At 32.6% G+C, this 208,727-nt stretch overlaps 2 protein-coding genes across 2 annotated transcripts; one reads left to right on the top strand and one right to left on the bottom strand.

The window, feature by feature from the left end:
* Positions 1 to 14,183: 14,183 nt before the first annotated feature.
* On the bottom strand, positions 14,184 to 32,134 carry Ugt301D1 (UDP-glycosyltransferase family 301 member D1). Its single transcript, XM_075296867.1, has 5 exons — positions 32,015 to 32,134; positions 19,066 to 19,312; positions 18,545 to 18,991; positions 18,305 to 18,462; positions 14,184 to 14,982 (listed from the first exon to the last, which is right to left on the bottom strand). Exons 2-5 carry the CDS (start codon positions 19,310 to 19,312, stop codon positions 14,242 to 14,244), a joined length of 1,593 nt encoding a protein of 530 aa, XP_075152982.1. The 5' UTR covers positions 32,015 to 32,134; the 3' UTR covers positions 14,184 to 14,241.
* Positions 32,135 to 80,080: 47,946 nt separating this feature from the next.
* Positions 80,081 to 203,584, top strand: kon (chondroitin sulfate proteoglycan 4-like protein). The gene is made up of 13 exons (XM_075296868.1): positions 80,081 to 81,003; positions 114,588 to 115,189; positions 162,392 to 162,588; positions 162,839 to 163,069; positions 163,134 to 163,315; positions 172,570 to 173,152; positions 173,215 to 174,243; positions 174,307 to 174,558; positions 180,925 to 182,078; positions 182,144 to 182,297; positions 193,127 to 193,790; positions 193,848 to 194,757; positions 199,239 to 203,584. Exons 2-13 carry the CDS (start codon positions 115,099 to 115,101, stop codon positions 200,944 to 200,946), a joined length of 7,155 nt encoding a protein of 2,384 aa, XP_075152983.1. The 5' UTR covers positions 80,081 to 81,003; positions 114,588 to 115,098; the 3' UTR covers positions 200,947 to 203,584.
* Positions 203,585 to 208,727: the final 5,143 nt, after the last annotated feature.

A 208,727-nucleotide genomic window follows, 5' to 3' on the forward strand; every position in this document is an offset into this window, starting at 1 on the left:
AATGCTGGAGTCGGAGTCGGAGTCGGAGTTGTGCAAAATTGGCTCGACTCCACAGCCCTGGTAAAATTCTTTAAAATTATTAAAATTGTCTTTATATTTGTTGTCTCTTTGCATCTTCACTGCAAAGCAAAAAATCGTTCAAAAATATGACATCTTTTCAACACTTGAACATAGCATAATTTCTACTGGAAGTCGTGTATGAATTTGGAAAATAAAGTCGTCATTAACTTGGAGCCACCGTGATGCAATGGTTAGCATGCCCGCCTTGCATACACAAGTTCGTGGGTTCGATTCCTGCTACGACCGAACACCAAAAAAGTTTTTCAGCGGTGGATTATCCCACCTCAGTAATGCTGGTGACATTTCTGAGGGTTTCAAAGCTTCTCTAAGTGGTTTCACTGGAATGTGGAACGCCGTTCGGACTCGGCTATAAAAAGGAGGTCCCTTGTCATTGAGCTTAACATAGAATCGGACAGCACTCAGTGATAAGAGAGAAGTTCACCACTGTGGTATCACAATGGACTGAATAGTCTAAGTGAGCCTGATACATCGGGCTGCCACATAACCTAACCTAACCTAACTTGTTCAAAAAAAAGCGAAAAATTAAAATTTGCTTCCCAGAGTCAAGTACACAAAACCAAAATTTAAAAGAGAATTTTATCTTAAAAGTATCCTTACTTCTTTGGCTCGGAATCAATACCAAAATTGTTACAGTAAAGACAAAATCTTTGGAACCGGTCATGCTTTTTTTCAATGCAAGTAATGCTTCCAATTCAGGCATTTCAAATTTCTTCGACTGTCCTGGATGTTCTTTGTCATCCACATAAAAATCACCACTTCTGAAATGTAAAATCCGCCCATTGCACAATGAAGCCGAAAGAACCTACTCCAGCTAAGCTTCGGAAAGTAATCGATAAGTTTTAGTTGAACTTTTTCCCAACCTAAAAAAGTTAATTAAAACCCTCCGCAAATGCTGTCCACAAAGAACACGAAATTTGACTTATTTAGAGATTGCTTTTCTAAACAATGAAATTACAGACAAATGATGTTTCCTTTTCTCACTAACAACCCAGTAAAAAAAGCGGAGCCAAAAAAGTAGTGAAAATGTTCTTTTTGGATCCGGAAGTAGTGAAATTTTGAAAAATTCGCAATATTTCTTGAATGGATTTTGATTTTTGTTCGACAAAATTTGTACCATTTCATTAAAGCTTACTCTGTTTTAAATCTTTTTGAAACAAAAAAAAATTAAATTTACCCATTAAAAATAAGTAAAACGCGAGTTATAAATAATTGACTTCCTGTGTAGTTGAAATAAAGAACATCTTTGGGAATACATCTTTTGCAAGTGCTTTTAAAGCTGTGCCTTTGGAAGAACCATTTTTTTTTTTTTGCTGTGAAACTTTAAATTACAAATGTGGATAATGACCATGATAATTGAATTGCAATCGATTGGAGCAGCTGAATGGGAAGTAGAGCTATGAAATTTAATAAATGGTATTATCATACTGATTTTTTGTTTTTTGGGTATGTATTTGTGTTGGTAAAAACTCCATATAATCTTCAATTTCAGTAAGGTGAAATTTTACTAGTTAAAAACAAAAAAAACAAGTATATACGGCCGTAAGTTCGGCCAAGCCGAATCTTATGTACCCTCCACCATGGATTGCGTAGAAACTTCTATGAAAGACTGTCATCCACAATCGAATTAAAACTTCTTAACATCGTTTTCTAAATTTTGAGTTAGTCCATACGTGGTAAATATTAGACAAAAAAGGTATGTATATGTAAGTCTACAAAAAATTACGAATCGATATGGACTTTTGCACGGTACGTAGAGAGCCAGAATTGAAATTTGGGGGTCGCTTATATGGGGGCTATATACAATTATGAACTTGATATGGACCAATTTTTGTGTGATTGGGGATCGAGGGCTATATATAACTATAACGGCCATACACTAGCACAATGTACCAAATTTCAACTGACTCGGATGAAATTTGCTCCTCCAAGAGGCTCCAAAACTAAATCTCGGGATAGGTTTATATGGGGGCTACATATGATTATGCACTGATATGGACCACTTTTGGCATGGTTGTTTAATTTCATATACTACCATCACGTACCAAATTTCAATCGAATCGGATCGATTTTGCTCTTCCAAGAGGCTCCGGAGGTCAAATCTGGGGATTGGTTTATACAAGGGCTGTATATAATTATGGACCGATTTCGACCAATTTTTGCATGGGTGTTTGAGGCCATATATTAACACCACGTTCCAAATTTCAACTTAATCAGATGACTTTTTGTCTTCCAAGAGGCTCCGGAGGTCATTAGAGACCATATACTAACACAATGTACCAAATTTCAGTCGGATCGGACAAAATTTGCTTCTCTTAGAGACCCCGCAAGCCAAATCGGGGGATCGGTTTATATGGGGGCCATATATAATTATGAACCGATGCAGACCAATTTTTGCATGGTTGTTAGAGATCATATGCTGACACCATGTACCAAATTTCAGCCGGATCGGATGAAAGTTGCTTCTCTTAGAGGCTCCGTATAAACCGATCCCCATATAATCCGATCCCCCCAAATCGGGGGATCGGTTTATATGGGGGCTATATATAATCATGGAGCGATATGGACCAATTTTTGCGTGCGTGTTAGAGACCTTATACTAATACCATGTACCAAATTTCAACCCGATCGGATGAAATTTGCTTCTCTTAGAAGATTCGCAAGCCAAATTTGAGGGTCCGTTTATATGGGGGCTATACGTAAAAGTGGACCGATATGGCCTATTTGCAATACCATCCGACCTACATCAATAACAACTATTTTTTTTTTTTTTTTTTTTATTTATTTTGAAAATAATATAACAAAAGATGATTTATATAATATGTTATATACACGCCTCAGCGCCCAAAAGGCATGATAGAGGCTTGTTGGCAAACTTTCCATCTAATGTAATTACACAAAAGTATATAGTAACAAAAATTTCACATCGTTAAAAAATATAAATAAGAAAAAATAAATAATAATAATAGTAATTATAATTATAATAGTGAAATGTATACAAAATATTTACATTAAGTATATCAGAAGCACGAAAAATTACGACAAAATATCTTCCATTTGTGATTTAATGTGGTCTTTAACAAATTGTTTGAACCCAGAAATCGTTAGGCATGATCTAATATTCTGTGGTAAGTTATTAAATTCTCTGCTACCAGCGTGTTCTATTCGCTGTTTTGTAGTCTCAGTACGACACAAAGCTACTCTAAGATGTTGACTGTTCCGCGTGTTAACATTATTCTGATTTTGCAAAATTTCTATAGTATGATGTCCCATATTATGTACACATTTGAAAACATAGGATACAGTTTGTAATTTATATATTCCATAGATAGGCAGTACATGGGGAAAAACATCAACGTATAAGTCTTTGGTAGGAAAAGTTAGAGGCAAATTCGCAACGGTCTTTAAGGATTTATTTTGAAGGCGTTGTAATGACTTCAGTTCAGATGTTTTCTTATGAGCATATATTATTGCCAGATAGTTCAAAGTACTCTGAATTAAGGAGTTATATATCAAAAGCTTCGTGTCTTGATTAAGTTTGTATTTAAATTTATATAGCATACCTAAAACTGGCGATATTCTTGCCTTCACACTACGAATATGTCGATCCCAGGATAAGTTTGACTGTAAATACAATCCCAAATATTTAACCGAGTCTACTTCTCTTATTGACTTGCCGCCTACATTTATAGTAAATGTAGATCCAAACCGTGCATGAGGTCTGAATCTTATAAGTTTTGTCTTCCTCTCATTGATAAAAAGTCTATTTATACGCATAAATTCAAAAATCAATGCTGCATCTCGTTCCATATATGGTCTCAGCACTGTCTCATGTTTATATGGATAAAATATACATACATCGTCCGCATACATAAATAGTTTCCCATATAAATCCAGGTTCTTTATATCATTGATATACAAGGCGAAAAACAATGGGCCTAGTACGCTTCCCTGTGGCACTCCATATCGAACCGTGTGCATGTCACTCCTATGTCCCTTAATCTGAACAAATTGCCTACGATTATGTAAATATGACTTAATAAGACTGTTTTCATTACCACGCACGCCATATGAATGAAGCTTGTCTAATAGAATCTTATGGTCAATCATATCAAATGCCTTCGTCAGATCATAGAAGATTCCCGCAACACCACTATAGCCATCATCCAGCGCCTTACATATATAATTTTGGACATTTATTGTCGCCTCTTCTGTACCACAACCTTTTCTGAACCCATATTGATACTCATAAATACAATTGTTCCGCTCAAAGAACGTGGTAAACTGACGATGGAGTATTCTTTCAAAAATGTTATTTATTGTCGGAAGTACCGAAATAGGACGAAAATTATCAATAGATGTGATATTCTACTACTTGTGCCAAATTTCAAGTCGATAGCTTGTTTCGTTCGGAAGTTAGCGTGATTTCAACAGACGAACGGACGGGCGGACGGGCGGACGGACATGCTCAGATCGACTCAGAATTTCCCCACGACCCAGAATATATATACTTTATGTGGGTCTTAGAGCAATATTTCGATGTATTACAAACGGAATGACAAAGTTAATATACCCCTATCCTATGGTGGAGGGTACAAAAACTATTCCATTCATTCTTGAAAGTGAACCCTTCCAATCACAAGGAAAAACTTTCATATCACTATCAATAACTGAGCAGATGTCATCAAATCAATGTTTTAACATAATTTCGACAAGAGGTTCATTTAAAATGAGGAAAAATCTCACTTTGCATATTAACAGTTGATAATGAAAACGTTATCATCACCATTGTCATTATTATGGTCATCATATGATTGGTTGATGATGATGATGATGGTGGTGGTTGATGCAATGAAATACCTCCATGTTTAAACATCTTAGTCGACCTTTCATTTGTAGTCCCTCTTATCGCCCTCTCTTTTCGTATATCTGTTGGCATATATTTGGTTAATATCCAAAATGCTTAGTACACTGTAAAAAAGATATACGTCTTAAAATGTTCATAGTAAGTTGTATGCACCTTTCCAATCGCAGCGAGTGAACAGTCACTGATCCGAAGAGATGTGTGAATATATATTGTACACCAGGCCTGGTTAAAAATAAGCCATATTTTATTATTATTATTTTTTTAATTATTAATTTACTCTTCATATGTAGTGGTTCGTGGATCATTTCTTAAACGCTCCTTTTGCTATAGCCAACAGCTTTTGTTTCAATTTTATTTTAAATTCCTCAGTTATTGCAAAACGCTTTCCTATCATGGATGTCTTCGGTTTTGGGAGGTCATATATATTGACGTTTTCGACATTTTGTGACTGGCGAAAACCGAAAAATGGTCGCTCGATCCATCTCTGCCCGACATTGGTTTTCTGTTAAAGATTTTTGGTTTCAAAAAATAATTCCTCTGTGTATATGATTTTTTAACATATCGCCGAAAAATGTGTGGGGTACCATTTAACCGGTTTCAGGAAAGAAATTTCCAACAAATATTTACTACAAAATAAATATGTAAAAAAAAGCATATTCAGTTTTCTTGTTTGTTTGCTTGTCCGTCCGTTTGCCCGTTTTTCGTTTTTTTTTTTGTTCAAAATCACTTCGTCACATGCTCGCGCACTTGAACCTTAAAAAAAAGTTGATGACAAACCTAAAGCTCAGTAACAGAAGCTATGGCAGTAACAACAGCCTCCCTTCCATCACTATAATGAAATTGAAAGCATCATGACATGGGCTTTGTTAAAGAGAAAGTCCATGCTTGTGTTTTTTTTTTTTTTTTTGAGCCGGCCCAACTAAGCGATCAAGTGATGAGATGTTTGTGTGTGTATATTCCTACAAACTGGCAATGACCACAGCCTCTTGGGCAGAAATTGTGATGCTTGCCATGATAGTGCGTGAGATGGATGCACACCAAGAAAAGGGTCAAACAACAAAAGCAAAAACAAACTAAAACTTGACAGTATTTTTATGTTTTTTTTTTCAATATTTAAAGGTTACATCGAATTTATTTAAAAATAACATCCATTCGTTGTGGCATTACATGATACCACCACTGATGTCTCTGAAGTTATGTAATTTTGTGCAAACCCGATCCACGAAAAAACCATAAAATTTTACACCGTTTTTTTGTGCCAAAGGGCTGCAAAACAAAAGACTCAAGACACAAACTCTTCGCCAAACCAAAGAAGCATTGGATGGCATAGACATCGTTCAGACATATATCTCATCATCAGCATCATGTTGATGGTATTAAACCCGAATGAAATTCTTGGAAATTTTATTGACGTGACTTTTATTCATTGAAGGACTAAAAATGAAAGGTCATTTGTTTTGGGATTTTTTATTAACGGCAATTTTTGGTCAATGCTTAATGGAGACTTTAATAGGATTAAAATAAAACTTATGACAACTCAGAAATTGGCTACGACGGGATAGCTATATGACAATATGCACCAAATACTGAATATAGAGAGGAAATTTGAGCTACACGTCCAACTTTATATAAAATATAACTTCACGGTAAATTGTGCAATAATCTAAAGAAATTTTAGGGGCACAAAAAATATTGTATTAACATTGTTGAAATTATGACACATGCAGCACATAACTGGTCAATGATTTCTTGTCCTTAAACTATGAATGCAAATTTTGCTTAGCATAGGAAACGCACCTCTCTGAGACAACGTTTTTTTTACTTGACTAACGGCCACTTTCATATAGCTCCGTTAGGCTTTAACTGTCAGTTAACTGAAAGTAAATTGCATATATCTCTTCTCAGGTTAACTTTAATGGAAAAATTTTCTGCAGTTAAGTTATTGGCAAGATAATATGGTCTATATGGGGGTTCTATCAAAACATGGACCGATACACCCCATTTTCGGCACACCTATTTACCGTGCTATAATACCTCTATATTTCCAATTTCAGGCAAATCGGATAGAAAATACACTTGGGCTTTGCCCAAATAAATTTGACAAACATTCTTTTCCGCTGTTGGTTAAGCTACACTTGTAGTTTAGTCAATGTATGGTTTTAAGCTGCAATAAAAAAACAACAGAAATAAAATTTTGATAAAATTTTATATAGAAATAAAATTTTGAAAAATTTTTCTGAAGAAATAAAATTTTGACAAAATTTGCTATATAAATAAAATTTGTTGAAAATTTTCTATATAAATAAAATTTGGAGAAAATTTTTTATAGGAATACAATTTTGATAAAATGTTCTATAGAAATTTTTTAGACAATTTTCTATAGAAATAAAATTTTGAGAAAATTTTCTATGGAAATATAATTTTGAGAATATTTTCTATATAAATAAAGATTTGAAAAATTTTCTATAGAAATAAAATAATAATAAAATAATAAAAAAATCTACAAAAATAAAATTTTGACAAAATTTTCTATAGAAATAAAATCTTGAGAAAATTTTCTATAGAAATATTTTTTTTTGACAAAATTTTCTATAGAAATAAAATGTTGACAGCATTTTTTTATATTGTCTGAAATATGAGACTTGATACCTATACCAAGATTTCTTCATTCATATTTTTTGAAATACGCAATCTTTTCGATTGAACAACGAACAACGGAACGAACTGGGTTAAGATAATATTGAAGTTAGGTGTAACGAAAAAATTTTAAATTATTATCTTTTTTTTATACAATTTGCTATAACTGGTAAATATGTTCTTTTGTTTTTGTATTAAATATAAAAAATATTACTTTTATAAAGTACCATAAATTCAGTACCATGTACCCAATAAAAACGAAAACCGGATGTCATAAAATGATCGTTATTTTTTCTCCCTTTTGTTCAATTTACACTAGGTATCTAATTTAAAGTCCTCCTGAAATTGAAACTCCAATAAAATGACTTTTTTGTCTAATATTTTTTATTCGGAGGGGATATTCAACACATTTCATATTTTGAAGATAGCGAAGGTGGTAATGGTGCTTATAGAAGTACTTAAAAAAATCCAGCGCCTACCCGTTTTGTTTATGATCTCTCATTCAAGTGTGACAGTGCCAAAAAAAAATCTCTACTTGATTGTCAGGCTGGCTTACTTACTGGTTTTACTCTAATGATTTAGAATTCTCCAGTGAGACATCAAACTTTTTTTGTGTGATTGGTGGTACTTCACTGTAATTTCCAAAGACGTAATACCACTGTGAATTTGAAAAACGTGCAACGGAGTGGGAGATTTTGGAAGGCTCATTGTTTATTTTTGGACAATTTTGTGTCGTGATTTGATGCAAAATAATTTAAAACATTGTTGTTTATGGAAACTGAAGAAGATCATCACAAAACTTCGAATTGATCGTTATCGAAAAAGGAAAATTGATTTGTTTATGAAATATTTTCATTAAAATTTTTTTTTTTTTGCGAAATAATCTCATTCATGCAATGTATTAATACCCACACAATAATTGTTTGACAGGAAATATTTGCTGTAAATTGATTGATGGGTAATTCTGCCACATAAAATTTAAATCGGACGAAAATGAATATTTCTTATTAATCAATTATTTGAGGAGTTGGAAAAATCGAAGGAAAACAAAAGGATGGCTAAATATCTAAACTGAAAACACTCCAAATTTCATATATTCTCTATCATGAAATATAATAATAAGACACTGTGAAAAAACTATTCAAAATTCTTCCACCAGTTGCTGAAAAAGCCAACAGAAACAAAATTTTATAGGATTTTTTGATTTCTATTAATATTATTAATATTGGGAATCATACGAACATTTTCTTCGGCTTTAGTTCAAATTGGACTACTGTGTATGGTCATAGAACTTTATACCCACATTTAGTCCATGAAATGTTTGAGACAGTTGTCCCACTGAGACTTTCGGTGCCGCAGTTCTCCCAAATGTGACTTTCGCACCCTTAGTTCCTCCACTGAGATCTTTGGTACTACAGAACATTATATATCCTTATATTTTATAAGAAGGATGGACGAAATGGGCCCTGTAACCAAAGAGTTCTTTGGGTTGGCCAATTTTTTTTATGGTCCACATTGTCTTGGAAAAATTTCAACCAGAGCATTGAAAACGATACTGGACTTCAGACCCATAGAGATACAGACAAAAAGAGAACCGACAACCGATAATATTCAGGGGAATACGGTGGGAGTAACGGCATTTGCAGCAGTAACCGTAATCGTATACACAAAGGTATTTGAATGCCAGTAGCTAGAAAGATCAAAAAACAGGTTCCAGAGGGAAATAATTGTTGCTCCGATTAATCGAAGCTGAGTAAAGGTACGAGACTGATGCAGTAACACAACACAATTCAGCAGCTAACAGAAGTGCGGGCGAAAACGGAATGTATTAAATAGCAACGATAAATGGAAGATTGGAAATTCAATAATGCGCTATGAGTATACGAAACCCATAAAAACCACGCAAATTGGATAAACTACACCAGAGGTATGTTGGAGATGTAGAAAGGTGAGAAAGGTGATAAAAATGACATGGTGTGACCAGAGCACGAAATAGACTTGGATATTACTGAAGGAGAATAGGGCTAATGATGCAATCATGACTGGACATCTAGAGTTGGGGGAAAAATATATGAGCCGGATGTAACCAGTGGAAGATGATTTATGTAAGACATGTTGTGAGAATGAGGAACCCTATTAACACTACACTAACACTGTCAGTTTCCAGCTTCTATAAGATATAGAGTTCGCCGTAATGCTTAGTACTAAGTTCGTTTCTGCGAAAAACGTATATCTTCATCTACCTCCGTAAATAGGGTCTCAAACGCAGTGATGTTAACTTATTTATGCGAAATAATATGCCTGCCTATTTTTTCGTGCGAAAAATCCAGTGCTTTATAAATATATGTTTGAAAATGCTCAAAACAAAGATTTCGCATTTATTCCGCGCTAACGTTTTTTTATATGGAGTATAACAGTTTTGCGTGCGAAAACGTGATCTTAGTACTAGGCTTAAGGGGGAAGAAATTGCGACTTGATTTCAACAAACAGAACATAGACTTAGGTGTATTTCAGCTCTCGTGTGATAGGGGAACGTGAATTCTACACTGACCTCTAATCAGGAGCAAGCTGTTTTTTTTTTACACTACAGTCGACCGAAAATTTCTATTTGCTTGTAATGAAACCGGATGTAATTTACTTTTCAGAGATGATTTCTATACTATGTCGTTTATATTAGAAGACACAATATTTCACATTTGGTTCGTGTCTTTACTGAATGTTATATGTCTCTACTTGCAATCATTCACAACTTACACTTTCACCATAAAGCCTGAAAGTATACTTTGTCAGGCCACTGCATAGATAACTCAAATCGATTCACAATGATTTTTTTTACTAGTACTTTAGTGAGTACTTATCACACGCATTTGGGAAGACGATTGAATCCATTTCTTTCTGGAGAACAAAAATTGACGTGAAAAAAGGCTACAAAAAATTATTATTTTATTTCATCATATTATATATTATGATTTTTTGGGTGTGTGGACTTTCATCTATAGAACATTTTTTCAAAATTTTATGTTTATAGAAAATTATGTGAACATTTTATTTTTATAGAAAATTTTGCCAAAATTTTATACCTATAGAAAATTTTGTCAAAATTTTTTGATTATAGAAAATTTTGTCAAAATTTTATTTTTATAGAAAATTTTGCCAAAATTTTATTCCTATAGAAAATTATGTCAAAATTTTATTCCTATAAAAAATTCTGTCAAAATTTTATGTTTATAGAAAATTATTTAAAAATTTTATTTTTATAGAAAATTTTGTAAAAATTCTATTCCTATAAAAAATTCTGTAAAAAATTTATGTTTATAGAAAATTATGTCAAAATTTTATTTTTATAGAAAATTATGTCAAAATTTTATACCTATAGAAAACTTTGTCAAAATTTTATGTTTATAGAAAATTTTGTCAAAATTTTATTTTTATAGAAAATTTTGCCAAATTTTATTCCTATAAAAAATTTTGTCAAAATTTTATGTTTATAGAAAATTATGTCAAAATTTTATTTTGATAGAAATTTTTGTCAAAATTTAATTTCTATAAAAAATTTTGTCAACATTTTATTTCTATAGAAGATTTTGTCAAAATTTTATTTTCATAGAAAATTTTGTCAAAATTTTATTTTTACAAAAAATTTTGTCGAAATTTTATTTTTATAAAAAATTTTGTCAAAATTTTATTTTTATAGAACATTTTTTAAAAATTCTGTTCTTATAAAAAATTCTGTCAAAATTTTATGTTTATAGAAAATTATGTCAAAATTTTATTTTAATAGAAAATTTTGTCAAAATTTTATTCCTATAAAAAATTCTGTCAAAATTTTATGTTTATAGAAAATTATGTCAAAATTTAATTTCTATAAAAAATGTTGTCAAAATATTATTTCTGTAGATGATTTTATCAAAATTTTATTTTTATAGAAAATTTTGTCAAAATTTTATTTTTATAAAAAATTTTGTTAAAATTTTAGTCCTATAGAAAATTTTGTCAAAATTTAATTTCTCTCGAAAATTTTGTCAAAATTTAATTTCTCTCGAAAATTTTGTCAAAATTTTACATTTATAGAAAATTTTGTCAAAATTTTATTTTTATAGGGAATTTTGTCAAAATTCTATCCTATAAAAAATTCTGTCAAAATTTTATGTTTATAGAAAATTATGTCAAAATTTTATTTTTGTAGAAAATTTTGCCTAAATTTTATACCTATAGAAAATTTTGTTAAAATGTCATGTTTATAGAAAATTTTGTCAAAATTTTATTTTAATACAAAATTTTGCCAAAATTTTATTTTTATAGAAAATGTTGCCAAAATTTTATTCCTATAGAAAATTTTGTTAAAATTTTTGTAAAAATTTAATGTTTATAGAAAATTTTACCAAAATTTTATTTATATAAAAAATTTTGCAAATATTTTATTTCTATAGAAAATTTTGTCGAAATTTTATTTCTATAGAAATTTTTGCTAAAACTTTATTTTTATAGAAATTTTGTCAAAATTTTATTTATATAGCAAATTTTGTCAACATTTTATTTCTATCGAAAATTTTGTCAAAATTTTATTTCTATAGAAAATTTGTCAAAAATTTTTTTTTTATAGAAAATTTGTCAAAATTTTATTTTTATAGAATTTTTTTTTCAAAATTCTATGTCTATAAAAAATGTTGTCAAAATTTTATTTTTATAGACATTTTTGTCAAAATTTTATTTCTATAAAAAATTTTGCAAAATTTTATTTCTATAAAAAATTTTGTTAAAAATTTATTTCTATAAAAAATTTAGTCAAAATTTTATTTTTATAGAAAATTTAGTCAAAATTTTATTTTTATAGATATGTTAATTACCTCTTGGTTGGAAAAGAATATTTTGACAAATCTACCAAAAATTCCAAAATTCTACAAACCTACCAAAGAGTAAAAAAATCTACCATAATTGGAAGAATTCTACCAACTGTGGCAACCGTGGTCTCAAATTCTTTCATAGCACTCTTTTAAATTTGAGTCTTGCGTACTTGATCCTAGTTATCAAATATGAATTAATATGTATTTTTCATCAGGTGGTCCTTTCATCAAAGTCTTTCATAAAATTGTCAACCACAAATTAAGTTTCCAAATTCAAACTCGACTCGAAACTCGAAAGCGTCTTTAAAATAAAGTTTTATTAGACTCTCTGTTTTTAAATGCACTTTAGCTTTATAGTCAAGTTACAAAAATTCATCGAATTTAAAGCCATTTTCTATAATATATTTTTTTCCAGTTTTTTTTTTTTAACAGGACAAGATAAAGAAATATACCAATTTTAAAGTCAAATTACCTAGCTCTAAGGACTAAACATCTTCAATGGAAAGTTTTCGACTTGTGATCAAGGTAAACAAATTATATCAAAGTTATGCGTTATCTATGTTATGCAAAACTCGCTTTCGTAACGACAAGAAATCTTTGAGCTCACAACATTTTTTTGAGTGTATGCAAATACCATAGTTTCCATATCTTTATTGACTCATAAGCCAATATGCATTGAAATAAAAATACCCCGGTTCCAAAGAATTTGGTTTTTACTCTAATGATTTTGGTATTCAGGTAAGAATAAAATCAGGAATTAAGGTAAGAATAAATTTAAGACACATTTCTCTTTTATATATGAGTTTCGCGTACTTCATACTATGAATTCAACCCCGACTTCAAATAAAAAATTATGCTATGCTTCAAGGAAAAAGCGTCTTTAAAATAAAGTTTTGATAGACGTCTTCCCACAATTACAAAAATTTGTTCAATTTAAAGATTTCTAAAATGTTTGTACTATGTTTTGTAGGACAAGTTGACTTCAAACTAAGTCAGAGAAATGTGTCTCCCAATGCTATGCTAAAATCGCATTCGTATTTTAAGGACAAGCAATATTTGACTTCAAGACAATATTTTTTCAGTGTATGAAAATACCACTTAGTTTCCATTTCTTCCTTGACAGGTAAACTAATGCAAACTGCATAAAACTTCGCTACAACTACAGACACCTTCGCCATTACCCCATCCACGGTGCTACTGATGTTACCCATTTCCCCGATATATGAGAAATATTTATGCTTTTTTTTGTTAAATACTGTGGTATACAACATTCTTTATTCCAAACTTAAACACTAATTTCATAAAATCATAAAATGGAATAAAAAAATCTTGAATACATTTTAATAAGAGGTAATAAGAAATCCACAAAAACGATTTTTTAAAAATCTCTCATCACAAACTCAAGGTAAAGCAATTCTTGTTTTTAACCCTTAAATGTACCACCAGATCAACGATTCTTCTTAAAAAATATAATATGCAAAATGGTAAAAAAGAACAACTGCATACCACATTTTTTTTATCAACATTACATTCAAATCTGGTAGATATCATTTATCTTCAAATTTGTAGTTTTTTGAATTTTTGGTCAAAATTTGATTTTCAATTAAGACTGCAGATTACTCAGAACTACAAATCTTCCGGAAACAAATATTTGTAAAAATAGCGTTAAATGCAATAAATTTGATTTTATAGAATTTGGTACACATTTTAAGAGGTACGAATTTTTTCTGGTTGTCTCTTAAAAGATACAGTGCGCATTTAAGGGTTAATCAAAAATTTCTATATTTCCAATGACTTAAATTCTATTCTTAATATCTATTTAATTTTCTTCTCATTGCTGGAAGTCATCACCACTTTCCCTTTGGAGAATTTTATTATCAGTCTTTTCAATTTCCTAAGAATCACCAAAGGTACCACTATAACTAAAACCAGTATAGCTAACACTGCACCCAAAACATCCAAGAGCAAATACTGATAGAGAGATATAAATGCTCCATAGGATTTCAAGAATGGAGCCCCTTTATATTTTGCCACATATTCAATCCAATAGGAAGCTTCATCCAATGGATGCATAGGATTATCACGAAACCGTTGAGACATTTCCACAGCTTGACGTTTATATTGAGGATCGGTTACGAGGATTTGAATATTTTGTTGAAATTCTTCTGCAGTCATGGTAACTAAATTTAAGGTTCGGGCATAACCAGCGCTAACTGCTTTGATAGTATTGCGATATTGATCACCATATAGCGGTAGACATAACATTGGTTTGGCCCAATGCAGACCCTCTTGGGTGCCAAAAATTCCACCATGAGTAATGAAGAGTTTAACATTGGGATGAGCTAGAATATCATTTTGTGGCATCCATTTACGAATCATAACATTTGGTGGAAGATTTGGCAAGGAGTCATTTTCATATTTCCACAAAACATTTTGTTGCAACTTTCCAAAAGCATTTAGTAGGACAAGAATACGATCGGCAGGCATATAAGTACTCTTAACGTATGAGCCCAGACTGAAGTAAATGACTCCGTTCGATGAGGTTTCAATGAAATGCTGAAAGAAAATTGAAAGAAAAAGACATTAAAATCAGAGAAAAAATAAAAATTCCAAAAAACGTAATCAGGCTGTGCAATGGTCAACACTGTCTTTAGGACAATAATATTGCGCATTTATTAGAGCATATGTTCGCAACATCCAGAAGTAGTCGAGAAAAACACACTGTGTTTTTGACAATATTGATCAAGGTCATCGTTGAGTCGATCGAGCCCAGCTCGCCTGAGAACATATAGAAATAAAATTTTGACAAAATTTTCTATAGAATTAAAATTTCGACAAAATTTTCTATAGAAATAAAATTTTGATAACATTTTCTATAGAAATAAAATATTTACAAAATTTTCTACAGAAATAAAATTTTTGACAAAATTTTGTGCAGAAAAAATTTTTTGACAAAATTTTCTATAGAAATAAAATTTTGACAAAATTTTCCAAAACAAAAATTTTGTTGACAAAATTTTCTTTAGAAATAAAATTTTGACAACATTTTTTATAGATCTAAAATTTTGACAAAATTTTTGATAGAACTAAAATTTTGAGAAAATTTTTTATAGGAATAACATTTTGACAAAATTTTCTATAGAAATAAAATTTCGACAATATTTCTTATAAAAAAAATTTTTAGAAAATTTTCTATCGAAATAAGATTTTTACAAAATTTTGTATGGAAATAAAATTTTGACAAAATTTTCCATAGAAATAAAATTTTGACAAAATTTTCTATAGAAATAAAATTTTGACAAAATTCGTCAAGGAAATAAAATTTTGACAAAGTTTTCTATAGAAATAAAATTTTGACAAAATCTTCTATAAAAATAAAATTTTGGCAAAATTTTCTATAGAAATAAAATTTCGACAATATTTCCTATTGAAACAAAATTCTCTTTAGAAATAAAATTTTGACAAAATTTTCTATAGAAATAAAATTTTGACAAAATTTTCTATAGAAATAAAATTTTGACAAAATTTTCTATAGAAATAAAATTTTGACAAAATTTTCTATAGAAATAAAATTTTGACAAAATTTTCTATGGAAATAAAATTTTCACAAAATTCGCCAAGGTAATAAAATTTTGACAAAGTTTTCTATAGAAATAAAATTTTGACAAAATTTTCTATAAAAATAAAATTTTGGCAAAATTTTCTATAGAAATAAAATTTCGACAATATTTCCTATTGAAATAAAATTTTGACAAAATTTTCTATAGGAATAAAATTTTGACAAAATTTTCTTGACCAAATTTTCTATAGAAATAAAATATTGACAAAATTTTCCAAAACAAAAATTTTGTTGACAAAATTTTCGTTAGAAATAAACTTTTGCGAAAATTTTTGATAGAATTAAAATTTTGTCAAAATTTTTGATAGAACTAAATTTTTGACAAAATTTTCTTTGGAAATAAAATTTTGACAAAATTTTCTATGGAAGGAAAATTTTGATAAAATTCTCTTTAGAAACAAAATTTTGACTAAATTATCTTTAGAATTAAATTTTGACAAAGTTTTCTATAAAAATACAATTTGGACAAATTTTTCTATTGACATAAAATTTTAACAAAATTTCTATACAAATAAAATTTTGACAAAATTTTTGTATAAAAACCAAATATTGACTGTTTTATAGAAATAGAATTTTGGCAACACTATCTATAGAAATAAAATTTTGACAAAGTTTTCTATATAAATAAAGTTTTGACAACATTTTCTATAGAAAAAAAATTTTGACAAAATTTTCTATAGCAATAAAATTTCGACTATATTTCTTATAGAAAAAAAAATGTTGACAAAATTTTCTATAGAAATAAGATTTTGACAAAATTTTCTGTAGAAATAACATTTTGGCAAAATTTTGCATGGAAATAAAATTTTGACAAAATTTTCTATGGAAATAAAATTTTGACAAAATTCTCTTTGAAATATATTTTGACAAAATTTTCTATAAAAATAAAATTTTGGCAAAATTTTTTATAGAAATAAAATTTCGACAATATTTCCTATAGAAATAAAATTTTGACAAAATTGTCTATAGAAATACAATTTTGACAAAATTTTCTATAGAAATAAAATATTACAAAATTTTCCAAAACAAAAATTTTGTTGACAAAATTTTCGTTAGAAATAAAATTTTGACAAAATTTTTGATAGAATTAAAATTTTAACAAAATATTCTATGGAATTAAAATTTTGACAAAATTTTCTATGGAAATAAAGTTTTCACAAAATTCTCTTTAGAAATAAAATTTTGACAAAGTTTTCTATAAAAATAAAATTTTGGCAAATTTTTCTATTGAGATAAAATTTTGACAAAATTCTCTTTAGAAATAAATTTTGACAAAGTATTCTATAAAAATAAAATTGTTACAAAATTTTCTATAGAAATCAAATTTTGACAAATTTTTCTATTGAAATAAAATTTTGACAAAAATGTCTATAGAAATATTGTTTTGACAACATTTTCTATAGAAATAAAATTTCGACAATATTTCTTATAGAAAAAAATGTTGAAAAAATTTTCTGTAGAAATAAGATATTGACAAAATTTTCTATAGAAATAAAATTTTAACAAAATTCATTAGACCCTCTGTTGGTTAAGCTACATTTGTAGTTTAGTCAATGCATGGTTTTATGCTGAAATCAAAAACAACAACAATGATTAAAGAACAAAACCAACAATAACAAAACAAAACGAATGAAAAAAGAGGAAGAACGCTCAAAATAAAACCAGCCAAATGCACTCAAATCGATGATTTGAAGGAGGCAAAGGAAAAGAGATATGTTTGTACGAATTTATTTCGGCATAAGACGGCTATCATGAAAACCTTTTTTCGGAAGGTTCAACTGTGGTTCATTGTTGGGTTTAATGAACTGCCTGAGTTTATTCTGATAATTGGTTGATAGTTTTGCTGCAAGTAGAGGATGCTGATGAGGAATGTGGTAATTCCGAAACGTGCGTCCATCCAATCATCTTTAAGTCTATAGGGCTTTGCTCAAATAAATTTGACAAACATTCTTTTCCTCTGTTGGTTAAGCAACAAAAATAAAATTTTGGCAAAATTTTCTATAAAAATAAAATTTCGACAATATTTCCTAAAGAAAAAAAATTTTGACAACATTTCCTATAGAAATAAAATTTTGACAAATTTTTCTATTGAAATAAAATGTTGACTAAATTCTCTGTAGAAATAAAATTTTGACAAAATTTTCTATAGAAATAAAATTTTGACAAAATTTTCTGTAGAAAGAAATTTTTCACAAAATTTCTGAGAGGTAATGGGGATTTATATATTTGCTTATGTATAAAATCTTTAATAAATATTACCTCTAAATCCTTGGGCAAGGGTTTTGCTGGCTTAATGTGAGCTCCTCCGACATCGATTAGACCAGGCATACTGGGTCTAGGTAAATCCACACTACGATGACTATTTATTAACATTAAGGAAATATTTTTCTCCAAGTCTCGGACATTTGGTAAAGGACCTTTTAAAAAATTAAAAAAATATTAGAAAAATATTAAAATAGTTTTTCATAATTCTTCACATCGCTTGTTTCTCAATCTCACCTTCAATATGTTGGGCAAAATGCCGTTCTGCCATTTCCTGCATTTTAGGCATATATGACCATCGACGCATCACCGCATCGTATACAGACAGATAAGTATTGTAAAACCTTTGTCCGAAAGTCATCTGATCTGTGTGTGGTAGAAGTAGATGTGGTATCAATGACCATGGTGTTATCAAGCCCATAGCATGATCCATATTATCAGCATACCCCATGGTTCCAATAGTAACGACGGGACATTTAAATTTATGACCAAACATTAAAAAGCTTTCATGGAAGAATTGTTCCAATATCACTAAATCGAAATGCATGTCTTTCGATGATATTAAAGCTTTGATTTTGGGATCGTTGAGAGCATATTCACTGGTCCACATACCAACACTCCACCACATTTCCAAATTTTCAAAATCGCTGGGATAACGTAAAGTGAATATATCCTCCACGGGAACTAAAATATTTGTAAAAAAAATGTTTGGTTTTTTAATTTATTTTTTGTATATAAAATTGGTTAATATTCCTTACGATATTTGGGTATATCAAACATTGGATCTATAATGATTTCCGTTAAATTAGTATGAGGATATTTGGTAGGATGATTATTAACCGTTGTTATGTGATGTCCTCTTTCCAATAAATCTCTCTGGAAATGTTCCAACCACATCCAATGACTTGGGGCCGGGAATGGTCCCATAAATAAAATATTGTAGCCATTCGCACCACTCGTAATTCCGAGAATTGCACAAAATTTCAAAATCCATATAATGGTCATCTGGAAAAAATTTTTTTTGTATGAATAAATATAAACAAATAAATTCAATTTTATTTAGTTAAGGTACTTTAATATCATTTATATAAATTTAGTACAATTATTTAGTTTACCATAATTTGCCTTATTTTAATTACTATTTTTTCATTTATGTAAGTTTTACAATTTTATTTTATATTTAATGTTATTTCCTTTTTCATAATTCATTATTATAGTAAATATATAAATAAATAATAAATAAATTAATTTTTAATTTAATGTAGCTAAACTTTATTGAAATTAATTATAAGTGGAATATTTACTCCGAAAAAATTGTCACCATTAATAATTTTTCAATTAAAATGTAAATAATTTTACGACGTTATAATGAGATCTGTCTATCCGTCTGTTGTAATCACGCTATAGCCTTCAAGCCTTTGCCTGCACACAATTTTTTTTTTCTGATTCAATCATGAAATAAATTGATTCAATTGGTTTTCTTTAAATTTTATTTGGGCATAATAAAATATGATTAAAAAATTAATTGATTTCATTGGTAAATTTCAATTATTTTTTAATTGATTCAATTAAAAACTTTATTGTTGTTGATTGCATTTTTTATTAAAAATGTAAATATTTTCAATTACTTTCTTAGCTTAGTGTTTTAAGTTTAAGTAATAAATAAAAATTGATTGTTTGAAATTAATTTTTAAATTAAATTTAAAAAAAATAATCTATATCTGTTTGTAACTGACTAAGTTTGAATAAAAAGTTAATTATATCAATTAAGTTTTTAATTACAAATTTAAAAGTGTTCAATCATTGACTTGATTAAAAAGATAATTGTATCAAGTAATTTATTTGTTGCAAAAATTTTAACATTTTCATGGGAAATATTTTGGTGATATATTTTTCTGTGTGCAGGCGTAAGATATAAGACAGGCATGTCAGGCTCTATGTCTGTCTGTTGTAATCACACTACAATGAAGCTGTAGTCCTGAAGTTTCACGCAAACTCGACCTTTTTCTGCAGACAGGTTAAGTTCGGAATGAAAGGTTAGGTCGGTGTCAGCCCGATGTATCAGGCTCACATAGACTATTCAGTCCATTGTGATACCACAATGGTGAACTTGTCTCTTATCACTGAGTGCTGCCCGATTCCATGTTAAGGTCACTGACAATGGACCTCCTTTTTATAGCCGAGTCCGAAAGGCGTTTCACATTGCAGTGAAACCATTTAGAGAAGCTTTGAAACACTCAGAAATGTCACCACCATTACTGAGGTGGATAATCCACAGCTGAAAAACTTTTTTGGTGTTCGGTTGTAGCAGGAATCGAACCCACAACCTTGTGCGTGCAAGGCGGGTATGCTAACCATTGTACCACGGTGGCTCCATTTTTCGATATAAGCCCCATACAGACCGATACCACCTTCTTATTTTTTAAGCATGTAGATGCCTCTTCTTTTAAGTTATTTTCATAAAATTAGAAATCTAGAGGTAGTTTAGATGCATAAAGAGATGTGGTAAATTCGGCATATATTGGTCCATGCTTTGACATAACCCCCATATAGACCAATTTTCCGATTTGACTTCACAAGGTCGTGGGGTCATTCGATTTTCGGTTCATAAAGAGCTGGGCCAAATTTGGTTTGACATATCGGTCCATGGTTTGACATAGTTCTTATATAGCCCGATCTTCTAATTCTAATAAAAATTGTTTCATAAAGTCGTATATATTAAGGCTGAAATATATAAATGCCACTGTAAATGTTTACATTTAGCGCTTCAATTTTTAGTAAGACCTAAAACTTAATAAATGTTTAATCACTAAAACAAAACACAATTTTGTTTAACGTACTTTTCTCCCAAACATTAACAAGAATTAATAAAAGTGTTTCTTTTTTTGTCCTATTGCGGCATTTGCAATTGGTGCATTGAGATACGACTGAATGATTGGATCTACCAGCATTGTTGATTACAAAAACATAGGCTTTAAGTTTACAGCATTCTTATCTGTCATACTCTCTTGTAATAACAAAAACAAACAGTGTTTCCATTGTAAGAATTTTTAGACATATCCTAGGTTAATATTTTAACACTATCTAAATGGTTGGGTGACATTATATGCTTTATATTATACGTCGGTAATGCCGTATTCACCTTAGGTGTAAACGAAAACTCTTATTTCCGCATCCATACTCTTACGCACATAACAAAGCTTACAGAAAATTGTCTGATTAGAACACAATATTATGATATTTCATTACAATAATCTCATGTTGCTTAATTCCTTGAAAATTAGATATCGCAAATCTTATCTAATATATCGCAATTAAATTTTTCGGTTCCATTCAAGAAATAAAATATTTCTCAGCTGTTTTTTTTATTGCCTTTATTCGTACGTTGTGTTTTGAATTTGTGAGTTGTTTTATTCGATCATTTTGTACAATATGTTCCAATTGGAAACAATCCAAAAGAAATTCCATTAACAGAGTTAGTGAAGCCAAGTGTATATACACACAAAAAAATTTTTTTCTGATTCAATCACCAAATTAATTGATCCAATTAATTTTTTAATTGAAATGTCTTCAATCACGAAAATGATAGTATCAATCACAGTTTTAATTGGGCATAGAAAAAATTCTTGGTTAAAAAATTAATTGATTTTTTCAGCAAATTTCAATTAATTTTTTAATTGATTCAATTAAAAATTTAATTGATGTTGATTGCAAAACTCAATTAATTTATTAATTGAAAAATGTAACTATTTTTAATTACTTTCTGAATTGGTTTAGAGTTTTTATTTGGATTAACAAATGATTGTTTGCAATACATTTTTAATTTAAAAAAATCAGCACTTTTCTAACTGAATTAGTCTTCCGAATTTGATTAAAAAGTTAATTGTATCAATTAATTTTTTAATTAAAAATTTTAAAATTTTCAATCATTGACTTAATTAACTTAATGTTTCTATCATGATTAAAAAGTTAATTGTATCAATTAATTTATTAATTGAAAAAATTTTCAACTTCAATTAACTTTTTAATTGGAAATATTTTGGTGATATTTTTTTCTGTGTAAGCAAAGTTATTGAATCTTGTCGAATCAATTACCAAACGACACAGTGCAAAGGTTATTGGCTGTGATGTTTTAATATCTGTACGATAGGCTCTCAAACATCTTTAATTTATCTGCTTTCTTCCATGAACAAATAATTTTTGGTAAAAAAGAATTAATACCCAAACCATGCATTCATTATTTTGTTTGGTGGAGTGCTAATGACCTTTTTCTTAAATTACATGTGCAATTCAAATTAAGAAGTGCGTAGTTTGAAAATTTCTTTCCTTACAATCAACTCCCATTGACAAAATATTATATTCATGAAGATACTGAAAATTGTTTTTTTTTTTTTAATAATTTTTGTGCTTTTTCGATCTTTATTTTTGAAATGAAAATTCTACGTTTTTTTCGAGCTGGATCTCTAGATCTAGAAATTTCATTGTTTATTTTTTTTTTTTTTTTCGGGTTATAAAAAATATTATTATTTAAATTCCTAAGTGAATATGGATTTTCTTCAATTATGCTGCACATAATTCAATTTAATTAACATTAAATTTTTTCAATAATTTTAATATATTTTAAATATTTTTTTATACCCTCCACCATAGGATGGGGGGTATATTAACTTCGTCATTCCGTTTATAACACATCGAAATATTGCTCTAAGACCCCATAAAGTATATATATTCTTGGTCGTGGTGAAATTCTGAGTCGATCTGAGCATGTTCGTCCGTCTGTTGAAAACACGCTAACTTCCGAACGAAATAAGCTATCGACTTGAAACTTGGCACAAGTAATTGTTATTGATGTAGGTCGGATGGTATTGCAAATGGGCTATATCGGTCCACTTTTACGTATTTGGCACATGGTGTTAGTGGTCTGCATCGTTCCATAATTATATATAGCCCCATATAAACCGATCCTCCGATTTGGCTTGCGGAGCCTCTAAGAGAAGCAAATTTCACGATCCCTAACAACCGTACAAAAATTGATCCACATCGGTCCATAATTATATATAGCCCCCATATAAACTGATCCCCCGATTTGGCTTGCGGAGCCTCTAAGAGAAGCAAATTTCATCCGATCCGGCAGAAATTTGGTACATGGTGTTAGTATATGGTCTCTAATGACCATGCAAAAATTGGTCTACATCGGTCCATAATTACCCAGCAAAAAAATTTGGAAGTACTTCTAAAGGCACAACTTTAAAAGAACTTCCAAAAATGTCTTTCAAGAGATGTTCTTTATTTTAACTACTCAGGAAGTTCTTTTATTTCAATTTTTTATAACTCGCTGTTTTCATACTTTTAAAGGGCAACTTTAACATTTTTTTTTCAAATATGTTAAAAACAGGGTAAGGATTAATAAAATGGTATAAATTATTTAAATTTTGTCGAAAAAATTTTTAAATTCATTCTAGAAAAATTGTGAAATTTTGAAAATATTTGAGGTCAAGAGTTTCAGACAAGCGTTAGATTGCATTAAAAATCATAAAAAATTTTAAAATTAATTATTTGTCAAAATACCACAAAATTTTTTAATTCACATCCAAAACACTGAATTCGGATCAAATCTAAAGAAGTGGTGCATATTGAGTGCAACGGCTGTGGAAATGGTGAACATCCGTCCTATGACAAGCCCATGTTAAATTCATCGCTTCTGTGCCAATTTTGCACCACTTCCGGATCCAAAAAGAACATTGCCACCACTTTTTTGGCGACGCTTTTTTTGCTGGGTATGTATAACCCCCATATAAACCGATCACCCGATTTGACCTCCGGAGCATCTTTGAAGACCAAAATTCATCCGATTCGGTTGAAATTTGGTACGTGATGTTAGTATATGGTATCCAAAAACCATGCAGGAATTGGTTCATATCAGTCCATAATTATATATAGCCCCCATATAAACCGATCCCCAGATTTGACCTCCGGTGCCTTTTGGAGAAGCAAAATTCATCCGACCTGGTTGAAATTTGGTACGTGGTGGTAGTATATGATATTTAACAACCATGCCAAAAGTGGTCCATATCAGTCCATAATCATATATAGCCCCCATATAAACCGATTCCGAGATTTGGTTTGGAGCCTCTTGGAGCAGCAAATTTCATCCGATTGAGTTGAAATTTGGTATATTGTGCTAATATATGGCCGTTAACAACCATGCCTAACTAGGTTCATATCTGTCTATAGTTATATATAGCCCTCAGATAAATCGATCCCCAATCACACAAAAATTGGTCCATATCAAGTTCATAATTATACTTCAATTCTGCCTCTCTACGTACCGTGCAAAAGTACATATCGATTCGTAGTTATTTATAGACTTACCTATACATACCTTTTTTGTCTAATATATACCACGTATGAACTAACTCACAATTTAGAAAACGATGGTAAGAAGTTTTAAGATACCACAACCCAAGTACTTCGATTGTGGATGACAGTCTTTCGTAGAAGTTTCTACGCAATCCATGGTGGAGGGTACATAAGCTTCGGCCTGGCCGAACTTACGGCCGTATATATTTGTTTATAATTATTTCATTTCACTGGTCTCGGCCATTTAAGACATTATCAGCAAAAAAATTTGGAAGGTGTTCTTCTGGATATGGACTTAATTTTCACTTCACAAGAAATAAAAGAAAGTATATCAAAATTCTTTATTTTACGCACTTATCAAAATGAATTTAAATTTTCTGAATTTTACTGTATATAAAACATTGCAAGGACCTATAAAATAATGGAAATTTAAAAAAAAATTAATGACATAGAATTTTTTTTAAGGTTTTCCTTTTTTAAATTGATATAGGAAATACTGAAATAGCAACAAATCTGAAGAATTAATACGAAATCAATGCAGAGGATGCTTAAGAAGATGACTCCCTATGACAAGGCCACATAAAATGTATTGCTTTAAAGCCAATTGGATCCACAAAGAATATTTTCATGGTGTTTTTGGCTACGCTTTTTTTGTTGGGATGTAGTAACGGCAAATATACTGACATCGTATACAAATTCCACCAAGATCGGATGAACTTTGCTTCTCCAGGAGAAAAATGTTAACAAAATATCCAATTGATTACTTTCATACTGTTCTCTGGTTCATTAAATTTTGACACAAATCTAAAAAAATCAACTATAACTATAATCGGAAAATTACAAGAAAGTTTGTAAATAAACATGGGTGGTTAAATTGTAAGGGCCGATGTTGAATGTGAACCACACCTAAACGCCAAGTTTTTTATTTGACATTTCTCTATTTCAGACTTACTCAATTTGAACCATGGAGAGATACACAATCCAACAACGTGTTAAATGGTTCCAAGAAATGGCAACAGTGGATGATCAATTTTCGAAGAAAATCATCTTCAGTGATGAGGCACATTTTCACCTCAGTGGATTCGTCAATAAACAGAATTGCCGCTTTTGGGCAAATAAGAATCCAAGAGTGATTGTCGAAAAACCAATGCACCCACAAAGAGTGACTGTTTGGTGCGGTTTATGGGCTGGCGACATCATCGGGCCGTATTTTTTCCAAAATGATGCCGGTCAGGCAGTTACTGTGAATGGTGTTCGCTATCGTGAGATGATAACGAACTTTTTATGGCCCGAATTGGAAGATATGGATGTGGACGATATGTGGTTTCAGCAGGACGGTTCCACTTGCCACACAGCTAACGAAACAATGGCTCTTTTGCACAACAAATTCAATGGCCGTGTTATCTCACGTAATGGTGATGTCAATTGGCCGCCAAGATCATGTGATTTGACACCGTTGGACTTTTTTCTTTGGGGTTATTTGAAAGCAAATGTGTACGTCGATAAGCCAGCAACAATTCAAGAGCTAAAGGATGAGATAATTCGGCACATTAACGGCATAGAACCTCCATTATGCCTCAGCGTCATTGAAAATTTGGACCATCGGACGAAGGTGTGCCACCGAGGTCGCGGCGCCAATTTGGCCGATACTTTGTTCCATACATAATTGAGTAATACCAATATATCATAATAAAATAAAATTACAATAATTTCCTAAATAGTTTGTGTTTTATTCAAAATCAAAAAAACCACCCTTTAGTAGCGGCAAATATACTGACATCGTATACAAATTCCACCAAGATCGAATAAACTTTGTTTCTCTAGGAGAAAAATGTTAACAAAATATCCCATTGATTACTTTCATACTGTTCCCTGGTTCATTAAATTTTGACACAAATCTAAAAAAAAAAAAAACAAGTATATACAGCCGGGCCGAATCTTAAATACCCACCACCATGAATCAAATATAATAGTTTACTTTGAAAACTCATCGTCATAGCGGGTTACTTAATAATATTAGCATTTTAGTGGGTTTGATGACAAATCTTCTCCCAAGCAAATCAGTTCAATCAGTTTAAAGATTCTACCTATGAAGACCAGCTCAGATTCTGGATTTATGAGAACCAATTTTGTTTGATTTTTAGAGAAATCATAAACATATCGTGAATATGATGAAATAACGCCTTGATTTGAAGTCCTAGAAATAAATTCGGGAGTTAGGTCTATATGGGGGCTATACCAAAACATGGACCAATATTCACCACCTCTTAATGTTCCTCAAATATCTCTAGAATTCCACTTTCAGACGAATTGGTGAAAACTATGAATTCTAGAAGCCCACACTGAAAAAACAGTGAACCCACCAGGAAGAAAACTTTCGGTTAATTTTAGAAAATTTTGAATATTTGTAGAAAATTTCACTAAACAGTACTACAAACGCCGATGTCATAAAAATAAGTAAATATTTTTCGACAAATACAAGAAAATTTATTAGACATAACTACGTTTTTTATACCCACCACCATAGGATGGGGGGTATATTAACTTTGTCATTCCGTTTGTAGCACATCGAAATATTGCTCTAAGACCCCATAAAGTATATATATTCTGGGTCGAGGTGAAATTCTGAGTCGATCTGAGCATGTCCGTCCGTCCGTCCGTCCGTCCGTCTGTTGAAATCACGCTAACTTCCGAACGAAACAAGCCATCGACTTGAAACTTGGCACAAGTAGTTGTTATTGATGTAGGTCGGATAGTATTGCAAATGGGCCATATCGGTCCACTTTTACGTATAGCCCCCATATAAACGGACCCCAAAATTTGGCTTGCGAGGCCTCTAAGAGAAGCAAATTTCATCCGATCCGGCTGAAATTTGGTAAATGGTGTTGGTATATGGTCTCTAACAACCGTGCAAAAATTGGTCCACATCGGTCCATAATTATATATAGCCCCCATATAAACCGATCCCCCGATTTGGCTTGCGAGGCCTCTAAGAGAAGCAAATTTCATCCGATCCGGCTGAAATTTGGTACATGGTGTCAGTATATGGTCTCTAACAACCATGCAAAAATTGGTCCACATCGGTCCATAATTATATATAGCCCCCATATAAACCGATCCCCCGATTTGGCTTGCGAGGCCTCTAAGAGAAGCAAATTTCATCCGATCCGGCTGAAATTTGGTACATGGTGTTAGTATATGGTCCTTAACAACCATGCAAAAATTGGTCGACATCGGTCCATAATTATATATAGCCCCCACATAAACCGATCCCCCGATTTGGCTTGCGAGGCCTCTAAGAGAAGCAAATTTCTTCCGATCCGGTTGAAATTTGGTACATGGTGTTAGTATAGGGTCCTTAACAACCATGCAAAAATTGGTCGACATCGGTCCATAATTATATATAGCCCCCATATAAACCGATCCCCCGATTTGGCTTGCGAGGCCTCTAAGAGAAGCAAATTTCATCCGATCCGGCTGAAATTTGGTACGTGATGTTAGTATATGGTCTCTAACAACCATGCAAAAATTGGTCCACATCGGTTCATAATTATATATATCCCCCATATAAACCGATCACCAGATTTGACCTCCGGAACCTCTTGGAAGACCAAAATTCATCTGATTCAGTTGAAATTTGGTACGTGGTGTTAATATATGGTATCCACCAACCATGCAGGAATTGGTTCCTATCAGTTCATAATTATATATAGCTCCCATATAAACCGATCCCCAGATTTGACCTCCGGTGCCTTTTGGAGAAGCAAAATTAATCCGATCTGCTTGAAATTTGGTACGTGGTGGTAGTATATGATATTTAACAACCATGCCAAAAGTGGTCCATATCAGTCCATAATCGTACATAGCCCCATATAAACCGATCCCGAGATTTGGTTTTGGAACCTCTTGGAGGAGCAAATTTCATCCGAGTGAGTTGAAATTTGGTACATTGTGCTAGTATATGGCCGTTAACAACCATGCCTAACTAGGTCCATATCGGTCTATAGTTAATCGATCTCAGATAAATCGATCCCCAATCACACAAAAATTGGTCCATATCAAGTTCATAATTGTATATAGCCCCCATATAAGCGACCTCCATATTTCAATTCTGGCTCTCTACGTACAAAAAGTCCATATCGATTCGTAATTATTTGTAGACTTAACTATACATAACTTTTTTGTCTAATATATACCATGTATGGACTAAATCACAATTTAGAAAACGATGTTAAGAAGTTTTAAGATACCACAACCCAAGTAATTCGATTGTGGATGATAGTCTTTCGTAGAAGTTTCTACGCAATCCATGGTGGTGGGTACATAAGATTCGGCCTGGCCGAACTTGCGGCCGTATATACTTGTTCACTTGTTAAAGAAAATTTTGTAGTTTGAAGAAAAAACTTGGAGTTCAAAATTGCAAGAATGTCTTTAGTAACATACGAAGTTCACGATGGACGCATTTTTGGTAAAATTTACAAATTTAAAGAAATTCTGAACTATTTTGTGGAAGACACGAATTTAGTTAATCTTTATGCTTCATTTGAGTATATTTTTTCCTCGGGTTTAGTTAATTTAACTAACGTACACAAGAAAAGTATTAGAGTAAAGAAAACTTTCTCCAAACTTAATATTTCTATGAACTAAAATAAAGGTAAATTGGCTTTAGTGAAATAGAGAGTTCATTTTTTTTGAGTGCAAGAAGTAAAATCGGGAGATCTGTCTATATACCAAAACATGGACCGATACGGACCATTTTCGACACACCTCTTTATGGTCCTAAAATACCTCTAGATTTCTAATTTCCGGCAAATTGGATAAAAACTCTAGAAGCCCCAGAAATAAAGTCGGGAGATAGGTCTATTAGGGGCTATACCAAAACATGGGCCGATAGGCACCATTTGTGACAACCTATTTGTTATCTTAAAATACCTGTAGATTTTCAATTTCAAGTAAATCGGCTAGAAAATATAGTCTCTAGACGCCCAATGTGGGGGTTATACCAAAAAATGGACCGATACACCTCAATTTCGGCACACATATTTGGGGTCCCAAAATACCTCTAGATTGCCAATTTCAGGCAAATCGGATAATAAATACAGTTTATAGAAGCCAAGGAATAAAAAAGAACCAAAACATGGACCGATACGAACTATTTTCAACACACCTCTTTATGGTCCTAAAATACCTAAAGAAAATACAGTTTCTAGACGCCTAAGAACCAAAATCGGGAGATCGGTCTCTATGGGGGCTATACCAAAACATGGGCCGATACGGACCATTTTCGACAAACCTCTTTAATCCCCAAATACCACTAAATTTCCAATTTCAGGCAAATCGGATAGTAAATACAGTTTCTAGAAGCCCAAGAAACAAAATCGGGAGATCGGTCTATATGGGGGCTATACCAAAACATGGACCGATACGGACCTTTTCGACAAACCTCTTTACAGTCTTAAAATATTTCTAGATTTTCAATTTCAGGCAAATCGGATAGAAAATACAGTTTCTAGACGCCCGAGAAGCAAAATCGGGAGATCGTTCTATATGGGGGCTATACCAAAACATGGTCCGATGGGCACCATTTTCGGCACACCCCTTTATGGTCCTCAAGTTCTTCTAGATTTTCAATTTCAGGCTAATTGGACAAAAACTACGTTTTTTATAAGTCCAAGACCCCAAATCGAGAAATCGGTTTATATGGGGACTATATCAAAACTTGAACCGATATAGCCCATCTTCGAACTTGAACTTAGAACTTAGAATTTCTCCCTGATCAAGAAGTCGATATTTCGATGTGTTACACACGGAATGACAAACGTATTATACCCCCATCACCATTCTATGGTGGTGGGTATAAAAATCAACTATAACTATAATCGGAAAATTCATAAGCATGTATAAACTCGTGTAAAATTACAAGAAAGTTTGTAAATAAACATACAATAACACAATAAATAACTGATTTCAGCAATTACAAAATTATAGAGTTTTTCGGCCAATATCAATTAAATTTTCAAATGTACCAATTAAAGGATTAATTGAAAATGCCGAATAAATCAATTAATTTTTTAGTCAAATATATTTTGTTATTATTTCTGTTAATGTTAATTAATTAATTCAGTGATTTATACTATCATTTTCGTTATTGAAGAAGTTTCAATTAAAACATTAGTTGGATCAATTAATTTGTTTGTGTGAGGGGACAATCCAACGTTGAAAACATGTTGGGGTTCGCTCGAAACTGGCGTTGAAACCATCAACCATTGCATGCCAGGCGCTCATGGTAACCATTGCACCACGCTAGGTCCTACAATAGGTAAGGCATACACGCAGAGAAAGAATATGATAACCCCAAACATATTTCAAGAGCAAAATATTGTTTTCTCGACGATAAATTTTTGTGCCACAAACATGTCACATGTTTCCCGCCCAAAAAAAAAAATACATTTTGCTCTTGAAACATGGTTAAAATGATCATAATCCTTCTGTTGGTGTATGGGTTCATTTTAGGTTCAATTCTATGTAGTCCATTTTGATACCACAGTGGTGAACTTCAAGGGCTCGCCATTTTATATCCGAGTTCGAAAGGCGTTTCATATTAGGTTAAATGTTGATGTGGCAGCCCGATTAAATTTCAGGCTCACTTAGACTATTCAGTCCATTGTGATAACCACATTGCGGGTGGAATGGGTATAATGTACTACTGAAAAACTGGGATTGAACCCATGACCCATTATATGCAAGGCGATCATACTAACCATTACAACACGGTGGCTCTCAATTTATCTATTTTCATTACAGTGAAACGTCTTTGTTAAATTTTTTCATTTTAATTTCTATTAATTAATTTTAATAAAAATAATTCTATTTATTTATATTTTAATTTTACCATAAATTACTGGAATTAAAATTAAATCAATTAAAATTTAATTATTCTTATTTTATAAGTTTTACATTCTCCGACTAGTATTTTAATCAATTCAAATTATATGGATCCATATTTCTTTTGAGCATCTTGTGTATAGACTTGGAGAATCGATCTCACTACTTCTCTTGTTGAATGGTTTCATATTTAATTACCACAAAGAGATTTTAATTACCACAAAGAGATTTTCACATATTATACATATAAACATATGCCAGGAAAATTTTTCATATATTTACATGGAACAGATTTTTTTTATTAGTCCATTTTTAGATATACCACTCACTAAGTAACTAATACAATTTTTTAACCAAAAATCACCATTATTATTTTTTTTAATTAAATCGTAAACACTATTTTAATTTAATATTAATGAAATGATATTGCTACAAAATTATTTGTTTTTTACAATCACCCACCTTCTTCTTTCTTAGTCTTTTTTCACTTTTCTTTATTGAATTTTACTAAATTTAATAAAATTTTAAATTTAATTTTTCTGTAATACCGGTTACGGCCTATGTCCGTTTCATGGCGCGCTGCGATTAGTACTAAGCCTTCAATTATCGCCGCCAAATGCTTTTCTTACGGCGAAATGCAAATGCAAAAAAAAACAATGACAGCAAACAACCACACAACACATTCGCATTCATTCACCTTCTGTGTAAATTTCACAAAATCGTTCTCGTAAATTGTCTTTGTGATTTTTTCCTTATTGCTTTTTTTATTTTATAAATTTGCAAAACCATTTTATATTTTGAGCTTTCTTCGTTTCGCATCATAAATGCATTGGACACAGCGATGTTACCCTCCAAATAACGTTTCGGGAAAAGTCATTATGAAGAATTCACTCGTGCAATCGTCCATTGATTTTGAAAACTGGATTTCAAAAGGGAATGACCTCAATACGTTTTTTGGGAATAAACCAATGCCGTAGCAAATCGGCTCTGCAACACAAAGCAAATGATGAATGCTTTTTTGTGGTCGCCAATTATAGAATACGAAATTCAAAGTGCAATGCACTTTTCAACGGTTCGACTTGTGTTTGCCAAGTAAATGATACATTATACATCACATATTGATACTTGTCCAAGATAACGCTTGCCGTAAATTGTACTACACACCACCTTTTGATACATTTGCCCTAAAAACCTAAATGTTGGTTAAAATTTCCAGTATTCTCTGTATTTTGCATATATATTTAAAAAGAAAATTAAATATTTCATAAACGAGATCTGCATTCCCAATTTTAAGGACAGTGAAACTTGGACACTTTGAAAAGCGAACAACTCTCAATAGTGGAATATTTTCGTTAGCCACTGAAATTAACCTCTCCCAAATGTGGACAAAATTAAGACAAATGTCCACAAAATTAAGACGTGTGTTCACTTCTGAGAGGTGCACAAAAAAAAAATATCACCAAAATATTGCCAATTAAAAAGTTGATTGAAGGTGAAAACTTTTTCAATAAAATTAAAAATAATTGCATTAATTAACTTTTTAATCAAACTAGAAACATTAAACCAATGATTGAAAATTTATCAACTTTTTATTTAAAATTAATTGATACAATCAAAATTCTAATCACACTATGCCTGTTAAGAAAGTTAATTCAATTAAAGTTAATTCAAAAGCAAGTGAGTAAAGTAGAAAGTCGGGCGGGGCTGACTATATCATACCCTAAACCACCCCTACTGAATTAGTAAATATTGTTTGTGGGGTATCTATGGTATACATTTTATCACATAAATAAATATAAATTTTATCCATAAATTTTATCACAATTTGAACAGAAATATCTGATATTAGGAGCTATAGTTGATTCTGAACCTACAGAGTTAGTATGGTCGTCGGTTTGATTCCTGCTTCGACCGAAAACCAAAAAGTTTTTCAGCGATGGATTATCCCACCTCAGTAATGTTGGTGCCATTTCTGAGGGTTTCAAAGCTTCTCTAAGTGGTTTCACTGCAATGTGGAACGCTGTTCGGACTCGGCTATAAAAAGGAGGTCCGTTGTCATTGAGCTTAACATCGAATCGGGCAGCACTCAGTGATAAGAGAGAAGTTCACAAATGTGGTATCACAATGGACTGAATAGTCTATGTGAGCCGAACCTAAGTTCGGCCAGGCCGAATCTTATGTACCCTCCACCATGGATTGCGCAGAAACTTCTACGAAAGACTGTCATCCACAATCGAATTACTTGAGTTGTGGTATCTTAAAACTTCTTAACATCGTTTTCTAAAATAGACAAAAAAGTTATGTATAGGTAAGTCTACAAATAATTGCGAATCGATGTGGGCTTTTGCACGGTACGTAGAGAGCCAGAATTGAAATATGGGGGTCGCTTATATGGGGGTTATATACAATTATGAAGTTGATGTGGACCAATTTTTGTGTGATTGGGGATCGATTTATCTAAGGCCTATATATAACTATAGACCGATATGGAGGCAAGGTTGTTAACGGCCATATACTAGCACAATGTACCAAATTTTAACTGACTCGGATGAAATTTGCTCCTCCAAGAGGCTCCAAAATCAAATCTCGGGATCGGTTTATATGGGGGCTATATATGATTATGGACTGATATGGACCACCTTTGGCATGGTTGTTAAATATCATAGACTACCACCACGTACCAAATTTCAAATGAATTTTGCTTCTCCAAAAGGCACCGGAGGTCAAATCTGGGGATCGATTTATATGGGGGCTATATATAATTATGGACTGATATGAACCAATTCCTGCATGGTTGTTGGATACAATATACTAACATCACGTACCAAATTTCAACCGAATCGGATGAATTTTGGTCTTCCAAGGGGCTCCGGAAGTCAAATCTGGAGATCGGTTTATATGGGGCCTATATATAATTATGGACCGATGTGAACCAATTTTCGCTTGATTGTTAGAGACCACATGCTAACACCATGTACCAAATTTCAGCCGGATCGGATGAAATTTGCTTCTCTTAGAGGCCCCGCAAGCCAAATCGGGGGATCGGTTTATATGGGGGCTATATGAAATTATGGACCGATGTGGTCCAATGGGGGCTATATATATTTATGGACCGATGTGGACCAATTTTTGCATGGTTGTTTGAGACCATATGCTAACACCATGTACCAAATTTTATTCGGATCGGATGAAAATTGCTTCTCTTATAGGATTCGCAAGCCAAATTTGGAGGTCCGTTTATATGGGGGCTATACGTAAAAGTGGACCGATATGGCCCATTTGCAATACCATCCGACCTACATCAATAACAACTACTTTGCCAAATTTCATCGACGTGATGAAGTTAGCGTGATTTCAACAGACGGACATGTTCAGATCGGCTCAGAATTTCACCACGACCCAGAATATGTATAGTTTATGGGGTCTTAGAGTAATATTTCTATGTGTTACAAACGGAATGACAAAGTTAATTTACCCCCATCTTATGGTGGAGGGTATAAAAAGGGGAAAGTTTTGAAAATTGAGCGCTACATATATATGGGAGCTATATCTAAATCTGAATCGATGTGGATGATATTTTGGACATGTAGTTAATACTATAGAACTTTATAGTAAGCCAAATTTGAGTAAAATCGGTTGATAAATAAGGGTTTTATGGCCAAATTTCTGAAAATAGGGCGACACATATATATGGTTGCTATAGCGATATATGAACCTATTTCGATGATTTTTTGCACATATAGTGAATACCATAGAAAATTAGATTTGGCCAACTTTGAGTCAGATCGGTTAATGAATAAGGGACTTATGGCCAAATTTGGGAAAATCGAGCGATACATATACATGGGAGCTACATTTAATTCTGAACCGATTTCGATGAAATTTAGCACACTTAAAGGGTGCTCAATTGGATTACGTCGTGGCAAATTTGGCAACAATCGGTTAGTAAATTAACACAATCTGACCCCATTTATCGAAATCGGGTGATACATATATATTGGAGCTATATCTACATTTGATCCGATTTTTTTCCAAATTCGATAGTGTTCGTCCCTGTACCAAAAAACGCCACATACCAAATTTTATCAAAATCGGTTAATAATTGCGACCGGAATCTTGCGACCAACAAATACATGGACGGACGGACCGACATCAAGCGCTAACCACTATGTGGTTTAGGGTATAACAAGTATATAGGGTCGTAAGTTCGGCCAGGCCGAATCTTATGTACCCTTCACCACGGATTGTGTAGAAAGATCTACTAAGGACTGCCATCCACAATCGAATTACTTGGTTTGTGGTAGAGGTGTGCGCGTGACTGAAATTTATCTCACACTCACGCACATTCACGAAGCAAAAAATTTATTCACGCACGATACGTGTGGTAGCCAATCCCATTCACGAAATGAAAACCAGTACTCACGCACGAACTACTTTTAAAGACTCACGTTCACGCACGATTTACGACAATTCACGTGATTCACGACAAATTCACGAGACTCACATATTTTCCAAACGGAAACCAACCAAGGTAACAAAATGCAAAAATAGAATACAGTTCGAGAGTTTAATTAATTCCAGTTAACATACGAGCGTGAATTAAATCTTGATTATTTTCGTGAGCGTGATTTTGCAGAAATTTTATTCACGCACATTCACGAACCGATTTTATTTCTCACGCACGACATATTTATTTTAGTTCCATTCACGCACATTCACGAGAGTTGCTTTAGATTTTGTTCACGACTCACGTGATCACGCGTGTCACGTGTTTAAAACTCTAGTTTAAAACTCTTTAACATCGTATTCTAAATTGTAAATTAGTTAATACTGCGTATATATTAGACAAGAAAAGGCAGACTAAATAGGTATATAATTCCGTTCTTGATCGATATATACAGGGGAGTTTATAAATAATTACGAACCTGTATGAACTTTTGCGCGGTAATTAGAGAGCCAGAAGTCAAATATGGGGGTTGCTTTATATGGGGGCTATAGACAATTATGAACTGATATGGTTCAATTTTTGTGGGATTGGTGATCGGATTATCTGGGCCAAATTTCGGTTTATCTGGTACCAAATATCAATAGAATCGGATGAAATGTATTCCTCCAAGATGATCCGGAGGTCAAATCTGGGGATCGGTTAATATGGGAGCTATACATAATTATAGACCGATATGAACCAATTTTTGCATGGTTTTTAGAGACCATATAGCAAAACAATATACAAAATTTCAACAGGGTCGGATTAAATTTGCTCCTCCAAGAGGCTCCGGAGGTCAAATCAGGGGATCGGTTTCTATGGGGGCTATATATACCCAGCAAAAGCTTTTGGAAGTTCTTCTCAAGGCACAACTTTAAATGAACTTCCAAAAATGTCCTCAAAAAGATGTTCTTTATTTTAACTGCACAGGAAGTTCAATTGAGTCAATTTTTTATACCCTCCATCATAGGATGGGGGTATATTAACTTTGTCATTCCGTTTGTAACACATCGAAATATTGCTATAAGACCCCATAAAGTATATATATTCTGGGTCGTTGTGAAATTCTGAGTCGATCTAAGCATGTCCGTCCGTCCGTCTGTTGAAATCACGCTAACTTCCGAACGAAACAAGCTATTGACTTGAAACTTGGCACAAGTCGTTGTTATCGATGTAGGTCGGACGGTATTGAAAATGGGCCATATCGGTTTACTTTTACGTATAGCCCCCATATAAAGGGACCCTCAGATTTGGCTTGTGGAGCCTCTAACAGAAGCATATTTCATCCGATCCGGCTGAAATTTGGTACATGGTGGTGGTATATGGTGTCTAACAACCATGCAAAAATAGGTGCACATCGGTCCATAATTATATATAGCCCCCATATAAACCGATCCCCAGATTTGGCTTGCGGAGCCTAAAAGAGAAGCAAATTTCATCCGATCCGGCTGAAACTCCCCACATGATGTTGGTATATGGTCTCTAACAACCATGCAAAAATTGGTCCACATCGGTCCATAATTATATATAGACCCCATATAAACCGATCTCCAGATTTGGCTTGCGAAGCCTCAAAGAGAAGCAAATTGCATCCGATCCGGCTGAAATTTGATACATGGTGTTGGTATATGGTCTCTAACAACCGTGCAAAAATTGGTCCACATCGGTTCATAATTATATATAGCCCCCATATAAACCGATCCCCAGATTTGGCTTGCGAAGTCTCCAAGAGAAGCAAATTTCATCCAATCCGGTTGTAATTTGGAACATGGTGTTAGTATATGATCTTTAACAAGCGTGCCAGAATTGGTCAATATCGGTACATAATTATATATAGCCCCCATACAAAACGTTCTCCAGATTTGACCACCGGAGCCTCTTGAGAAGCAAAATTCATCCGATCCGGTTAAATTAGGAACGTGGTGTTAGTATATGGGCGCTAACAACCATACCAAAATTGGTCCAATCACACAAAAATTGGTCCATATCGGTTCATAAGCATGGTTGCCACTAGAGCCAAAAATAGTCTACCAAAATTTTATTTCTATAGAAAATTTTGTCAAAATTTTATTTCTATAGAAAATTTTGTCAAAATTTTATTTCTATAGAAAATTTTGTCAAAATTTTATTTCTAGAGAAAATTTTGTTAAAATTTTATTCGGTTCACAATAAAATTTTCATCATTGTCAAAATTTTATTTCTATAGAAAATTTTGTCAAAAGTTTATTTCTATAGAAAATTTTGTGAAAATTTTATTTCTATAGAAAATTTTGTTAAAATTTTATTTCTGTAGAAAATTTTGTCAAAATTTTATGTCGACTTTGTCAAACTGAATTATATAGTATTGGATCGCTCTTTTTTGATTTAATATATACCACGTATGGACTTACATACAATTTAGAAGATGGTGTTAGGAGGTTTGAAGATACCTTGCCATCGGCAAGCGTTACCGCAACTTAAGTAATTCGATTGTGGATGGCAGTGTTTAGAAGAAGTTTCTACGCAATCCATGATGGAGGGTACATAAGCTTCGGCCTGGCCGAACTTACGGCCGTATATACTTGTTTATAACTCATTTTTTCATATTTTTAATGGGAAAAATATTTTTATACCCTCCACAATAGGATGGGGTTATATTAACTTTGTCATTCCGTTTGTAACAAATCGAAATATCGCTCTAAGACCCCATAAAGTATATATATTCTGGGTCGTGGTGAAATTCTGAGTCGATCTGAGCATGTCCGTCCGTCCGTCCGTCTGTTGAAATCACGCTAACTTCCGAACGAAACAAGCTATCAACTTGAAACTTGGCACAAGTAGTTGCTATTGATGTAGGTCGGATGGTATTGAAAATGGGCCATATCGGTCCACTTTTACGTATAGCCCCCATATAAACGGACCCCCAAATTTGACTTGCGATTGCTCTAAGAGTAACAAATTTCATCCGATCCGGCTGAAATTTGGTACATGGTGTTAGTATATGGTCTCTAACAACCATGCAAAAATTGGTCCACATCGGCCCATAATTATATATAGCCCCCATATAAACCGATCCCCAGATTTGGCTTGCGATTGCTCTAAGAGAAGCAAATTTCATCCGATCCGGCTGAAATTTGGTACATGGTGTTAGTATATGGTCTCTCACAACCATGCAAAAATTGGTCCACATCGGTCCATAATTATATATAGCCCCCATATAAACCGATACCCCGATTTGGCTTGCGGAGTCTCTAAGTGAAGCAAATTTTATCCGATCCGTATGAAATTTGGTACATGGTTTTGGTATATGCTCTCTAATGACCATGCAAAAATTGGTCCACATCGGCCCATAATTATATATAGCCCCATATAAACCGATTCCCATATTTGATCTCCGGAGCCTCTTAGAGGAGCAAAATTCAACCGATCCGGTTGAAATTGGGTACGTGGTTTTAGTATATGGTCTCTAACAACCATGCAAGAATTGGTCCATATCGGTCCATAATTATATATAGCCCCCATATAAATCGATCCCCAGATTTGTCCTCCGGAGCCTCTTGGAGAAGTAAAATTCATCCGATCCGGTTGAAATTTGCAACGTGGTGTTAGTATAAGGCCGCTAATAACCATGCCAAAATTGGTCCATATCGGTCTATAGTTATATATAGGCGATCCCCAATCACACAAAAATTGGTCCTTATCGGTTCATAATCATGGTTGCCACTCGAGCCAAAAATAATCTACCAAAATTTTATTTTTATAGAAAACATTGTCAAAATGTTATTTCTATAGAAAATTTTGTCAAGATTTTATTTCTATAGAAAATTTTGTAAAAATTTTATTTCTATAGAACATTTTGTCAAAATTGTATTTCTATAAAAAATTTTGTCAAAATTTTATTTCTATAGAAATTTTTTTCCAAATTTTACTTCTATAGAAAATGTTGTCAAAATTTTATTTCTATAGAAACTTTAAGCTTAATTATATACGTATTTAATCGGCCTTTTTTAGGTTAATATATACCACGTATCGACTATGTGGTATATATTACGGTGTTAGGAAGTTTTAAGATACCTTGCCATCGGCAAGTGTTACCGCAACCCAAGTAGTTCGATTGTGGATGACAGTCTTCAGTAGAAGTTTCTACGCAATCCATGGTGGAGGGTACATAAGCTTCGGCCTGGCCGAACTTACGGCCGTATGTACTTGTTTTTATTTCAAATAGGTTAAAAACAAATTAAGAATTGATAAAATGGTACAACTTTTTTAAATTTAGCCGATATCACAAAATTGCTTATTTCACATCCAAAACAATGAATTCACTTCACACCTTAAGAAGTGATGCAAATTCAGTGCAGCGGCTGTTGAAATGGTGGACATCTCTCCTATGACAAGCCCATGTTAAAATCATCGCTTCTGCGTCAATTTGGCACCACTTCAGGATCCATAATGAACATTTTGCACTACTTTTTTGGCGATGCTTTTTTTTGCTGGGTAATTATGGACCGATATGGACCAATTTGGGGTATTAGAGACTATATTTCAACATAACGTACAAAATTTCAACATGATCGGATGAAATTTGCTGCTATATAATTACGTACATATATGAACCAATTTTTACGTGGTTGTTAGAGACCATATACTAACACTACGTATTAAATTTTAAAGGTATCCTTACTTAAATTCTCCGCTTCTCTGGCTCGGAATCAATACCATTAAAGACAAAATCTTTGGAACCGGACATGCTTTTGTTGTGTAGAGAGTACAACTTGGAAATCTGTTTTATCTGAAACCTATTTTTTTATACGCTCCAAGATTTAGTAGAATGTAGTATTTCGAAGTTATAATTAAAATAAAAATCCCAGAATATAGCGTTTATTTGCAACACGTGAGTTTTTCCAATTAATTTATAATTATTTCGTGAGTTGTAGCAGGTGTTTTTAGTTTCTTAATCTCATCACTAACTAATTATTAATATGGTAAAATTTTGATAGAAAATTAATTAATTTAAAGTAGTACGAAATGAATATTGACAGCTAATATATTTAACTATACTGTTTGTTATATTACAATAAACACATGCATTGAAGAAATGTTTGAGTTCAAAACATTTTCAAACATTTTTCTAAGACATTTTAGACATTTTCCAATGGATTAGAATACACCCAGATCGGAAAATATTTATCTGCTTTCGGCAACCATGCATATTGCTGGCGAGAAAACAACAAACAAAAGTGTTCCAGGTTCTCCGTATAAAAATAACATTCTGATCTTGAAACATGTTTGAGATGATCACATTCCTTCTCTGCGTGTAAACCACAGATATTACACCCACTATTACGCTGAAAAAATTGTGTATGATTTTATCACGAAATTACTTCGTGACAATTAATTTTTTCAACTTAGTCTATTTTGAAATTAATGTAAGATGCATATGTTGCAGTATTTACTCTCAAGTTTTATCTTACAAGTTAAGCATTAATTATTTTGTAATTAAATATTTACACTCGACCACAATGGAGAGAATGTGTTGCTTGTGTTAATCCGAAATAATAACGACAGTTAAGGAAGTTTGGGCAAGTAGTTAACCGACTTTTATGGAAGCACGTGTTGTCGCCTTGTCGACCTTGACAGTGAAAATTCTCAAACAACTTACCAATACACTCATACATAAATATAAGATCGATTTTGACTTATTGACATATGTGAAAAAAATCGGATTGGAATTACATAAAATTCTATGAATGTATAGGGTTGCTGATATAAAGTGTTACCAATTCAAAAAAAAATGTTTGTGTGAAATTTGTTTGCTTACAATACAATATAAATTCTTATCGGATCAACCTCGTATTCGTTTCAATGTGTCAATATTTTGTATTAAAGTATGTTTAATGTTTTCATATTTCTCGGCCATCTACTGAATAGGGAAGTAATTTTCAGTTGGAAATGAGTAGAATTTCCAGCTGTTGTATTGTTTGCAACATGCAATCAATCCGAAAAATGTCACCAAACTAGATTTATGATAAGTATGTTAAGTTGATTATTTAAACCTGGTGTTGGGTGTTGGTTAGTATCATTATTGTCTCAATATGCTTGGAAGCTATCATTTAATTGCACCTTTGGAAAATTGAATAGATAACGTATGGTTGAAATTTTGTACATGATTTGTTAATAATGAATTTCTTTAATATTTCTCTGCAAACCATTATTTATGTATATGAAAACAGGAAATTTCTTTGAACGCTACCAAATCTCAGATTGCCTACAAAGTTAAACTAGGTTAGCATCCACTCAAGTATTCGGCTTGTTGTGATTTAGGATTTTTCTTCTTGAGCAGATAAATGAGCATGGTTATGGGCACATTGTTTGATATAGCAGTCAAGTAGTGTCGAAAAGAGTAATATAAGTCGAAACATCGAGTTCAGAAAGGGCTATTTCTGATTTGGTCACAAGACCGATGCAGTTGCTTAAATAGCTTTTTTCTGGTTTGGTTTGCATCTCACAAGATTTCTGTTATTGTACAAATTATTGTTTGGGTACCATTCGCTGATCTTCCCCCTATTGGAACATAGAAGTTGTTGCACATTCTGACGAACGAAATTTTAGACAAACGAAGAGTCTTTGGACTCTGAAAAATTTTCAAATTAAAAAGACTGGAAGCAATCGTTACAACACTTGTCAAAAATTCGGATTTATTTGCTCTTAAAAGAAAATTTGGTTTGTCTAAAATTTCGTTCGAGAGGAAAATAATATTTTTGGGTGTACGATGTCCTTTTGAGATCCTGTAGATCAATTTATACCATACTATTTCAATTTATACCATTACAATTCTAAGCTGCTTGATCATCATCACACCCGGCAAAAAATAAATGTAAATGTGGAAGTAGTAAAATTACAGTGTCCATACTGTAGGCATAACTTTTCCTCATAACTTTTTCAGAGCAGAATACAGCGCTTCATTCTACACATATAAGACGAACAACGTACTTAAAATATGTAAATAATGGTGGTGCTGAAATTAGCGCAGCTGAGTTGCACTAGGGTAAGCGGGTGCTTCGTCTCTCGCTTACAAGGTTGCACTCCTGTAAAGAAGAGTTGTTTGTGTATTTTATCACGACTTCTTACAAACTATGTGGCAAGTTAAGATTTCATGCTCTACACATCCCTATTTGGTGCTTCTGAAAGCTTCGAAATACATACATAGAAAAAGCGCATTTCAGTGGGACATTTCTTTATAAATTCATCGATGACCTCCTTGCAAGGGTAAGCGCAAGTTTTTTTGTTGGGCACCAAACAAAAAATACCTTCGTGCAGAACGAAATTTTAGACAAATGAAAAAAAAATAACATCAAAAGAAAACTTTGCTTGTGTAAAGTTCCGTTCCCCAGAAAAGAAAACTCTTCTTTCAGTGCAGCTGAGTTTGAGTAGGGAAGGAAACAAAGTTTTGCTATGGACCATGTAATGGTTCCATTGTTAGTGTAGATATCTGCTACACGAACATCAGATCCCTCTTATGGCTTTTCTATTCTTCCCAATCGCCATTCCCTGGGTGGTAATAAATCTTCCATTATACTTGCTAATTTTTTCATTCATAAAATTTTTTAGACATTTCAAATAGTCGTGTTTCTACCTGTTAATTTCAACCACTTAGGAGAGAGATGTCCTGTTAGCGCCAGAAATACTTTGAAAAAACCTATCCCAGGTGCGATTAATCTTCAGATAGCGCTGAGGTGGGACACGAATTTAAAATTCCTTCAATTGAAACTGAATACTTCTTCGATTGTGTATTTTTGAGATCCAGCCAAATAATTGAAATAAATTTCGAAACTCTCATAGACCACCCATAAAAGACGTGTGAAGGGATATAGTTTTTCCTCAAATCCGTGATCTGTTTGTCTGCGAAGTGTTTAAATGCATAGCGTTCTGGGGGCAGCGCACGGTGCTTCGATCCAATACAACGAATGGGCAAAAATAGAAGAGGCATCGTAGGAAAGCGAAACTTTGAAGGGACTTGTTTATTGTCCAAACTAAGAAAAATGTGAAGTTTGGTACCGATCAGACCGCTAGAAACCCAAGAAGTCGAATGGACCGATTCACACTATGTTCTGCACACCTCTTTACGGACACTAAATACGTCTAAATTTTAAATTCATGCAGATCGGATACAAATTGGGGTGCCCTAGATGCACAAGACCCCAAATTGGGAGATCTGTTTTTATGGGGGTTAATCAAAACCTGGGCCGATACATCCCATCATTGAACTTCTGCATGATTGCGTCATTATTGAAGACTGTATTGTGGGACCTCCTTTTAATAGCCGAGTCCGAACGACCACTTCAAGAAGTTTTGTCACCAGCATTACTGAGAGTGAATAATACACAGCTGAAAATCTTGTTGGTGTTTGATCGAAACTGGAATTGAACCCATTGTATGCAAGGCGGGGATGCAAACCATTGCACCATGGTAGCTCACCAACAATACCTTAACCCTTGTGTATGTAATAACACCGGAAGCGATGCCAGCGTGATGAGGTCCCTTGAGACCTACAATAAAAAAGGATGGTAGAAAGGTTATCTCTACGATATTTTTCTATTATTTACTCTTGGTGGACTCTTCTACTTTTTTTTTAATTTTAATAAGATACAGATAATGTTTAAATTTTTGATAAGTATTCTAGAGGCCTTGATGTTTATCGCAGGCGTGGTACCTATATGTTAAGTATCCTTATACGTACGAAGCAACAATATATTGTTTTGGTAGTTGAATGTTCTGTACAAACTGGATTTTCGAAAGAACAAGTAAAGGGTGGTTAAATTGTAAGGTCCGATGTTGAATGTGAACCACACCTAAACGCCAAGTTTGTTTCCGAATTTTATTTGACATTTCTCTATTTCAGACTTACTCAATTTGAACCATGGACGTCGTGAATGGGCAGAATGGTTCCAAGAAATGGCAACAGTGGATGATCAATTTTCGAAGAAAATCATCTTCAGTGATGAGACACATTTTCACCTCAGTGGATTCGTCAATAAACAGAATTGCCGCATTTGGGCGAATGAGAATCCAAGAGTGATTGTCGAAAAACCAATGCACCCACAAAGAGTGACTGTTTGGTGGGGTTAATGGGCTGGCGGCATCATTGGGTCGTATTTTTTTTTCAAAATGAGGCCGGTCAGGCAGTTACTGTGAATGGTGTTCGCTATCGTGAGATGATAACGAACTTTTTATGGCCCGAATTGGAAGATATGGATGTGGACAATATGTGGTTTCAGCAAGACGGTGCCACTTGCCACACAGCTAACGAAACAATGGCTCTTTTACGCAACAAATTCAATGGCCGTGTTATCTTACGTAATAGCGATGTCAATTGGCCGCCAAGATCATGTGATTTGACATCGTTGGACTTTTTTCTTTGGGGTTATTTGAAAGAAAAGGCGTACGTCGATAAGCCAGGAACAATTCAAGAGCTAAAGGTTGAGATAATTTGGCACATTAACGGCATAGAACCTCCATTATGCCTCAGCGTCATCGAAAATTTGGACCATCGGATGAAGGTGTGCCACCGAGGTCACGGCGCCCATTTGGCCGATATTTTGTTCCATGCATAATTGAGTAATACCAATATATCATAATAAAATAAAATTACAATAATTTCGTAAATAGTTTGTGTTTTATTCAAAATCAACATAGGCCCTTGAAATTTTAATCACCCTCTATATACGGCCATAAGTGCGGCCAGGCCGAAGCTTATGTACCCTCCACCATGGATTGCGTAGAAACTTCTTCTAAACACTGCCATCCACAATCGAATTACGTGGGTTGTGGTAACGCTTGCCAATAAAATTTTAACAAAATTTTCTATAGAAATAAAATTTTGACAAAATTTTCTATAGAAATAAAGATTTGACAAAATGTTCTATAGAAATGAAATTTTTAACAAAATTTTCTATAGAAATAAAATTTTAACAAAATTTTCTATAGAAATAAAATTTTAATAAAATTTTCTATAGAAATAAAATTTTGGTAGATTATTTTTGGCTCGAGTGGCAACCATGATTATGAACCGATATGGACCAATTTTTGTGTGATTGGGGATCGGCTATATATAACTATAGACCGATACGGACCAATATTGTTATGGTTGTTAGCGGTCATATACTAACACCACGGTCCAAATTTGAACCGGATCGGATGAATTTTTCTCCTCCAAGAGGCTCCGGAGGTCAAATCTGGAGAACGGTTTATATGGGGGCCACATATAAATATGGACCGATATGGACCAATTCTGGCACGGTTGTTAGAGACCATATACTAACACCATGTTCCAAATTTCAACCGGATCGGATGAAATTTGCTTCTCTTAGAGGCTCCGCAAGCCAAATATGGGGATCGGTTTGTATGGGGGCTATATAAAAGGTGATTTGTTAAGAGCTTGATAACTTAAAAAAAAAAAAAAACGCATACAATTTGCAAAATCTCATCGGTTCTTTATTTGAAAAGTTAGATTGGTCCATGACATTTACTTTTTGAAGATAATTTCATTTAAATGTTGACCGCGGCTGCGTCTTAGGTGGTCCATTCGGAAAGTCCAATTTTGGGCAACTTTTTCGAGCATTTCGGCCGGAATAGCCCGAATTTCTTCGGAAATGTTGTCTTCCAAAGCTGGAATAGTTGCTGGCTTATTTCTGTAGACTTTAGACTTGACGTAGCCCCACAAAAAATAGTCTAAAGGCGTCAAATCGCATGATCTTGGTGGCCAACTTACCGGTCCATTTCTTGAGATGAATTGTTCTCCGAAGTTTTCCCTCAAAATGGCCATAGAATCGCGAGCTGTGTGGCATGTAGCGCCATCTTGTTGAAACCACATGTCAACCAAGTTCAGTTCTTCCATTTTTGGCAACAAAAAGTTTGTTAGCATCGAACGATAGCGATCGCCATTCACCGTAACGTTGCGTCCAACAGCATCTTTGAAAAAATACGGTCCAATGATTCCACCAGCGTACAAACCACACCAAACAGTGCATTTTTCGGGATGCATGGGCAGTTCTTGAACGGCTTCTGGTTGCTCTTCACTCCAAATGCGGCAATTTTGCTTATTTACGTAGCCATTCAACCAGAAATGAGCCTCATCGCTGAACAAAATTTGTCGATAAAAAAGCGGATTTTCTGCCACTGATTTTGGTAATAAAATTCAATGATTTGCAAGCGTTGCTCGTTAGTAAGTCTATTCATGATGAAATGTCAAAGCATACTGAGCATCTTTCTCTTTGACACCATGTCTGAAATCCCACGTGATCTGTCAAATACTAATGCATGAAAATCCTAACCTCAAAAGAATCACCCTTTATAATTATCGACCGATGTGGACCAGTTTTAGCATGGTTGTTAGAGACCATATTCCAACACCATGTACCAAATTTCAGCCGGATCAGATGAAATTTGCCTCTCTTTGAGGCTCCGCAAGCCAAATATGGGGATCGGTTTATATGGAGGCTATATATAATTATGGACCGATGTGGACCAATTTTTGCATGGTTGTTAGAGACCATATACCAACACCATGTACCAAATTTCAGCCGGATCGGATGAAATATGATTCCCTTAGAGGCTCCGCACGCCAAATCTGAGGGTCCGTTTATATGGAGGCTATACGTAAAAGTGGACCGATATGACCCGTTTGCAATACCATCCGACCTACGTCAATAACAACTACTTGTGCCAAGTTTCACGTCGATAGCTTGTTTCATTCGGAAGTTAGCGTGATTTCAACAGACGGACGGACGGACATCGACTCAGAATTTCACCATGACCCAGAATATATGTAGTTTATGGGGTCTTAAGGCAATATTTCGATGTGTTACAAACGGAATGACAAAGTTAATATACCCCCCATCCTATGGTGGAGGGTATAAAAACAATTTTTTAGTGGCGTTCGTTTTGTTCGCAGTAGTATGTGCATAGTGGTTGATTCAAACTTGGTCCAAATTGAGGCACATCTTGCCAAATTCCAGGAGTCTGGAACATGTATAGATATATAAAAACTTAGATCGATCACGATATCTATGAAGTTCAAATAACTTTTTTTCACTTGTAGTTTCACTATTGTGGATATATCCACAGAAGACATAAAATTATGTTCTACCAAGCAACGAAACCAATGGAAACTTCCAAAATGACAAATTCTTCTAAATAACGGTATTTTCTGAAAGGAAATTAGTGGTATTAATTGTTCCAAATACAAAAATCGCAATATCTTTACGCTGCTTTTTAAACTGTGCTAAAACCACTAATGTAGGCTCAGCGGGACCTCATCACGCACAGAAGGGTTTATGATATGTGAATGTATGAGAATATAATGCATATAACGAACTGTCAATAAAACAAATAATATGTAGATGTCTCTTGTAGTTGGCCAGATATGCCAGTGTGATCTTGGAGACTCTTCATGTCAGAAATACGTGAGGCTTCATTTTGGGAGTTGGTTTTATTGTCAGCAATATTTGAGGCTTCATTTTTGGACCTGGTTTTATTGGGGTGTTATTTCCTGAAGTATCTTTGGCTTTGCCTCTCTGTCTCTGGCAGTTCATAAAACCACAGTTCTCTCACAGTCGCAAAAAAACCTGAGTGGGATTTATCTCATGCTTCTGAAAATGTCTGTACTTCCATGACTGATTTGACAACACCTTAGTAATATATGAATGGTAAAAGAGTTTTTACCTCTTCTGGGAAAATTCATTCCAGAAGAGGGGAAGAACTCTCCCTTTAAAATGTAGAATAATAATGAAAATCTGTATATTAATCATCAATGCTATGAATTCATAGGTCATTGACTTTCTGACTGAAGGAAAGTTAGAAATCCACCCTCAATTTTCTAGTATTTCTTAGTTTGTATTCCATGTAAAAAATCACAAGGCATGAAAAACTATCAAATTTCACATCCCTCATAATGAAATTAATTTTCCGAAAAATATTCTTGGTGAAAATAATTCAATCACTAGTATACCTCGAAGTTCTTCTATTTCAACTCTGAAAACTATAGAAAATAGTTCTGCTCATAAATATTTTCCATTTTCAAAACAATGTCAGTCAATTGCACAAAGTGAACATTTATGTTCAAAATTAACTGTCATGGGCATTTGGCCAAGCCCCCATTCACAGGGAAATAAATGGTATGCATAGTTTTTTTTTTTTTAACAAAAGATATCTCTTCTTAACATAAGTTCGCTTTAGCGTATGTTTACTTCCCAACGTACCAATGTTTGCAAATGTAAATTCGAAACAAATACAAAATAATGCGTGCAATGAAGTCATTTAAAACCTTTTTATTGGATGAAATGGATGGTTTCTTTTGGTATTTGGTGGTTAATAAACATGCCTTCCTTAACACACATATGGAGCTCTTATTTCATTATTGGGTCAATTGTTTATTCTTCAGCGAGGACTTTATTCATATCTCCAAAAAGGGGTTGCAAAGGGGCTCTCTTATTTCATGGTGTTAAATGAGTCTATTATGGGATGACTATTGGATTAAATGGGATGACTATAACTTTAGCTATTTGAATATTTAAGGGTTTGTATGGAATTTAGTTACACCCCTACATAAGGACTGTCCACGTTTCAAAGGCTCTATACACAAACAGTTTACACGTTTTCAACTTTTGTGATATATGTATACGTGAAAGTTATACATTTTTTATTCGACCCATTATCTCTCCCAACGAGTAACTATTTTAAATAAGGAAAGAAAGCGTCACCGGGTATAGTTGGTTGCCAATTATCACTTGAACTTCTGGAAGAATATCGATCGGGGAGAAGAATATTCAACAGATATATGAATGTCGCCAGGACGCAATATTACGCTACTTGTTTCAACGCAATGAGACTCTGAATTATATTTCGGTATCGCAATAATCTTTACATAGAATATATGGTGGGATAAGCGCAGGTTGCCAGAATGGTATTAAATAAAGGGTCAGGACTTCAATCCTAGTTTCGACCAAACACCAACAAGCATTTCAGTAGTGGATTTCCCCTCTCAGTAATGCTGGTGACATTTCTAAGTGTTTCAAAGCTTCTCTAAGTGGTTTCTCTGCAAAGTGGAACGCCGATCGGACTCGGCTGTAAAAAGGAGGTCCCTTGCCATTGCGCTTTATATGGAATCGGGCAGCACTCAGTGATAAGAGAGAAGTCCACAACTGTGGTATCACAATGGACTGAATAGTCTAAGTGAGCCTGATACATCGGGCTGCCACCTAACCTGCCAGTGATGCCTGCTGTAATAATGGCTGCTACAATAAAAACGTAATCTATGAAAGCCTCAAAGAATACCAGATCTCTTTCAAATGAGTTCCTTCTATGCCCCCATGACGACATATCGAATAATCAATTTCTATGGGGCAACTAAATTTCTTAACGAAAGTTCCCTTAATACCGCAAATTCACTACATCTTTTTCAAACTCACCTGGGACAGCCCTTAATCTAGAATTGAAGCCCGAAAAGATGGGTTTGGTTTCGTGTTTATTATTTGACTTTATTAAGGACCCATAAAAATTTGTTTACATATCCTTGCCTTCTAAATACACACACACACACACACACATATGTGAAAACTATTTTAGATAAATTACACACTGAGAAGAAGGCACAAGGTATCCAGATGTTAGATTCATTGTTTGGTCGGTTTTATTGCTCCTTGGGGAGTATGGTGGAGTTTAAGTGATTTATGTCTCGGCTGTTTCAACTAGGCTAGGAAGGGAATATTTCTTTCAAAGGTATTAATGAATTTGTTTTGTTTAATTGAATGTACAAATGAAATGGAGAACAGACACCATGAAGGACTATCGCCGACCCCAAAAAATTAATATTCACTTATATTGAAGGGGTGATAATGATAAGAAAGATTACTGGGTGGAATAGCAGCATTGTAGGCTTGCTGTGAGGCCGATGAGGGTGAACTATATAGATGGTGGTGGAAAATGCTTGTCTGCCTGTCGTCTCTATGACTGGTGGTAATGATGACAGGATAATCATTAACACTTCAAATTGAAAATAATATTCAACTAATATCCCATATGAATTCCAAATGAGATTTTTGGAAAATATTTTTACAATCACTACAGTTTATCCATTTAACGCCAATATTAATTTAATGGAAAAGTTTTCTATACGAATAGGGGAGGTATACGCACAGATTTTTTTCTTTTTAATGATTCTATCAATACTACTTTGAGTTGGGTACTTTCGGTAATAGCCATCATAAAAAAAAGTTTAGAAATATTTTATCGATCATATGTAATTGAAAGAACTATACTGTTCATTAAAAGTAATTACATAATTCGACAGTGGTCGTTACAAAAATAAAGTGCATGCATTAGCATAAAGAAAACAAAATGTCGAAAAATTTGTTCTAGCACAATCCCTCACCAGGAATTTGAATTATTAAACTCTCTACCAGAAAATATGATACACAAATAAGTCATGGAAATGCCCTTTCCATGGTGTTGAAAAGGCATTTTAGAGTACTTTCCTCTTACTAAAATTACGAAAATTCATAATTTTTGGGGAAAAGAAACTATTTTTTTGAAAAAATATTTTGGTTTTTGGGAATTAGAAATATGAATTCAAACCTTTATAAGTTTTGAACTAAATAATATATCATTATGATATTGCCTTTTGCAGGGAAAATTGTTTTACGAAATATTTCTAAATACAATATTCCCAAAATTAGCATGAAAAATCCTCAAAATCCCCAATGTGAGAACATATGTTAAAAAAGCGTAAGTTTTTTTTGTAATTTTCATATTTTTCAGCTATTTAGAGGTAGAATGTTGAAACCTTTTAGAGTTAGTTAGTGGACTCATGAGGTTTTGTGGAACAGAGATTGGCTTAGCATACGATGCTTTGTCAAATATTAAAATATTTTTTTTTTGTTATTGCCGATTTTAGGATGAGAAGAACTCATACACTAAAGCTTAAATAGTATTCTTAATTGGTTTTTTATAAGAAACAAGCAAAAAAATTAGGAGAAGCCTAGAAAAAATTTTCAAAATTGGGTATTTTTTTTTTGTAAATTTCAAATTGTGGAGTCTATAACTTTTTATCTGAAGCACATACAGCCTCAAATAAAATCGCCACTGTAAAATATAGTCCAAAACACATTCTGCTTTAAGCATATACATTTTCAGGAATAGTCCACACAAAATAATGTTTGTATTGTTCAAATATATTATATTTCATCTTAGGCATACACTGGTAGAAAAAAAAAACTTTAAATGAAATTTTCTTTGTGTGTATATATTTTTAAGTCCTTCATTGGTTAGTTCCATTTTTTTACTTGCAGCATAATCTCTCGGTCTCTGTTTTAAAGCCACTCGAGCCAAAAATAAGCTACCAAAATTTGGAGAAAATTCAACCAACAAACTAACAAACAAGAAAATCTTCTATAGAACATTTTGTCAAAAATTTTATTTCGATAGAAAATTTTATTAAAATTTTATTTCTATAGAAAATTTTATTAAACATTTATTTTTACAGAAAATTTTATTAAAATTTTATTTCAATAGAAAAATTTGTCAAAATTTTATTTCTATAGAAAATTTTATTTCTATAGAAAATGTTGTCAAAATTTTATTTCTATAGAAAATTTTGTCAACATTTTATTTCTATAGAAAATTTTCTCAAAATTTTACTTCTATAGAAAATTTTCTCAAAATTTTATTTCTATAGAAAATTTTCTCAAAATTTTATTTCTATAGAAAATTTTCTCAAAATTTTATTTTTATAAAAAATTTTGTCAAAATTTTATTTCTATAGAAAATTTTGTTAAAATTTTATTTCTATAGAAAATTTTGTAAAAATTTTATTTCTATAGAAAATTTTGTCAAAATTTTATTTCGATAGTAATTTTTTTCAAAATATTATTTCTATAGGAAATTTTTTCAAAATTTTATTTCTATAGAAAATTTTTTCAAAATTTTATTTTTATAAAAAATTTTGTCAACATTTTATTTGTATGGCAAATTTAATCAAAATTTTATTTCTATAGAAAATGTTGCCAAAAGTTCATTTCTATAGAAAATTTTGTCAACATTTTATTTCTATAGAAAATTTTGTCACAATTTTATTTCTATAGAAAATTTTGTCAAAATTTTATTTCTATAAAAAATTTTGTCAAAATTTTATTTCTATAAAAAATTTTGTCAAAATTTTGTTTCTCTAGAAAGTTCTATGGAAAGTTTAATCAAAATTTTATTTATATAGAAAATTTTGTCAAAATTTTATTTCTATAAAAAATTTTGTCAAAATTTTATTTCCATAGAAAATTTTGTCACAATTTTATTTCTATAGAAAATTTTCTCAAAATTTTATTTCTATAAAAAATTTTGTCAAAATTTTATTTCTATAGAAAATTTTGTCAAAATTTTATTTCTGTAGAAAATTTTGTCAAATTTTTATTTCTATAAAAAATGTTGCCGAAGTTTTATTTCGATAGTAATTTTTTCAAAATTTTATTTCTATAAAAAATGTTGTCAAAATTGTATTTCTATAGAAAATGTTCCCAAATTTTACTTCGATAGTATTTTTTTCAAAATTTTATTTCTATAGAAAATTTTTTCAAAATTGTATTTCTATAAAAAATTTTGTCAAAATTTTATTGTATGGAAAATTTAATCAAAATTTTATTTCTATAGAAAATTTTGTCAAAATTTTATTTCTATAGAAAATTTTGTCAAAATTTTGTTTCTATAAAAATTTTTCTCAAAATTTTATTTCTATAGAAGATTTTGTCAACATTTTATTTCTATAGAAAATTTTGTCAACATTTTATTTCTATGGAAAATTTTGTCAAAATTTTATTTCTATAGAAAATTTTCTCAAAATTTTATTTCTATAGAAAATTTTGTCAAAATTTTATTTCTATAAAAAATGTTGCCGAAATTTTATTTCGATTGTAATTTTTTTCAAAATTTTATTTCTATAAAAAATTTTGTCAAAAGTTTATTTCTATAGAAAATTTTGTCAAAATTTTATTTCTATAGAAAATGTTGTCAAAATTTTGTTTCTATAGAAAATGTTGCCGAAATTTTATTTCGATAGTAATTTTTTTCAAAATTTTATTTCTATAGAAAATTTTGTCAAAATTTTATTTCTATAGAAAATTTTTTCAATATTTTATTTCTATAGAAAATTTTATTTCTATAGAAAATTTTGTCAAAATTTTATTTCTATAAAACATTTTATCAAAATTTTATTTCTATAGAAAATTTTGTCAAAATTTTCTTTTTACGATTTATTTTGTCAAAATTTTATTTCCATAGAAAATTTTGTCAAAATTTTATTTCTATAGAAAATTTTGTCAAAATTGTATTTCTATAGAAAATGTTGCCGAAATTTTATTTCGATAGTAACATTTTTCAAATTTTTATTTCTATAGAAATTTTTTTCAAAATTTTATTTCGATAGTAATTTTTTTCAAAATTTTATTTCTATAAAAAATGTTGTCAAAATTTTATTTCTATAGAAAATTTTGTCAAAATTTTATTTCTATAGAAAATTTTGTCAAAATTTTGTTTCTATACAAAATGTTGCCGAAATTTTATTTCGATAGTAATTTTTTTCAAAATTGTATTTCTATAAAAAATTTTGTCAAAATTTTATTTGTATGGAAAATTTAATCAAAATTTTATTTCTATAGAAAATTTTGCCAAAATTTTCTATATATAGAAAATTTTGTCAAAATTTTAATTCTATAAAAAACTTTGTTTATGAACATTATATGCTTGCACTTAAGAATAATGTGCTATCCATTGGAGTTCCAAAATATAATTTTTACATCGAAACATATGAAAAACACTATTTTTCGTCCGAGAGGGTATACAATTTTTTCTTTTAAAATGCGTAGTATTTTTTATGGAATGCAGTTAAGAAAAGGAAACAAAACGGACGTTGTAGATCCACAATACTGACCCCATTTTGCAAAAAAACAAATTGTTGGGTCAATATCACGCACACGCATATGTGCACACGCACGTAGGGCTTTAAATAAAGAGAGAGCCACCGAAATCGGTTCATAATGGCGGATTTGGCAGCTAAAACAAAATTTCATACATGTAGGGCTTTAAAGAAAGAGTCACCGAAATCGGTTCATAATTGTGGACTTGGCAGCTAAAACAAAGTTACATACACCCGTGGTGGCCAACTTTCAATGCCTACAGGTCAGCCCGTGGACCCACGAGTGCCCACTAACTTGCAAACTGGGAGGAAAACACCTCAGATTGTATACAGAAAATGTTCATATCTTCATCCAGAAAAAGTCACAATGTAGTTATTGGGCGGCAAGTTCGGTGAAAAATTTATTTCACGTTCGGGACCTGCCAATTGGTCACCTAGCTCGTGCGACTTAACGCCTTTAGACTATTTTTTGGGGGACTCTGTTAAAGCTAATGTCTATAGGGAGAAGACCGCTTCAATTGGCATGTTTGAAAACAACATTGAATCATTTCTTCGTGAGATACCTGTCGAAAATGTGGAAAGAGTATGCCGAAATTAGACTAAGCGAATACAGTGAAACCTCTCAAACTCGCACACTCTGATAACCGGACACCTCCCAACATGGACAGTTGTCTGGGGACGTTTGCAATATTAACACATTAAATCGGCACCTCTTAAAGGTGGACAAAATGTAGGCGACCGTGGGTATCCACCGTTCAGAGATTTCACTGTAGATCATTTGAGGCGCAGTCGAGGTCAACATTTCCATGAAATTAATAATATGGAACGTTCTGTCGATTTAAATAAAGATTTGAGGTATTTTTCTAGATTTTTTATGTGCCTTCATTTTATTGGAATGTACGATAACTGATTGAAATACAACAAGTATATACGGCCGTAAGTTCGGCCAGGCCGAAGCTTATGTACCCTCCACCATGAATTGCGTAGAAACTTCTACTGAAGCCGATGGCAAGGTATCTTAAAACTTCCTAACACCGTAATATATACCATACGTGGTATATATTAAACTAAAAAAGTCCGATTAAATACGTATATTATTAAGTTTAAAGTTTCTATAGAAATTAAATTTTGACAAAATAAAATTTTGACAACATTTTCTATAGAAGTAAAATTTTGACAAAATTTTCTATAGAAATAAAATTTGGAAAAAAAATCTATAGAAAGAAACTTTTAACAAAATTTTCTATAGAAATAAAATTTTGTCAAATTTTCTATAGAAATAAAATTTTGACAAAATTTTCTATAGAAATAAAATTTTGACAAAATTTTCTATAGAAATAACATTTTGACAATGTTTTCTATAAAAATAAAATTTTGGTAGATTATTTCTGGCTCGAGTGGCAACCATGATTATGAACCGATATGGACCAATTTTTGTGTGATTGGGGATCGGCTATATATAACTATAGACCGATATGGACCAATTTTGGCATGGTTATTAGCGGCCTTATAAAGGGTGATTCTTTTGAGGTTAGGATTTTCATGCATTAGTATTTGACAGATCACGTGGGATTTCAGACATGGTGTCAAAGAGAAAGATGCTCAGTATGCTTTGACATTTCATCATGAATAGACTTACTAACGAGCCACAACGTCGAATTTTCAGTGAATGGGCCCTAGAAAAGTTGGCAGAAAATCCGCTTTTTTATCGACAAATTTTGTTCAGCGATGAGGCTCATTTCTGGTTGAATGGCTACGTAAATAAGCAAAATTGCCGCATTTGGAGTGAAGAGCAACCAGAAGCCGTTCAAGAACTGCCCATGCATCCCGAAAAATGCACTGTTTGGTGTGGTTTGTACGCTGGTGGAATCATTGGACCGTATTTTTTCAAAGATGCTGTTGGACGCAACGTTACGGTGAATGGCGATCGCTATCGTTCGATGCTAACAAACTTTTTGTTGCCAAAAATGGAAGAGCTGAACTTGGTTGACATGTGGTTTCAACAAGATGGCGCTACATGCCACACAGCTCGCGATTCTATGGCCATTTTGAGGGAAAACTTCGGAGAACAATTCATCTCAAGAAATGGACCGGTATGTTGGCCACCAAGATCATGCGATTTGACGCCTTTAGACTATTTTTTGTGGGGCTACGTCAAGTCTAAAGTCTACAGAAATAAGCCAGCAACTATTACAGCTTTGGAAGACCACATTTCCGAAGAAATTCGGGCTATTCCGGCCGAAATGCTCGAAAAAGTTGCCCAAAATTGGACTTTCCGAATGGACCACCTAAGACGCAGCCGCGGTCAACATTTAAATGAAATTATCTTCAAAAAGTAAATGTCATGGACCAATCTAACGTTTCAAATAAAGAACCGATGAGATTTTGCAAATTTTATGCGTTTTTAAAAAAAAAAAAGTTATCAAGCTCTTAACAAATCACCCTTTACTAACACTACGTTGCAAATTTCAACCGGATCGGATGAATTTTGCTCCTCCAAGAGGCTCCGGAGATCAAATCTGGGGAACGGTTTATATGGGGGCTATATATAATTATGGACCGATATGGACCAATTCTTGCGTGTCTGTTAGAGGCCACATTCTAACACCATGTTCCAAATTTCAACCGGATCGGATGAATTTTGCTCCTCCAAGGGGCTCCGGAGGAAAAATCTGGGCATCGATTTATTTGGGGGCTATATATAATTATGGACCGATATGGACCAATTCTTGCATGGTTGTTAGAGACCATATACTAACACCACGTACCAAATTTCAACCGGATCGGATGAATTTTGCTCCTCTAAGAGGCTCCGGAGGACAAATCTGGGGATCGGCTTATATGGGGGCTATATATAATTATGGGTCGATGTGAACCAGTTTTTGCATGGTCATTAGAGAACATATACCAACACCATGTACCAAATTTCAGCCGGATCGGATGAAATTTGCTTCTCTTAGGGGCTCCGCAAGCCAAATCAGGGGATCTGTTTATATGGGGGCTACATATAATTATGGACCGATGTGGGTCGATGTGAACCAGTTTTTGCATGGTCATTAGAGAACATATACCAACACCATGTACCAAATTTCAGCCGGATCGGATGAAATTTGCTTCTCTTAGGGGCTCCGCAAGCCAAATCAGGGGATCTGTTTATATGGGGGCTACATATAATTATGGACCGATGTGGACCAATTTTTGAATGGTTGTTAGAGACCATATACTAACATAATGTACCAAATTTCAGCCGGATCGGATGCAATGTGCTTCTCTTAGAGCAATCGCAAGCCAAATTTGGGAGTCCGTTTATATGGGGGCTATACATAAAAGTGAACCGATATGGCCCATTTGCAATACCATCCGACCTACATCAATAACAACTACTTGTGCCAAGTTTCAAGTCGATAGCTTGTTTCGTTCGAAATTAGTGTGATTTCAACAAACGGACGGACGGACGGAAGGACATGCTCAGATCGACTCAGAATTTCACCACGACCCAGAATATATATACTTTATGGGGTCTTAGAGCAATATTTCGATGTGTTACAAACGGAATGACAAAGTTAATCCCCCATCCTATGGTGGAGGGTATAAAAATAATTACTCAATGCAAACACAAATTAATTTTTTTAATTTTTTTTTTTCATTTTAGAATAAATAGGAAAAATTTTAGCATGTTGTGAACTAACATATGGCTAACAGCATTTTGTTTTATTATTGATTTTGTAATAAAATTGAAATTTCTAGTTTTTTGTGTTTCTTACAAAACGGATTTCATATTAAAAATTCTTAAAAATATATTCTCTTCATTGGAATCATTGGCTATCAATTCCCCGAAATTCGGCCATTAGGAAATATTACAACAATTATTTAATTAAACAATAAATTGTGACATTGAAAAATGTTAATTAAATTTCCTAAGTGACTACCACATAGTGTAGATAAAACCTACAAACTTACAATAGTTAAACTGTATAATGATAACTAATTCAACGATATTGTAAAACGTGAATAGGCTTCAATATAATCACATAAATAGAACTATTCAATCGAATTGTCAACCAAGATAGACAATAGCTTAGGTCTAACAATACGTTAGACACGAACCCTCTATTATTATGTCTAACATGGAAATTCGCACTATTTTCCATTGAAACGTTTAGATGGGGAAAAGCCCTAAGTATAGAAATGAAACATCAAATTATGTTGAACATTTTAACAATTTCGAAATTTTTTATGATTTAATTGGAAGTAAAAAAGGCAAACTTAACAACAATTGATCAACACTCCCTTCTGTTCTCAATTAGAATTGAAATATTCGGTTTATTTCAAAAGCATTCATATCCATTATTGGTAAATGGATCTAAAGTAGATGTAACCTTAAACCCATTAGTTTATTTTTCACGTCACTCATCATTGACAGAGGGAGAATAATGAAGAATTGGATTGAATAGTTTGATTCGATAGCCCTACATTTGATCGATTCTACAGGCTGGACCACCCATTTCTTAATTGTTTTGATGTAACTTCTGACAGCTTTTCGTTTGATGCGAATTAAGACACTGACATGTTCAATTTGACAGTTTGGATAATGGGATGAATTAACAAGGCTTGCCGTTTCACGAGTGCTATGCTATTTGGACCATACAGAAATGAACAAAAGTAAAGAGTGATATAAAGAATTTGTTTTTCAAATTCAATGATAATTTTCGAATTGATTAGCAGTATATTGTTAAATGAAGCTTAGATATAGCCTAAGGGCTTAGCATAAATGGCAAGTCGGCCTTATCCTTGCAAAAGTCTTACGAAAATCTTTATGATATTTAGTCAGTATATACATACAGAGTAGCTGATATGTAATGCAACAAAATAAGGCTATATATTTTCATACCCCACCACCATAGGATGCAGTGGAGGCAGGTCAAGTTCGAAGATGGGCTTTGTCGGTCCAGGTTTTAATATAGTCCCCATATAAACCGACCTCACGATTTGGGGTCTTGAGCTTATAGAAACCGTAGTTTTTGTCCAATATGCCTGAAATTGGAAATCTAGAGGTATTTTAGGATCATAAAGATGTGTCAAAAATGGGGAGTATCGGTCCATATTTCGGTATAGCCCCCATAAGAACGATCTCCCGATTTTACTTCTCGGGCTTATAGAATCCGTAGTTTTTATCCAATTTGCCTGAAATTGGAAATTTAGAGGTGTTGTAGTACCACAAATACGTGTGCCGAAAATGATGAGTATCAGTCCATGATTTAGTATAGCCTCCATAAGACTGATATCCCGATTTAGCTCCTTGGAAATTTTAAATATATTGGTAAATTTGAACTCACAAAAACGTGTATAGGATTTAGTTTTTTTTTCGGTCCATTTCTTGGGAGTATTCTTATTTTTGTTCTTATTTTATTTCTTGGGAGTGTAGAAGGCGCAGATTTTACATATCTTAATCATTTAAATAATGGGGGTAAAGATCTAAAAATTTTAGATTCCAAATCAAGGCGATATTTCATCATTTTCTTGCACACTTACAAGAGATGTTAATGATTCCTCTAAAATCTGATATAGTCTTCATAGGTAAAATCTTTGTATTTATCTTCGAGTAGTGTACTGGTTGAACTGCTCTTCTTGGGAGAATTTCTATCATCAAATCCCTCTGAAATTTTAAAGGAAACTATAAAATGTTATTCATGGTGGTGGGTATTTAAGATTCGGTCCGGCCGAACTTACTGCTGTGTGAAAGCTGAGGTATTTTCCTATAAGTTTGTGGGTTCTTATTTGGTCAACTGGCTGTAGAAATAAAATTTTGACAAAATTTTCTATAGAAATAAAATTTTGACAAAATTTTCTATAGCAATAAAATTTTGACAAAATTTTCTATAGAAATAAAAGTGGCAACCATGATTATGAACTGATATGGACCAATTTGTGTGTGATTAGAGATCGGCTATGTATAACTATAGACCGATATGGACCAATTTTGGTATGGTTTTTAGCGGCCATATACTAACACCACGTTCCAAATTTAAACCGGATCGGATGAATTTTGCTCCTCCAAGAGGCTCCGGAGGTCAAATCTGGAGAACGGTTTATATGGGGGCTATATATAATTATGAACCGATGTGGACTAATTTTTGCATGGTTATCAGAGACCATATACCAACATCATGTACCAAATTTCAGCCGGATCGGATGAAATTTGCTTCTCTTTGAGGGTCCGCGACCCAAATCTGGGGATCGGTTTATATGGGTGCTATATATAATTATGGACCGATGTGGACCAATTTTTGCATAGTTGTTAGATACCATATACCAACACCATGTACCAAATTTCAACAAGATCGGATAAAATTTGCTACTCTTTGGGGCTTCGGAAGCCAAATCTGGGGATCGGTTTATATGGGGGCTATATATAATTATGGACCGATGTGGACCAATTTTAGCATGGTTGTTAGAGACCATATACCAACACCATGTACCAAATTTCATCCGAAGCGGATGAAATATGCTTCTGTTAGAGGCTTCACAAGCCAAATCTGGGGGTCCATTCATATGGGGGCTAGATATAATTATTGATCGATGTGTACCAATTTTTGCATGGATGTTAGAGACCATATACTAACACCATGCACCAAACTTCAGCCGGATCGGATGAAATATGCTTCTGTTAGAGGCTCCACAAGCCAAATCTGAGGGTCCCTTTATATGGGGGCTATACGTAAAAGTGGACCGATATGACCCATTTGCAAAACCATCCGACCTACATCAATAACAACTACTTGTGACAAGTTTCAAGTCGATATCGTGTTTCGTTCGGAAGCTAGCGTGATTTCAACAGACGGACGGACATGCTTAGATCGACTCAGAATTTCACCACGACCCAGAATATATATACTTTATGGGGTCTTAGAGCAATATTTCGACGGGTTACAAACGGAATGACAAAGTTAATATACCCCCATCCTATGGTGGAGGGTATAAAAAGGTGTGAAGCCCGCCCATATCTCGCAATCTATACAAGTTTTTTGACGGTTTTTGAAAGTTCTATCCAGCAAAGAAAAAAAATCAGTTCATAATTGCGGATTTGACAAATAGCATACCTCCGAATTGACCAACTTTCAACGCCTACAGGTCTGTCCGTGGTCCCACTAGGGACTCATAAACTTTTAAACTTAGAGAAAAACAAATTTATCTACTAACTTTTGAAAAGTTGCTGAATTATTTACCAAAAAACGCTATTTGGAACCACTGTGTATCGGCTGTTATGCCGATTTGGAATGACTTCCCATCGAATAAAACCAAACTGGTTACTTTTGAGTAAATCAAGCAGCTTCTTATTTTGTGCATCGGAGAGTTTTTTCACTTTTTGGAACTTCAATGGCTTATGTTAGTCCATGATCACTTTTCTGGATTAGGCAACCCTAGTGTTGCAATCTGCCAACTGACAGCTCTAAATTAGATTTTTGCGGTCACGGACCAGTGTTTATCGATGGTATGGTGAATTCGACCGAGGTCGTAGCTTACTCCAAGACGAAATTCGTGAAGGTCGTCCAAAGTCAGTTGTTGTTCCGGAAACGATATTGTGCGCCAACTAATATTGCTATATCGTCATGGAACCTATCGTGAGATTGAGAAACCCTAAGGCATAAGTGGGCCCTGCATACATTCAATAAAAACTGCGTTCGGATTCAACACAATAATGGGTCAATCGTTCAAAGAAAAGGTCGTGTCAATTGGTCGAAAGAACTGCTCGTGGTACTTCGAACCACGTCCATGACATCTTGACAGGTCTGAATCGTAGGTTAGGTTCTGAGTGGTACCCATCCATTTATTTGTCAGTTGTCTTTCAAGAAATCAGGAATACCAGCCACCGAAGACGTATCACTCTCCACCACGACGATGCGTGAGTTCTTACGCATCGGCTCCAACAACTGCATTTATGAGCACTCAAAACATCTATTTGATGGATCATTCCTATACTACCGACTTGATACCCAATGACTTCTTTTTATTGCCGTTGGTACAAATTAAATGAGAGGTCAACATTTTTGTACACCTGAAGAAGCGGTTGATGCATTCAGAATGCATATTTTGGAGATTCCCCAACCAGAGTGGAAAAAGGCTTCAGAAATTGCTTCAAACGCATATCAAAGTGTACAGATCTTATTGGCGGATATTTTTAAATGCAATAAAGCGATTTTCCATAATTAATATTTGATTTTGTTTTTTAATCCTTCAACTCGCAAGCAAGTGACCTTCAATTCTCGGATAATCTCTGATTATGTTACCATTTGTTTTCGTCTACTTTTTGGACGGGATGCAAAACTGTCAGTATCACTAAAACGAGCAACCCTTGTATGAGAACTTTATCATGTACAGTGGTTATTATATCGTCTATGCATAAAAAAGTTATTATATCATCGATTTACTGTCATTAACGTATGTACTCGAATCGTGAACTATGTTTACCATTCTTTTGTCTACGTGTACAATATCTGCGTGCCTTTGTACACTTCTCGGTCATCAGTTACAGGCCATACTTTAGAATACAAACTAACCATCATTTATTCCAACAACATAAACAATAACATACAATTTGTCAGAAATTTGTAAAAATTTCAACGAGCCAATGAGTTGAACCAATTGATGAACATCATTCATAAATTGGAGTAACTTTTACTCAGAGTGTCTTCGAAAATATTGTGTTCATCCCCAAAAAAACTATTTGGACATTTGATGGACAGCTGTAACATCAGCTATCCCTTTAGACGAATCAAACATATTTAACAAGAAATTCACTTTGACATGGTCAAATATGATTGCCCGCATGACCATTGAATAAATGGATGAAGTGAATAGTTCTCGATTCGGTCATTAAATGGTCACAACATCATTACACATCCATTTAGGGGGTGTGGAAGGGAAATGCACGAACAAACTTCAGAACGTTACTCACAATTCAATTAAAAATCTCCCATACTTTTCGTTGAACTCTGCTGAAGATAAAACAAAATTTGCCGTCATTCGACGACGGAAGAATCCACGAGTAATGGTGACATGGTTGATCATTAGAAATGAAGCGAATTTTCTGTATTTTCTACATAGTATTCAAGTAGAATTGCTCTTTTGGATTTCTTAGCCAAGTAGCTTATATCTTACGCTGATGCGCTGTTCTACGTTGTGTATTTATGTGCTTCATTGATGCATGCCAATTTAGTGTCAAGCTTTCAAGTCAAACACTCGAAGAAAAAACTGTAATCAATTCTCAATGTAATAGAGTAACAAACTTTTAGTTCTATGTATTTATTATACCCTCGACCATAGGATGGGGGTATATTAACTTTGTCATTCCGTTTGTAACACATCGAAATATTGCTCTAAGACCCCACAAAGTATATATACTCTGGGTCGTGGTGAAATTCTGAGTGGATCTAAGCATATCCGTCCGTCTGTTGAAATCACGCTAACTTCCGAACGAAAAAAGCTATCGACTTGAAACTTGGCACAAGTAGTTGTTATTATTGTAGGTCGGATGGTATTGCAAATGGGCCATATCGGTCCACTTTTACGTATAGCCCCCATATAAACCGATCCCCAGATTTGGGTTGCGGAGCCTCTAAGAGAAGCAAATTTCATCCGATCCGGCTGAAATTTGGTACATAGTGTTAGTATATGATCTCTACCAATCGTGCAAAAATTGGTCCACATCGGTCCATAATTATATATAGCCCCCATATAAGCCGATCCCTAGATTTGACCTCCGGAGCCTCTTGGAAGAAAAAAATTCATGTGATTCAGTTGAAATTTGGTACGTGGTGTTAATATACGGCCTCAAAGACCCCTCCAAAAATTGGTCGAAATCGGTCCATAATTATATATAGCCCCCATATAAACCGATCCCCAGATTTGACCTCCGGGGCCCCTTGGTAGAGCAAAATTCATCCGATTCGGTTGAAATTTGGTACATGGTGTAGGTTAGGTTAGGTTAGGTGGCAGCCCGATGTATCAGGCTCACTTAGACTATTCAGTCCATTGTGATACCACATTGGTGAACTTCTCTCTTATCACTGAGTGCTGCCCGATTCCATGTTAAGCTCAATGACAAGGGACCTCCTTTTTATAGCCGAATCCGAACGGCGTTCCACATTCCAGTGAAACCACTTAGAGAAGCTTTGAAACCCTCTGAAATGTCACCAGCATTACTGAGGTGGGATAATCCACCGCTGAAAAACTTTTTGGTGTTCGGTCGAAGCAGGAATCGAAATTTGGTACATTGTGCTAGTATATGGTCATTAACAACCATACCTAACTAGGTCCATATCGCTCTATAGTTATGTATAGCCCTCAGATAAATTCATCCCCAATCAAACAAAAAATGGACCATATCAAGTTCATAATTGTAGCCCCTACACTGAAAAAACAGTGAACCCACCAGGAAAGATAACTTTCGATTAATTTTAGAAAATTTTGAATTTTTTTAGAAAATTTTAACTAAACAGTATTACAAGCGCTGGCATCACTCCGATATGGTAAAAATAAGTAAATATTTTTCGACAAATTCAAGAAAATTTATTAGACATAACTAAGTTTTTGCACTTGTTAAAGAAAATTTTGTAGTTTTAAGAGAAATCTTGGAGTTCAAAATTGCAAGAATGTCTTTAGTGCCATACGAAGTTCATGATGGACACATTTTTGGTAAAATTTACAAATTTAAAGAAATAATGAACTATTTTGTGAGAAATACGAAATTAGGAAACCTTTATGCTTTATTTTTGTATAATTTTTTCCTGTTTTTTAGTTAATTTAACTATCATACGCAAAAAATTATTTGAGTAAAGTAAACTTTTTCCAAACATAATGATTCTATGAACTAATATAAAGTTAAATTGGCTTTAGTGAAATAGAGAGTTCACTTTTTTTTGAGTGTATATAAGCAACCCCCATATTTCAGTTCTGGCTCTCCACGTATCGTGCAAAAGTTCATATCGATTCGTAGTTATTTGGAGACTTACCTACACACAAAAAGATTTAACGAACATTTTTCCAATTAAAATTTTAATTGAGTTTTAAAAAATATTCAATTAAAAATTTAATTGATTCAACAAATTTTTTAATTGAAACAAAAATCAATCACAAAAATAATAGTATCAATTAATCTTTTAATTGGATCAATTAACTTTTTAATTGACCTTCAATTAATTTTTTAATTGATACTATCATTTCTGTGATTGAAGACATTTCAATTAAAGATTAATTGGATCAATTAATTTCATGATTGAATCAGAAAATTTTTTTTTTGTGTGTATATATAACTTTTTTGTCTAATATATACCACGTATGGACTATCTCACAGTTTAGAAAACGATGTTAAGAAGTTTTAAGATACCTTGCCATCGGTAAGTGTTACCGCAACCCAAGTAATTCGATTGTGGGTGACAGTCTTTCGCAGAAGTTTGTACGCAATCCATGGTGGAGGGTACATAACATTCGGCCTGGCCGAGCTTACGGCCGTATATACTTGTTTATAATGTATTATTTGGATAAATTGAATGTGTATGAATTAGAATATAAGATAGTCAGATAGCTGTCTATAGATAATCTTCTCTTAAATAGACTGGTTATATAACGCAATAAAAGTGGTAACAAAACTAAGGAGAAACGCGGATCAGTACTATCGTAAGCAATTATTTTTCTTAGATGAGATGCTAAGAATCACATCGGCAGAATCGACACAAGAAAATTATATTACCCAAAGATTCGCACAATAAAAGAATGTTTGCTTAATTTTTGTGAGTGTACATTTTCAAGGGCTAATACCTATTGAAAATATATTGTTTTCTGTCTGGATAAATGATGCGGAAATGTTTGAATAGAATGATTAGAAAACAAAATTGAATATCTTTCATTCATACAAACAATAAAAAAGGTTCTTCTTGAAGGTATTCCCAAGATACAAATATACAATATTTACACAAGCATATAGTTATTCTAAAGATATTTAGTTTAACTCCGCTTGCAGTAAAACGTAACACACGTTTAATTTGAAATGACTAATTTTAAAGGTGGGTCATTAATTTATGCACTTCCCCAGTGGTGTGAGGTTGTTATTATCCAGTATGCATGTTTATGAAACTACCCCTAATATTCCAACCACATTGGTAGAAGTGGTAATAAAGTAATTCTCTCCTCTCATAAAACTCATAATTTTCCATCAAACAAAGGGACATTACTCCCACTTGAAAGTATCATCATGCACAGCAGTCTTAATTAAACTCCCTTTCTTATCTTAATTTGATTTTCATTAATTTTTAGTTCTTCTATTTTGAAGTCTCTTGAAATTATTGACCAAAGTATTTGCGATAGCTTCCAATGAATGGATACCAGACCAATAACATTACCAATAAGATGTTATCTAAATTTTTTTTTTGTTCTTGGTCTGCACTTGGGCCACTTGTTGCAAGAGACACATGTGTGCATTGTAAGCAATGACGAAAATATGCAACGCGTGTACACTGTTTTGGATCTATTGAGGTGAACAGTGTTTCACAGGTATGTCATAATGGAATAATGATTTTCGTTTCCTATACAATATACAAATATAAATTTATAATAATTTATACTTGGAATTAGGTTATACAATTACTTATTTACACGGCTAATAGTAGCCGGGACATTACAAAATATTACAAGTATATACGGCCGTAATCTTATGTACCCTCCACCATGGATTGCGTAGAAACTTCTGCGAAAGACTGTCATCCACAATTGAATTACTTGCGTTGTGGTAATACTTACCGATGGCAAGGTATCTTAAAACTTCTTAACATCGCTATCTAAATTGTAAGTTAGTCCATACGTGGTATATATTGGACAAAAAAGTTATGTATAGGTTAGTCTACAAATAATTACGAATCGATATGGACTTTTGCACGATACGTGGAGAGCCAGAATTGAAATATGAGGGTCGCTTATATGGGGTCTACAATTACGAACTTGATATGGACCAATTTTTGTGTGATTGGGGATCGATTTATTTGAGGGCTATATATAACTACACACAAAAAAAGTCACGAACATGTTTCCAATTAAAATTTTAATTGAGTTTTAAAAAATATTCAATTAAAAATGTAATTGAGTCAACAAATTTTTTAATTGAAACAAAAATCAATCACAAAAATAATAGTATCAATTAATTTTTTAATTGGATCAATTAACTTTTTAATTGACCTTCAATTAATTTTTTTAATTGATACTATCATTTCTGTGATTTAAGACATTTCAATTAAAAATTAATTGGATCAATTAATTTCGTGATTGAATCAAAAAAAAAATTATTTTTGTGTATAGACCGATGTGGACCTAGTTAGGCATGGTTGTTAACGGCCATATACTAGCACAATGTACCAAGTTTCAACTGACTGGGATGAAATTTGCTCCTCCAAGAGGCTCCAAAACCAAATCTCGGCATAGGTTTATATGGGGGCTAAATATGATTATGGACTGATATGGACCACTTTTGGCATGGTTGTTAAATATCACCACGTACCAAATTTCAACCAGATCGGATGAATTTTCCTTCCCCAAGAGGCTCCAAAACCAAATCTCGGGATGGGTTTATATGGGGCTATATATAGTTATGGACTGATATGAACCAATTCCTGTATGGTTGTTGGATACCAATATACTAACATCACGTACCAAATTTCAACTGAATTAGATGAATTTTGGTCTTCCAAGGGGCTCCGGAGGTCAAATCTGGGGATCGGTTTATATGGGAGCAATATATAATTATGGACCGATGTGGACCAATTTTTGCATTGTAATTAGAGACCATATACTAACACCATTTACCAAATTTCAGCCAGATCGGATGATATTTGCTTCTCTTAGAGGCTCAGCAAGCCAAATCGGGGGATCGGTTTATATCGGGGCTATATATAATTCATTTCATTTCATTTCATTTATTTATTTTTGGGTTCCTAATACACAAGATATATATCTTATAATGAGTATTAGAATCAATAATGTTATAATAAATATAATAAGTAGATATTTTACGATATTTTAAGAAGTATAATAATAATAATTATGAATAGGAATTACATATAATATGGTTATGAATTAGATATTAATATTTTTTTTTTTTAATTTTTTTTTTATTTTTTTTTTTTGTTATGGACCGATTTCGACCAATTTTTGCATGGGTGTTTGAGGCCATATATTAACACCACGTACCAAATTTAAACTGAATCAGATGAATTTTGATCCTCCAAGAGGCTCCAGAGGTCAAATCTGGGGATCGGTTTATATGGGGGCTATATATAATTATGGACCGATGTGGACCAATTTTTGCATAGTTATTAGAGACCATATACTTACACCATGTACCAAATTTCAGCCGGTTCGGATGAAATTTGATTCTCTTAGAGGCTCCGCAAGCCAAATGGGGGCTATATATAATTATGGAGCGATGTGGACCAATTTTTGCATGATTGTTAGAGATCATATGCTAAAACCATGTACCAAATTTAAGCCGGATCGGATTAAATTTGCTTCTCTTAAAGGCTCCGCAAGGCAAATCGGGGTATCGGTTTATATGGGGGCTACCGATGTGGACCAATTTTTGCATGATTGTTAGAGATCACATACTAACACTATGTACCAAATTTCAGCCAGATCAGATGAAATGTGCTTCTCTTAGAGGCTCCGCAAGGCAAATCGGGGGATCGGTTTATATGGGGGCTATACGTAAAAGTGGACCGATATGGCCCATTTGCAATACCATCCGATCTAAATCAATAACAACTACTTGTGCCAAGTTTCAAGTCGATAGCTTGTTTCGTTCGGAAGTTAGCGTGATTTCAACAGACGGACGGACGGACATGCTCAGATCGACTCAGAATGTCACCACGATCCGGAATATGTATACTTTATGAGGTCTTAGAGTAATATTTCGATGTGTTACAAACGGAATGACAAAGTTAATATACCTTTTTAACTTTTTAATTCAATTAAATATAACTTTTTAATTCAATTAAATATAATTCTGTATTCCAAATTGACCAGAAGGGACCCTATAGGTCAGTAAGGACCACAGCGAGTCAGAAGAGACTCCCACGTTACGTATTCGACATGAGTCAGAAGGGACCCCATTGAACCAGACAAGGTATAAAAAGTTTAATAAGGGGCGCGGAAAATAGGATCATAGAAACAGCAATTGGATGGACAGGATCAACATTTTTTAACAATACAGCTGGAAATTTAGAGGGCAACCAGCCTTGGCTCTGAAACTCTATTGTCAAAATTAAGTATAGTTTCCTTGATGGCAAATTATAGTTTGTACACAAAACATTAAGTGGATTAAAAAATTCATAGTTATGTCTGCAATTTTTTTCTTTAAGAATTTCTAGTTATACAATTTGGAACATTATAGCAAATTATCGATGTTAAGTAGTGTGAATCAGTATATCCATTAATAAGTTTAGTGAGAAACACAATACAGTGCATAAACTTTCTACGTTCAAGAAATTAACACAAGACGACTAGAATATGGAGGTAAATCGTATAAATTATTCCAGCCAAGCCCCCTCAAAGCAAAAATAAGAAAACCTTATTATGATTCTGCGGTTTCAAGAAGACGGTGCCATATTCCAAACAGCACGCGTGGCTATAGAGTTATTGAAATGCGAATTTGAAAAACATTTTATTTCACATTCGCCTAAATCGTCTATTCAACATATTTAGTCTATTTTTTGTAGGGTTATGTTAAAGCCCATGTCTATGCAGACAAATCCGCTTCAATGGACGCATTGACAGACAACATTGTTAGGTTAGGTGGCAGCCCGATGTATCAGGCTCACTTAGACTATTCTGCCCATTGTGATACCACATTAGTGAACTTCTCTCTTATCACTGAGTACTGCCCGATTCCATCTTAAGCTCTATGACAAGGGACCTCTTTTTTATAGCCGAGTCCCACAAGGTCGTGGGTTCGATTCCTGCTTCGACCGAACACCAAAAAGTTTTTCAGCGGTAGATTATCCGACCTCAGTAATGCTGGCAATGTGGAACGCCGTTCGGACTCGGCTATAAAAAGTAGGTATTTTGTCTTTGAGCTAAATATACACTGAAAAAAAATATTTACGTGATATTAAAGATTACAAATGTAACTTACAAAATATTAAAAGCAAATTTCTTTAAAATAATTAAATTTTAATTGAAATAAAGTTTATAATGTTTGCTTCAAAATTGTTTTTTATTAAATGTAGGACTCAAATTTAGAAAATTTGCGTCGTTGTATGTCTTTGAACTAAGACAAATTTTCCTTAAAGTAAATAAACCTTCCTTAAATTCAAAAATAAAGTAAACTTTGTTTTTTGAATGTAGAGTCAGGCAGCACTCAGTAAGAAGAGAGAAGTTCACAACTGTGATATAGGTTAGGTTAGGTTAAAGTGGCAGCCCGATTAAATTTCAGGCTCACTTAGACTATTCAGTCCATTGTGATACCACATTTAAGTAAAAGTACCTATTACATATGGGCACTTCTAGTCTGTGGTATAACAATGGACTGAATAGTCTATGGGAGCCTGAAATATGTGGCTGCCACTATACCTAACCTATCTTAACCTCACCAACTCAATGTATGAGGTAACAACATTTAGATCCGAGTCCTCATGAAACGATTTCACAATTGTAAAAAAAAGAGAAAAATTATAAACTAGCGTTTGGGCCCAAAACCAAAATTCTGTATCCGTTATTGGTGCAAATGCTCCATATGCATCCTATTGTATGCCGTGGAATAAAGTTTTCTTTTTTAAATGTTGACAATTCGCTGTGCTTCCTTTTTGTTAAAGTAGATATATAATACTATAATTGTGATGATAAGAATTGTTGTGGACAGTGATCAAACCATATACTATATATAGCCGGAAATGGGGACCTATAAATCGAAAATCGATTATTCGAATTTTGTCATAAAAATCTAGAAAAATCGATTATTAATCTAAAAATAATCGCAAAATTGATTTTAGCCTTTCAACTTATTCTTACTATTGACTATCAAAACTCGATTTTAATGCTTCATCTTTTCATATTCATTGGATTCAATTTAATTGAAATGGACCACTGTGTTCCTTGAATTTATACAGAAAGTGCTAACTAAAGAATCATTAAATCACCGTATATACTAAACATTTTATGTCCAATATTTTAAATATACACTCGTAAAAAAAATAAATAGATTTCATAAAATCGAATATTTTGTATAATTATTAATTCTACAAATTCGATTAGGAAAAATCGATTATTCGAATTTTAATTGGTGAAATAATCGATTTTTGATTAAAATTCAATAACCGAAAAGTCGAAAAATCGATTTTTGGTTTGCACCATATATCACTAAGTGTTACAAAGATGCAGGATATATTTGATTATATCCTAAGATGAAGGATATAATCAAATATTTCTAACGATAGTAAATTTAAATTTTCCTTGAGCCACTGTAAAATTGCATTTACACTTGAAGCTAAGTGAATATACCAACTTTAAGAAAATAAATGCATAAATGGGAGTCTAGATGTATGATACGATACGAATATACCACTAGAATCACACCAAGAACAAAGCCACATACATACAACAATAGATTCAAATAAGAAAGCCAGCCAGCCAGCCAACCACCCAATTGAAATGTAACAACAAAAATTCTCTCAACGACGCACAAGACAACAAAGAAAAATAAACTAGAGGCAAAAAAAAAAAAAAAGAAACCCACCGACCAATATCAACAACCAAAACAAAACACTGAACGCACACGAATACACTCGGCACAAAGTTAGCGCGCCAAATGAAAAGAAAAATCATTGAACAATCCATGCAAACGCAGCAAATGTGAAAATACAACAAACCACCATACGAAGACAGACGACAACGAAGTGTCGAACTAGAATTTCTGAGCTCCTAATCAAAATTCCCATATGTTTACACAAACACAAAATCGTTGAGGGCAAGCAAGCAACAACATCACTGAACGGGGGCTACCCGGTGTGACAGCCAACATACATGTATGCATGTTTCTTATGTACGACAATGATGGCGATACAATTGTGTGATACTACATACATTCATTCGTATGAAGAACAAACGGTACATGTGAACATAAATAAACAAATACACGTAGCAGCAACAATATTCCACACATTCGAATATGTTTCACCAAACACACACCATGTGTATGCATTTGTAGAGTAATCGTGTGTGATGATTATAAGAAAACTGAGGTGGTGTTATTGTAGGCTTTATTGCTAGAGACCGGCATTGTGTGGTTCGATAATGCGAATAGGGAACACATCTTTAACGGCAAACAAAAGATGATGATGATGACCAATTCCCCATAATATTAATGAATGAATGGCAGAGCAACGGACTAGGAACGACCAAAAACCAAAGTATAAATTCATAAAACAGCCATCACCAAGAAAAATACAAAGAATCATCAAATAATAACAAAATGCAAAATAAAAACAAAAAACACCATGTTCACTCTGAATCTCAAAAATAATAGAGGAGAGACCATCCATCCAAATGACAACAAAAACAATGAGAGCAGCACATGTGTTGCATTATATGCCTCCAATGCGACATACCCCTCTCATACATATCTTTTTATGTGCATTTGTACTCGAAAAACTGAAATGTTTTGAGACAATGACGATGATGAGATGATGACGATGAAACAGACACAAATCCATTGGCATTTATCATAGCGCTCCTGAACTTTGAATCATTTGAAGATGCACCGTGTTCTGAAACAAAAAACGAGTTCACTTATAAAAATGTTTTCAACCTTTAGGGAGATGTAGCCATTTTAAGTTATAAGTATAGGGTCACTACTATCTCGATGCGAATGTGTAATAACATGTTATACCATACACCCAAAGAAAAAATTCTTTCCAGTGGAACGAAAATTTAGACAAGTATATACGGCCGTAAGTTCGGCCCGGCCGAATCTTATGTACCCTCCACCCTCGATTGCGCAGAAACTTCTACTAAAGACTGTCATCCACAATCGAATTACTTGGGTTCCCAGCAAAAAAAGCGTCGCCAACAAAGTAATGAAAAAGTTCTTCTTGGATCCGGAAGTGGTGCAAAATTGACGCAGAAGCGATGAATCTAAGTGGTTTCACTGCAATATGGAACGCCGTTCGGACTCGGCAATAAAAAGGAGGTCCCTTGCCATTGAGCTTAACATGGAATCGGGCAGCACTCAGTGATAAGAGAGAAGTTCACCAATGTGGTATCACAATGGACTGAATAGTATATTTTGTCAAATAAATAATTTTTAATGGATTCTAACGCTTGTCGGAAACGCTTGACCTCAAATATTTTCAAAAATTCTCAATTTTTTCAGATTGGATTTTGCATATTTTTCGACAAAATTTAAATTATTTGTCCCATTTTATGAATTCTTACTCTGTTTTCAACCTATTTGAAACAAAAAAAGTTAAAATTACCCATTAAAAGTATGAAAAAGCCAAGTTATAAAAAAATCGAATTAAAATAACTTCCTGGGAAGTTAAAATAAAGAACATCATTGGGAGTGCATCTTCTGGAAGTGCTTTTAAAGTTGTGCCTTTGGAAGAACCTCCAAATTATTTTGCTGGGTTGTAATACTTACCGATGGCAAGGTATCTTAAAACTTTTATGAACCAATATGGGCCAAGTTTTATGTGATTGGGCATTGATTTATCTGAGGGCTATACATAACCTAGTTTGACATGGTTGATAACGGCCATATACTAGCACAATGTACCAAATTTCAAATGAATAGGATGAAATTTGCTGCTCCAAGAGACTTCAAAACCAATTCAGGGGATCAGTTTATATGGGACCTATATATAATTATGGGGCCAATTCCTGCATGGTTGTTAAAGACCCTATACTAACGACATGTACCAAATTTCAACCGGATCCGGAGTCAAATCTGGAGACCAGTTTATAAGGGGGCTATATATGATTATGGACCGATATGGACTAATTTTTGCATGGTTGTTAGTATCTTTATAGTTACACAAAATTTCAACTGAATCGGATGAAATTTGCTCCTCCAAGAGGCTTCAAAACCATATCTGGGGATCGGTTTATGGACCGATATGAACCAGTTCTTCCATGGTTGTTAGCCACCATATATTAACGTCACATACCAACTTTCAACCGAATCGGATGAAATTTGCTTCTCTAAGAGGCTCCGGAGGTCAAAACTGGGGATCGGTTTATATGGGGGCTATATATAATTATGGACCGATATGGACCAATTTTTGTATAGTTGTTAGATACCATATACTAGGTTAGGTTAGGTTATGTGGCAGCCCGATATATCAGACTCACTTAGACTATTCAGTCCATTGTGATACCACAGTGGTGAACTTCTCTCTTATCACTGAGTGCTGCCCGATTCCATGTTAAGCTCAATGACAAGGGACCTCCTTTTTATAGCCGAGTCCGAACGGCGTTCCACATTGCAGTGAAACCACTTAGAGAAGCTTTGAAACCCTCAGAAATGTCACCAGCATTACTGAGGTGGGATAATCCACCGCTGAAAAACTTTTTGGTGTTCGGTCGTAGCAGGAATCGAACCCACGACCTTGTGTATGCAAGGCGGGCATGCTAACCATTGCACCACAGTGGCTCCCTACCATATACTAACACCACGTACAAAAAAAAAATTGTACTAACACCACGTACAAAATTTCAACCGGATCGGATGAATTTTGCTTGTCTAAGAAGCTCCGGAAGCCAAATCTAGGGACGGGCTATACGTAAAAGTGGTCCGATATGGCCCATTTGCAATACCATCCGACCTACATCAATAACAACTACTTACGCCAAGTTGCAAGTCGATAGCTTGTTTCGTTCAGAAGTTAGTGTGCTTTCCACAGACGGTCGGACGGACATGCTTAGATCGACTCAGAAAAATTCCAGAAAACACTTTAAACCAAAGATGCTAAATCCTCTAAATAACAGGTAAGCTGATAAGTCCCCGGTCTGACACATAGATGGCGTCGCTAGTATTAAATGCATATTATTGTTATATCGTACCAACCTTCAAATGATTTGTGTCAAAATTTGACGTCTGTAAGTCAATTAGTTTGTGAAATAGAGCGTCTTTTGTGAAGCAACTTTTGTTATTGTGAAAAAAATGGAGAAAAAGGAATTTCGTGTTTTGATAAAATACTGTTTTCTGAAGGGAAAAAATACTGTGGAAGCAAAAACTTGGCTTGATAATGAGTTTTCGGACTCTGCCCCAGGGAAATCAACAATAATTGATTGGAATGCAAAATTTAAGCGTGGTGAAATGAGCACGGAGGACGGTGAACGCAGTGGACGCCTGAAAGAGGTGGTTATCGACGAAAACATCAAAAAATCCACAAAATTATTTTGAATGACCGTAAAATGAAGTTGATCGAGATAGCAGAGGCCTTAAAGGAACGTGTTGGTCATATCATTCATCAATATTTGGATATGCGGAAGCTCTGTGCAAATTGGGTGCCGCGCGAGCTTACATTTGACCAAAAACAACAACGTGTTGATGATACTAAGCGGTGTTTGCAGCTGTTAGCTCGTAATACACCCGAGTTTTTCCGTCGATATGTGACAATGGTTCGTCCATGACTCAATCACTACACTCCTGAGTCCAATCGACAGTTGGCTGAGTGGACAGCGACCGGTGAACCGTCTCCGAAGCGTGGAAAGACTCAAAAGTCCGCTGGCAAAGTAATGGCCTCTGTTTTTTGGGATGCGCATGGAATAATTTTTATCGATTATCTTGAGAAGGGAAAAACCATCAACAGTGACATATGGTGTTATTGGAGCGTTTGAAGGTCGAAATCGCGGCAAAACGGCCCCATATGAAGAAGAAAAAGTCTTGTTCCACCAAGCCAACGCACCGTGCCACAAGTCATTGAGAACGATGGCAAAAATTCATGAATTGGGCTTCGAATTGCTTCCCCATCCACCGTATTCTCCAGATCTGGCCTCCAGCGACTTTTTCTTGTTCTCAGACCTCAAACGTATGCTCGCAGGGAAAAAATTTGGCTGCAATGAAGAGGTGATCGCCGATACTGAGGCATATTTTGAGGCAAAACCGAACCGAGTACAACCAAAATGGTATAAAAAAACCAAAATGGTATAAAAAAATTGGAAGGTCGTTACAATCGTTCTATCGCTATTGAAGGGAACTATGTTGAATAATAAAAACGAATTTTGACAAAAAAAAAAAATATGTTTTTCTTTGTTAGACCGGGGACTTATCAAAAATACAGGTTTTCATTGACTATAAATGTGTACATAATATGAATGGAATTTTTAATATTACAAATATTTGTCATTGAAAAATATGTACCTTTACATAATATGTACTAAAAACTAGAGGTCTGCATCGAATAACTTTTCACTACATGTATGCAATTCGCTGTCGAATATAGTACATACACTGTCTTTCTCTCAGAGCGCAAGTAGTGAAGTGAAGAGAACACTTGCTTGTCAAATACCACCAAGTACTTATCCGAAACAATATGTGTTCCGAAAAAAAGGAACAATAAAAATGTAAGTACTTGAGAAAAAGTACAAGATGGATTCTCTTTACTTCACGTGGTACCACAAGTATTTCTCAGTGATGTGCGAAGCAAAACTTTCCATTATTATTAATCATAGATATGTATCTATATCACATATTTCATATATTTATGTATGTCACACACTTACCTTAACGTTTGCCGTTCTTTATAATAAACCAAAACATATATTATGGAGATTAACTGTTTTTTTGTATTTCTGAAACTGCACTTGGTACATGGAGTACTCTATGAAGTTTTGTTCTCGCAACATACTCGAGGTGATCACTCTGAGTACACTTCAATAAGAGAGAAAGAGGAATATGTGTTTGTTGGTAGTGAAGACATCAGAGTAGCAACAAGAAGTTACTCGTGGCTTTTGGTGTTCATCAAAATGTGTACCAATAGTTTTGCGACTCTTTCAAATAGATGTACTCATGTAGCAAGTACACGTGTACTCTGCATTTACAACTGGAATTGTGCAGACCTCTACTAAAAACGTCATGCATTATATGCAACTTTTCTTTTAATATTTTTCTCCTGATTCTTAATGCCTGCATAATTGGTCAAAATGTATGAACACATTTATTAAAACCCGCATTAAAGTCCAGCCAGCAAAGAATAAAATTTTATAATATTTTATATTATTGATAAACATGAGCACCAACGCCTCCAGTTAATATTGTTTTTCGCAATTTTTTTTTACAGCAATAAAAAATCTTCAAATCGCAACGGCGTCTCAAACTGTACTGAAAAACTCTAATACATCAAACTCGCGTGTTACCTTCAAAACGTTATGTTTCGTTTTTTGTTGTCTCGTATTATATGCTTGTTTTGTATACATATGAGAGTAACTCTATGTTGTGGCTCTCTCACTCTAAGAGAAAACCAGTATTTTTGATATATTAAGTAAAATTTCATTAATTTTATGAAACCGTTTCTATATATTATTAAAAGATTCATAATTTCAAAACAAGTATTTATGAAAACCATATATTATGTAAGTGTACACATTTTTTATGAAAAAGTCCATAAATTTATAAAAATTTACAAATTTATGTACAAATTCATATTTTATTTTTTTGTGTGTATATTTGAAGCTTTTTTATCTTAAATCTAAAGATTCAATATTTCAGTTAATTTAAGGACGATTTTTTAAATCAAAAATGTGTTGTTTTTATTTTAAGAAAAAATTTCCATAGTTCAAAGCCGTTCGACTTTAACAGAGGGACGCAAATTTACAAAATGTGTGTCCTTAATTTAATGAAAACAATTTTTGAAGCAAAGATTAATAACTTCATTTTAATTAAAATTTCATTATTTTGAAGAAATTTTTCCTTAATATTTTGTAAATTGCGCATCCTAAAATTTAGGTTGCGTAATTTTTAACATCACGTAAATATTTTTTTCAGTGTACGATAATCAGTTCGGTCTGAACGTAATTATTTATTTCAAAGATTAAAATTTCTCTCGATCGAAGACTATTATTACACGAAGAACCAACCATTTGCTACTAAACAACAATTTAAAATTATACTGCAAAACGATTTACTTGGTGCAATACATTTATATTGCAAAACAATTTTGAGAACTCAATTTAATGCTAAATTTTATATATCACATTCTTACGCTTAAGTATTTAAATCCTTAAAGTTAATTTGTGCAATAACATTTTACTGCCTTGTTATTTTGAAAATGATTCTTTATTTCAAATTATAATAAATCAATCGTAACACTGTGCGCTGTACAATATTGAGCACACAGCTATGGTTACTCTTTAATAGGTTCAAAGTTCTTAGAGGATACAAATAGAGGATCCTCAGCAAGTGCAAGTGTAGTAGGCCCATTCAAAATACTCACAGCACTCGCCAGCACTTTGTTGACTCTTGAAAACATCAACTCATAAAATCCAATTCCATGTTCTCAACTCGCTCTGAAGTACTCCTGAGAATTATTTTATAAACCCTCGCATATGCACATGCACACACAACCACATATATTTAGTTTCTTATAGGGACGAAGAGACAGGCAACCACTCGGTATGTTTAATGGGCAATAAACACCCCAAAACAACAAAAGAAGACAAATTTTCTAAGGCGCGCGAGAGTTCGGAAGAAAACAAGACATTTTCATGAGTATGAAAAATTATAAATGGGAAATTTTGAAGAGAGCCCCATCCCATCCATACACAAGCAGACGTTATGCATGCAAACAGAAGCAAAGGCTGAACGACCAGCAAACTTAGGGACAGACAGAGAGGTCTGGTCGCCAACCGGCACAAATGAACTGAATTGAATTGAAGCAAAGTAAGTCGCGGGTGCGCCCTCCCTGCCATGTGCTGTGCTTTTGTTGTTGTTGTTGTTGTTATTGTTTGTTGTCTATATTTCCCATTGGGTTGGGAGTTTGCGGCATAAACCATAAACCGTATGCGAGCGACCAGTGAACACAAAATTTTCAAGAGGCCAAATTTTCTTTTCAGTCTATGAGTAACCGTCGGACCTAACGTTTGTTGTGCCACTGCCATTTTTCGTTTTGTGGAAATTCTTGTGAGCACGAATGCTATATTCAGATGCGGGTATTGATTCCATAGTGGGCTAACCGAGTGTTTACAACAATATTGAAAAGAATTGAGAAGAATCATACAAAAAAGCTCTAAGTGAAATGTGGAAAATGGATTTATGAAAGAAAACCAAATCAACAACAACAGCAGCTAAATGAAGATCGTCTCGAAACAAAACAAAAGATTCCAAATGAAAAGATTCTATTCATGTTAGTGGGTGCCTTGCCTTGGGTGATGCCATAAATGGAAAAAATATTCGATCTAGAGTAAATGTTTCATGAGCATAGTGCTTTAGTTCCGTGGCGGTGTGTTTGTGTGCGTGTGTGTGTGCTTATATCTCAAAAAGATCATCTTAAACGTATGGACGGTGCGATGAATTCCACTATCTCCAAAGTGCCCATGGGAAGAATGTAATAAATTGCAGTTGTTGTTGTTATTGTTGTCGTAACGAATGTTTCATTTAAATCGTGGACGTCAGTCAATCAGTCTCAGGCTATAAGAAAAGCTAACTTACCCCCACCCATCACCCTCAAAGCCAACGAAAAAAAAATGTTTTTAAATTAAATCAACCGTTGTGAATGGATGGAATCCATAAGAAAGCATGTGTCCCAGTGATTATTACCAATTTATCAAAGATAACTGAAAAATGCATTTCTAAATAAATTAAAATCTAAATTTGTATTTGAATTTCAAATTAGATTTCGAATTTTTTCAAAGTAATGTCACATGCGAGTGAATCATAACTGCCGCCTAATTCTCTTTGGCTAGCTAGCAACAGTGTTGTAACATTTGTACATGTGCCAATTTTCATCAAATTTAAAATATAAGAATTATTTAAAATATTATTATGAAAATCTTATTGTGAGTATATTTTTTGTTTTTTTTTGTGAAATTAATACGCATTTATATATGAAATTAATAACATTAGTGGACTTTTTATATCCTTCGTCATTGAGTGGGAGTTTTACCCATTTCTAACATATCGAAATATTGGTCTCAGACCTCATAAAGTATCTATGTATTCTTGAAATAATGGTGAAGTTTTGAGTTAAACTTTGGATGTCCGTCCGTCTGTTGAAATCACGCTCACTTTCGTACGAAACAAGCTATCACACATGGAAGAGCATAGTTTACTCGCTCCAGTTGAAATGTGGTACTTGATGTTAAAATACGTCTTCTAACAATCCTTCGAAAATTAACCCATATCGGACCCTATTTGTATATGGCCCCCATATAAACCAGTTTTGAATTGTGAATCCTATTGAAGGAGCGGATTTAATTCGATCCGGTTGAAGTTCGAAACGTGATGTTCCCAACATCATCATGTTCTCAACTATTTTGATCCAATTGTCTCATGTCGGTTGATAATTATATATATAGTCCCCATATAACCTCACCCCAGACTTAATTTTTCAGTCTCTTGGCCTCATAGCTCATATTTCATCCATTCAAAAACTTGTTCATAGCCTCCATAAAAACCGATGCCTAATCAAAAAATTCGATTGTTGATAACAGTCTTTGGTACAACTTTGTACGCAATCCATGGTGGAGGGTACATAAGATTTGGCCTGGGCGAACTTTCTTTCATATAGGATTTGAAATCTTATACCTTTGTGAAGGTCTAAAGATTATTTTGTTCCATAGATTTCGACTTTTCTCTTAAGAATTAGTATTAATTCCGAGCCAAAGATATAGCATAATAGATAGACTAAGACGGGATAATAGATAGACTAAGACTTGTCTTCGGTCTCCCTAAAATTTTCGGGAACATGCGATAAGTTGAAACAGGCTTTGAATAGCTCCGAAAACTTTGATAAACAAAGTCTGTCCATGGAAGATATAAATTCCCATGAAACCAACTACACGCACACGTTTGGAAAACGTGTACCGAAAACGTTTTTCTTTTAGAGTTTTTTGATTTGCTTCGAAAAGTATACACTTTTATCACCAAAAAAAATTCGTTTGTTACAAAGTGTTAATTTTTTTAATAAAAAAAGTTGTTTTTGAACCAACAACACAGTCCATTTCGTTTATATCAAACACTGTTCTTTTCTGACTTTAGGTTTTTAATGAGACACATTTTACAGTTCAAAATTTAATATACTACAATGTAATGTTGAACATTTTTTCGGAATCTTCCTAACATATCTGGAATATATGTAAAAAAAAAAAAACAAATAAAAAACTTTTGTATTTTTCTGTGAAATAAACTTTGTTTAATCGGCTCGTGGGCGCCGCAAGCTATGCTATATAAATATAACTTATATAGGTAATTGTCTATTGATGACAATAACGGCTACACAGCTCAGTGGATAGTGTGTTGGCTTACAAATTGCATGGTCCGTGGTTCGATTCTCTGTCCAGGCGAAAGGTAAAAAAAATTTTAAAAATTTATAAAATCGTATAATTTCTTCTACATTGTTTGTATTACAGAAAAAGGTGCTAAGAACTAAAAACTTCGTGGAAGTGAGAAAGATGTGAGGGAAAATGCAATTAGCCAGAAAAAATGTTTTTTGAGTTAGTCTTTATGAAATTGTTTTTACATCCTGGAAAAGAATAAACGTTTATCACAAAAAGTATATACTTTTCTTCCAAATACACCCTTTCAACGAAATTTCGTTTGGGAGGAAAGAATTATTTTTTGCGTGTATTTCTGTGTGTGTTTTTTATATCCTCCACCATCGGATTTTGTAATATATCGAAATATTGCTCTAAGACCCCATAAAGTATATATATTCTGCGTCGTGGTGAAATTCTGAGTCGTTCTAAGCATGTCCGTCCGGTCGTCCGTCTGTTGAAATCACGCTAACTTTCGAACGAAACAAGCTATCGACTTGAAACTTGGCACAAGTACTTGTTATTGATGTAGGTCGGATGGTATTGCAAATGGGTCATATCGGTCCACTTTTACGTATAGCCCCCATATAAACCGACGCTCAGATTTGGCTTGCGGAGCCTCTTGGAGGAACAAAATTCATCCCATCCGGTTGAAATTTGGTACATGGTGTTAGCACATGGTCTCTAACAACCATGGAAAAATTGGTCCAAATCGGTCCATAATTATATATAGCCCCCATATAAACCGATCCCCAGATTTGGCTTGGGGAGCCTCTAAGAGAAGCAAATTTCATCCGATCCGGCTGAAATTTGGTACATGGTGTAAGTATATGGTCCCCAACAACTATGCAAAAATTGGTTCACATCGGTCCATAATTATATAGAGCCCCATATAAACCGATCCCCCGATTTGGCTTGCGGAGCCTCTAAGAGAAGCAAATTTCATCCGATCTGGCTGAAATTTGGTACATGGTGTTAGTATATGGTCTCTAACAACCATGCAAAAATTGGATCACATCGGTCCATAATTATATATAGCCCTCATATAAACCGATCCCTAGATTTAACCTCCGAAGCCTCTTAGAAGAGCAAATTTCATCCGATCCGGCTGAAATTTGGTACATTGTGTAAGTATACGATCCCCAACAACTATGCAAAAACTGGTCCACATCGGTCCATAATTATATATAGCCCCCATATAAACCGATGCCCAGATTTGACCTGCGGTGCCTTTTGGAGAATCAAATTTCATCCAATCTTATTGAAATTTGGTACGTGGTGTTATGGTATTTAGCAATCATGCCAAAATTGGTCCATATCGGTCTATAATCATATATATCCCCCATATAAACCGATCTCCAGAATTGGTTTTGGAGCCCCTTGAAGGAGCAAATTGCATCCGATTCAGTTGAAATTTGGTACATTGTGCTAGTATATGGCCGTTAATAACCACGCCTAACTAGGTCTATATCGGTCTATAGTTATATATAGCCCCCAGATAATCCGATCCCCAATCATACAAAAATTGTTCCATATCGGTTCATAATTGTATATAGTTCCCATTTAATGCGACCCCCATATTTTAATTCTCGCTCTCTAATTACCGCGCATAGGTCCATATCGGTTCGTAATTATTTATAGACTTACCTAGATATGCCTTTTTTGTCTAAAATATACCACGTATGGACTATCTTACAATTTAGAAGAAGAAACTTTAAGATACCTTGTCATGGATAAGTATTACCACAACCCAAGTAATTCGATTGTGGATGACAGTCTTTCGTAGAAGTTTCTACGTAATCCAAGGTGGAGGATACATAAGATTCGGCCTGGCCGAACTTACGGCCGAATATACTTGTTATACCCTCCATCATAGGATGGGGGTATATTAACTTTGTCATTCCGTTTGTAACACATCGAAATATTGCTCTAAGACCCCATAAAGTATATATATTCTGGGTCGTGGTGAAATTCTGAGTCGATCTAAGCATGTCCGTCCGTCCGTCCGTCCGTCTGTTTAAATCACGCTAACTTCCGAACGAAACAAGCTATCGACTTGAAACTTGGCACAAGTAGTTGTTATCGATGTAGGTCGGATGGTATTGAAAATGGGTCATATCGGTCCACTTTTACGTATAGCCTCATATAAAGGGACCCTCAGATTTGGCTTGTGGAGCCTCTAACAGAAGCATATTTCATCCGATCCGGCTGAAATTTGGTACATGGTGTTGGTATATGGTCTCTAACAACCATGCAAAAATTGGTCCACATCGGTCCTTAATTATATATAGCCCCCATATAAACCGATCCCCAGATTTGGCTTGCGGAGCCTAAAAGAGAAGCAAATTTCATCCGATCCGGCTGAAATTTGGTACATGGTGTTGGTATATGGTCTCTAACAACCATGCAAAAATTGGTTCACATCGGTCCATAATTAACCGATCCCCAGATTTGGCTTGCGGAGCCTCAAAGAGAAGAAAATTTCATCCGATGCGGCTGAAATTTGGAACATGATGTCGGTATATGGTCTCTAACAACCATGCAAAAATTGGTCCATATCGGTCCTTAATTATATATAGCCCCCATATAAACTGATCCCCATATTTGGCTTGTGGAGCCTCTAAGAGAAGCATATTTCATCCGATCCGGCTGAAATTTGTTACATGGTGTTGGTATATGGTCTCTAACAATCATGCAAAAATTGGTCCACATCGGTCCATAATTATATATAACCCCCATATAAACCGATCCCCAGATTTGGCTTGCGGAGCCTCAAAGAGAAGCAAATTTCATCCGATCCGGCTGAAATTTGGTACATGATGTTGGTATATGGTCTCTAACAACCAAGCAAAAATTGGTCTACATCGCTTCATAATTATATATAGCCCCCATATAAACCGATCCCCAGATTTGGCTTGCGAAGTCTCCAAGAGAAGCAAATTTCATCCAAGCCGGTTGTAATTTGGAACATGGTGTTAGTATATGATCTTTAACAACCGTGCCAGAATTGGTCCATATCGGTCCATAATTATATATAGCCCCCATATAAAACGTTCTCCAGATTTGACCTCCGGAGCCTCTTGGAGGAGCAAAATTCATCCGATCCGGTTCAAATTAGGAACGTGGTGTTAGTATATGGTCGCTAACAACCATACCAAAATTGGTCCAATCACACAAAAATTGGTCCATATCGGTTCATAATCATGGTTGCCACTAGAGCCAAAAATAATCTACCAAAATTTTATTTCTATAGAAAATTTTGTCAAAATGTTATTTCTATAGAAAATTTTGTCAAAATTTTATTTCTAGAGAAAATTTTGTTAACATTTTATTCGGTTCATAATAAAATTTTCATCATTTTCAAAATTTTATTTCTATAGAAAATTTTGTCAAAATTTTATTTCAATAGAAAACTTTGTTCTAATTTTATTCGGTTCATAATCATGGTTGCCAGTCGAGCCACAAATAATCTACCAAGATTTTATTTCTATAGAAAATTTTGTTAAAATTTTATTTCTGTAGAAATTTTTGTCAAAATTTTCTTTCTATAGAATATTTTGTCAAAATTTTTATTTCTATAGAAAATTTTGCGAAAATTTTATTTCTATAGAAAATTTTGTTAAAATTTTATTTCTGTAGAAAATTTTGTCAAAATTTTATGTCTACTTTGTCAAACTGAATTATATACGTATTGGATCGATCTTTTTTGATTTAATATATACCACGTATGGACTTACATACAATTTAGAAGATGGTGTTAGGAGGTTTTATGATACCTTGCCATCGGCAAGCGTTACCGCAACTTAAGTAATTCGATTGTGGATGACAGTCTTTCGTAGAAGTTTCTACGTAATCCAGGGTGGAGGATACATAAGATTCGGCCTGGCCGAACTTACGGCCGTATATACTTGTTTTTTTTTTTTATAAAATCTATTAATTCCTATGATATCACTTCCATGCCTCATAAATTAAATTTATTTTCCAATGTCGATTGAAATAATCCAATATCGTCTGCTTTGCCAATATTGAATTAGAATTTTGGCGGGACATCATAAATTTTTAAATCTGCTTTTATATGAAATTAATTTCTCAAATCAAAGCTCTATAAAGCAGACGCCATATGTTGTTAATTATGAACAAGTTTTTCGAAAATCGTTTTAGATGTGTGTGTTTGCACATTTGTTAAAGCGTTTTAATTTATTAATTAGTATGATTTTATTGTGAATATTCCACACTCAGTCCCCATGACCCCATGACGAAGAGGGGCTAAATAAACAAATGGGGAGAACTATGTTTAATTGTGCTAAAGGCTTCTAGTCTTAAAATGGAATGTGGGAGTGTGACCAGACAAACAATGATTTTCTATGCCTAAATGACAATGGAATTTAAAAAGAATATTAGAAATATAAGCTCAATTGTGGGAAAAGGCATCAAAAGGCAATGGGCTCAAGCAGTGTAAAATATTTAAATCTCTATGAAAGATGCGAGTTCCGGAAGATCTATGTGTTATTTAATTTAAATGAAATGGAATCACGGTTGCCAATCGTGCCAAAAATAATCTACCAAAATTTGAAGAAAATTTTACCAAATCTAGCCTGCACCAACAAGGGAAAGTTACTACTTCTACAAAAAGGGAGAACTGACACACAATCTATTTTGATAGTATTATCTAACGCGGAAATTTAAATTTTTAAAGATATTGGATTTATATGCAATTTTGTTAAAATTTTGTTAATCAAAATTTAACTTCTATAGAAAATTTTCTCAAAATTTTATTTCTATAGAAAATTTTGTCAAAATTTTTGCTCCTATAGAAATTTTTGTCAACAATGTACTTATATAGAAAATTTTTATCAAAATTTTATTTCTATATATATTTTTTAAATATTTTATTTCTATACACAATTTTCTGAAAATTTTATTTCTATACAAAATTTTCTCAAAAATTTCTTTCTATAGAAAATTTCGTCAAAATTTTTATTTTTATAGAAAATTTTGCCATAAATTTTACACTTAGAATATGTTGTCAAAATTTTTACTTATATAGAATATAGAAAATATATCTAGAAAATTTTGCCAAAATTTTACTCTTAGAATATGTTGTCAAAATTTTTACTTATAAAGAATATTTTGTCAAAATTTTACTTCTACATACAATTTGTTGTCAAAAATTTATTCTATAGAAAATTTTCTTAAAATTATATTTCAATAGAAAATTTCCTAAAAATTTTATTTCTATAGAAAATTTTTTCAAAATTGTATTTCTATAAAAAATGTTCTCAAAATTTTATTTCTATAGAAAATTTTTTAACATTTTTATTTTCTCAAAATGTTATTTCTAAAGAAATTTTATTTTTATAGAGAGTTTTGTCAAAATTTTTACTTTTGTAGAATATTTTGTCAAACTTTTACATCTATATAATATATTGTCACAATTTTGTTTCTATATCGGAATTTGTCAAATTTTTTTTCTACATCAAAATTTGTCAAAATTTTATTTCTATAGAAAATTTTCTCAAAATTTTATTTGTTTAGTAAATTTTCTCAACATTTTATTTCTAGGGAAAATTTTGTCAAAATTTTTACTTCTATAGAAAGGTTTGCCAACAATTTTATTATATTTTGTCAAAATGTTTACTTTATGGGAAATGTTGTCAAACATTTATTTCTATCGAATATTTTTGTTTTTATTTCTAAAGAAAATTTAAGTACCTCTTAGTTGGAGAGGAATATTTATAAAAATCTACCAAAACTTCAAGAATTCACTCCACTAACGTTCATAGTGATCAAAGGAATTGCCGGAATTTCATGCCCGCCTTACAAGCAAAGGATCATGGGTTCAATTCCAGTTTCGACCAAACACCAAATAGCTTTTGAGTGGTGGATTATCCCCTCTCAGGAGTGCTGTGACATTTCTGAGTTTTTAAAGCTTTTCTAAATGGTTTCACTGCAATCTGAGAAAAAAATGTTTGAAGCAAAAATGTTGTTTTCTCCCCCATCCAAAATTAAAATTTTGCTTTTGGAGATTGTCATATCTCTGCGTGTAGATAGTCAGTAAGGTTTCTTTGACCACGCCCCCGACAAGCGACTTGAGGACCTTGTTTCTATAGCGGAGCTTATCACAAATTGCATTGACATAGGCAGAAGACTCGAAAAGGCTGTCGAATATAACCCTGAAAACCTTAGGGTAGTTTGTAGTCGGAATTATCTCATTCTGATATTAAACTTCCTGGGTACTTCTGTCGACCATGTAGTGAAAAGTCTAGGCAACCAATACCCAGAAATGTAAGAGTTGATTTTCACCTTGTAGAGCACGAGATCTAGTGTCACAAAAGAGAGTCACTACACGCAAAAAAATAATTCTTTCCTCCCAAACGAAATTTTAGACAAACAAAGTTCGTTTCTCATTTCCTTTTCGCTGTAAAGAAGTGTATTTGGAAGAAAAGTATATATTTTTTGTGATAAACGTTTATTCTTTTCCAGGATGTAAAAACAATTTCATAAAGACTAACTCAAAAAAAAAAAAAACATTATTTTCTTGCTAATTACATTATCCCTCACATATTTCTCACATCCACGAGGTTTTTTAGTTCTTAACACCTTTTCCTGTAATACCAACAATGTAGAAGAAATTATACGATGTTATACATTTTTAAAATTTTTTTACCTTTCGCCTGGACGGAGAATCGAACCGCGGACCATGCACTTTGTAAGCCAACACACTAACCACTGAGCTATGTACCTGTTATGGTCATCAGTAGATAATTATCTACACGGTTGAAAAAGACTGTTTTTCATATGTTTGGCTATAAACATTATATGTTTGGAACACAAATTTTTAAACACAATATTTTTGAGTGCAAGCATATAATGTTCGTAAACTAGCATAACATGTTTGGGACATATATGTTAATATGTTAGAACATATTATGTTTGGGACATAAAATGTTTGTAAATATAATATGCTTGAATGCAAACATATATTAATTTAGAAATAGCCTATTAACATATATGTGTTTAGTAGCTTGGAGCGCTATTTAACAGGGAGCGATATTGAATTAAGTTGGTGGTTGTTGCTTGTTATTACAAAATTAACATTTTATTTTTCCTTGGGCAATTGATCAGCTACTTCTTTGATCCTTACAAACTGTGTGGTCCGCTGTTCGAGTCCCCGTCCGGCAAAAGGTAAAATTAAAATAAAAAAAATCATAAAATTGATTAATTTCTTCTACAATGTTTGTATTACAGAAAAAGGTGCTAAGAACTAAAAAATCTCGTGGAAGTGAGAAAGATGTCGGGGAATATACAATTGGGCAGAAACAAAATTTTGAGCATTCAGGTCGAAAACCTATGTTGTTAGCACCTATATTACCTGTTTATTTTCATAATTCATTATGATTGTAAATATATAAATAAATAAATAAAATTTTGAGCACAATATTGTTTTGGAGAATTTTTTTTAAGCATATAATATTTTTGGGTGCAAAATGCTTCCAAACATATTATATGGTCACATAATAACATATTGTTTTTTGGAAGACAACATTATTGAATTTGGATGCAAAAATACAAAATGTTTGGAACTTAGACTACCCAAACATATATTGTTTAGACCAATATGCTTTCAAACATATTATATATTGAAAGAGATCAAACATATAAATGTTTGGGCAATACCCAAAAATGTATATGCTTGAAGCAAAATATGTTTGGGAGTATATGTTACAGAAGCGATTTTTTGTGAGCGTGTATATAAGTTATATTTATATAGTATAGTTTGGGGCGCCCACGAACTGAATAAACAAAGTTTATTTAACAGAAACAAACATTTAGTTTGGCACCGTGGAGCAGTGGTTGCTACGTCCGACTTGCATGCCAAGGGTCGCGGGTTCGATCCCTGCTTTGACCAAAGTTTTTTGTTTTTTTTTACATATATTCCAGATATGTTCGGAAGATTCCGAAAAAATGTTCAACATTACATTGTACTATATTAAATTTTGAACTGTAAAATGTGTCTTATTAAAGACCTAAAGTCAGAAAAGAACAGTGTTTCATATAAACGAAATGGACTGTGTTGTTGTTTCAAAAATAACTTTTTTTACTGAAAAAATAAAAATTTTGTAACAAACGAATTTTCTTGGTGATAAAAGTTTAAAATTTTCGAAGCAATTCAAAAAACTCTAACAAAAGAAAAACGTTTTCGGTACACGTTTTCCAAACGTTTTTTTTCTTTGCGTGTAGATCAGGCAGCATACCAGACAGATCTAAACAGGATTCATGAGGATACTGTAGCTGAAGCGGTGATAAGCTATAAGGTTAATTATGTTCTCGGAGTCCACGGCTCAACTAAGATCAGACAAGTTCAGATGCCTCAATTCCTACCTTTCAGTGATGAATAGCAGCATTGCTATAGCCAAAAGCCACATGCCACTCGTCACCTTTTCGCTTGCCCAGCTAAACCGATCCGACTCAACACCAGATCACTCGGGACATATCCCATCCTTGTCGCAGAATTCATTGATCTGGATACGAGCTAATGTACCAAAGAGTAAAACAAAAATGGATTAAATCACATAAAAAACTATAAAAAAAAGATTTTTTAAGTTTTTAACACGCAATTTTTCGTGTATCCCGAAACTGATAGAGCGACAGTGGATCCATAGGTCGCATTCTTAGTAGCCGGAGTTACTGATTAGCAGCGAAACAATCTTTGGGGTACATTTTGGCCCCGACGACATTTCAATGCTGATTGCGAGTTAAACGCTGATTGCGAGTTAAATATTTGGGCAGACCTGGATTTACTGCAAGTATTATTGTGCAGACCTATTAATTTCCCTCTGTATGCTCTTCTACACCCAGTGTCTGGAAAAGAGGGGAAAGTAAATCCTCTAATGGAATCTGCCAAATATTTGAATAACGGTGTATAATAGAGGCCGACTACTATCCACTGTTGCCACAGTTGGTAGAATTAAAAAAAGTGGTAGATTTTTTTTTATGTTTTGTTAGATTTTAAATTTTTTATGGTAATAAAATGTTAACCCAATTGATTCAATTGATCCAATTTCATATAGAAATAAAATTTTGACAAAATGTTCTATAGAAATAAAATTGTGTAAAAGTTTTATAAAAATTTTTTACAGAAATACAATTTTACAAATATTTAAAAATTTTCCATAGAAATAAAACTTTGCAAAAATTTTCTATAGAAATACAATTTTGACACAAATTTCTATAAAAAAGTTTTTACCAAATTTCTTAAAATAAATAATATTGACAACATTTTCTATAAAATAAAAGTTGGCCAAATTTTCAATAGAAATAAAATTTTGGTAAAGTTCTCTATAGTAATAAAGTTTTGCGAAAATTTTCTATAGAAATAAAATTTTACAAAAATTTTCTAGAGAACTAGAATTTTTCAAATATTTTCTATAGAAATACAATTTTGCAAAAATTTTCTGTTGAAGTAAAATTTTGGTAAAATTTTCTATAGTAATAAAATTTTGCGAAAAAATTCTAAAGAACTAAAAATGATTACAAAAAAATTTTTAAAAATTTTCTATAGAAATAAAATTGTGACCAAATTTTTGCAGAAAAAAAAATTTACGAAATTTTCTACAGGAATAAAATTTTACAAATATTTTCTATGGAAATAAAATTTTTATTTTAAAATTATATTAAAATTTTTCATAGAAATAAAACTTTGCAAAAATTTTCAATAGAAATAAAATTTTGACACAAATTTCTATAAAAACGTTTTTACCAAATTTCTTAAAATAAATAATATTGACAACATTTTCTATAAAATAAAAGTTGGCCAAATTTTCAATAGAAATAAAATTTTGGTAAAGTTTTCTTTAGTAATAAAGTTTTGCGAAAATTTTCTATAGAAATAAAATTTTACAAAAATTTTCTAGAGAACTAGAATTTTTCAAATATTTTCTATAGAAATACAATTTTGCAAAAATTTTCTATTGAAGTAAAATTTTGGTAAAATTTTCTATAGTAATAAAATTTTGCGAAAAATTTCTAAAGAACTAAAAATGATGACAAAAAAATTTTAAAAATTTTCTATAGAAATAAAATTGTGACCAAATTTTCTGTAGAAATAAAATTTTACGAAATTTTCTACAGGAATAAAATTTTACAAATATTTTCTATAGAAATAAAATTTTCCATAGAAAATAAAACTGCAAAAATTTTCAAAAGAAAAAATTTTAACCAAAATTTCTATAAAAAACAAACAATTTCTTTAAAAAAGTTTTTACCAAATTTCTTAAAATAAATAAAATTTTGACAACATTTGCTATAAAATAAAATTTGGCCAAATTTTCTATAAAAATAAAATTTTGGTAAAATTCTCTATAGTAATAAAATTTTGCGAAAATTTTCTATTGAAATAAAATTTTACAAAAATTTTCTAGAGAGCTGGAAATTTCCAAATATTTTCTATAGAAATTTTGAAAAAATTTTCTGTTGAAGTAAAATTTTGGTAAAATTTTCTACAGCAAAAAGAAAATTTGCCAAAAATTTCTAAGAACTAAAAATGTTAAAAAAAAATTTCTAGAATTTTCTATAGAAATAAAATTGTGACCCAATAAAATTTTACAAAATAAAACTTTGCAAAAATTTTCAATAAATATAGAATTTTGACAAAAATTTCTATAAAAAAGTTTTTACCAAATTTAAAATAAATAAAATTTTGACAACATTTTCTATAAAATAATATTTGGCCAATTTTTTTATAGAAATAAAATTTTGGTAAAATTCTCTATAATAATAAAATTTTGCGAAAATTTTCTATAGAAATAAAATTTTACAAAAATTTTCCAGAGAACTAGAATTTTTCAAATATTTTCTATAGAAATACAATTTTCCAAAAATTTTTTTTGCAAAAATTTTAAATAGAAATAAAATTTTGACAAACATTTCTATTAATAAAAAAAATACCAAATTTCTTTAGAAATAAAATTTTGACAACATTTTTTAGAAATGAAATTTAGCAAAATTTTCTATAGAAATAAAATTTTGGTAAAACTCTCTATAGTAATAAAATTTCCAAATATTATCTATAGAAATACAATTTTCCAAACAATTTCTGTTGAAGTAAAATTTTGGTAAAGGTTTGCGAAAATTTCTAAAGAATTAAAATTTATCAAAAATTTATAAAAATACTTTTTTTAATTTTGGTAGATTTTTGGTAAAATATCGAGTAGTAACCGTGCTCCTATCTCGCACCAGTACCACAGACACTTTAGGTTTTACGACACTGTCTAGCTTAGTGGAAAATTGGTGTCATCATCTCACTTTGTTTTGAAACGAAATTTCAGTCTTTTATCTTTCGAGATTTTTTCAAATCATATTATAACAGGAGTTTCAATATGCCGAGTTCAGATTCATTTGTCCCTCTTAAAAATAATAAACGATATGTCCGCCTAAAAATTAGATTTGTATAAAATTTCGTTTTTTTATGTGTATGAAACTGACGATTTAATGCAGCATGCTACAGGATGCATGACCCCACGTTGTACGCATAGTGAAATGCAGCATAAAGACTTCGCTGTCTTCGCAACCACAGATGCAACTTTGAGAAACTAGCATTTCTAATTCTACACAAAAGACTGATTGCGAACTAATTCAATAAACTGCAGAGTACATCAAACGATTTCACACTCCAAGCAATTCGCTGAAAATAACCAAAATTAAAGGCATTAGACATGCTTTCTTCCATGTTCATGTTTTTTTCCTTTCGAATTTTCCACATTAGGAAAAACCATAGAAGTCACATCAAGGAAAGACCCTCACGACTTCAGCATCAATAGAATAAGGAAAATAAACCAGCGAAGCATCGAGCCATAGAAGGGCAATTGCAATGCCAAATGAAAACATAAACAAGCGTTTATGTCTGGTCTACGTGGGGCTGCTTACGCATTCATCCATCGCTAAAATTTCCCCCCAAATCTAAATTTAGAGCGCATTTTGAGATGGGACAGCATTTCACATCTTAGGGAACCGGCCATCGACAGAGCATAAGGAAAATATTACAGGGATTTGAAAACTTGAGACTTATGTCAACTGAGGAACTCAAGATGATGTCTAGCTAAGGGAACATATGTTGTGGTGAAACAAAGTCGATTTTTCTTTGGAAAATTTCTGTCAGAAAGATGTCCAGAAAAAAAATGAATGTTTAGAAAAGTTAAAGAAAATTGAGTGTGAAACAAATCATTGAGAATAATTGCAAGTTCCAGATAAATTTGCTATTTCTATGAATTTACAATGGAAATGGAGTTTTTAGCCTATATTGGCCACTTAAAAAGAAGATTGTGAAAGAAGAAATAATATAAAATAATACTTTTATTCAGGTTGGAATTTCGTCAAAATTAATTACTTTACATATTATTAAAATTTTAATACGAGATTATTGGACATGAAGATTAAATAATTGGTATTATTATAATTAAGGAAAAAGTTATCTTTTGTGTCTTTAAAAGTCAGCCGACGAAACAAATTCGTTGATGCAACGAAATTTTTCGTTATTATAACGAATTTTCTGTTAACGTACTATTAACGAATAATTTCATTGTATTAATGAAAATGTTTCAATATATCAATAATCATTTTTCATTGGCTGAATTTTAATGAAATTTTCTTTGTGTGTAAGTTATTGAAAAGAAAATGCCAGATACAAATCTCCACAAGCCTAACTACACATATATGTTTTATCGACAACTGACCACGATTGCCACAGTTGGTAGAAATCTACCAAAAATGATAGATTCTTTTACTAGTTGGTAGATTGGTAAAATTCTTGAAGTTTTGGTAGATTTTAGAATATATCTTCAACTAAGAGGTACTTAAATGTTCTGTAGAAATAAAATTTTAACAAAATTCTCTAGAAACAAAATTTTGTGAAAATTTTCTATAAAAATAAAATTTTGAGAAAAATTTCCACAAAAAAAAATTGTCAAAATTTGTCAATTTTGACAAAATTTTCAACAGAAGTTAAATTTTGACAACGTTTTCTAAAGAACTAAAATGTTGACAAAAGTTTCTATAGAAATAAAATTTTTACAAAATTTTCTATAGAAACAAAATTTTCTATAGAAATACAATTATGACAAAATTTTCTACAGAAGTTAAATTTTGACAACGTTTTCTAAAGAACTAAAATGTTGACAAAAGATTCTATAGAAATAACATTTTTACAAAATTTTCGATAGAAATAAAATTTTTAAAAAATTTTCTATAGAAATAAAATTTTCAAAAAATTTGCTACAGAAACTAAATTTTTTATGTTTGTTTAGTTCGACTTGAGGTCATGTGAATAAAAACAGATGTTGTTGTTTTTATACCCTTCACTACACTGTGGTACAGGGTATAATAAGCTTGTGCATTTGTATATAACGCCAAGAAGGAAAAGTTTGAGACCCATCGTTTAGTATACCGATCGTCTTAGAATTGAATTCTGAGTCGATTTAGCGATGTCCGTCTGTCTGTCTGTATATGTAATTTTGTGTGCAAAGTTCAGCTCGTAGTTTAAGTCCGATCGTTCTCAAATTTGGCACAGAGTTTTACTTTGGCTCAAAGACAATCACTATTGAGTTTTAAGAAAATCCGTTCAGATTTAGATATAGCTGCCATATATATTTATCACCGATCAGGTCATAATTGACGTATTTATCAAAGGTATTTTCTTAAAATTTCTCAAGGCCGAATATTTGGAGGCTTTCGTAAAATATGCAAAATATCAGCCAAATCGGTTCAGATTTAGATATAGCTCCCATATATATCTTTCGCCCGATATGGCCCCAGAAGCCAGAGTTTTACCCTAAGTTGCTTGAAATGTTGCACTAGGAATATAATTAGTAGTGTAGTCAGGTGTGGTAAATTTTATTGAAATCGGTTCAGATTTAGATATAGCTCCCATATATATCATTCGCCCGATGTGGACTAATATGACCACAGAGGCAAAAGTTTTACTCTGATTTACGTAAAATTTTAACATTCTAACTGCGTTTGCTAATTTTTTTTTAAATCGCTTCAAATTTACATATAGATTTTGAATATATCTTTCGACCGATTTAGACTCATATACCCACAGAGACCAAAGATTTACCCCGATTTAGTTGAAACTTTGCACAGAGAGTAGACTTAAGGTTCTGGATATGCGTGCTAATTTTGGTTGAAATCGGCTCAGATTCTGATATAGCTCCCATATATATCTTTCGCCCGATTTTCCGTCATATGACCACAGAGGTCCGATTTACGTGAAAATTTGCACAGGGAGTAGAATTAACACAATAACTATGCATGTGATGTTGCTTCCATATATATGTTTTTCCGATTTAGGCAAAAATGGCCAAAATACCCACATTTTTCTCATTAAATTGCCACTGCTAAGTCGAAAACTCAAAAAAAATATCTCAAATTTAATACACATCTATCGATCGATAAATCATAAATACGTTTTTGCAAAGTTGCCTCAAATTTGGTTTAGATTTAAATGTTTCCCATATTTTTTAGTAACATTGTGCTTCATCCCAGGGCATTAGCCGATTTAAATTTTAATTCTAGAGATTTTGTAGAAGTACAAAAAATTCTCTCCAAATCGGTTAAGATATAAATATTTGCATATGGGAATATAAACCTTCATGAAGGAGCTGAGACGGTAATACAAATTTTGGTCTACAAATTGGTGAAGGGTACAATATAGTCGGTCCCGCCCGACTTTAGACTTTACTTACTTGTTTTGAGTAGTAATTTTTATTTAAAACTATCCTAAATTTTGACAAAATTTTTAATAGAAAAAAATTTTACAAAATTTTGACAAAATGTTCTACAAAAAAAATTTTTTGACAAAATGTTCTATAAAAATAAAATTTTGACAAAATTTTCTAAAGACATAAAATTTTGACAAAATTTTCCATAGAAATAAAGTTTTGACAAAATTTTCTATAGAAATAAAATTTTGACAAACATTTTCTATAGAAGTAATTTTGACAAAATTTTCTATAGCAATTAAATTTTGACACGGTTTTCTATGGAAATAAAATTTTGTCAACATTTTTTATAAATTCAATATATTTAAAAATTTTAATTTTCTTGTTCGGTCATAAAGGGTGATACGGTCAAAATTTGGTCAATATAAACTTGACGTCTTTCTTTCAATTTTGCATTTAAAAAACTTGAACACCCCTCATTTTGAAGGTGGCGTGTGTGTAGAATTTTGCTCCTATTTTGATTTTGGAATTCACTCTTCAGTTGTCAAAATGCCGTCCAAGCAAGAAGAGCAGCGTATCAAAATTTTGCTCGCGCATCGCGAAAATCCGAGCTACTCGCACGCAAAGCTGGCAAAATCGCTAAAAGCTGCCAAATCAACCGTTACAAATGTAATTAAAGTGTTTGGGGAACGTTTGTCGACAGCCAGGAAGTCTGGATCGGGGGGAAATCGAAAACCGGAAGCCGCTGAGACGACAAAGAGAGTTGCCGGTAGTTTCAAGCGAAACCCTAACCTATCTCTCCGAGATGCCGCAAATAAGCTGGGTGTATCGTCTAAAACCGTACATCGAGCCAAAAAAAACGAGCCGGACTATCGACTTACAAGAAGGTAGTGACTCCAAATCGTGATGATAAACAAAATACGACGGCCAAAGCGCGATACCGGAGGCTGTACACGACGATGCTGACGAAGTTTGACTGCGTGGTAATGGACGACGAAACCTACGTCCAAGCCGACTACAAGCAGCTTCCGGGACAGGAGATTTATACGGCAAAAGGAAGGGGAAAGGTAGCAGATATTTTCAAGCACATAAAACTGTCAAAGTTCGCAAAGAAATATCTGGTTTGGCAAGCCATCTGTACCTGTGGCTTGGAAAGCAGCATTTTCATAGCTTCCGGGACTGTCAACCAAGAAATTTACGTGAAAGAGTGTTTGAATAAACGTCTGCTGCCTTTCCTGAAGAAACACGGTTGTTCCGTACTGCTTTGGCCGGATTTGGCATCTTGCCATTACGGTAAAAAGGCCATGGAGTGGTATGCCGCCAACAACGTGCAGGTGGTTCCCAAGGACAAGAACCCTCCCAACACGCCAGAGCTCCGCCCAATTGAGAAATACTGGGCTATTGTCAAGCGGAACCTAAAGAAGACCAAAAAAACTGCTAAGGACGAGCAGCAGTTCAAGGCAAACTGGCTTTCTGCGGCGAAGAAGGTGGACAAGGTGGCTGTACAAAATCTGATGGCAGGTGTCAAGCGTGAGGCCCGGTAATTCGGATTTGGAAAAGCGAAAGCCTAACTGAATATTTTTCCTGAATTTTATACTAATTGAACTTGAAAAAAAAAATTAATTTGATTTTTTAAATAAACGATTTCACCGATTTACACGCGTTTTCCCTTGACCAAATTTTGACCATATCACTCTTTACATCGGGATGTCACCTAACCTATGTATTGTGTTTCCTACATGTATATATTGGCTATAAGTCGGTATGGCCATCTGTCCCCTCTCTCTTATTTTTCCATCGATATTGAGATTTCCACTCTCAAATTTGTAGCGTCTGATTGTTGGACTGCGAAAGCGTTTTGCCGTTCAAGTTCATTGGGGCCGTTCACTTTTCGTCGGCTTGGGAGATCCAAAGTTTATTTGCATCCTTTTTTCGTTAATTGCTCCACCTGGAGATTGGTAGTTTCAATTCCAGCTTTAGTTGATTGAATGCCTTGTTGGTATTACGATGTTGTGTATATAAATTTCTATTTCTAGAGGCAGATGTTTCCTGGTCAATATTATAATATTACTTCTTCATCATCGCTTCTATCTTCAGTATCTCTTCGTGGGTTGCAGTTCCAAAATCTGGTCCCAAGAATGAGTTCTAATGGGCGCTTGAGCTCACTTTCATATCGCAATACTTGATCGTTAAGTTAGTGTTTAAATATTCCTATTACATTAGGTTATAGAGGATGGTACCAATCCATGAAATGCATTGGTATCCATTTAGACTATATTGGTCCATTGCTATGTTGGTCCAATGCCTCAAAGGCATTCTTCCTTCATCCTCTAATTTTTCCCGTCAACATTATCCCTATCGTATTTGTTTTTGTCCTATCATATATTCCTATCATTGTGTTCTCCAATAAGTCTTCTAGGTCTTCCTTCTAGAAGCCTTGATGAAAGCTAGTGTATTCCTTATACTGCAGTCTCGTAAACCAGTAGTAGCCTGGAAAGAAAAGGAACCGAGTATCTTCATCCTTCAGCATGATAATGCCAGCCAATGGCTCAGAAAATTGTAGGAATCTTTTGTAGCCTGGGGCCCAGACACCATCTAAAAATGTCATCAATCCTTAAATCATTTCTTTGTGCTTTCCAAGTATGTGCTCTTCTCTTGTCATGCCTGTTAAGGGTTTGCCTAGTTCTTAGCACCCTTGCTGTCTTATATTATTTTGGTTTACTCGCAGCACCTATAGGAAGCCCTTTTCACAAGTATGCTATTTAACATGCGGTTATGCAAAGATAGGAAAGAAATGTCATTATTTGTGTCGCCTACCTTTACATCTGACTCTTCATTACATATTATTCCATAATATCCCTGTACCCAGCACTGAGTAATTATATGTTTCTAGTGAAAACTCTCAGCTCTCTATGACAGTGGCTGGCTACCTTCGAACTTATTTATGCTCACATTACCCAATGTCTTGGGAGCCACCGTGGTGCAATGGTTAGCATGCCCGCCTTGCATACACAAGGTCGTGGGTTCGATTCCTGCTACGACCGAACACCAAAAAGTTTTTCAGCGGTGGATTATCCCAGCTCAGTAATGCTGGTGACATTTCTGAGGGTTTCAAAGCTTCTCTAAGTGGTTTCACTGGAATGTGGAATGGACTCGGCTATAAAAAGGAGGTCCCTTGTCATTGAGCTTAACATGGAATCGGGCAGCACTCAGTGATAAGAGAGAAGTTCATCAGAGAAGAGGTATCACAATGGACTGAATAGTCTAAGTGAGCCTGATACATCGGGCTGCCACATAACCTAACCTACCCAATGTCTTTATTGATGCTTGCCGGTGGATGAAGATACTGATATCGCTTCTGAATATCGGCATCATCAAAAGAGTTTGTTATATCAAATACCTCCGCTTGAGAAATTCTGCAGTCTTTATTCATCTTGTATGACTCTCTAATTTTCAACTCTTCGCAGTAAATACCACTGCCATTGCCCTCAATCATTTGCAATCGGTAATAATAAGCTGTTAAGTGAGAGCTCTAATCTCTCTACGATAGTGGCTGACTACTTTCGACCATATGTCTGCATTTGCCAATGCCTTTATTGCTGATTGACTGTCGATGAAGATGTCGATATCGATTCTGAATATCGATCTCATCAACAAGAGTTTGTTATATCAACCGCCTGAAAAGTATCCTCTGATCATCTTATATGATATTCCGATCCCCAACTTTTGTGCCTTCATCTATTTACAATCCATCCGTATAAATGTTCAGATCTCCAAAGAAAGTCCAAGTCCAATCCTCTGTACCTGCGATAATTCAGTTGCCACTTGCCTTAATGGACATGCTGGGTGACCACATAGTCTGTCCTCATATATTATCCAATTAAAGCAATTAGAGTTTTCTATCGGGTCCAGATTCTTCAGTATCCTCAGTATCACCGATATGGTGAATATTGCATCTGCCCTCCTCATGGTGTTTACACAATTCTTCTATCGTCGCCAGTAGAATGATTGAATGAACATTGATCCATGTGATACCGCTGATACGGTGTCAGATTATTCTAAAATGGATATTAGTATCTAGCTTCCAAATCTCAAACCACCTGATGTCCTGAAGTCTAGTCTTGGTTCAGTTTCGATCGCATCATCTGGTTCTCATGTAGTCTAACTCATCTATAAAGTTTCTACATTACATTAATTTGTAACTTAACGTATTTTCTAGTGAGTCTAGGTTCTTCAGCTTCATAAGTACATCCAGTATGTTGAATATAGTCTCTAGCGTGTATAGTATATTTGCCCTCCTCATAGTGTGAACTCCATTCTTCTACCGTCGTGAGTACTATGATTGATCTTGAAGTATTGTTACCCTATTATATTGCTAATATGTTATCTGATATTTTCTTAAGGAGCACTAGTGTCGAGTTTCCAGATCCAAGGCCACAATGCTTCTAGGAATGACAGTTTATTTTAATCTATCGTATTTCTACATTACAACTTTGTAACCTAACCGCCAAGGTTCTTTTCCCAGTTATTGATCATTCACTTATACCTCATTCACATTACACTTCCCAAATCCTCTTTCAATAGATTTCAACTGTTTTCTCCGATATTCACCCAGAAACCTATCTTGCGTGGTGTGTTGGAATTTACTACTACTTCTCTCATATCAAAAAGTGTTACCCTATTGTGATTTTAGGAATCCGATTTTTACGGTTTTTTATTGGATTGGACCCAGCCGAACTCATTGGATCATATAAAAATGATGACACTGTCGCCTATCTTAGCATTTGGATAAGCATCCATGGGACTATTTCATTTTATTAATAGATATTCAATAATAAAAATATAACAACTTTTTTATTCATTCACTTAAGGCATACACAGGTCTTTTGGAAATAAATTATTAATGATTTATATTTCCCGCCTTACAATATCGTTGCCAAATTGAATTGGCGAGATAAAATCCTGACCATATTTTACGACACCACCAAGATAATAATAAACAGCCAAACAAAATCCTCCCTAGCTTGAAATAAAATTTGTCATAGTCATATTTATAGAGTAGCTCCTTCCCCCTTACTATCGGGGAATGGTATGCTCATTACTGGGGTCACATGATTATGTCAAGAAGACGTATGAATAATAATGATGTCGCCTTCTTATGCGTAGATATGGTGTCAAATGCAATTTATTTGTGAATTTAGTGTGTACTTCTTCTTTTACTTTTGCAACATGGTGGATGATTGTGTGGTAGTTTGGTTCAAACTCCAACATACATATCATGGTAGAAGTTTGTTGGAAATAAGGCCCCTTTAACATAGCTGGATATTTCGATATGAATATATTTATTGTTCTTTAATAAAGATGGAATCGTTATTGGTAGAAATAAAATCTTGACAAAATTTCCTATAGAAATAAAATTTTTAAAAAATTTTCTATGGAAATAAAATGTTGCCTCAATTTTCTATAGAAATAAAATTTCGACAACATTTTCTATGGTAATAAAATTTTGATAAAATTTTCTAGAAGTAAAATTTCGAAAAAAATTTTCTTTAGACTTCACAAAATATTTTATTAAAAAAAATTAGACAAAATTTTTTATAAAAATAAAATTTCGAAAAATTTTGAAAATTTGCTATAGAAATAAAATTTGGAAAAAATTTTTATAGAAATAAAATTTTGCAAAAATTTTCTATGGAAATAAAACTTTGCAAAAATTTTCTATAGGAATAAAATTTTGACAGAATTTTCTATAAAAATAAAATTTCAACAAAATTTTCTATAAAAATAAAATTTTTAAAAAATTTTCTATAGAAATAAAATTTTTAAAAAATTTTCTATAAACATAAAATTTTCTATAGATATAAAATTTTGACAAATTTTTCTATAAAAATAAAATGTTGACAAAATTTTCTATAGAAATAAAATTTTGACAAAATTTTCTATAGAAATAAAATTTTGACAAAATTTTCTACAGAAATAAAATGTTATTTTATTTATTTTTATTTCTATAAAAAATTTTGACAAAATTATCTATAGAAATAAAATTTTGACAAAATTTTCTATATAAATAAAATTTTGACAAAATTTTCTATAGAAATAAAATTTTGACAAAAAGTTTTTATAGAAATAAAATTTTGAAAAAATTTTCTATAGACATAAAAATTTTACAAAATTGTGTATCCCTTTCCGACCGTGTACGCACAATTGTGCGGGTAACTTTAAGTCTCTATAATTTCTTTAATATATGACGTACTGCGATAAGAGTGGCAAAAAAATAATTGTGTATGCTCTCTCTTTGTCTAAGAATGTGAAGAACCGTTATAAATATTTGATTTTCATATTAATTTTGTAGTTTCAGCAGTGTACTTTGCGCATTTGTAAAAATGAGTGGAAGATTTAAGTTTGCAAATATATTAAAATTATTTAAATTGTGGAATATTTCATCAAATAAGTGTTTTCAATAAGAAAACATTTTAAATATTGTATGCAAACAGTAACTTCGTGATTATTTTGTGTTTTTTGATATTTTTACGTCCGGACTTTTACCGGAATTTACCGGACTGCAACAATTGTACGTATCCTGAAAAACAGGATACAGGATCAAACTGAACAAACTTAATAATTTAAAATGTTCTATGTACACATAAATAACAGAATTCAAAAATTTAGGAAAATCTATCACGTGGATCGGCTATAGGTCGGAAAGGGTTATAGAAAAAAATTTTGACAAATTATCTATAGAAATAAAATTTTGACAAAATATTCTATAGAAATAAAATTGTTGGTGTAGGAGTGAATGCAAACCAGAATTGCACAGTAATCTAGTCAAACGTGAAAGATACGGTTCTTTCAAAGCTAAATCTCCAATTAAGTAAATTTTCTTTATTGTTCTTTAATAATGATGGAATCGTTTATGGTTGTTTTGGCAAAATTGAAGCAACATAATACAATATGGCTGATATGCAATCACGGTTGCCACAGTTGGTAGAATTCTACCAAAAATGGTAGATTTTTTACTGTTTAATACATTGGTAGTATTCTTGACGGTTTGGTAGATTTTGTGAAAAATTCCTCTCCAACTAAGAGGTACTTGAATTCTTTATAGAAATAAAATTTTGACAAAATTTTCTATACAAATAAAATTTTGACAAAATTTTCTATACAAATAAAATTTTGACAAAATTTTCTATAAAAATAAAATTTCGACAAAATTTTCTAGAAATAAAATTTTGACAAAATTTTTTATACAAATAAATTTTTGACAAAATTTTCTATAGAAATAAAACTTTGACAGAATTATCTATAGAAATTAAATTTTGACAAAATTTTCAAGAGAAATAAAGTTTTGACAAAATTTTCAAGAGAAATAAAATTTTGACAAAATTTTCAAGAGAAAAAAAAATTGACAAAATTTTCAAGAGAAAAAAAATTTGACAAAATTTTCAAGAGAAATAAAATTTTGACAAAATTTTCTATAGCAATAAAATTTTGACAAATTATCTAGAAATAAAATTTGGAAAAACCCCGTGTATGCAATACAACAAAGTAAAGTTCTATATATTATTTAAGTTTTGTTTTTTTTTTTTTTCATGTGTATTTTTCAAAAGCAAAACATGACGCATTATGATCATCAAATGGCAAACAAAGCTATAATACGCTGCATGAATATAGCTTTGCGGTATTTTGGCCCATTCCCGAGAAAGCACTGACTTGAAATGATCGACACCGTACTCTCCAAAGCACCCCAGGAGCAAAAATCCAACAGATTGAGATCCGGAGTATTTGGATGCCATCGCTTCAAGAAATGAAGCAAGGAACCTTCTTCTGACCTCACATAGGGAGCCACTGTGGTGCAATGGTTAGCATGGGTTCAATCCCAGTTACGACATAACATCGAAAAGTTTTTCAACGGTGGTTTATCCTCTCTCAGTAATGCTGGTGATTTTTCTAAGATCACTCATACTTTTCCAAGTGCTTTCCCTGTAATAAGAAACGCCGTTCGAACTCGGCCATAAAAATGAGATCCCTTGCCGTTGAGATAAACATAAAATCGCACAGTGATAAGATAGAAGAAGTAAATAAGCAGAATTGTTGATTTGATATACCAATGCTTCCAGAAAAAAATCACAGTTTGGTGCGGTTTTTAGGCAGACTTGACTTGCATAACATGTGATTTCAACAAAACAGTGCCACACAGCCATGATTGCCACTCGTGCCCCAAATAATCTACCATAAATTGAAGAAAATTTTACCACAAATCTACCACATTAAAAAGTTCCAAATTTTGTCAAAATTTTATTTCTATAGACAATTTTGTAAAAATTGTATTTATAAAGACAATTTTGTCAAAATTTTATTCCTATAGAAAATTTTGTAAATATTTTATTTCTGTGGAAAATTTTGTCAAAATGTTATTTCTATAGAAAATTTTGTCAAAATTTTATTTCTATAGAAAAATTTGTCAAAACGTTATTTCTGTAGAAAATTTTGTCAAAAAAATTTTGTCTAAGGAAAATTTTGTTAACATTTTATTTCTATAGAAAATTTTGTCAAAATTTTATTTTTATAGAAAATTTTGTCAAAAATTTATTTTTATAGAAAATTTCTCAAAATTTTGTTCCTATAGAAATTTTTTCAAAATTTTATTTCTATAGAAAATTTTGTCAAAATTTTATTTTTATTGAAAATTTTGTCAATATTTTATTTTTATAGAAAATTTTGTCGAAATTTTATTTCTATAGAAAATTTTGTTAAAATTTTATTTCTATGGAAAATTTTGTCAACATTTTATTTGTATAGAAAATTTTGTCAACATTTTGTCGAAATTTTATTTCTAAAGAAAATTTTGTTAAAATTTTATTTCAAATAATCTACCATAAATTGAAGAAAATTTTACCACAAATCTACCACATTAAAAAGTTCCAAATTTTGTCAAAATTTTATTTCTATAGACAATTTTGTAAAAATTGTATTTATAAAGACAATTTTGTCAAAATTTTATTCCTATAGAAAATTTTGTAAAAATTTTATTTCTGTGGAAAATTTTGTCAAAATGTTATTTCTATAGAAAATTTTGTAAAAATTTTATTTCTATAGAAAAATTTGTCAAAACGTTATTTCTGTAGAAAATTTTGTCAAAATTTTATTTCTAAGGAAAATTTTGTTAACATTTTATTTCTATAGAAAATTTTGTCAAAATTTTTTTTCTATAGAAAATTTTGTCAAAATTTTATTTTTATAGAAAATTTCTCAAAATTTTGTTCCTATAGAAATTTTTTCAAAATTTTATTTCTATAGAAAATTTTGTCAACATTTTTTTTATTGAAAATTTTGTCAATATTTTATTTTTATAGAAAATTTTGTCGAAATTTTATTTCTATAGAAAATTTTGTTAAAATTTTATTTCTATGGAAAATTTTGTCAACATTTATATAGAAAATAGAAAATTTTGTCAATATTTTATTTTTATAGAAAATTTTGTCAACATTTTGTCGAAATTTTATTTCTAAAGAAAATTTTGTTAAAATTTTATTTCTATGGAAAATTTTGTCAACATTGTATTTGTATAGAAAATTTTGTCAAATTTTTATTTCTATAGAAAATTTTGTCAAAATTTTATTTCTATGGAAAATTTTGTCAAAATTTTTTTTCAATAGAAAATGTTATTTCTATAGAAAATTTTGTCAAAATTTTATTTCTATAGAGAATTTTGTCAAAATTTTATTTCTACAGAAAATTTTGTCAAAATTTTATTTCTATAGAAAATTTTGTCAAAATTTTATTTCTATAGAAAATTTTGTCAAAATTTTGTCGAAATTTTATTTCTATAGAAAATTTGTGTCAAAATTTTATTTCTATCGAAAATTTTGTCAAAATTTTATTTCTACAGAAAATTTTGTCAAAATTTTATTTCTATAGAAAATTTTGTCAAAATTTTATTTCTATAGAAAATTTTGTCAACATTTTAGTTGTATAAAATATGTTGTCAATATTTTATTTTTATAGAAAATTTTGTCAAAATTTTGTCGAAATTTTATTTCTATAGAAAATTTGTGTTAAAATTTTATTTCTATGGAAATTTTTGTCAAAATTTTATTTCTATAGAAAATTTTGTCAAAATTTTATTTTTGTAGAAAATTTTATTTCTACAGAAAATTTTGTCAAAATCTTAGTCTATAGAAAATTTTGCCAAAATTTTATTTCTATAGAAAATTTTGTCGAAATTTTATTTCTATAGAAAATTTTGTTAAAATTTTATTTCTATGGAAAATTTTGTCAAAATTTTATTTCTATAGAACATTTTGTCAAAATCGTATTTCTATAAAAATTTTTGTCAAAATGTTATTTGGAGAGAGATGCTTCGCAAAATCTACCAAAATATCAAGAATTCTACCAAACAGTAAAAATCTACCATTTTTGGTAGATTCTACTAACTGTTGCAACCGTGCACACATCACGCGTAACACTTCGATTTCGATGAACATTATATTTCACGTTCGGGACGGGCCATTTGGCCGCCTAGATCGTGCAATTTAACGTCTTTAGACTATTTTTTGTGGGGCTACGTTAAAACTCATTTCTATACAGACAAGTTCGCTTCAATTTCCACATTGAATGATAACATTGAACCATGTATTCGTGAAATACCGGCCGAAATGTTGCAATAAATATGCCAAAATTGGACTAAGCTGATGGATCATTTGAGAAGCAGTCGTGGTCAATATTTGCATGAAATAATTTTCAAACATTAAATATATGGACCGTCCTGTCGATACAAATAAAGATTTCATACATTTTTCGAAAATGTGTTTTTTTTTTCGTTCCTAATTCTAACTATTAATAAATCGCTCTTTATTATGCAATAATGTGCAAACACGAATGAATTGAGATTTGTTTCTTACACTCAAAAACAGTGAATCCATCAGGATTCAAATTTAATGTAGAGAATTAAAAATATCTTTACTTCAGTTCTCCGCTTAGTATAAAGACAAAATCTGTGGAAGTGCGCATGCTTTTGTTTTCAGTGTATGAAGTTGGTTTACTTTGGAGAGATCTATTTAAGAGTTCTTATTAGATTTGTCATTAATGTGTTTTTATTTAGATTTCCACAATGAGAATATGGTCCACGTCATGTTTGTTCAGGACATAAACTAATAATTCATGGTGTATTATTTTAAGACCCCCCTTCGAATGAGATTTCTGGTTAAGTGTAGTATGAAGAAATGGGTTGGTCTTTCCTCTTGTCACTGCCAAATGAAATAAAGTAAATGTGATTTTTATTGGTGACTACATTTATGGCTAAATTTTGTTTTTATTTCAACTATGAGGGGTTTTAATGTTTTTATTTTCTTCATCGATTTCTAAATATAAAACCCACTGTCGTCGTCTCATACAGATGTAATAATCATTTTAATCGTTACCAGTAAAAGAAAAATAAGAAATGAAAATGTTTTCATAATTGAAACTAATAAAAAAATCACTTTCTGTAGGTATTTTGGAATTTCTTCCACCATATCATCTCAATTTGAAATAAAAAAGAGGCATTCTTCGGGACACTAAACTCATAATGCCATTTGGATTAAAATCCACTTAAAATTGGGAAACTTTTGGTTAGAGAAATCATTTCATTATTGGCATATTGTGTTGTTTTTTTACGATTAGGATTTTGTTTCCATATTTGTAAATCGTAAATAACAAAAATTATTTGAAAATGGCTCATAAAAATGGTCGATTTTTTTTTCAATTTCATTAGAGCATCTGCATTTGGGGTAAATTAAGAGTCAATTTTTGTTCGTATGATAAACGACTATGACTTTGGTTTTTTTTATTGACTTTCCTAGGCATACATATGCATAAATAACTAGCAGGGGTTTAAATTAATAGCAAATAAATATCATTCCCAAAGATTTTCTGTACATTTCGGTTGACATGGGGCCACTAAAACCATAATGGCAAGACCGAGCAATAAAGCCTGAAGTTTATTAAATTTGAATGGAGGCTTCATAATTAAGAAATATCACCATGTCTTATCATCATGGAAGAGATGTAAGCTTTGGAAATTGCCAATTTTTCACACGCTGTTTTTTTGGCTGTTAGTATTTTCTTTTTCTAATATAACCAGCAACTGGAAGAGTTTATAGCAACAATTTTATATTTTCCCATAACTATGGAAAATTTTAAATATTGATCAGAAAAATTCAAAGCTTTTAATATGATATTAAATACTGAATATTAGTTCTATCCACATTGAACACAATAGCAAGAAACAAGTATATACGGCCGTAAGTTCGGCCAGGCCGAATCTTATGTACCCTCCACCATGGATTACGTACAAACTTCTACAAAAGACTGTCATCCACAATCGAATTACTTGGGTTGTTGTAATACTTACAGATGGCAAGATACCCTAAAAATTCATAACATCGTCTTCTAAATTGAAAGTTAGTCTATATGGGGTATATATTAGACAAGAAACGGCAGATCTAATACGTATATAACTCCGTTCTTGACCGGTACATATAGCGAAGTCTACAAATAATTACGAACCGATATGAACTTTTGCGCGATAATTAGAGAGCCAGAATTGAAATATCCCAGCAAAAAATACTTCAGCAATAAGAGTTTTGTTGCGCTTTTTGGTATACAATAAAGTAGACATTGCATCCACACTGCATGAATCGGTGGCAATAACGTAAACGAGTAATCAAACTAGTTTATGATCATTCGTTTACGTTATTGCTACCAATTCATGCAGTATAGATGCATGAAAAGTAGTGCTGCTAGACTCAATATTATATATCACTTCTGAGCAATATTTCTATTAAAATGAGCAATTATATCAGCGCTCAAAATCGGGACATCGCCCACAAAAATTAGCGCTGATTCGGTTGTTTTGTAAGCAATTGGTACTGCCTCTCTCCCTTACAATCCTGCTGAAATAGTGCTCCATTTTTTGCTGGGATGGGGGTCGCTTTATATATTGGAACTCTATACAATTATGAACCGATATGGGTCAATTTTTGTGTTATTAGGGATCAGTTTATCTGGGGGCTATATAACTATACACGATATGGACCAAGCTTGGTACACACAAAAAATTATCACCAAATTTTTTTCAATTAAACACTTAATTGAATTTGGAAACGGATTCAATTAATATGTTAATTGATTCAATTAATTATTTAATCAAATCCGAATAAAAACCAATTAAAAAAATGATTGATATTTGTTACGTTTCCAATTAAAATATTAATTGATTCAATCAATTTCTTAATCAATTCGGAAATAATTTTCAATTACAAACGTGATTGAAATTTTTTCCTTTTCCAATTACACATGTGATTGATCCAATCACCTTTGTGATTGAAACTGAATAATTTTGAGAAATGGAAAGAGCGAAAAGAGTACAAGAGAATAGGTATTTATTCAACAATGTATGATGGAGAGATCAGTCTGTGGAAGTAACTCGTAACGAACGGTTGGGTTTTTGTTTTTCGCGTAAATTGAAAAACATGATTGGCGACATTCTGTCTGCTGCATTCAAAATGTGTGCATAAATATTTTGAACGCAACAACAAATCATAGCAAAGGGTTGAAATAAATAAAGTGTGCAACAACAAACGGCCACGTGGTAAAGGTTTGAAAAAAATATATGAGAGAACGCATTTGAAATTTCCTGTGTTTGTGTTTTGTGGTATTGTAAAATTGGAAAACAATCTACGTTTATTAAAGGTAAGAAATTGTGAAATGTGAATACCGTTTTCCATTGAAGCCTGTTTACATTAAACGGACTAAAATAATATATTTTTTATTCATTTCTTTTAGTGACCAATATTATTTCGTGAAATTGACCAATCAATCCCATCAACTCTATCATTTTATCAAATATATAAGAATATGCTTGCAATAAAAAAGTGGGTACCGTATTGATCTTCTAAAATTATAAATTTTTTTCACTCCTAGTTTTCTTAAAACCAAGAGCGGTATGGGTTTGTTGGAAGATTCACCTTGAAGTTGCGAAGTGGCGTTGGCATTAAATTGCATTTTTGTTTTACCTGCCTTTTGCAGTTTGAACCCAAGTAGAGAGCAGTATATCTGGTATATAATGTATATCTGAATTATGTAATGGTAAAAAGTTCTTTCTTTTAGATTTAAAAATATGAAAAATATCCGAAAATAATAAAAATATGTATTTTCCATTTATAATTTTTTCTATTTCCAGAATTTGCAAAGTATCATCAATATAATACCAAATATTACATTGCTTTCCCATTATTTTTGTCTTTGATTGGTTCAAATTTTAATAGACGATTTCAATGTGTGGATTTGGAAAGGAATTGTTATTAAATTAAATTACCGAGCTCCTTAATACACCTTTTTATGCTAAAAGACTACAACTGCAAAAGAAGATTATAAATCTGCAACCTGGAACTAAGAATTGAACTTGATATTCTATGCAGGTAATGTTTAACAAAACTAACTTTTAATTGAACCAAATTAAATTCGAATTATTCTGTTTTTTTTTTTTTTTCAGAAAAACTTATTTAGCTTACAGACTGCTGATTTATTGGAAATCTAGGCGCATCTACATATTAGAAGGAACATGCTGACATGGTTATTATGATAAGGAAGTGAATGATTTATATAGTTTTTTTTTTCACCCTATACTTGTTATTTATAATAATTGTATTTGTAAGTTATGTTAGAACAAAACACAAATGACAAGAACAAAATTTATTTGTCTATTTCATAATTCAAAAAATAATAATATATTAAATATGTTTTATAAGAAACACATATTTTCTTTTATTTCAAATAAAACTAAATACGATTTTGGGGTCGCAATATATAATTTTTTTGATCGAAACTTATAGCCAATTTCAATTAATTATTTAATTGAATGAATCAAATAGTTGATTGATTTTTGTCGCGAAATTAATTAAAATTTTAATTGATTCAATTAAAACTGTGATTGAATTTTATGTAAAAAATCAATCACGTTTTTAATTGATTCAATCACACAATTAATTGATTCCGTGACAAAAGTCAATTAAATTTTTAATTGAAAATCGTGTTGGTTTTCAATCAAAATGGGTGATTGATACTATCATTTTCGTGATTGAAGACATTTCAATTAAAAAAATGATTGAATCCGCGATTTTCGTGATTGAAATCAAAAAAAATTTTTTTGTGTGTATGGTTGTTAGCGACCATTTACTAGTACAATCTACCAAATTTCAACCGAATCGGATGAAATGTGATCCTCCATGAAGTTGCAAAACCTGGGTGTAGGTTAATATTGGGGCTATATACGATTATGAACCGATAAGGACTAATTTTTGCATGCTTAATATACTAACACCATGTTCAAAATTTTAACCAGATTGGATGAATTTTGCTCCTCCAAGAGGCTCCGGAGGTCAAATCTTGGGATCGGTATATAGGGGCCTATATATAATTATGGACCGATATGGACCAATTATTGTATGGTTGTTAGGCACCATATACTAACACCACGTACCAAAGTTCAACCAGATTGGATGAATTTTGCTCCTCTAAGAGGCTCCGGAGGTCAAATCTTGGGATCGATATATAGGGGCCTATATATAATTATGGACCGATATGTACCAATTATTACATGGTTGTTAGGCGCCATATACTTAAACCACGAACCAAATTTTAATCGGATCGGATGAATTTTGGTCCTCCAAGAGGCTCCGGAGGTCAAATCTTGGGATCGGTATATAGGGGCCTATATATAATTATGGACCGATATGGACCAATTATTGTATGGTTGTTAGGCACCATATACTAACACCACGTACCAAAGTTCAACCAGATTGGATGAATTTTGCTCCTCTAAGAGGCTCCGGAGGTCAAATCTTGGGACCGGTATATAGGGGCCTATATATAATTATGGACCGATAAGGACTAATTTTTGCATGCTTGTTAGCGACCATATACTATCACCACGTACCAAATTTTAACCAGATTGGATGAATTTTGCTTCTCTAAGAGGCTCCGGAGGTTAAATCTTGGGATCGGTATATAAGGGTCTTCATATAATTATGGACCGATATGGACCAATTATTGCATGGTTGTTAGGCGTCATATACTTAAACCACGTACCAAATTTCAATCGGATCGGATCAATTTTGGTCCTCCAAGAGGCTCCGGAGACCAAATCTGGGAATCAGTTTATATGGGGGCTATATATAGTTATGGACCGATATGGACCAATTTTTGCATGGTTGTTAGATGACATATACATACCCCACGTTCCAAATTTTAACCGGATCGGACCAATTTTGGTCCTCCAAGAGGCTCCGGAGATCAAATCTGGGAATGGGTTTATATGGGGGCTATATATAATTATGGACGGATATGGACCAATTTTCCCATGGTTGTTAGAGGCCATATGCTTACACCACGTTCCAAATTTCAACCACGTACCAAATTTCTCTTAGAGGTTCCGCAAGCCAAATCTGGGGATAGGTTTATATGGGGGTTACACGTAAAAGTGGTCCGATATGTCCCATTTGCCATACGATCTACATCTACATCAATCACAACTAGTTGTGCCAAGTTTCAAGTCGATAGCTTGTTTCGTTCGGAAGTTAGCGTGATTTAAACAGACGGACGGACGGACATGCTTAAATCGACTCAGATTTTACCACGCCACAGAATATATACATTATGGGGTCTTAGAGCAATATTTCGATGTGTTACAAAAGATGTGTAATTGAATGACGAAGTTAATATACCCCCCGTCCTATGGTGGTGGATTTAAAAATCAATCTATCACGAAATTAATTGGCCCAATTAATTTTTAATTTAAAATCCAATGCGAAAAGGATACGATTAAATACCAAAGTCACTGAGTACTTTATTTTATATTTTTATGAATATTTCGTATTTTTAAAAATGAATTACGTACTTTTTTTAAAGTTCCGTACTTCTTGGGAACATTTTTGTCTACTAGGAATTTTATTTTAGGTTTACTTGACTGAACTAACAATTTAGAACTGGGGAAACGTTTGGTATTCATCACAAAGACATCGTCACATAGGATAATTATAATTTACTCCTAGATAATCACGAGTTAAAACTCTTAATCGCCTTTGTCACAGTTTGAAATATGGTACCATTTCCCCCTTAAATTCCCTGTATACACTATACTCTACAAATGCACGTGTACATGACACTATAGCCCTTTCAAAAAAAATTATTTATTACACTCGTACATGTTCACTTGGAAAGGAAGTTCAACGACAAGATTTCACCTATAAATTTCTAGCTACCATAACTTTAACAAAATATATTTTTATACCCCAAAATGAAAAGTTTTTAATATTGAATTTTCTAAAAATATATATTTTCATGTCTTTTCAGCATGTGGGGGAAGTTTTGAAAATTAAATAAACAAAATTTTAAAAATACACAACCCCATCATCCTATGATGCTCAACAGAAGAAATTCAAGAAAACGGATATTAAGTGTCTCTTAAGGAATGTAACACAAAACAGAGAATGAAGTTGAAAGAAACAATAAAATTATGTATTATCCATAAGTGAGAGATGTGAAGAAGAATAACTATAAAAAATACATTTTATTAAAAAATTAAATACAAATAAAATGAAAATCTATAAAAAATGTCTTCATCCAACGGCAACTACAACTATGTCGGGAATAATTGTACATGACCGCGATATAGCAACTAAAGGCTGTTAACTGAATTTTTGCCGTGTAATTTCTGCGGAAGTATATTTTGCAAAAGATTACCGAAAAGTTTTAAAAATCACCAATAAAATTCTTATAAAATCTTCTCAATTACCGTAACTCAACCAAACATCTATGTGTTCTTCTAATTGTGATATTCAACAATAAATATAATTCATCAAATATGGCCATAATAAGCGGAAAAATATTCATGTTCCTGTTATCCATTATCCTGCTGGTGACATGCAGTCCTCAAGGGGCCAGTACAATGAAAGGTAAGTACGAATACTCATTAATTTGTTTTAATGATGAATCCTCTTATAGTCGATTAGTATAAACAGACAAATTAAAATATTTTTAAGTTTATCGCAAATATTAAAAAATTTCAGAAATTTAATATTTATTAATTTTGCCAAAATTTTAATTCTTTAAGAAATTTTGGCAAAATTTCATTTTTATAGGGAGTTGTGTCAATATTTCATTTTTTGGGAAATTTTGTCAAAATTTCATTTCTATGGAAATTTTTATCAAAATTTCATTTCTATACAACTTTTGTCAAAATTTCATTTCAATAAAAATTTTTTTCACAATTTCATTAATATAGGAAATTTTGTCGAAATTTCACTTTTATTGGAAATTTTGGCGACATTTCATTTCTATTGGAAATTTTGTCAAAATTTCCTTTCTGTAGCAAATTTTCTCAAAATTTAATTTCGTTTCTAAAGGAAAGTTTGTCAAAATGTCATTTCTATTGAAAATTTTGGAGAAATTTCATTCCTATATGAAACTTTGTGAAAATTTCATTTCTATTGGAAATTTTGTAAAAATTTCCTTTCTGTAGCAAATTTTCTCAAAATTTCACTTCTGTAACAAATTTTGTGAAAATTTTCTTTATATGAGAAATTTTGACAAAATGTTCACTTCTATAGGAAATTTTGTCAAAATTTTCACTTCTATAGGAAATTTTGTTAAATTTTCGTTTCATAGGAAATTTCGTTAAAATTTCATTTCAATTAACAAAAAAAAAATATTTGTATAGGAAATTTTGTCAAAAGTGCATTTCTATAAGAAGTTTTTATAGAAAATATAATTTCTATAGGAAATTTTATCAAAATTTCATTTCTATAGGAAATTTTGTCAAAATTTCATTTCCTTACAGAATTTTGCCAAAATTTAATTTCTATGTGAAAACCTGTCAAAATTTCATTTCTATAGAAAATCTAGTCAAAATTTCATTTCTATAAGAAATTTTGTCAAAATTTTATTTCAATAAGAAATTTTGTCAAAATTTTATTTCAATAGGAATTTTTGTCAAAATTTCATTTCTATAGGAAATTTTGTCAAAAGTGCATTTCTATAGGAAGTTTTATGGAAAATATAATTTCAATAGGAAATTTCGCAAAATTTCATTTCTATAGGGAATTTTGTCAAAATTTCATTTCTATACGGAATTTGGTCAAAATTTCATTTCTATGGGAAATTTTGTCAAAATTTCATTTTTATAGGAAATTTTGTCAAAATTTAATTTCAATAGGAAATTTTGTCAAAATTTCAGTTCTATGGGAAATTTTGTCAAAATTTCATTTCTTTAGGAAATTTTGTTAAAATTTCGCTTCTATAGGAAATTTTGTCAAAATTTCATTTCTATAGGATATTTTGTCAAAATTTCATTTCTATAGGATATTTTGTCAATATTTCATTTCTATAGGAAATTTTGTCAAAAGTGCATTTCTATAGGAAGTTTTATAGCAAATATAATTTCAATAGGAAATTTCGCAAAATTTAATTTCTATAGGGAATTTTGTCAAAATTTCATTTCTATACGGAATTTGGTCAAAATTTCATTTCTATAGGAAATTTTGTCAAAATTTCATTTTTATAGGAAATTTTGTCAAAATTTCATTTTTATAGGAAATTTTGTCAAAATTTCATTTTTATAGGAAATTTTGTCAAAATTTAATTTCAATAGGAAATTTTGTCAAAATTTCAGTTCTATGGGAAATTTTGTCAAAATTTCATTTCTTTAAGAAATTTTGTTAAAATTTCGCTTCTATAGGAAATTTTGTCAAAATTTCATTTCTATAGGATATTTTGTCAAGATTTCATTTCTATAGGAAATTTTGTCAAAATTTCAGTTCTATGGGAAATTTTGTCAAAATTTCATTTCTTTAAGAAATTTTGTTAAAATTTCGCTTCTATAGGAAATTTTGTCAAAATTTCATTTCTATAGGATATTTTGTCAAGATTTAATTTCTATAGGAAATTTTGTCAAAATTTCATTTCTATAGAAAATTTTGTCCAAATTTCATTTCTATAGGAAATTTTGTCAAAATTTCACTTCTATAGGATATTTTGTCAAAATTTCATTTCTACAGAAAATTTCATTTCTATAGGAAATTTTGTAAAAATTTCATTTCAATGGGAAATTTTGTTAAAATTTCATTTCTGTAGCATATTTTGTCAAAATTTCATTTCTTTAGGATATTTGGTCTACATTTCATTTCTATAAAAAATTTTGTCAACATTTCATTTCATAGGAAAATTCGTTAAAATTTCATTTCTGTAGGGATTTTTGTCAAAATTTCATGTCTATAGGAAATTTTGTCAAAATTTTATTTCTATAGGAAATTTTGTTAAAATTTCGTTTCTATAGGAAATTTCGTCAAAATTCCATTTCTATAGGAAATTTTGATAAAATTTTATTTCTATAGGAAATTTTTTCATAATTTCATTTCTATACGAAATTTTGTCAAAATTTAATTTCTATAGGGCAATTTGTCAAAATTTCATTTCTGTAGGGAAATTTGTCAAAATTTCATTTCTATAGGGAAATTTGTCAAAATTTCATTTCTATAGGAAATTTTGTCAAAATATCAGTTCTATGGGAAATTTTTTCAAAATTTCATTTTTATAGAAAATGTTGTTAAAATTTCGTTTCTATAGGAAATTTTATCAAAATTTCATTTCTATAGAAAATTTTGTCAAAATTTCATTTTGTCAAAATTTCATTTCTATAGGAAATTTTGTCAAAATTTCATTTCTATAGGAAGTTTTGTCAAAATTTCATTTCTATAGGAAATTTTGTCAAAATTTCATTTCTATAGGAAATTTTGTCAAAAGTGCATTTCTATAGGAAATTTCGTCAAAATTTCATTTCCATAGGAAATTTTGTTAAAATTTCATTTCTTAGGATATTTGGTCAAAATTTCATTTCTATGCGAAATTTTGTCAAAATTTCATTTCTATAGAAAATTTTGTCAAAATTCCATCTCTATAGGAAATTGTATCAAAATTTCATCTCTATAGAAAATTTTGTCAAAATTTCATTTCTATAGGAAATTTCGCAAAATTTTATTTCTATAGAAAATTGTAAAATTTTATTTCTATAGGAAATTTTGTTAAAATTCGATTTCCATAGGAAATTTTGTCAAAATTTCATTTCTATAGGATCTTTTGTCAAAATTTCAGTTCTATAGGAAATTTTGTCAAAATTTTATTTCTATAGGAAATTTTGTCAAAATTTCATTTTATAAAAATTGCATTTCTATAGGAAGTTTTGTCAATATTTCATTTCTATAGGAAATTTTGTTAAAATTTCATTTCTATAGGGAATTTTGTCAAAATTTCATTTCTATAGAAAATTTTGTTAAAATTTCATTTCTATAGAAAATTTTGTCAAAATTTCATTTCTATAGAAAATTTTGTCAAAATTTAATTTCTGTGGGAAATTTTGTCAAAATTTCATTTCTACACAAAATTTAAAAAAAAAAATTCTTTTCTATACGGAATTTTGTCAAAATTTAATTTCTACAGGAAATTTTGAAAAAAAAAAAAATCATTTCTATAGGAAATTTTGTCAAAATTTCATTTTTATAAGAAATTTTGTCAAAATTTAATTTCAATAGGAAATTTTGTCAAAATTTCAGTTCTATGGGAAATTTTGTCAAAATTTCATTTCTATAGGAAATTTTGTCAAAATTTTGTTTCTATAGCAAATTTTGTCAAAATTTCATTTCTATAAGAAATTTTGTTAAAAATTAATTTCTAAAAGAAATTTTGTTAAAATTTCGCTTCTTTTGTCAAAAGTGCATTTCTATAGGAAGTTTTTATAGAAAATTTGATTTCTATAGGAAGTTTTGTTAAAATTTCATTTCTATAGGAAATTTTGTCATAATTTCGTTTCTATTGGCAATTTTGTCGAAATTTCGTTTTGTCAAAATTTCATTTCTGTATGAAAACTTAGTTTGTACAGGAAATTTTTGATGCCTTTGGTTTTTGGTTAGCAAGACTTATAGGCCAAAAAATCGTTGGTAATAATAATTTCCAAAGATTTTTCCGAAACGTGATGAATCATCTACATCTAAATGTTTCAAAACAAGATCATAAGTTTTACAACGCTTTTCTGTTTGTTTTTTTTCTGTTGACTAATGCTAAGAAATAATGAGATGTCGCCACGCTTCTAGATGTGATATATGTTTGTTTGAATGAATATATCACCTTAAGAATGTAGGCGAAACACGATAGGCAATTTTTTTTTATTTAACAAAAATATTCTGAGAAGTCATATCGCCACTTATCTTTCGAATCAAAAATGAGATGGAAAATAAATGTAACTAAACTTTTAATTTCAAGGATTGATTTTCGATGATATTAAAGTATGATTGTTGCGTCTAGGTCTATTTTGGATCTCATAATTTCACAGGAAAAAAATTATAAAATTCGTATTCGTAGTTTCTTTTTTGTATAAAAAATGTGTCACCTTTTTAAATTATTGTGACACCTTTTTTTTGCAAGAAAATCTTTTTGGGACACCTTTTATAAATTCTTAACTTTAACACTGCTCATTCCATTTCGTGTAGGTTATGTCAAATGCGTTTTTGTTCAATGCCTGAAATGTCTTAGTTATCTTGAGAACCCTGAACATTCGGAAATCTACATAAAGGAGGTTTGTATTTTTTATATTCCTTAGTAGCCGTTGTGAGCGATCTGGGCGTGGCTCATAAAAAAAACTCTCTCTCATCATACTTGATAAAATACCATTCTGCTGAAATTTCGACGAGGCTTAGTATAACTCGGAGCACCCTTGTAAATATACAAGTATACAATTCACTACGTAATTTAAATCCTATTTTCATAAATCATACCTGCAAACAAATTTCATTTCATGTCACAGTCTGTGCACCAAAATAGTGGACCCAGAACGACCATCTGAGAAAACCTCCCAAACCGCCACAAGATGACTATATTTTACAAAAAAAATTTTTTGAGACAAAGCCAAGAAAAATAAAAACAATTAGAGACTTTTCACTTTTTATAGCAAATAAATAAAAAATAAAACCATTTCTATTTAAAATGAAATTTAGTGGCGATACAAAAAAGTGAAAACGCTACACGAGGTCCAACATCCAAGCACATGTCTGAAAAACAAAAATTGTCTGCGAAAAATCAACAAAAAACTAGCCAAACTGATACGCTCGACAACTAACGAATGAAGATCTAGAATGAATCATCTCTTTTGGCAAAAAAATACTCAATCTTAAAATATACAAGGCGAGTGCTTATTTGGACACAAAAAAGTGACGTCACACTACAATAAATTCGATATGTAAGAAAAACAAAAAACAATGCAAGAGACGAGCGTGAAAAATGTGAAATAAAATCTAATGAAAATCGTATATGAACTAAACTAAAATTAAAAGCACCATTACGTATTCATACTAAATTAAATAGCAAAACACCTCGTAAAAACTAGAACAGGGGCGTGGAATTGATTAAGCACCACTATATTGCCTATAGAAATTTCATATTTCTGTATAGAACTGACACTGTTGTCAAAATTTTATTTCTATAGCAAATTTTGTCAAACTTTGATATCTGTAGCAAATCTTGCCAAATTTCATTTCTATGGGAAATTTTGCCAATTTTTTATGGGAAATTTTGTCAAAATATAACAGTTTTTTTATAAGGAAATACACTCAAAATTTCATTTCTACAGGAAATTTCAAATTTCATTTCTATAGGATTTTTTTTAATTCCTTGTCTATAGGATATTTTATCAAAATTTAATTTCTATAGGAAATTTGGTCAAAATTTCATTTCTATAGGAAATTTTAATCTAAATTTCATTTCTATAGGAAATTTTAGTCTAAATTTCATTTCAATACAAAATTTGATGCAAAATTTAATTTCTAAAAGAAAATTTTTAAATTTTTATCAAAATTCCTTGTCTATAGTATATTTTAACAAAATTTCATTTCCATAGAAAATTTTGTCACAATTTTGTTTCTATAGGAAATTTTATCACAATTTCATTTCTATAGGAAATTTTGTCAAAATTTCCTTTCTATAGGAAATTTTGTCAAAGTTTCATTTCTATAAGGGAATTTTCCCAAAATTTCATTTCTATAGATATTTTGTCAAAATCTCATTTCTATAGGAAATTTTCTCAAAAATTTCACTTTTATAGGGAATTTTCTCAAAATCCCATTTCTATAGAAAATTTTGTCATTTCTATAAAAGATTTTCTCAAAACTTTTTGTCCATAGAAAATTTTTTCAAAATTTCAATTCGTTAAGATATTTTTTCAAAATTTCATTTCTATAGGAAATTTTTTCCAAAATTTTATTTCTATATGAAATTACCCCAAAATTTTATTTTTATAAAAAAATCTCAAAATTTCATTTATATAGCAAATTTTCTCAAAATTTCTTGCCTACAGGAAAATGTTTGCAAAATTTCATTTTTATTTTCTCAGAATTTCATTTTTATAGGAAATTTTTGCAAAATTTCATTTATATAATTTTTTTTTCAAAATTTCATTTCTATAAAAAAATTTCTCAAAATTTCACTTCTATTGCAATTTGTTTCAAAATTTCATTTCTATAGCAAATTTTCTCGAAATTTCTTCTCTATACGCAATTTTCTCAAAATTTATTTTCCATAGGAAATTTTGTCAAAATTTCATTTCTATAGGAAATTTTATCATAATTTCATTTCCATTGGAAAGTTTGTCATAATTTCATTTCAATACAAAATTTTTTGCAAAAAAATTTTTTTTTTCTAAAAGAACATTTGTCAAATTTCATCAAAATTCCTTGTCTATAGTATATTTTATCAAAATTTCATTTCTGCAGGAAATTTGGTCAACATTTCATTTCTATAAGAAATTTTGTCAAGATTTTATTTCTATAGGTCATTTGGCAACATTTTATTCCTATAGGAAATTTTATCACAATTTCATTTCTATAGGCAATTTTGTCAAAATTTCTTTTCTATAGGAAATTTTGCCAAAATTTACTTTCTATAAGAAATTCTGTCAAAGTCTATTTTGTCAAATTTGTCAAAATTTCATTTCTATAGTAAATAATCTCAAAATTTCTCAAAATTTCGTTTGCATAGGAAATTTAGTCAAAACTGATTTCTTACAGGAAAATTTCAAATTTTCATTTCTATAGGAAATTTTCTCAAAATTTCATGTCAAAAGGAGATTTTCTCAAAATTTCTTTTCTATCAGAAATTTTATCATAAATTCATTTCTGCAGGAAATTTGCTCAAAATTTCATGTATATAGGAAAATTACCCAAAATTTCATTCCTGTAAAAAATTTTGTCAAAATTTCATTTCTATAGGAAGTGTTGTCAAAATTTCACTACTATAAGAAATTTTATTAAAATTTAACTTCTGTAGGAAATTTTCTCAAAATTTAATTTTTTAGGAAATTTTCTTAAAATTTTATTTCTATCGGAAATTTTGCCAAAATTTCATTTCTCTAGGAAATTTTATCAAAATTTCATTACTATAAGAAATTTCTCAAAATTTTATTTCTATAAGAATTTTTGCCAAAATTTCAATTCTATAGGAAATTTCGCCAATATTGAATTTCTTTCGATTTTTTTTGTCAAAATTTCTTCTCTATAAGAAATTTTGACAAAATTTCATTCAAAATTTGTCAGAATTTCATTTCTATAGTAAATAATCTCAAAATTTCATTTCTATAGAAAAATTTCTCAAAATTTCGTTTGTATAGGAAATTTTGTCAAAACTGATTTCTCACAGGAAAATTTCAAATTTTCATTTCTATAGGAAATTTTCTCAAAATTTCATTTCTATAGGAAATTTTCTCAAAATTTCTTTTCTATCAGAAATTTTATCAAAAATACATTTCTGCAGGAAATTTGCTCAAAATTTCATTTCTATAGGAAAATTACCCAAAATTTCATTCCTGTAAAATTTTTTGTCAAAATTTCATTTCTATAGGAAGTGTTGTCAACATTTCACTTCTATAAGAAATTTTATTAAAATGTAACTTCTGTAGAAAATGTTTTCAAAATTTCAATGCTTTATGAAATTTTCTTAAAATTTCATTTCTATAGGAAATTTTGCCAAACTTTCATTTCTATAGGAAATTTTATCAAAATTTCATTCCTATAGAAAAGATTCTCAAAATTTCATTTCAATCAGAAATTTTGCCAAAATTTCAATTCTATAGGAAATTTCGCCAATATTTAATTTCATTAGAATTTTTTTGTCAAAATTTCTTCTCTATAAGATATTTTGTCGAAATTTCATTTTCATAGGAAATTTGGTCAAAACTTGAGAAAAAATTGAAAACTTATAGGAAAATTTTTCAAAATTTAATTTCTATAGGAAATTTATTCAAAATTCATTTCTAAAATAAATTTTCTCAAAACTTCATATCTATAGGCAATTATCGCAAAATTTCATTTCTATAGGAAATTTTCTCACAAATCAATTTTTATAAGGAATTTTTTCAAAATTTCATTTCTATTGGACATTTTTACAAAATTTCATTTCTATAGGCAATTTCTGCAAAATTTCATTTCTATAAAAAATTTTCTCAAAATTTTTTTTCTATAGAAAATGTAGTCAAAATTTTTTGTCTAAAGAAAATTTTGTCAAAATTTCTTGTCTATAGAAAATTTTGTCAACATTTCTTGTCAATAGAAAATTTTGTGAAAAATTCAATTCTTTAGGATTTTTTTTTTAATTTCATTTCTATAGGATATTTTGTCAAAATTTCATTTTTTTGGGAAAATTTGTCAAAATTTCATTCTATGGGAAAATTTGTCAAAATTTAATTTTTATAGGAATTTTTGTCCAAATGTCATTTCTATAGGAATTTTAATTTCAATATTGTAAAAATTTCCATAGGGAATTCATTTCATGATTAGATTCCCCTCCATCCCATTTAAAATCGCTCTATCTCTGTCCATGTTTACTTCTTCATAGTCACACACCATTCAATTACATTTGACAGGAACAGACCTTTTGATGCGGCATGTGATCCACAGCAAATGCGTTCGCGGTGCACGTTTCTGGGCATAACGACTAGAAAGGCAAATTGAAAACAAACTGCAATGGTTGGAATATAAAACTCTTTGAAATAAAAATGTTGAAACTATGAGCCGGCTATGTTGTGTGTGTGTGTGTGTGTGTGTGTGTGTGTGTGTGTGTGTGTGTGTGTTAGTTTTTTCTCCTCTGACAAGTCAAATGTCAAGCGTGAAAAATGCGTTGAGTGTTTCGTGGCGGTGATGCATTTCGCGAAAATTTTTCTTTATCTCTTGTGGCTGTTGGTGATGACTTTTAATACGGCGGCTGCCACCGCATTGTCGATGGTGTTATTGCCGATTTTAGAAAAGCAGTGGAATAACAAAAAACACAAAATCTTAGCATTTGTGGCAGAAGGCTATGGGTGTTGCGTTTGTTTGGTGTTTTTTGTTTTTTTTTTTGAGGATTAAAAGATATTTTAAGAGATATTCATATCTGCTTTTTAACACTTCGTTTTTTGGGTTTTATTGCTTGCAGTCTTTGTTCATATTGATGAGTTGGCGGATCTGTGGTGGGCAATTCATTATTGTTGGGCAACATACTATGATCACCTGTTATACTATGATCAATCACCGATGCCAATTTTGAAAAATTAATTATACAAAGTAAAAATTGAATTGATTCAATTAATTTTTGTATTGATTACAAAAATAAGGAAATCAATTAATTTTTTGATTGAACATTTTTTCAAACCCAATTAAGATTTCTATTGAAATTATATTTTTTCCATGTTTTAACGTAATGTGTCATTATAATTGAGCCAAAGAAACAAATTCGTAAATATAACGAACTATTTCGTTATTAAAGAAACGAAAGTTTGAACATTTTCGTTGTCTTAATGAAAATATTTCATAAAATTAATTGGAAAATATTGTTGGCACAATTTTTATGAAATTTTCTTTGTGTGTGCAGGAGAAATGTGAGGATTAAAAAAAATCATTAGATTTCCGAGAAATCATATCAAATAAATAATCAAATGTTTTGTCATCTGTAACCCATAAAAAGATGAGAGTATGGTATGATAAGTACTTGAGATGAATGGCTTGGTCCCGCTGTTGATATTTCAGCCATATCGGTCTCTTATTATTGTCTGTAAGTAATAATCTGCGCAGAATCTAAGAAAATAGGTAAAAAAACTCTTGGCCTGTGATCCTCGTTCCTGAATCCTGCATTCAAGATGGTAAATCCTCTTAATGAGGAGAGCTTGGATGGTGCAGCAAAATTAATTAATTGGATGCTGTATACACTCAGAGATAGAATATGACTAAAAAAAGTTTTCGGTGACTCCTTCCTGGATCTTCGATTTTGGCTTTCTGAATGGTAAATCCCTTGAATGAAATCTAAAGGGAGTGCATCATCCAGGTGTATCAAAATTTAATTATTTTGGATGCTGTATACATTCAAGGGAAAGAATATGATCACCTCGAAGATGTTTCAAGAGCAAAATGAAATTTTAACATGGGCAATATGTAACACATTTGTCGCAACCATGTTATTCTCTCTCTCTCTCTGAAATTATGCATTTCGACAAGTATAGTAAAATTGGCGAGAAAACAAAATTTTTCCGGTAAACATGTTCCATGTTCACCATCCCAACCACAAATATTTTGCTCTTGAAGCCATTTTAATGTGATTATATTCCTTCTCTCCGCGTACGCTATCTCTCTTTGTTTTGTTATAAGTCATCAAAAATGGTTTAACTACCGATTAATATACAAGCTGGCTGATATGTAATGTAACAAAGTAAAATGCAATATTTTTAAATTTAAATTTTATTGTTCAAAAGCAAACAATGTCGGAAAAAAAATCAAATTTTAGAATCAGCTTTGGTATGTTTGCAGTGGCTATCTTGGTAGTCCACAAAACCATCAGACGCTGCACCACAGTACCTCTGTACACGACAAAATGCTACAGCTCAAATATCCAACGGATTGAGATTCGAAAATTTTGGTGACCGTTATGTCGTAGAAACGAAACAAGGAACCTCCCTCTTAAACCATTCTTACAATGAAAGAAGAATTTTCTTTTCTAAGGAATGACATTTTAGACCAGCGAAGTTTTCGTTCGACCGTAAAAATTTTCTTTAGAAGGAAACAGAAGATATTCGAAATTATCCTTTGTCATAAATTAGGTTTTATGTGTTCTTATAGAAAATACTTTATGGGAAAGGGGAATTTTGTTTGTCCGTAATTACGTTCCAGAGGAAAGTATTTTTTTCTTTGGGGGTAGTTGATGCGTGCTGAGTGAGATAGTGCTGAATTCAGTTGGAATTTCCAAGGCCTGTAGCCAAAGTGTTTGCTTGTCTGTAATTCAATAATGTCTTTAAGACATTTTCCCGGTTATATTAGGGAGTTATTTTGATAAGTTAGGTTAGGTATTTCAGACTCACCTAGACTATTCAATCAATTGTGATACCATAGTGGTTAACTTCTCTCTTAACACTGAGTGCGATTCTATGTTTATCTCACTGACAAAAGACATCCTTTTTATAGAAACCACATAGAGAAGCTTTGAAACACTCTGAAATGTCACCAGCATCACTGAGAGGGTTAACCCACCTCTGAAAAGTGGCACGCAAAGAAAACCAACACGTTTTGAAAATGTGTACCGAAAAAGTTTTTCTTTTGTTAGAGTTTTTGAAGAACTTCGAAAATTTCAAACTTTTATCACCAACAATTTTTTTTGTTACAAAATTTTTATTTTTGCTATAAAAAAAACAAATTTTTGATTCAAAAACACAGTCAATTTCCTTTATCTCACGGACTGTTCCTTACTGATTTTAAGTCTTTAATAAGACACATTTTGAAGTTTCATAGTAAAAATGTAATATAGTAGTACGTAATGTTGAACATATTTTCGGAATCTTTCGAACATTTTTGGAATATATAAAAAAAAACTTTTTGGTGTTCAGTCAAATCAGGGATTGAACCCAAGATCCTTTGTATGCAAGGCAGGGATGCTAACCATTGCTCCACGGTGACCAACTAAATGTATGTTCTTGTTAAATAAAGTTTCTTTACGTATATATTCAGTTCTTGACCGGTGTATATAGGAAAGAAATAAATACGAACCGATATGAAGTTTTGTGCGGTAATTATAGAGCTAGAATTGAAATATGGGGATCGCTTTTCATGGGGGCTATCTACAATTATGAACACGAGTGTACTAAAAATGGCAGATTTTTACTATTTGGTAGATTGGTATAATTCTTGATATTTCTGTGGTCATAACCCTTAACAGCCTAACTCGAGTTAGGACACAATTGAGTTATTAGCACAATCGTATTCAGCGTATCTAAATTTATTTGCTCTAAATTTTTCATGTTTGTATCTCTTCTAGGAATCTGTAGCAAAGTTTTCCAAAAAACACCTTCTCCTGATTTTCAGTGAAGATTCATACACTTTAAGCTCCCGCACTGAAAATATTGAAAAACAGACTTGGGCTGTTATGGGTTGTGACCCCAGATTTTAGAAAATAAAATTCTGACAAAATTTTCTATAGAAATAAAATTTTGACAAAATTTTCTTAGAAATAAATTTTTGACAAAATTTTCTATGGCAAAAAATGTTAGTAGATTATTTTTGGCTCGAGTGGCAATCGTGATTTTTCTGTGATTGGGGATCGGTTTCTATGGGGCCTATATATAATATAGATCGATACGGCCCCATTTTGGCATGGTTGTTATCGGGCATACACTAGCGAATTGTACCAAATTTCAACCAGATCGGATGAATTTTGCTCCTTCAAGAGGCTCCGGAGGTCAAATCTGGGGATCGGTTTATATAAGGGCTATATATAATTAAGGACCCATATGGACCCTTTCTGGCATGGTTGTTAGATACCATATACGAACACCACGTACTAAGTTTCAACCGGATCGGATGAATTTTGCTCCTCCAAGAGCTCCGGAGGTCAAATCTGGGGATCGGTTTATATAAGTGCTATATATAATTAAGGACCCATATGTACCAATTCTGGCATGGTTGTTAAAGACCATATACCAACACCATGTACCAAATTTCAGCCAGATCGGATGAAATATGCTTATCTTAGAGGCACCGCAAGCCAAATCTGGAGATCGGTTTACATGGGGGCTATATATAATTATTGACCGATGTGGACCAATTTTTGCATGATTGTTAGAGACCATATACAAACAGAATGTACCAAATTTCAACCGGATCAGATGAAATTTGCTTCTCCTTGAGGCTTCGCAAGCCAAATCTGGGGATCGGTTTATATGAGAGATATATATAATTAGGGACTGATGTGGTTTATAGAAGGGCTATATATAATTAAGGGCTATATAAGGGCCATATATAAGGGCTATATATAATTAAGGACCCATATGTACCAATTCTGGCATGGTTGTTAGATACCATATACCAACACCATGTACCAAATTTCAGCCAGATCGGATGAAATATGCCGCAAGCCAAATCTGGATATCGGTTTATATGGGGGCTACATATAATTATTGGCCGATGTGGACCAATTTATGCATGATTGTTTGAGACCATATACCAACACCATGTACCAAATTTCAGCCGGATCAGATGAAATATGTTTCTCTTTGAGCCTCCGCAAGCCAAATCTAGAGATCGGTTTATATGGGGGCTATATATAATTATTGACCCATGTGGACCAATTTTTGCATGATTGTTAGAGACCATATACCAACACAATGTACCAAATTTCAATCGGATCGGATGAAATTTGTTTCTCTTTGAGCCTCCGCAAGCAACATCTGGGGACCGTTTATATGGGGACTATACGTAAAAGTAGTCCGATATGGTCCATTTGCAATACCATCCGATCTACATAGCTGGTTTCGTTCGGAAGTTAGCGTGATTTCAACAGACGGACGGACGAACATGCTTAGATCGACCCAGAATTTCACCACGACCCAGAATATATATACTTTAAGGGGTCTGAGAGCAATATTTTGTTGTGCTACAAACGGAATGAAATCCTACGTTGGAGGGTATAAAAACTCGTGGAAATGTGAAGATGAAGATCCATTTAACCAGAAAAGATTTGTATACCCTGCGCCACACTGTGGAACAGGGTATTATAAGTTAGTGCATATTTTTGTAACACCCAGAAGGAGACGAGATAGACACATGGTGTCTTTGGCAATAATGCTCAGGGTGGGACCCTCAGTCGATATAACCATGTCCGTCTGTCCGTCTGTCTGTGAATTCATTTTGTGATCAAAGTCTAGGTCGCAATTTAAGTCCAATCGCCTTCAAATTTGGCACATGTGCCTAATTTGGGTCAGAATAGAACCCTATTGATTTTGGTTGAAATCAGATTTAGATATAGCTCCCATATATATCTTTCGCCCGATATGCACTTATATGGACCCAGAAGCCAGAGTTTTATCCCGATTAGCTTGCAATTTTGAAGAAGGAGTACAATTGGTAGTATAGTCATGTGTGCCAAATTTGATTGAAATCGGTTCAGATTTAGATATAGCTCCCATATATATGTTTTTCTGATATCGACAAAAATGGTCAAAATACCAACATTTTCCTTGTTAAATCGCCACTGCTTAGTCGAAAAGTTGTAAAAATGACTCTAATTTTCCTAAACTTCTAATACATATATATATCGAGCAATAAATCATAAATAAACTTTTGCGAAGTTTCCTTAAAATTGCTTCAGATTTAAATGTTTGCCATATTTTTTACTAAAATTGTGTTCCAGCCTAGTGTAAATGTTGAGTCTATAGATTTTGTAAAAGTCTATCAAATCCTGTCCAAATCGAGTGATATGTAAATGTATGTATTTCGGACATACCTTTATACATAGCCCCCAACACATTTGACGGATGTGATATGGTATCGAAAATTTAGATCTACAAAGTGGTGCAGGGTATAATATAGTCGGCCCCGCCCGACTTTAGGCTTTCCTTACTTGTTTTTTTGTTTTTTTTTTTTTTGAGTTAGTCTGTATGAAATTGTTCTTACATCCTTTAAAAGAATCAGCGTTTATCACAAAAAGTATATTCTCTTTCCAAACAAACTTACTTACAGCGAAAAGCAAATGGGGATCGATATTTATTTGTTTAAAATTTCGTTTGAAAGGAAAGAATTATCTTTTTGCGTATGGGATTGAACTGATGAGCCTTTATATAGATGGCGGACATGCTAACCATTGATCGAATTTAAAGTTAAATTGATTCAATTAATTTATGTTCTTGAAGTTTCTTTATTCGTAATATTTTTAGTGAATGTGTTTAACTTGCAAAAATATTTGTGATATGGTGATGATCCCAAAGAGAACAAAATACCAAGCTACCACTCTTATGTTACCTCACCATGGTATTTCAAATTGATTGCAAATTTCTGCTGTTACACACCCTTTACTTTGTACATCCAATAGTGGAGAGGACATATTGTTGCCATAAACATCAATTGTCTCACCAAGATGACATGTTGAAAGCATCTGCTTTTTTACATCTCTCACAAAAGTGGCGAAGGTTGCCTTTTCCTGTCCCTCAATCACTATTGCAGTGCGTTTTTTTGTGTCCGTCCATTCGTCTGTCGCAAGTGAACATTGTACAGTCATTTTCTTGGAGTCCATTTGTAATTAATTTATTTTTTGGCATAAATGTTCACATTGTCTGTTGTTCCTCGTGTCTTGTATGAGTTTCAATATTGCGCGCTTGGTTGTTTTTCTTTTTTTTCTGTTCTTCTGCCTTCAGTACAAATTGAGGACATGAACATGCTTCAGTTTAGCTGCCGTTTTATTTTCCATTTTTTCGCCTTTAGTTTTATTTTTTCGTTTCTCAAAAGAAACAAAAATACCGCCGAGCATTAGCTAAGGAAATAGAGTTAGTATAAAATAGAGATCATCATGAATTTTCAATACCGTACAGTTAGGATGGCATGGAAAATGGGCAATCTAAACGCAGTTGATCTCTATAAATCACATCATTGTAAAGTAAAGGCTAGAATTCTCATTTTCACTCCCAGTGTTATGGGTTCAATCCCATAGTCTGACAAATATCAATACAGTATTCATATGTGTTCGCTTGGGAAGAATCTTTTAGTCTTAAAAGAGAAGTTCACCACTGAATAGTCTAAGTGGGCCTGAAATATCGGGCTGCCACCATACCTAACCTAACCTTAACCGCTCGGTTGGAGTAGATCATATTCATCTGTACGTGTATATATATGTTGCCATTGGTATGGGCATTTTAATGGTTTTTTGGATGCCATATAGACACCTTACTTGTTTAGTCGTCTGTGCATATATTCTCCAATTAACCTCGCACAAGATTCCGAGCCAAATCGGCCTGGAGTCATCTCAGCCAAAACCCAGCATTTTTTTGTAGTCTTGCCAGGATTTAACAGAACAGAGGGTAATTGAGACATTCATCTAAACTACATTTTCATGGAATTTCACTTCCATATATCAGGATGACAGAGAGCTACAATTGGCAACCCGTGATTATTATTTTAATAGGTTCAAGTTTAGTCCATTATATTACCACAAGTGCTGAGCTTCTCTTTTATCAACTAGTGCCGCCCGATTATATGAAGCTTTGAAACTGAGAAATGTCACCGGAATTGCTAAGAGGGGAAAATCAATTTTTGGAGTTCCGTCGAAACTAGGTTTGATCCCACGGTCCTGTGTATGCAAAGGAAAACTCCGTGAATTGTCTTCAATGGTACTTTGTCGATATGGAGTTATTCGTGTACCGATCATTATGTGGCGGAGACGTCGTTGGATATACTTGTCATTTTAATGTGCTAGCCGCTGTGAGTAGGGAGCTGCAATTATTTTCGCAGCTGTCCTGTAAATAGCGCCCAGCTATTAATCATCCGCTGGTCACGATGAACATAAACGCACATGCAGCTCTATCGAATTTGGTTTTCTCCATTCCAAACTGTACAACAAAATGATCGAGTTTTCTTTTCAAAGAGGCCAGCTGAAAATATACACCTTCGACTGGCAACCAGAACTCAAGCGCGGCCGATGGTCGCTCCTCGTTAGTGTTCATCGTCCCAATGTTATGCTGGACAGAAAGTTGGACTCAATATTGAGAAAAAGCGTAGAAAAAATCAATAGCAAAAAGCCGGAACTAAAACACGGTTGCCACAGTTGGTATAATTCTACACAAAAATGGAAGATTTTTTACTGTTTGGTAGATTGCTAGAAATCTTGGTATTTTCGTAGATTTTGCAAAATATTCCTCTCCTTTTCTATAACAATAAAATTTTGACAAAATTATCTTTAGAAATAAAATTTTGACAAAATTGTCTAAAGAAATAACATTTTGAGAAAACTTCCTATAAAAACAAAATTTTCTATAGAAATAAAATTAAAAAAAAAAAATTCTATAGAAATAAAATTTTGAGAACATTTTCTATAGAAATAAAATTTTGAGAAAATTTCCTATAGAAATACAATTTTGACTAAATTTTTTATAGAAATAATTTTGACAAAATTTTCTATCAAAATAAAAATTTGAGAAATTTTTGTATAGAGACAAAATTTTCACAAAATTTTCTATAGAAATAAACTTTTGACAAGATTTTCTATAGAAATGAAATTTTGACAAAATTTTCTAAAGAAATGAAATTTTGACAAAATTTTCTATAGAAATGAAATTTTGACAAAATTTTCTATAGAAATAAAATTTGTACAAAATTTTCGATAGAAATAAAATTTTGAAAAAAAAATTCTATAGAAATAAAATATTGAGAAAATTTTCTAAGAAATAAAATTTTGACAACATTTTCTATAGAAATAAAATTTTGCCAACATTTTCTATAGAAATAAAATTTTGATATAATTTTCCATAAAAATGAATTTTTGACAAAATTTACGTTAGAAATAAAGTTTTGCGAAAATTTCTTATAGAAATAAATTGTTGACTAAATTTTTTATCGAAATTGTTTTGACAAATTTTTCTTGTTTTCTATCTATTTTCTATCTAAATAACAATTTGAGAAATTTATCTATAGAAATAAGCTTTTGACAAAATTTTCTATCAAAATAAACAATTGAGAAATAAAATAACAACTTGGAAAAGTCTTCTATAGAAATAAAATTTTCACAATTTTTTTTATAGAAATAAACTTTTGACAAAATTTTCTATAGAAATGAAATTTTGACAAAATTTTCTTTAGAAATAAAATGTTTACAAAATTTTCTTTTGAGAAAATTTTCCATAGAAATAAAATTTTGACAAAAATTTCTAAAGCAATAACATTTTGAGACAACTTCCTATAAAAACAAAATTTTGACAAAATTTTCTATAGAAATAAAATTTTGAAAAAATTTTCTATAGAAATAAAATTTTGAGAAAATTTTCTATAGAAATAAAATATTGACAAAATTTTCAATAGAAATAAAATTTTGCCAAAATTTTTTATAGATATAAAATTTTGACATAATTTTCCATAGAAATGAAATTTTGACAAAATTTACTTTAAAAATTAAGTTTTGGGAAAATTTCCTATAGAAATAAAATTTTGACTAATTTTTTTATGGAAATAAGAAATTTTGCTATAGAAATAAACTTTTGACAAAATTTCTATAAAATAAAAACTTGCGAAAGTCTTCTATAGAAATAAAATGTTCACAAAATTTTCTATAGAAATAAAATTTTCACAAAATTCTCTATAGAAATGAAATTTTGACAAAATTTTCTATAGAAATAAAATTTTCACAATAGTTTCTTTTGACAAAATTTTCTATAGAAATGAAATTTTGACAAAATTTTCTATCGAAATGAAATTTTGAGAAAATTTTCAATAGAAATAAAATATTGACAAAATTTTCAATAGAAATAAAATTTTGCCAAAATTTTTTATAGATATAAAATTTTGATATAATTTTTCATAAAAATGAAATTTTGGCAAAATTTACTTTAAAAATTAAGTTTTGAGAAAATTTCCTATAGAAATAAAATTTTGACTAATTTTTTTATGGAAATAAGAAATTTTGCTATAGAAATAAACTTTTGACAAAATTTTCTATCAAAATAAACATTTGAGAAATTTTTCTATAAAAATAAACTTTTGACAAAATTTCTATAAATTAAAAACTAGCGAAAGTCTTCTATAGAAATAAAATTTTCACAAAATTTTCTATAAAAATAAAATTTTCACAAAATTTTCTATAGAAATTAAATTTTGACAAAATTTTATATAGAAATAAAATTTTCACAATATTTTCTTTTGACAAAATTTTCTATAGAAATGAAATTTTGACAAAATATTCTATCGAAATGAAATTTTGACAAAATTTTCTATAGAAATTAAATTTTGACAAAATTTTCTTTAGAAATAAACTTTTGACCAAATTTTCTTTAGAAATAAAATTTTCTAAAGAAATGAAATTTTGATAAAATTTCCTAAAGAAATAAAATTTTGACAAAATTTTCTATAGAAATAAAATTTCGAGAAAATTTTCTGTAGAAATAAAATTTGGACAAAATGTTCTATAGACACAAACATTTTTACAACATTTTCTATCGAAACAAAAATTTTGACAAAATTTTCTACAGAAATAAAATTTTTACAAAATTTGCTATAGAACTAAAATTTTTACAAAATTTTCTAAAGAAATAAAATTTTGACAAAATGTCCTATAGAAATGAAATTTTGAGAAAATTTCCTATAGAAATAAAATTTGTTATGGACAGACACATTCCAAACGGACTCCATACCATCAGTATGCGTTTTAACCGTAGTTCCGTACAATGTCCACCAAAATCTCGGGATCGCAGTCCGTGGAACTTTTGCGCTGGGGCGTTTTGGAAAGTAATTTCACCGGGAATGTGCCAAAATACCGCAGAATCACTTTCGTGCAAATTGTTTTGGTTTAGAACAATAAAAACAAGTATATACGGCCGTAAGTTCGGCCAGGCCGAAGCTTATGTACCCTCCACCATGGATTGCGTAGAAACTTCTTCTAAACGTACCAAGAGGCCCCAAAACCAAATCTCGGGATCGGTTTATATGGGGGCTATATATGATTATGGACTGATATGGACCACTTTTGGCACTGTTGTTAAATATCGTATACTACCACCACGTACCAAATTTCAACCAGATCGGATGAATTTTGCTTCTCCAAAAGGCACCGGAGGCCAAATCTGGGGATCGGTTTATATGGGTGTTATATATAATTATATAACCTTCTCCTGATTTTCAGTGAAGATTCATACACTTTAAGCTCCCGCACTGAAAATATTGAAAAACAGACTTGGGCTGTTATGGGTTGTGACCCCAGATTTTAGAAAATAAAATTCTGACAAAATTTTCTATAGAAATAAAATTTTGACAAAATTTTCTTAGAAATAAATTTTTGACAAAATTTTCTATGGCAAAAAATGTTAGTAGATTATTTTTGGCTCGAGTGGCAATCGTGATTTTTCTGTGATTGGGGATCGGTTTCTATGGGGCCTATATATAATATAGATCGATACGGCCCCATTTTGGCATGGTTGTTATCGGGCATACACTAGCGAATTGTACCAAATTTCAACCAGATCGGATGAATTTTGCTCCTTCAAGAGGCTCCGGAGGTCAAATCTGGGGATCGGTTTATATAAGGGCTATATATAATTAAGGACCCATATGGACCCTTTCTGGCATGGTTGTTAGATACCATATACGAACACCACGTACTAAGTTTCAACCGGATCGGATGAATTTTGCTCCTCCAAGAGCTCCGGAGGTCAAATCTGGGGATCGGTTTATATAAGTGCTATATATAATTAAGGACCCATATGTACCAATTCTGGCATGGTTGTTAAAGACCATATACCAACACCATGTACCAAATTTCAGCCAGATCGGATGAAATATGCTTATCTTAGAGGCACCGCAAGCCAAATCTGGAGATCGGTTTACATGGGGGCTATATATAATTATTGACCGATGTGGACCAATTTTTGCATGATTGTTAGAGACCATATACAAACAGAATGTACCAAATTTCAACCGGATCAGATGAAATTTGCTTCTCCTTGAGGCTTCGCAAGCCAAATCTGGGGATCGGTTTATATGAGAGATATATATAATTAGGGACTGATGTGGTTTATAGAAGGGCTATATATAATTAAGGGCTATATAAGGGCCATATATAAGGGCTATATATAATTAAGGACCCATATGTACCAATTCTGGCATGGTTGTTAGATACCATATACCAACACCATGTACCAAATTTCAGCCAGATCGGATGAAATATGCCGCAAGCCAAATCTGGATATCGGTTTATATGGGGGCTACATATAATTATTGGCCGATGTGGACCAATTTATGCATGATTGTTTGAGACCATATACCAACACCATGTACCAAATTTCAGCCGGATCAGATGAAATATGTTTCTCTTTGAGCCTCCGCAAGCCAAATCTAGAGATCGGTTTATATGGGGGCTATATATAATTATTGACCCATGTGGACCAATTTTTGCATGATTGTTAGAGACCATATACCAACACAATGTACCAAATTTCAATCGGATCGGATGAAATTTGTTTCTCTTTGAGCCTCCGCAAGCAACATCTGGGGACCGTTTATATGGGGACTATACGTAAAAGTAGTCCGATATGGTCCATTTGCAATACCATCCGATCTACATAGCTGGTTTCGTTCGGAAGTTAGCGTGATTTCAACAGACGGACGGACGAACATGCTTAGATCGACCCAGAATTTCACCACGACCCAGAATATATATACTTTAAGGGGTCTGAGAGCAATATTTTGTTGTGCTACAAACGGAATGAAATCCTACGTTGGAGGGTATAAAAACTCGTGGAAATGTGAAGATGAAGATCCATTTAACCAGAAAAGATTTGTATACCCTGCGCCACACTGTGGAACAGGGTATTATAAGTTAGTGCATATTTTTGTAACACCCAGAAGGAGACGAGATAGACACATGGTGTCTTTGGCAATAATGCTCAGGGTGGGACCCTCAGTCGATATAACCATGTCCGTCTGTCCGTCTGTCTGTGAATTCATTTTGTGATCAAAGTCTAGGTCGCAATTTAAGTCCAATCGCCTTCAAATTTGGCACATGTGCCTAATTTGGGTCAGAATAGAACCCTATTGATTTTGGTTGAAATCAGATTTAGATATAGCTCCCATATATATCTTTCGCCCGATATGCACTTATATGGACCCAGAAGCCAGAGTTTTATCCCGATTAGCTTGCAATTTTGAAGAAGGAGTACAATTGGTAGTATAGTCATGTGTGCCAAATTTGATTGAAATCGGTTCAGATTTAGATATAGCTCCCATATATATGTTTTTCTGATATCGACAAAAATGGTCAAAATACCAACATTTTCCTTGTTAAATCGCCACTGCTTAGTCGAAAAGTTGTAAAAATGACTCTAATTTTCCTAAACTTCTAATACATATATATATCGAGCAATAAATCATAAATAAACTTTTGCGAAGTTTCCTTAAAATTGCTTCAGATTTAAATGTTTGCCATATTTTTTACTAAAATTGTGTTCCAGCCTAGTGTAAATGTTGAGTCTATAGATTTTGTAAAAGTCTATCAAATCCTGTCCAAATCGAGTGATATGTAAATGTATGTATTTCGGACATACCTTTATACATAGCCCCCAACACATTTGACGGATGTGATATGGTATCGAAAATTTAGATCTACAAAGTGGTGCAGGGTATAATATAGTCGGCCCCGCCCGACTTTAGGCTTTCCTTACTTGTTTTTTTGTTTTTTTTTTTTTTGAGTTAGTCTGTATGAAATTGTTCTTACATCCTTTAAAAGAATCAGCGTTTATCACAAAAAGTATATTCTCTTTCCAAACAAACTTACTTACAGCGAAAAGCAAATGGGGATCGATATTTATTTGTTTAAAATTTCGTTTGAAAGGAAAGAATTATCTTTTTGCGTATGGGATTGAACTGATGAGCCTTTATATAGATGGCGGACATGCTAACCATTGATCGAATTTAAAGTTAAATTGATTCAATTAATTTATGTTCTTGAAGTTTCTTTATTCGTAATATTTTTAGTGAATGTGTTTAACTTGCAAAAATATTTGTGATATGGTGATGATCCCAAAGAGAACAAAATACCAAGCTACCACTCTTATGTTACCTCACCATGGTATTTCAAATTGATTGCAAATTTCTGCTGTTACACACCCTTTACTTTGTACATCCAATAGTGGAGAGGACATATTGTTGCCATAAACATCAATTGTCTCACCAAGATGACATGTTGAAAGCATCTGCTTTTTTACATCTCTCACAAAAGTGGCGAAGGTTGCCTTTTCCTGTCCCTCAATCACTATTGCAGTGCGTTTTTTTGTGTCCGTCCATTCGTCTGTCGCAAGTGAACATTGTACAGTCATTTTCTTGGAGTCCATTTGTAATTAATTTATTTTTTGGCATAAATGTTCACATTGTCTGTTGTTCCTCGTGTCTTGTATGAGTTTCAATATTGCGCGCTTGGTTGTTTTTCTTTTTTTTCTGTTCTTCTGCCTTCAGTACAAATTGAGGACATGAACATGCTTCAGTTTAGCTGCCGTTTTATTTTCCATTTTTTCGCCTTTAGTTTTATTTTTTCGTTTCTCAAAAGAAACAAAAATACCGCCGAGCATTAGCTAAGGAAATAGAGTTAGTATAAAATAGAGATCATCATGAATTTTCAATACCGTACAGTTAGGATGGCATGGAAAATGGGCAATCTAAACGCAGTTGATCTCTATAAATCACATCATTGTAAAGTAAAGGCTAGAATTCTCATTTTCACTCCCAGTGTTATGGGTTCAATCCCATAGTCTGACAAATATCAATACAGTATTCATATGTGTTCGCTTGGGAAGAATCTTTTAGTCTTAAAAGAGAAGTTCACCACTGAATAGTCTAAGTGGGCCTGAAATATCGGGCTGCCACCATACCTAACCTAACCTTAACCGCTCGGTTGGAGTAGATCATATTCATCTGTACGTGTATATATATGTTGCCATTGGTATGGGCATTTTAATGGTTTTTTGGATGCCATATAGACACCTTACTTGTTTAGTCGTCTGTGCATATATTCTCCAATTAACCTCGCACAAGATTCCGAGCCAAATCGGCCTGGAGTCATCTCAGCCAAAACCCAGCATTTTTTTGTAGTCTTGCCAGGATTTAACAGAACAGAGGGTAATTGAGACATTCATCTAAACTACATTTTCATGGAATTTCACTTCCATATATCAGGATGACAGAGAGCTACAATTGGCAACCCGTGATTATTATTTTAATAGGTTCAAGTTTAGTCCATTATATTACCACAAGTGCTGAGCTTCTCTTTTATCAACTAGTGCCGCCCGATTATATGAAGCTTTGAAACTGAGAAATGTCACCGGAATTGCTAAGAGGGGAAAATCAATTTTTGGAGTTCCGTCGAAACTAGGTTTGATCCCACGGTCCTGTGTATGCAAAGGAAAACTCCGTGAATTGTCTTCAATGGTACTTTGTCGATATGGAGTTATTCGTGTACCGATCATTATGTGGCGGAGACGTCGTTGGATATACTTGTCATTTTAATGTGCTAGCCGCTGTGAGTAGGGAGCTGCAATTATTTTCGCAGCTGTCCTGTAAATAGCGCCCAGCTATTAATCATCCGCTGGTCACGATGAACATAAACGCACATGCAGCTCTATCGAATTTGGTTTTCTCCATTCCAAACTGTACAACAAAATGATCGAGTTTTCTTTTCAAAGAGGCCAGCTGAAAATATACACCTTCGACTGGCAACCAGAACTCAAGCGCGGCCGATGGTCGCTCCTCGTTAGTGTTCATCGTCCCAATGTTATGCTGGACAGAAAGTTGGACTCAATATTGAGAAAAAGCGTAGAAAAAATCAATAGCAAAAAGCCGGAACTAAAACACGGTTGCCACAGTTGGTATAATTCTACACAAAAATGGAAGATTTTTTACTGTTTGGTAGATTGCTAGAAATCTTGGTATTTTCGTAGATTTTGCAAAATATTCCTCTCCTTTTCTATAACAATAAAATTTTGACAAAATTATCTTTAGAAATAAAATTTTGACAAAATTGTCTAAAGAAATAACATTTTGAGAAAACTTCCTATAAAAACAAAATTTTCTATAGAAATAAAATTAAAAAAAAAAAATTCTATAGAAATAAAATTTTGAGAACATTTTCTATAGAAATAAAATTTTGAGAAAATTTCCTATAGAAATACAATTTTGACTAAATTTTTTATAGAAATAATTTTGACAAAATTTTCTATCAAAATAAAAATTTGAGAAATTTTTGTATAGAGACAAAATTTTCACAAAATTTTCTATAGAAATAAACTTTTGACAAGATTTTCTATAGAAATGAAATTTTGACAAAATTTTCTAAAGAAATGAAATTTTGACAAAATTTTCTATAGAAATGAAATTTTGACAAAATTTTCTATAGAAATAAAATTTGTACAAAATTTTCGATAGAAATAAAATTTTGAAAAAAAAATTCTATAGAAATAAAATATTGAGAAAATTTTCTAAGAAATAAAATTTTGACAACATTTTCTATAGAAATAAAATTTTGATATAATTTTCCATAAAAATGAATTTTTGACAAAATTTACGTTAGAAATAAAGTTTTGCGAAAATTTCTTATAGAAATAAATTGTTGACTAAATTTTTTATCGAAATTGTTTTGACAAATTTTTCTTGTTTTCTATCTATTTTCTATCTAAATAACAATTTGAGAAATTTATCTATAGAAATAAGCTTTTGACAAAATTTTCTATCAAAATAAACAATTGAGAAATAAAATAACAACTTGGAAAAGTCTTCTATAGAAATAAAATTTTCACAATTTTTTTTATAGAAATAAACTTTTGACAAAATTTTCTATAGAAATGAAATTTTGACAAAATTTTCTTTAGAAATAAAATGTTTACAAAATTTTCTTTTGAGAAAATTTTCCATAGAAATAAAATTTTGACAAAAATTTCTAAAGCAATAACATTTTGAGACAACTTCCTATAAAAACAAAATTTTGACAAAATTTTCTATAGAAATAAAATTTTGAAAAAATTTTCTATAGAAATAAAATTTTGAGAAAATTTTCTATAGAAATAAAATATTGACAAAATTTTCAATAGAAATAAAATTTTGCCAAAATTTTTTATAGATATAAAATTTTGACATAATTTTCCATAGAAATGAAATTTTGACAAAATTTACTTTAAAAATTAAGTTTTGGGAAAATTTCCTATAGAAATAAAATTTTGACTAATTTTTTTATGGAAATAAGAAATTTTGCTATAGAAATAAACTTTTGACAAAATTTCTATAAAATAAAAACTTGCGAAAGTCTTCTATAGAAATAAAATGTTCACAAAATTTTCTATAGAAATAAAATTTTCACAAAATTCTCTATAGAAATGAAATTTTGACAAAATTTTCTATAGAAATAAAATTTTCACAATAGTTTCTTTTGACAAAATTTTCTATAGAAATGAAATTTTGACAAAATTTTCTATCGAAATGAAATTTTGAGAAAATTTTCAATAGAAATAAAATATTGACAAAATTTTCAATAGAAATAAAATTTTGCCAAAATTTTTTATAGATATAAAATTTTGATATAATTTTTCATAAAAATGAAATTTTGGCAAAATTTACTTTAAAAATTAAGTTTTGAGAAAATTTCCTATAGAAATAAAATTTTGACTAATTTTTTTATGGAAATAAGAAATTTTGCTATAGAAATAAACTTTTGACAAAATTTTCTATCAAAATAAACATTTGAGAAATTTTTCTATAAAAATAAACTTTTGACAAAATTTCTATAAATTAAAAACTAGCGAAAGTCTTCTATAGAAATAAAATTTTCACAAAATTTTCTATAAAAATAAAATTTTCACAAAATTTTCTATAGAAATTAAATTTTGACAAAATTTTATATAGAAATAAAATTTTCACAATATTTTCTTTTGACAAAATTTTCTATAGAAATGAAATTTTGACAAAATATTCTATCGAAATGAAATTTTGACAAAATTTTCTATAGAAATTAAATTTTGACAAAATTTTCTTTAGAAATAAACTTTTGACCAAATTTTCTTTAGAAATAAAATTTTCTAAAGAAATGAAATTTTGATAAAATTTCCTAAAGAAATAAAATTTTGACAAAATTTTCTATAGAAATAAAATTTCGAGAAAATTTTCTGTAGAAATAAAATTTGGACAAAATGTTCTATAGACACAAACATTTTTACAACATTTTCTATCGAAACAAAAATTTTGACAAAATTTTCTACAGAAATAAAATTTTTACAAAATTTGCTATAGAACTAAAATTTTTACAAAATTTTCTAAAGAAATAAAATTTTGACAAAATGTCCTATAGAAATGAAATTTTGAGAAAATTTCCTATAGAAATAAAATTTGTTATGGACAGACACATTCCAAACGGACTCCATACCATCAGTATGCGTTTTAACCGTAGTTCCGTACAATGTCCACCAAAATCTCGGGATCGCAGTCCGTGGAACTTTTGCGCTGGGGCGTTTTGGAAAGTAATTTCACCGGGAATGTGCCAAAATACCGCAGAATCACTTTCGTGCAAATTGTTTTGGTTTAGAACAATAAAAACAAGTATATACGGCCGTAAGTTCGGCCAGGCCGAAGCTTATGTACCCTCCACCATGGATTGCGTAGAAACTTCTTCTAAACGTACCAAGAGGCCCCAAAACCAAATCTCGGGATCGGTTTATATGGGGGCTATATATGATTATGGACTGATATGGACCACTTTTGGCACTGTTGTTAAATATCGTATACTACCACCACGTACCAAATTTCAACCAGATCGGATGAATTTTGCTTCTCCAAAAGGCACCGGAGGCCAAATCTGGGGATCGGTTTATATGGGTGTTATATATAATTATGGACTGATATGAACCAATTCCTGCATGGTTGTTGGATACCATATACTAACATCGCGTACCAAATTTCAACCGAATCGTATGAATTTTACTCTTCCAAGGGGGCTCCGGAGGTAAAATCTGGTGGTCGGTTTATATGGGGGCTATATATAATTATGCACCGATGTGGACCAATTTGTGCATGGTTATTAGAGACCATATACTAACATCATATACCAAATTTCAGCCGGATCAGATGAAATTTGCTTCTCTTAGTGGCTCCGCAAGCCAAATCGGGGGATCGGTTTATATGGGGGCTATATATAATTATGGACCGATATGGACCAATTTTTGCATGGTTGTTAGAGACCATATACTAACACCATGTACCAAATTTCAGCCGGATCGGATGAAAATTGTTTCCCTTAGAGGCTCTGCAAGCCAAATCGGGGGATCGGTTTATATGGGGGCTATATATAATTATGGACCGATGTGGACCAATTTTTACATGGTTGTTAGAGACCATATACTAACACCATGTATCAAATTTCAGCCGAATCGGATGAAATTTGCTTCTCTTAGAGGCCTCGCAAGCCAAATTTGGGGGTCCGTTTATATGGGGGCTATACGTAAAAGTGGACCGATATGGCCCATTTGCAATACCATCCGACCTACATCAATAAAAACTACTTGTGCCAAGTTTCAAGTCGATAGCTTGTTTCGTTCGGAAGTTAGCGTGATTTCAACAGACGGACGGATGGACGGACGGACGGACGGACGGACGGACATGCTCAGATCGACTCAGAATTTCACCACGACCCAGAATATATATACTTTATGGGGTCTTAGAGCAATATTTCGATGTGTTACAAACGGAATGACAAAGTTAATATACCCCCCATCCTATGGTGGAGGGTATAAAAAGTATAGCGCTTTACTTGGATAGACTGCGTATCAACCACCTGTCAGGGTGATCCTGGCACGACCTTGGTGTTCGCCGTGCTGAGAATAAGGCTACTTCTTATTTCGCAGCTCTCCACCAAAAAGTTATGTGCCGTCCACTGATTAAGGTAGTACACCGAATAAAATATTGACCTAATATGGAAGATTATGCAACTTAAATTTTAGGAATCGAAATTTACCCAAAGTTAAGGACAGAATTTTTTAAAATAATGACATTTTAATTAAATGAAAGTTTACAATCCTTGCTTCAAAAATTTTTTTCATTAAATTTAGGACACAAATCTTGAAATTTTCTGTCTCCCTGCTGAAGTTGTAGATCTTTGAAGTAAGCAAATTTTCCTTAAAATAAAGAAAAACATTTTTAATTTAAAGAAATCGTCTTTAACTCAACTTTATAGGTATCGCTAAAATTTTTTTTTACTTTTAATCATGTTGAAGTCATTTAAGAAGCGTCTAGCCAAAATTTCGGGTCGCCACGCCCATTCGTTTAGGCGGTAGAGAATGTTGCCTGTGGGCAACTTTGGGCAATTGTGACTACAAAATAGTTTGTTTTGTAATGATAGACGTATTACGTTTTATTGGATTTTTGTTATTTTACAGTAAATATATACTTAGATGTGCGCGTGAGAGGAATTTCAATCACGCTCAAACACATTCACGAAGAAATATTTGTTCTCACGCATGCCATGTGGGTAGGAATTCACGGTCACGAAATGAATTCAGGAAATGAAAAGTCATGCTCGCGCACGATCACACATGAACAACGTTTATGTCTCACGCTTTCGCACGATTCACGACAATTTTCGTAATTCACGACAAATCTCGTGAGTCACGAATATTTTCGGAACACGACAATTTTCGTGGCTCAATAAAATTCTGGTAATTAACGAAATTTCTCGTGACTCACGCTATTGAAAGCTTAAGCGTGATTAAATAAGTAAGGGTGATTAAAATCGGTGAGCTTGAACTTAATCGTGAACGTGAATTTGTTCGTGATTGGGACTTTTTGTGTCTGTTTTACCGTGAGTGTGAATTTTATCGTGAACATGAATTTTATCGTTAACGAGAATTTTATCTTAAGCGTAAGTTGGATCGTGAGGGTGGGTTGGATCGTGAAAGTAAATTTTTATCGGGAGCGTGATTTCGGAGAAAGTTTACTCACTCACAATCACGAACACAATTTGATGTTTACTCACGCTCACGCGCCACACATTTCTCTTTACTCCCGTTCACGCATATTCACGAGATTTCGTTTAAATTTCATTCACGGCTTCGCGTGAATCACGCGTGACTCACGAAAATGTTTTGTTTTTTTTTTTTTTGTTTTTAACCCATGTCAATTTAACTGGCGGTGTAAAAAACCAAAGTATTATAAAGCGTCAATATTCGTGCTAATCCTCTAGTATGTTGCCAAGAAGTGGCTTCCTCCCTTTTTACGATTCCTTCCAAATTCCCCACTGCACTGCAGATATGTTTTCCACATCATCGCCGCATTTCTCGTCACTGAGACATCCCAATTGAAGTTCAAAATTTTTTCAAAATCATTGTTTTTCAAACCTTTTTTCTCCAGGCCTTATGTTCAAAAATATGTAATTTTACTACCACAATTGCCCAAATTTGCCCACAGGCAACTTTTCATGTACTACAATAGATTTAATAAAAACTTTCAACATTTTAGTTGTAATTTCTGAAAAAAGTCACATGTGTAAAACCCTCTTTTTAAATTCGAAAATATTTTTTTCTTGAGGTACGTGCGTATTAATGAAAATTTTTTTGCTAATTGACAACCAAATTAGCTGATTTTTCATTCAACTTGAAGAAAACACTTGTAGCTTTCGATACCGTTACAGTTTTATGAACAAAAGCAAAAGCAACGCTGACAGTGAGTCTCAAAACACAAAAAGTTGCCCACAGGCAACTTTAGGGTCGAAAGGGTTAAATTAACTGAGATATTGAATCTTTAAATTGAAGATTAAAACGCTTCAAATATAAGCTAATACTTACTTTGAGGATTTAGCATATTTGGTTTAAAGTTTTTTTTTTTTAATTAAGAAAACATTTTGTATCCGTTAAAATTTGGATTTCTAAAGTGCCATTTGTTTGTACGTGTATAGCTTTATTAATATACCGCGAAAATAAAATGAAAATTCGATAAATGGAATCTCTTGTGTATGCAAAGCGGACTTGCCTGGGTCGTGGGTTCGATTCCTGCTTCGACCGAACACCAAAAAGTTTTTCAGTAGTGGATTGTCCCACCTCAGTAATGCTGGTGACATTTCTGAGGGGTTCAAAGATTCTCTAAGTGGTTTCACTGCAATGTGGAACGCCTTTCGGACTCGGCTATGAAACGGAGACCCCTTATCATTAAGCGTAACAGGGAATCGGGCAGCACTCAGTGATAAGAGAGAAGTTCACCACTTCGGTATCACAATGGACTGAATAGTTTAAATGAGCCTGATACATCGGGCTGCCACCTAACCTACCCTAACTTAACAATGTAGCGTACAAATTTGTTACTAAGTTAGCATTTGCATTTTGCCCCATAACAGAAGCTTTAAATGATCAACACCAAAACACCATTGAAAGAAAAACCATTTGCTTGATTTAAATGAAAAATTTTGGAGGCCTCAAAACAAAAAATAGCAGCCAAACTGATGGCGAATCTATGTCGTCGTGTTCATACCATTTTTGGAGTATCGAAGGAAACGAATTTGAATTCACACCGCTCCTTCTCCAAACAGAGTTAAACAAAAAGTCCAAAATACAAAGAAACACAAATCGTGTTTTGATCTTTGTTCCGATAAGATTGATTACCTTTCCATATTTTTTGCCAAGAGAAATCTTTAATAGAGATTTTAAGTTTGGCTAAGGTGAAGTTAAGTGTCGACAGGAAATATTGAAAATGTTTTAGTTTTATCAAAATCTCTGTGAGTGTCTATCCAAAGCGGGAAAATATTTAATTAAATGTTGAATATGGTGTAACACAGATATGCCATTCAAAGAACAATCTCCTAGATTTTCCACAAAGCTAAGTTTACGTATGGAAATATTTACAAATTCAATCATATAGCAAATATTACGGAACTGTGAAATCTATGCTTGGTCCACGTATAAAATTTTGTTCCTTCCAATATTATTTGTTAATGGGAGTTTTTGCTAGATAGGGGCACCTTATTTTTGTTCATTTACCAGCAATCAGCTCTATTCAGTAGACATGAATACCCCACTTTTGTTAGTTTCCCCATGGACTGAAATGTACTTATATGATTTTTCTGCAGTATATAATTACAATACTTGAAAATACTATCTTATTTTGTTATTATAGTTAATCAGTATTGTACGAGTAAAATATATGACAAGAAGTTGTATTCAAAATACCAACTTAATGTTAGAATAACTACATGTCGGTAACTTTACAAAAAAAAATCTGATCAATTTCCTCCAACTATGTGGAAATATTCCTATAGAAAAATATTGAAAAAAAAATGTTTAGTTTCCTGTGGAAAAGAAAACAATGTCAAAAATCGTATATGTCGCAATTTTAGGTCACAATCCATTCCCACCATTATCTTCGGCAACACAAAGAGGTCATATGTTGTCGGAAGTGTTTATTTTTTCATTTCATTTCAAAAATCAAGAATTTCCTATATTTTTGTGTCGGATGTGCCTAAAACTAAATGGCCAATGAATGAGTTCGTAAATACATTTCAATGTTTAACAAATTTTCCTAATCATACATCCCTCTGTTGGACTTTGTATGTTAAGAAATAAAACATATGTCTAGTATTTGTTTAGGATATAATTGCGTTTAGACAACATAAAATCCCTTTGATGGACAATACGTTTGTTTTCCGAGATTGGTATTTTGCATTTGGCGTGTGGGAGTCTCGTGTTTCGGAACTATATTTCAGTTTACATGTGATAGATGTAATTCCATTTCCTACAATCTCAATGTATTTCCACCTGGCACGTGTTTGTCCATAAAAAGGATTACAACATGCTGGTACGAACTAATAGGGTGTGGAATTATGAGAAAAATTTATGACAGTGTATTAACACAGTAATTCATTTTATAGTTGACATGATATCACATGTTGATTTTTATATGAGCCCTTTATATTTGTTAAGGACTATTTAAGGATATGCAAACAAGTACAGTCAGTTAAGTGAATATTGAGATGGAAGTGACGTATTTTAGTCACTGTGAACATTACTTTGTTGCTATAATAAATCGTTTGCTCTCTTCAGAAAATGAAAGGATAAAAATTAGTGATAATTGGGCTACTCCTTAGGTAGCATTTAAATTACCTTTGTTATCCCAAAGTTGTGTGGGACAGAAAGTTGGACTTTTAACTCAATATTGAGGAAAAGCGGAGAAAAAATCAATAGCAAAAAGTCGGAAATAAAACACGTTTGCCATAGTTGGTAGAATCCTACCAAAAGTGGAAGATTGTTTACTCTTTGGTAGATTTGTGGAATTTTTGATATTTTGGTATTTTATTTCTTTCAGGATATTTGGTATTTTATACCTCCCCCTTTATATAAAAATAAAATTTTGAAAAAATTTCCTATAAAAATAAAATTTTGACAAAATTTCCTATAGAAATGAAATAAAAAAAAAATTCCTATAGAAATGAAATTTTGAGAAAAGTTCCTATAGTTAGAAATAAAATTTTGACAAAATTTTCTATAGCAATAAAATTTTGAGAAAATTTTCTCAAGAAATAAAATTTATAGAAACACAATTTTGACAAAATTATCTATAGAAATAAAATTTCGAGAAAATTTCCTATCGAATAAAATTTTGACAAAATGTTCTATAGAAATAAAATTTTGAGAAAATTTTCTAAAGAAATAAAATTTATAGAAACACAATTTTGACAAAATTATCTATAGAAATAAAATTTCGAGAAAATTTCCTATCGAATAAAATTTTGACTAAATTTTTTATAGAAATAATTTTGACAAAATTTTTTATCAACATAAAAATTTGAGAAAATTTTCTATGGAAATAAACTTATGACAATATTTCTATCAAACTAAAAATTTTCGAATGTCTTCTATAGAAATAAAATTTTCACAAAATTTTCTATAGAAATGAAATTTTGACAAAATTTTCTATCAAAACAAAATGTTGAGAAAATTTTCTATAGAAATAAAATTTTGACTCAACTTTTTATAGAAATAAAATTTTGACACAATTGTCTATAGAAATAAACTTTTGACACAATTTTCTATATAAATATTTTATTTTCTATCAAAATAAAATGTTAGCGAACTTTTCTATAGAAATCAACTGACAAAATTTTCTATAGAAACGAAATTTTGACAAAACTTTTTTCAGAAACAAAATTTTGACAAAATATTCTATAGAAATAAAATTTTTACAAAATTTTCTATATAAATGAAATTTTACCAAAATTTTCTATATAAATGAAATTTTGACAAAATTTTCGACAGAAATAAAATTTTGACAAAATTTTCTATAGAAATGAAATTTGGTGAAAATTTCCAATAAAATTAAAATTTTGACAAAATTTTCTATCAAAATAAAATTTTGAGAAAACTTCCTATAGAAATAAAATTTTGAGAGAACTTCCTATAGAGATTAAATTTTGACAAAATTTTCTATAGAAATAAAATTTTGGCAAAATTTTCTATAGAAATACAATTTTTAAGAGATTTTCTATAGAAATAAAATTTGTAGAAATACAAATTTTTTCTGTAGAAATAAAATTTTGAAAAAACTTCCTATTGAAATAACATTTTGACAAAATTTTTATATAGAAATAAATTTTTGACAAAATTTTCTATAGAAATAAAATTTTGATAAACTTTTCTGTAGAAATGAAATTTTTACAGCATTTTGTATGGAAATAAAATATTGACACAATTTTCTATAAAAATAAAATGTAGAGAAAATTTTCAATAGAAATAAACTTTCGACAAAATTTACTATAAAAATGAAATTTTGACAAAATTTTTTATATATATTAAATTTTGAAAAAAAAAAATTTTCAATTTTTATAAAATTTTCTATAGAAATAAACTTTTGACAAAATTTTCTATTAAAATGAAATTTTGACAAAATTTTCTATAGAAATGAAATGTTGAAAAAAATTTCTATAGAACGAAAAGTTTGACAAAATTTTCTATCAAAATAAAATGTTGAGAAAATTTTATATAGAAATAAAATTTTGACACAATTTTCTATACTGTTTGGAAGATTTGAAAAATTGTTGATATTTTAGTAGATTTTGCAAACTATTTCTTTCCGTTTTTATATAGCAATAAAATTTTGAAAAAATTTTTTATAGAAATGAAATTTTGAGAAATCTTCCTATAGAACCAAAATTTTGACAAAATTATGTATAGAAATAAAATTTTCACAAAAATTTTTAAGGAAATAAAATTTATAGAAATAGAATTTTGACACAATTATCTATAGAAATAAAATTTCCTGTCGAATAAAATTTTGACTAAATTTTTTATAGAAATAATTTTGAAACAATTTTCTATCAAAATAAAAATTTGAGAAATTTTTCTATAGAAATAATGACAATATTTTCTATTGAAAAAAAAACTTTTGACAAAATTTTCTATAGAAATGAAATGTTTACAAAATTTTCTATAGAAACAAACTTTTGACAAAATTTTCTATAGAAATAAAATTTTGACAAAATTTTCTATAGAAAATAGAATTTTGACAAAATTTTCTATAGAAATAAAATGTTGACACAATTTTCTATAGAAACGAAATTTTGACAAAATTTTCTATAGAAATGAAATTTTGACAAAATGTTCTCTAGAAATGAAATGTTTACAAAATTTTCTATAGAAACAAACTTTTGACAAAATTTTCTATAGAAATAAAATTTTAACAAATTTTTCTATAGAAAATAGAATTTTGACAAAATTTTCTATAGAAAAAAAATTTTGACACAATTTTCTATAGAAACGAAATTTTGACAAAATTTTCTATCACAATAAAATGTTTGCCAAATTTCCTTTAGAAATAAAATTTTGATAAAATTTCCTAAAGAAATGAAATTTTGAGAACATTTTCTAAAGAAATTAAATTTTGAGAAAATTTCCTATATATATAGACACAAAAATTTTGCCAAAATCCGAAATAAAATTGTGATAGTTGTGTTTCTGTATAAATAAAATTTTGCAACATAATTTTTTTGTTTGGTAGTTTTTGGTAAAATTTTCTCCAAATTTTTGGTAGATTACTTTTGGCTCGAGTGATAACCATGATGCCTCTTATCACTTAATACCGCCCGATTCTATATAATGGCTAAGGACCTTTTTATAGAAGACAGTAAATAGTTTTATCGGCTAGATTTGACCTGTTTCTTTTTTGTGAATATTTGTGACGCACCCTAATATTGTCTTTCCCAAAATATAATCCTTTCGAAACCACCCACTTTGACGATGCTATGATCAATAATAGAATAATAGAACCAAGAGGCACCCACGAAGTCGGCAGCTAATGACGAAATAAATGACCATAAAACAAAGCGGCTATATGCCAAAATTTAGAGAACACATTTTTATTTGCCGCGATTGCTTTTTTTTTAAGGGAAATCCTCAAACTATGTTGCAATATATTGTGGCTTTTCCATATATCACACAACAAAATACAAAAATTTGGAAAATTTATTATGCAAAAAAATTGGTTTGGAATTTACCACTTAAAACTTTTCAAAACATTTGCATATAAGCATTCTTAAGGTGAACACTTTTATGGTTTTTATCTAGAAATAATTGTTTGTTTTACTATTATTTATTTATTTTTGATTTCTTAGCAAACCAATTTGAAATCAAATTGATTTTTAATATTTGCATTTTATATAAAAACTATCGAAAAATCGAGCGGAGGTGAATTGCCTTGGAGTTAATATGAAAATTATCCAAGTGCAGATAACATCATTAGACTTGGATACTATTTTCAGTGTATGATGGAGAGGAGGAAAACAATCCATATGTAAGATTAACCTCTGCTGGAGATTCTTATCTCTTCAAATAAAATCAACCAAAATACACTGCGTTAGGAAAATCTACAAACAGGGTGATCTTTTGTCTGTCCACACATCTACGAGTACTATTGGGTCTTTTCCAGCCACACAACATTGGGGCAACATTTCATTTTATTTCTTGTTTATGGCGCTTGTTAAAAACTACATGGGAGCGTGGACAGACTAACATCTTGTATATTGCGGTGGAGGTTTCTTTAATTAATCCGTTTATTTGTCATTTTTCGTGGATGGCGTAGATGGCGTTTTTTTTTCTTTTTTTTTTAGTTTGTGCTGCTTTTCGACAATGTTTCTCTTTTCTGTTGTATTTTTGGGAAAGATTTTAATTGGGTGATACAATCTTTTTTGGCTACAAGTTTGTTTACACGCTCCCTGTCTAGGTTCTAATGAATATAATTTGAAATGGAAATAGAATTATGAAATACATGGTGGGTGCAATAAACTTTAATAACATCACCGGGTGGCAAGAAAAAGCCCATATACAATGATAGCCAATGTGTACGATAATTAGGGCTAAATGAACTGTGTTCCCACTGATCCCCATTGGCAGATAGTAATCTAGCTCAATTTGAAATTACTTATCCGTACTGCAAAGTCTCATATTCACAGGGATCTGGGTTAGGTGTAGTGGCGACCCGTTATTGTGGGCTCACCTAGACTATTCAGTCCCGGATTCAAAGTTTAGCTTAATGGCAAGAGATATAGCCTAGTCTGTGTTTCACACTGTGGTGAAAACACTTCGAGAAAATGTGAAATCCACAGAAATGTCATCAGCATTACTGAGTGGGGATAATCCACCGCTGAAAAACTTTTCGAACCCATGACCCTTTGTTAGGTTAGGTATAGTGGCATCTCGATATTTCAGGCTTACTTAGACTTACAGTCCATTGTGATTCCACAGTGGTGAGCTTCTCTCTTATCATTGAGTACTGCCCGATTCTATGTTAAGCTCAATGATAAGGGACCTCCTTTTTATGGCCGAGTCCGAACGGCGTTTCACATTTCAGTGAAACCACTCAGAGAAGCATTGAAACCCTCAGAAATGTCACCAGCATTACTGAGGTTGAATAATCCACCACTGAAACATTTTTTGAGGTTTGCTCGAAACTGGGTTTGAACCCAGTGTATTTAAGGCGGGCATGCTAACCATTGCATCACGGTGGCTCCTTATGTCTTTTACAACACATCTAATTAGAAAAACTACTATCACCTCTATATTGTTTTTTTTTTTTTTTTTTTTTGTAAAAGAACAAATGACTGTTTATAGCAGCTTTCCAAGGTGATAGAACTGAGGTAGGGACTCCCTTTGGATGAATTCATCTTTTGGCTGACCTATTAGGGGTTGGCCTATTAGCCGCAGAATCCCACGATTAAATAATAGCTAAATTGCTCTGAAGTCAGTACGACTTTTCGTTAGGAGATCGTCTATTTTTTATGAAAGCTCAATATCATCTAGTAGTGTCGTTTAGGAACCCCTGCCAGATAAAGTTTGCCAGCATTGGGGATTTCTCCTCAAAGAGGAAATTTTTTTTCGTGAATGAGGACGAAATTTTTTAGTTGGGAATTTGGGGATTTGATGGGGAGTTTAAAAACAATTTGGGGAGTTTGTTGTAGATTTTTCGAAACCTGCTTAAAAATTAACAACTTGTGAAATAATCTAAAAACTACTAAATTTATAACCAAAATTCATCGAATTTTTTTAGTTTTTTCCGTTTCGATATAGAGGAACTGGAGGAAAATCTAATTTAGGTGTAGATAAAGTTTAGCAACAAGGTGAAAGTCGAAATGGACTCATCCGTAACCGTTTGTCCACTTGGACGCCAGATATGCCAAGTGTAGCGTACCGAACTTTTTTTAGGTATAGTCGCTATATAGACCGATCAGCAATTTTCATTATTTTTAAGCGTTCTTTAATACGTAACGGTGGTATTCACCCTCCAGTACAAAAAAAAAGAAACGAAGAAATCCTTTTTATTTTGTGTTTTTGATGATCAATGAGTATAAATTTTGTTTATTTTTTTCATAAAAAGTAACCAATCAGGGGGAAGTCCGGATTTGGGGACAAGAGTTAGAAAAATACTGTAAATACCCCGGTACCGCTTTAACATTACTTTGAGGATGGGTTAAATTTCTGCATCCGTTAATATCGTCTACTCCCCCTTCCTATATACTCTCGTAATAGATTAGGAGCTCGCCGAAAAAAAAAATCATATATTCTCTTTGTCTCCTTTATTATTTATTCAGTTATCTTTCTCTTATTTTGCAGTTTTTAAGAAGAAAAAAATGTTTCTTCGAAAAAACCTGATTTATTATTTTATGATCACTCCTAATGGTGACAATTTATTGGGTTTTTATATATTATAAATGCGTTGAATTATAAATGTGTCGAAGTTTTAAATAATTTTAGCTTACATCAACGAGGGAAATTTTGTAGAAAGTTGTATTTCTATAGAAAATAAATAAAATATTACTCCAACAAAAATTTTTGTAAATAATTTATTTCTAGAGAAGTTTTATCAAAATTTCTTTTCTACCGAAAACTTTGCTAATTTTTTAATACTACAGAAAATTTTGTCAACATTTTACAACAGAGAAAATTCCTACAGAAAATTTTGTCAAAACTTTTTTGTTATAAAAATTTTTTCAATATATCATTTCAAGAGAAATTTTGTCAAAATTTATTACTTGAGGAATAAAAATTAAATTTTATTTCTATAGAAAATTGGTTAACATTTTATTTTTATAGAAAATTTTGTCAAAATGTTATTTTATTTATCGAAAATTTTTATTTCTAGAGAGATTTTTGTCAAAATTTTATTCCTACAAAAATTTTTTGTTAAAATTATAGAAAATTTATATTTTAATATTTTATTTCTACAGAAAATTTTGTCAAAATTTTATTCCTACAGAAAACTATGTTAAAATTTTATTTCTATCGCAAATTTTGTCAAAATTTTTATTTCTATAGAAACTTTTGTCAAAATTTTTCTATTATAGACAATTTTTTCAACATTTTATTTCTAGAGAGATTGCAATTTGGTCAATATTTTATTCTTACTGAAAAATTTGTTAAAATGTAGGTTAGGTTAGGTTAGGTGGCAGCCCGATGTATCAGGCTCACTTAGACTATTCAGTCCATTGTTATACCACATTGGTGAACTTCTCTCTCTGTTAAAATGTAAGTTCTATAGAAAATAAAAAATATAGAAAATTGTTTCTATAGAAAATTTTATTCTTATAAAAATTTTTATTAAAATTTTATTCCTATAGAACATTTTGTCAAATTTTTATACCCTCCACCATAGGATGGGGGTATATTAACTTTGTCATTCCGTTTGTAACACATCGAAATATTGCTCTAAGACCCCATAAAGTATATATATTCTGGGTCGTGGTGAAATTCTGAGTCGATCTAAGCATGCCCGTCCGTCCGTCTGTCCGTCTGTCCGGCTGTCCGTCCGTCTGTGGAAATCACGCTAACTTCCGAACGAAACAAGCTATCGACTTGAAACTTGGCACATGTAGTTGTTATTGATGTAGGTCGGATGGTATTGAAAATGGGCCATATCGGACCGCGTTTACGTATAGCCCCCATATAAACCGATCCCCAAATTTGGCTTGGGGAGCCTCCCGGAGCAGCCAAATTCATCCGATCCGGTTGAAATTTGGTACGTGGTCTTAGTATACGGTCTCTAACAACCATGCAAAAATTGGTCCATATCGGTCCATAATTATATATAGCCCCCATATAAACCGATCCCCAGATTTGACCTCCGGAGACTTTTGGAGGGGCAAAATTCATCCGATCCGGTTCAAATTTGGTACCTGATGTTAGTATACGGCTTCTAACAACCATGCAAAAATTGGTCCATATCGGTCCATAATTATATATAGCTCCCATATAAACCGATCCCCAGATTTGACCACCGGAGCCTCTTGGAGGAGCAAAATTCATCCGATCCGGTTGAAATTTACTACGTGGTCTTAGTATACGGTTTTTAACAACCATGCAAAAATTGGTCCATATCGGTCCATAATTATATATAGCCCCCATATAAACCGATCCCCAGATTTGACCTCCGGAGCCTCTTGGAAGAGCAAAATTCATCCGATCCAGTTGAAATTTGGTACCTGATGTTAGTATACGGCTTCTAACAACCATGCAAAAATTGGTCCATATCGGTCCATAATTATATATAGCTCCCATATAAACCGATCCCCAGATTTGACCACCGGAGCCTCTTGGAGGAGCAAAATTCATCCGATCCGGTTGAAATTTACTACGTGGTCTTAGTATACGGTCTCTAACAACCATGCAAAAATTGGTCCATATCGGTCCATAATTATATATAGTTCCCATATAAACCCTCCCCAGATTTGACGTCCGGAACCTCTTGGAGGAGCAAAAGTCATCCGATACGGTTGAAATTTGGTACATTTTGTCAATATATGGCCTCTAACAGCCATGTAAAAATTGGTCCATATCGGTCTCTAGTTATATATAGCCGATGACTTATTACACAAAAATTGGTCCATATCGCCAAAAATAATCTACCAAAACTTTATTTCCATAGAAAATTTTGTCAAATTTTATTACTATAGAAAGTTTTGTTAAAATTTCATTTCTATAGAAAGTTTTGTCAAAAGTTTATTTCTATAGAAATGTTTGTCAAAATTTTATTTCTATAGAAAATTTTGTAAAAAATTTATTTCTGTAGAAAATTTTGTCAACATTTTATTTCTATACAAAATTTTGTCAAAATTTCATTTCAATACAAAATTTTGTCAACATTTTATTTCTATAGAAATTTTTGTCAAAATTGTATTGCTATAGAAAATTTTGTCAACATTTTACTTCCATAGAAAATTTTGTCAACATTTTATTTCTATAGAAAATTTTGTCAAGTTTTTATTTCTATAGAAAATTACGTCAAATTTTTATTTCTATAGAAAATTTTGTCAAACTAGATTATATACGTATTTAATCGGCCTTTTTTTGTTTAATATATACCCCGTATGGGCTAACTTACAATTTAGAAGACAGTGTTAAAAAGTTTTACGATACCTTGCCATCGGCAAGTGTTATCGCAACCCAAGTAATTCGATTGTGGATGACAGCCTTTAGTAGAAGTTCCTACGCAATCCATGGTGGAGGGTACATAAGATTCGGCCTGGCCGAACTTACGGCCGAATATACTTGTTTTTATTCATATAGACATTTTTGTTAAAATTTTATTCCAATAGAAAATGTTGTCAACATTATATATTTATAGAAAATTTTGTCAAAATTTTATTCCTATCGAAAATTTTGTCAAAATTTTATTTCTATAGAAATTTTTGTAAAAATTTTATTCCTATAGAAAATTTTATTTCTAGAGAGTTTTTATCAAAATTTTATTACTAAAGGAAATTTTGGTAAAATTGTATTCCTAAAGAAAATTTTGTCAAAATTGTATTTCTATAGAAAATTGTATTCCTATAGAAATATTTGTTAAATTTTTATTCCTATACAAAATTTTGTCAAAATTTTATTCCTACAGAAAACTTTGTCAAAATTTTTTTGTTATAGACAATTTTGTCAAAATATTATTTCTCGAGAAATTTTTTCAACATTTTATTGCTGAAGGAAATTTTGTCAAAATTTTATTCCTATAGATTTTTTTTTTTTTTAATTTTATTTCTATTGAAAATTTTGTCAAAATTTTATTTGTATAGAAAATTTTATCAAATATTTTATTCCTATAGAAAATTTTGTCAAAATTGTATTTCTATAGAAAATTTGTGAAGTACCTCTTAGGTGTAGAGAAATATTTAGCAAAACATCAAGAATAGTACCAATTTACCGAGCAGTAAAATATTTACCAACTGTGGCAACCGTGATTTTATCTAGTATCGGTGATGCGGATGTCGAGATTATGCGGTAAGCAGATATCATTTGGAGAGTACATACTTTTTGCACTTTGTCTTGCATTTTCCTGTGATGAGCAGTATTCTATACGATTTACACAATACACACAAAGCAGTATCTGTATAAAGTACTTGCGCCTATTCTACGTTCGTCAGTAGTTTTCTGATTGTTTGTCCTCTGACATTTGGCATTATTCCTGTTGGATTCGTCGTGGACGAGCTTTACCACCCAGCAAAAAAGGGTCGCCAAATAAGTAGTGAAAATGTTCTTTTTGGATCCGGAAGTGGTGCCAAATTGACGCAGAAGCGATGAATTTAACATGGGCTTGTCATAGGACGGATGTCCACCATTTCAACATCCGCTGCACTGATTTTGCATCACTTCTTAAGGTGTGTGGCGAATTCAGTGTTTTGGATATGAATTATGAAATTTTGTGATATTTTGTCAAATAAATAATTTTTATACCCTCCATCATACACTCAAAAAAAAGTGAACTCTCTATTTCACTAAAGCCAATTTAACTTTATTTTAGTTCATGGAATTGTCATGTTTGGAGAAAGTTTCCTTCACTCTAATAATTTTTTGTTTACGTTAGTTAAATTAACGAAAACCGAGGAAAAAAATGTGCTCAAATGAAGCATAAAGATGAACTAAATTCGTGTCTTCCACCAAATAGTTCAGAATTTCTTTAAATTTGTAAATTTTACCAAAAATGCGTCCATCATGAACTTCGTATGTCACTAAAGACATTCTTGCAATTTTGAACTCCAAGTTTTTCCTTCAAACTACAAAATTTTCTTTAACAAGTGAAAAAACTTAGTTATGTCTAATAAATTTTCTTGAATTTGTCCAAAAATATTTACTTATTTTTATGACATCGGCGTGATGCCAACGTTTGTAATACTGTTTAGTTAAAATTTTCTACAAATATTCAAAATTTTCTAAAATTAACCGAAAGTTTTCTTCCTGGTGGGTTCACTGTTTTTTCAGTGTAGGATGTGGGTATATTAACTTTGTCATTCCGTTTGTAACATATCGAAATATTGCTCTAAGACCCCATAAAGTATATATATTCTGGGTCGTGGTGAAATTCTGAGTCGATCTAAGCATGTCCGTCCGTCCGTCCGTCCGTCTGTTGAAATCACGCTAACATCCGAACGAAACAAGCTATCGACTTGAAACTTGGCACAAGTCGTTGTTATCGATGTAGGTCGGACGGTATTGAAAATGGGCCATATCGGTCCACTTTTACGTATAGCCCCCATATAAAGGGACCCTCAGATTTGGCTTGTGGAGCCTCTAACAGAAGCATATTTCATCCGATCGGGCTGAAATTTGGTATATGGTGTTGGTATATGGTCTCTAACAACCATGCAAAAATTGGTCCACATCGGTTCATAATTATATATAGCCCCCATATAAACCTATCCCCAGATTTGGCTTGTGGAGCCTCTAAGAGAAGCATATTTCATCCGATCCGGCTGAAATTTGGTACATGGTGTTGGTAGATGGTCTCTAACAATCATGCAAAAATTGGTTCACATCGGTCCATAATTATATATAGCCCCCATATAAACCGATCCCCAGATTTAGCTTGTGGAGCCTCTAAGAGAAGCATATTTCATCCGATCCAGCTGAAATTTGGTACATGGTGTTGGTATATGGTCTCTAACAACCATGCAAAAATTGGTCCACATCGGTCCATAATTATATATAGCCCCCATATAAACCGATCCCCAGATTTGGCTTGTGGATCCTCTAAGAGAAGCATATTTCATCCGATCCGGCTGAAATTTGGTATATGGTGTTGGTATATGGTCTCTAACAACCATGCAAAAATTGGTTCACATCGGTCTATAATTATATATAGCCCCCATATAAACCGATCCCCAGATTTGGCTTGTGGAGCCTCTAAGAGAAGCATATTTCATCCGATCCGGCTGCAATTTGGTACATGGTGTTGGTAGATGGTCTCTAACAATCATGCAAAAATTGGTCCACATCGGTCCATAATTATATATAGCCCCCATATAAACCGATCCCCAGATTTGGCTTGTGGAGCCTCTAAGAGAAGCATATTTCATCCGATCCGGCTGAAATTTGGTACATGGTGTTGGTAGATGGTCTCTAACAATCATGCAAAAATTGGTCCATATCGGTCCATAATTATATATAGCCCCCATATAAAACGTTCTCCAGATTTGACCTCCGGAGCCTCTTGGAGGAGCAAAATTCATCCGATCCGGTTCAAATTAGGAACGTGGTGTTAGTATATGGTCGCTAACAACCATACAACATTGGTCCAATCACACAAAAATTGGTCCATATCGGTTCATAATCATGGTTGCCACTAGAGCCAAAAATAATCTACCAAAATTTTATTATATAGACAATTTTGTCAAAATTTTATTTCTTTAGAAAATTTTGTCAAAATTTTATTTCTAGAGAAAATTTTGTTAAAATTTTATTCGGTTCATAATAAAATTTTCATCATTGTCAAAATTTTATTTCTATAGAAAATTTTGTTCAAATTTTATTCGGTTCATAATCATGGTTGCCACTCGAACCAAAAATAATCTACCAAGTTTTTATTTCTATAGAATATTTTGTCAAAAGTCTATTTCTATAGAAAATTTTGTTAAAATTTTATTTCTGTAGAAATTTTTGTCAAAATTTTCTTTCTATAGAAAATTTTGTCAAAATTTTTATTTCTATAGAAAATTTTATTTCTATAGAAAATTTTGTTAAAATTTTATTTCTGTAGAAAATTTTGTCAAAATTTTATGTCTACTTTGTCAAACTGAATTATATACGTATTGGATCGATCTTTTTTGATTTAATATATACCACGTATGGACTTACATACAATTTAGAAGATGGTGTTAGGAGGTTTTAAGATACCTTGCACGCGTTACCGCAACTTAAGTAATTCGATTGTGGATGGCAGTGTTTAGAAGAAGTTTCTACGCAATCCATGATGGAGGGTACATAAGCTTCGGCCTGGCCGAACTTACGGCCGTATATACTTGTTTAATTTTTTTTTATGATTTTTAATGCATTATAACGCTTGTCTGGAACTTTTGTGATCAAATATTTTCAAAAATTCGAAATTTTTCTACAAAAGATTTAGCAATTTTTGCGGCTAAATTTAAACAATTTGTACCATTTTCTTAATTCTTATTCTATTTGGAACACAAAAAAATAAATTTCCCATTAGAAATATGAAAAAAGCGAGTTATAAAGAAATTGACTCAAATGAACTTCCTGTGCAGTTAAAATAAAGAACATCTTTGGGAGTGCTTTTTTGGAAGTCCTTTTAAAGTTGTGCCTAGAGGAGAACTTCCAAATTTTTTTGCTGGGCAGTTACGATCCTAAAACGATCGTAGTCAATTTGCTATCTAAGTAGAATACGAGATATTTAAGGTCTTTCTTGATGACAATCTTTTGTCGATCTAAGCTTATCATAGTAGTATTCGAATAATCGTATTCTGGTTACTATTATCGCTCTGTTCTTTCTGCTAAGCCATTTGCTTATTCTTCTCAGACAATTGTTTGTTCCGATTTCGATCAGTTGTGTAGAGTTTTTATAGACAGCTAGAGCGACGTTGTCAGCACAACCTCTTGTGGTGGCAAGTTAAATATGCCATCGTACCTTAAATTCCACAGAAAATGCTCCAATATGGACCCTTGTCGTACTCCTGCTGGTACTTTATAGTAAAGTTACCATCATCAGTCTCGTATTGCAGTTCGTTGATAGTTATACTCTTCTATTAGTCCTGTATCCAATAATCAGTTTTTAAAGTTGAAGCAAACTAATCTACATTCACAGACAGACGGACGTCTGTCGTCATAAATTTTATGCAATAAATTTTTGGCGCCCTTTCACAATCGGAACAAATGTTACTGAAGTATTCATGTGAATATTTTCTTGAGTAAACTCACAAACCCCTATGATAATAAATCTACAAAATCAAAAGCAATAAATGCGTAGATATGCTGTTCATCCAAAATGAGATTGAAAACTTTTTTAATCATGTTCACACGTAAATTATCAATAAATTGCTTACAAAAGCCATAAATTGCTCATGTTTTATGAGCTTAAGGCAAAACCTTGTAAATCTATTATACTAGAATATAAAACAATTTAAAAGAATTTTCAATTAAATTTCTTACATACGACAACAAGTACAACTCTTTGTCTACAGAGATTTATTTCGTGTTCTTTGATGATATTTTACTTGAATTGATTTTTTTCTTTTATTCTAGCTAACCATAGTTGCCTTACACTTTTCTAATATGCTACGCAATTTTAATCTTTCTCCAATTTCAGTTTCATTCTTTGGCGATGGTTACATATCGATGCCACTGCAGGAGGCAAAAATGTCCACAAATATTCGCGTTAAATTTCGTACGCATCAGGAAAATGCATTTCTCTTTATGGCAGCTGGGCGGACGGACTATTGTCTAATGCGTTTGGAGGCTGGAGCGATTAGTTTTACCTACAAAATTGAACGAAATCTTGTCCAGGTGAGTAGTGTGTGTGTGTGTGTGCTTTTCCAAAGTATGCATCTTGAAAAAGGAAACCTACAGTTCTCAAGATTGCATGATAAGATTTTGCGCATGCGCACACCATTATAGCAACTATAAAAATTCCAATGATCTTCAATTACAACACCTAAATTATGTCTCCTATTTAAGTTTTTGTGATCATACTGTGTTGATTCTTTAATGAATTTGAATTTTTCAATTCCATTTTTAATTCCTTTTCCACTTTTAGTTGCGTTCACCCAAAAAACAGAAGCTCAATGATCTGGAATGGCATGATGTTGCTGTCCAGCGTTATGAGAGCAATATCACTTTACAAGTTGATGGTCACATCATAAGGAAGACATTGCCAGCTGAGATGGGTGCTTTAAATGTACATTTTGGCACTTCATTGGGTGGTCCAGGAGAATATTCACCAGATTTTCTAAATGATTTAGCCAGTTTTAGGGGTTGCATATCGGATGTAAGAATCGATTTGGATCAATTTATTTGAAGTCAATTGAAATTTTTTGGAATTTATTTTTAAGGTTTTTTACAACAATATTAATATCCTTAAGAGGGCAAAGGAAGGCACTGGCCACACGGATAGCAAACAAGTGTCTTGGACTTGTAGTACGGAATTTGAAGGCACCACTAAAGATAGCATAAGTTTTCTTAATACTGATTCATATGCTTTGATGTCCAAAGAATCACATGTTGCAGGAGAAACGTAAGTAAATAGCAATAAGATAGAAAATCTTGACAATTAAAGAATGGCTGATATGTATTGCAATCAATTACATGGAACCAATGGTTAGCATGCCCACCATGCATACAAAGGGTTATGTGTTCAATCCCAGTTTCGACGAAATACCAAACAATTTTTTAGCGGTAGATTATTCTCTCTCAGTGATACTGGTGACATTATTGAGTGTTTCAAAGTGAGTGTTTCAATATGAAATGCCGTTCGGACTCTGCTATAAAAAGGAGGTCCTCGTTATTGAACTAAACGTGGAATCGGGCAGGACTCAGAGTTAAGAGAACAGTCCACCACTGTGACATCACAATGGACTGAATAGTCTACGTGAGCCTGAAATAACGGGCTGTCACTATACCCAACATAACCTAACTTAATGCTGCTTTCATTTCTAAACCACTCGTCCGACAGCTGACAGATTTATTTCAGTTACAAATCGTATTATTATGTATAAGCTTACAAAAGCATTTTGATCTATTACATTTAGAAATAAAGTTATTCGTGGTCGAATTCCAACGTGACTGTGTGACAGCTGACACACGCAGAGAAGAAACATGATTGTCACAATCATATTCGAAGAGCAAAATAATATGATAGGAGCTATTTTTGCGGCGACCATGTAACATTTTAACCTGCAACCATGTTGGCTCAGTGAACATGGTTCTAAGAAAAATGTAATTGTCCTCATCTAAAATGTTATTATATTGATAAAAAGAATTTTGTTTGAATGAAAAGACAATGGTCACGATTTAAAATGTTATGGTATTCATTAAAAATGTTTTTCTCCTAGTTAAAAGAACATGGTCACAACCTAAAATGTTTTGATCTTTATGAAAAAACTTTTTTCATCGTCGAAAAAAGGACGCCACTTGAGAAAAAAACACAAAATTAATTTTATTTGTTTGTTTTTATTTATTTATAAACTAATTTATTGTTTATTTGTATTTATAATGCCCTTCAAGCAAACATCATATATTTTTACACACTCTATTTTATTTCAATTTCAACAATAAGTAATTATTCCATATTTACATCGAGCTCATCAAATGTACAAACGCAGACATCATGTAACTGCAAATAAAAATAAATTATACCATATAGCAAAATGCAGAACAATAAAACAGGTACATTTTTTCAATTACACTTTCCTTTTTTGTGTTCACATAAAACCACGTGCCAGTTCTGAATAAATAAATTAACACAAAACACAGTAAATCCGTATTCTCCGTCCATTCCAAGAAACAATCAACACACGACTGACGCGCAAAATGAAAATCGTGTGTACCTGCTCAATGTTTTTATAAAATTCTTTTCGCTGCAAACAAGTTAAAAAATTAAATGGCCACGAAAAAATGTAAATGGTCTTTATGGCCATGTAATGGTTCTAGACATGTCTATACTTAACCTGTAAAAATACTTTTTTCCCTGTAAAAAAGTAAAAAAATTGAATGGTCAGGTACATGATTTTCCCGACCATTTAATGGTCTCAAATTCTATCATTTAAATGATAGAACATGTTTGCGGTATTTGAGAACCATTCAAATGCTTATTGCCACCATACATTTTTCTCCGCTCGAAAACTATTTTTACAAAGACTAAATACATGGTTTTCGCGGCAATTACATGCTCTAGATAAGCATTAAATGGATGCGGCAACCATGTCCAAACATGGTTTTTCTGTGCGTGCAGATTTATTTCAGTGACAAATCGTATTATTGTGTATAAGCTTACAAAAGCATTTTCATCTATTAAATTTAAAAAATAAAGTTATTCGTGATCGAATTCCAACGTGACTGTGTGATTACTTTATTTTTGGTTGGGAAACCCCAAGTGGCTATCGTTAGAGGCTTCCAGCATTTAAATGTGAATAAATCTTTTGTTCCTCTTACCATTCCTCGTTACCGTGATATTGGTACAGTCTTGCATCGCGGCCAAAAAATATACGAAAAAAACTGATAACAACAGCAGAAATGGTCCGATCCAGATTTGATCAAAATCCACCCCATATTGGTAAAGGGCGATTTTTTATCTTTTTGGCAACACTGGTTTAAACAGCTGACACACGTTTCGCGTTCTGTCTATAATTTAACCATTAATCGTCTTACAAACGACCAACGCTTGCAAATTATTAATTTTTTTTTTTTATCAAAATGCGTGCTCTGTTAGGAAAGTTTATCACCCTCTCATTTTTAGCTCAATGGGTACGCAAATAAGCAGAATTATCGATTTTGGAGTGAAAACCAGCCATAAGCTATCAATGTTTCCAGAAAAAATCACTGTTCGGTGTTGTTTATTGGTTGGTGTCATCATTGGACCGTACTTCTTCAAAGATGAGGCGAATTGTAACGTAACTGTGAATGGTGAGCACCACCGTGAGATGATATCCAACATTTTCTGTTTGCCCAAAATTAAAGAGGTTGACTTGCATGACATGTGGTTTACACAAAACGGTGACACATGCCACACAACACGTATAAAAATGGAGTTATGAGAGAAGAGTTCGTGGAACTTTTCATTTCACATTCGAGACCGGTCAAAAGACGGGAAAAAGCCAAGGAGTTACTTCGCTTGAACGAAAGCGGTCAGTTACCGAATTTGGTTTTCTCCGATGAGAAACCATTCCAAATTGAGAAGTTTACCAACAAACAAAATAATCGAATATATTTGCCAACAAGTATATACAGCAGTAAGTTTGGCCTGGCCGAATCTTAAATACCCACCACCATAAATCAAATATAATAGTTTACTTTGAAAACTCTTCGTCGTAGCGGGTTTCTTGATAATATATAGAATATTAGAGGGTTTGATGACAAATTTTCTCCTAAGCACATCACTTCAACAAGATTCTACCTATGAAGACTAGATCAGATTCTGGATTTATGAGAACCAATTTTGTTTGAGTTTTAGAGAAATCATATACATATCGTGTATATGATTAAATAACGCCTTGATTTGAAATCTTAAATCTGTAGTTTTTTTCCGCCATTATTTATATGAATACGATGAGTAAAATCTGGAAATTTTACTTTCAGTTTCAAGCAATTTTCATGATCAGTACGCCTGTTATACCCTGAAAGAAGTGTTTTCTGTTCTGAAGAACGAAATTTTAGACAAGCAAAGTTTTCTTTGGACACAAATTTTAGAAACAATCGTTGAATCGCTTATCAAAAATTCGGATTAGTTTGCTCTAAACGAAAATACTTTATACGAAAGGGGAATTTCGTTTGTCTAAAATGTCAGTCCGGAGGAAAATATTTTTTCTTTGGGTGTACCCTCAAGAAGTTAAATCGGTCTATATCGATGCCTTACCAAACGGACCGGTAAAAATAAATTCGATGTAGATTTTTGAGGGTCTAAAATTCCAGTGTATTTACATTTTTGTGCAAATCGGATAAAAACTACGGTTTCTAGAAGCCCAAGGAGTTAGATCTGGAGATCGGTCTATGTGGAGGCTATACTAAAACTTGGGTCGACACACACCATATTCGGTTTGTCAGCCGGATTCCAAAAGTCCTAGAAATAAAATCGGGAGATCGGTCTATATGGGGGCTATACCAAAACATGGACCAATACTCACCACCCATTAATGTTCCTCAAATACCTCTAGAATTCCACTTTCAGACGAATTGGGTGAAAACTACGAATTCTAGAAGCCCAAGAAGTAAAATCGGGAGAACAGTCTATATAGGGGCTATACCAAAACATGGACCGATACGGACCATTTTCGACACACCTCTTTATGGTCCTAAAATACCGCTAGATTTCTAATTTCCGGCAAATTGGTTAACAACTGCGGATTCTAGAAGCCCCAGAAATAAAGTCGGGAGATAGGTCTATTGGGGGCTATACCAAAACATGGACCGATAGGCACCATTTGCGACACACCTATTTTTGATCTTAAAATACCTTTAGATTTTCAATTTCAAGCAAATCGACTAGAAAATATAGTCTCTAGACGCCCAAGAAGTAAAATCGGGAGATCGGTCTATATGGGGGTTATACCAAAAAATGGACCGATACAACTCAATTTCGACACACCTCTTTATGGTCCCAAAATACCTCTAGATTTCCAATTTCAGGCAAATCGGATAGTAAATACAGTTTCTAGAAGCCCAAGAAGTAAAGTCGGAAGATCGGTCTATATGGGTGTTGTACCAAAAAATGGACCAATACACCTCAATTTCGGCACACCCATTTGTGGTCGCAAAATACCTCTAGATTTCCAATTTCAGGCAAATCGGGTAATAAATACAGTTTCTAGACGCTCAATAAGCAAAATCGGAAGATCGGTCTATATGGAGGCTATACCAAAACATGGCCCGATGGGCATCATTTTCGGCACACCTTTTTATGGTCCCCAAGTACCTCTAGGTTTTCAATTTCAGGCAAATTGGATAAAAACTACGGTTTTTATAAGCCCAAGACCCAAAATCGGGAAATCGGTTTATATGGGGACTATATAAAAACTTGGACCGATAAAGCCCATCTTCGAACTTGATCTGCCTGCAATCAAAAAACGAATCTGTGCCAAATTTCAGGACGATTGCGCCATTATTGAAGGCTATAGCGTGATTACAACAGACAGACAGACAGACATGCTTATATCGTCTTTCTCCCTGATCAAGAATATATATACTTTATATAGTCGGAAATCGATATTTCGATGTGTTACACACGGAATGACAAACTTATTATACCCCCATCACCATTCTATGGTGGTGGGTATAAAAAGGTCAGCTGAAAATTTACAACTTCCACCAGAACTCAAGCACCGCCGTAGTAGCCCTCCCGTATTCACCGACTGCGGGTAAAAATAAATGTCGAATACTATCGGGAAATTTCCCTAAAGACCGTATTGAATCCCTGAGCAGGCATCGGTTTGGTGGCAGACCATGAACATTTCAACTGGTCTCAGCTGAGTGAGATACTCAGCACGCGTCAACCACGAATGACTTAAAAAGGACCTTCCTCGCTACTTTTCTACCGCATCAAAATCTCCAGATGTCAATCCTCTGAACTCTTGCGCCTGGGGCGTTTTGGAGAGTAAGGTTTACAGTAAAAAATACCAATGTCTCAATCATCTGAAAACGGCGCTTTTTCCGGAAATAGTCCATAATACCGCAGAGCCACTTTCGTTCAACATTTTATGTGTTTGCCGGCCGTTTGAAGACCATAATTCGTGCCAAAAGGTAGCCAATTCGACCAAATCTAAACTGACTGTTTTTACTTTTGAACAACAAAATTAAAAAAAAAAACAAGTAAATTCGGTCAAAAGTTCGACCAAGCCAAATCGTATGTATCTTCATCCATTGAAAGAGTCATGAAGGGCGTGCTCATTTCAAAACGATTCGTTCATGAAATTGGATCAACACATATATGGTGTCCAAGGGAGAACAGACGATGTCAATCTGACAACGATTGGTTGACACCGTCCATTGTCAAAACAACAGCAAGCGTTCATGATCTGAAAACATTATGGTTACGAATTTATAAAAAAAATCCGCTACGGGGACTCGAACCTGGATTGCCTGACCCTGCTAACAGTCGCCGACGGACTGTCTAACGTATATTATAGGACTTTTCATGGCCAAAATGAAACTCGTTCATGAAATCATGAACGCCCGTGAATATTACGTTTTGATTTTTCGTGAACGTTTTCGTTTCATTTTGTTACCGTCCGTTCACGATTTTGGAAAGTAATTTTTCGGGGATCGGTTTATATAACCCCCATATAAAGGGTGATACGGTCAAAATTTGGTCAATATAAACTTGACGTATTTCTTTCAATTTTGCATTTAAGCAACCTGAACACCCCTCATTTTGAAGGTGTGTGTGTGTAGAATGTTGCTCCTATTTTGATTTTGGAATTCACTCTTCGCGCATCGCGAAAATCCGAGCTACTCGCACGCAAAGTTGGCAAAATCGCTAAAAGTTGCCAAATCAACCGTTACAAATGTAATTAAAGTGTTTGGGGAACGTTTGTCGACAGCCAGGAAGTCTGGATCGGGGGGAAATCGAAAACCGGAAGCCGCTGAGACGACAAAGAGAGTTGCCGGTAGTTTCAAGCGAAACCCTAACCTCTCTCTCCGAAATGCCGCAAATAAGCTGGGTGTATCGTCTACAACCGTGCATCGAGCCAAAAAATGAGCCGGACTATCGATTTACAAGAAGGTAGTGACTCCAAATCGCGATGATAAACAAAATACGACGGCCAAAGCGCGGTCCCGGAGGCTGTACACGACGATGCTGACGAAGTTTGACTGCATGGTAATGGACGACGAAACCTACGTCAAAGCCGACTACAAGCAGCTTCCGGGACAGAAGTTTTATACGGCAAAAGGAAGGGGAAAGGTAGCAGATATTTTCAAGCACATAAAACTGTCAAAGTTCGCAAAGAAATATCTGGTTTGGCAAGCCATCTGTACCTGTGGCTTGAAAAGCAGCATTTTCATAGCTTCCGGGACTGTCAACCAAGAAATTTACGTGAAAGAGTGTTTGAATAAACGTCTGCTGCCTTTCCTGAAAAAAACACGGTTGTTCCGTACTGTTTTGGCCGGATTTGGCATCTTGTCATTACGGTAAAAAGGCCATGGAGTGGTACGCCGCCAACAACGTGCAGGTGGTTCCCAAGGACAAGAACCCTCCCAACACGCCAGAGCCAGAGCTCCACCCAATTGAGAAATACTGGGCTATTGTCAAGCGGAACCTAAAGAAGACAAAAAAAAACTGCTAAGGACGAGCAGCAGTTCAAGGCAAACTGGCTTTCTGCGGCGAAGAAGGTGGACAAGGTGGCTGTACAAAATCTGATGGCAGGTGTCAAGCGTGAGGCCCGGCAATTCGGATTTGGAAAAGCGAAAGCCTAACTGAACATTATTCCTGAATTTTATACTAATTGAACTTGAAAAAGAAATTTAATTTGATTTTTTAAATAAACGATTTCACCGATTTACACGCGTTTTCCCTTGACCATAGTTATTGACCGATTTGGACTAATTTTTACTGACATCAAATTCGAACCAAATCGGATGAAATTTGCAAATCTGGTCATCGCAGGATCAGTATGTCGCAATTTTTAAATATTTATAATTTACTGATTTCCATACTCGCTTAATAATAAAATCTGGATTGGATATACATATTCAGTCAAATATAATTACCAGAATAATCTATTGTTCAACATATTTAAAAAGTTAACCATTTCCGACGCTATTCGGATGCCCAAAATTAAACAGATTCCTAAGAGTTCATCCAAGACTTGTTCATGGTGACCTGTCTATGGACTGTTCCAACTAAATTTTCCCAGGAAGTGTCCTTTGGAATGAGTCCAAGATGTGTCCTATAATATAACTATACACCGTGGATGACAAACAAACATGTTAAAGTGACCGGTCCCTTCGATAGGTTTTGACCAGACCTGGGACTATTCCCGTGGTTGATCCATTTCCCGTAAACTACTTAATGACCGATTTGGACCAAATTTTCCATGATTTTTAGAGTGCATATACGTACATTACTTAACAAATTTCAGTCGAATTTGCTCTTCCAAGAAAATCCGAAATTCAAATCTGGGGGCTATATCTAATAGTGGTGCGATATGGACCATTTTTAATACTATCCGACCTAGGTTAGGTTAGGTTAGGTGGCAGCCCGATGTATCAGGCTCACTTAGACTATTCAGTTCATTGTGATACCACTAGTGTTGTAAATTTTGATTACTTTTGACTACTCGTTACTACTCGTTACTTTTGAATTGAGTACTCGTTACTACTCGTTACTTTTATAAAAAAAATTAAAAAAGACATTGTGGGCACTTTTTAATAATATCTTCCTCTTTTTTAAATTTAAAAACAGTATAGAAAAGCAAATTACATTATCCAGTTTTATTTTAGTGTTATAAAATGTGGTGTTGTAGATATATGGGTCTCGTTAGATATATGGGTCTCGTTGTAGATATATGGGTCTCGTTAGTTTTCACCAATCATTCAAATTTTTAGAGCCAATTTCGTATTCACTATTTGGTATTTTTTCGTCAGGGTATATCTAAATGACATTGTGTATTACTGATGCTTGCAATTTGCCAACTTTTTAAATCCACCATTGACAGTGGATGAAAATATTAAGCGATCATTTTTATCGTGAGACCCAATGTTGAAATTTTCCAAGGGTTTTTGAATAAGCTTGGGTACCTTCTCTGAAAACAATTGGATTGAACCAGCTGAAGTCAACGACATTATTATTCATACTATTCGCATGAGACGTGATCCATGTGATACTTTAAATTATAGCTCCCATCTACACCCAATGCAAATTTTTTCAAATGCAAACGTTTTTAAGAAATCAGATAAATTTTTCACTTTCTTCAAAGGAAGAAGCCATATATTCTTTTCGTGTTATTTTAACTGATAAAACGATTTTCGAAAACTTCAATTAACATTTTTCAAGAAGTCAAGAATTTTACTTCCAAACCGCCAACTTACTTACCGTCAGAAGAAAAAAACTGGCATTGAAGATATTGAGTACTCTTTTACTAGTAACGAGTACTCAAAAAATTAGTCAGTAACGAGTACTTGTAATCAAATACTCGTTACTTTCCCAACACTAGATACCACATTGGTGAACTTCTCTCTTATCACTGAGTGCTGCCCGATTCCATGCTAAGCTCAATGACAAGGGACCTCCTTTTTATAGCCGAGTCCGAACGGCGTTTCACATTGCAGTGAAACCACTTAGAGAAGCTTTGAAACCCTCAGAAATGTCACCAGCATTACTGAGGTGGGATAATCCACCGCTAAAAAACTTTTTGGTGTTCGGTCGAATCAGGAATCGAACCCACTACCTTGTGTATGCAAGGCGGGCATGCTAACCATTGCACCACGATGGCTCCCAATCCCTATCCGACCTACATTAATATGTAATAATTGTACAAAGTTTGAAGTCGATAGCTTGTGGTTTTTGGAAGTTATCGTGATATCAACAGACGGACGGATAGCCGGACGGACGGACATCACTAAATTGGCTCAGAATTTCAACACGACCCAGAATATATATAGTTCACGGTATATGAGACCAATATTCCGAGGTGTTATCTACGGAATGACAAACGATACATCGCTTTACTTTGTTGCATTATCATATCAGCCACCTATACAAATTAGAAAAAAATTTCCGCAAAAGATAAATATCTCCAAATATTAAATGAAACCAAAACGTTTCTTCTCTATTTCCAGTGTCCTCATGAAATTTCGTACAATGGAGGAATCCGGTGTACTCTTCTACAATGGTGGTTTCGATTATGCTTTGGCTGAAATTGAAAACAAACTTCTCATTTTCACCTTCCACAAAGAAGGTAGTCAGGTTAAGTTAACCTCCAACGATTCTGTAGCCGATGGGAAATGGCATAAGCTAATGTTACGCTACAATGCTGAGATGGCTGAAATGATTTTGGATGATCTCAGCTATCGTGGACAACATGACAATGATACCAAACAAATTATCAATTTGGAAAGGAGTGTCTTTTTCGGTGGTGTTCAAGAAGATCTGAGACGTCGCCTCTGGCATAAAGGTCTAAGGATCAATGATAACAGCTTCATGGGATGCATAAAGGATATTAGTATTAATAATATGGAATTGGGATTTCCTCAAGTGAATAAGTCGCAGCATTTAGCATTGAATTGTGTGTGGAAATATCCTTGTGTAGAGTTCGAACCCTGCTTGAAGAGTGGCTATTGCAACCAGTATGGGGTGGATGAGTTTATATGCTATTGTGATCAATCGTATTGCATTAAGGCTGATTTTCAAGGACCTTATAAGGTGAGGTGTCATTTTACTGTAGACGTTTTTCCTCTAAATTGACTCCATTTTTCTATTTTCAGATTTTTACCGAAACTAGCCCCACCACTGAACTACTCTATGTCTCACCCATGGAACTGTTGGAAGGTGGAACAGTCTTTCTTTCACCACATTTCCTGGACGTGTTGCTCGATATACGTAAAACTGCTGGTATTACAGATTCCTCGATTATCTTCCATGTGGTGCAACAGCCACGTTATGGTCAGCTACTACATTTTTCACCAGAAAAAAATAATTTCGTCACATGTCGTACCTTCAATATGGTCGATTTGTCAACAGATAAAGTGAAATATGTTCACAATGGTATGGAAAATTTTAACGATCATGCCGTGTTGGATATACAAATCTATGGAGATATACATAAAGTACCAGAGAATATTTTGGGTAAACATCGTTTCATGTTGCATGCCAATATCACCCCGGTCAATGATCCACCCCAGCTACAGATACCACCACATAAACTGTTGCGGGTTATCGAAGGAATTGAAAAAAATCTCGATATTGATCTTTTCAATATACAAGATCCCGATAGTCCACCAAATGTTTTGGTCTACACCATACTACCATCGACTAATCCCCAAGAGACTTATGGTAGATTTATGGTTAATGGTCATTCGACCATGACTTTCTCCCAAGAGGATGTCAACAGTGGGAAGGTGACATTCCTTTACAATACCACAACCTCGGAGGCATTTAGCTATCAATTGCTGATGCATGTCTCTGATGGTATTGAGACCAGTGATACAGTATTCCTCTCGGTATCTGTACACCCGTTGGAATTGCGTTTGGTCAATAACACCGGTCTGATTATGATTCACAAATCATCATTGTTGATTACACCCTCCAACCTATCGATTGGTACAAATGCTGTCGATGAAAATATCGATATACGCTATGAGATAGTTAAACCTCCGCAATATGGTTCCATACAACGTTTGCGACAAGTAGATTCGACATGGGTCAATGTTGAATGGTTCAGCGATAGTCAATTGCTTTTGGGTCATATACGCTATGTTCACAATCAGGATTTTCCATGGCAAGATGAATTTAAGGTAAGTTTTTGATTCGGAATAAGTGATTTCGATTTTAATGATCTCTCTTCTCTTCATTTGCAGTTTATTGCCTCTTATGGTTTTGTGACTACCCAAACATTTGATTTCCGTATTACCTTTACTCGTTTGCGTATTAATTCTCGAAAACCTTCTATGATTGCCATTAATGGTTCACGAGAATTCATTTTGACCAATGAAGTACTAGCCTATGAAACTGTACCCATCGAAACCTTTCCTCGCAACATTATCTATAAAATTGTAAGCCCTACTAAATATGGCAATATCTATGTGGAAGGATCAAGAAAATATGCCAAGGTAAGTGGTAATATTACTTTCTGGCAACATATGGAATTCGCGATGAAAAACCGAATGGTCTTTTGACTCAATCCACCAATCGACCCAATTTTTGGCTTCTTCATAAAAACGAAAATTTATTCCGTAAAAATTACAACAGTGTGATCAGTATTGTCCAGCGCTAGCCCTTAATCTTTCCCATATTTCTGGCAGCATACGGATAACGGTACGAAATAAGGAATGGTCTTTTGGCTCAATCCACGAATCGACCTAATTTTTGGCTTCTTCATGAAAACAAAAATGCTGATCAGTCAGATCACGTGATGCGAATAAGTGGTAAGGAGCAATGTCTGGGCATTACGGTGGCTGAGGTAGGTAGGACCCATTTGAGCATTTCCAAATAAGGTTTTATGGATTTTGCAACATGTGACAGAGCGTTATTGTACTGCAAACTCTCTTTGTTCTGACTTTCCAGCAGCAGCTCACCAAACACGCAGCATAAGTTTCTTTCCAAAGATAGTCGGCTTTGCCCTTCGTTGTTGAGGCATGACCGCAGTAACCATATGTCTATTTTCTTTTGGGACTCTTAAAGTGGACCCATTTCTTAACACATTATTGTCTTTGGAGCAGCTATTCCCAAGTGAAAAATCGCTTTTAAAATCTCTCAGCTTTATCTCGTACGACAACAAATGTTCTTGCTTTTCAATCATTCCCAATAGTTCCAATCGTTGCGAAATAGTTTGGTGTAAAACATCGAACGATTTGGCAAGGTTTTCTTGCGTTTGACACGAATCCTCATCTAGTAATGCCTCCAATTCAGTATTTTCAAAATCAAAATCATCACTTCTGAAATGCACATTGAAACCGAAAAAGCCGACTCCTCGTAAGCTTCAGAGAGTAATTAATAAGCTTTGCATAAAGATTCGCTTTGGAGTCGATGTTGCGGAATGACCGCGAGAACGATTTAATAGTAACAATGAAATGCAAAAACCACTTCCGATATTGTCTTTAAAGCAGGTATTCGCACGGGAAAATCGCCATTTTGAGGCATCTCGGCTTCAACTCGTACGGTACCCAATTTCCTTAATTTTGAATCATTCCCAATAGCTTCCATCGATAGAAAAAAACTTGACGTGAACCTTGGAATACAATTGAAGTACTCCATGAATTTGACACGAGATCTCATTGAGTAATGCCTCCAATTCTTCAAACTTTTTCGGCTTTTTATACCCTCCACCATAGGATGGGGGTATATTAACTTTGTCATTCCGTTTGTAACACATCGAAATATTGCTCTAAGACCCCATAAAGTATATATATTCTGGGTCGTGGTGAAATTCTGAGTCGATCTAAGCATGTCCGTCCGTCCGTCCGTCTGTCCGTCTGTCCGTCCGTCCGTCCGTCCGTCTGTCCGGCTGTCCGTCCGTCTGTGGAAATCACGCTAACTTCCGAACGAAACAAGCTATCGACTTGATACTTGGCACAAGTAGTTGTTATTGATGTAGGTCGGATGGTATTGAAAATGGGCCATATCGGACCACGTTTACGTATAGCCCCCATATAAACCGATCCCCAAATTTGGCTTGGGGACCCTCCCGGAGCAGCAAAATTCGTCCGATCCGGTTGAAATTTGGTACGTGGTCTTAGTATACGGTATCTAACAACCATACAAAAATTGGTCCATATCGGTCCATAATTGTATATAGCCCCCATATAAACCGATCCCCAGATTTGACCTCCGGAGCCTCTTGGAGGGGCAAAATTCATCCGATCCGATTGAAATTTGGTACCTGATGTTAGTATATGGTCTCTAACAACCATGCAAAAATTGGTCCATATCGGTCCATAATTATATATAGCCCCCATATAAACCGATCCCCAGATTTGACCTCCGCAGACTTTTGGAGGGGCAAAATTCATCCGATCCGGTTGAAATTTGGTACCTGATGTTAGTATACGGCCTCTAACAACCATGCAAAAATTGGTCCATATCGGTCCATAATTATATATAGCTCCCATATAAACCGATCCCCAGATTTGACCACCGGAGCCTCTTGGAGGAGCAAACTTCATCCGATCCGCTTGAAATTTAGTACGTGGTCTTAGTATACGGTTTTTAACAACCATGCAAAAATTGGTCCATATCGGTCCATAATTATATATAGCCCCCATATAAACCAATCCCCAGATTTGACCTCCGGAGCCTCTTGGAGGGGCAAAATTCATCCGATCCGGTTGAAATTTGGTACCTGATGTTAGTTTACGGCCTCTAATAACCATGCAAAAATTGGTCCATATCGGTCCATAATTATATATAGCCCCCATATAAACCGATCCCCAGATTTGACCTCCGGAGCCTCTTGGAAGAGCAAAATTCATCCGATCCAGTTAAAATTTGGTACATGGTGTTAGTATATGGTCTCTAACAACCATGCAAAAATTGGTCCATATCGGTCCATAATTATATATAGTTCCCATATAAACCGTCCCCAGATTTGACGTCCGGAACCTCTTGGAGGAGCAAAAGTCATCCGATACGGTTGAAATTTGGTACATTTTCTCAATATATCGCCTCTAACAGCCATGTAAAAATTGGTCCATATCGGTCTTTAGTTATATATAGCCGATGACTTATTACACAAAAATTGGTCCATATCGCCAAAAATAATCTACTAAAACTTTATTTCCATAGAAAATTTTGTCAAATTTTATTACTATAGAAAGTTTTGTCAAAATTTCATTTCTATAGAAAGTTTTGTCAAAAGTTTATTTCTATACAAATGTTTGTCAAAATTTTATTTCCATAGAAAATTTTGTCAAAATTTTATTTCTATAGAAAATTTTATAATCTACCAAAACTTTATTTCCATAGAAAATTTTGTCAAATTTTATTACTATAGAAAGTTTTGTCAAAAGTTTATTTCTATAGAAATGTTTGTCAAAATTTTATTTCTATAGAAAATTTTGTAAAAAATTTATTTCTGTAGAAAATTTTGTCAACATTTTATTTCTATACAAAATTTTGTCAAAATTTCATTTCTATACAAAATTTTGTCAACATTTTATTTCTATAGAAATTTTTGTCAAAATTGTATTGCTATAGAAAATTTTGTCAACATTTTATTTCTATAGAAAATTTTGTCAAGTTTTTATTTCTATAGAAAATTTTGTCAAATTTTTATTTCTATAGAAAATTTTGTCAAAATTTTATTTCTATAGAAAATTTTGTCAAGGTTTCATTTCTATAGAAAATTTTGTCAAAATTTTATATATACCCCGTATGGGCTAACTTACAATTTAGAAGACAGTGTTAAAAGTTTTACGATACCTTGCCATCGGCAAGTGTTATCGCAACCCAAGTAATTCGATTGTGGATGACAGCCTTTAGTAGAAGTTCCTACGCAATCCATGGTGGAGGGTACATAAGATTCGGCCTGGCCGAACTTACGGCCGTATTTACTTGTTTACGTTCTTTTTCTTCCATATAAAATCACCACATCTGAAAAGCACAAACCACCTCTCACCACTTGAAACCGAAAGAGCACACTTCGCGTAAGCTTGGTAGGGTAATCGATGTGATTCAAGTGCTCTTTTCTCCAAATCAAAGAATTATATCAAAACATCCCGCAAATGCTGTTTTGAGGGCAAGAAACTTGTCATATTGAGAGCCGAAGAAAATGGTGTTGTTTATACTACCGATGTATTATCCCGAACTGCGCCATCTGTTGTCCATCCCGTCATTACTAATTGGCGCTACTAATATTAGGGACCATATGAGAAGTAGTTCCTGCTGTAAAAGAGGGTATCTTATTTTATGACATAGTTGTGGGAAGAGCGAAACTGAAACTGTTCGCCAGAAACTGAGATTGAACCTGCATGTACCAGCAGACATGGTCCTCTTCCTTAAAACCTATTTGTTGAAAATGTTTGCATATCCGTCACGTAAATCGGCTAGGCCATGATATTCCGGATCCCCCAATAATAGACGAATTTTTATTTCAAAAGGCATGGGAGTACTATTCCTAATTTGGCTTAGTAATCTGATTTACAATTCCTTGTATCTTTAACCAAGCAATCCCTGTTTCGATGTCCTAATTCTGATTTTTCTCCTTAAACAAATAATTCCAAAAAACGAAACGTGGCGACAGCATCTAGATGATCTCCATTTCAAGAGGATCTGATCTGATCAAGCAGCAGACCCATCAGCAACTAGGATATAAAAGCCATCAAAAGACTGACAGCCACTAGCCATGATAGTCTGGGCACGAACATGCTGAATCACACTGGTTACTGGTACTAGATACCCGACCCACACCGCAAAGTTAAAGGTTATAGTGGCAGCCTCTTGTAATTACGAACACCTGAAATGTATAAAAAAATTTTACGATATTAATACAAAGAAAACGGTCATTATTGGAAGACCCGCATCAGTTCCTTCCTTTGTAACGAAGATTATCGAAACCATTTTATGATCCACTTCACACTTCTCCTATTCATTTTCTAAATGGCAAATGCTTTTGTCCATATACCACTCCTCTTAATCTTATAAATGAAACGCTTCTATTCCACCAACATATGTCCACTTGCTAACCTATGCGGATGATTGTTCGATGGGTACCCTAGGACGGGATGTTAGAGAACTTGATGTGAAGATTAATCATTGCCTTCCTTCCTGTACAAAGGAACTACGCCGACATTAATCTGGGACAATCTGCTCAAATCGAGAACAGTTTTATTCTAGTCTTGGACCAGAATAAGGTGATAAAGTAAGAGCGATGTATCGGAGAGCTTGAGGTGAAGATCAATGATTCCCTTCCTGCTCTTAAGAACTTCGCCATCTGAACTTCTGGGACCATATGATCCAATAGAGATAAAGCTTGTAGCAAAGACGGGATCTGGGCCCTTCGCATCCAAATTCTTGGCGTGACTTTTGGCAACCTATGCGGATGATTGATCGATGATAACGGGCGAGGTATTAGGGAGCTCGAGGTGAAGATCAATGATGTCCTTCCTGTACTTAAGAACTTCCACGAAGTGAATCTCAAGCCATCTGCTCCAGTCAAGCCCTCGGCAACCACATCCAACGTGTGGTGTTTGGCAACCTTTGGGGATGAATGTTCGAATGAATCTGAGACTACCAGTTCCAGTCGACAACAGCCTTATTCGTCCCTTGGACCATAGAATGGAACTCTACAAAACATACTGAATTGATTGTCAAGTGCATTGGGACCAGACAAAACTCCGAAGCATCGGCTGGTAGTTCTTAGAGAAAGATGTGAAGACATTACAGACGAACGGATTGTGTCAGTGAGCTTGAGATGAAGATCAATGATTGCCTTTATGTACTTAAGAACTTCGACGAAATGAATCCCGGACGATGGAGTATACAGCAGACTGTGGACTGGAGTATACAGCAGCCTTATTCTAGTCTTGGACCACGATAGAAGCTGGGCCCTCGGCATCCACATTCATAGTGTATAGGCAACCTTTGCGGATGAATTTGGGACTATCAGCTCCAGTCGAGAAGAGCCCAGTTTTGGGCCATAGAAGGGAGCTCTAGTAAGCATACGGAATTGATTGTCAAGTTTTAGTCTTGGACCACGTTCTAGTCTTGGCCCACGATGGAAGCTAGGCCCTCGGCATCCACATTCATAATGTGGCGCTAGGCAACCTTTGCGGATGATTGTTCGAATGAATTTGGGACTATCAGCTCCAGTCGAGAGGAGCCTTATTATAGTTTTGGGCCATAGAAGGGAGAAGGAATCATACGGAATTGATTGTCAAGTTCATTGCGACAAAAGCCAATGGAGAGATCTACAAACGGTACAAATTATTGCGCTACGAAGTGTTACCAGATATCACTCGAAGGAAACGAATAGGTCGAATTTTCGTATTTATAGAAACATAGCGAGCGTTCAATTAGATCGATTATTTTATGCAATTCACGGCCATTTTCATGTAGCTCCGTTAGGCTTTAACTGCCAGTTAACAGAAAGTAAATTGCAAATATCTTCTCTCCAGTTAACTTTAACTGAAAAATTTTCGTCAGTTAAGTTCCTAACTGGCATATGGAATATATATGCAAGATGACAGCTTCGTCCATAATACGGTTTAAAAGTTGGTTAGTTGACGGAACACTAACGGAGCTATATGAAAATGGGGGTCAGTCTTATAATCTGTTCATAGAACTCAAAATCAATATTATTTGGAATATGAATATGAAAAAATATTTGCTCCTAAAAAAATGTAACAACCATTTCACACATTTGGTTCCCATTTAGGTTTTTTTGATTTATGTAAGATACCGAAAAGAATATATTTTCGGGTCTATCCAATGTATAATTAATTTCACAATGTATAATTCTTTTCCTCTTTTTCTTTCCGTAGGAAATGGATTCCTTTACACAATTGGATATTGACAAAAATCGTATACGCTATAAAACCCATCATTCTTCGTATTCCAGTTTCTCAGACTATTTGGAGTTTATAGTTTCGGTTGCCGAATGTGATGATGTTGTGGGTAAGGTGAAGATAATGTTCACTCCCCTCGAAGAGTTGGTGCACAAATTATCCTATCAAACACGAGAAATTCTTAAGGTACAAGAGGGAGAACGAGCCCTTATAACGAAAAATCATTTCGAAATACGATTTAACATTTACGAAAGTCTACGATTTCTTGTAACTAACAAACCTGAATACGGGACCCTGTGTCGCTATGATGATTATGACCGTAAGGTTAGTGTGATAACGGAATTCACGCTGGAGCATTTGTTTCTCAATGAAATTTACTATTGTCACGATGATAGTGAATCCACCGAGGATTCTTTTGATTTGCTGATATTGTCCAGTAATGAAACTGACTTACAGTTCGTTTCCAATATTGATGTCCATATAACTCTGCACAATGATAATGCTCCCTATCGAACGCTGGAACGTATATTCCATGTTATGCGTGGTGGCATAAGAACTTTGAATACTGATGTCCTACAATATCTGGATGCTGATGTCGATACGAATACTTCAAATATCCACTATTTGCATATATCCTGCAACAATGGAGCTTTCTACAAGTCTGGCCACTATGTGGATAGTTTTACCCAGGATGATATAGTGAATAGGCGTATTATGTTCCAGCATACAGGTGCTGATGTTGGTACTGCATCTTTCATAGTTAGTGATCAATTGCATGATGTCAATGGTTTATTGGAGATACATGCCTCCGATGCTTTTGTATCCATGTTACCTACAAATGCCACCATAGTTCAGGAGGGGAAATTTGTCATATTACGAAATAAGGATTTTGTTTTGGAAACAAATTTGGATATGAAATTGGATGAGATTTATTATGAAGTCATTAAGGCTCCCGCTTATGGTATTCTCATGTATTTGGGTCGACCAAGAGGTAATGATGAGTCGTCAACATCTTCAGTGCATTATAAATCTTCAAATCTTACTTCGCTGAATAATTTCACCCATTTGGATATCGAAAGAGATCGTTTGGTCTATTGGAATACTGAGATTGCTTCGATGGATAAATTGAGGTAAGTGCCAAAGATGACACCTGAATTGGGAATAGATTACATTACAGCCTCATCCTACATTACAGGTATCGTGTCCACATTAAAAATATTACCGCTGAAGGTGAAGTTATATTCCGTATATATCCCTCAGCTTATTGGGAACCCCTGCAAGTGAAGAAAAATCAAACATTGTATGTTGAAGAATCCACAAGTGTTTTAATATCACGAGATATTCTGGAGGTAAGTGATGTCGCAATTTTGAAGTTTTCCAAAAACATTTTAAAAAATAGACTAAGTTGGAAATCATTAATATCAAACTATACATATTTAATGTTTGAAGATTATGTCATGCACATTTTGAGCGCGATTCGGAAACACCAGAAATTTATAGAAAATTGTTACGATATTACCACAAACAGATAATATCGCTTAATCAAGCTCCTTCCTCCGAAAGGAAAAGACTACTCCTCCTAGTCTTCTAAATGAAAATACTTTTATTCACCAACATATGTCCTCTTGATAACCTAGGTGGATGATTGTTCAATAGTTACGCAGAATATTAAAGAGATTGGAGTGAGAATTAAAGATAGTCTTCCTGAGGTGAATTTTGACAACCTGGTTCTATTTAGGAAACATACGGAATTGTCCTGTACATTGGGACCGGCAAAAAAGAATCCTGAAAACATTGGCTATCGTTATGTGAGAGAAAGATATGGAGACGATACAGATCAGTTGATTGGTCTTGCCCTTATTGTTTTCGCGACTCTTTTTCGTAGACCCAAAATTAGTAAAAGTCAATGAAGAAATTTACAAACAGTGCAAATTTCAGCAGTACGGACTGCGTCTCAAATGGTTAATCCACTTAATCCATATTTGGCATACCCCTTGAAACATTTCGGCCGATATCTCAAGAATAAATGCTTCAATATTGACTAACAATGCGTCAATTAAAGCAGTCTGTATCGACGTGGGCTTTAACATATCCTTGCAAACATTTTTCTAAAGACATAGATATAGAAATAAGATGTTCACAAAATTTTCTGTAGAAATAAAATTTTGACAATTTAAGCCGATACCCTTTAGTTGCTAGTGCCCGTATAAATAAGTTTATTATAATTTGTAATTATAATAAATTAACTAATTTATAAATAAATAAATAAATAACAAGTATTTACTGCCGTAAGTTTGGCCGGGCCGAAGCTTATGTACCCTCCACCATGGATTGCGTAGAAACTTCTTCTAAACACTGCCATCTACAATCGAATTACTTGAGTTGAGGTAAGGCTAGCCGATGGCAAGGTATCTTAAAACCTCCTAACACCGTCTTCTAAATTGTAAGTAAGTCCATACGTGGTATATATTAGATTAAAAAAGACCGATTAAATACGTATATAATTCAGTTTGACAAAATTTTCTATAGAAATAAAATTTTGACAAAATTTTCTATAGAAATTAAATTTTAATAAAAATGCTTTATTTTGTCAAGCTTGAGATCTGTTTTGTTTTTATTCTTTTCAATTCATCCGTCCTAATATTTCGCAATTTTCTTTGAATTGCTTCATCAGAGGTGTATGATCTATAAACATTTGTTATAATATTAATTAATCAATTAAGTTTAAATTCATTAATTATCTATAAACATTTGTTATAATATTAATTAATTAAGTTTAAATTAAACAATTAATACAAATTTCACATACATAGTACATCACAAAACATCTTATTCTAAACATCGTCTACCAGGCTATCATAACTGTCAAGTCGTAGCTATTATCTCTAACTTACATATGCGTCAATCACTACACAAAATTCTTATTAGAGCATCACTGCTCTCGTCAGCTTTCGCTATTGCACTGTTGGCTGATGTTGTTGTTCGAATTGTTCTTTGCCTGTCGATGATCATTTTTGCATACCATATGTCTGTATATGTGGGCGATGTTGTCTGTATCTGTTTTGTAATTCATTCTTCTTTTTGTTGGTACATTATTGATGTGCAGCATTTCTAATGTGTATCTTTTGTTGGTATTATTTTCTTGCTGTAATATGCGGACATCATTGAAGTTTGGTTGATGTTTGGTTGTTGCACAGTGGGCTGCCAACGCGGTTTTTTGTAGTTTAGAATTGCAGCGAGTTTTTATATCAGATTTATGACCTGATATTCTTGTTTTTAATTTGTTTTTTGTGGTTCCAATATACACCATTTTACATTTTTCTACTGAATTTCCTTCGCATGGAATTTCATAAATCACATTCGGTGTTTCCGTTTTTGGAATTTTGTCCTTGATGTTGGTAAATAATTTTTTAACTGTATTATTGGATTTGTGTGCTAAGTCATATTTGTTCTTGTCAAAAATGTTGGATTTCGTTATTCTTTCCGATATTCCTGGTATATATATTAAAGATTTGAAAATTTTCTCTGTCGGTTTTTCAATGTCTCTTTTTTCCGTGCGTGGTTTAAAGGATGTTATTAAATTCTTGATTATGTTCTTAGGGAAATTATTCTCTTCTAGTATCCTTTGTAGTATTTTCTTGTTGTCTTGATGGAATCGTTTGTCACTGATGGAAAGAACTCTGTCAATTAGATTTTGGGCTGTATTAATTATTATTCTCTTAGGATGTTTTGAATAAAAATTCATAATTCTCCCTGACGCCGTGTTTTTCTGATACCAGTTCACAGTTATATTTTTCTTATTTCTAAGTATCAATATGTCCAAATATGGTAATTTTCCGTCTTCTTCCAGTTCCATAGTAAATCGGATGTTGCTGTGGTAGTTGTTGAGTGTTGTCAGGGTTCTTTCAATTTCCGTTTCCTTAATGATAGCAAATAAGTCGTCCACATATTTAGTTATTATTTTTGGTTTTTGTGTAAGTTTCCTCAAACTTTCGTCCAGTAGTTTTTCCATCATTATGTCCGCCACGATGGGGGAAGCTGGAGATCCCATAGGTAACCCTCTTTTCTGTTTGTATATTTTGCCGTCATATTGAAAATATCTATTATCCATTATACAAAATTTAAGTACTTTGACAAATAAATTCTTTGACATGTTCGTATGTAAACTTATTTCGTCCCATCTATCGACTATGGTTTTTATAGCGAGATCTACTGGCACACTGGGAAAAAGTGATATTACGTCAAAAGAGATCAGCTTTTCGTCCTTTTCTATGGTCAAGTTTTTTATCTTATCTTTAAATTGTCTTGAGTCCTTTACATTATATGTAGATTCTTTAGTCAGGTTCTTTAATATATTTACTAAATATTTATTCATATTCGCTGCTGGTGCGTTGATCGAAGAACATATGGGCCTTAATGGGAAGTCCTCCTTATGTATTTTCGGTAAACCATAAAGTCTTGGTGCCGTTGCGATTTCTGTCTTCAGTCTTCTCATTTCAAATTCTGATAAAACCTTATTCCTAAATAATTCTTCTACAAGTTCATTGTTCTTTTTTTGTAGGGATTGTGTCGGATCCTTGTTAATCCTTTGATACGACATCATGTCGTCAACAATTTGTCGCATTCTAATTTTGTAGTCTTCTTTTTCCATGGCTACTGTAGTATTACCCTTGTCCGCATTCAAAATTAAAATGTTTTTATTTTTCTTTAAAAATTTTTTTGTTCGTTCCACTGTGTTCATAATGAATATATCTCTTCCATTTTGGCTCATTTTGTTCATATGATTGTCTACTGTTGTTGCGAATTTTATTCTGGCTGTCTCCTGTTCTTCTTTGGAGACAGCCAGAATAAAATTCGCAACAACAGTAGACAATCATATGAACAAAATGAGCCAAAATGGAAGAGATATATTCATTATGAACACAGTGGAACGAACAAAAAAATTTTTAAAGAAAAATAAAAACATTTTAATTTTGAATGCGGACAAGGGTAATACTACAGTAGCCATGGAAAAAGAAGACTACAAAATTAGAATGCGACAAATTGTTGACGACATGATGTCGTATCAAAGGATTAACAAGGATCCGACACAATCCCTACAAAAAAAGAACAATGAACTTGTAGAAGAATTATTTAGGAATAAGGTTTTATCAGAATTTGAAATGAGAAGACTGAAGACAGAAATCGCAACGGCACCAAGACTTTATGGTTTACCGAAAATACATAAGGAGGACTTCCCATTAAGGCCCATATGTTCTTCGATCAACGCACCAGCAGCGAATATGAATAAATATTTAGTAAATATATTAAAGAACCTGACTAAAGAATCTACATATAATGTAAAGGACTCAAGACAATTTAAAGATAAGATAAAAAACTTGACCATAGAAAAGGACGAAAAGCTGATCTCTTTTGACGTAATATCACTTTTTCCCAGTGTGCCAGTAGATCTCGCTATAAAAACCATAGTCGATAGATGGGACGAAATAAGTTTACATACGAACATGTCAAAGAATTTATTTGTCAAAGTACTTAAATTTTGTATAATGGATAATAGATATTTTCAATATGACGGCAAAATATACAAACAGAAAAGAGGGTTACCTATGGGATCGCCAGCTTCCCCCATCGTGGCGGACATAATGATGGAAAAACTACTGGACGAAAGTTTGAGGAAACTTACACAAAAACCAAAAATAATAACTAAATATGTGGACGACTTATTTGCTATCATTAAGGAAACGGAAATTGAAAGAACCCTGACAACACTCAACAACTACCACAGCAACATCCGATTTACTATGGAACTGGAAGAAGACGGAAAATTACCATATTTGGACATATTGATACTTAGAAATAAGAAAAATATAACTGTGAACTGGTATCAGAAAAACACGGCGTCAGGGAGAATTATGAATTTTTATTCAAAACATCCTAAGAGAATAATAATTAATACAGCCCAAAATCTAATTGACAGAGTTCTTTCCATCAGTGACAAACGATTCCATCAAGACAACAAGAAAATACTACAAAGGATACTAGAAGAGAATAATTTCCCTAAGAACATAATCAAGAATTTAATAACATCCTTTAAACCACGCACGGAAAAAAGAGACATTGAAAAACCGACAGAGAAAATTTTCAAATCTTTAATATATATACCAGGAATATCGGAAAGAATAACGAAATCCAACATTTTTGACAAGAACAAATATGACTTAGCACACAAATCCAATAATACAGTTAAAAAATTATTTACCAACATCAAGGACAAAATTCCAAAAACGGAAACACCGAATGTGATTTATGAAATTCCATGCGAAGGAAATTCAGTAGAAAAATGTAAAATGGTGTATATTGGAACCACAAAAAACAAATTAAAAACAAGAATATCAGGTCATAAATCTGATATAAAAACTCGCAGCAATTCTAAACTACAAAAAACCGCGTTGGCAGCCCACTGTGCAACAACCAAACATCAACCAAACTTCAATGATGTCCGCATATTACAGCAAGAAAATAATACCAACAAAAGATACACATTAGAAATGCTGCACATCAATAATGTACCAACAAAAAGAAGAATGAATTACAAAACAGATACAGACAACATCGCCCACATATACAGACATATGGTATGCAAAAATGATCATCGACAGGCAAAGAACAATTCGAACAACAACATCAGCCAACAGTGCAATAGCGAAAGCTGACGAGAGCAGTGATGCTCTAATAAGAATTTTGTGTAGTGATTGACGCATATGTAAGTTAGAGATAATAGCTACGACTTGACAGTTATGATAGCCTGGTAGACGATGTTTAGAATAAGATGTTTTGTGATGTACTATGTATGTGAAATTTGTATTAATTGTTTAATTTAAACTTAATTAATTAATATTATAACAAATGTTTATAGATAATTAATGAATTTAAACTTAATTGATTAATTAATATTATAAAAAATGTTTATAGATCATACACCTCTGATGAAGCAATTCAAAGAAAATTGCGAAATATTAGGACGGATGAATTGAAAAGAATAAAAACAAAACAGATCTCAAGCTTGACAAAATAAAGCATTTTTATTAAAACAGAAAAAGATCGAATAAGAAACCAAATAAATAAAGAAATTAAATTTTAACAAAATTTTTTATAGAAATAAAATTTTAACAAAATTTTCTATAGAAATAAAAGTTTGACAAAATTTTCTATAGAAATAAAAATTTGACAAAATTTTCTATAGAAATAAAATTTTGACAAAATTTTCTATAGAAATCAAATTTTAACAAAATTTTCTATAGAAATAAAATTTTAACAAAATTTTCGATAGAAATAAAATTTTGGTAGATTATTTTTGGCTCGAGTGGCAACCATGATTATGAACCGATATGGACCAATTTTTGTGTGATTGGGGATCGGCTATATAACTATAGACCGATATGGACCAATTCTGGCACGGTTGTTAGAGACCATATACTGACACCATGTTCCAAATTTCAACCGGATCGGATGAAATTTGCTTCTCTTAGAGGCTCCGCAAGCCAAATCTGGGGATCGGTTTATATGGGGGCCATATATAATTATGAACCGATGTGGATAAATTTTTGTAATTTGAGACCATGTACTAACACCACGTTCAACATTTCAACCGAATCGAATGAATTTTGCTCCTCGAAGAGGCTCCGGAGTTCAAATCCGGAGAACGGTTTATATGGAGGCTATATATAGTTATGGACTGATATCGACCAATTCTCGCACGGTTGTTAGAGACAATATACTAACACCGTGTTCCAAATTTCAACCGTATCGGATGAAATTTGCTTCTTTTAGAGGCTCCGCAAGCAAAATCTTGGGATCGGTTTATATGGAGGCTATATATAATTATCAACCGATGTGGCCCAATTTTTGCATGGTTGTTGGAGACCATATAGCAATATTATGTACCAAATTTCAGCCGGATCGATTGAAATTAGTTTTTCTTTGAGGCTTCGCAAGCCAAATCCCAGGATCGGTTTATATGGGGGCTATGTATAGTTATGGACCGATGTGGACCAATTTTAGCACAGTTGTTAGAGACCATATACCAACACCATGTACAAAATTTTAGCCGGATTGGATTAAATTTGCTTCTCTTTGAAGCTCCGCAAGCCAAATATGGGGATTGGTTTATATGGGGGCTATATATAATTACGGACCGATGTGGACCAATTTTTGCATGGTTGTTAGAGACCATATACTAAAACCATGTACCAAATTTCAGCCGGATCGGATGAAATTTGCTTCTCGTTGGGGCTCCACAAGCCAAATCTGGGGATCCGTTTATGTGGGGGCTATATATAATTATGGAACGATGTGGACCAATTTTTGCATGGTCATTAGAGATCATATGCTGACACCATGTAACAAATTTCAGCCGGATCGGATGAAATTTGCTTTTCTTAGAGGCTCCGCAAGCCAAATTTAGGGGTCTTTTTATATGGGGGCTATACGTAAAAGTGGACCGATATAGCCCATTTGAAATACCATCGGACCTACATCAATAACAGGGGAGCCACCGTGGTGCAATAGTTAGCATGCCAGCCTTGCATACACAAGCTCGTGGGTTCGATTCCTGCTTCGACCTAACACCAAAAAGTTTTTCAGCGGTGGATTATCCCACCTCAGTAATGCTGGTGACATTTCTGAGGGTTTCAAAGCTTCTCTAAGTGGTTTCACTGCAATGTGGAACACCGTTCGGACTCGGCTATAAAAAGTAGGTCCCTTGTCATTGAGCTTAACATGGAATCGGGCAGCACTCAGTGATAAGAGAGAAGTTCACCAATGTGGTATCACAATGGACTGAATAATCTAAGTGGGCCTGATACATCGGGCAGCCACCTAACCTAACCTACATGAAAAACATCTACTTGTGCCAAGCTTCAAGTCGTTCGGAGGTTAGCGTGATTTCAACAGTCGGACGGACATGATTAGATCGACTAAGAATTTCACCACGACCCAAAATATATATACTTTATGGGGTCTTAGAGCAATATTTCGATGTGTTACAAACGGAATGACAAAGTTAATATACCCCCATCCTATGGTGGAGGGTATAATAAAATTTTGACAAAATATTCTATAGAAATACAATTTTGACCAACATTTCTCTAAAAACAAAAAATTTTGACAAAATTTTGTATAGAAATAAAATGTTTGACAGAGTTTTCTATAAAATGAAATTTGGACAATATGTTCCATAGAAATAAAATTTTGACAAAATTTTCTATAGAAATAAAATGATGACAAAATTTTCTATAGAAATAAAATTATGACAAAATTTTCTATAGAAATAAAATTAAGACCATTTTTATACCCTCCACCATAGGATGGTGGTCATTCCGTTTGTAACACATCGAAATATTGCTCTAAGACCCCATAAAGTATATATATTCTGGGTCGTGGTGAAATTCTGAGTCGATCTAGGCATGTCCGTCCGTCCGTCTGTCCGTCTGTCCGGCTGTCCGTCCGTCTGTGGAAATCACGCTAACTTCCGAACGAAACTAGCTATTGACTTGAAACTTGGCACAAGTAGTTGTTATTGATGTAGGTCGGATGGTATTGAAAATGGGCCATATCGGCCCACGTTTACGTATAGCCCCCATATAAACCGATCCCCAAATTTGGCTTGCGGAGCCTTCCGGAGCAGCAAAATTCATCCGATCCGGTTGAAATTTGGTACGTGGTCTAAGTATACGGTCTCTAACAACCATGCAAAAATTGGTCCATATCGGTCCATAATTATATATAGCCCCCATATAAACCGATCCCCAGATTTGACCTCCGGAGCCTCTTGGAGGGGCAAAATTCATCCGATCCGGTTGAAATTTGGTACCTGATGTTAGTATACGGTCTCTAACAACCATGCAAAAACTGGTCCATATCGGTCCATAATTATATATAGCTCCCATATAAACCGATCCCCAGATTTGACCTCCGGAGCCTCTTGGAGGGGCAAAATTCATCCGATCCGTTTGAAATTGGGTACCTGATGTTAGTATACGGTCTCTAACAAGCATGCAAAAATTGGTCCATATCGGTCCATAATTATATATAGCTCCCATATAAACCGATCCCCAGATTTGAACTCTGGAGCCTCTTGGATGAGCAAAATTCATCCGATCCAATTGAAATTTAGTACGTGGTGTTAGTATATGGTCTCTAACAACCATGCAAAAATTGGTCCATATCGGTCCATAATTATATATAGCTCCCATATAAACCGATCCCCAGATTTGACCTCCGGAGCTTCTTTGAGGAGCAAAAGTCATCCGATGCGGTTGAAATTGGGTACATTTCGTTAGTATATGGCCTCTAACAGCCATGTAAAAATTGTCAAATTTTATTACTATAGAAAGTTTTGTCAAAATTTCATTTCTATAGAAAGTTTTGTAAAAAGTTTATTTCTATAGCAATGTTTGTCAATATTTTATTTCCATAGAAAATTTTGTCAAAATTTTATTTCTATAGAAAATTTTGAAAAAAAATTATTTCTGTAGAAAATTTTGTCAACATTTTATTTCTAAAGACAATTTTGTAAACATTTTATTTCTATAGAACATTTTGTCAACATTTTATTTCTATAGAAAATTTTGTCAACATTTTATTTCTATAGAAAATTTTGTCAAAATTTTATTGCTATAGAAAATTTTGTCAACATTTTACTTCCATAGAAAATTTTGTCAACATTTTATTTCTATAGAAAATTTCCAAGTTTTTATTTCTATAGAAAATTTTGTCAAAATTTTATTTCTATTTTAATTTTGTCAAACTGAATTATATACGTATTTAATCGGCCTTTTTTGTTTAATATATACCCCTTATGGACTAACTTACAATTTAGAAGACAGTGTTAAAAAGTTTTACGATACCTTGCCATCGGCAAGTGTTATCGCAACCCAAGTAATTCGATTGTGGATGACAGCCTTTAGTAGAAGTTCCTACGCAATCCATGGTGGAGGGTACATAAGATTCGGCCTGGCCGAACTTACGGCCGTATATACTTGTTTTAGACATAAAATTATGACAAAATTTTCTAGAGAAATAAAATTTTGACAAAATTTTTATAGAAATAAAATTTTTGACAATTTTTTTTTTAGAAGTAAAATGTTGAGAAAATTTTCTATAGAAATAAAATGTTGACAAAATTTTCTATAGAAATAAAATTTTGACAAAATTTTCTGTAGAAATAAAATGTTTTCTATAGGAAAAAAAATTGTCATTAGAAATAATATTTTATATAATAGAAATAATATTTTATATAATTTTTATAATATAGAAATAAAATTTTGACAAAATTTTCTGTAGAAATAAAATGGTGACAAAGTTTTCTATAGGAATAAAATTTTTACAAAATTTTCTTAAGAAATAAAATTTTGACAACATTTTCTATAGAAATAAAATTTGGACAAAATTTTCTATAAAAATAAAATTTGGACAAAATATTCCGGATGCTCTAAAGATTTGAGGTTGAGGATTGGTTACACCATTGAAAAAATTCAATTTTTGCAACGTCAAAGCTGAGATGGCATTTTTTACTTGGTTTTCATAAATTACAACGTCGATTTGGTAACCAAGAAACTATCAATGACTCAGACTTTGGATGCTCTATAAATTTAGGATTGAAAAATTATTTCGCATCTCTGGGATCTGTTACTCGTTAGTTATTGTTGCATAGTTAAATGTTACTCAGGATTGTCGTTCTTTGTTCCGGGGTTCCGGATTGCTCTACAAATTGATCACCAATTCACAATACCGACATCCATATTACATTGCACTGACAATATGCTTTGATTTTCTTCGTTGACTCTGAAAATCCATTGATGATTCAGTTCAAAATACTGATGTGCAAGTGATCATTAGATGGCTGAGAGGAACATCCTAAGCTCATGCAGTTGTACTCTTTAAAGACATAAGAATTCGCTTTCTTCTGATTTATATACTTTTAGAGATGGTCACATCGGAAGGTCAGTAAATTGGTAAAATTGAAAGTCGGGTTCAATCCCAGCCTCGGTAGAACGTCACGTTATAGAACGTCTCAGGACTTGTTTGATAGCTTCTCTATCATGGGGTTTCCACGCCATCTGATCCAATTATTTTCGGCAACTAATATTTTATGTGTATAACATTTTTTCTTTTGCAGGTTGTTCATCCCAATATATCACCCGGTGATATAACATTCCTTGTTACAGCTTCCCCGCTTCATGGTTATCTGGAAATGCAATCGATGTCATTTGATGATGAATACAATTGCAAAGTTTTCGATCAATCTGCAATAAATACCGAGAAAATGTTCTACATTCAAGCTGGTGTTAATCAATCCAGTGATTATTTTGTCTTTGATGTTACGAACGGTATTACCTGGCTAAGGAATCTTATGTTGCGGATAGTGATCATACCGGAGAAATTGTATATGCACACCAATACCATATCTGTGGTAGAAGGTAAAACGGTACAACTTTCATCAGCTGATATACAACCTTTTTCGGAATATTATCGTGGTAAAATATTGGAGTACATAATAACCGTGAAACCAGGAGCTGGATACATAATTGCATCCAATTCAAAAGTGAAACGATTCACACAAAAACAATTGGATCTGGGAGCTATACAGTACATTCATAATGGTAGTGAAAATTCAACGGATTGTATGACATTAATAGCTACGGCGAGGAATAAGGAAAGTGTTCCCTTCGATTTGGAATTCTCCATAGTGCCGGTAAATGATGAACAGCCTACAGTTGTGACCAATACTGGGTTACAGGTTTGGAATGGAGGGCGTTATGTTATACGCTATACCGATTTGAGTAAGTCTAATTGAATTGTAATAGTCTGCAGAGTTTTAATAAAAATATCCCTTTTAGTGGCCCGTGATTACGATACCCCTGCAGAAAATCTCACCTTCATAGTGAATCACATTTACGGAGGGTATTTGGCTTTCAAAGATGATTCTGAAGCGAAAATCGATAGCTTCACCCAAAATGACATCAACAATGAATTGGTCTATTTTATTCATGACTCAAATTCCAGACGCAATGAAATGTCTTTTATGGTCACTGATGGTCTCTTCAATACCACAGAACAGGTTTTGAATATAGCCATTAAGCCTATTGAAATTATCGAGGAACGTAATGAAAATCTCCATGTCTTTCCCTTGACTAAGAAACAAATATTACGAGATCATTTATATTTCAAATGTTCTGATGAGGAAAGGGAGATACGTTACAATATTACAGTACCTCCGAATTTGGGAAGGATAGTCAATGAATATTTGGAAACTGGAGCAGGGCAAGCTCGAGAAGTTACAGAATTTACCCAGGACGACATCGATAATGGTCGTATATTCTATGAACATACAGCTGTAATCATTGAATTCCGTATCAATGATTCCTTCTACTTCGATGTTATTGCCAAACGTAGTGATCGTTTATTGGATCAGAAATTCAATATCGAAATTTCTGTATCTTCGGGAGGTCTCTTACGGTTCTTGCCCGTTTCTAAATTGAATGTTGATGAAGGTGGTTCGGTCCCGATTAATTTGGATTTCTCTAAAATGTTGGAATATCTTAAAACGCGAGCTGGTATTAATAATCCCGAGTTATATATTGAGGCATTGCAGAAACCCAGTCACGGATCCATTGGTTTGGGTCATGAATTCCGTCCCATGCAAAAATTTCATCCTAGTGATTTCTTCACAAAGAAGGTGTACTATATCCATGATCACAGTGATACTTTGGAAGATACCATTTTGATGTCGGCATTTTTGGAACAGGGGTAAGTAAAGCTTTGATTATTATACACAGACATGAATATCCCAAGAGGGCTGAAGGGAAATATTCTCGTATGCACTAATGCAGCATACGGGAATTCCTTTCCGTTTCAAGGATTGGGGTCTTATGGTCTAGGCCGATGATAGGTTAAGCTAGGTATAGTGACAGTTGGTTACTTTTACACTAACTTAGACTATTAAATCCATTGTGACACGACATATGGTGAACTTATCTCTTATCACTGACTACTTCATTGACGACCTGATTCTGTGAGCGGATGTCAACAGTCATCACCGTGGTGCAATGATTAGCAAGTCCACCTTGCATATGAATGATTCTAGGTTCAATACCAGTTTCGACCAAACACCAAAAAGTTTTTCTGCGATGGATTATCCGCTCTTAGTAGTGCTGGTGACAATTCTGAGTGTCTCAAAACTTCTCTAAGTGATTTCAACGTAATTTAAGACGCCATTCGTATTCACAAGGAGGTCCCTTGTGATTAATATGCATATGCATCTAAAAATGTAGCGTTACGGCAACGTATGATTTTTTGGCGATTAGCCTAAAAACGTAGCATATGATCGGCAAGCTAATAAACAAACTATCAAAAAGAAGCGCAAAAAAGATTGATTTGTTTAAAATTCATAATGAACTGGAGTGACATAGAAGTGAATGTAAGTCTTTTAAACTTGTGGAGACTATATAGAAAAAATGAGAAGTGTAAAACTCGTCGAAAAAGATCACCAATCAATAGAGATTGGAATAAAAATGTTTACCATAAAAAGGTGTTTAAGAATATAAAACTACATGATGATGAACATTTCTTCAAACATACTCGTGTGAGTAAAGAAGTTTTCAATTTATTGCTTTTTTCGGGAAGTCGGCATTCTGCACTGAAATTATTATAAATGCATTCATGCGACTGCACGCATACTATTAATTTCTCTTCATCCATTTTTACCGAACACAGCAAAGTTGTATGTTTTAATTAACTATATTTTCACTAAACACATTTTCCCTCTTCTTTCAATCGATGACGCTTGTTTTTTTGATCAGCTGATACGACAACGACATGCCAACTTTTCTTTTTCTGAATCATACGACACGTCTACATTGTGGAAACGTTGGGTAATCGTTTGTATGGGCTGTCGTATATCAAAAACAAAACGGCTGACACGCCACGCTACGCCCACGTCCATTTTGGATGCATAACCAGGCCTTGGATACATAACCAGGCCTTGGATGCATAACCAGGCCAGGTATTCTGTTAATATGTACGTCAAGTAGTAATTTACCCCTCCATGTATTCTCTTGTATATTGGGTATAACTTTTCTGTCCCTCTTCGGTGTGTTTTCTTGATCGCACAGGGTTTCGATTTACGCATCGTTTCCAGCTTCTACTTCCTTAGTGAGTCTTTTCTTTCGGTTTGCATATATTCGCATACGCTCATCTATTTGTAGATTTATGTTATTGGGTTCATACCCAATAATTCCCCGAACAGCCGCGGCCGAATACATTCTGTCAGCAGAAGTTACTCTCGGTACTGCTGTTCTCGGGAGCAATATTAGTGTATTTTACCTCTTTTAAGATAGCCAAATACCTCGTCATCTAATTAGTGACGCGCATGAATCGATTAACGAGATTCCTACTGTTCCTATCTACTATCTACCGAAACCACAGCCAATGGAACGGGCTTGGAATACTTAGTGGAGAAAGAGGACTCTGTTGAGCTTGACTTGAATGTGTCCAAAACGTTGATACAGTATACTATTGCTTGCTTCCGTCAAAACATTTCTTTTCGAGGTTTTCCTATGTTTGCGATCGGGCTGCTTAAGTTTGACATGATCTTGGTAACTTTCTCCGTAGTATTTACTATTTGATTAGTGTCCACCTCCTTTCTATTGCCCCAACTTGCGAGATTCAAGATATTTCCAACCAATATCTGAGTTCAAACCACACTTCTTCACTTATTCCCTACTTATGTTAATCGACTAAATTTTTTAATTCGAAATTCGTTTCTTAGATTTATGATTCACGCTTGTCGACGAGTCACGGTGCCTCCTTTCTAGACTGTAGAATTCGACCAACTGCAGAATTAATAATGTCTTGGAAATTCCTCCCACCTCTTTTGGGTGTGGTAGCTTTCTGAATAAAGTATTTTTATAGACTCTGAAGCCAATGGTTTACATTATGAAAAGGTGGTCCGATTCTAAAGAAATTACAGTTTACCATGTGTATTATTAAATAGCAAAATAAATGTCTCTCAAACTCTAATAATTCTGTTGGAAGCACGATTATTGTTGGCAGGGCACCTGACTCCTTTTTATAGCCGAGTTCGAACGGCGTTTCACTTTGCACCACGGTCTCTCCTAGTTCCGGTTGAAACACCAGCAGCATATTTGTGTTAGTTCTTAACGCACACCTCCAAAGGTGCACCACGAGTTTATAGTTCCTAGTCTTGCCAGCGCATTTGGTTTGTGGATCCCTAGTTCTGTCGCCATGTACCATTATTGACTTGCTGAACTAACGTGATGGATTCAGACTGACATGAATCCGCGGCCTGTTACTTTATCTTTATCCTTAGTGTTGTCATAACTTTTGCAAGTCATATCATCGGATTTGCAGTTCCCTTGTAACTGTATCCAGATACCTACATTAGGTGACTATTGAATTTCAAAATGGTTTTGTGCTGCCACGAACCGCAGCCCACGAACTTCGCTATCAGCGGGTCTTATTCACCAGTACCCATTAATTCCATTTCTCCTTGCTCAGCTATATATTTTCGATAATCGACTTTCTGGTTCCACAACAGGATATATCATAGGGGTTGCAGTACCCTTGTCACTGTCAGCTACTGTCATGATGGATTCGGGCTGATACCGACCCCAATCCAGGTTTTCTAACAGCAGGTCATATTCCCAACTACCAACAGTTGCATTTCTCCTTCATCACCTATGTTGGTTCGCTGGCATACCAGCGACTGCACAACAGATCATAGCAAGAACCTATGTTAGGTGACTATTGCATTTCAGACCTCTATCATGGATTCGGTCGGACATAAACTTCGCAAAACGATGGTCCTATTTACTAGTCCCATATCTGTAAGTGGTTTCACTGCAATGTGGAACGCCGTTCGGACTCGGCCATAAAAAGGAGGTCCCTTGTCATTGAGCTTAACATGGAATCGGGCAGCACTCAGTGATAAGAGAGAAGTTCACCAATGTGGTATCACAATGGACTGAATAGTCTAAGTGATCCTGATACATCGGGCTTCTCCAGCACAATGGTTTTGCTTGTCGATAAGGTCATAGCATGAGTTTCTAGTTCCATTGCAGGACCGATCATCGGATTTGCAGTTCCCTTGTCACTGTGGCCAATTTCTTATATTGGGTGACAACTGAGTCTAAAAGTTGTCATTAATGATTCGGACTGACACGAACCGCAGTCCACAAGCTTAGATAACGATAGATTCGGACTGATACAGACCGCGGTCGAAGTTCTCTAGCAGGGGGTCCTATTCCCCAGCAACCATCAGTTCCATTTCTCCTTCTTCAGCTATATTTGTTCGCAGACATACCAGAGACTGCAATACAGATCATAGCCAAGAGCCTATGTTGGGTGACTAATGAATTTCAGAGCCTCTATCTTGGATCCGGACAGACGCAAACTTCGCAAATAAGTGGGTCCTATTCATTAGCCTTCACCAGTTCCATTTCTCCTTCTCCAGCTCAATGGTTACGCTGGTCAATATGAACTGGTCTATTGAGTTTCAGAGTTATTATAAAGAATTTGGACTGATATGAACCGCAGTCCGCAATCTTCGATAACGATGGATTCGGACTGATGCGGACCGCAGTCGAAGTTCTCTATCAGGGTGTCCTATTACCTAGCAGTACAATTTCTCCTTCGTCAGCTATATTTGTTCGCTCCCATACTAGCGATTGCAAGATAGATCATAGTCAATAACCTATGTAGGGTAACTGTTGAAATTCGGCGCCTCTACGATTGACGGGCACAAATCGCAGCCAACAAACTTTCTCCAGCTGTATGGTTTCTCTGGCCGATAAAGTTATGGCAAGAGTTTCTAGATCCATTTCAGGACAGATCATAGGATATCAGTTCCCTTGCCACTGTGGCCAATTTCCTATTTTAAGTGACAATTAAGTTTCAGAGATGTCATAAAAGATTCGGACTGCCAAGCAACGGATCCCAGAAAAATGGTTCTACTATCCAGTACTATATCTAAGCGACATAAGCTTACACTCAATGACATCTATAGATGCTTATAGCCCCATCATGAGAAGAATCATGATTATTTCTCATAGCTTAGGTTTCCTCCTTTTAATACAGCTTTATATATTCTTGAATTTGTCTGATATCCATGATAACATCCTGGCTATGCTATTTACTACATTAACTCCAACCGTATTTTCAAGTCTGTTTACAGGTTTTTAATATTATTTAATCCTATGCTCTCATTTCAGACACATTTTCCTGTGCAATCTTACAATACCGGTGTCGATTAATCCCATCAACGATCAACCCTTCAAATTGATTACACATCAACCTCAAATGACTGTGGTGGAAGGTGAGAATCGAACAATAACTCGTAACATACTTTTAACCGAAGATAAAGACACTCCACCCGAGGAAATTATCTATGACATAATGAGTGGCCCAACATTGGGCGTACTGAAGAAAATCTCTAAAGATGGTGTAGCCGAAGAGTTATTGGCCTATTCAAATCAATTTACCCAAGCTGATATCAATAATGATCGCATTATCTATGTGCACTTTGGAACACCACAATCGACAACATTTTGTTTTACTGTCTCTGATGGGAAATTCAATCCAGCCTATGAAGTATTTACAATAAAAATTGCTCCCATCTCCATGGTACCTTCGGCCTCACAATATCCAGTCGAAGTTCAACAGGGTGCCACCACTGCGGTAATGAAAGTGGAAAATATTGGCATAAAGACCAATGTTCAGCCTCAGAGGATGTCTTACAATATAACCAATTCGCCATTATTTGGGATCATTGTGTTGAAACATCAACCTACATTAAGATTTAATCATCATCTGCTGGAAATGGGACAAATCAATTATATGCAAACTGATTTGAATCGTTCGAATGATACCTTCCAAGTAAGTGCCTATGTTCCGGGAACAAATTATGCGGCAACGGTAGATGTTTTAGTGCAAGTGGAACCGGTTATCAAGATTACCGATATTCCCATGAAAGGTATACCGGCTGGGGAAAAGATAAGACTAATGTCGCTATTGGTCCCAGATAATCCATTGTCGCTGAAATTGAATAAATTCAATCCGAAATTTTTGATAACCCGTCTTCCGAGTACAGGACAAATAAGAAAAATTATACGAAGTACTGGATTATCGAGTGATGCACAGAATGAAAGGCCTACCACTTCGTTTTCCTTCAAGGAACTGCGTAGTGGAGTAGTTTATTTTATACCCCATGAATCGGCAGAGAATACCCCAGAGGATATGGATAGTTTCGATTATCAATTGCACATAAAGACCGTGCAACCGGCCCAGGCCACAGTGAATATTATATACCGAACAGCTGTGGATGATTCGACCACCATTACTAGGGCCTCACCGGGGTTCTCCTTGAATTATGTGGCCATAGGTTGTGCTCTCATCATCTTGGTCATGTTGATTTTGATCATCATGTTGATTTTCAAATTCCGTTATTTGAAACGCCACAAGGCCAATATATCGAAAGATCAACCTCCTGCCTTACCCTGCCCTCCCGACTTAACATCCGTTAGTCCTCAACATCATCTCAGCCATCATCATTATGCAAATTCCGAAGCAGATTCTATGCCTGTAACGGGAAATTCGACCCCTCTACCAGGATTCAGTAATATACCCCATTGTAAAATCATTCCGGTGGAATCATATAAACATGATTTCCCCGACTACGATCCCGATGAAGATGAGACAGATGATCAATGTGATCCACAACAAATGATGTTGCCACAACGTTATAATCCCTATCAATTGGAAAATGATACATGGAGTTCTTCATGTGATATGGCCAATGATTTTGGTGGTTATTCAAGTGTCCCGCAAAATAGTGGTGGTGCTGGACAACCTGTATCGGCCACACCACCTTCAGCGCCTCCCAGTAATCCTTTACTAAGGCGTAATCAGTATTGGGTTTAAGCCATTTCTTTTTTCTGGGTAAGGGTGGGTAGTTATTTAGGTTTGAATTTAAGTGTATGAAACTTAAGTGCTTTAAAAGTGCCTTTATATTTAAAAGAAATTATATCGATTATAGACAAAACTAAGAACAATTTAATTTATTACAATCTTGCCATAAATCTTAAGGATATATGAAAAATTTCGTCTTTGAAACGAGCAATGTAACAAAAAGCCAAATTGAATAAATGAATTTCGGTGTTAATACATATGTATACTTAAATAAGGGATATTATGCTTAAAATTGAATGCTAAGTTTGGATTTCTTAGTGAAACGTAGTATTTAAAAATTTAAATGAAAGCCAAGATTTGAGGGAAATTGATCTACGAAATAAATTAATAATGCACCGTGCAGACTATAAGTTTATCCGGACGACAGTGCTCGTGTCGAACATATCCCATATATTGGCCATATTATAAGTTAAGTCCGAAGGCATAATCGATACTGCTGCATTTTTATGGGATCGATAACACATTTACCGATTATTTAGTCATCACCGACAATTCGTATCTATTGGACACACTGTAAGATTCTCTACAAACACAGACATTGCGTCCGGAAACACTTATAGTCTGGGGGACGCATAAGCTGCAGTATTTGTAAAAAAATTATTTTTAGAAAAGAAATGGGAAACTCAACCAATTTTTCGCAAAGGAATTTGAACATAGTATCAATTTTAAGACTTAAGAAAAATGTGTATAATTTAGATATAGTTTATATCACATATATTTTAAGTTATGAATCGTTTACACTTTATGATGTGTTGTACAATTGTCATACAAATTCTTAGGCGAGGGATAGGAAAATGAAGTCATCTCTGGTTTTTAGCCGGCAATTAATCAAAACTATTTAAATATTCAAAACAGAAAAAAATTTGAAGCTTCGTTGCACAATCATGCAATATTAAATTTCTACAATAATTTCGCAAAAATCTTTTTCAGAAGATATGTAAATTTTATTGTAAGATTTATTGTACAACTAATCTCATAACCATTCTGATAACCGCTATTTGATTTTATGCGCGGTCAAGACAATAATTTTATCCGGACAGAATGGCTGTGTTTGTAAAGAATCTTACAGTGTGGCCAATCGCTATGAATTGTGGGCGATAACTAAATAATCGATAAATATGTTATCGACCACATTAACAAGCGGCAGTATCGATTATGCCGTTGAACATACCATATAGTATGGTCAATATCTGGGATATTTTTGACAAGAACCCTGTCGTCCGGATAAACTTATAGTCTGGACGGCACATTATAATGGATACATAATGCATAAATCCGCCGCCGAATATACAAAATTACTAAGAGAAGCATTCATACTCTCAGAAATATCACCAGCATTACTGAGAGGGGATAGGTTAGCTTAGGTTAAAGTGGCAGCCAGATTAAGATTCAGGCTCACTTAGACTATTCAGTCCATTGTGATACCACATTAACTAAAAGTAACTATTACATATGGGCACTTCCAGTTTACTGAGAGGGGATAATCCGCAGCTGAAATTTTTTAGTGTTCGGTCGAAACTAGGGTTGCACCCACGACCTTATGTATACAAGGCGGGCATAGTAACCATTGCAATATTGTGGCTGCCCGAACGATAGTTTCTGACATTCATACTTTCAGAAATGTCACCTTCATAAATCCGCCGCTGAATTTGTTTAGTGTTCGGCCGAAACTGGGGTTGCACCCAAGACCTTATGTATGCAAGGTGGGCAAGCTAACCATTTCTCCATGGTGGTTCCATGAACTATAGTTGCTGGCCGACAAATTACTACTAAACGTATGGACTTTTCAGATCGGAGAATGAAGTCGGCGATTCGCGTCGCCGATTTAAGCTGTCGCCGACGATTTTTGGCAAGTCGACACCGACGGTTCTTCTCGACTGAAATGTAGCCGCTCTAATCAATCAATCAATCACTTTTCTGCTAAAAAAATTAGCTTTCATTAAAACTAATTCAGTACTACGATTCCATAATAATAATTTAGAAAAAATCAGGCACAAGGGATATCAATAAAATTTGACTTTAAGATTAGTTGCGCGGCATCAACTCGTCAAAAATCGTCGGCATCAATTAAGTTGGTGGTGCAACTCGGCATTAATTAAGTTGGTGGTGCAACTTGACAGCTTAATTCTCTGCCCACATCCTACATTGACGATTTAAAAATTATATTAATTTATTAAAATCTTTATTATAGTTACAAATAAATTTATAGAACAAAAATCTCAAGCACCTAAGCTCAAATTTAATTTGGTTTTATTGAAAACTGTACAACCATCTAGAGAACGATTCAAGTGAACGAACAAGTGCCGCATTTTTTCTACCATACTCATTTTCATAACTCCATTTCTTGAAGTTGCCATCATCGTTTTATACTGACTATAATTTAAGATTGCCATTCGTTTGTTAATGAAATAATATTTGTGGACATATTTTTTTCCAATTTACGGAAATTATTTTCAACACACATATCTTTACTTATTCTAGTACTTATAAGATTTATTTTATATATTCTCATAGTTGTAGTTGTGAATTTCTTAACTGACTCGAATAATTTATTAATAAATGACAATAACAACAATTTCGACAAGAAAAATATTTTGGGTTTATTTTATTATGAAATACATTTATTTGGAAATGGAAATTTTATAAATATAAGCCTAAGGAAGAGAGTAAGTATACTTCCTTTGAAGTGAACAAAAGTATAACTACCCGGGAAAACGGTGAAAATTGTCACTGGCGGACCTATCACAGGACTGATACCTCAACTCCTATTTGTCGCTATTTATTGATTCTCATACTCGTTGAAGATTAAAATCTTATTGGACACATGAGAGTAATGACTTCGATTACTGGGTATTACCATAGGCCAAGAAATGTATAGACGTCTAAGTCCAAACGCAGTAGTTTGTCTGCACACCCTAGATGACTGTTCTTTTCTGAAAAGAAATGATATTTCTTTTCTTCTTTTGATAAAACACCAAATTATGTAAAAGAATATGAAATTCAGCGTTAATGGAAATTGGATGATATGTACTGCAATTGTCGTTCTTCAAAAGAAATTGAATCGCTTGGCCAGTGTTGCCAGTATTGGGGATTTTTTTAGTTGATTGTAACGAAATTTTTGAGTTGGGACATAGGGATTTAATTATGAAAAATTTGGGGATTTTTTGAATTCTTTCTTATTGAGATAGGTCCCCTGCTTGGCCAATACATTGTGAAATCAATTCGGGAGGGATACAGCTCTAAATGTTGTCATATTCACTGAGTATATCCTCATACCCCATAAATATACAAATTTTTATTTCTATTCAAAAATTTTATTTCTATTTATATCTAAATTTTATTTCTATAGAAAATTTTGTCAAAATTTTATTTCTATAAAATCTTTTATCAAAATTTTATTTCTATAAAAACTTTTGCCAAAGTTTTATTTCTATAAAAACTTTTGTTAAAATTGTATTTCTATACACAATTTTGTCATAATTTTATTTCTATACAAAATTTATTAAAATTTTATTTCTATACAAAATTTTGTAAAAAATTTATTTTTATAGAAAATTTTCTCGAAATTTTATTTCTATAGAAAATTTTTTCAAAATGTTATTTTTATAGAAAATTTTGTCAAAATTTTATTTCTATAGACTATTTTTGTCAAAATTTTATTTCTATAGAAAATTGTTTTACAATTTTATTTTTATAGAATATTTTGTTAAAATTTTATTTCTATAGAAAATTTTGTCATAACTTTTTTCTATAGAAAATTTTGTCATAATTTTATTACTATAGAAAATTTTGTCAAAATTTTATTTCTATAGAAAATTTTTGGCAAAATTTTGTTTCTATAGGAAATTATGTCACAATTTTCTTTCTATAAAAAATTGTGTTACAATTTTATTTTTATAGAAAATTTTGTCAAAAAAAATAAAAAATTTTGTCATAACTTTTTTCCATAGAAAATTTTGTCAAAATTTTCTTTCTATAGAAAATTTTGTCAAAATTTTATTTCTATACAAAATTTGGCAAAAGTGTATTTCTATAGAAAATTTTGTCAAAATTGTATTTCTATAGAAATTCTATAATTCTATAGAATATTTTGTGAACAAATTTTATTTCTATAGACGATTTTGTCAAAATTTTATTTCTTTAGAAAATTTTTCCAAAATTCGTACCAGCAGACCATTTTTTCAAATTACATTAAAATCATTTAAAAGTTAAAATTTATCCAAAATTTTACTTCTATGGAAAATTTTGTCAAATTTTTTATACCTATTAAAACTTTTTATTTCTATTTATTTCTAAATTTTGTCAAAATTGTATTTCTATAGAAACTTTTGTCAAAGTTTTATTTCTATAGAACATTTTTTTCAAAACTTTATTTCTATAAAAAATTTTGTCATAACTTTTTTCCATAGAAAATTTTGTCAAAATTTTCTTTCTATAGAAAATTTTGTCAAAATTTTATTTCTATAGAAAATTTGGCATAAGTGTATTTCTATAGAAAATTTTGTCAAAATTGTATTTCTATAGAAATTTTTGTCAAAATTTTATTTCTATAGAAACTTTTTGACAAAATTTTATTTCTATAGAAAATTGTGTTACAATTTTATTTTTATAGAAAATTTTGTTGAATTTTATTTCTGTAGAAAATTGTGTTACAATTTTATGTTTATAGGAAATTTTTCATAAAATTTTATTTCTATAGAAAATTTTGTCATAACTTTTTTCTATAGAAAATTTTGTCGAAATTTCATTTCTATAGAAAATTTTGTCAAAATTTTATTTCTTTAGAAAATTTTGTCAAAATTTTATTTCTATAGAATTTTTTGCAAAAATTTTATTTCTATAGAAAATTTTGTGAAAATTTTATTTCTATAGAAACTTTTGTCAAATTTTTATTTCTATAGAAAATTCTGTCATAACTTTATTTCTATAGAAAATTCTTGCATAACTTTATTTCTATAGAAAATTTTGTAAACATTTTATTTCTATAGAAAATTGTGTCAAAATTTTATTTCTATAAAAATTTTTGTCAATTTTTTTTTTAAACTTTTGCCAAAATTTTATTCCTATATAATATTTTGTCAAAATTTTATTTGTACAGAAAATTTTGACAAAATTTTATTTCTTTAAAAAATTTTGTCAAAATTTTATTTCTTTCGAAAATTTTGTCAAAATTGCATTTCTATAGAAAATTTTGTCAAAATTTTATTTCTATAGAAAATTTTGTCAAAATTTTATTTTTATCGAAAATTTTGTCAAAATTGTATTTCTATAGAAATTTTTGTCAAAATTTTATTTCTATAGAAACTTTTTGTCAAAATTTTATTTCTATAGACAATTTTTGTCAAAATTTTATTTCTATAGAAAATTGTGTTACAATTTTATTTTTATATAAAATTTTGTCAAAATTTCATTTTTTTAAAAAAATTTGTCAAAATTTTATTTCTATAGAAAATTTTGTCATAACTTTATTTCTATAGAAAATTTTGTCAAAATTTTATTTCTATAGAAACTTTTTGTCAAAATTTTATTTCTATAGAAAATTTTTGTCAAAATTTTATATCTATAGAAAATTTTTGTCAACATTTTATTTCTATAGAAAATTGTGTTACAATTTTATTTTTATAGAAAATTTTGTTAAAATGTTATTTCTATAGAAAATTTAGTCATAACTTTTTTCTATAGAAAATTGTGTCAAAATTTTATTTCTATAGAAAATTTTGTCAAAATTTTATGTCTATAGAAAATTTTTGGCAAAATTTTATTTCTATAGGAAATTATGTCAAAATTGTATTTCTAAAGAAAATTTTGTCAAAATTTTATTTCTATAGAAACTTTTTGTCAAAATTTTATTTCTATAGAAAATTTTTGTCAAAATTTTATTTCTATAGGAAATTATGTCAAAATTTTATTTTCAAAGAAAATTTTGTCAAAATTTTATTTCTATAGAAAATTTTGTCAAAATTTTATTTCTATAGAAAATTTTGTCACAATATAGAAATTTTGTCAAAATTTTGTTTCTATAAAAAATTTTGTTTCTATAGAAAATTTTGTCAAAATTTTATTTCTATACAAAATTTATTAAAATTTTATTTCTATACAAAATTTTGTTAAAATTGTATTTCTATACAAAATTGTGTCAAAATTTCATTTTTGGAGAAAATTTTCTCAAAATTTTATTTCTATAGAAACTTTACGTCAAAATTTTATTTCTACAGAAAATTGTGTTACAATTTTATTTTTATCGAAAATTTTGTTAAAATTTTATTTCTATGGAAAATTTTGTCAAAATTTTATTTCTATAGAAAATTTTGTCAAAATTTTATTTTTATAGAAAATTTTTGGCAAAATTTTATATCTATAGAAAATTTTTGGCAAAATTTTATTTCTATAGAAACTTTTTGTCTAAATTTTATTTCTATAGAATTTTTTTGTCTAAATTTTATTTCTATAGAAAATTGTTACAATTTTATTTTTATAGAAAATTTTGTTAAAATTTTATTTCTATAAAAAATTTTGTCATAACTTTTTTCTATAGAAAATTTTGTCAAAATTGTATTTCTATAGAAAATTTTGTCAAAATTTTATTTCTATAGAAACTTTTTGTCAAAATTTTATTCCTATAGAAAATTTTTGTTAAAATTTTATTTCTATAGAAAATTTTGCCAGAATTTTATTTCTACAGAAAATTTTGTCCAAATTGTATTTCTTTGGAAAATTTTGTCAATATTTTATTTCTATAGAGAATTTTGTCAACATATTATTTCTATAGAAAATTTTGTTAAAATTTTATTTTTATAAAAAATTTTGTTAAAATTTTATTTCTATAGAAAATTTTACCAAAAATTCATTTTTACAGAAAATTTATTCAAAATTTTATTTTTATAGAAAATTTTGTCAAAATTTTATTTCTATAGAAAATTTTATCAAAATTTTATTTGTACAAAAAATTTTGCCAAAATTTTATTTCTATAGAAAATTTTGTCAAAATTTTATTTCTATAGAAAATTTTGTCAAAATTTTATTTCAATAGAAATTTTTGTCAATATTTTACTTCTATAGATAGTTTTGTCAACATTTTATTTCTATAGAAAATTTAAGTTGGGCCAGGGAAAGTCCCTATACTTTGCAGTTGAGTGATGACATCTACGGTGTGCAGATAAACTACAATGCGTGGTATTACCGACTTCTCAGTACAAACCATTCACAATTATCCTTATCACAGACAAAAACCAATACAATTCACTTGCTCAATAATTTTTTTTTATAACCACCACCATCGAATGGTGATGGGGGTATAATAAATTATGTTATTACGTTTGTAACACATCGAAAATCGATTTCCGACAATAAAAAGTAAATACATTCTTGTTCAGGGAGAAATTCTAAGACGATATAACCATGTCCCTCTGTCTATCTATTGTAATCAATAATGACGCTATCGTCCTGAAATTTGTCGTAGGTTCGGTTTTTGTTTGCAGGGATGCCAAGTTCGAAGATGGACTATATCGGTCCAGGTTTCAATATAGTCCCCATATAGACCGATCTCATTATTTTACTTCTTGGGCTTGTAGAAACCGTAGTTTTTATCCAATTTGCCAGAAATTGGAAATCTAGCGGTATTTTAGGACCATAAAGAAGTGTACTGAAAATTATGAGTATCAGTCCATGTTTCCGATGAGTATCGGTCCATGTTTACCTATCTCCCGATTCGTAGTAAACTTTGGCCTGTGGGG

Source organism: Haematobia irritans, chromosome 2, assembly GCF_050003625.1.
Source record: "Haematobia irritans isolate KBUSLIRL chromosome 2, ASM5000362v1, whole genome shotgun sequence".
Lineage (NCBI taxonomy): Eukaryota > Metazoa > Arthropoda > Insecta > Diptera > Muscidae > Haematobia > Haematobia irritans.

What these genes read in the sequence shown, in the direction of transcription:
- Ugt301D1 (XM_075296867.1), bottom strand. Translation starts at nt 19,312, where the DNA reads ATGACCATTATATGGATTTTGAAATTTTGTGCAATTCTCGGAATTACG. An exon ending in GTTTGATATACCCAAATATC is followed by an intron (nt 18,992 to 19,065) that starts GTAAGGAATATT and finishes CAAATATTTTAG; the next exon opens with TTCCCGTGGAGGATATATTC. An exon ending in TTTTGCCCAACATATTGAAG is followed by an intron (nt 18,463 to 18,544) that starts GTGAGATTGAGA and finishes ATTTTTTAAAAG; the next exon opens with GTCCTTTACCAAATGTCCGA.
- kon (XM_075296868.1), top strand. Translation starts at nt 115,099, where the DNA reads ATGGCCATAATAAGCGGAAAAATATTCATGTTCCTGTTATCCATTATC. An exon ending in TATACGCTATACCGATTTGA is followed by an intron (nt 193,791 to 193,847) that starts GTAAGTCTAATT and finishes TATCCCTTTTAG; the next exon opens with TGGCCCGTGATTACGATACC. An exon ending in TCGGCATTTTTGGAACAGGG is followed by an intron (nt 194,758 to 199,238) that starts GTAAGTAAAGCT and finishes CTCTCATTTCAG; the next exon opens with ACACATTTTCCTGTGCAATC.